Source organism: Sceloporus occidentalis, unplaced genomic scaffold, assembly GCF_023333645.1.
Source record: "Sceloporus occidentalis isolate IW3139 unplaced genomic scaffold, rSceOcc1.0.p SCAF_133, whole genome shotgun sequence".
Classification (NCBI taxonomy): Eukaryota; Metazoa; Chordata; class Lepidosauria; order Squamata; family Phrynosomatidae; genus Sceloporus; species Sceloporus occidentalis.
The window spans coordinates 1,389,487-1,677,844 of NW_028317113.1; the positions used below are offsets into that span (position 1 = coordinate 1,389,487).

General features: G+C 39.9%; 1 protein-coding gene across 1 annotated transcript; it reads left to right on the forward strand.

Moving 5' to 3' along the window:
* Positions 1-87,561: 87,561 nt before the first annotated feature.
* On the forward strand, positions 87,562-196,408 carry LOC149281390 (glutamate receptor ionotropic, kainate 3-like). The gene is made up of 17 exons (XM_089499342.1): positions 87,562-89,924; positions 91,561-91,625; positions 99,836-100,012; positions 101,407-101,664; positions 102,239-102,420; positions 105,375-105,428; positions 111,400-111,573; positions 113,435-113,578; positions 122,695-122,802; positions 136,346-136,459; positions 138,973-139,176; positions 162,265-162,488; positions 176,205-176,323; positions 178,533-178,750; positions 191,259-191,481; positions 195,312-195,562; positions 196,214-196,408. Exons 1-17 carry the CDS (start codon positions 87,562-87,564, stop codon positions 196,406-196,408), a joined length of 5,073 nt encoding a protein of 1,690 aa, XP_089355468.1.
* Positions 196,409-288,358: the final 91,950 nt, after the last annotated feature.

Below are 288,358 nucleotides of genomic sequence, written 5' to 3' on the forward strand. Positions count from 1 at the left end.
GCCCTACATTGCTGATCTCAATACCTGCGATCAGCAAACAGGGGATCAATTGGGGAAAGAAAGAGTCCCTCTTGACCTTGAGTGAACCTCCAGTGGGTATTATCAATTATACCTTCCAAAAGAGAATGCCTGATTGTGCCAAGCACGTTACACACAATCGGTCGGCAGAAAATCAGCAACGCTGTCTTCTGCCAGGCTGTGAATTGACAGCTTGATTAGGGAGCACCCAATCCTATAAAGCCTGTGGTCTCATCACTATCCTCCTATTTTTGCAACCAAGAGAACAATTGCAACGTAGGATGATTCCTTCGGAACCGGCCCTGGGCTTCAAAATGGCCACAAGCAGAATATCAGAGGTTTGAAAAATAAGGAGTGATAATAGATAGTCTTTCTTTCATAAAATCTAGGCTTTACTACACCTAGCTTGTAAAATCTAGGAGGCTCATATTATGCTCATATTAAGTTGACAAATAACCTCTGACATAGAGGAGGAGCAGGAGAAAGAATGTGTGTGTATGTAAGTATGCGGTGGTAGAGTGAGTGGGTGTTAAACGTGTCATGTGAACGCTGTGCTACATACAAGATGGATGCCATGTGTCATATATATAGGCCACCAACACCGGTACAGAGGAGAGCAGCCAGTAGCAAGGTGCTAGAGTCCCCCACACACCATTTAGCGACCCACAAGCTCAGGGTGGTTAAAGAAGTGTAAAATTAATTTAAACAATGAGGGGCAAATGAAATGGTAATAACGTGTAATAATGTGATAGACAGTATAGAGAGGGGATGGAGATTACATAAGGCAGGGGCATCCAACATACGCCCTGTCGGGTTTCGAGGTGCGGCTCGCATGAGATTTGCAGTGGTACCCTTACCTCCAACTATTGGTGAATCCAGGAGGGGCAATGGGACAATTACCTTCTAAGATAGAGGGGGTGTGTCACGGGATGTTAGTGAAAGTGCGTGTCTGGGTATATTTGTTAGTGTGTGTGGGGGGGGCTATTTTAGTGTGTGAACATATGTCTTTGGGTATGTTAATGTGTGTGTATGGGTATGTGTGTGTGCCTGATGAAGTTGCCAAATGCAGCAAAAGCTTGGATGTGCCTGACATAAGGCTCAGAAGTTAGAGTTGAAAAACGGAATAGTTTTGATAATAGGGAGATGCTTATTCTCAGAGTAGGTATCATTAACTTAACAGATAAATAACTAGAAAAATGTACCAGCTACATTAAATGTATGCTTGAAAATATAAATCTTTAACTAAAAATATAGGGGAAATTGTGGACAAGTGTGGGGACCTGACACAACATCCCCCTGCTGCCTGATCGCTCCATGAGAGCGACAGTGCAGCGTTAACCCCTTCAATGGATCGCGGCATTTAGGGGTTAATTCCCGTTTTGTACGGGGCTCTGCTGCTGGTGGTCTGCCTGGAAGGCCAGGCAGACCAGCAACAGCAAAAACGAGCCCCTACAAGTCGTTTGATGACTCCTGTAGGCATGGAAGCCTACAGCAGTCATCAAAGAGACTCCCCCCTGCAATGGCGGGTCTGTACACCAGCAATTGCGTCCCAGATTCCATAGGCAGCTTCAGGGACAGGGGAGAGGGTTCTTCGGTCTCCATATGAATGTGGAGACCAGCCCCAACACCCCCCTGCTGCCTGATCGCTCCCTGAGAGCGACAGTGCAGCGTTAACCCCTTCAATGCCACAATGACACATTCGTGGCATTATAGGGGTTAACATTTGTCCCCACATGCTTGTGGGGACTAAATATCAGGCAATGCTATGCTCCAATGGAACATCAGCATTGAAAGAGTAAGAAATAAATAAATAATAATATATTTTTTTTTAAAAAACAGCACTGACCTGAAAGTCCAGGGTGCTTCCAGGTCAAATGCTGTGAGTTTAGTAAGTGGGCTGATGATCAGATCACTCCTGACCAACTGTTAGTTTAAAAAAAAATCCTGGCTCCTAACTTTTTAGCTGGCGCCTAGATTCACAACAAATTTGTCAAGCCCTGGAGTAGTACAACTGTGGAATGCTAGACCAATTTTTGTATCAGTGTGGTAAAGAGGCTACCAGAAATGATGCATTACTTCGTAATTACAAATAATGGTAGAATTACCTGGTCTCTTTTGAAATGCTGAAACACTTAATTTCAGAAAGGTTAGTTTTATTTACCAAGGTCCACTAAATTGTGTTAACTGAAGTCTAGTTTTTCGGCTTAAAGCAGAGAAGTACAATATATCATGTATAAACATTATTGTCTACATATACCTGAGAAATAAAGTCAGGAGAAATAAATCCAAAATTATACGGTTAATAAAGAGGTAAGTAATAAATTATTGCTGAGATATGCTCTCTAGGAAGTTGTTCTTTACATCAATATCATTAGTTGTCAACATTTGTCATGTCAAACTAACATGTTAATTGAAAGTGTAAGAAAAAAAATGTGAACCAGAGTAATGCAGTGGATGTAGCCTACCTGGATATTGAAAAATTACAATGCAACAAAAGATATGATTAAATATATTAAAAGATATAGGATTATGAGAAATAGTTTGAATAGGTTAAAATACAGAATACAGAGGTTTGTGGTTAACCTTTTGAGTGCCGGGGGTCTGGGCCCAGTGGGTGGCCAGTCTAATTTGCATACCTTTGCTATTCTTATGGTTTTGCTATATGTATATTTAGGTGACAATATAAACAGTTTAAACTACGTACTCAGTGGTGTAAGTATAGGGTTGCAGCGGTCCCAACTGTTGACGGTGCTCGTCTCTCTAGAGGGCCTGGGCGACCACTGCGACCATATGTTCCTGTCTCCTTGTGCCACTTCAAAATTGTTGAGAAAGGGCCTTCTGAACTGACCCTTTCTAAACAACAATTTAAAGTGGCACAAAGACTCTGCGGTAAAACTGAGTAGTGTGAGGGAGTGTGTGTTAGAATGAGTGTGTACATGTGTGTTAGTGGGCATGAGTAAGTGCATGTGAGTTATCATGTGTAAATGTGTGTAAGTATGTTTACATATGTGTGCCAGAGTGTATGTTAGTTGAGGGCAAGGGGCAATTATGGCACAGACAAGCTGTTTGGGGCAAAGGTGGCACTCACAAGCCGTTTGGGAGCAAAGGAGGTACTCACAAGCTGTTTGGGGGCAAAGTCAGCACTGTAGGACATGTTGCTTGGTGCCCTTGGCAATTTTCTCACCACCGCCCTGTGGTTTCTAGTAATGCCCCACATATGTGCCTCAAAAGGGTGCAACACCTTTTCAAACAAAGGTTTTAAGCACCCTGTTTGCATGAAAAATATAGCTAAGGATATCATGCTATTTCCCCTGAAGCAATGTGGACCATGTTAACTATTAATCTCAACCTAACTGAGTTGTGTAATTCTTATAGATTGTTATGAATAGTCACATGTGCATGGTCCCAAGTTTGGTTCATACCAAAATTTGGTAGAAAGATACATAATTACTATAAAATATCAAATGTGAGGCTCCAAGCCAAGCCTGGGAAGAAAACACAGTGGATGAGCCAAGGGGATATTCAATGCGACAAAATTAAATATTTATTGTGATTAATAATTTCATCATCATATCATCTTAGAGGCTATGGGTGTTTTAGCGAAGGGGTCAATGACATTCTAATTAAAACTATATAATGTGAAGAAAATAAGTTTTGGATAATGCCAATCATATCAATAATAAAAGATAGAAGAATTAAAGTTAAAATCTATTGTTGTGGGCTAAGTGCCATTTAATAGGCTCAAGTGAAACTTGGAAGAAATGGAAGGAATAGCCCATCTAATTGCTATCCAAATGAGTAATGTCATGAGGAATTAAGGTTTCTACCGAGATCATTTGTCTTAGACTAAGGTACCTGGCTCCCATAAATTACTGTAGCCATAGTGTCTTATTAATAAATGACATCATGAGAGGTTTTAAAACAATCATTGTGGAACCTATGTATTATTTCTACCATTTACTTATGTATCTGCCCAATGTCATAGAATGCCACAGTTTGTGAAGTTTCTTCCAGGCTAGATCTGCCCTGGTTTACTTCCATTATCAAAAAGTCAATCTTCAGACAGTAAAAGGAAATCTATTAATACTTACCGCAAACATATATTTTTGCATATAGTTCCCTGAGGATCATTACATTTAATTGCTTTTAACATTTCTTTATGAGTAAAAAAAAAAAGCCTATGTTATGAATCCTTACTATACAACCTAGTGTTTAACCCCAGCTCAGAGTAGTTGATTTGACAGCTTCTCTTCTATTGTCAGAAGTAACTTTTCTAAAATGACCATATATTTGTGCATCTCCATCAAATATATTTGACACTGTAACTGGATTTAATATCTAAAGTATGTCATAATTTCTACTCTAATGCAGTATCACTTTTATACTTGGGTACAAAAAAGAACTTTGGAATATACATAAACAAATCTATCATGAAAAGTTATTCAAAGGGTCACAGTTGTAACTCTGGTAAAGAAGGCAGTAGAATATATATTAATCGCGGGGAATTGTTTTAATTTACTGTGTTCCTGTTGGTTTACTTCAAAAAAGTCAATGGTTACAAAAACAGCAAAACTTGTGCAAACCCGTAACATTTATTATACATGAAGCAAAGCATGAAATTACACAGTGGAATAATTAAATGCCAATAATATGGATACACAAATGGGTTGAGTTAGTTGTCTAGCAAATTGTACAGTATGCAGCTGAAAAAGGAGAAGAAAATGTAAATTTGTCAAGGACAAATCTTCTAAACACTCAATCTGTATTGCAGCCAAAGCAAGGTTTGTCTTTGAAGCTTTGGCAAACTGTAAGCCATGGAATGTATGACACCTTGTTCAGGGAAGAGCAGAACTCCATCCAGCACTCCAGTTTGAATGGTGGTGTCAATAGAGGCACAAATCTAGTTAGTAACATTTTCTTCTCTGTTACCAGCTGTTCTTCTATAAAGACTTAAGACACCTTAATAAAATTCAACTACAACATATAAGCATATTGCATATGATAAGAGCCAAACGTGGAATAATCTTCCTGCGGGAGTATTCAGAAATACTTTGTGGCTTGAAATACTTTTTGGAAGATCTCCAGTAGAAAAGGGGATGCTTCCAGAAGTATTGGGAGAATTTCAAATACCCATCATTCATGACGCATGCAAGAACTCTTTTTATTGCTAGAACCATTATGTGTGTGTTATGTAAAATCTTGCCACACGTACTTTACTGAGCACAGAAACTCTGGGCTGAAGCACTAAGGTTTATGGATTTTTTTCCACCTTATGGGTCTATATGTGGGAACAGTGATCTTCATTTCTAATTCTCTGGATAGTTATTCCTCCAATGAAGCTGATATTCATACAAAAATGGACCTACCTCCTTGCAACCAACATACCCAAAAGAGGCATAACCTTTGGCAGTAATCCTGGCCAAATTTAAGTGCATTAGTTCATCCTAAAGCACCAGAATAGCTTCATTTTAAAGGACATCCAGTCCTCATTTCATGTTAAATGCATTTTTGTTAAATTTAAAATAATACAGAAAATGTTTAGTTACTGGAGTAACAGACCACTGGGAGCATACCTCAGTATGCTTCTTGCACATGCTCAGTAGAGCTTTCATTCGAGTCAATATAGAGTGAGTAGCATCCGCCAATCTCATGCATGCTATCTGAAGACTGGTGTTTTGCTAGCATAGTGATTGGCTGTGGCTTCAGTGACCTCAATAAAGTGCTACTGAGCATGTGCAAGATGTTTGCATATTAATGCTTCCTGTTTTCAATAAAGTCTGAGGATGATAATATGAAATATGATTTCCAAACATACAGTATATTGTTTAAACATAATCAAGATTCTATTATAGAATCATATCATATTTTTCTATATTAACATAAATTGATTAAACCCACCTAAACCAAAAAACCTTTGTTAATTAACCATCAAACAATTTCTAAAGGGGAGATTATTTATTATACAGCATATAATTTGACATCCCGCACAGAATAAACATTTGAAACTAAAAACATTTTATTTAACAAATTCTGTATGACAACTCTTCTTTTTTAGCTGTTTATTTCATTATTTATTTGTAAACTTGATTTCTTCCTTAAAGTTTATTATGGTGATTGATGGCAATGGATGCTTTATTTTGTAGGACTGTTCCAGCAGTGAGAGTCTTTTAGATTTAAATCACACTTACGTTATATTCTAATACAGCTGGAAAAAGAGAGAGGGGAGGCAGACTTTTGAGATAGATTGGATGTGTTTACTTAAATTGTTATGGATAATTCTGCAGTTTGGATGCTGCAAACTTAACCTACAATATTTCCAAGGGAATCCATTTCAATGTATCGTAAGACATTAGCATAATAATTGGTAAGCTGTTTTCTTTTTCTTTCAGATGAATAGTTTAAAGACTGATAGATGTTCCTAGTCTGTGAAGGTTATGGTGAGGGTGAAAATATTTCATGGAGTCGATGAACATACGTAATTTCCTTGGAAGTTCTGTTCTAAATCGTGCATGGGGTAAGGCATTAGCATAACAAAGAGATAATGCGTTCATTTAGGCTTTAATAAGCGACGCTGCCCTGCAGTTGTTCATTAAAAGGAGCCATGCAAGAAAGGGTCAGAATTCCCCCCCTGCAGTCCACTGTAGAAAACATTAGTGATTTCATCCTGGATAGAAGTTGCTTAATGGCTCGTAATATTTCTGTTACCTGGAGAAATACGTGAACAGATTCATCTATTTATTTTCTCGACAGTTTATAGAAATGAAGAGAGAAAGTTTATTATAAAATAAAATTAAATTGTACGCAGTGACTGGATTTATATTGAGGGAGTGTGGAGGCATTTTGCAGACTCTGTGTTGCATTAAGACAAATGGAAATTACAATAGGTACTTAGATTGAATGTTAAAGCTAGTAATTGTTCTTTCTTTGTAATTGCACGTTTTCAACCTGTGGTTATATACAGTATAAAGAGTCATTTTGGAGTGTCGTGGTAAAGTAAAACCATCATCGAGAACATTAAGTAGGTTGTGCTTTAGAATCAGTGGTAAATTTAGGACAATAAGAAAACCAACGTGAAATAGCTAAAAAAAAATAGCTTAAAAGTATGCCATAAGGAGTCCAAATATAACTTAAGCATTAACAGTTTACCAGTCTATATAAATGAAGGACATGTTAAAAAAGTAAAATTAAGCATTATGTTTTTGTCATATTAATTTTTTATATAATGTATTTGAAAACCAAACATCTAAAGTATGGTTTGTTCAATGGTTATTTCCTAGAATAAGTGGTCCAAACAACCTTTAGACATAATAGTACTGTCTGGGACATTTCGAGGAAAGGCATAGAGACCAGGACAGTTTCTTCATAGCCTGCTAGGGTATGTAATTATGGGAATTCATGGCTGATCAGGTATGATCATGATAGATAGATAGGAAGATACTTCTCTCTTCTAAAAAATATATTTAGAAAAATAATAATAAAATTAAAATTACTATAATTATATAGTCACCAGTGATGTCCCCAAGGCATCATCATGGTTACCGTCTAGTTGCAAGACATATCCCTATGGTCTATAAAGACCCTAAAAAAACTTACCCCTTAAAAACCTACCCCAGACATCTGCCCCTTAAAAAAAAAAATCCAAAATGTAAAAAAAAGTATGTAGGGAATTGTTGTACTTGGGGATATTGCTGAACATGAGTCTTTTTCAATAATTGCATTTATCCAATATTGTAGAATTCTATAATATTTTAGGGGGGGCTTCATGCTAATAAAGATTACATTATATGTAATTGTGTGGGTGCAGTTAACATGAAAAATAGAGAGTACAATTAAACATATAACTAAAATGGAAACAAAGTTACTGTCCTGTTTTTACCAAGGCATTATCTGTAACACTGCATTAGCAAAGTGCTTTGTTCTGTAATAATTTTGTTTAACCACGCTTTCATTTTATACCTGTTAATGCTAAGGAATACTAATATATTAAACAAAAGTATTGCTTAATTGTAAAAAGAATATCGCAAGTGAGCAATAAGTAAAATACAAATCACTTTGGTGTTGCGTAACCACTTACCTCTGCTACCTCTACCTAGTGGTGCTCACATGACCAGAAACAAAAGAGAGATTGAAGCTGCAGTTTTTTTTTTTATTGATTTATTTTATTATATAGTGCCATCATATTCCAAAGTGCTGTACAATGTGTAAAATGACATAACAAGTAGTGCATAATATAATAATTTTCACTTACCAAAACAAAAGGTAAGGAGCGCCCTTCTTAAATGAGCTTATTATGGAAGAAGATTATAAATTATTTGACTCTTCCGTGTCTGTTGGCCCATTGCATAGCTCAGTGCACATCTTATGATGGGAAGAGCAAGTCTGCTGCAAAAAGATTATGGAGGAGTTCTACTTAGCCTCCCAAGAGAAGAGAGGCTAACTCCTTAAGCTTTGTGGATAATCTGCTGGAGTTGGCTGCGAGGACTTGGAACCAAACAGCAAACTTAAAATTGCAGAAAGTACAACAAGAACAGCTCCATACTATGAACTTTTTCAGACATATCTGACAAAGGTACCATGGTACCATGTTCAGTTAAGACTGGCAACATGTTATTTATTTTTTAAGTTAATTACATTACTATTGCAGCATTAAAATATTTTATTTAAAGTAGACCTGGCATCAAAAACAAATGCAAAACAGAGTATACAATGCATATGTGCTGACAAGAAACACACTATACTTTTTTAAAATATATATCGTATGTGCTTGATTATTAGACAACCCCCCCAAAATTTGAATATTAATTTAGGAAAAAAAGAAAAAGCCTGAATATAAGACTACTCTATAGGAACTCTGCCACTCTGCCCAAGTTACGCACATCTGCCACCCAGATAAGCCTTATTCCCCCTTTCATGCCACTCTGCCCCCAAAAATGCCTTATACCCCCCTATATGCCAATCTGCCTCCCTAATAAGCCACTCTGCCCCAAATAACCTCAGATAATAAGCCACTCTGCCCCTTTTAACCTCCTATTTGCCACTCTGCCTCCCTGACATGCATTTTAATCCTCTATTTGCCACTCTGCCTCACAGATATGCCTTATACACCTATATGCCACTCTGCCTCCCTGATATGCATTTTAACCCCCTATTTGCCACCTCCTCCAGATATGCCTTTTAACCCCCTATATGCCACTCTGCCTACAGAACCCCCCCATGCCACTCTTAAACTCCCCCCACACACTTGCCAGTGCATCCATGCATACAGTACATGTATCGATACAGCCCATTAAGACATTTGTACTTTGGTAAATCTTTAGTAGGTTTAAGATATTTAAACCATTTAAAGACTAGTTCCATTATGAATACTTCTTAGTTAGTTTGCTGTGTGCTTGTTGCCTTTGTGATATACGGGACATGTGTTCTGTTATTTTACAATAACTAGGCAATGTTCTAGGCTGTTTAATGACATATGGCAGTTCCCATAAATAAGATGGTAGAAAATTCATGCATTCTACAGGATAACACAGGAACTGACCACTGCTAGATTCAACTGATTTGTGGTTTGCTCCTCTCTCTTGTAAGAGGTTAAGGAGATTAAAGATTACTCTGGCAAAGACTTTCACTACCATCTACTTATGTGATACTGGTTGTAAACCTGAATGGTGATAAGGACGAGATGGGAATTCTTGCCCTCAACGTTCAAGAGGGTGCCCTAGACGTTCAACATGGTTGGTATTCTTCTGGAGATGTGTAACTATATTTAGTTTAATTATCATAGTTATGTAACTGAATAGTTTTGTCAAACAAAGTACTCCTCAAATGTACATAATTTTTACTAATAAACTATGATTGACGAACCTCCCCAGACCCAGATTTTTCCTCTACCAGGCAATTTCAGGCAATGTGGTGGTAATTTCTTATCCCCTCTACATCCAGAAATTTGTCAATAAACAAAATATTTCTCCATTCTTCCTCTTGCTGTATTGTTTGTCCCATACTAAATGTTCATAGGTTTTTTTCTTGGCAAAGTGGGTTAGAGATTACCAATCTACCATAAACTTTGACTGTGGTTTTGCTTACTGGACTAGGGTGTTCCTGGTTTTTGAATGCAGATGCTGTTGTATTTCATAATTATATTGGGTCTGCCTTGTCTTGCTTTGGATGACAATGATTTGGTTTCAGGAAATCTGTTCAGTGCTTTGTTCTGCTCCCAAATATTCAATTTGTACAAACTATTAATTTGGTGCTAGGATGTTTGAAATTTATAAACAAATACGGTGTGAAGAGGAAATTCATATAAGTGGCAATTTCACATAAAGATTTAATAAAGAGATAAGAAAAGTGATTTGTCTCAGTGTTGAATATATTTCTGAATAATATGAATGAGCTGATACATTTTACTACTTTTTAACAAATGTAAATAAAATAATACCAGGTAGTGATGAGTGACTCAGTGACTCAGACTTTTGTAACACACTCTAACACAGACAACCAGATATACACACCAACACACCAAGACACACACTAACAAACCCAGACACACACTCACACTAGCATGCACACACAGCAACCTACCCAGATGCACAGACACTCACACTAACACACACACTATTTCACATACTAAAATATCCAGATGCACAGACATACCCCAAAATATACACTAGCATAACCAGACATCCACACACACAAACATATGCAGACAAAGATTTGCATCTTTATGCCTATGAAAGGGGCACGCTGCCGTCTATCTCAGTGGGAGCAATTGTTGCCCCCCCTGGATCTGCTCATGGTTACACAAAGACTTTCCCACCTTAGCACACCTTAGTAGATACACTCCACTGCATTTGTGCTATTAGTACATTGCTCAATTTTGTTGGTCCAACTATAGGAATAAAAAAACAAGGTTTCTAATGTGTTTACGAGAAACAAAATGAGCATAAAAAGCAAACCTCATAAAAATGAATGGAAAATAATTACACATTAGCATGCCTTTAAGATTTCAACACATACAAATACATTTTCCTCAAGTGTATTGTGTGGTGTTGTCTTTGTACTATACCGAAATAAAATGGTTAATTATGACTTGTTTATAATTTTCAAACACACACTTGCGCTGCCAGCTGCTCATACAATATAATTTACACCAAGATAAAAGAGAATACACATAATTAGCCTGATTTGAGTTGCGCTTAAGAACTGGAGCAAAACATTTCTCCTTCGCTAGACAGGACCTGTTATTTTTTTTATCTTCACATCTGCTCTCCAAATTGATTCAAATTAAAATGGAATTTGCATACAGAATATGCAATTTCACCAGATTCTATAGCATAAACCGTCTATATCAGTTTCCTTTCCAATTAGTTGTATGGTGAATGTTTGCAAATCTGTTTCCACTGTGGTAATCCCTGTTGTCAAAACACTGGGCACTTCTTCAATAAATTAAAAGCAGAACTTCTAATTATCAGATAATTCCAGCTAACCACTTTTTCTCTTTTTTGTTCACTTTACTATGTGAACTAATATTTTTGTTAAATAAGCACCTTATATAAAATATAGATTTTTTTTTTTACAATATTTTGAACAACAAATCTATACAATGAGTTAATGGCTGTTTATTTTTTCCTGCTCTGAATGTGTTGTAATTGTCCCTTTCTCCCTACAGTACAGAAACATAATCTATTAAAGTGTTCATTGTACTGATGGTAAAGGATAGCATCTTGAAGGTGGTTATCAAAGTGTGTTATAGAGTAAGTACTTTTTACAGGCAGTGTCTTGTTATAGAATAATGTGGGGGGTTTTTTGCCTATTATAAAGGTCCCCAGAATAGAAATAGACAAAAGCATATGGCCATGTCTGAAAAGTGTCTGAAAGTAGCTCCTTGAGAAGTTTTGCAACAGATGTGCAGCTTTCCCCAAAATTATCTGGCTGAAGCACTGCGTTCCTGGATATCTGGGTCACTTTCTGATTTCACCAGACAGAACGAGTGGTATTCAGCCATGTCCACTCCTCGTCCACTTCCCATCCTACTCCCAACTAATTAAAGGTTCTCTGAGGCTAGCCTCACCTCCATGTCTGGCTAGCCTGCCCCTCACTCGGCTAGCACTGCCTCCACATGAAGTCACTCCCCAGAGGAGGGAGTTTCCATGCAAGGCTGCTCTGGGAAGTTCCCAGGTTAGCATATATAAAGGTTCACACACCTTGACTCCTCATTTTTTCAAGTCACATAGCAGAGTAAGGTGAGCGACAGGACAGACAGGTATACAGGGTATGGTGTATCAGACAAGAGGAAATATAGCTCAATTTAGGATATTATATCACTCCTAGTGTCACAGTCTCATGATAAATATTGTCAGTTTTTTTCCCCCTTCTACATTAATGTGTTTGATTTTTTCCTGTGTACATTATTATTTGACATTTCTAAAATGACCCATAGATTTGCCCCCCACTTTCAATCAGTTCTCAAAAGAATGTCCTAGGTAGGTACCATATACCTGGCGATCAGCCCATGCAACTTTTGTTCTGGAAAAACACTGGCAGAGGACCAACAGAAGATCGACAGCTTATTCAACAGACATTTTCTAAACAGTGTGTTCTTGCTTGACAAAGCCAATGAATGCAAACAAAATCTCACTAATTTAGCTGTAATTCTTAGAAGGAAATTTCACTTTTTACCAAGTTTTTTCAACCATAGGCTACCCAAACTCTTTCTCTTCTGGGGTTGTGGCTTTGTGAGGGGGATAAGATAGCTTTCCATAGGGCTAGCCATGCATGGACAGGCTTAAGTTGACAGAGAGTTTTAAGGGAAGTGGGTGGGGAAAGGTCATCGGAGGACACTGCCCCCAAACCGGAGAAAAAACTGACCCAGAGAAGCAGAGCTTCTTCACATGACTCCATGTCAAACCGAGAGCGCTCCCAGATATGCATATATACTTCTACCTCACTTGATATACATACAGGTACATCTCTAGGGTGATGTGGGGTCTGTGGCAAGTTAAACAATATTGACCTCTTTGTAGCAACTCCATATAGATAAAAAATATGTGATTTTACAGTGGTCTTGTGGACACACAGTCACAGTGTTTTATTTGATATACTTCCCACAGCCATGAGACCAGTGTAAGACTCATCTATAGTGACGTGAGAACATTGTTGAACTGTTCCCCAGATTCTCCAGTAGTTAGACCACTGTTACAAGTAATTCTAAAAAAAACCTCCTTTTATAAAAGTCATTGTTGGCGTTTCGATACATGGTAGGCAGAGCGCAAATTAATCATGTCATTAATCTTTACTAGTTACATTATCTAAGGCATGGGAATGTAAACTGAGCATCTATGTATAAGGATCTGTTCTCGAAGTAATGGCTTCATAATTGTATTTCACAGAGAACAGAACAAAACATTAATTATGGATTTATGGATTTTAATTGTTCCTAACAGAAGAGATTAGCTAGCTATTGTATAAAAGGAAAATATGTTGTAAAAGTTGAAAATATTTTCAGATGCAAATAAAGAGACACGCCAATAAGCTCGAGGTCCTGGGTCAAATATTATTATTATTATTATTATTATTATGCAAAAGACTAGCAGATTAGTTGTTCAAAGAATTGAATCTCTTTCATGCTGTCAGTCTTTTCTAACTTTGTGTATATATCATGAATAATAAACAACGTCCACTGTAACAATCGTTTTGTGCAATCTCTAACACTTTCTTATATGACCTCAGAATAACTCATATCATTCCAACGGGGATCAGTAAGCAGGACTCCATAGCATTGACACCTACTGGAAGGGAATGCCAAAATGGCGCTGAGCGCAATTACACAACATCAAAGCTAGCAATGTTGACTTCTGCCTACAGTCCAAGCTGTCAGTGGACTGTCTGATCACCTGTGCAGTAGCAGAGAGATGTTCTTGCACTGCAAAAAAGTAAACATGTACAGGTACCTCCTAAAGGGCACCCTGGCACATATTTAGTGGACTTACCTGCACGTCCTTAGGGGGACAAAAGGGTTAACTTTTAACTTGCATGTACACTACGGCAACTAAGAAATAATACTCCTAGGAATTCCCAGATAAAGCAACTCAAATGATGGGGTCTATTCATTAAGGGCTAAATAGTAGGAGAATTACAGATTTAGAATTACACTTTTCAACTCCCCGATATCACTATGCAGTGATGCCTGGTGTGTGTGGTTGGCGTGTGGCCATTTGTGCAGCTGAATTGTTGATTTAGTAAGGGGGGGGCAAGAAAAAAAATTATATAAATGATAGGGAGAGAATAAAGAGAGAGAAGAGGTGAGAGTGACAGGAAAATGAGAGAAGAGAAAGGACAGATGTCAAATGAGAAGAGAAAAAAAGGACAAACAAGAGAGAAAAATGAAACAGAAAAGTAATGAAGAAGAGAAATAGAGAAAGAAGTGGAGAAGAATATAGGAGGAAAGAGAAAGAAGATACAGCTTCCTTGCAACCTCTACCTATACCTCAGAAAACTAGCCTCATTACCAAATTAACACACATTTTATGTACAGGCTGCCAACAGATTCTGTAGTGCTATTTCCATGGAGGGAATATAGAATTACTATTAAAGTGGACAATATACCAATAAAACAATAGAATACAAAATGTAAGACATACGGTTAGAGAAGGAGAAGATTGGAATATTGTTTTACCTTCAGTAACAGTAACATGCTTATGAGAAACAGTTCAAAGACAGACATGCGCTTACCTGTGCTGCTTCAGTGCAGTCCATATTTAATTGGATCTTATGCTGGTACAGGATATTCAGGATATAAGTGCAATCTGTTCTATTTTGCCTGCAAATCCCACCGACCAGTCAAGACAACATCACACTCAGGGCTGTTTTTCTAAAACAAAGGGTGCCAGGGTTTGACCCTGATGTCTGACAATTGGAACAGATTGATCTGTGAGGAAAAGTGTGGCATCTAATGTTGGCGTTAGCCCTCCCTGGTTTCAACTATGTTCCATCTGCCATTCAAGTTTTTGGGGTACAGCCCTCTGACTCCATGATATGAGGAAATCCTGACATGAAGGACAAGGAGTTGATATCTGAATATCTAGTGTGAGTTTTCTTACAGTGTTTTACAAGTCTGTGTTTTTAGCTATTGAAAAGATTTCCCCTAGTTCTTTGAACAGGTGATGGTAAAGTCCTTTATTTGGGCTTAATTAGCATACTTGCATACATTCTGATGAGTCTGTAATTGTGCAGTAGGTTAGGTGACAATGCGATTTAATGAAACGATCATCTTCTATTAGTATAATGTTGTTGTAGCAGCATTAAATTAACTCAAGGGGTTACCCTGTGTCCTATTAACACCAGGCACAATTAGGTATTAGCATTAATCAGCTCTAAATGCCTTTGGACTACTAATAGATTTGATCATTCACCTGTTATTTTAATTATGTTAACGCGGCTTTATTATCTAATTGCATTCAATTAGTTTACCACCAACGGTGAGAGATTATGGTTTCAACTGTACCTGCAGATGGTTAGAAGCACACAGTCGTTCCATTCTAACTTAAAGAGAAATTTCTATACCCCCTGTTATCATTATAATACAACCTTTTTGAAATATATCACACAGTATAGCTCCACCGCTTTACTTTCTAACATTAACTAAAAATAAAGTTGAAACAGCTCTAAATGCTATTACTGGATAAATAATAAATACGTGTTATGGCATCCCACCGCCATTAAGAATTGCACTGCAGAGGTGTGTTATTTGCCACAATAACACAGTTGACTTATCAAAACACTAAAATAATTACTATATGATTGGTTTAACCCCTTCGTGACAAAGGCTGATTCTATTTTTTGTACCCTTCGTGACAATGGCTGTTTTATCGTTTCTGTGGTGTTTGTGTTTAGCTGTAGTTTTCTCTTAACCCATTTACTAAACCCACACAAGTTATATATTGTTTTTTTCAGGACAAGAAGGGCTTTCTTCAGACACCATAATTTTTTTCATATGATGTAATTTCCTATAATAAAAATAATAAAATATGACGAAAAATTAAAAAAAAAACACATTTTCTCACTTTTATTTGAAAAATCATAAAATTCATCATAAAAAACTACTGAAAAAACCTGCTAAATAGATTCTACTATTTGTCCCGAGTTTAGAAATACCCAATGTTTTTATGTTTTTTTGCTTTCTTCTACACGTTATGGGGCAATAAGTACAAGTAGCGTTTTGCTATTTCAAAACCATTTTTCTCTGAATCTGGTAATTCTGTCTCCATGTGGTATTTGGGGCATCTTTGAAGCCAGCAAATTAAATTTACCCCACCAAACCATATATTTTTGAAAACTAGACACCCCAGGGTATTTTAGATGCTGATAGTTTAACCCTTTCCATGCACTAATCCTACCACCAACCCTTGTCAAAGTTTGTGATAGTAATTGTTTTTGCTGTTTTTTAAACATACTTCGTACTTCAGGTGTAAAATTACAGCTCCTGGTATGTTGTTGCTGTCACATAACACCCCGATATGTGTTCAGCAACATCTCCTGAGTACATTGATACCCCACATGCATGGGTTTGTCAGATTGTTTGGGGGCAAAAGGGCCAAATTTGGAACATGCCTCCTCAGCCGTATACCGCTGCATGGCAACAATTGCAGCAAAAATAGTGGGGAAGGAAAGGGTTAATGGCTCTAATAAAAAAAATTAAAAAAACCCTAAAAAAAAAGTACAAAAAAAAAAAAGTAAAAAAAAATGTAAAAAAAAAGAACCCCAAAAACAATTGCCACTATGCAAGATCACTGTTTATGCAGTGATCAATGGCAATGAAGGGGTTAATATTAAATGGGTGGCTCTTATAAGAGCCTTTGGATCAATATATATATATATTATTGAGAATACCTGAAAACACACTGATCTGTCTCTCTCCCTCACTAGAAGCAAGTGAAGGTGGGAGGCAGATCCAATACTGATCAAAGGCAATGTTTAGAAAACATTGCCTTTGATTTAGCAAATCATGATCACTCTTATGAGTGATCTGACCACTAGGGGTGTTATTCACTGGATGTCCATGACATCCAGCAACACCCCCCCCGATGATGACAGCAGGCTCCGCCCCCGGCTTGATGGGCACCGCCATCTTGAAACACCACGTGTGTTTTGAAGACGCCGGTACCGGGAAGGTAAGTTAAGCATTTAGGAAGCGATCGCGGGTCGCTTCCTTTGCTAAACAGGTGTTGCAAAGATGCCTCGATACTGAGGCATCTTAGCAACACCAGCTAAGCAAAGGAAGCGACTCGCGATCGCTTCCTAAACCCGTTTTTCGGCGGCGGGCGCCGCCATGTTTGAAAGACGTGCAGTCTTTCAAACATGTTTTTTTATTTGCTCCTAGGAGCGATCGGGGGGGGCCGGGAATGTTTTTTTTGGTGTTTCTCAATGCCTCGATGTCGAGGCATTAGAGCAACACCGTTTGAGTGAAAAAATCGATCACGGATCGATTTTTTCACCCGTTTAAAGACGTGCCGGTCCTGGCACGTCAATTGTCATAATCGTCACGATTTTCGGTGACGTGCCCGGACCGGCAATTGTCATCAAGGGGTTAAAGGCACCTGACTAGAAAAAATGGGTTGTTCTTGTTTGATACAAACAAATAATTTGTATCAGATTCAAGAGCTACGTGGTCACAAGTTTTATTGTGAAAATATTTGTCACAGTTGCTAACTTTAAAGAAGACCCTGTGCCTTTTGCCACTTCCAGAGTTAGCTATGGACAGTAGGCCCAAGTCATCTTCAGTGAGCTGTTGGGGTGTCAGATCATACAGTGGCACCTTGGGGCTGCCCTAGGCCCGAACTATTACTTTTAAAGGTGCCTAGGCCAGGATACTCCACTGCCACTTTTGCTGTTATTTATAAAAGGTGATTCTGATTAAAACTTTTAAATGTGTTATCATCACCCTGGCAACCTATGGAATGCTCGGGACAGTACGAACACACTTGGTTCTTTTCTAAAACATATATAACTCTCTATAAATAACCATAGCTTTCTATGGCTTGAGTTATTTATTGTTACCTTTCGCCGGCGGGTCTGTCCAGGGAGCTCCTCTGCTGCCGTCCTCGGTGCTATGGAAGTGCACACACGTGCACGCTGTCATGGCGGCCAGGAATCCTTACCCAGCAACTGCGTACGTCACGCTAGGGGGCGGGTCCTCCCGCTTTTTATCTGATTGGCTGATTATTGCCTGCAGCTGTTTGGCACCAAATTTAAGCCCACTGCTCACTCTAATCTGAGCCCTTGTGTGGTACATTCGTTATCACTGTCTCAGTGTGCTATATATCTGATATTCTGGTTTTCTGATTCCTGCTTTGTTCCTGACTACTCTTTGATCGCCGCCTGGATTGACTTCGGATTGCTTTTTGAACTTTGCCTGTTTGCTGCCTGCCTTGACCTTGGACTGTGACCTGTTTTTGCTATTTGTACTGTTCCGCTGCTGTCCCACTATTCCTCCTACAACTACTTGTCCGGATAGCTCACCACTCTGCATACGGGACCCGTCCCTTGTCGGATTGTTACATTTATGATATAACTGCATGAAAAATTACTTTTACTACTAAACAATTTTAGTTTGGAAACATATTATGTTTCATAATTCTGATTATAACATTTACAAATGTTTATGATCATTTCATTGACAAGCAGTCAAGGGCTTCAACCGAAGGATATATGAGTTTTCCCCTGCAACCTACTTAGGAGTCTATTCAGTAAAAGGTTGAGTTAAATTTAGTTTGTAGTCAAGTCAAGTTGCTGAGACCAACAGAACTGACTTGTTTTTAACAGAGCAATACAGATCAATTTAGAGCAATAGAGCATATTTCTGGAACTCATGCTGACAGATAGCACACATTTCAGGTGGACTTGATTCAAGTTGACTGATCTCCTAAGTCATGTTGAGATACATAGCATTTGTTTTTGTGTTTAGGTAACTCAAGTAACTGCAGCACTTTAACTTGACTTAAAACTTGGACTTTTACAGATTTAATTCAGATTTACATGCACTTATTGGGATCAGTCTTTAAGGTACGTAGGACATAAAGAGTAATTTGGGGAACCTAGCCCTACCTAATGTTCAATGGGGTATTGGGGTATGGTATGGGAAAATGATGGGGTAGTCAATGTTTTTGCGGAAGGAACAGTCAGACTGAATAGAACAAAAAACCATACACCTCTAAATTGTATGCTTACTAATGCCAGAAGTCTGACCAATAAAACTGACGAACTGGAGTTAATAATGTCTGAAGAAAATTATGACATAGTGGGTATAACAGAGACATGGTTGGATGATAGCTATGACTGGGCGGTTAACATACAGGGTTATAGTCTATTCAGGAAGGAAAAACGAAAAGGGGGAGGAGTTTGCCTTTATGTAAAGTCCAGCCTAAAGGCCACACTGCGGGAGAATATATGTGAGGAAAATGATAATGTGGAGTCATTATGGGTAGAAATATATGGAAAGAAAAAAAATAAAATACTGATCGGGGTTTGCTATAAGCCACCAAATACAAAAACAAAGGGAGGCAGCAGAAGATCAATTATTAAAGCAAATAAACAAGGCAGCAAATCACAATGAGGTGGTTATTATGGGGGACTTTAACTATCCCGACATAAACTGGGAAACCGAGACCTGTGAATCTCATAAAGGAAACCGGTTTCTGACTATAAGTAAGGATAATTATCTGTCCCAAATGGTACAGGACCCGACCAGAGGGGGCGCCCTACTGGACTTAATATTAACCAACAGACCTGACAGAGTAACTAATGTGCTGGTCAGGGGGCATCTAGGAAATACTGATCACAATATAATGCATTATAACTTGTCCTTCAATAAGGGAACTCTTAGAGGAGCCACAAGAACTATGAACTTTAGGAAGGCAAAGTTTGATCAACTAAGAGAAGCCCTTAACACTGTAAATTGGGAAAATGTCCTCAAAAACAAGAGTACAGACACTCAATGGGAGATTTTTAAGAATATCTTAAATTCTCACTGTGAAAGGTACATACCAGATGGGAATAAAAGAGTCAGGAACAAGAGAAAACCAATGTGGATAAATAAAAATATAAAGGGGGCAATAAATGGCAAAAAAAGGCATTTAAGCTACTAAAACAGGAAGGCAGTGAGGAAGCACTAAAAAGCTATCGGGGAAAAAATAAAATATGTAAAAATCAGATAAAAGCAGGAAAAGTGGAGACAGAAAGACTCATTGCCAAAGAGAGTAAAACAAACCCCAAAATGTTCTTTAACTATATAAATAGTAAAAAGGTTAAAAATGAAACCGTTGGCCCCTTAAAAAGTAATGAGGGAGAAGTTATAGACGGGGATCAGGAAAAAGCTAATCTATTAAATATATTCATCTCTGCTGTATTCACAGAGGAAAATGAAATGCCAGGTAATATACAGCAGGATGAGATAAATGCCCCAGTACATGTCGCCTGTCTAACCCAGGAAGAAGTGCAGTGCCGCCTAAACAAAATCAAAATAGACAAATCACCAGGTCCAGATGGCATTCACCCCCGCGTTCTAAGGGAGTTAAGTAATGTAATAGACAGACCCCTATTTCTAATATTCAATGACTCTATAGTGACAGGGTCTGTTCCCCAGGACTGGCGCATAGCAAATGTTGTGCCAATATTCAAAAAGGGGACAAAAAGGGACCCGGGGAATTATAGGCCTGTTAGTTTAACCTCTGTTGTATGAAAACTGTTTGAGGGTTTCCTAAGAGATGCTATTTTGGAGTATCTCAATGAAAATAAGTGTATGACTCCATATCAGCATGGGTTTACAAGGGATCGGTCCTGTCAAACTAACCTGATCAGCTTTTATGAGGAGGTGAGCTCAAGATTGGATCGGGGTGAATCGCTGGATGTCGTATATCTTGATTTTTCCAAAGCATTTGATACGATGCCACATAAAAGGCTGGTACATAAAATGAGAATGCTTGGGCTGGGGGAGAATTTGTGTATGTGGGTAAGTAACTGGCTCGGTGATAGGAAACAGAGGGTGGTTATTAATGGTACATACTCTGAGTAGGTGACTGTTGCTAGTGGGGTACCACAGGGGTCAGTTTTGGGTCCTATTCTTTTTAATATATTTATTAATGACCTTGTAGAGGGATTGTATAGTAAAGTATCAATCTTTGCAGACGATACTAAGCTCTGTAACGTGGTTAACACAATAGAGGACAGTGCACGATTACAAATGGATCTGCATAGGTTGGAGGCTTGGGCTGGGATGTGGCAGATGAGGTTCAACACAGATAAATGTAAAGTTATGCACATGGAGAAGAAAAATCCAGGCTGGGAATATGTATTAAATGGGAAAACACTGGGGACGACTGACATGGAAAAGGACTTAGGAGTTTTAGTTAACAGTAAATTTACCTGTAGCTACCAGTGTCAGGCAGCTGCTGCTAAGGCAAATAAAATCATGGGGTGCATCAAAAGGGGCATAGATGCCCACAACAAGGAAATTATTCTACCACTGTACTTGTCACTAGTCAGACCACACATGGAATACTGTGTACAGTACTGGGCACCAGTGTACAAGAAAGATATAGTGGAGCTGGAGAGGGTTCAAAGACTGGCAACCAGAGTAATAAGGGGAATGGGAGGACTACAGTACCCAGAAAGATTATCAGAATTAGGGTTATTTAGTTTTGAAAAAAGACGGCTTAGGGGGGACTAAATAACTATGTATAAATATATAAGGGGGCAGTACAGAGATCACTCCCAGGACCTATTTATACCCAGGACTGTATCTATAACAAGGGGACATCCTCTACGGCTGGAAGAAATACGTTTTCTACACCAGCACAGACGGGGGTTCTTTACAGTAAGAGCGGTGAGATTATGTTACTCTCTGCCAGAGGAAGTGGTAATGTTAAAATCAATAAAAGAGTTCAAAAGGAGCCTGGACGTGTTTCTTGAAAGCAATAATATTACAAGTTATGGATATTAGATTAATAGGGACAGAACGTTGATCCAGGGATTTATTCTGATTGCCATATTTGGAGTCGGGAAGGAATTTTCCCCCTGGTATGGGGCAATTGGCATCTGCTTCATAAGGGTTTTTTGCCTTCCTCTGGATCAACACAGTAGAGACACAATATGTATATAGGTTGAACTTGATGGACTTTGGTCTTTTTTCAACCTTATGAACTATGTTACTATGTAATATCATTGCTCGTTAAAGTAGTCGTTACAATAGCCCAGTGGTTATCAGTATGTTTGCATATAAGCAAAATTGTTATACTCTGCAAACTATAGTCTAGCAGTCACTTATTACAAACATCAAATGCATATTCTTGATTTATGTGGTTTTCTTGTAGTTGTAATTCCAACTTTAATTCACTGCAGATATTGCATTGGGAAACTGGTGCTTTATTTCCCTTGAAATTATATGTGTGAATGTCAGACCGTGTAATAAATCAGTCTGTTTATAAACTTACAAGCTTATAATCTTCTCTCGCAGTAGTTTACATAATTATTGTAAGAACACTGATCAGTTTTACAATTTTATTTTTCATACCAATGAATGCCTGGGAGGTTACATCCATTGTCCATAACAACCTAGACAACAGTTATATGTCAACTTTGTATTTTCTAAACTAGACTTTAGAACCTTCTTAGTAAACAGATGTTTTGGTCTTTAGAAATGTTGACATTTCTCTATTATGGAAAGCTGATTTAGATATGACAGCTGCTTATTGGTCTTCCAGGTTGGCCTTTTCATTCCAGTGTGTGAGAGGGAGGGGCTGGCTCTTTTAACTTTGCACTTTCTGGTTCTGTCCCTTTTTTTCCCACCCTTTATTCAAGCTTCAGACCATGCTAGGCCTGCCTGGTCCCACTCCTGGCTCCATGTGGAGAAGGTGGAGACCTCCAGGCCCGCATGCTTTGGTTGCTTCGATTCAGGAGTTTAAGGTTTCATTGCGTAATGTCAGTTGTTAATGCCAAAACAACATACTATCATTTTCTGGGCAAGAAGGCATATTTGCACTTACAAAGCAATCAGGGCTAGATCAAATGAACTTATTTGCCAACTGTCTCAACATAGCTGGGAAAGTCATTGTAGTAAACCACATGTCCTAAACAACATGTTCATTTGGGTTCGCAGGGACAGTCAAGCTTATTTTATGGTTAGACTGGGTTTGTACAAACAGTTTTGGCAAAAATAATTGGTGAGAATAAGTAGTTGTCTGACACATCTTAACCCCTCAGATACAGTATTGATTTGAAGATGCTGGATTAACAGTATTTGCGATCAAGAGCAAATCCCAACTGTGCACAATTTTGGAAGATGCACTGCTATGGGGAAATGTTATCTTCTTGAGTATTGCGATATATTCATTTTAGCTGGAGATTTCTTAATAATGTATATGCTATTCTTCTCTGTTCTGCTTCTCTTGCTTGGATTCTCTAACATCACTCAAGCACCAGATTATGAGACAATGAGTAGGCACCATTTTTTTTAGGAATGCTGAATATGGCAATTAATGTCCATTCTGACAACCTCTCCTACTTCCTCTGTCTTTTTATGCATATGTGACTTAGAATGGTGTTAGTGTCTGATTAACTAAATAGAAGGTACAAAACGTGTGTTCAGTATGGTTTATTTTCTGAGGTTTTTTTATAGTATCTGTGGAGCGCAGGTTGTAGTGTTTTTCTGAATATGGTATCAAATGATACATGAAACTTGCAGTTTGCTCTTTGCAAGCCCACAGGCTCATATGTGTCACCGTACCAACACAAAAGAAGTTAGTGTTAGTCATGTCATAGTCTCATTGTGTACATCCATCTTATTTAAAATGTTAAAAATAAACTATTTGTATATAAACAGAAAAGCAGAGCAAGAAAATGTTGCCTAGTTAGTGATTACCATCATGTTCTGTTTCTAACAAACAAAATGGAAATATATTAGATGTTTTAATCCTTCATGGACAACAACAAGGAGCAATGAAGATAAATGGTTCTTGTGCATAGAAATTTCTGGGGATACATCAATGCTAATGAAACTCGGCAGGAAATAAAGACTAGATGTTAACATCAGACTCTTTCACAGAGCCTGTCTCCTGCTGCTACCGAATGGCCCTTGACACAGGCAGAGTCATAAATGACATCATAGGTTATGATGACCAGACAGTGGAGAGACACAGAGCACTAAGCACACAGTGGGAGGACACTCACTCCATTGAACTGGAGGGCACAAAACAATTATTATGTTGATATTTTAGCATCAGCGTCTAATATATGTTCACAGTTTTGGTTTTGTGAAGCTCTACTGTTCATTTACTCATTTTGGTATATCTTTGAAAATCTACAAGGAGTTTCATGACATACTGTTAAATCTAGATAAGTGGCCGGTAGCCAAACTCACTTTAATGGCTATGTTGTGTACCCTGAGATTTTTGAAAGATCTTTGAAAGCAAGCAGTAACTTAAACTAGTTGTGATCCCTATATACAACAACATTTATTGTTCTAGTTAGTAAAAAAGGAACTTACTATTTACATTAAATTTCTAGTGGGTCAGATTGTAAGGTATTTTGTGTTTAAAGGGTCCATAGTGTTTTCTCTGCTTTGCTGTTGATATTTACCAGAAGAATGTACATATTCTAAAAAATGTGGTATTATGGTATCGTAATATCCATCAAGTCTCCACCTTGTAAATGAGATAGACTTGTTCTAGATGATGCACCTAGTCAGTGCCATTGGTGATCTATTTTAATTTTTTCCCCAGTGCTTTGTGTTCCAACCTTAACTTTGATTGTCAGGTTTTAGTTTGATGGTAATAATAAATGAAAGATTGGCTCAAAGCACACAGCTTAAAGCAGTTTTACAATTAACAAAAACAATGTCTTTTTTGAGCTGGGCTGTACAAATTACTGCTTTGATGTCTCTCTGATCATCTCAGGTAGAAAACATGTAGGGACATTTATGGTGACAGATGCAGATGGCAGACACAGGCACACGTTCCTGTGCTATTTCCAGCGATGACCTTAAGCAGAATAGAATTATTATCCTGATGTTGGGTAGAAGGCAACAATACAGTGTGTTAGGGATCCAGAAACAAGTGTTTGACAATGGCATCTTTAATACTCAGTTCCTCTCAATATTATAGTAATAACTAATAATAATGACACTTTCTGTTTTATGGGTCAGTCTATGCTGACACAAAATTGTGCTAATTTTAGTGAGAGGGTTAATGGGTCAGTTTGTACTAGCAGCACAGCATCCTAACTTTTTTTTTTTAGAGGAGCCAAACAAACTGTAATAATCTGAACACCTCCTACCACAATGCTGCAGTTTACCGTACTCAGTTACAAACTTTCGAATGGACATTCAGTAGTGTGACATGCCAAAGTTACATATCATATCATAAAGAGAGTGGCTAGATTGCACTGCTGTTGAAGAACATTGATGTTTTTGTCTTCTAACCTAGATATTTATTTTTTCTAGCGACCAAGCAGAGAAACCCGTGACTTTCCATTGAAAAGATTCGGTTTTTACACTTGGTTTTATGCCCGTATGTAACGTCCCCGTACGGAGCATGTCCCCCGAGTACCCGCCGCTAGCGGGTACTCGATACTTACCTCCTCGGTCCTCCTACACCCACGATCCCCCGGATGCACGGAACGATGCGGCACCGATGCCTCGCGGTACCGGTGCTCGGCGGTTCGTAACAACGAACCGCCACAGAGAGAAGGACGTGCGTGGTGCTGCACGCCACGCCCCCCTTCCTCTCTCATACCCCTGTGGAGACGCCGGGATGTCCATTGGACACCGGCAAGACAGGAGGCGGGGTCTGGGGAAGCGGCACATTTAAAAGCCGAGCACTGACACTCATTCAGTGCTCGGTTGTTTTAACGGTTGAGCTCCCTGTTACCTTGTCCTGGATGTTTACTTACCTGATACCTGTTGCCGAACCTTGCTTGATACCTGACCATTCTTACCTGATACCTGTTGCCGGACCTTGCTTGATACCTGACCATTCTTACCTGATACCTGTTGCCGGACCTTGCTTGATACCTGACCATTCTTACCTGATACCTGTTGCCGGACCTTGCTTGATACCTGACCATTCTTACCTGATACCTGTTGCCGGACCTTGCTTGATACCTGACCATTCTTACCTGATACCTGCTGCCGAACCTTGCTTGATACCTGACCATTCTTACCTGATACCTGTTGCCGAACCTTGCTTGATATCTGACTACTCTCACCTGATACCTGGATACTCTGGACTTTATACCTGTTGCCACACCTCGCTTACCATCTGGCTGCTCTTGTTCTGGTACGTGTTACTGGACTTTACCTACATTCGGCTATACACCTCGCCCCTATCCCTGCATACTGGTTTCCTCACCTGACCCCAGCATAATACGGTAGTTTGGTGGTCTGATATTATACTTAACTTTTTTGTACTTTTTTTTATTTTACAAGGTTCATACAAAGAGATTAAACATATGCACGCCAAGAAGCATGTTATTTATTATATTTTTTCAAATGTATATTATAGTGCTATACCATCGTCTACTTGCACAGGTCAGTTTTTATATTTTATTTATTATGTTTTAGATTTTATGATATGAAATGTATATACATGTGTGTGTATATGTGTCTAAAATATACCTCTAAAAATGTAATATTCTCACTGTTGATTTTAAAAACACACATATATTCCCAAAGTCTCTATTTCCACCTAGGTAATTCGAATGGAAATGAGAGGACTTGCTAAGGGTTACCAAATGTCATTGAAAAATAATGAGATTTTCTGCTGTTTCTCAACATGTTTGAACTCAATCTGTGCTTATCTTAATAGCCAAACGGTAATGACACAGATCCCCTTCTCAGACAATTTCAAATTGCTCAACAAAGCTGATCTTTAACACTTCTCTCCTGTAGTATCTCCTATACAGGGATATTAGTGATTACCTGCTCTTTTACCTTATGAATTCTATACTTTTCTGCAAAAGGTCTTCCTGACATGAAAAGATGCCCCCTGGCCCTTAACCAATGAAACTCTTAGTTCACTATATGGAGAGATGTTACACGGGCCTCTTAAGTAATCCTGTTTTTCAGTAAGAGACAACACAGTGTAAATTCTGTTCTTGACCTTGAGAGCACAATAGGAGACCAGTGGGCCTGTTAACTAAGGTTTTGGTTGCAAATTGGTTAGCAAACTAATGAGAGAGTTCCTATGTAGATGGAACCATAAGATTATACCTAAGAGACACTGGTGCGATTTAAGGCTTTTTACCTGGTATAATGTGTATTGGTGGAAATGGTTAGCTTATCTCCATGGACCTGGAAAGCCCAGCAGATATATCTGTTAAAAGAATCTTTTAACTGAAGGATTATCACCATTTGTAACCCAAGGGCTGGCTCAGTAGTAAACACTGTAGTAGTAGTAAACACCAGTCGACATGGGTATATCATAAACATAGATACGCAACTCATTAACTTTTTTGGATAAAATAATGGCAGTTTTTAAAATAAAAATAAAAAATAGGCCACCTCTGCTCTGCCTTTATTCCCTGCCCTTTGGGGTAGTGGAGGTTAGGGTGCTATAAAAATAGCATTTGGAAAGGCACAGACCTCTTCCTTTACACCTCCATCTTCCTCTATCTCTGCTATAAGGTGGAAGGGACAGTGAGTAAAAAGAATATTTAACAAAACCTATCTACCCTATCTCATAAGTGTGTGGATATAGTTGGGGGCTGGGGTTGTGAGGTAAAATAGAAGTTAGTTCTAACTTGCATTTGCTACTTGCAGGCAATTTGAAGATTAATTAATCTGCAAGTTACTTGCTTTTCTTAACATTCATCAACTCTACTGTAGTCAATTGCATGCGAGTTCAGAGTGATTTTTGTGAGCACTACTACAACTTGGCTTTAGTGAATTTGTGAGTCGCACTTTCGTCCACCTTTGAGAGTTTTCTGTTGATACTTTTTACTGAGCTTAAAAAGGATATAAAGTAACTTAAAGTACCTCAGAGGTACTACCATAGAAAGGGAAATTTTTTGCCCCAACAGCCTATATATTTTTTTCTACTTTGGCCTAGAAGGTGTCCAACAATGTAACTACTGGTACTCAAAGGCACTTTAATGGGTACTATTGGAAAAATCTGTCCTCTTAAACAGATACGAACGGCAGATCAAGCGCATATACATAGGGAAGAAAACAAAATACAATAATAGTGTAATATGTTAAAAATAAAGAAGATTTAATATGGTGTAAGATCCACTAACAAGCAGGCTGGATAAAGCAGGCTCATCAAGATTCAAAAGATTATTCATATTTAATAGCTTCTAAAATCTGTAATCTGTAAAAACAAATAGACTGGGATGGTGCAGTATCTTCTACAAGATGATCTTAAAAGATCAAAATGCACTTACAAGTAATGTGCATAAGCGTTTTTTGCATTTTGCGTTTTTTTGTATACACTTTGAGGAAGAATGTCGTTGGTAGCTGCTTACATTTTGGGAAGTATTATTTTTATTTTTTATTGTTTTTACACGTGGAATTTTGGTTCTTTTTGCTCTCTTAAACAGATAATCATAAAAATTGGTTGCCAAGATTTATCTTTTTTTTTTTATTTTTATTTTGTCTTCTTTCATAAAAGATAGACATAGGGTCGGTACTTCCGATGCATCAGTAATGAATTTAGTATTGATGTGTCTGTGATGAATTTAAGTATAATATTTATAATTAAGTCAAATAAGGATATAAGTTGTCATTTTTCCCTTGGTGAGTGTTGCTGGTCATTTTGATTTGTTTGGAATGAAAAGGCACTTCTTAGTCTACTTGGCAAGATTTTCTCTTGACTTGCAGGTACCGTAGCCCCAATTTTATTGAAGCTTTCAATGCATAAAATTATAAAATAATGTACTAATTTTAACATGTATATTTTCAAATGTTTTAGAGTATAAGAACTAATTAATAGTGTTCTACACACATTCTAGCTGTTATGCCATATTTTATTGTGGAGTCCTACAGAGTCTGTGAGTGCTATATAAAATATCCAAAATATAATAATAAGTAAAGCAATGCAGAGCTTTGGTATAAATGCATCTCCCCCAATCTTGTTCTCCCTGCTATGTTAAAAGATCAGTGTGCAGAGAAGAGCTGTGTGTCTCCAGCCGATATCACACATCTTTTATCTTTTTTCAATATTAGCTCTGTGTTTGGCTCTTTCTATCCTACTGCCAAGAGATAGTGTTTTACAAGACTAACAAACACATGGAAGGTAAATGTAATATGCTGAAGATGAAAATGGCTGATACGCTGTTCTCTGTTTATCAGCTCTCTCTCTTTCTTCTCCATCTCCCTCTCACTGCCTTTCCCGTGACTCCAGACAAAGACTTGGATTACAGAAAGGCTATGCTTTCAGCCAAACCTGAGTCATGAGTTGCCGTGCTTTTGGCTGTTCACTGTTTGTTAAGTGTACTCTTGTCTGCTCTCCAGAACATCAGTCTTTGTCTTCATCTACATTCACTGGGTCTGATGGGAATGTTTGCCTGATTTATTTACTCTTTTTAAAAACAATCCATTTCCCCTAAATATGGCAAACATTTCTTACAATCAACCAAAGTACAGTTCTGTGCTTGGATCTATGCAAGGCAATTTATCAAAAATATTGTTATGTTTAAACCAACCTTCCAAAGGCACAGCATCAATGCTTTGATGATGGTTAGACAAAATAGCTACACTTGCCTAAAAAAAACAGACACAGCAGGAAGAATGTTTTAGTGTGAGTGTGAGTTAATTACCTGTGGAGAGTGCAAGGGGTAGCATTTGGCTTTACCTGTCCCCTGGGCGAGAGGGTACCAGCCCTCCCCGGGCCAGAAGGTACCAGCCCTCCCCTACTTAGGCTCATCCAACAACTGCCAGGGTGCTGTTGATCTTCATTGATCTATAATACGAAGGCCTTAAAGATGCTTCACAAATCCAGCATTGATGTAACATAACTGGTGGGAGGTTAGGGGGAGATTATAGAGCATGAAGGATATGAAGAAAGTGATATAGGGCAAATTTTTTGGAAACATGGGAGGCATTATAGGGATAGATTACACAGAGAAAGGTGAGATTGAGACAATATACAAAGAAAAGAATATTCATAGGTAGGAGCATAGAGGAAATGTGCTAGTTAAAACATATGTGTGTGCGTGTGTATGATACTAGTGCTCCTATAGCAGAAATATATACAGTACAATATATAATACAACAGAGGCTTAATCACTTAATCCTTATTTTCCAATATGCTTTTGTTTTAGTCCTGAAGTGTTTTATTTAATCGTAAATTGTTATCATTAAGGAAAAGGCTGGGGACTCCCAATCTATACATTTGATCTATGCATTACTTATTACATTTCTTTGTATGGTCAGTGACCCGAGGTGGTAAAGATTGATAGGGGATGTGGAAAAGCTTAGACAAGAAGGTTTTACAGAGAATAGGAAAAAACACAGTATGTGCCCAAACAATTACTACGTACAAAAACATTCTAAGTTTCTCTGTGTTAGAACGGTTGAGTGAATTCTGCAGCTAACAAAGTTGCCTGAGGGGCAAGCAACTTATTATTACAGGGTTGAATTGGAGATTTCATTATTTCTTAAAATTCTTTTTCTTAGGTGGAAAACTCTGAGTCCAACCATAAGTAGCAATAAGAAGAGAATGAGCCATGTTCAGCCTCAAGAAAAACATGGCTGCGCAAAAAAACAAAACCCTTGGAATTATAACCCCAAGGAATAAAAAGGACATTCCATATAGAAAAGAAAAAACTCATAATTACAGTCAGAGGTAGTATGTCCAAAATAGCTCCTGTCTGTACTATACCTAGTCTTGTAGCAGAAAGAGGAAAATTAAAAAAAGGAAAATACAATGATGAGGACAAAAAAAACATATTTATTACTGTTTTTAGGTGTACAATTTTTCAAGGTTTTTGTATTTTTAACCCTTCCTGCATCAGGTATACATATTTTTTAAGAACAGCTTCTGCTCCTTATGTGAGACAGGAGTGGCGGAGCTGTGGAGGGGGGTTAGGTTAGCCATGCAAGGCCCAAGGCAACCTCCCAATGAGTGGGAAAGTGTAAGGGCTGATCTGAGTCAGGCCCTATTTAGCCTGCGGAGCTGCTCATCTTTGGTTTCCTTGCCTTGCCTCAGTTCCCATGTTTTGCTGTAATCCATTCCTGGATTTCCATGTGCTCTGTTCTGTGCTTCTGATTCCTTGATTCCGGTTTTGCTCTTTGCTTCAGCTCTGTTTCCTTTATAAGTGTGCCCCACCCGTTTTTTATGTTTGTCTTAGTCTGCAGTCTAAAGGTATGTCCTTCTTGGTTTTGTGTTTAGATTCCATGCTTAGTTTCAGTTTATTAATAATTCAGTAGACAGGGTTTAGTGCTATGACCCACCGAATATTGGAGTACTTTGGCGTAGTGGTGGGCTAAGCATACTATGGCCATATGATGTGATGGAATCTCCAATTGTTATCATATAGTCCTAGGCTAGTCCTGTATCCATGTGTGTCTGTATTTTGTGTACCTTGGCCATCCTACCCTGAATCATCTGAGGATTTCGGTTCCTCTCTCCTCTCCCCTTGTCCCAGTTAAGATGTCCTATCAGAAGCATCTGAGGATTCCGGCTCCTCACTCCATCCTGTATGTTCCTTGCTTTGTTCCCTGTCCTTAGTTGTGTTCTGTACCAGGTATGTCCTGTCTTCCTGTGTTCCTTGCTCTGTCCCCCTTGCTCACTATGTTTCAGCTGTTACTCTGCTTAGCTTCCATACTCCCAGCCTGCAGCATCCTGCACATGATTCTAGTGCTATGTCTCATGCCTGCTCCAGGGTGCTTGCAGGATTTCGGAGAGTGGGGCCTGACTTACAGCGGCCCTTATAGAAAGACAGACTAGAAGATGGAATCAAAACACACACTTTCTAAGTACTGTCTCGGTAGTGATGTACACCGGCACTATGTAAAGTACAAGTGTTGGTGTTGATACTGTACCTCTTGTATCTACTGTTGATTATCATACTTGATTTCTGTTATCTAATACCTTCACCATCCATACCGCCACCTACCTAATGCTTGCACCATCTTGCCAACTTATTGTCTAGGTGACTTTCCTGGATTTGTGTCCTTTATATTTTATTATCTATAATAATGTATGTAATTGTTAATGTCCCGCCACTTTATGCTATATGCTGCCTCCTCTGCAACAGGCAACCCCAAGTCTCATAAAAAGAAAATAATCAATTTAGGACACAGAAGAATAATTGAACAGCATAGTGCTGTTCTCTCTGTCTATGTTACACATTATTTTAATAAAAGGGATTAAAATAAATCTTTGTAAATTGACCCTATGATAGTTTTAAAGGAAAGTATCACTCCTGTAATGATCCCAACTAAAAAATCCCTGACAGTGGCTTCTTTGGATAGGAAGGAGATTGTTCTTAACTTTCTGAGAATGCACATTGGACCAGTATTCTAAACAGCATTTGTTTCTCATGTAGATCTACCATTTTTGGAGTCAGTTGGCAAACAACAGTGTCTACAGTAAGCTGACTCTTCATAAACATGTGCAGTGCTCATCAGTAGTCAATGACCGGCAATGCTCACATAAACCATTATCCTGTCCTCTAAAGCACTTTTGGTGTTGTAATAGTATTCTACATTCAGTAGTTGCAGCAATGGCAATCCTACTGGAAGCTCTTCGTCTCATCTTTTTTTTTTTTTTTTTTTTAAGTTCTCAATATCTCAACATCCAAAAACCAATTAATTTTGCAGTTGAGGTTTTGGGTATGGTCTTGTTTGAAGAAAACGGGTTTCAGGAAAGAAGAAAGACTGAAATAGTATAACTGCTGCAACAGAGATTAGTGTTTACAGATCAAAGATAATTGCAGCAGATTGTAAACTGGTTTTCTAAAGGGGTATAGGGTAGTGTACATAGGACATGGTACATAATTATATAAACCTGAACTGCGATCACAGATATACAGGCAGGCTGACACATAAAAGGATAAAAAAATGTTTTTAATCATTTGTTAATCAGCATCTTAAGAAGCATTTCGTCACTGTAACATTTTACTTACTTGGTTTTGGTGGGAGTAAAATATGCTCTTATTTTGCTTGGCTGCTTTCCAATATCAATTTTCTTATGTGTGTGTGATTATTTAAAGCTGAGTAATTTATTTCAATACAACTTCAGAAAAACACATACTTTTGAGATTTCTTTGACAGTAATATAACTGGGGAACTGGGGTGAGCAGGGCGTTGCTTGGGTGCCATTCGCAACCACAGCTCGAAAGGTGAAATTCTTGGTACCACCAAGGGGTGATAACCTCAGGTGGTACAAAATATCATAGTTCTTATAATCAAGCATTGGTATGTATTTGTGATTTATGGATCTTTGATGATTTGGAATGATAAATAAACATAATGTAACATAACATTTCCTAATAATAACAAAGGCAGTGGCAAATTTTAGGCCTTGGCTGACACATTTGATGGCCCCATCTCTTGTATTGCCGAGGAATGTTCCTGAATCAAAGGAATATTTATGTGTGCTTGGCAGCCCTGTTACAGAAATATCTCATGTTCTGGAAATAAACAAATGCAACCCAGGCTGCCCTTTGTAACCTATGTTTGTTAGCAGTGTAGGGGAGATCAGTCAGAGCAACTGACACCAATGTCATTAAATCCTAGCAGTGAAGATAACACTGTGCTATGTGTTCTAAGGGCAGCCAGGGCTCAGTAAGCTGCTCCACTACAGTGGAGGACACACTTTAGGCATCTGACTTTCTTGCCTCCCAAGAATGCTTAAGCTAGCCTTATACCTCTTTTGTTCCCTGTAGCTGTGACTTTTCCTCAGATGGTGTGTTACATAAATTTAAACAACTGCCATTGCTGTTGAAGGTTTCAAACACCCTGTCTTTCAGTGGTAAACTGATTGGCAGATTTGTGCAGAATACTCATATGGCAGCCCTGAAAGTGTTACATAGTGAGCTTGAAAAACACAATGAAGGTGTTTTTGTTGTAATATGCTCACATTAAGTGTGCATTAAGTACATAAAGTTGGAGCTAATTAATGATCTTATGGCCATTCAATTTAGCACCATACATAGAGATGGAAAAAAAACCACCTACAAGAGCATGTGCTTTCTTTTCCACACGACTATATATGTGAGAGAGACATGCATCTGCAGAAGCCACACCCATGTTAAAGCCACACCCCCAGTCCAATGAGCACAATGACTAATCACCTAGGGGTCCATCTGTTTGTGGAGAGGCTCATGCCATGATTTTTAAGACTTAGTGCAGCACCCCACCTAAATACATCACTTCATAAAAGCATACAAAATATCACAGTGAAAGTAAAGGAATATTAGAGAACATCCACAACCAGTTCTGCACTTATTAAGCAGTAAATATGTAGCATTTTCCTACTGCAGTTGGTATTCACAGGTAATATGGACAAGTTATTTGCAAAAAAAATTAACCTGTCTCATGAATAGTTGTAAATATGTTAGTTTAGATGACAGATGTAAGATTGTATGTGCTGTGCAGAAAGAACTATAGGAAAAAAAATGATGGTGGAGACACCTATGATTAATTTAATCTGTACTTTTGGACATCAGCAGCTTTTGATCAGTCTCTGTAGGGATGCCAAAACACTGCCTCATGACATCCAAAACACTCAAACACAGTCAAGCAAAATGTGATACTCACACTTTTTCCTCACTCTTTAAAGGTTGCTTAATAAGTGTTGAATATAAAAGAGCAGAAGCGTCACCAGGAAAAGTACTCCTCAGTAGGTATCACTGTCAGTCCATTGCTTTATAAAGGTCTTTTCAAGAAATAAGGATTCTGAAGGAAAGCAGAGCAGCTCCAAGAATAGTGAGTTATACTCTGAAGGCCGTAACAGCTGAAAACAAAACTGCACCAATACCACCTTGTTTTTACACAACAGTACCAGCCCGGAACCTACAGAGGGAACCTCAAAAAGGTTATACAATTTTCTACAACAATGAAGGGTTTTTTTGGTATAGGATTCTTGATTACAGTAGGACCATTTTTTACTAGTTACATGGCAACCTCTGTTGAAGAGGATGTCCTAATAATGACAATATCACCTAATCACACCACAACATGTGGGGCTGGTAAAATCACTTACCCACCAAAGAGATCAACGCAATTCTTTCATGTCCTGTGAATAACAGATTTCAAATCGACATGAATCAGAATAGACACATTTTTAGTTTGAGTTGGCTGAGATCCCAAAATAATTCTAGGATCTCAGACAACTCAATAATAACTGAGGGGAGGCCAAATATTGAGTTGGATGAGATCCCAGAATAATTCAATTAGAAATGTGTAAATTCTGATTAATGTTTATTGAAGTCTGTCTCTTTGTGTTATTGTTTTTTTGTACATTTGTGGACATGTAGCTTAGTCAGGTCTACAGGAGGTTAAAATTAAAAAATTTGATGGTCTGAAGTGCATGTGCAAAAGTGTAGCATCTCCTATGCGGTTTAGTCAGGGCATTTGATTGCTTAATGATTTTTTTTTTACTGCCATTATTGCAAATAATACTTAAATTTTTTAAACAGTGAGCATAATGGCAAACTTGACTAAGAAAATGTGTTTTTAAAGGAGCAGTCTAATGCACCATGCAGTCATAACAAGGAGGAATGCATATGAAAGAACTTGGTAAGTAAAATAGTGAAATAAAAAATAAACAACTTGGTAAAACACATTCCATTCACTGTCTACATTTTGTGTCAGCTTTGAGTGCTTAAATCACTGACTGTACAAAGAAATGTTAATACAAATCTAACCCTCAGGGGTTAATGGCTGGACTATAGATGCAGTTACATAGTGGTAACAAAGGGGGGGGGTCTCACAAAGGCAAGGTTAATGTATTTAGCGTATAGAACCAAAGGATTGAAGAAAATTGTCAACTCCACAGCCAGCAAATACCCACTCACTGAAAACTATGATGTTACAATTTGATGTTGGCCCTAAAAAGAGTCTTTTTACTAAAGAGTCTATCTTTTTTTTGGACTTATAAAGCTACTGTATTTTCAATTTTGTTATTAGTACTCAATCTCCACAGACAAGGGGGGTGGTAGTTTTCTTTAAGAAGGCACCCCGGATTTAATAATTTGCTTATCATTTCTACTAAAGTGTCTCAATAGTGGCTGGGGTAGGTTGCACTACAGAACAGGGTAAGACATATACACAGTATAAGCACTTGCTAATGCACTCTGTAAACATGGTTTTTTTTAAAAAGAAAAGAAATCCTTAATGTTTATACTTTAGATGTCTTGTGAAGTGAATATATGTATGGCAATGAAATCTGTCCATCTGGCCTGACATGGCATCAGGTTCCTTCATGGGGTTATCCAGGACTCTTCTTGACATGTGCATATTGCATGACCAGAGGGCAGATAAGTAATAAATTATTGCTACACAGAGGCAGACAGGAGTTGAACTGAAGCATATCAGAGGATGAACAGACTCCGCAGCCTGCAGGCTGAGTTGAAGCCATGTGAATGGAGGGGTGACAGGACCCTCAATGCAGCCTACCAATGTTAACCAAATTATTTTTTGAATTGCAGCATGAGTGCATATAAAAATATGGGCAATTTCTATTTCCATTTTGACAGGTTTACTTAAGAAGCATTATAAGTGTTATTTTCCAATATCTGTGTTTACTGTTGCTGTAATTATATTTCCTGTCGGCAATGTGCTGTAGCTCCCTTAAGTGCTCAGTGCGCATTCATACTAAGAAAAAAGGATAATTGGGTCATTCTCAAATTAATTTGCTTTGTGATGATTTTTGACAGAAATGGTCCCGATTTTTCAGCATGGTCACATGAGGTTGACCTCATAAAAAATCTTTAAAGGATATCTGTTGGATCTGTTCACTGAGAAGTTGAGCAGTATGTCAAATTAAAGGTTAACTGGACTGGCCAGACTGTCTTTGCATTCTGAAATTTGTAAAACATTTTCTGAGTTTCAGCCCCTTCTCCATCTAGCGATGATCAGTGATGGCTTCAGGAGTCCATACCTTTGGCCCAATCCAAAAAATTAAATTAGGAAAGAGCCAAAAGCTTAAAAATGCCGAAAAAGAAGAAGGAAGAAAGAAAATAAATTAAGATGTGCCCAATTTCCAAAATGACCGCATTGACTTGACTCTATAGATTTGAAATACATTGCACACCGAGAAAGAAAGAGTTCCAAACAAGCCCTTATATTATAAAATATATATTGCTTTATTATACAAAAAAATATAAAAACACATACAGCATTTCATAAGTTGGACAACAAAGGTCTCTTGAAAACAAATCCGAGCATATGGAGGAACTATAATTACATATATATAAAGTGACTTATGTGCATATGGACAATAAATAAAGAATAAGGTGCTTATCACTTTAATTGTATCATCAATTGCTCACTGTGGAGTGCACCTATATCCTCTATAACATATTGTACCTTTGTAAAGTTACAAACGTACATGAATAATCTAATAATCGTTATCAGTCAATAAAATGTCCATAAAGTGCTCTCGTGCTTACCCATTAGATGAATATAACCTCCACTTCCCCTACGCCGTTTCGGTTCTCCTTTTTCAAGATTTGAAATACATGCAGTTCACCCTCCAACCACTTGAAGTACTTGCAAGATTCAGACTTCAGGGGTGCTGCTTATTGCTTGATGGATCCTTAAAAGTGAAATGAAAGCATCTAAAGGGTATTTAGGGGAACATTATTCTAGGTAGGGCTTTTATTTTTATCACTATTTGCAATGTATTTTTTTCTTAAAAAACTGAAACCATGTTATTATAAACAAACTCTATAGGATATATAGCGCTGCCTGGTTTACCCATTCTATCTAAAATTGATAACCGTATAGTCCTACTGACCAGTGTACAGAACATAATTTTTGTTTTTAAATATAGTTGATTAACCATTATATGTATGGTAAGTTCTCTAAGGAAATTGGGTCTCATACCTTATATGCTTAACATAACCAGATTTATACAATTATTTTGTATGTAAATATCGACTTAAATTAATTCAACTTAAATTTAAGTGAGAGGACTGCCTGTACTAAAGCTGTTTAATACAATGGAGTTTTATTATATGCCACCTAGACTTAACATATGCTACAATAATAGGAAAAGAACATTTGAAAATTCCAAGTGAAAGAACTAAGCCTCGGGCATGCAAAATAAATTGTGTCAATATAAAGTCAATATATTTGTAATGTAATAAACAGGCCACTGAAAAATACATCTCCATTTAGATTTCTACATTTTCCAGGAAGATTATTTCAAAGCATATTAGCAAAAGCATCTGACAGAATGATATGGGATGACTCACAAACGACTTGATGTTATCTTGAGAAGGAAAGGATTAAACATTTTTTAGAAGGAATTAAAGCGAACAGCTACTTGTCATCCTCGTAAATAAGGAGCAATATTTGTAAGGCAAACTTTTTTATGAAGATGCCTACACATATATTAAATGATGCACAGTAATTCTAACTTTTCAGACATAAAAACAGTAGCACAAAAATAATCCTTTTTAAAAATTGACAGTGAGTATTTTTCATAAGCCAACTAATGAAAACAACTACATTGTCATCAAGACGATGGATACAGTACATGATTATTAGATGGCATTTTTAAACTGTGGATCTAGACCTAGGTGGATATCATACCTCCCAACATTTAAAAATATGAAAGAGGGACACTTTTTTTTTCTTAAATCTCGCGGAACTCACCGATAGAAGCAATTGCACTTTACATTGTCGCGCTTGCATCGTCACTTAAAACACGCTTTGTTTTTGTCTGACAGTCATGCATATTAAAAATAACCAACACATTGAATTGAATTCCCATGAGCAGTGTTCCCTCTAAGCTGTGCGCTTGTGCGCGCGCACATAGCTTTCAGAGGGAGCGCACACGAACAAAAATTGTGCGCACAACCAGTAGCGTACCGAAGGGGGGGGGCGGTCCGCTACCGGTTGTGTGCACAGCACCCCTCCAGAGACGGACAGTAATGTCCGCCGCTAGAGGAGCAAGCTCGGTTGGGGAGATCCTGCTCCCTTGCGATGCGGGTGGCAACTGATGCTGTGTGTCGGGATTTGATGTCAGATCCCAACGCACAGCACTGAAGCCACGCCCACCATCTTTACTGCACCGGAAGGAGAGGACACAGAAGAGGAAGAACAAAGAGGAGGAAAAGTGACAGAGAAAAGGTAGGAAAACACTCTGTGAGAGTGAGTTAGTAAGTGTGTGAGAGTGATATTAATTTATATATATATATATATATGATTGCTAACAGCAATCCCACTCCTATCATGCCCAAGCAACCAGTACATGCTAGAACATGGGCATGATGGGAGATGATTGCTGTTAATCATATATATATATATATATATATATATATATATATATATATATATAGTTATTGATTTTTTGTCTAATTTTGGTTTTACTTTTAATAAAAGTGTTTTTTTAATTTTTGGGGGGGTCATTTTCAGTTTCAGTCAAATGAAGGCTAAATTTTCAGGTCCAGAATTTTCATTTCGGTGCATCCCTATATAGATATATATAGTATATATATATATATATATATATATATATATGATACTAGGCCAGACAATAAAGTGGTAGGCCTACACCACATCAATGTTTGGCTTAGTATATAGTGATTGGGGTTATGCTGCATTATTGTCAATGTCTGGCTCAATGTATAGTGATAGGTGTTATGTTGTACCACGGTCAATGTGTGCCTCTCTATATAGTGATAGGTGTTATGCTGTACCACCGTCAGTGCGTGCCTCAGTATATAGTGATAGATGTTCTGCTGTACCACTTTCAATGTTTGCCTCAGTATATAATGATAGCAGTTATGCTGTACCACCGTCAATGTTTGCCTCAGTATATAATGAAAGCAGTTATGCTGTACCACCGTCAATGTTTGCCTCAGTATATAATGATAGCAGTTATGCTGTACACCGTCAATGATTGCCTCAGTATATAATGATAGCAGTTATGCTGTACCACCGTCAATGTTTGCCTCAGTATATAATGATAGCAGTTATGCTGTACACCGTCAATGATTGCCTCAGTATATAATGATAGCAGTTATGCTGTACCACCGTCAATGTTTGCCTCAGTATATAATGATAGCAGTTATGCTGTAACACCGTCAATGTCTGCCTCAGTATATAGTGATAGGTGTTATGTTGTACCCCCGTCAATGTCTGCCTCAGTATATAGTGATAGGTGTTATGTTGTACCACCTTCAATGTCTGCCTTAGTAAATAATGATAACAGTTATGCTGTACCCCTGTCAATGTTTGCCTAACGATAGAAGCTATGCAGTTTTAAAGTGTGTGTGTGGGTCCCACGTACAGGATCCGCCCCAGGTGCCAAATACTCTAGGTACGCCCCTGCGCACAACAGTTTTTCCCAATTTTTTTTTTATCCTTTATGCGGCCTGAAGCCTCCGCTCGTGATCCGCTCATAATTTACTTATGCAGTGAGAATTTCACCTTTAAAAAAACATTACGGTAAGTAATACTGTTGTGTAACTAATACTACATTATCACACTATAATGTAGTGTTATTAACCATGAGCGAGCTGTTCCAAAAATATAGAATAACAATTTAAATTTAACGTTTGCAGAAGCATATTGTGCACACAAAATTTTGGCTCTGGGAAAATTTTTGCACAAGATAAATTTTATGCGCACACCACCTAAGAAAAATTAGAGGGAACATTGCCCATGAGGCTCAGCCAGACATACTACTTCCATGATGCTGACTGAGCGTCATTGAGAAGTGCAGCAACAATAAAGCTGCAGATGCTAGCTGTGAACTAAAATTCCCATGATTCTCAGCCAGCCAGGGGTCCACAACAGCACACACATATACACACCTGCCCATAAACACACATATACACGTACACTGCCCTTACACACCCACATATACACAGCCCTTACACACACATATACGTGTACACTGCCCTTACACACCAGCTAACAAATACCTATACTGCTCTTATACACACCGGCCCACACACACACACAAGCTTACAAACACATACATATACATACACTGCCCTTACACCCCTTTCTCCCCATCTCTTACCCTTTACCATCCACCATCCTTCTTTCGTCTGCCTCCATCCTGCATCCTGTGGTGGGAGCGCGGGGTCTGTTTTTTCAGACCTCCCCTTACAAAAAAATTACTGCAGTTTTTCGGACATCAAAAAACTGCAATACTGCACTTTCACTGCAGTATTACTGCACATTTACTGCAGTTTTACTGCATTTGTACTTCACTGTACTGCGGTTTTACTGCAGTTATTTTACAACTGTACAACTGTAGGTTTGCAATATAAAAAAAAAGTGCAGTAAATGTGCAGTAATACTGCAGTACAGTGAAGTACAAATGCAGTAAATGTGCAGTTATACTGCAGTAAAAGTGCAGTATTGCAGTTTTTTCATGTCCAAAAAACTGCAGTATTACTTCAGAAAAACTGCAGTAATTTTTTTGTAAGGGTCGTTTTACTACATCCTCACCACTACGCGCCGGCTATTGCTATTGCTATTACGTCATATCCCTGCGCTCGGCATTATTTGCCAGGGAATAATGATTAGGGAGCAGTAAAGCGGGGTCTGAAGTGACAGACCTCGTGCTCCCTAATGTTGAGCCGACTAGAGGGAGATCGTGATCTTCCAGCTATTCTGCAGGCTGGAGATGCTGATCAGGCAGCTGTGTGCCCCCCGCGCAGCTGCACCTGTGGTGAGTACGGATCTCGTCTCACCCTTCCTCTGCCCCTGCAAAGCAGGACAGCGGGACAGAGACCTAAAATCAGAACTGTCCCGCCTAAATCGGGACAGTTGGGGGGCATGCGATATAACTTTAAGATATGTACAGTTAAGTCAAGAATGTTGAAGTAGGGATTTTTTAATTAATACAATATATCTGTAAAATAATATAAAACTCCAAGGCAGAAATGTCATAACAGCTATTGAAATCTTAATGTTGTGTCAGGGTTACCTGGCGGAAGAGCCCAAAGGCCAAGTAGGTAGGGTGTGTAGTATGAAGGGGTTCTCCAAACTCGGCAGCAAGATTCACAACTGATAGGTGAAGCAAGGGGTGGCAAGGGTGATATGCAGCTATAAAACTTGTTGAGGGGGGATCACGGACAGTGCTCACGGGTCCTGGCGGGTTGTTACATAAATCTGGTTATAGCCAAACTACAATAAATTTCCTGGCTTACCACAACAGAATATACTACTATTGTAAGTATATGACAACTGTAAGAACATTTTGGAGAATACAGAGAGCCCTCATTTTACACAAACTCAATTTACCATAATTCACACATGCCTTCATTTTGATCCTGATTTCAAGATTCATCGTGGCAGCCTCAGACTTACATTATATTGCCCTTTCATTATTATGGTTTTTGACCACTAATTTACTAATTGACCACTATTAAAAGATCTCATTGTCCTTTACTTAAGCTGTTTAATACAATGGAGTTTTATTATATGCCACCTAGACTTAAGATATGTTACAATAATGTAGGCTATGGTTTGGCGTTTGGGTCTGTGTCCTGTCATTGGTAGAGGCAGTCCTGATACTCAATGGTGAATGTGAGGGCATGATGCTGCCCTCACATCGTGGTATGAGCTGTGAAAACCTTAATGGGAGAACCTCAGTGAGTAGTACTGTTTCTTTATATAAACATTTTGATATATGTAATATGCAGGCAAGGTCCTCTTATTTTATATATTATGAATAAACACTGTGGCCATTATTATCTGCATTTTGTGCCTGAATGAATATATGAATGAATGTATCCAATTTGTTTATTTGGGAGTATGGCCTTAACCTGGAAGGGAAGTTGATACAAGATGGTAATGATCCTGGCATGCATTTGTTTATTATTATCACAAAGTATGTACTAAAAATACTGCAAAGCATGAGTTTCTGTATGGAAAGTGGCCTCAATTTTAAAGATTTTGTTAAGAATGTGCTTTACGTTTAACAGGATGCTTTTTAAGTATACTGAAATCTAAGGAGGTTATTGTAGATCTATTCTCTATCCTGGGACATTCTGATAGATTTCATGTTCTTCAAGATACTTTATTGTACATAAGGATTTTAAAGATCTATGTAAACTAATTCTTAACCCATTATCACATGGATAACACACTACAACATCTGGCTACAGAGAGGGTTAAATATCTTGACGCATATAGGAGATTAAAAAAAAAAGAACCAATGCAGATGGTAATTTGGAAATGTGATGATTGCTAGGACTGGAAGGAACACAATTTTTGCACATTAGTTGTGTAGGCAGGGGATTATCAATGTGTCAGTTTGGCAGGAAGACTTGGCAGAGAAAGGAATTAGTCACGGAAAAATGTCAAATGTCAGGAAGCGAGGGACAAAGTATAGGAATGGTAAATACAGCCCTTACAAATGAGAATGCATTTGTAGGAATGCTGTCATTTTCCACAGCAAACATTCAGCAAGACGGAGCTGTGAGCTTTCACCCTCCTACTCAACTATTTTTAATGTACTGTTTTCTTTTTTCTGTTATTATTCTTTTGAAATATAATTACCAAAATGGTCCCATGTGGTTGGGTATTTTTTATTTTTTTTGGAGCGGGAATGATTTGCTTTAGAAACTACTAAACAATGTAGGATCTAAGATGTTTAGTTGGCTATAAGGGTCCTGGAGACAAATGAAAATGATAAGCGTTCACAAACAAAGTTAAAATGGGTATAGGATTGGAAATACAAACCTTGCCATTTCTCTACTTGTGGGCACCACTACCAGGGTAATGTTTTACCCCAAAGACCAGAGCAGACATTGCAGAGAATTTCAGTAGATTAATTTATAATTTATATACAGCCATTTCACCATTAAGACGTTCTAAGGGCAAAAATGAGTTTTTGTATACACAGGTGACAACGTTTCTGTGAATTTCTGGCACATGATATGCAACTACTGAAAATATCACCACATGCATACATTTGTTATGTTTGCGATGTTTTGGGGGTGATGAAAGTTTTTTTTTTTTTTAATATACCAACTCCACCTAACCAAATCCACTTGAGTGAATTCAGTAGAAAATAAAAACATAAAAAAACATTTTTTATTATCTTATTTGCTTTGTATGTTTTTTTTTTTAAAATGTCACCAAACTTAAGCCAACCAACCCAGAATTCCCATCTCTGCTATACCCTAGAGAGTCTTGCCATTAATGACGACTTACTCTTTTGAAATATAACAATCACTTTGTGCCTACTCCCACCTACTACCTATACAACCCCCGTACACTAATAGCTGTCTTGGCCTAGCCCCACTCCTACACTTAGCTAGCCCTGTTCCTATGGTTGGCTAGCCCAAGTGAAGCCCCACTCTACCCCAGAAGTTTCCAGGTGTAGCGAGAAAAAATAGTATACTATATTCTGCAAAAAAAAACATTTTCTTTCTTGAAAAATCGAAAAATACTTTAAAAAGCAAGCCAAGAATCTGCAATATAGTACGTTAATCTATGTCATGGGTAAGATTAAACTTTTTAAAATACCTTAAAGTGATCTCAGCGGACTGTTTTTTCTATGGCAGATTAGCTGTAATATAATACAACAGACTCACTGCGATCTTTGAAGAATGATAAATATACTTTTAAACCAATAAATAATTAAACTCGGATACGTAGGCCAGGAAAGGTTCTGTTAGCCTGGTATCACAGAGTGTCATCACTCAGCTGTAACAGTATCTCATGTAATATAACAACATATAATAATATAATAGTTAACATATTAAATTCTGTATTACCGGTAATTCATCAAAAATAGATGTTCATGTAAAGGGGTAAACACTTTATTACGACACTTTATTTGATCACACTTACGTAGCTATAACCTTATGCTGTGTTATGTAAAATTATATTTAATATCCATGCTAATGCTAATACAATTATCATCTTGTTATATTTATAAAAAAACACATTTGTAATGCCTTACAATTTTATAGCTCTAATCTTACAAGCTCTTACAGACTCTTCAATGACATGTTTACTTTTCCAATCATGACCCATAATGGTGATCATCTAAAAGAAAGGAATGGAACCACCTAAATCAGAACCTTCACAGCGTTTAACATGTGTTCTCTGCAACAAAGCTATTTATTCACTTTGCAGTAAGAACAGTTCATCTCATTAACTATGCATTATGGAGGGCAAAACTGGCACGTTCTAAAGGAGAAGTGTGCTAGTTGTGCCCTTCATAATACTGTGAGATTTTGTATCTCACTGGTTTATTGAATAATATGAAGTATAAGACATATCTGATGCTTCATGTACATTGAGGTTTGATTGTCCCTGAAGAGGGACGCAAAAAGCTGGGTTGTGTTAGGCTGGTGCCAGAGACACAGTGGGGAAGATTGGAATGCCCTTCAATTACACCCCTCAGTGACTGCTACTGTTAAAGATAAAAACACAGAAACCCTGTACTTAGTGAGCATATCTCTGTGGATAAGTAGCTATTTTCATAACCTGATTTCCAGTTTTTGTCACGGGTGCTTTCCTTGTAGGGTGTTTTGGAATAAAAATAAATCACGTAGACATGTGGTGTTGCAGAAGATGCAGCTGAATATTGATCACTCTTTGTTCTTCTATTCATTTTTAGAATCTTCTGTTTTGTTTTTCCTTCATTATAATGTATTTTCTCCACCTCCTGAAGAATGGGTAAATGGTATGTATGCCATAACAGATCTGTTTTGTTACTTATCAGATCTGTAAATATATAATATATGAACACATCATTAACTTTTTAACCAGAATCAATTACTATACCAACCCCCTCCTTTCCAAAAAACGAAAGCACCTTTCTTGAAGTATCTGCATGCTTGGGAGCCACTCATCAGCCATTGTGTTGTCAGACAGTAAAAACTAATGCTGTGGTAGTGGTACACACAAAATCTATGCTTAAATTGGATTGTATTGCCAGTCATAAATTTATCACGGGCATAAAAACCTATGAATAGATTTATAGCAATCAGGAGTAAAAGAGACAATGTGTTGTAGGATGTCAGATGTTCTTATGGTGATTTATTGTAGAGAAGTCCTTTAAAGCTGTATTCTATCCACTACCTGGGAGCCGAGAGTCCCTATGGAGAACCAGCTAGAAGGCTCTGAGCTGTTAGTAAATTCAGACAGAACAGAGCTTTAAATATTTAAGCCACTCTGTATATTGTGAAATTTTCTTCTTTTGAAGCGAATACTTTTCTTTCCACTTACAAATTCACTCACTCGCTAAATTTATGGTGATGTCAGTCTCTCAGCAAGAGACCTGGCAATGTTACCTCTCATGTCTTGTATCCTTCTGTTGCTTGCAGAACTGGTCAGAGAATGGGCTGATAAGAAGGAAAAAAGGGAAACTAATGTCTTGCTAGGATCCTACACTGGTGGATTGGGGAGCGAAGGAAAAGAGCCTTGCCTCCAGACCTTTCCTACTGTTCCTGTAACCTAATGCAGCATCTCCTGATGTTACTAGAGAGTTAGTATAAGGCTATAGAGCAGGTGAAGTGCGAGTGTTAGTTGCCTTGATCAATCCTCACCATTAACTGATGATTCTAGTTAAGACATATTTTTCCATGGCCATTCACCATTAGAGTTGAAATCCGAGCATGTCAAATAAAGTTTCCACTGAGAGATGCAGATTTCACTATTTCTCAATTGTGCAATAACTATTCATCACTTGTTTTACTCTGCCAGACCTGTTATTTCTTTACTTCTCCTATACATATTTTCTGCCATGCAACTGCCCCTTTACTGTCCCATGTGGTGTCAATTTTTTAGACCTTCTGTACCTTCTGTTTCTAAAAAACACTTTGTTTTACAAAAGATGGATTTATTTTTAGTTGGGTGGAAATGGGAATTCTTGGTTGGCTTTGTTTACATATTGTGGGATAGAGAGAAAAAAATCTTTAAAAACCATAAAAACTTTTTTTTTTAAATGTTTTTTTCTACTGCATTGAATCAAGTGGATTTGTTTTGTTGGAGTTGGAAGAAATAAGTATATTCTAAAAAATTAACCCTTTTTATCGCCAGGATTAATTGCTCCTTGTCCTGCGATTGTAAGATTTTCAGACCCTACCTGCAGCTGTTTTATGTGTTTTACTTGAAATTGTGAATATAGCCGACAAGGCATCTAGATTAACAAGGTCTTTAGGCAACATTTACATACATAGTGAATTCTTACTGTGCTCCTTGTATGGGTTTTCAAAGTAGTCCTTTTTGGTAAATATATTGGACAGGACTGGGTAGCACACATTGAGTGTGATTTTTGAGGCTGCTTTATTATTGGGCTGTTTGGTTGGACTTTACACTGCGCTGTAAGGAGCCATTCCTCCTCTATTTACCACTACCCATCAGTGAATTGTACTTGTTGTTTACAGTAGGTATTTATACATATTTTTCTATGTGTTGTTGCATAGACAGGGCCGGCCCTACAATGGGGCCGACTGGGGCAATTGCCCCAGGCGGCACTTCAGAAGGGGCGGCACTTTGCCGCCCCAAGCGGTTTTTTTTTGTTTTTTTTTGGTTTTTTTTTAAGCGGAGGAGAGAGAGAGGGGCACCGAGTGATTTTCGCTTACCCGCTCGGCGCCCCTCTCTCTCTCCTGTTCGGTCTCGGTGCCGGCTTGTAATGCAGAGCGCCGGAAGTGACGCGAATTTCCGGCGCTCAGCATTACAAGCCGGCACCGTGGCAGCACAGGGAGACTCGCCGCAGGACTGTTTAAGGGTAAGTACCGGGGGGGGTAGATAATGCCGCCCCCCCCCGGCGTCGGCGGGGGGCGGCATTTTAAACTTCGCCCCAGGCGGCGTTAAGTCTTCGGCCGGCCCTGTGCATAGATATAACATTATGTCACTCTAACTTAAAACGGACATGCCTTGCATATTGTACAACATATTAAAAATATACACACGTTACAACCAGCGGAGACGTCTCAGTGTGAAATGTTGATTCATCTTGCATGCCTATGACTAGTTTAGAAGAGTACACTGTGTCTTACTGCCTTGTTGAGACACAGGTACTTAATGTACAGATAACTGGTGAGCTTAATTGGAGGGTGTAGCTTTTCTGTGACATTTGCTGGAACTAAGTTTCTTGAATGTTTCTTCCTATTACAACCAAGAGATTAATGCTACTTTCAAATGCATGTAGGGGGGGGGGGGTATAGAGCAGCTGACTGTTAGATAGCTCTAAGTATATCTGTTCATTTGTATGACATGGATAAAGATCACTTATCCTTAGTTTATAAAAATCTGAACCGAGGGGGACACTCATGTATCCTTTTATTTTAAAATTCCATTTTTCAAGCATAACAAAACTAACAAACAAAACAGAAGAGGTAATACTTAAGTGAAGGTTCCAAGTATCCCATTGCATGTCAGAGAAAAAAAACGTGTCCTTATCTGCTGAACTTGAGTAGTATGCTCAACATCATATGTAACAAGACTTTTTGTGGGGGAAAAAAACATTTTCTGTACAAGGTGTGGAAACATGGAGAAAGGCTATGGTAGGGAAAAACTTTGACCCACCAAAGCATGACCAAAGTTATCTTTGAACTACACTATAGTAAACATGATCACATTTAGGCTGAGCATTGGGGCAATAAACTTTAGTAAATGTTCTACAAAAACAAAAAAACATAACTAACACTTTTGTTTTAGCCTTAAGCTACACACAGCTAAAGATTAAAAGGTTCTAGGTTACATGGATGACATTTCCATTCTGTGAGCATAAATATAGTTTAGTAACCAAATCAAAATACATGCATGATAATATAATATCAAAATACATGCACCATCCAATAAGCACTGTCCAATTATGCAATGTGTGCGTGTTTGGATATTATAATAATTAAATGATTAAGGCAATAGCTGAGTGACAAAAGGTGGACGTTCTAGTCAACAGTGAATATTCAGAGGAAGGTCTTGTTGCTAGTGGGCTAAGTCTGAGAACAGTACTGGGACCCATTCTACAGTCACAATAAAAAGTAAGTGAATCCTATGGAATTACCAACATTTATGTTCCAATCTATCTTAAAATATGATATGATCTTCAGATAAGTTACAATAATGAACAAACAATCTGTTTTAACTAATAACACAATTTTTTGTGTTGTTCCAGTCCATATTGAATATATCACTCAAACATTCACAGTGTGGGTTGGAAAAAGTATGTTAAGCTCTATTCTAATCACTTCAACAAAAGCTAATTGTAGCGTCAGGCTGTTAGAGTTAGGCTTTAGCAAACCTAAATCAATGAAACGGTTCTGGAGGTCTGTTTTAGAGCTACTTTGACATAAAAAACACTGAAACATTTTGAGTTTGCTATTCTTAAGAATCATCTGCTGATGTGAACCATGCCTCACAAAAAAAGAAATCTCTGAAGACACACAATCAACTATTGTTGATCTGCAGAAAGCTGCAAAGGGTTAAAAGGTAATATCAAGGAGTTTAGTTATTCACCAATCCTTAGACAAATTGTTTATAAATGGGATGATTTAGTACTGTGGCTACTCTGTGGGGGGCACAGCCAAGATGACTCTAAGGGCACAAAACAGAATTCTCAATGAGGTAAAAACGAACCCTAAAGTAACAGTTAAAGGCTTAAAGAAATTATTGGAACTGGTTACATCGCTGTTTGCCTAAAGCTTGCCAAATAGCTTCACAACACTACTGTGAAAATGTTATTTTCACTAATGAAACTAAGGTTGAATTGTTCGGGAAGAACATGTAGCACTAGCACTATGTATGGCATAAAAAGGACATTGCATATTGTTAAAACATTATGCCAATGGTGAAATATGGGGGATGGAGCATATTTTTTATGGCCTACAATGGTGCCCCAGGGCCTAGATAGGTTGCCATCATCAAGGTGAAAATGAATTCTCAAGTTTATCACGTTATCATACTGGATAATGTCAAGGTGGCTGTCTGCCAGGTGAAACTCAGTATAAGTTGTGTAATGTAGCAGGAAAATGATCCTTAACACCAAAGTAAATATACTACAGAATGGGTTAAAAAATCTGCTTTTTGGCGTGGCCCAGTCAGAGACAAAACCTTAACCCATTAGAAATGCTGTGAAATTACCTCAAGAGAGCCGTTCACACCAGACATCCTAGAAATCGGTCTGAGCTTAAGCAATCCTGTAAGAAAGAATAGTCCAAAATTCCTCCTGAACATTGTGGAGGTGTGATCCGCAGCTACTGGAAGTGATTGTTTGAGGTTATTGCTGCCAAAGGAGGTTAAACCAGTTGTTAAATCCAAGGATTCGCTTACTTTTTCTACTAGCACTGTTTAATGAGTGTGTTCAATAAAGACATGAAAGATTATCATTGTTTATGCATTATTAACTGAAGCACATTGTGTTGGCTATATTTGTGATGTAGATGAGGTCACAGTTTATGGACAATTGATGAAGAAAGCCAGGTAACTCTAAAGGCAGGGGCATAACTAAAAACCACAGGGCCCTTGTGCAACTTCAACAACTGGTCTGTGCCATCATTGCCTCCAAACAACTTGTCTTTGCCCCTCCTCAAACATACAACAAATTACACGCACTTACTCATACTCACTAACATACACTCTACCTCACCCCACTTACACATCCATGCTCTCACACACACAATTACATATCCATGCTCACACACAATTACACATCCATGCTCACACACACACACGTATACCTCCGTACTCACACACACACACAAAGTACATATCCATACTCGCTCACACACAAGTACACATCCATTCTCACACACAAATACACACCCATGCTAACACACAACACACAAGTACACATCCATGCTCACATACATACATAAATACAAACACATATAGATCGAGCCCACCCACCCCTGTTTACCTCTCACCGCTCCTGCGGCTTGCTGTCCAGCTGCTCACACACTGTGCGAGCAGACTCGTTTTTACTGTGGGTTAACGTGACTAATGGTCCTGTCTCCATATGAAGGTTCATAATAGTTTAAAAAGGGCCCTTACAACCTGGAGCAGTGGAGTCCAGGTTGGAAGGACCCTTTCTAAATTATATTGAACCGGCTTGGGTTCCCCTGTAGTTACGCCAGCGTCTGAAAGGTTTACTTACTTTGTCTTGCTACTGTAGAAAAAAAGAAGAATGTTCAAGAGTGTATAATTCAGTATTGATAAATGTAAAATGGTGTACTTGGGACATAAAAACGCTAATACAAAATCTAGGATATGGTAGGATATAGTACTATACTGTCTGTGATGACAGAGAAGAGGTATTTGTCATTATTTCTGAGAAGTTAAAGGTAGGTAGTCAAAGCAGCAGAAAATGCAAGCGGGGTACTTGATTGTATAGCCAAAAGCATTAGTGGTACAAAAGGGGTTATTCTGCTACTTTACATACCTCAGACCTCACGTAGATTCTCACCTAGGTATACAGTTCTGAAAACCCCATCACCAGAAGGATTTGATATTCTGGAGGGAGTTCAGAGAAGGGCTTACAATATGGTAAATGGTTTGGAGGAAAGACTAAACAATCACAACATGCCTAGGTTGGAGGACAGAGGGAATGTGAGAGAATCTTTTCTATACATAAAGTAATTCATCAAAGTAGATGAGGAATGTATGTTTCAAGTGAGGCAAAAGGCTATAACATGATAACTTTGTACAACTAGAGGGTCAGAGGCTTAGCTTTAACAGAGGTAAGTATAACAGTCTTCCAGTGGTTGAGGCTGATACAGTGAGGGAATTTAAATGTGCATCAGATAGACATATGGCTATCCTGATTGTGAGACAAGACCAAGAACCTGATTTTTTTTAAATTAGAAGAAAAATGGGCAAGCAAGATGGGTCAAATGGCTCTTATTAGCTGTGAAATTGTATGTTTCTAGGTATGTGAAAGTTTTTCTTGTTCTAAAAAATGCTGAAATGTTCAAATAGTTGAAACAAGGTATAGGTTGTCATTGGTTTAGGAAGAGGGATCCTTAAAATTAAAATAACTTTCAGCTGTCCTTGGATGAAGGTATTTATGACACTGGGGATGAATCTTTGCTAATCAAACTCTGCTTTTAATGAAAAAACTATATTAAAATCACACATTTCAAACACTTGAACAAACTGTTACCAAAGGGTTCCTGTCACATGGAGAGCTATAAAGGACATCATAAATGTTGGCTTTCACACAGCAAAGAGTCCATGGCAGCTAAATATTATATTATAGTAAAAGGCACCTCACCTACTTATATTTTGCTATTACTAAAATGGATATAAGCTATCTATAAAATAAAGCAAACCATCTGCATTATAATAATAATAAGAATTGAATTTGATGAAACCATTCCCCAATAGCTTCACACGTGTACAATTTACAAATGACCATAAGACTGAAGGTGTGGTGGGGCATGTTTCATTCACAAGCAGTAGAAATTACTTAGACTATCTATGTTCACATTATTTTCGGCAATATGTATCATAGTCATTTAAGTACGTTACCTTTATCCTGTGATGGGGTTCCTATTAAGTAATGAAGGCCAAAAGTAGCTGCATAAAATGCTTCTATGGTCCTACCACCTGTGCTTGTAGTCTGTCCAACAACAGCTGTAACTTTTCCTTGCTGTAGAGGAGTGCTGACACTAACAGATGTTGCAGTTGTTGGTCCATAATCCTTATGTAGGAAATGGATGTCTAGGGTTCCCATAATGACCTGGCAGCAGTGGAGCACATGTGTCAAAAATCCATTTTACTCTAAATGGAAGTTGACATTAATTCACTGAAACCTGTATATAAAGTATATTTTACTTACACATTTTGCAAGTCTTATGTGTCGGTGCAGTGAAAACTATAGTGAAACTAAAGGTTTCTTCAATACTTAATACATTTAAAACACATAAACCTTTATATATAGGAACATTCCTAAATAATAAAAATTGACTATATTGTGTGTATATGTGGTTTCTTAACTTAATTTGACGGCTTACCAGCTGTCTGTGGAATAAGTTAACCGCAAGTACCCAAAGGAACAATCCGTACTGCAACTTTTTGAAAAGTAGCACACATGGTATTAATTGCTGTGTGTACTTTACATTCTTAAAAAATGGAAAAAAAAATATAAATAAAAAGACTTACCTGAGGGAGAAGAAATAGCTCTGGGATTGCAGCTACCCTCATGGCTGCTTGGAACATGTGCAAGGGGACATTATTAAAATCTAAAGGGACCTCTCACTTAACATATGGATTAAGATGCATATACTAGCTGGGGTGTCCCTTTAAGCAAAACACTTTAGCAGTTATAAAAATATATTAACAACGTCTGCTTTTATATGCAATTTATTTTCCAGCCAAAAATTGTTAATGAGGAAATGAATGTGAAATGAGGAAATGAATGTGAAATTAATGTTTCTGTGAATGTATTAGGCATTAAACAGTACAAGGGATGGTGTGCCTTGTAGATAGGACAGCAGCATTAATATTGTAAATACTTATCAATACTTGTAAATGTCTATTACATTTGTTATACAGTGCAGTCTCATGGAGGAGTTTCATGTAAAACATTCCTTTATTGATTTTCCACTGAAGAACATACTAGAGGTTGAATCTGGGCGCATTAAGGATACAGACAGTCTTAAAACCAAACTTGAATCTAATGAGGTTAATAATTCTCTAATCTGTTCTATTCTTGGTTTAAAATTAATCTTATTGTACATACCTTTAAAACTTTCCAAATAAGCTGACCAAATATTGCCATTTTTTTTAAAAAAACACAGTTATTATCAGAACCATGTTTTTATCTAATAGGACCAGAGGCTTATGCTGGCCTAAAATATCAAGTCAAGAGGCAACAACAGAAACCCTGCCACCAAACTGGGGCAAATTGCCAATCTCAGATGGTCCATACTAGCCCTATACCTGAGTGTCATCTGCATACCTGGGAACTTCTGGGCTTCGGCTACCCAGAGCCTTCCCTTGCCGGACGTGGCCAGGACTGCACACTGACGTTGGTGGGCGGTCCCGCTGACATCGGGGGGAAACACCCCCAATTTAAAAGAAAAATGGGCAGGGAGCGGGGCGTGTCAAGACCCCCACTCCCACGACCCGGAGGATTCGGGTCTTGACCCGGAGAACCAGAGAAGCAGTGCTCATCCGGCAATCTCCGGGTCAAACCCAGAGAGTTCCCAGGTATGGTCATCTGTGCAACTCCCTCTCCACAAAATGCATTTATAGGCTGCATGCTGCTGTATGCATGCGATAAAGGAGCAGAGGTCATAGTATAAAACTAGAAGGTCAGAGGTTTTAATGTAATGTACATAAGTTTTACTTTACTGAGAGGGTGGTAGATAAATGCAACAACCTCCCATCATAAGTGCTAGAGGCATGGGGTCCACAGGATGTTTTCCAGTGGTGCAAATTGTCCTCCATACCTTTCCCCTCTCCCACCCTAATAACTACGTGCCTCCTCCTCATTGCGTTTGTTTTGTTGGCTTAGGAGAGTGGGTTTCCTGGTGTGAGAAAAATGTTAATTACCCATTGATAGAAACAATTATATGACCATGCAACGTGATAACTCTAATTTACAATAATAGCTGGGGTGGTAAATATTATCAACACCTACTCCAGTCTACAATTCCTATGGTGTTCATGGCTGACTGTATATCATGGCGGCTGCAGTCAACAAGAAAAAGTTAATGTATAGTGTAGGCCACCACTCGTAGGTGCTCGCACACATGTGCTGGCAAATGTGAAATGCTGGCAATGCTGGTAGTTTTTTAGGCTGGAGAAAGAGGAGCAGGCTTCCTCAGGAGTTCAGACCCTCTGTGCAAACCTGATTGGAATAGGAATGGTAGCACACCAAGTAAGGACAGGAACCTACCCTACTCACAATTCCCACACTCCAGTGAGGCATCAATCTTAGAGGTACGGGGGACATTGGTGAATATTTGTGTTTTTATATTATAAGGTAAAGAAAAAACCCACAAACATATTATGAATAAGAAACTCAAACATTTTTTCATTTTTAATATGTAACCTGATCACTTATTAGTTGCACTTAATGTCTCACAGATCAATGTCAGTAGCCTTAACCTGTTAAAATGCTTTGTGATCACTGATTAATGACCCTTTAGGACATTGATCAGTCTCATCAATCAATAGCCAGACACTGGACCAGAAGCAGGAATGCATCTGGCCATGTTACGTGTCCCCGCAGTAAAAGCGAACGCCACAAGGTTGTGAGGTTAGGGGTGCTAAAGGGAGTATGAATGAATGAATGTATGTTAGAATGAGAATGTATGTATATGTCTGTTAACATATATGTGTATGTATATGTGAGCATGAATGTGTACTTGTGTAGGCATGGGTGTGTAAGTGTTTTTGGGACAAAGATGGCACAGGCATGCTCTTTGGGGGAAAGATGGCACATGCAGGCTCTTCAGAGTCAAAGATGGTACAGGTAGACTGTTTGGGTCAAAAAAAATGCACAGGCCCCGTGGTTTCTAATTACACCCCTGGCCACAACAACCCCAGTCTATAATTACAAATCCCAAAGTTAATGTTTGTGCTGTAGACTTAATGTAACCCCCTAAAATCTCCAATCTACAGTTACTAGCTACTATTCCCATACCAACTAGCAGTGTTGCTTGCTCAACATCATGGGACTTGCATTCAAGAAAAGATAATGTGTACTGTAGTGTAGCTCTGTGTTGCACAGCAAACATTCTGAGGTATTACAAAAAGAGGGTAGTTTGAAGGTAGTAAAAAAGCGACAAAGGCTTGGAACTACAATATGACAATCTGTAGTTTTGCAGCAGTTGTGGCTTAAATTTGGCACTCGAAGTGCTGTTATTACAATACTCATGATGTTCAGCCAACTAAAGGGGTGACTGAGGATCATGAGATGTGCATTCCACAGCAGCTGCAGTATCAATCCATAATGATCTCAAAGCTAACCTTTGGCACTTCAGCTGTTGAGCGCTCACTAATCCTAGCTACAAAAGATGTTGAAATAAACTATCTTGTGTCTGCAGCATGCATGTATCTCTGCCCAGGCCTCTGTGCCTGTGAAGGAGCCGCTGCCAGAGTGAAGAGAAGGAGACCACTTAGATGGAGAGGAAGAGAGCAAACCAAACCACTCTGACAGCATGGGGTGTACAGGATTAAATAAAAGCTTTTTTGCTGCACTCTCCTGACTACTAGGTGTTTTTCCTGCTGTTCCAGGAGTGGGGCAAGTGACCCACGTTTGCGCCCCCCCGGATGTCCATGAATAGAGGCTAATACAGAAAGGGAATAGGCATGGGATATGCATAAAGCTATCCTAAATCTAAGAAAATATCAAGGACTGATTAAGACCTGAGTCTTTCTTCAGGAAAAATGTGCAGACTACATAGGCCAAATGGTTTAAATGATGTGTTTCTATGTAAGCATTTTATGGAAAGGTCTGTGCCAGCAATTCCCTGCATTAAAGATGGCACTGGTAGCTATTTGAAAACCGCAAACCCCAACAACATAGGACATATCTGAAATGGCTGTTCCTTAAGTATTTGGTGTCAAGGTACACAACAGAAGGTTCCCAGTGGCAAGTAGGTGGAAAATGACATCACAAAGTCTGAAGAATTTACAGGCAAAGTCTAAATTGGGCAGAAAGGACACAAAATGTTTCAGGTCAGATTGAATGGGGTCAGGGCTGGCAGCATAGGTTTGTTGGGACACAAGCCAATGATAGATTCTGAAGGGAGGTCAGCAAATGCTCCAAGTCAAACACATTTAATAGCAATCCAAAGAAATGCCAAGAAGATAATGATGAAGCCTAACAATTAAGCACAGCTTAGTAGGAGTTTAATTAAATTTGGTTTGATCACATGGAAAGGGGAAGGCCCTTTTGGTTGCATCACTCGTCACCATCTGCATTATGATTTGTACTTAGCATGGAGCCGCAATGAATCTTCTACTCCGACATATTTTCTGAATAGATGCATTGCTTTGGAAATCATTCGTGTTTATTCAACAGGCTTCAAGTTGACATTCACTAAATATTTATGGCAACTAATGTGTACTGTAGGATGAAGTGCTTCAGGAGCATCTCCAAGCTTTCCTGAGTTGTCTCAAGTTGCTTCTGATTTCAAGATAAACTAGTAGGGACCCAGTTGCCACATTATCCTTGATATTGACCAACTCATGGAAGCTACAAAATAGATTTTAATAAAAAATGAATAGGGTTGAGGGGACCAAGTGCACTTTCCTTACAAGGACAACGTTTGCCCTTCAAATTTTATAGTAAATATCCAGGGATAAAGTCAATTACCAAGCCAATCTTTTTACCAAATAAAGTGTTGTCAGAAGACTGTGCAGGAGAGTTATGGTTTCAACTACTTGGCTTCACTATATGTTATGTCTATTCAAACTTCTGCTGCAGGAAGAGCTTGACTGGCTCCAATTAATAGTTAAATCAGTGAAATTTCTACAAAAGTCTTCTCACCCATTGAATTAAGCATTGTACACGGCAAGCTCAGCCCTTCTTGTGGGAAAACACATTTCAGTGTTGGCCCTTCATACTAGAACACAACAGTCTTGCAAACTCTCCCTTTAGTGAATAAATCAGATCAGTGGATCTCTATGAATAGTAAAAGGAAGAGTAGTTCAAGAAACATGACCTCTGTAAGACTGGGGTATAACCCTGTTAAGAGAAGACCTATGTTATGTTTAACTAGATACACATATCTGTGTTGATTCAGCTTCCTGTCTCCTCAGCACCACACAGTGTATTTTCCGTTTTAATGCAGTTTTGTTGTGCATGACTAGGAAAGTTTCTCAGAAGTGATATTTTTACAATGTTGGCAAGTTATGGGCAAAATTCACTGCTAAGCAGAAACACAGTGACTGAGTACAGTGTCTGATTGCAATATGCTGTGTGTGTATAAAGTCTGTTCCTTAGGTCCCAAAAGATAAAGCACTATGAACCTTATTACCAGATGCATCTGCTGGTCTCCTGTAGTCTCCTGACATCCTCTGAAAAAGGGAGAGCAGAAGGTCTAATTGAACTGCTTGGGAAAGCCAAACAAAGAGCTTGGGATAAGAGACGTATGCTGCAAGTCCATCAAATAGCAGAAGCTCCAATTTTCCCTCTCACATTAGGCTGAGAAGGATTAAGCATCATAACCCTGATGTGTAACATGGCCGAGGGCCTCATTAAGATGGGAACATTATACAGACAGCAATCAATAGAACAGCAGGTTTTCATGTTATCGGCTTCAGCCAACGAAACAGAACATTACCCAGGGAGGTGACATTGCAGTGAACTTCACTGAAATTAACAAACTAGGTTTGCATCTAGATTAAAAGAAAATTGTGCCATTGTAAGGTATTGGCAGAGTGGGAAACACAATCTCAATTCAAGTTGTGTTCTTGGCTGTGCAACACGTTACTCCCTTACTGTTTTAGACATCCTGGTTGCAATGTGTTTTTATGGAGTGACATCTTCAACGCATGCAACTGCAATATATTTCTTGCTGTACAGAAGGACCCCTTGAGACCCTTCTAGTTTGTGGAGATATCTATTCACCAAAACAGTGAAGTAGAACTGAGAAGACAAATGTAATCTTACCTCTGTAGAGGTAAGGGTTTCTACTGATAATGAGTTTTTACTTGGGATAAAAGATGAGTTTAGCTTGTCTATTCCAAAGCTAGCACCGACATAACAATTTTCATCTCACCACAGCCCACCTTTAGAACCCAGACTTTAGTGAAAAAACAAATCATCCGATACACGTCTGCAAGCGCTGTTGAAGTGTACTAAATAATTGTTTTATTATTCTTATATTAAGTTAGATCATGGGGTGGTTATATTAATGCACAAAGGACCTAGTTCTGGCAGTCTTAGAAGAGACTATATGATATGAGCGAATACTGGGTTGATTGGGTAAAGTAGGCAGACCTATCATGTGAGAAGAGTGAAGACTGGTTAAACCAGTAGGGAGGTGGATGCACACTGTTGCCTGGTAGCCAACATATTGTTCATTGATTTCATCAATTTAAATCGAAGTTTGGAAATCTGTTGATTGTGTTGAATAATCAAAGAATATTCAGTTTCAGAAATAATCTAAAATCCGTCCCCAAATTCAGTATTAATAATCTATTAAAACAATGCAGACATTTCTTGTAAAATTGCACCATATGGTTCTATGAAGGCTGAAGGCAAAAATATAATGAAATCCACTGTCAAGGGTAACAGCAACTAAAAGTGATGACACTGATTGATGCAAATTCTGTATCTACAAATATTGGTTGACCAGTGATCCAAAGCCTTCTCCTTCCCACTACTCCTAATGATTAAATATCATGAAGCAGGGGTTAAGAGTTGTTTCTTACGTACCTGATTGCAGTCTTAGCTCCCGCTGGTTCTGCTAGAAACTTATTCTGTGAAATGCCAGCTTCCATGAATATTTTAGTGAAAACAAAATGTATTCTTAAAATAAAATAGATCAGTGATAAAATGGAAATTAGTCATTTAATTCAGATTAGATAGTGCCATGTTTCTTAAGTAAAGAGATTTTTTTTCTGATAAATCCTTTGATGAAATCCTGGAATGCCTATGAGTTAGATTAAAAAGTGAATTCTATTTCTCAAATAATGCATAATGCAAGATTCCTTTCACTGACATATCTGTAGCTTTTTGCATCTATTCTGTGTATGGGAAAAAATGCTAAAAAACATTTAATGTCTCATACATTAATAGTATGCCCTTGCATTTTGTTCTTTGGAAAGTAGCTGTGGGCATTGGACTTCTGATGATTGCTATAGCCAAAATCTGTTAATGAAGGCACTGGGCATATTTTTGCATTATACTGTGGGGAACGGGAAGACTTACATGAAACTGTAATTCAGATTCAAGTCATGTATGACCTAGAAATAGGAGATGTCTCACCCTTATAAGACCTTCCCATTAATCTGCGGTCCCACTGCACGTGGGCATAGAGGAAGTATGACAAGTGACTTTGAGACAGAAAGGACACCTTGCAACAGGACACACATTCTGCATTGCTTGACAGCTAAAGCTAAACTAAATCTAAAACAGGAAGACTCTTTACATAGTCTCAGTTAATGTAGTTAAATCCTTGTATTATGCATATAAAATAATATTAACTTACATAAAGGTTATAGGCAATTAAAGTTAATTGCCACCTACTGTTTCTTAATGCAGTTGGGAACTGGTAAAGAATATAAATTAATGGGCCCTACAATATCTTACTCACAAACCAAGCTCCTGAAGCCTTCTAAACTGATATGTTGGTAACAATATCATATTTATCTTATACCTGAATTTGTAGACAAGAAAATTCTTCAAAAGGGGCTGGCTCACCATGACCCCTAACACCGGGCCAGCCTGCTCTGGAAGGCAGGCTCTTAGCCTAGGTCACATGCAGTGATGTTACGTGGTTCTGCAGTGGGTAAGAAGAAGGTATGGTAAGCTGTAATTAAGTGAGTCTGTGGTCGGAAGAGGGAGAGTGTGTGAGAGTACTAGAGAGTTTGTGTGTGGGAAAATGCAGTTTAGATGGTGGGTGCCACCTGACTGTACTTTCCAACCAGGCCAAAAGGTGTCAGCCCTTACGTAAGTTTTATAGTGCCTTTTGTGTAGCCTCCTTTACATATAACTACTGTGGCAGAAAGGTAATAAAAGTCTAAAAAAGTGACAAACATAATAACAGAAAATGACATAATTATGTTACTCTAATGATAAATGTTATGAAATGTTCTCTTTACATTGTTCAGTCCCACATAGAGGACCAGCTAATAATGAGGTAAAAGTTAATTCAGCTTTGTGTAAGGGCAATGTCTGTGTATATGTGTAATATATATGTGGGTAAGGGCAGTGCATATGTGTGTGTGTAAGGGCAGTGTATGTGTGTACGGGCAGGCCTGTGTAAGGGCAGTGTATGTAAATATGTGTGTATATGAGCAGTGTATATATGTGTGTGTATAGGCAGGTGCGTAAAAGGGCAGTGTATGTGTATTAGTAGGTCCATGTAAGGGCAGTGTATGTGTACATGTGTGTGTAAATGAGCAAGATTTACAAAGGCAGTGTATGTGTATATGTGTGTGTGTGTGTGTGTGTGAGCATCGACTGCGCAACATCATATCCTTGCCCACCAGACTCAAAGCAGCTAGCCCTCATCTGCTCTCCCTTACATGTACACCCATATGCATGCTTCTGTTTCTGTTGATTTTTGGGGGGAAGAGGGGGAGGGCACCTAGTGCATTGCTTTGCCCAGGGCCTACAATTATATTAAAACAGTCCTGACTAGTCCCAAGAATTCAAGGAGACTTGAGGCAAATGAACAAAGCTTCAGTATGGAATGACATAGGGGCCACCTTGATTAACTTACTACCACCACACTTCACAGAATAAATCAGGAATCTGTGAGGTAATCTCATGAGGGGAGAATTCTGAATTTTAACTATGCTATTTTTGAAGCAAGAAAAAGTAGTGAAGCAGTAAAGCTTCCTGTATTTCTACCCAGTTCACTTTGTATTTAATGGGGTATGAGTTCTGATGTTTTTGTTTTTTATCTGGATCCATTATAATAAATGGCGCCTTTGATTCTGCTCCATTGCCTCTGTATAAATCATAATTTGGTGCCGACTGGAAAGGTCAGTTAACCCACCCCCCCTTTTCTGCATGCATGGACTCTATTATGTGGTGGGAGTTTAGCCTTTATATCGCTTCATGATGTAGGATGTGATTATAAGCGGCTATCAACCGCCCCCTGCTAGCTGGAAGCTGCACTGTATAAATACACAACTGTCAGGGCTTAGTGATCCAAAAGAGGTTCTGAGCCAGAGGATCAGACCAATGTGGTAATGTTCTGATTGTAATGAATGGAATTCCACTGCTAGGGATAAAAACCAGTAGAGCTAAAAATCAATGAGCTTACAGCATAGAGGAGTGTTTGCAAATATATACACTGATGTAAAAGAGAAAAAATATATATATTTTATAAAATTCAGAGGTGCATAGTAAAATATCTATAATGTAAGATTTAATTTACATTAGAACCTGCTGTCATCAAAACACTGGATGATAATGAAACAAGATAAGTCAACGTAATTCTCTATACAACAAGCTCAAAGGCCACATACAAAACATTTTTGTAACAGAACCTTGGGGTTTGGAAATTGGCTTTGGTATACTGCAGAAATACAAAAGAAAACAGTCACCTTTTCATATTGTATTTAAAAAGACCTTCTTTGAATATTGTTAAGAAATATTATTTTCTATGCATATACACACTTTAGGCCTGAATGCAACCTGAGTGCTAGGAACATATGTTCTCAATCACGTGATGTAACTGTTAGAGGGTCTTCTTTGGAATGCCAGTGACTGGTCCAATATTATATGACTGGTCCAATAGAATTCCTAACATTCAATTCCCAGATATAGTAAGAACTTATACCCTAACTGTTAATGTAAAGGAGTAGAAAGGAGTAGAAAAACTCATGCTTGGGCAAGGTCTCTTCTTTCTCTCTTTCTCCTCCATCTTGTCAAGAATACAGACCATTGTCTTCAATTAGTACCGTATCTATACTACCTTGTTTTAACAAAAAACCCTATTTAAGAAGACTTAGAAGCTGTGGCCTTGATTGCTCTTTGGTCATGGAAAAATTTACATATTTAAGACAAATGAATATCTAACAAGTATGACATTGAACTCCTTCAGAGTAGTTCCCCAGGTGTGAACAATAAAGCTTGAAAGGGCACAGGCTTGGTTAGCTAAGCAGGACCAGCTAGATAAACAAGATCTCCCATGTGGCTGTTATTCTATAGCTTAAATAAATTAGTGCTTTATCTTACAACATATTTTGCCTGTAACTAATCTTTATCTAAAGGCCATTGCAAGCCAGAGAATCTGTACTATGACAGGCAGGTTGGCCTAGGGCGGAGAGAAGGGCAATTGCTCCCTGGGCCAGTCCAAAGTTCTTCAAACCAGACTAGTCCAATTTCGGCTGGCACACTCGCAAAGGAAGGATCGCAGTGGGGTCACCTAACGTGAAATTACCTCACACCAAACTTGTCAAGAATTTAGCACATTAAAAAACTCCTATCTAAGGCATAAATACTGCAGATTTTGTCACAATATATAGCCATATATTGCTTAGTCCACCACTATGTCAGAGTACCCCAAAATCCTGTACCAAAGACTAAACAGATAGCAGACTTCAATGTATAACAGTGGTTATGGGACTGTGAAAATATAGTTTTAGTATAATGTACCAATTGATTATTCTGTATACTGTTTTTATTTTGATGACATTGACTGGGGTTTACTTAAAAAAATACATGACTACAGCCAAGATGTTTAAAGAACATTTTATTATGGATGGAGTTAAATCTCTGCTAAGCATAGCTTATCTTCTTGACAAACCCTCACACAGATTATTCATTGAAAACTTCTTTCTATAGACCTTGTAACAATAGATGTTCTGTTCTCCAGTGGGACTCTCTAATTATAGATCATCATTCATTTTTTTTGTCCTCCCAAACGAAGTTTCAATTTGAATAGCAGTGAAATGTATTAATCACCGAAGCCTGACATGAATGTGTCTGCTGTTCTCCCAACTGCTTTACTAATGTTTTTTATCTCCTATCAAAATGTTTGCCTAATGGCAGAATGATGAAGGTATAAAAAGGGGCTCATTGGAGCTCCGAGTCCAGTACACCAATGGCTGATGTTAAGGCAAGTTTAACCCCTCAAGGATGAATGTTTATTTTCTATCAAATAAACCACAGTGCTCCCTTTTTTTTTCTTTAAGGGAATGGAGCCAGGCCAGAATTCCATATCCGCGGAATTGGTCATAAAACCAGGATTCCCAATTGAGCTCCCTCTCCGTAACCACCACCAAGCGTTGCCCACCACGACCCTAATCTAACCTCAAAATAGCGACTTGGTGAGACAACAGGTGTCCGTAGCAATGCAGTTCCGATTGTCAGCGGGCATTACTGCGGCTCCTAGCCATCGCACATGAATTCACAGTTAGGTCCCATTTAGTTGCCAAACGGGGATGTGGAATCCAGCCAGCACAAGGGGCACACAAGGTCTGTGAGCCCTTAATCCTTGGGAAATTCGGTGAATATACTCCTTTGGCCGTGGGGGTAAAACAAAGGGATGGAGTGCAAACCATACAGCAATGCGGCCAAAATAACATATGGGACAAACAAATGGGGTGTCACACTCACCTACAACTTACTGCTTTGTTAATAAACCTCAAAAAGGAAAAGGGGGGTACATGGATGGTAAAAGGAATAACCGGAGGAAAGAGAACAGGGATGAGTAGTAACCAGAAAAGAGTTTACCAAGCTTGCATTTAATAAAAGAAATACCAGCTCATATTCTCTTTAAGTAACCTGTGATTTTTATCATCACCCATAGACATGCTTTAAGGATCCTCTAGAACGCCAAAAATGTTACATTTCAGTTCTAACCTTATTAGATTCTGTGTATCTCTTCATTCCAGTGACTTTTTATTAAACTCCTGAGTTTATTAATGTAGCCTTGGCTTCTAAAGAGCCAGATAGGAGCTATAAACTGCTAGTAGAGTATTTCTAAAATAGTCATAATTGTTTCAAAACTGAAGTTTTTTCACTGTGCCTTTTTGTGAAGACCAGTACACAATTCTTATTAAGGTATATGTCACCTTGGTGGTGGTTAGGTCGGTAAATAAATAACACTAACAAGCCATATATGCATATCCATACCTGGGAACTCTCCAGGTTTGCGCGGAGATTGCCGGGTGAAGCACCCCATTTTCCCTTTAAATGGGGGTGTTTTCCGCTGACATCAGCGGGAATGCCCTCGACGTCAGTGGAAACGTCCCCAACGTCAGCTGGACCTCCCACTGATGTCAGCGGGACCACCAAGTGATGTTGGTGGAACTCCCACTGACGTCAGCGGGACCTCCCACCGACGTCAAGGCGAACTCCCACGATTCTTTCTGGGATTATACGTAGCAATTGAGGATGCCTAAATCCACAAACTAACTGGGGTTGGTTCTCCAAGATGTTGTTCTTTAAAAGAACTGTGTGCAAGTGTACCTACAAGAATTGATGCTGGTTTGAAGGCAAAGTGCGGTCACACCAAATATTGAAATGATTTTGAATTCTCCTCTGTTCACTCACTTTACATTTTGATAAATGATAAAATTAAACAATGAACATATCTAGTTTTTAAAGCATTCTTATTATACAACTTTTTTTCTATACCTGCCTAAAAATCTGCTGTTAGATATTTGTTACCACATTAACTATGCATTATGGAGAAATGACCTTCCTTCCAGACAAAATCTTCTCCACATTCATACAGTGTCCATGCAACTTTGTGAATAAACCCCAATGCTTTTAAAGTCTTCAGGGAGGTTAGTGTCCACTGTGCCCATATCAATCCCTTGTTTCAGGTTAAAGTGAAAGTACCTTGAACCCTTAATCAAAATGAATGACAGCGACGACTGGATTTCTACAGCCCATTTTCAAATCCTTGTTGTCACAAACATCCAGTAAATTAAAAATGATTTAAAAATCATACAAGAAAATATAGACAAAGAAAGGGGAGATGACTTTTGGAAGAAAAAAAAACTGGGCTCCTAAGAAGTGCTGCTTATAATTAAAAACCATGGGGCCACTGGGCAAAGTACAGTGGAGGAAATAAATATGGAAAAAAGCAGGCTGTGCAGGGCTATTGACATTTGCAACGGCTTGACAAAGAAATGCAATGTGCTAATAGCACAGGACACAGCCTGCTGGACCGTACAGTCAGGAAGGAGAAAAATGATTACCTACTACAGCCTTCTTTTTACTAGGGGAACAAACTGAGAGCTTCAAACTAATAAGATGTTTGGGGAAAATAAGCTCTTTCTAGCACGTAGCACTTCCTGTTCTGCGAGGGGTAAAATACATGCGTCCCCTGCATTAGGATGAAAGATAATCTGAGCTCAGATCTCGTGTTTTTCTTTAATAAGGCAATGCCCAAGACAGAATGCTTGTTATGCCAAAATGGAATTCTAAATAGTCCAAAGGGAACATCTTCTAGCATTAGGGAAGCGTTCTAAAACACCATCTAAGCAGATGGAAGAAACACGGATAGAAAAAGAAACATCTTTTTCTATCTACAACATATGTTATAACATATATATATATATATATATATATATATATATTTATATATTTTGCCGAAAACTTGTACATGAAGTGTTATAAGAGTTACACCCGCCACGCGTGCTGAGACACAATTATGGCATTATCCAGGCTCCTATTGAATAGTGCTATGCACCTGTCTTGCTATTTCATAAAGGGAAGTCTGCTTGTCTGCATGTGTGATGGTAAAATCATAGTGCAGATCTAACAGTTTAGCAGAGAGCTGTGTTTTCCGAAGATGTCTGTCCATGCGTTACAATGTGAAGTATCATCTTCTTTGAATAAGGAGACAGGTTTTCAAAGCCAATATGAAGCAAAATTATTCTTTCCGAAATATTCTGCTTCTTTAAACAGAAAAGAGATCCTTTGTTGTAAAGCCTCATGACTTGCAAACAATTCACAAAATGAGAGTTAGGTTTTGTTATTCTACTTGGATGGCTCAAGCGAGGGTGGTGGATTTATAAGGTAATAAAGAAAGATTGCACCATTTGCATCTGAAAATTAATTATCAATATAATTGAAGCCGTATGTCAAACATCTTTCAGTAATCTGAAACTGGGACATTAACACCTGCTACATCAATGCATTAGATCTTATTAAACAAAGCCCACTGATTCTACTTGTCATTGTGAAAAACAATAATTATTGTTATTGGTGAAAATGATCATTCCTGCGTTGGCCATCCTTATGAAATCAAGTCCAATATCCCTGGGTATCCTACCGACTCTGATTGTAAAAGCTACAGAATCTGCTGGCGCTATATAAATAAATCTAAGGTAATAACTCCATTACTTTAATTGTATACGTAAAACCAATATGTCTTGTGGTAATTTCAACCAGTATAGTAGAGCTAGTAGTGTTTTGTGTCAGGCAACTACATTTATTTCGTTTGTGCTCAATGCTTAATGTGGGAATTCTAACTAATTGCACTTTTATCTTGATAGTTAAGAGAAACCTGAAATGACAAAATAAAAGGGCTTAAAACCAATACCTTATTTATCTAATATGCGTTTGTGTTTAAAGAGCCCCATATTTTCCAAGCATGAGTGAGATCAACAATAACTTAAGGTTCAGGTATTAAAAAAATGCTGTCAAAACTGATGTGGAACATGTTATAACAATCAAGAGAGAGGACATCTACCCTGCTCACCTCTCTTATTTAGAATACTTGTTTTGCCCTACCCTGCTCACCTCTCTTATTTGGAATACTTGTTTTGTCCTGCACTGCTCATCTCTATTTAGAATACGTGTTTTGTCCATTGATTAATAGAAATTGCTTTAGTCAGACAAAATCAGCAATGCTGAAAAGTAATCACTCTGATTCAATGATTTAGACGTTTGATAAAGATGATGATTCCATGCTAAAATCATAGAACTCAGCTTCCAAAGGCTAATTGCTTACTGGCATGTACAAGTTGTACACTATGTGTTGTTTCTACATCCTAACCAATATGTTTCTTATGAATAAATGTGATAATGATGTTAAATGCATAATTATACATTCTTGGAGGTGCTTGTAGTCTTCTCTTTCCTTTTATGAGAATCAGAAATCATTGATTCCACAGAAGGGACATGGCATTCACGTAATTCTCCAGTGTGCTCAGTTGCATACAAACAGTGGAAGTGCAGCTATGTACATTCAGGTACATTGGACCTTTCACTTAATTTTATTATTTACTGCTGTTCTTCTTCAGTGGTAGGTGATGGGAATTTTTCTTGCACCTGCTGAAGGAATTGGGGACTACTATGAGCTTTTTTAATTAGCTATTTTTTGCACTTCTATCACATAATGCACCTTTTCTGTATGTGCACCAGGACCTATTGGTTTTTGTATATAATTTCTCTTTATGTGTGATTTTTATCAGATAATATAATATCAGGTTGACAAGGACACAGAAATCTTAGCTTTTTGAACTTCAAAGAAAATGCCACAGCGGGACCGGATCCCAAAATATTCAGCACTTTTGAGGGGAAGAATTGGTTGTAATTTTGACCTCAGTCTCTCAAGAAGACTCACGTGGTTCTCCTCATTGCACTTTTGAGAGGACCCAAGAAGATTCAGCCCCCTTGAATCTTCCAGCTGAGACAGGAAGGTGCCACATATCCCTTTAGGGAATGTCGCCTTAGAAGATTCAGGGTTTGGTTTTCAGTTTTGCTCTTTTCTAGCACTTTTTGGCCACTTTTTTATGTGGATAAAAAAGCACAAGCTTCTTAAAAAAAAGGAAAGAAACAAAGGAAGAAAGAATCAGGCTCCCGGGTCTCTGATTATATGATGGCTTTCTGTTGATGATCTTGATGTCATTTCCCAGCATGTATTTTTCATGTAAATGTAAATTTTTTTTTTTATAAGAGCAGCTGACTAAATATTTAGGTTTTGGGAAGAATTATATTTAAAAGGTGGGGTATCATTTTAGCTGTGGGTGATCATTTAATGCTTCTCAGCTAGACGTGAAGTCGTCCTGGAAGTGTTTACCTCTGACAAGCCGCTGTGAGTTTCCTGCCACACGTAAGGGAAGCATTAATAGATAAAGCTGAAAATTGCTTTTGATGAGCATAATTAAAATATTACTATAAGCAGTTATATGTGTAAAATTAATTTATTCCCGAAAGAGACATTTCAGGAATCCACTGGTTTTGTGTTAACATGTTCAGTGAGCTGTGAAAACACAGGCATCAGATTTTAATTATACTGGCCACGCAGTGAATAAATCCATAGCAGAGCTACTAATTCAACCTTGTGGGAGCAGTCAGGACAGTCTTACACAGCTTGCTAAGCAGTCTCTCACAGGACCAAAATAGCTATGACATTTTAAGGAATTAACCGTGATAACTAATTGCTTGTATGTCAAATAAAAAAAGCTTTGATTTCCTTTTGCTCCTCTTTTGTGCCTAAAAGTGTTATTGGCGGGTTAGTGAGGAGACCAATTACCTGAGGAGGGTGTGAGAGCTGGACTAGGTCAGGTCATATAGTATAATGTGTATTCAATCTGAACATTGTATAACATCTAAGCTTCTTTTACACAGGATGTAAAACTGGGCCCTCAGATCCAAGTCTGACACAAATGGGTTTTTTATTGGGTGCCATTTCTAAATACAACAGATTTTTAACTATGACATCACTAATGTTGCTTAAAAGAACAGTTGTCTACATATTTAAAAAAAGATTTACTCATTAAACTCTATATAGTTACAGTATATGATCCCCCAGCTTCCCAATGCATTGCAGGACATGTCTGCCCTTTTTATTTGATGGTAGCTTTTTTTATGTTTGATTGATGGTAGGAGAGCACTAGGAGCAATACTATATGGACAAAAAATATTGGGACATATACCAACACGGACCTTTATGACATCACATTAATACATAGACATTAATATATAGTTGATCTCCCTTTTGCAGCTATAACAGCACATTCATCAAGTAGAGGATTTGTGGGGTCAGGCACTGATGTTGAGCAAGAAGTCCTGGCTCTCAATATACATTCCAGCTCATCCTAGAAGTGTTTGTTTGATGGGTTTGAGATCAGGGACCTTGCATTGTGCACTGGCACATAGTCATGCTGGAGTAGAAAAAGACCTTCCACAAACTGATACTACATTGTTTTGTTTATTGTTTTCAAGAAGAGTATTATAACTTGAAGGTGGGGTAACAGAAAGTGGAAAAAGTGGCTAACAGAATGGAAAACAGGGAGTACAATGCCTCGGGATTAAAGTGTATCTGCCGGGAGCAATATAAATGCAGGTCATCTACTACTGAAACTGCCCCTGCTTTGCAACAGTGGGGACAGGTGAGGTACTGAATGAAAGGCAGGGGTAGTGGGAAATTAAACAGGGAAAAAAGGGAAAGGGACAAGTGGGGGAGAGGAAGAAGAAAAAGAAAATGAGGAAAAAGACAGAGACGTAAGGAGGGCTACTGTCATCACAGCCCCCCCACGACATCTACTTCAAATGAAGACAGACCTGCGGACTCACAACAAATTCAAGCCAATAATACCATGCCTTTTGATACCTCTCCACATGCCCCTCCATTGTACAAGCCATCTTGTCCAGCACCAGGACCTGCTTCACCACTCCCTGATGGTGTCACGGAAGCCTCCGTGCCCTAGTCAACCCAGTGCAAAGGAATCAGAGCATAATGTTTTTGTATTGGAAGATAAGATATTATATTATATAGTGTTATTTTATAAAAGAAAGAACCGGTGTGAATGGTGTGGGTGCTTTGGTAAAGTTAGGCAAGAGTGAGTGTACCAGTGTCACAGTAACCCCCTGTGGCTGAGGACACATGGAGTAGGTTTAAGTTTGGGAGGGGGCAATGATGGATTACTGGGGAGACTCCTTGCCTGTCCAGTCCCCTCTTATGTCTCATTGAGGGGCACAGGGTGACTGAAATATCCCATTTGGTATGCCCTAATCAAACTAGCGCTCCATGTGCCTGACCAGATCCTACCCGCAAATCCATGGAACTGTGCGTTGCCTGCCAACATTTGGAACTGAGTCACCATCGACCTCTGTTGCCCTATCATGTTGCTCTTTTGGGGTTTTACTGGACTTGTGGTATGTCACAATCAGGGGTGGTTACAGAGAGGGAGAACCTTTGGGAAACCTGGTTTTATTACCGATCCTTATTTCCGGGGATGTTCCCGACGGATCAAGTCGTTTTTTGGTACATAACATCCTTGGACCCTGAGCTCTTCATTGGAAGTGCCGCCTCTCCTTCGGGATCACCCTGAAAAAGTGACTCTTTGTCGGGTGGGCATTGCTGGCCATAGAACTGTATGGAGGCGCCGGGCTGTCTGGTTGCTATGGTAACTTATTGTTCTTTTCAGGACAATACACGCACACATATACATACACTCACAATACAGTCACTCCAACACCATACACTTGCACATACATAAACACACATCGACTCCAACACCATACAATTATACATACATACATGCACACATACACACCCTCTCTAAACACTACACAATAACACATACATAGTATTTTTTTATTAAAAAATATTATAGGCGTTTCTGTTAATCTGTATGTTTCTTAGCTGATCTATACACATAATGCAGGATGTGCATGTGATATTCAGTTGATTTCTATGTTTCCATGTGGTTCTCAATTGATCCAGTAGCGTACCTAGCGGGAGGCAGTCCGACCCTGGTGCCGCTCATCAGGGGAGTGTGGCCACCATTATTTTCCAGCACTGCCTTAACCCTCTTAGGCATGGAGTTCACCAGAGCTTCACAGATTGCCACTGGAGTCCTCTTCCACTCCTCCATGATGACATCACGGAGCTGGTGGATGTTAGAGTCCTTGCTTTTGCCCACCTTCCGTTTGGGGATGCCCCACAGATGCTCAATAGGGTTTAAGGGTCGTTATCATATTGGCATACTGCCCTGCGGCCCAGTCTCCGAAGGGAGGAGATCATGCTGTGACTTCAGTATGTCACAGTACATGTTGGCATTCATGGTTCCCTCAATGAACTGTAGCTCCCCAGTGGCGGCAGCACACAAGCAGGCCCATACCATGACACTCCCACCACCATGCTTGACTGTAGGCAAGACATACTTGTCTTCGTACTCCACTCCACACACGGTTGACACCATCTGAACCAAATAAGTTTATCTTGGTCTCATCTGACCACAGGATATGGTTCCAGTAATCCATGTCTGCTTGTCTTCAGCAAGTTGTTTACAGGCTTTCTTGTGCACCATCTTTAGAAGAGGTTTCCTTTTGGGACGGCAGCCATGCAGACCAATTTGATGCAGTGTACGGTGTATGGTCTGAGCACTGACAGGCTGACCCCCCACCGCTTCAACTGCTGCAGCAATGCTGGCAGCACTCAAACGTCTATTTCCCAAAGACAGCCTCTGGATATGAAGCTGGGCATGTGCACTCAACTTCTAACATAGTTCATAAGGTTGAAAAAAGACCAAAGTCCATCAAGTTCAACCTATATACATATTGTGTCCCTACTGTGTTGATCCAGAGGAAGGCAAAAAAACCCTTATGAAGCAGATGCCAATTGCCCCATACCAGGGGGAAAATTCCTTCCCGACTCCAAATATGGCAATCAGAATAAATCCCTGGATCAACGTTCTGTCCCTATTAATCTAATATCCATAACTTGTAATATTATTGCTTTCAAGAAACACGTCCAGGCTCCTTTTGAACTCTTTTATTGAGTTTACCATTACCACTTCCTCTGGCAGAGAGTTCCATAATCTCACCGCCCTGTCTGTGCTGGTGTAGAAACCTTCTTTCCTCCAACCGTAGAGGATGTCCCCTTGTTATAGATACAGTCCTGAGTGATCTCTGTACTGTCCCCTTATATATTTATACATAGTTATTAAATCCCCACTAAGCCGTCTTTTTTCCAAACTAAATAACCCTAATACTGATAATCTTTCTGGGTACTGTAGTCCTCCCATTCCCCTTATTACTCTGGTTGCCCGTCTTTGAACCCTCTCCAGCTCCACTTTATCTTTCTTGTACACTGGTGCCCAGTACTGTACACAGTATTCCATGTGTGGTCTGACTAGTGACTTGTACAGTGGTAGAATTATTTCCTTGTCGTGGGCATCTATGCCCCTTTTGATGCACCCCATGATTTTATTTGCCTTAGCAGCAGCTGCCTGACACTGGTCGCTACAGGTAAATTTACTGTTAACTAAAACTCCTAAGTCCTTTTCCATGTCAGTCGTCCCCAGTGTTTTCCCATTTAATACATATTCCCAGCCTGGATTTTTCTTCCCCATGTGCATAACCTTACATTTATCTGTGTTGAACCTCATCTGCCACATCCCAGCCCAAGCCTCCAACCTATGCAGATCCATTTGTAATCGTGCACTGTCCTCTATTGTGTTAACCACGTTACAGAGCTTAGTATCGTCTGCAAAGATTGATACTTTACTATACAATCCCTCTACAAGGTCATTAATAAATATATTAAAAAGAATAGGACCCAAAACTGACCCCTGTGGTACCCCACTAGCAACAGTCACCTACTCAGAGTATGTACCATTAATAACCACCCTCTGTTTCCTATCACTGAGCCAGTTACTTACCCACATACACACATTCTCCCCCAGCCCAAGCATTCTCTTTTTATGTACCAGCCTTTTATGTGGCACCGTATCAAATGCTTTGGAAAAATCAAGATATACGACATCCAGCGATTCACCCCGATCCAGTCTTGAGCTCACCTCCTCATAAAAGCTGATCAGGTTAGTTTGACAGGACCGATCCCTTGTAAACCCATGCTGATATGGAGTCATACACTTATTTTCATTGAGATACTCCAAAATAGCATCTCTTAGGAAACCCTCAAACAGTTTACACACAACAGAAGTTAAACTAACAGGCCTATAATTCCCCGGGTCCCTTTTTGTCCCCTTTTTGAATATTGGCACAACATTTGCTATGCGCCAGTCCTGGGGAACAGACCCTGTCACTATAGAGTCCTTGAATATTAGAAATAGGGGTCTGTCTATTACATTACTTAACTCCCTTAGAACGCGGGGGTGAATGCCATCTGGACCTGGTGATTTGTCTATTTTGATTTTTTTTAGGCGGCACTGCACTTCTTCCTGGGTTAGACAGGCGACGTACTGGGGCAGTTATCTCATCCTGCTGTATATTACCTGGCATTTCATTTTCCTCTGAATACAGCAGAGAAGAATATATTTAATAGATTAGCTTTTTCCTGATCCCCGTCTATAACTTCTCCCTCATTACTTTTTAAGGGGCCAACGCTTTAATTTTTAACCTTTTTACTATTTATATAGTTAAAGAACATTTTGGGGTTTGTCTTACTCTCTTTGGCAATGAGTCTTTCTGTCTCCACTTTTGCTGCTTTTATCTGATTTTTACATATTTTATTTTTTCCCCGATAGCTTTTTAGTGCTTCCTCACTGCCTTCCTGTTTTAGTAGCTTAAATGCCTTTTTTTTGCCATTTATTACCCCCTTTACATTTTTATTTATCCACATTGGTTTTCTTTGGTCGACCATGGCAAGGCCTGTTCTGAGTGGAACCTGTCCGGTGAAACCGCTGTATGGTCTTGCCCACCGTGCTGCAGCTCAGTTTCAGTGTCTTGGCAATCTTCTTATAGCCTAGGCCATCTTTATGTAGAGCAGCAATTCTTTTTTTCAGATCCTCAGAGAGTTATTTGCCATGAGGTGCTATGTTGAACTTCCAGTGACCAGTATGCGAGAGTGTGAGAGCGATAACACCAAATTTAACACACCTGCTCCCCATTCACACCTGAGACCTTGTAACACTAACGAGTCACATGACACTGGGGAGGGAAAATGGCAAATAGTGCACAATTTGGACATTTTCTCTTAGGGGTGTACTCACTTTTGTTGCCAAGGTTTAGACATTAATGGCTGTGTGTTGAGTTATTTTGAAGGGACAGCAAATGTACACTGTTATACAGGCTGAACACTCACTACTTTACATTGTAGCAGAGCTGTTAGCAATCACACTCCTATTATGCCAAGTGCCAAAATACTCTAGGTACGTCCCTAAATTGATCTATACCTTTAATGCATGGTTTGCAAGTGACATTCAGTTGATCTCTGTTTCCATGTGGTTCGCATTTGGTAAGCAGCTGCGTGCAAGCTGCCACTGCCCTGTTACTGCAGATTGCACCTGTCTTTGGCGCTCCCCTTTGGACGATCAGGGAACCTGTCTGGCTTCTGTCTCCAGTTTTTCTCACAAGGAGCTATAGAGCTACATAACACTGCTTTACTTGACTCCACTAAGCAGCCACATCCCAAACTTTGCCAGCCCTGCATAATGTATACTGGATAACCTAGGGGCAGTGGTCAGGCAGGGCATACTTCATTAGTTTTGTCATGATTTACAGGACTCCTGACTTATACACACACAGAGTACTTATGACAGCATATAGACATTAGATCATTAGGTCTATACACTGTCATACTTTGAAGTACACTCAATCTTGACAATTCCTGCAGGAACAGCCTGGTATTCTGTGAACAAACAGAAATAAGCCTTAATTAAGTTCCTGCAAAGACCTCAGCTCTAAAGAGGCACTTCACTTAATCCCACTCTCCACATTAAATGTTAAATTACATATTTCACCCACACTTGGCAAGCAGTGCAAGAGCTGGCCTAGTATGAACGTCAGAAGTCCAGGAGCACTAACAGAATACAATTCAATCTTGCTTTTGTCTGACTTCAAATGAGAATGGGGATTTGGGTAATGTTGATTTCACTAAGAAATTTCTTTCAGCTGCAAAATAACTTTTGCTTTTTTAATCATTTTAACAGTTATATGTTTAATCTTAATAAAAGTGCTATCTGTGTCACAGGATCTGCAATCAGTTGATGATTGCTATTACTGGGTTAACCGAGGCGCGGTAATATTTTTAGAATTGTAGTGTACAAGAGACAAATGTACAGTAAATTCTCACTCAATAACATTACTTTTATTGTCTCTTATTTTCTTATTTTGATAATTGTTGTTGTCTGTTATTATCATACCAGTGGTGAATTAACATTTGGGTCTGCCCTAGGCCTGACCCAGGGCAGCACCCCCAGCCTCACCTCCACATTTGGCACAGCATGCTTGGATATGACATAATTTAATCCAGTCTATGGAGGCTGTGCTGAGCCGGGACAGTGTAAGTAGACTGGTTGGGGAGGTCAAAGATCTCCCCTGTAACAGGCCTATATTGTAGCAAGACACCCCAGGGCTTGATCACCCAAGGGGAGAACATGCTCCCTTGTTTTGTATCAGTCCCTATAGGCTTGCCGCCCTAGGTCTAGTCAGTGTCACATCTGCCACGACGAATGAGCACTCACCACAGAAGTTCTTCAGCCCTGAGTCACCTAGCAAGGCGTTGGGCCCCAAGCTAAACAGACAAGAAGAGGATCCCAACGGTGAGGAGGGCCCAGGTGTAGACAGGTAATGTTTGATACTGAGTGTAGTAGGCAATGCACAAATAGATCCAGATACCTGTATAGGTAAACTGCTCACTGGAGTCATATATATGGGTGACACAGGATGCCAGGGGTTAATGCAGAAAGCATGCTCCGACACAGCCGGGTTCAGTACACTAAGCAGCTAATCCTATAAGCCAGAGGTTGGTACACAGGGCAGGTAGTCACACAGATATGGCAAAACAGGATCAGAATCAAAGTAAAAAATTATAGCATGCTTCACAAACAAAACTTTACATGGGAGCAACATAAATGGTACTCAAGTGTGCAAGTGTGAATGCAAGGCTGTACTCGGCACAGTGCATGATGTGGTAGAACAGATTTGCAAACTTGCACTTTAAGTGAATAAACCCCAAAAGTATTGCTTTCCCTTCGTGAAACAGCTCATGGTTGTTCAATTTTAGGCAGCCTTTGTGAGATGAGCAGAATGATTTCCAAGTAGAAGTTTGATTAGATAGTTTAGTAATTTACCTCTACCATTTACCACAGTTTTCAAAACACCCCCCAAACAATTACACTAATTGGAAAAACTAACAATAGGTTGTTTTGATTACTTAATTTATGCTAAAAACGGTGAAGATGCATTTTAGAGCTCTTATCTCTTATCTCAGTTTGCTAGGAAAACCTTTTCAAGCCTTTTCTTATTGTTTTGGATCTATCTACATCTATTTTTATATTGCTAACAAGGTGCCATTTCTAAAGGAGTGATCCTCATAAGGTCTGTTCCCTACGGGCTACGCTGTACATATCTGAGATATGATAATTCTCTGACAACATTTCGCCTAGAGCATTAAGCAAAATGTACTCTCTCAGGACATCAGCCTCCCTGAAACAAGGACATTGGGGAAGGAATGTTTCATATTACTGGTTCAGAATATACAAATCTAATTTAGAGGCTACAGGTGTACCACCATCCTTTGCAACAGTGATGCTTTTTAATTCTCAATTTTCTCTTCCAGGGAAACAAGAACCAAAAGTTTGGATTAGTTTAACACTACACAACGTCTTACTCAAAAGGCAAATAATGTGTTCTCTTAATTTTCCTTAATACTTTTTTCTTTTTTCTAATTAATCTTCTGCTTGTTAGCACCTTGCGTCTGTGAAGTAAACATATCAGGGATAGCAAATGTACCAGCGGGATGCTTTTCTAAAGAGTAGGCAGCGTGTAAATTAACAATGTAAATAAAAGTAAAAGCTCTGTTATTTAGCATGCCATGTTCACTGTTAGAGGCCTTTCATCTAAGCTTAAGCCTTTGATCTACTTTCTTGATCTGACTTCCTAGCGCTACCTTAAGGCAAGATGCTCTTTTTTTCCCTTGACGAAAGGGAGCTCCAAGCAAAGACAAAATGTGAGTTTGTGTAGTTATAATCTATACCCATAATGTGAGCCAGTAGTGGCGTTACCATGTAAGTGGATTAGAGTTAGCTACACTTGCTAATGTATGTGAAGTGAGGCCTGCGGTTATACCCAGAGGCATAAGACAAAATTTTGGGGACCCCCTGCAAGTTGTGTTGAGGGGCCTCATATCAATCCCATTGTGGATCTGAATGTCTGTGTCTCAATAGACTGATAAAAATGGGGTGTCATTTTTCAACAATATAAAAAGCCTAAAACATCTTTAGTGCCAACATTAAACAGCCTTTGCCCCCCCCAGCCAGACCCCAATACCCTTGTTCATACTTAAGAACTCTAGGCCATGTTACATCAACTCATCACCCCCTTCTGCCTACTTCCCATCCACTAAGAGCCAACTTGGACCAGTGCCACCCTCACATTTCTATTTCTATTATTGCCCTATTATTATTTCTACAAGCTACCCTAAATATACACTATATGACCAAAAATATTTGGACAGCCCTCCTAATTATTGAATTTAGGTGTTTCAGCCGTACCCATTGTGAGAAGTAATTAATTTTTTTATAATAAATTAAATGCTATCGTTTTTTTGTGTTGGGAAAACATTAGGTACGACAATATATTAATGTAGACTGTAAGTATTTGAGCTAACAGTATAAAAAATTATTGCAAATGCACTGATAACAGTATCTACCAATTTAAACTGTTGCTAGTAGTATTATTAGTCATATTTAGTATTAGTATTCATTTGAAGTTCTTGTATGAATACAGAAGACTCATTTTGAGATATCCCTAATTCAGACCCTCTTATTGTAATTCCAAATTATCATGTATAATTATAAAGTGGATAATAAAGGATTAATATTTGATTTATTTCTTTTGATAAATCTTTTTATTGAATTTCTGCCACTGTACAGATGTCTTTTTAATAACATGTATATGAGTTGTCAATCATTTAACAATTACAACTAGATATTTCTCCCATTATACAAGCCCACGGTTGTTTCCTGAGAAACAAAGGGAATATAGGTACTGACAATTCTAACAATACTCACAATTAAGATCCTTAATTTATAAGGTAACAATAAACAAAATTATGACGTTTTGCAATTGTATTACGATACATAAGCGTTAATATTTTATCGTCCCCAGCAGTAACATAGCTACATGGGGTATAGCAGCACTGGATACTAGTACTAGATACTGGTTTCAGCAGCTGGAATTGTAGTACTTGTAAGGTAGTAGGAGGTCTGTGGAGTGCGACTCCATACCAAGGAGGCAGGACTACTTGAAGGATCAGGGAAGAGAAAGGGAGGAGAATGGATGTTTTTGACAGAAAGTGGACCCAAAATGAAGGATCATGAGTCAGTTTATTTTAAAAGATCAGAAAACATTTTGTGAATTGGGTGAATGATTTATACCCCACTTAACTACTAGTAGCTGGAGTGTCTCCAGCTTGGCCCTTGCTTTTGCTCATCCTTTAATGATCAAGGCTGGGCCAGGCATTAGTTCAAGCCAACATGGCTCACCCAATGCTATAGCTGACCAATATCTGTACAGCTCAAATAATACATAATGGGCACATGCATGCTGGCATTCATGGTCCTCTGTCTCCAAGAAGCCCAAAGATATTTGCTTTTTTGGGAAATTAAAGATTCAGCGAGTAATTATTTTTACACAAAATGTATCTTGGACTATTGTATGTGCAACCCACAGAAGAAGCAAGAGGCTGGTGCACTGAACCCTCAGGCCTCTGCTGTACAGAAACTTGCCTTCTTTCTCAAATCAACAGGTTAGCAGCTCCTTAACACAGAATGCAGGGGCAGAATTTCCTATTACACAGTCTACAGTCTCTGCTGTGCAAATGGCTGTGAAGTTCGTTATAATTAGAGTATTTTCTTTTCATAGAAGATTGACTTTCTCTGGAGATCAATTAGCCTGCCTCTCAGTTAAAAAGCGAGCAGAGAGAGTTTAACCTGCATATTGATTGATGTTTAAATGCAATTGAGGCTGGCATAATAGAGTGTAATGTAGACTGCATCCCACTGTTAATATTTCATGATATTTATTTTCTTATATGTCATATGATGTGACACTTTACATTATTGGAATGTAGAACCCAAAATACTTGTCTGTAAGTTAAGAGTATGAGTCTCCTTAGTGTAATTAACATTATGTAGAGAGCCTTCACTTGCTCTAGATAAATATTTGGTTTATTATTATTTGCATACTGTAAGCCAGAGCTAGTGATGTAAAGACCTTCAGCTGAACTACAAAAACCAAAAAACTACCAGAGGTTTATGTTCAGACTACCTTTGTCATAGTTGCAAACTGTCTTGTTAGTTTGGCATAGTCCTGGCAGCAGGCCTTTGGGGGTAGTTACAGCCCTATTGTAACTAACGGTCAAAAATAACTAACTCTATCAAAGTAGCAAACTGTCTTATTGTGAGAATAAGACTCACAGTGCCATATTTACCTTTTGTGTTGCTCTAGGTCTAACCCATAGAGACATAGAATTTGACAGCAGATAAGATCCATTTGGTACATCAAGTCTGACCATTTTTCCTAAGGGATGAAAGGGATTCAAACTATCAGTATTTGCAGGGCCGGCCTTTGGGGTGTGCGACCTGTGCGACCGCACAGGGCGCCACACTCCAGGGGGCGCTGCCGCCACCGTAGCGTACCGCTGCCGCAAGCAGCGTACCTAGCGGCGGGGGGGGGGGGTGAGCGGCACCCCTCCAGAGACGGACAGTAATGTCCGCCGCTGGAGGAGCAGGCTCGCAAGGGAACGGTATCGGAGGTCTTTAACAGACCTCCGGCTCCCTTGAGTGATTTTAAGCCGGTTCAAGGATCTCCCTTGAACCCGGCTTAAACTCACTCAAGGGAGCCGGAGGTCTGTTAAAGACCTCCGATACCGCTCCCTTGTGATCCGCGCGGCAACAGCTGCTGTGCGCCGGGGTTTGTTGTCAGATCCCGGCGCACAACACTGAAGCCGCGCCCACCGCTGTCCGTGCCCTCTGACCCGGAAGAAGACAGAAGAACTGAAGAAGAAGAACGAAGAGGAGGAAAAGGAGCTGTAAGGAGAAAAGAGGAAAGGTACGAAAGCATTCAGTGAGAGTGGATTGGTATGTGTGTGGATTAGTGTATATATGTGTGGATTGGTATATATGTGTGGATTGGTATATATGTGTGGATTAGTGTATATGTGTGGATTGGTATATATGTGTGGATTGGTATACGTGTGGATTGGTATACGTGTGGATTGGTATACGTGTGGATTGGTATACGTCTGGATTGGTATGTGTGTGGATTGGTATGTGTGTGGATTGGTATATATGTGTGGATTGGTATGTGTGTGGATTGGTAAGTGTGGATTGGTATATATGTGTGGATTAGTGTATACGTGTGGATTGGTATATATGTGTGGATTGGTATATATGTGTGGATTGGTATACGTGTGGATTGGTATGCGTGTGGATTGGTATGCGTGTGGATTGGTATGCGTGTGGATTAGTATATGTGTGGATTGGTAAGTGTGTGAGAGTGATGGGTGTTATGCTGTACCATTTCCAATGTCTTTTTCATGATCTAATTATGCTCTAAAAGTACATCATAACTCCCATCATTCTATACTGTTCCATACAGTGGCAGAGCTGGGAGGCAGAGGCCTTGCACCCCCACTGCAGGACTCCTGAAAGGTAAGTGAACTTCAAAGAGGGAAAGGGTAGATAGTTAGGAGGGCGTATATAGGGAGAAGGGAGTGAGACAGGGGAAAGGGGGTAGATAGGGAGAAGGGAGTGAGAAGGGGTAGATACGGCAGAAGAGAGTGAGAAGGGGTAGATAGGGCAATCATACTCCTATCATGCCAAGTCTGCGAGTAAATCCTGGAATCTGGGTATGGCTGGGCATGATAGGAATGTGATTGCTGTTAATCATATATATATATGATATATATAGACTTGAAAACCGAAGTTGTTTGTGTGGTTATTTGGAAAGGCCCTGGAGTGCCGGTAACTATTTTTGGACTTTATATATATATATATATATATATATATATATATAATATTATTTAATTGTTTTCTCCTATTTTGGTGTGTTACTTACTTTAAATAAAAGTGTTAGATTTTTTATGGTGTTGGGGGGGTCATATTCGGTTTTGGCCAGGTAAATGCTGCACTTTCGGTTTCAGTCCAGAATTCGTTTCGGTGCATCCCTACTAAGCCAGACAATTAAGTGGTAGGCCTAGACCACATCAATGTTTGGCGTAGTATATAGTGATTGGGGTTTTGTTACAAGTTTTGTTACAAGTTTTTATTCCTTTCTTTTTTTGGGATGGGGGGGCGCCAGAGGAGTAGTCCGCACAGGGCGCCAGAAAACCTAAGGCCGGCTCTGAGTATTTGGTCTGGTCCCATAGCGAGGATAGCTTCATGTCTACTTTACACTTGTTAAAATTATCTCACAGTATTAGCTCCTACCACTTCTGCTGGGAGATTGTTCTATCTACTACTCTCTTAGTAAAGTATAACTTCCTTACATTACCTCTAAGCCTCTGACCCCCTAGTTTTAGACTATGACCTCTTGTTCTAACATTGCTCTTCATTTCTAATTAGCTTGCCTCCTGTACTTTGTTAAATCGATATGCGTGTTTCAATGTTTCCTCTCTCTCTTCGTTCCTACAAGCTATACAGTTAACAGCAATCACACTCCTATCATGCCCAGGCAACCAGTTCATGCTAGATGTGATTGCTGTTAACAATCATACATATATATATATATATATATATATATTAATTATTGTTATATATTGTTATTGAATTGTTTTGTCCAATTTTGGTGTGTTACTTACTTTAAATAAAAGTGTGGTTATTTTAATTTTTTTTTATTTTTTTTTAAAGGTGGGGGGGGTCATTTTCAGTTTCGGACAAGTGAATGCTGAATTTTCAGTTTCAGTCCAGAATTTTCATTTCAGTGCATCCCTACTATATACCAAGCCAGACACTGAAGTGGTAGGCCTACACCACATCAATGTTTGGCTTAGTATATAGTGATAGGGGTCATGCTGTACCACCGTCAGTGCGTGCCTCAGTATATAATGACAGCAGTTATCCTGTACCACCGTCAGTGCGTGCCTCAGTATATAATGATAACAGTTATGCTGTACCCCCATCAGTGTTTGCCTCAGTATATAGTAATAGCAGTTGTCCTGTACCGCCGTCAATGTCTGGCTCAGTGTATAGTGATAGAAGTTATGGTGTACCACTGTCAATGTCTGCCTCAGTATATAATGATAACAGTTATGCTGTACCACCGTCAATGTCTGCGCCAGTATATAATGATAACAGTTATGCTGTACCACCGTCAATGTCTGCGCCAGTATATAACAATAGAAGCTAATAACAAGTCGTTCCTCTGAATATACACCATTAACTACATCCTTCTGTCTCCTGTGACTCAACCATTGCCTTTTCCATTCAACTATTTTGACATTCAAACCCAAAGACTGCAATGTCTTTATTAATTTTTCTACAAGGGACATTTTTAAATGCCTTACTTAAAACCGGGCTATATCAACAGTGCCCTTTTGATACTTGCACAGGCAACATTCGCTGAGCCGGCGATGGAGTTGACTGGTGGTAAGTATATCTTCTGCATGGAAAATAACTGGGCAGAGGGTCAATAACAGTAAGAAAAATTCTGCAGAATCCTCCTATGTATTTGGAAGAGGACATCACGAAAATTTAAAGGGACCTCTCCGCTGTCATATGTATTTAAATGCATATTATGGCTGGAATGTCCCTTTAACTGAGCAGTTTTCACATGGTCCATCCATTGACTCTCATTATCACATTAAGTTTTATATATGCATATTATACTTATGTAAATCATATAACAGGCTGTAAAAGATAAGCTGGCCCATTGGAAATTGAGAAATGTCTACATTTCCAGTCTTTTGGCCTCTGTCCAGAACATGTGAATGATTTACTCTCTGGTTATGTTCTCTGTGCAATGATACCGGTATAATAGGTTATCAAGATAGATTACTTTGGTAAATGGTAAAATGTTAGGGATGTCAATTTGATGCTGTTTGTCTCACATCTGTTTTGGAGGCCGGATATATTTCATCCATTTGACTGGGCCTTCCCAGGGCAAACTAATGTCAGCTTGCTTTCCCTGGCAACACAATCACTTTAAAATTGACTATTATTGCTTTTATTTCTTAGCAATTTGGAAGTCATTATTGGAGTCCATGTTTAGTGCTACTACCAAGTGAAAGTTTCCTCATCGTTTAAAAGCAGAAAAAATTGCCACATTTAAGTCTGGTTAGTAGCTCAATATTGCCAATATACCCATGACTCCACATACTGTATATTTTTCTACTGGTAATGGTGCAGCAGATGTTCAATATACAGGGATGAAGTTTTCATTTTTTGTGCCATTAATTTGTTACACACAGCCAAAGCTGATGCTTTCCGTCTAGGATTACGAGACTAGTTTTAATGATTTAAGACTGGAATATTGATCATCCTGTTGAAATTCTGATGCGGTAGGACAAACAGAAGAAAAGATTGCCTAGTTGGAAACATCTCCTTTGTGAAGGGACGGTTATAGCCTAACAGATATTTTTATTAAATTAGTTGGACACATATTCATAATACATAACTGGCAATATTAGGAATAAAAGAAGAAGTTACATTGAAGTGCTGTTCCAGTAAAAGAATAAAACACTTAGTGAGCAAAGATGATGTCTGTACTTGATTTATCAGAATCTAAAAGGGTTCCATTTACCATTTAATAGATGATCACTTTCAATTTAGAGTGTGATTATTGTATGACCTCCATCCGTGAATCCAATTATTGACTTTATAAGTAGATACATAATTTATAATGATAATCTATTTATTTCTGTTATTTTACTAGCACTGAACTTCCATAAAAATTTATAAAGCGGTAGTAGCCCAATAACAGGTGGGGCTTTTTTGGGAGGTTCAGCTATGTGTTTGTCAATTCAGGGTGAGTGCCTATTTTCTACTTTTCATATTTTGACGTCTATATAAAAATCTCCTCTGGGGTCCCCCTGCTGGTGATTTTATGTATTACATGTTCAATTGTCCCTGTTGTAGTATAGAGCAGGAGATTTGTAAGTCAATGGCATAGCAGGCAAGCTGGGAGAAAATGGATAGAATATGTGAATGTGAGAAACACTGTAGGCACTCCAGTGTCCGGAAATAATTTTTGGCACTATGAATGTATGCAAATCAGACGACGCTACATTAAAAGTTTCATGTCATAAACCATGATTTTTAGTAGTGGCATAAAAGCATATAGTTTTATATTGTTAAAAAAACAAAACAATTTGATTGATAATTATATATATTCTTACAATGTTAAATTGGCTACCACAATAATGGATTTTCCTGTGTAAAATAAATGTTTGCCATCAAAGGCAGTTACATTGCTGAGGATAATATGTAGTAATTTTCAAGGAAAGCTTCTTTATGAAATACCAAATGTTTCTTTAACCTTTTAATTCTAATGTACTAATTTCATTATAACACAATGGTTATAAGATTTCTGAGCTTATTTTATATTTCCCATTAAGTTTGCAGTGTATGTGTATTTATATATATTTTTTTATTATTACAATGGTTAATATTTTTAAATGTTTGGGGGGGCGTGGCCTGCTCGCAGACAAGATGGACGCGTGAGTCTGGAGCTCTGGTACACCCGGCCCGTTTTTCAGCTCTTATTTCGCCTCTATTTGCAAGATGGGCAAAACTAATAAACAGCACAACACCCCGAAACCCTCGGGATCCAGGGACAGGGGCTCGCTAGCCTCAGTGCGCTCTTACTTTGCCGCCTCGTCGGACCAGGATTCCCGGGACTCCTGTCCTCGGCCACCATCTCCATCTGCCAGCCTGGACAGTGAGGTGACCGGGGAGGGTGCCCAGAGGATGCGATCGACCTCTCCTGATGTGGCGGACCGCTCCTGGAGAGAGAGGCTCGACCTCCTTCCAACTAAAGCGGACATTTCGGACATTGTCGACCGAGCGACTAAGGGGATTCGCTCCAGTCTTACCGCGATACAGTCAGACATCCGCCATATTGGTGAGCGCGTGGCGGCACTCGAGGAGGAACAGCCGCGAGTTCACGCTACTGTGGACTCCCTGACCCGCCACCTTCAGGAACAGTCGGGCATCATCCGACACCTGTCTAGGAGATTGGAGGACCTTGATAACAGGGGTCGAAGAAACAACCTCCGGGTCCGTGGTCTGGCCGAATCGGTGGCCCACGAGGATCTGCCTACCACCCTTCGAGCTATTTTTAACAAGATCCTGAATCGGGATGACATGGTACCTATTGGCTTTGACAGAGTTCATCGGGCTCTCCGACAGAGGCCTCCTGACTCTCAACCCCCTCGGGATGTGGTCTGCTGCCTGAAGGATTTTCCCCTGAAGGAGGACATTGTTCGGGCGTTTCGTGCTCGTCCGACCTTTACGTGGGAGTCCCACAACATCTCCGTCTTCCAGGACTTGTCGCCTGCCACGCTCCAGAACAGGCGCGCGCTTCAGCCACTCACCAAAGCTCTCCGTGCGGCAAGTATCCCCTATCAGTGGGGCTTTCCTTTTGCCCTGATGGTGAGACGGGGCGCCAACACGCTTGTGGTCCGCCAACCTGGAGACGTCCCTGCCTTCACTGAGGCCCTGGGCCTCCCACACTGTGAGATCCCTGCTTGGGAGTACTCCTTTACCCCCCCGGCCAGTCTCTCGGACCCGTCCAGGGTATGGTCCCCGAGACCGCAGCGATACAAACGTCGACGCCGCCTGGAGGACGCCTCGACCTAAGGACGGTATATTCCTGCTAGCTGCCTTCCTCCTAGACTCCACGACCTGATGTCCGCTACTTTCCATCTCCCCCCTGCCCAACCGACCGCTACTCACACACCCGTGGAGGATTCCGGTTGCCGAGAGGCCTCGGCCCTTGCCTTCTCCCCCCACCGGGCTGTTGAACCCGTACGTCCTCACGCGATGTGGGTTTTTGTGGACTGCTTTTTCGGGACTACTACGATCGCTGTTTTCCAGGACTAGTGACGGTACCTTAACTGGGGGTCCCAGGTGGGAGCGGGGGGTTGGGCGCTCCGTCCCACTGTCCTGTGGGTTATCTTGAAGTGGCGGGTGGTCGGTGGCACCCCTGTGGGTCCCTATGCTCCTCTTTGTTCCATTGGCGACGTGTTTGTACCATATCTGCCCTATTTTGCGTGGTACTACTTCTATGTTATGCTTTGATTTGCTCTGTTATGTTATGCTTTGTTTTTGGGGTTTTTTTTTTTTTTTTTTTTTTTGTGCTGGGTCGATGCTCTATATATACTTCCAGCTATACGCACTTCTGATTGCTCTCCCCATTTCTCTGGTCCGCCTCCTTTTGCCTTTTCGTTGCCATGGTGCGCTAAGAACATGGGGCTTGCTGGGACGGTGGTTGCGCTGTTCCCCTCACTCCTCCTTAGTGTGGGGTTCCCTACCGTTATGCCCTCCTTGCGTTTCGGGGTCGGGTGTACCTCGTAGTCCTTCGTGACTTACCTTTTCTCCGTCGCTCTCGTGATCTCCTTGCTTGTGTTGTAGGAGTTCCTCCTACCTTTTCACCCCCCAGAGCCGTCCTGTCTCTCTCCCTCGGAGGAGTGGAGTACAGGTATTTGACCTACTGTTAGGTCGCTGGGCTCATTACTCGATGCTTCGGCATCCAGGGTCTTTTGTGGTACCCGTTGTGCCACCGTCTGTTTCTACTTGTTTTGGTTACTTATGTTTTTGTTGTATATGGTTTTATTTTCTTTTTTGCGCTGTCATGGCACTGACCGCTCACTCTGCTCTCTCCAAATCTCCCATAGATGATACCTGACATAGTCCACTTCACCTCTCATAATGTGAGAGGCCTTAACATGCCCCAGCAAAGATCTAAATTGCTTCACAATCTTCATTTATCCAAGACGCATGTCGCGTTTTTACAAGAAACCCATTTCCGGTCCTCACGGGAATTTAAACTTACAAACCATCATTACTCCCATGTGTTCCTCTCCAGCTCCCCCGACTCCAAAACCAAAGGAGTAGCCATTGTACTGCATAAATTACTTTCCTTTCGCCTGTTGGATATTTGGAGAGATGTGGAGGGCAGAGCCATCTTCCTGAAGGGGTTTCTGGGCAATCACAAGGTCACGCTCGGGAATGTCTATGCGCCCAATCGTGGACAACACCTCTTTCTCTGCAATATGTTAACTAAATTTGCGGATTTTCAGGAGGGTCTAGCCATCTTTGGCGGTGATTTCAATATGATATTGGACCCTCTTAAGGATTCCTCTGCGCAATCCTCGCACATTCCATTCCAACACATTAAGCGAGTTAAACGGGCCCTACATAACAACCAACTAGTGGACGTATGGCGCTCGCAACACCCTAATACAAAAGATTACTCATACTACTCTTCAGTCCACAACAGATACACCCGTATAGACATGCTTTTTCTTTCCCATCATCACTTACTACATTTACACTCGTCTAGCATTGATGTTCGCTCCTTGAGTGATCATGCCCCGGTCCACCTCTCTCTCAAATTGTCCCAGCCTTGTCCTAAACTTTGGAGTTGGAGACTCAATGACAATATCCTAGACAACCCTTCCTTTTTAGCGGATCTTTCGGACCACCTTAAGAACTATTTTCAGGATAATATCTCTGACGACATTCCATTTCCTACAGTATGGGAAGCACACAAAGCCTTCATTAGGGGAATTTTCATAAATCTGGGGGCCACCCTCAAAAAGCTACGACTCGCTGACATCACTGCCCTTACTAGCCGAATTCTCCGCTTGGAGCTATCCCACAAAGTCACGTTAGATGCTGCCACTTTATTGCAACTACAGGCTCTTAGGGAGCAGTTGGCGTCCCTCTTGGATAGTCGGGTGAAACGGTCCTATTTATTGACGAAAAAATTGTTCTATGAGCTAGGCGATAAGCCGGGGAAGCTGTTGGCTAGAGCCCTTCGGGTCCAGAGGTCGGCCTCGTTCATCCCTAAAATCAGGGGTCCTGATGGCCGTCTTCAGCATGAGTCCCATAGGATAGCCCGCTGCTTTCTTGACTATTATCAAGCCCTCTATAACTTGCCGTCCTCGGACTTGACTCAGTCTCGTTCTTTGGATTCCATGAACTCATATCTTCGTAGACACCTCCCTCGTCGATTGGATGAGGAGGCTTTAACAGCTTTAAACTCCCCTATAACATGTGATGAGGTGAAGGCCGCGCTGAAACTTTCCCCTAAGGGCAAGAGCCCAGGCCCGGACGGTCTACCGAGCAGTTATTATAATCGCTTCTTTCCGGTTTTGGGCTCCCATTTAACAACTCTTTTTAATCAGCTCGCTGCCGGTCATACCCCTGATCCGCACACTAACTTGGCCCATATTGTAGTTATCCCCAAACCTGGCAGAGACGCGGACTGCTGCGCTAACTACCGCCCCATCTCCTTGATTAACACGGATCTTAAATTGTTGGCCAAGGTGATGGCGCTTCGCTTTCAGCAATTTGTCCCGTCCCTGATTCACAGGGATCAGGTTGGTTTTGTCCCTGGAAGAGAGGCCAGAGATAACACCATTAGGGTGTTAAATTTAATGAAGTATGCTCATGACCACAAACTCCCCTATGCGCTGGTATCCATGGATGCCGAAAAGGCGTTTGACAGGGTGGCATGGCCCTTTCTTTTCCAAACGTTGGATGTAATTGGCTTGAAGGGGAACTTTCTCAATCTCATTAAAGCTTTATACTCCAACCCCACGGCCCAAATTAAGGTTAATGGTATCTTGTCTGATACTCTGCATATCCGTAACGGTACGAGACAGGGTTGCCCCCTGTCTCCGCTGTTGTTCATTCTAACCTTGGAGCCCTTGGCTTGCGCCCTTAGGGACAACGCCAACATCACGGGCCTAACCATTGCCCAGCACACCCACAAACTCGCTATTTATGCTGATGATATGCTTTGTATGATCACGCAGCCCCATACTTCCCTCACGCATATCATCACGGAACTCAATGCCTTCCAGGTTCTCTCGAACTATAAAATAAATTTACAGAAGTCCGAAATTATGGGAATTAATGTCCCTGACCCGCTCAGGGAAACGCTCACGCGCTCCTTCCCCTTTAAGTGGCAGTCCTCTGCGATTAAGTACCTAGGTCTGTGGTTACCCTCAGATTTGTCCCGACTCCGTCAACTGAACTACGACACCCTGCTGTCTTTGGTTATTACTGATCTTCGTAGATGGTCGGTCCCACACATATCGTGGTTCGGTCGCATAGGGGTCCTGAAAATGAGTATTCTCCCTAGATTCCTCTATTTGCTACAATGCTTACCGATTTCTCTTCCCAGGGCGTACTTTAAGGCATGCCAAGGGGTGTTCCGTAAATATATTTGGGGGAACTCACATCCCCGTCTATCTTTCTCTCATTTGATTAGGCCCAAAACCAGGGGTGGCTTAGGGGTCCCATGTGTGGAGTGGTACTGGATGGCTGCTCATCTCCGCCGCATAGTGGAGTGGTCGCTGGAGGTCCCGAAGCTTTGGGTTCCCTTGGAAAATTCCTTCCTGCTGCACCATGTCGCGGCTGTACCGTGGCTTCCGGAGCGTTTTCAGCGTCTGACGACACATAATCATCCCACTATATCGGCCTCATTGCGTGTTTTCAAAAGGTTGACCTCCCGGTGCCTTCTCTCATCGGCCCCTAGCCCCCTACTCCCCCTTTCACACAACCCCGCTCTTGACCCCACTATTTTAGCGGGCCTCGGAAGTCTGTGTACACAGCTCGGTACTAAACGCCTACGCCTTCACCAACTTCTCCAGGGTTCGGCCTTCCGACCCCTTCGAGATTTGCTTCGACAGGCCTCTCCCTCTTTCCGATGCGTTTTTCTGCATCATCAACTCAAACACTATATATCCTCTCTCTTGCCAGATGCACGTCTCACTAGGCCGCTCTCTAATTTTGAAAACCTTTGTGTCTCTTCTCGCGAACCCTCCCACCTCCTCTCTCAAATTTACACCCTCTTGACTGATGAATATTGCAAGACCAAGCCATTTTTCTTGAGTCTGTGGGAAAGGGACCTTTCTCTTCCAGCCCCGCTATCTGAATCGGAATGGGATAAGATTCTGCTGCTCACACATAAGGGCTCCATTTCTAGCAAGGTTCAGGAGTGCTCCTTCAAATTGCTTTCCCGCTGGTATAAGGTCCCGCAAGACCTACATTACTACTTACCATCTGTCTCCTCCTTGTGCTGGAGATGTGGAGCTGCTGTTGGCTCCTACATACACCTTTGGTGGGACTGCGCGGACATTCAGCCGTTTTGGCAATTGGTGGGTGCGGTGGTAAAGGAAATAGCTGACCCCGATTTTGTACCCTCTCCCGCGGCGTGCCTTTTTCATCACACGCAATCTTCCTATGGCTCTTACAAGAGGTCGCTAACCTTTCACCTCATTCAGGCTGCTAAGTCGATTATCCCCAGGTTCTGGAAAATGCCAGGCCCTCCTCCCTTGGACGCCTGGGTCTCAAGGGTGAATGCAATCTCCCATATGGAGGACTTAGTCGCAGCGTCTAAGGGGGAGGAGTATAGGAACACTCGCCGATGGCTCCCTTGGTCGTCCTTCCTTTCCTCCCCACGTATGCGGGTCTTGGGTGTGGTAACTCCCCCCCAGGTTTAGACTTACATCCTTCTTCCCCGTACTGTCGCCACCGTTTACCGGGTGTCCTTTGGCTATGTATGCTATTTCTGGGCAATTAGCACCTTCTTTTGCGCTCTCATCATGGGTTGACGCGCTCCCGTCAGGTTGGCCGTGCAGTGCACCTTCTCGTTGTATTTTGTTTTTGTTCTGTTTCTTTGATTTGTATTGATGCTCTCTGTCCACCTCTAGTGTGAATGACACCCTTCAATACTTACCCGCGGTGGTCTCTACTGACCGTGTTGTTGGAGACCCTGGTGTGCCGCTTGTACTTTATGCGACCCTCCCAAATCCTCAAATACTCTTATGTAATATCTGCGATATGCTGGTTTTCAGGGTCGTTTTTCACGAGTATTCTGTTTGTGTCATTTCTCATGCATTTTCTCTCTGTGTCCTCTTTATACGCCTCTGTATTTTTACTATGCATGTTTCAATAAAGGTGAATTGACAAAAATATTTTTAAATGTTTCACTTCTTTCCACTGAGACAATAATGTATTGTCATTCCGTACCGCAACAGCTAGTACGTTAAGCACAGCACAAAGCGGCATACAAAATAAGGTTTGCAATGGTATTTCTGTGTAATGATCTTAGAACTGCTATTTCTGTCATGATATTTGATGTAGAAATGCAATTTCACTTAAGTTCTTGATAGCACCCACTACAGTTGCAATTTTTCTATACTGTTCGGCCTACAATACCGGTAAAAAAAAAAGGAATATCTTTGAGGAGAATGAGTTTCAGTTCTAGGACATTTGAGGCTGCAGGACTTTGTCAAGTCCTTCTACAGCACAGAGAAAAAGCCATTCCCCCAGGGGAATCTGAATGAAAACATGGGGCAGATTCCTGCTGAAAATAATCCGGCCGATCAATACACCCTGGATCGGAGCCCTTTTTCTTGTGTTAATTTGTGTTCACCTGGCTCCCCGATGATAAGACTTTGTGCATGGTATATGCTGCTAAGCAGTCTCCAGAGAGATGGACCTGTCAGGCTGATCTCATCTCTTCGGGATTGGCACGGCTACAGAATGAATTCATGAATAAGCACAAATAACATACACTGATGCCTGCAGAAAAAATCGATTTGCCATCATGACGAAGTGACCACACTCATCTCATGGCCAATTATTTTTCTGTTATTTCTTCTTGCTTTTTTTCTTGTATTAATTATCTAACGTTAAAAGGTGGGTCAGTCTTTAATCAACATAATGCCTCCTTTAACCCTAATTTATGCTGTAGAGACCTTAACAAGCCTTTTTTGCATCCGAATACATTTGTTGCATAAAAGTACCTGTAGGCTCATGTTTACCATTATAAAAATGTATTTGTATGATGAATTGCAATGTGATGAGTTAAATGAGCAATAAAACGTACGCAGTGTTAGGATACATAAATCAGCTTGCCTATAATAATAAGCATACCTGGGAGCCTTCCAGGTCTGGTTAACCAAAGATCTCCTTCTCCTGCTCCATAACCGAGGTAGGAATGAATGGGGCTAAGTTGTACAAGCAAGGCTAGCTTCACATGTAGGTAGAGGTAGCCCTAATAGACTTGAAATGGGTTAAGCGTAGTCCTTTCACTGGGTCACCTCTATCTTTTCTGCAGAAGATCACGCTAAATAACCTTATAAGTTTGTGTTAAGCACATCAAGTTCTAGAATGAGCAGTATGATATGATGACAATTCAGACCAGCCCCAGAGCAAGAAATAGGTGTAGGGGCACCATGACCGGATAAGGAACAAGGAGCACCCCATGACCTAACAAGGGGTTAAATGTTTGCTACATACATGCATCCTCTATGACTGCTTGGCCTCTGAGTGAACTTTTGCCCCCCATTCTGAATATTCAGCAATAGGAAGAAGGGGAGGGCACTGGGTGTCATCAGATAAATTTGGGAACCTATTCACAGATGAGCTTGTAGTTTTTTAAGTAGGCGAAATTCCCACCCTCCCTTCCTTCTTTTTTTTTTATTTATTGTCCATTGCTGTGTGTGGCGGTTGGTGTTTGTTATGGTCATTGTTCAAATGTGGTTTGCTGGTTCGGTGCTTGAGACAATGGTATGGTTGTACTCATGGTGCACATGCCTAAGGGCGGAAGTGCAGAACCTGGGCGCGTTGCTCAGGTGATACGTTGGTTGACGTGTGGCTGCTGGGCTTTGGACGCCGGCAGCCTCTACAGGTGACGTGAAGTAGTTACGCCCTTACCAGCCTTATAGATCTACTGTTTTATACGGTTGGCGTTTAGCCAAATTTGTGGTTAATTATGATTTATAATAAACACGTTTAAGAAATATGATATAATGAGTGTCACGGTTGGGGAGAATACTTGAATTTTGACCCTGGCCAAATTTATCCAAAATCGAATAAATAAAGCATTTTGATTACATACGATGTCTATTTGTCATATTGGGGAATGGGGCCGAAGTAGACGATGCTAAGGTCAAGTGAAATAACGTATTTTGCATCTTTACAGCACTGTTGCCTTTAAATTTTATATCATTGTGTGTTTCCTCGCATGAAGTGTATTAATCTGTATGCTGAATAGTATTATTCAGTATGTTTTTTTCAGCATCCTCAAATTCATCCTGCAATTGTTTCTGTTCCAATCACAGCTCTAGTGCCATACATTTCAGTATGCTAAGCCTGCTCTGTGATTCTTATCATTGGCTTTTCAGTGTACTCCCTGTTCTTATGTCTTCACAAACTCTAAATGGCTATCAGTTACTAATCTCTTCACATCAGTTCAGTGTTGATTATGTTTGATCTGGTAATACAACCTCCCCCTTTACTCCCTCTCTGCATATGTATGTGCTTACTGCAATATGTATTCACTCTTTCCCAGCTCTATAGCATGTCAGATTTACACAATAAAACACCCATCACTTATCATTGTTATCCAATGTGGTGTCACCCGGGTCTTATTTTGTATTGATTTTATTTGGAATCGACATTAACTACATTGTTAACCTCTGTAAAGATGAGGGATCATGCTGTGTATCATCTTAACATGATGGGTTTATGACTTACTGTTGACCTTAGCTTCTGGAAGCAAGTGGAGGGCAGCCTGCTCAGGGTAGATGAAGACAGCAGATAGGTACTTACATTGAAAAGTATCAATATGTTAATAAATGTGTGTATATCAATGTAGGCCCTGTTACCAAGCCTCTGTTAATCTAAATTGTTAGAGTAGAACCAAGCTGTCCTAGCATCTTTAAAGATATAAACCAACAGTCATGTAACACAAAAATACAGAGGTCCCAAGTAGAGCCCTGCGCAGGGCTGTTTTCTTAATCTTGCTCATGCTGAATTTCTGGCCATTACCGCCCGCTCCTGCAACGTGTGTATTCCACTCCTGCCCACTCCCGCAACATATGTGCATATTTGTCCAATCCCTGCCCACTCCTGTAACATATGTGTCCAATCCCACCCGCTCCCGCAAACATCATTCACAAACATTCATTCACTCATTCATATACTCACTCATAGGTACTAATCATTCACAGATACTCATTCATTCCCTCAATCACGTATACTCGTTCATACAAACTCCCCCACCCCCTTACCTGAACTTCAGATTTCCAGCACACTCCCACAAGGCTGCCTTCGCGTTGCACGCACACAGTGTCTCTTCTCTTGTCCTGCCAGAACGGAGCAGAGTCATGTGATGTGACGTAAATTCACGTGACTCTGCTGGGTTCCTGGGCAGAACAAGAGAAGAGATGCTGTGTGCGAGCAACACGAAGGCAGCCTTGCGGGAGTACACAGGATTACTCAGACCCGCAGGTACATTGTCTGACCGCCCGCAACACCCCGAAAAACTGCCCGCACCAGCAAGTTTTTTGACAGGTCCCGTGGGACCTACATCCCAATGCAGTCCTCTAGTCCCAAGTCTCATGGCATTTCTTCCGGCTCCCAGGATGCATACAAGAATATGCCTCATGCATGCTCTGTCTCAATATCTCCCTACCTTCTTGCCTCTTCCTGTTCTTCTTTCTTCATCCGCTCCTCCCCAGTATCAGCTCTGTTAGCCAGGCCTCCCAGAGTATTTCTGTAAAAGGACATGACACAGTGTGCCGCATGTGGAGAGCCTCTCCCCTGTTCCTCCAGTCTGGGGAGAGGGTTATGCAGAGGCTCCCCCTTTTAAGGGAGCACTCTAGGAGGCCCGATTAACAGAGCTGATATAAAAGGAAAAACGGTCAAAGAGAGAAGACAGAACAACATGAAGAGGCAAGCGAAGAAGCGGAGCTGTGGAAAATGAGACAAGGATACAGAAGCTGTCGACAAAGAAGGTAGGGAGACATTAAGAGAAAGCGTGATAGTGAGAGTGTTAGTAAGGGTGAGAGAGTATGAGAGAGTGAGTCAGAGCGTGAGTGAAATTGAGTGAGAGTGAAAAAGCAATGAAATGCAATGAAAATTCATAGCTCTCTGCTTTGTTTTTTTTTTGTTTTGTTGGAATCCAAATGAACAAGTCTAATTTGAACTTAAAAATACCACGTGCATTTCCAACAACTGGAAACTAAGGGAATATTTTTCTGTGAATTAACCAACAAATTGATTCATTCAAAGAACTACATACAAACAGACTGTGTCTTCAGCAAATTTTGACACCATTAAATTCTTTCCACCTTCTGGGGATCTGACCCCCTGAAAATAGATATACTCCCTTTATTGCCAGTAGCTTTTACCACACCTTCTAAGCATACCTGAGAACTTCTGGGCTCCAGCTACCCGGAGCCTTCCCTTGCGGGATGCGGCCAGGACTGCACACTGACGTCAGCGGGCGGTCCCGCTGACGTCCAGGGAATTCCCGCTGACCTTGGGGTAATTCCGTAGAAATTGACGTAGAAATTGCTTATTACAAATGTAAGCTATGACCTCCATAAATGAGCCTTTATACTCCATGTAAAACTGTTATGGGAAGTTGTGGCCTGCACTCTGCTATGAAGCAGGCTCTAGACTGTGAACGTGTTAAAAGTAACATTTCTGGTTATTTTACTTAAAAAGCGACTGGATGAATATTTAAACAGGCCATGTGCGGCTAGCCAACAGCAGAAATACACAAAATAATGTGAGGTGAAAGACTTTACCTCATTTGTAAAACTAACTGGCTAAGCTTGCCAGCGTGCCATCTTACTGAATAAAGTTCTACTCATTTATTATTCAGCATAATACATGCTTTTGTTTCTCCAACACAAAATACCTTCAGTAGATCTTCCTTAGTGAAAAGCATGACCTTTTATTTTGCCATCAAATACAAAATGGGCAACATTTTGACCCTGAGGGTCTTAGTCAAACCTTTGAGTACTTTGTATTTGATGACACAATAAAAGGTCATAATTTTTTTTTAGAAATACAGCTGTATTGTAGTTTTCTCCTGAATCTCTTTGAAATTGTAAAACAAATAAAAAATGTTATCCTCTTATTATATCCAAATAATTCTACAAAAAAAAGAAAACTTGTGGCAGCTGAATCTACAGAATGTCTACAAACCCTCAAGCAAGATCATTGCCAAATTACTTACCAACATTCTGTTGATGTGTTGGTATAATATACCAACATCTACTGAATTAATGACCGTAAAATATCTGCAAAAAATGTCCACTGTTTTTAATTGTTTTAAAATTATGCTAAATTATATTATGTTAATAAAAATACATTTCTTTATTATTATTAATGATGCCTCAAAACATCATAGAGAACAGTGGGTACAACATATGGCTGTGGCTTGCTTCATTTAAAGACTTTTTGTTATTTTGATCTCCGCTTTTCCTCGATGGGGGCATATTTCTTTAATTGCTGTGTTAATTTTCTCGTGTCTAATTGTCAAGAGATCCAGACGGGCTAAAATCTTCTTGATTTCTATATCTACAGGGAAGAGTTCTGGATCATTTACTTGTCTATTAACACTATAAAGCACTCAGGAACTTAATGATCTAAAGATAACAGTTGTAACCATACTGCTGCTGAATGATATAGTATTTAAAGGGGAATTATTGAAAAGTAGCCTAAAATAAATTTCTAAATTGTAATCAACCAAGTCTGACACACTTCTGTAGATAGGCTACTCCTTTATTAATCCTAGTGCCTGTTGTAATTTCCCTAATGATAAAAATATTTTGTGGCCAATGTAACCTGTCTCTCTCTTTGGGAAGACAATCTTTTTGTCTCTCCTTCTTTCTCTTATGCCATTCTTTTCTTTGTGCTAAGAGCGTTTGCTTCAATTAATGCAAGGCATGACTGGGAAAGAAAAGTGGCCCTGGCACTTTAAAGCCGGAGGCTTCTAAATGAGTTGTGTGGCCACGAGCCAGATATGCATGACCATGTGCTACGCTTTAACACTTGTGCAGCATGCGGCCATGTGTATCTAGCCAGTGGCCGCACATTAAAGTATAGGATCTGCCACACGAGTGGAAGCATACCAAAGTTGGCCTTTCCCCCCTCCCACATATGCCATAAGTCCTGCCCACATACATAAGCTCTGTCCCTTTACAAAACCACTCCCTTTAAATAGGTAGCCAAAACCTGAAAGTTCCCAGGTACGAATATGTGTTTGGAGTGAGAAGGTAGGATGAGGATAATGGCTGTGAAGTGAATATTTCTTGCATAATTTATTATTCCTCTAGATTATCTTATTTTCCATTTATTGGTAAATTGCTCATTGTTGTTGGTGGGTTCAGGCAGCCTTCATAAGGGTGGTAGAGAGAGGAGAAGAAAGAGAACTGCAGGACAGGGCAAAAATTAGAATTACATACCTTACAAACCATTGTGACTTTTTTATTTTATTTCTATCTCTATTTCGCCAGACCAATTCCAATTTATTTTACCCTAACATGCAGTCATCTACTGTATGTGATATATCATATTTTTATACATAGAAACCTAGGTGTAACAGCACATAAGAAGGGCCCGTCTAGTATTTTGTCAAAATTTTCATGTCTCACATTGTTTTTTTATTTTCTCTCCCTTCTTCTCCACACTATTCCATCAACAGTATAAAACTCTACATGTAACCCTCAACATTGATACATCATGTCACTAAGCCTATACTTTGTAAAGACAAAAAAAAAGTAATTAGTGTTGGTCTTGGCAAGTGCCACATTCTCTTCTGGGCCGACTAGGCCTAGGGTGGCAGTTCCAGCAAGAAGGAAGCCCCAGATTAACTGGGTGCCCGTTCCCCCTTTCAGGCTGCCAATACTAGTTGTCTCACCTTCTGCCCCAGATATCAGCTTCCATAAACTTTTAAACAAATATATTCAAGTCATTCGCATTGATTGGCAAACAAAAAGCACAAGAGGTATTATAAATAAATGAATTTAGTTATGGTAAATGCTGTTCCACCAAAACTACTTCTTTAATTGTTTTGTTTAAGCCTTTATTTTTATAACTTTAAAAAGTATAACTGAGTAAATTTTCAATCCTGTGAGTGATTTTTTTTCTATAAAATAGTGTGCCAGTACATAAAATATAAACGACACATAGAAAACAGTTCCAGGAAGAGTAGAGCCATAAAATCTAATAACATACATTAGAGAAAATTAACAGAAAATGAAAGACAATGTACAGTGCAGCAATTATATTTTTTATACGGTCCCACAACTAGCTGTAGTGAGAGGTAATATGAAGTCAGTCCAGCAGCATGCACAGTAATCGTATAGTTAATATGATATACTTCTAGCCAAAACACATTTGTCACCTACATGAGCATAAAGCGAGAAAGAGTGAAGAGAGGTCAGTTCCTTTAGATTAATCTAATACTTTTAAATTCAGGCTTTATAAGTGTTGGAAAAATAGTTAATTATTTTATAAAAATAATTCATAGAGAAAGAAGTCAGTGAATATGGATATAGTAAATAAGAATTATTGCATACAGTTGTGATCAAAAGTTTGCATACCCTTGGAGAATTGGTAATATATGTACTGTTAAAGAAAACATGAGTGAGCAGGCAAAATATATTTGTTATAGGATTCATATTCAACTGTAGGTTGTAACAGAATGACACAATCATAAAACAAAACATGGCAACAAAGAAAAAAATGAAACAACCCCTGTTCAAAAGTCTGCATTCCCTTAGTTCTTAATACTGTGTATTGCCTCCTTTAGCATCAATGACAGCGTGCAGTCCTTTGTAATAGTTTTTTATGTGGCCCCAAATTCTTGCAGGTGGTAGAGCTGCCCATTCTTCATGGCAAAATGCCTCCAGGCCATGGAAAGTCTTTGATCATCTTGCATGAACCGCACGTTTCACATCTCCCCAGAGCAGCTCAATAATATTAATGTCAGGAGACTGATGTTGCAAACTGGCCAATGTTCCCAAAGATGCCTAGGACAGTGCCCAAAAAACATTTTTACATTGTCTTCATTTTTATATGTTAATGCCAAAGTTCAAATTGATTAATTTTCTGAGCTTTATGGATTTTCTTTTGTTATTTGAGGTTTTCTGATTCACATCATCTTTACTGTTCATACAGGGGGCATCTTTGAATTCCTGGAAGGACCCACAGGACAGATTGTGAGTGCAGAGGAACACGCATTTAGGTTTGCAGCAAATATCATCAACAGAAACAGAACGTTACTACCAAACACAACTCTTACTTACGATATCCAGAGGATCAACCTATATGACAGCTTTGAAGCTAACCGTAAAGGTCAGTACAAATCACAAAGCTTTTTTTTAACTTTGATCCAAAGGGTCTATCCTGAATATGAACTATTATATTACATCGTTCTTGAAGTAGTAGGTACATTAGTGACCTCTCAGTGTGCTCTAATGTCAACTCTAGGTCTTAAGTCTCCGTTGGTATATTTGTTACATACACAGTATGGTCCATGATATCTCTAATTACATTGATCTAGATGAACCCCAAAAAAGCAAAAGACTTTTGCATATGTCAATTTTGTTCAGAGGAAGGATTCCTTCATGGCTCCAAGGGCAGTTATAATAAACCCCTGATCAACAACTTTTAACTTCCATACGAAAAAGAGACCTCTGATGTCCAGAAAGCCTATGTAAGTCTTTATCTTCTTCTACGTTGGCATAATAAAAGTCACCTTTAACTCCAAACTAGATCTTGTTTCTACTCTCATCACTACCACACATACTGTGTTATATAACAATTGATAGACTTTTATTTTAAAAGTACTCTGTTGAAATAGCTGTGTGTGACTTGCTGGAATTTAGGAGAATTCAGCAACTGAAGTTCGATGTGCTTCATTTTTTAAACCTGATCTTGGATACCTGATATGGACACATTTTGCAAGTTTTTGTCCAGGAGTCTACTGGCTCTTTATAGTGCATTATAGTTGTTGAAAAAGCAAACGTGAAAAATATCATTTAGTCAAAGTAAAAATATTAGAGAAATCACACAAATAATGGCTAGATAAAAATTACTCATACATTAAGAAAACACAAGACAGAAAAAGCTAGAGGTCCATAAATCCTAATTACTAAACAATAGGTAACCCTTAAAAAGGCAAATTTATACACCAAAACATAAGTTGCAGATAATATGAGAAGAAACATAGCACCATCTTAACTTTACTCTCACACATGATGTAGGCAAAATGTCTACAAAGTCAAAGTTGTGAAGGTCATTAAAGATGACCATATAGAAACAGTTTTTGCAGAGGAACAATAAATAGTGCACTAATATAAGTTAGTCTTACAAATGTTCTGGGTTAAAGTACTCCTTTAAGTACTTCTTCTTTTAATTTAAGAACTAGGTGAAATCACATAGGATGATTGTACTGTAGTAAACCTGAGCAAGATATTCCTCCTCTAAAGGGAACATTTCACAAAATGCTATAGTCTGCAGATGAACAATTTATGATTGTCATATGATAATTAAAAAAGGTTCCAATAATAAAGAAAATATTTTATGGTAGTGATGGCTTATCTTACTGTAGCAACTGTTATGTAGTACAAATAGAGTGTGCTTCTCCTCCCAGTCACCAGAGAGATCAACTAGATATTTTACCTTTTAGCTAACCACCATTTGTTCATTCTATTGGAAACATTCTTTTCTCTGTCTCTCTCTTTTAGCTTGCGATCAGCTAGCTCTTGGAGTGGTTGCAATTTTTGGTCCTTCCCACAGTTCCTCATCAAATGCTGTTCAGTCCATATGCAACGCATTGGAAGTACCCCATATTCAGGTCAGATGGAAGCACCACCCTCTAGATAACAGAGACTCATTCTATGTTAACTTATACCCAGACTACGCATCTCTAAGCCACGCTATCCTGGACCTTGTCCAATTTTTGAAGTGGAGGTCAGCCACGGTGGTATATGATGATAGCACAGGTATGTGAGCAACATAACAGAGACTTAATATATAAAGCAAAAAAAAAAATATGAGCAACAACCAAAGTATGGCTATTTAAGAAACATAGGTAAGAGGCTTGGTTTATCATTCCAAAGAATATTAACAAGAAAAATTATTGGTTATTGGGTTTTCCATGAAAGGGCAAACCATTTGATAGTAGGTTCCAATACATTCCAAAAACTCTATTTTTAAATCCAACGTATAAAAGAAAAACCAAAAACTGTATTTTTTTAATATATTGATTTTCAAAGTGCTTGAATAAGTCCTCACACAATACCGCTGTGAAATGACTTGGTTTACAGCTAGTTTTTTGCAGAGAGTTTCATGTTTAATGTGTCATTGATCAGTAATACTGATATACATTAATTATATCAATTGGACTGAGCAGCAATTTATACAATCTTTGTAATCAATGTAAGCTAGTTTATTAAGGTCCATTATATAGTGGATTCCGGCAATGCGCATTCAATGAGTGTGAATAATTATGGTGATAGTCTAGCCATCTGTATCTGTAGTCATAACATGCATCTCTTCACCCCTGTTCCTTGGTAGGCCTTATCCGTCTACAGGAGCTTATAATGGCCCCTGCGCGATACAATATTCGGCTGAAAATCCGCCAGCTTCCACCTGAATCTGAAGATGCGCGACCCCTCCTAAAGGAGATGAAAAGAGGCAGGGAATTCCGTATTATCTTTGACTGCAGTCACGTCATGGCGGCTCAGATACTCAGACAGGTGAGTGGGTTAACTCAAGAAGGAAAAACAAATGGCGTATTGTTTGGATGTAGGTCCAGTTCATCAATATTTGAAAAAAAATTGTAGTGGAGCTCTTTTATATTTATATAGCGCCAACAATTTAAGCAGCGCTTAATACAATACATATATTCAAGAGGTACGACAAGACGAGAATTGACAGACTAAGAGAAATGGTTACATTATTTGGAGAGAGCCCTGCTCGTAAGCTTACAATCTTGTACCACTTCTTATTCATTTTCACACCAATGGCCCAGTGGGACTCATCACCTCTCTCCATATGTTCAATGTCATTCATTAACAAGTGTTAATCTCTATCCTTCCTACTTCCTAGCATACGTTAAATCAATATCCCAGACAGGGGCTTTGTAATTGTGTTGATTTAATGCAGTAATTGTTTTTTTTTTGTGACTCGTGACTTAGTTTTCAGTAATGCTGCTTAACCCTTTGAGCTCAATGAGACCATAGAGACAATAAAGTGGTTGTTGCAGCTTCTTTGCCGCATATATTCGTATTAGCACATAGCATTATAATTATATAATTATAATTTTGAGATTCCTTTGTTATACAGCTTCTTTTAGCTGTGACTGACGTGTGAATGCTGCTTCGTTGATGACGTAAAATGCGCGCTTGACTAAGCACAGTTAATGATGATTAAATTAATGTTGTGTGCAACCTGCAGTTGCTATCAGGTACTTGCAGGTACATTGTAAATGGTTTTTTTTTACAATACTCTGGATCTGCTGCTTTACAAGGGATCGGTCCTGTCAAACTAACCTGATCAGCTTTTATGAGGAGGTGAGCTCAAAACTGGATCGGGGTGAATCGCTGGATGTCGTATATCTTGATTTTTCCAAAGCATTTGATACGGTGCCACATAAAAGGCTGGTACATAAAATGAGAATGCTTGGGCTGGGGGAGAATGTGTGTATGTGGGTAAGTAACTGGCTCAGTGATAGGAAACAGAGGGTGGTTATTAATGGTACATACTCTGAGTGGGTTACTGTTGCTAGTGGGGTACCACAGGGGTCAGTTTTGGGTCCTATTCTTTTTAATATATTTATTAATGACCTTGTAGAGGGATTGTATAGTAAAGTATCAATCTTTGCAGACGATACTAAGCTCTGTAATGTGGTTAACACAATAGAGGACAGTGCACGATTACAAATGGATCTGCATAGGTTGGAGGCTTGGGCTGGGATGTGGCAGATGAGGTTCAACACAGATAAATGTAAGGTTATGCACATGGGGAAGAAAAATCCAGGCTGGGAATATGTATTAAATGGGAAAACACTGGGGACGACTGACATGGAAAAGGACTTAGGAGTTTTAGTTAACAGTAAATTTACCTGTAGCGACCAGTGTCAGGCAGCTGCTGCTAAGGCAAATAAAATCATGGGGTGCATCAAAAGGGGCATAGATGACACGACAAGGAAATAATTCTACCACTGTACAAGTCACTAGTCAGACCACACATGGAATACTGTGTACAGTACTGGGCACCAGTGTACAAGAAAGATATAGTGGAGCTGGAGAGGGTTCAAAGACGGGCAACCAGAGTAATAAGGGGAATGGGAGGACTACAGTACCCAGAAAGATTATCAGAATTAGGGTTATTTAGTTTGGAAAAAAGACGGCTTAGGGGGGATTTAATAACTATGTATAAATATATAAGGGGACAGTACAGAGATCACTCCCAGGACCTATTTATACCCAGGACTGTATCTATAACAAGGGGACATCCTCTACGGTTGGAGGAAAGAAGGTTTCTACACCAGCACAGACGGGGGTTCTTTACAGTAAGAGCGGTGAGATTATGGAACTCTATGCCAGAGAAAGTGGTAATGGTAAACTCAATAAAAGAGTTCAAAAGGAGCCTGGACGTGTTTCTTGAAAGCAATAATATTACAAGTTATGGATATTAGATTAATAGGGACAGAACGTTGATCCAGGGATTTATTCTGATTGCCATATTTGGAGTCGGGAAGGAATTTTCCCCCTGGTATGGGGCAATTGGCATCTGCTTCATAAAGGTTTTTTTGCCTTCCTCTGGATCAACACAGTAGGGACACAATATGTATATAGGTTGAACTTGATGGACTTTGGTCTTTTTTCAACCTTATGAACTATGTTACTATGTTACTATGTTATGTAGCATTTGTAAATCCTAGTATCCATGCCTAGTACCCATACAGAGCTGGGGGATGAGATGGGGAACTGGACTGTTATTAGAATTAGTAGAAATAGGTTGCATTAATTGTTAATATGCAAAAAAAAGAAAGAAATGTGTTTGTGGTTTCATCTGTTCTGCAGAAAAAAGCCTAGATTGAGCACAGGGCTGCAAGGCAGGCCCAATGCATATATATAATAAAACCAGTTCTCTGGGTATGCAGAATGCTAGTTGCCCAGTGCCATCCCTGCAAGGCTGTACAAAGGTATCTTCTGGTATTTGAGTTACTATAGAATATAATAACTAAGCAGGCAAGGTTTACTGCCAAAATGGTACGCAATTCTTAAAAAAAATAAGTTAAGTTAAAATGTGCTTCACCTTACAAACAATAATCACATCCCATAGTGTATTATGAAATAAATATATTATGATATAATTTAACATTTTTCTCCATATGGAGCAAAGCTTTCATCCTATAAGTATCACATGAGTTGAGTAAAAAATAAAAATTAGGTAACCATTCTCATTACTGAAAAATAATGAATTCTGGAATAGAGATAATATTCCTAACACTATATTTGGTGGTTATTAAAGGGTTACATCCAACAAAATAGCACTAACCAAAATTATGGTTGCAGGTACAGAATATAAGGTAGGCATAAGTAAACAGGAAAAAGAAAAGGCTGACTTTGACAAAGGGTATGCAGTGGATATGTAGATTTTAACTTATGTGTCTTATATCTGTTTCTGTTCCTTTTTTCCCTAGGCTATGGCAATGGGTATGATGACCGAATACTACCACTACATCTTCACCACCCTGGTAAGAATGTCTGCTATATATTTTGTAGACTTCTTCTACTAATGATTCCAATTACAGGTGTGTGAATTAATTTTAATATACAGAGCACTGAGGTATGAGTTAGAAACATATGTGAACAAAAAAAAAAATAATTGATATTATACTGCTTAACTAATACTCAATAAAACACTTACACATAGAACACCAGCAACACTTTATCTAAAGATGTTGTCCCTTGCATCACCTTATTGAGTACCAGGACCATAACTTGGGATATCTCCTAGGTGGGATGTTGGTTCTTGGTTCTGCCCAATGCCTGCCCAGTTATGTCCACTTCCTGCTCACAAGTAGCCCCCTCTGAGAGAGAGTCTCCTAGTAAGTTTAATAAGTCAAGATCCCCTTTTCATTGCAATTGGCACTGTAAAGATGGCATGCCATCCAAGTTCTAAATACTCCATTGGAGTACATGAAAAAGATATACTACAGAACTGCTTTAAAACCATTGCTGTTCTGCAACATGTATCTTTTTGTAAGCTTCTTGTATAAAAGAAGCCCTCTCGTCAACCTACCCTTGAGAGCTGCTCCGTATCTTAAAAAATAATTATTCCTAATTTTATATTTCCTTTACACATCAGTTTGTTAGTTAAACTGGCTGTGGCGATACCATTTTACATATTTATTTTTGTAAAAGTTCAGATATTGAGAGAAAACACCGCTCAAGCTATTTTTTCAAACCTAACCACCAATTTAATTAATGTTGATCTTATTATCTATTCCACTCAGCTTGAGGGAAAACTTCTATTAATTAGGACTTGTGCATTTAATGTCTAGGTATGCCTGAAGGTGGAGAAAAAGAAGGGATTTGTAATAAACGAGTAGATAGGAAATCTCTATTAATGCCCCTGGTGTGCAGTGAGAGATATATTACAAGGGTGATGTTTTAATGCAGAGTTCCTTGGGGCTGTATTCTTATCTTGTACAGCGTGTTCTTGGGATTCAGTGGTACGAGGCCCTGGGGAGCCTAATGAATTGGTCTATTATGTTATACTGAAAGCATCTAAATTCTATCAAGCCAACAGTCAGAAACGTTGTGTCGATATATGGCTCAGAAGAAGCCAATTTTGGCCCCAAGATCTCCTTCAGCACGCACAGGGTTAAACTTAATTGCTTATAAAAACAAGCATACGGAAAATTCCTTCCCTTGCCACATCTACATACTTGTTATTTACAGACTTATATAAATGTGTGCTCTAACACTCCAAATTAAACATACATATTTGAACAATCCCCAATAAATCAAGAGATTAAATTAAGTTTCTTGTCAAAGTAAAACGAATTACATTAACGTATCTTCGAAAGCATAGGTACCCTTGTTTCCTTTATTTGTACCGAACCAAAGTGTAGTAACTGTTCATATAATTTTGTTGGTCTTAGGGTCGACCCTGCTATATAGGAAACCTAAATGGTTGCATAGGGCAAGGAGCAGGTAGGGGACGCCGATGCAAAGCTCTCTTCAATATTAAAAAGGAGGTGTTCATGAGGCTCAGTTCTACACAGCATAAAACAGACCAGAAAAATCCCACTGTCTTTTCACTGAAATCATTTGGAGCAGCTTGTTAGGAACAACCAGCCTTAAAAATAATCAACAATATTATATATACATAGGTTAACATTATTTGGTACATTGTATAACTAGTTTAGGTATTATAAACCATCCTAATGCGTTATATTGGTGTGACATGCCATGTAGTGTCTGATGGCACATTTCCAGGTTTTTTTTTTATTTTGTTTAATGGAATGTATGGCCTCACATAATAACATTTATACTCAAGGGCCTACAATTATTGCTATTTCTCTTACCAGTAATAATGATGATGAGTGACAATTACACTGCTGAAGCAATATTGCTTGCAGGATTTTTAATGTCCATTCTCTATATTATTTGATCTTTCTATCTAAAGGCATGGTTGAGGATTACTTGTATAGTTGAATCAAAATAAATTAACTGTTTAAGATATATGATGGGTTTCTTCTCTTCTAGAGTAGATGTTGTAATAAATAAAAGATAAACTAGCATGAAAAAATGCTTATTTCCAGGATGTGTGGGAAGCGCCTTCCATTTTCTATTGATATCAACTTGGATGATAAGTGGTAAAACAAACACCTTTCCACTTGTATAGTAAGGCTCCTTTTGCTATTGCCTGCTTTTAATCATAATCCCATTAGCTTGGTGGCTCACATTGCTCCAGTTTCTGCATTTGCTTGCGCACTGTCTTCCTTGTAATAAAGAGATAAGAAATCTCTGTTATTGGCAAAGGTTTTCAATGACAGATATATTACAGGGGTGATGTTTTAACGCACATTTACTTGTGGATGTATTCTTAGCTTGTACAGCGTGTGCTTTGGATTCAGTAGTACGAGGCCCTGGGAGCCTAATGAATTGGCCTATTATGTTGTACTGAAAGCATCTAAATGCTCCCAAGTCAAGTCTCACATTGTTGTGTCAACATTTGGCTCCCTAAACTTCCAACAAACGCTAAGCGTGAGTACAGTTAACCAAACTAGACAACTTGCGGGTAGAACTGTGCATTCTTATAGAGGGGTTTGCAAAAATGTCTGCAATTTACATTATGTTTGTATGTAAAATTTACACATTTTTTGCAGTTTTTTGTCATTTTACTAATGATTTCCATAGGACTATTAAATGTACCATTTTCCACACTGTAGAGTGGTGTGGGGTAGTAATACGATATTAAAGGAGTAGTTTAGGTAAACCTTCAACTAAATAATTGAAGTTTATTGATGTGTAGCATGCCACTTTAGCATGTTGTATTTTGATAAAGTGGCTCAGGCTTTAAGACTCCACTAGCCTTCATTTTGTTACAACTTTAAAGATCATTGATCATTAGCAACCAAAGACCACCCTTTAACATATAGATATTGATGTACTGTAAATATTTCTGGTCATTGACCGGCTTTAGATACCCCATTCAACGCAGTGTTTATGACCATTTTCTAGAACAAACGTGATTGTCCTTTCAAGTGATGAAATGGGGCTTTTAAAGTATAATATGGTTTCTGGCCAATGAGCCCTATCAGTACCATGTGTCTTGAAAAACCAAGGAAGGTCAGTGTTTTGCGTTGTGAGACATTTTTTTTTTAAACAAGGAGCAATTTTGTGACCATGACATTTAGACTGACTGGGTGAACGTTACAAAATAAGGATCCTTGTTTATATTGTGCTGCTGCTGCCTGTTATTATCCAATGCTTTAGACGTATGATGTGATGTTCACAAAGTGGATTTGGCTAACCCAACGCTCTGCTTGTGACCCATCTGTCATGAGCAGAGTAGGTGCCCCCAATTATTAAAACCATTTATACTGAATTGGGAGACACCCAATTGTCTGGCTGCCTCCCTGAAGCAGAAAATAGGCTATATGGATGGCTGACAGTCTGCATAAAATGCCATGAGAAGGGGGGAAAAAGAACAGCATTGCACACAGATGATCTACTAGTACAATCATTTCTGCATTTCTGTGTGTTTTGTGACTACAGTTCAGTACCAAGGGATTCATTTGGCAACTCCTAAGTAGGGCACAGTAATGTAAGCCACCCATACCATATTGTGTAGCTTTGTTGTTAAAAGATTCAGTACTTGGTTATATTGGACATATTCAGCAGTACACCCAAGTATTAGTAAGGTGGCAATAGAATAAGCATTAGCATCACTAGGATTGGTGTCAGCAAGTGCGGTAAGTGATGGTGTCACCCCCCACTTCCTTCCGTACCAGATCACATACACACAAGGTAACACATACACAGTCATGTACATACACACAGTTACATACACACAATTGGATACACACAGTGACATACACACACACACACACTTTTAGCACATAGATAATCACAAAGACACACATAGTCACATACATGCACGCACAGTTACATTGACACACATGTCAGTCACTGCTCCGCACTTGTTGGGAAAAAAATAAAACCGGTCACCAGAGGACAGCAGCTTTGGGTGTCACCAGGGCCAGCCTTAAGTGTTCAGGCGCCCTGTGTGGGTCACCCATGTGGCACCCCCTCATCATCAACCCAGAGTCCCTTTGTCATTTCCATCATTGTGCCATATACTCATACTCTTTTATCTCTCTTCTCTCTCTCTCTCTCTACTTTGTCTTCATCTCTTCTCCTCCTTGCTATGTCTCCCCTTTCTTACCTTTCCAAAGTCTTGTGGTATGACCAAGAGGTCTGTTCATATAGACTTCTGCCTCAGTACTCTGTCATGGTGCACACAGCCTCAGTGCTAAGCACTCTCATATGAGGTCAGCATCAATAGCCAATCTCGTTTTACAAGAGGTCAGTGAAACAGAGATCTGGATGAACAGACCTTGCTCTGCCTGTTTTTTGGGCCATGATCTTTTTAACCAGCCCTGCTCCCTCAGCGGCAGACAGTCCAGTCTACCACTGGAAATAATTGGCAGGGTGGCAGACACAGCTGTCCAGCTGCCTAAACAGAGAGAGAAAGCAGTTGAGGGGAGACCTCCCTTGCCAGCTCTTCTGGCCAAGCCACAGCGGAGGTCCCCCCTAGGATCTTGGGTCCTGTGGAGTCGCACATGTCATACACTCCTAAAGCCGGGCCACTGATGGTGTCACTCGGTGCAGTCTGCATTCTCTGCACCCCCTAGTGATGCCACTAGATAACATTACAATAAACATGAAAATGCACATGTCATAATAGAAATGACTGCACATTACAACTAAATGGTAACATCTGTCATCGTGGAAAAGCAGTTAAATATCATTTCAAAAGGTAGTGGTTGCAAGATTATCAAGCATGGAAGGTGTTAACAGTTTCCTGTCCCTCACCAAGTCACTGGGTTTCCTGAAACAGCAGATCTTTGTGTGATTAAACACAATAGCCAGACATCCATCTCAGCCAAAGGATACATTAAGATGTGTCTCCGCTGCACCCGTCAACATTCTGTCTGGCATCCTTGCATAGCTGGTTATCTGCCAGGCGAGATATGCATTGCCTGATAACTCTCTGGGTTTAATTGCCTTAAAGATACAGTGTGTCCTATAAGTGAACCAAACAGCAAATTTACAGTAAATGTCCATCACTGCTGATGATCAAAGGCTACTAATGGTCATAAAGCATTTTTAAGTTGACCTGTCACCAAATGCATTCCATTAATTTGAAGAGCATGAGAAGCCATCGTTATATTGTATTAAAATATTAATAAGGTTCAATGGTTTGTAAAGGAAAAATAAATCAGAAAAGTGTTGAGTTGTTTTGTATCAGTTAGAAAATCATACTAATGGCAGCGCTAAAATCATTTTTCACATCTCACAACATCTCTGTGTTGGCAGGGGCAACATTTTCAACTCACAAAACTGCTAGTTGTACCCATTGAACTTGTATTAACAATTTGGATGGATGATATTAAAATAAAATTGTGAGGATAGTGACCATACATTGTCCTGCTTTCTGAAACAGGAGAGGTGGTTTTCTACACAGCATCTTCATTCCTCCATTTACCACAATGCTATAGAAACCATTATACTTAATTTATCACAACATGCAGACAGAAATATCTGACTTCAATATTTATTTTCAGTTAGTGGTCACCTCAAGATTACTTTCAAGGATAACCTGTGACCTATGAGATTCACCGGCTGGCATGCATCAAACATTTGTGTGCATGGGACATTAGTGAGCAAGGAGAGAATGAGTGGGAAATGCTTAAACAAAGTCGGGCATGGGCAGAATACAGGCAGGAATAGGCAAGGCTGCCACTTTGCTTTACACAGCACCACTGAGAAAATGATGCTTTAGAAATGTGTGGTTTTGTGGTTTTAATTGCACTGTTAAACCATATGAGAGCCTGCCTTGTTTAAGAGACTTATCCTTGTACTCCTGCAAATTAATAACTGGATAACCTATTTTAATTAGATATTCAGACATATCCTTATATTTCAAAGGACCTATATGCATTGGATCTGGACCCATATCGTTACTCTGGAGTGAACCTGACTGGTTTCCGCATTTTAAATGTGGATAATCCTTATGTGGGCACCATTGTGGACAAGTGGTCAATGGAGAGGCTGCAAGCAGCTCCCAAACCAGAGACTGGACTCCTGGATGGAGTAATGACGGTACGTGAAAAAACAAGGGTACATATAATGGTCATTTATGCATTTCTGTTTTTGTATGAATACAAGACTCTACTGACCACTTAAGTGGTCAATAGAGTTAAAGCAACAAGAAAACAGCTTCTCCTAATATGTTGACCCTTACGAAAAAATTACTGCAGTTTTTCTGAAGTAATACTGCAGTTTTTTGGACATGAAAAAACTGCAATACTGCACTTTTACTGCAGTATTACTGCACATTTACTGCAGTTGTACTGCATTTGTACTTCACTGTACTGCAGTATTACTGCACATTTACTGCACTTTTTTTTTTATATTGCAAACCTACAGTTGTACTTCAATGTACTGCAGCTTTATTGCATTTGTACTTCCGTACAAAAATAATTGCAGTAAAACTGCAGTACAGTGAAGTACAAATACAGTAAAACTGCAGTAAATGTGCAGTAATACTGCAGTAAAAGTGCAGTATTGCAGTTTTTTCATGTCCAAAAAACTGCAGTATTACTTCAGAAAAACTTCAGTAATTTTTTCGTAAGGGTCAATAGAGGCATTAGAGAAAGGCTACACTTCATTCATTATATTCTTCCGTGCTCCATCAAGCCTCTTTTCCTGTAGATGATATATCCCTTTACCTTTCTCTTTTCCTTCTGTTGTGGGGATGGTAAACTCTCTACACAGAGTGGGCTAATCCCCTCTCATCACAGTTTATTTAGATCCCAGATGCCACTAGCCCTGAGGGCTGTTCATCATCTGCTCTGTGTGACACAACACACACACAGGATGATACACTGGCAGCTTCAGAGGTTCCAGGTCATTGGGCCAGTGTGCTGAGGCAATGCTAGAGCTGCTTCAAAAATAACACTCTCTTAGATACCAATGAACCCCCTCATTTCATTAATAAAGGGAGCACCAGATGGAAACACTGTGTGGTCCTGGGACATGAATATCTACTGTACCTCATGTAAATCAGGAATCATATAAAGCACTATATGAGATATATTCATCCTGTTTAAACTGAAAACATAAATAAAACAAGGAAACTGTTTTATACTTAAACTAAAAGTCAGATTGTTTTTTTATTATGATTATTTTGGTGACGCTACATTGACTATAATTATTTCCTTTTATATACTAAGTGCCAACAAATTATGCAACGCTGTACAATTTAATTTGGGCAGTTAACACATACATAACAAATATACATTAATACATACATACACATCAGGAGTTGAGAACCCTGTCCATAAGCTTGTCATCTAGCTTTATGGTACTTTTCTACATAGATCCTGACAAGAAAGGTGGGCACAACAGTCTAGCTGTTGTGGAGCTCGCTATGGTGTCTGTTCACTATAGCTTGAGTTTAATCATTCTGGGGTGTGAATCAAGTCTGCAAAGCAAAACTGTGCATGTCAGAACAAAATATACAACTTACATACTCAGGACATAGAAGACCATCTCACTTAAATTTTCATTATTGAATTAACAGCACAATATAAGAAAATGAAAATAAAATAAAAACGTGTACTCCCATTTATCCAGAGGTACCTGATGAGTGCTTTCTTCTCCCCATCCTGGGTATGCGAGGGTTATGGTTTTAATCTTCCAAGGGAAATAGCCTTGGGCCTCTCGGTCCCTTAGCGTAAATCTATATTAACAGATGACGTCAGGCTCTTTGTGAATGGCCTGCTTGGAACAAGCCAACTTTTGTACCGTTCTTTTATGCTTAGTTATTACAATAACGTTTGCTTTGGTTGACAGATACTTTTTGTTCCGGATTACATCGTTCATCATTTTATTTTATTTTATGTATAACTTATGGATCTGGCATTCTGCTCAGCCCCAATGCCTTTCCCCTTTATTTTAGACAGATGCTGCTCTGACATACGACGCTGTCCATATTGTGTCTGTTTGCTACCAGCGTGCTCCACAGATGACAGTCAACTCTCTACAATGTCACAGACATAAAGCGTGGAGATTTGGAAGCCGCTTTATGAACTTCATCAAAGATGTAAGCATGATTTTAGAACTAATTTTTAACTAATAACTTGAATGGGGAGACAAGTCTTATCATGTCCATGGTCCTTATTCTTCATCAATAATGTTGCACAAGTGCCATAAAAAGAGTCCTTGAAGGCCATCATTCTTTGTAGCCTGTCAGGCAACTTGCCTAGAATTATCTATACAATTGAGGTAAAGGCTACATTGGATGGATTGTATAAATATCTCTTATATAAGTTTCCTTGTTCCATGAGACAAAAAGTTATACTAGTGGAATTGTGTTACTTGGACAAAAAGAGAACATATGTACAACATATTCGAAGTAAGAAAAGCCTCCTATTTGAAATTGTACTTGTAACTTGTACTTTGTGAATTATAGTTTCAAATAGTAACAGCAATTAAGGAACAGGGTACAAAATCAGAATTCCAATAAATGTACACTTGACACAATGAACAACAATAGGTAATGTATTACATTACATCAAGATGGAGCTTGTAGAAGAGCCACATGGCTCTGCTTCATTCGCCATACATTTCCTAGTGGATTATCAGATTTTGGTGGTCTATGTCTTTCTGTCTCTCTCATTGGTCTACAACAGCAATGTCTTAGCCTAGCAAGATATGGCACATTTTTCTGCATGCAAAAGTTCAGGGGAAAAAATAGATCTATTCGACTAGGATCAATGCCTACAGCAGCAGTTGAAAAACGTAACTGTTTTGCCATGAATATTGCTCCTGTCCACAGTGAATATCATGTATTCCTTGTTACATAATGTAAAAATAAGGAATAAAGAGCCATGGAGTGGCAGCTCAAACTGAGGTGACTTGGTAAACTTTAGAAAATTAAAAGCATGTCATGAATCGTAGACTACACCATCCATGGGAGTTTGAACCCATAGGCAGTGCTTACACTGAATCTACATCAATACTGGTATTAGTTTTTGCCAAATACAATATTTTTATTCACAAAAAATCCATTTAAGGCTGTCCCTGTTTGTATAACAAACTCAGTTATAACCTATGCTTCCTGTTCTGCTCAGGAAGGAATATATTTCAAATATATACCCTGTCATTGTCCCAGAAGGACATCTGTGCTGTAAAGTGCTTGCAGTAAAAAGAACATTTCAATCAAAAATGAATGCAGCTTTGGATCATGCAAACATCAAACCTGCTGAAGTCAATCATGCACATGAATGGGCAAGGAATCTTTTTAGCAACGCTGTGAATTTCAGTAACTGATTATAAAGGGCATGGATCTTCCTCAAAGTGAACCTGTCATCAAAAATAGCTTGGATTCATTTTAAAAAGCACAGTATTGGACTTAAGATATTATTTTTTGAAGTTTTCTTTCTATAAATTTACTTACCTCCAAGAGATGACCTTCTACAGGACATCATTTGCATAACTAGGAACTCTCTGGCATAGGTATAGTAACAAATCACACAGACTTCAGGACAGCCTATTGATCATCATGTTTGGGGAACTGTGTTTAGCGTCACCCACTCCTAATCCTGTTTCTTCTTCACCTAGGCTAGCTTTCAGTACTTTCAGTGTCCCGGGACATGTCCAGGATAATCAGCAGTTTCAGGTCGGGTGAAGAAATGAAAAAAAAAAGAACACACGAGGAATGGGAGAGAGGCTGTCCTTGTGGCTCTGCTGTTTTGTGGATGTACTCTGAAAGACCAGAGTAATGGAGACGGATTTGCGGAGAAAGAGGAGCATTTCTTTCTCCGTGAGTCTGCCTGCATTATTCTGGCCTCACTGAGTACTTTTGCAAAAGAGCCAAGCAACATGGACAGCCCCTCTCCCATTCCTCCAATCAGGGGAGATCTGGTCTGGAAACTCCACCACTTTGGGGTAGTGCTCTGGAAGGCCTGGTTCATGGAGCTGATACTGGGAAGAAGCAGACAAAGAAAGAAGACAGAAGAACATGTATATATACGAGTACAAATAGCAATATAAAGATGAAAGAAAAAAAAAACACTACTCATGCTGTTTCACTATATCAGCTTGTTCACATATAATGAAGTGTGAATCAGGTGCCAGCTCAGTCAGTCTCGGTACTCCAGCATATGAATCAAGAGCAGGTGCACATAATGGACTTTCAACTCTCCCAAACAATCCATAAGAATATAGGCACAACAAATAGCACGCATACCAGGGATGTATGGTAGTGTTGGTGGGAATTTGTTGATAAAATGTGCACCATGATAGCTGTGCAACTATGTATGGACCCATATGGAAAGGAAAATAATATAATTTAGGGGTGATAATACATCCAAACCCAGGGACATCTGGTCAATTTGTGGTAAGCATATATAGCTAAAAAGGTGGGAGCACAAACCAAGCAGAAATTTGAGAACTCGAAATAGCTTGTGGAGGTAAAGTTCATGCCAGGCCAAGTCTGTCTGTGCAAACGTCAGCTGTGAGGACGTCTGTTAGAGAAGAAATTCATGTGACTTCTTAGGCAAACCGTTAATTGCATTCTCTAGTACGAAAATGAGCCTTAGCTGATCTGTAATTTTTTTATTTCCTATTTTACATAAAAACACCACAGAGGCTTTTAAGATCCATTTTCTGTTTCTATGATCAGGATGTGACAAGTAAGTCTACCAAGTAAAAGTTATGAAGAGATCAGAATTATTTCTAGGAAGTGATTGGCTATTTAGCAGAGATATGAATCTCTCCTAGCTGCATTTTTTTTTTACAAAAGTGTTATGTTTATCAGACACCTTGAAGGCATCTGCACATATGTATGCAAATTTCCAATTGTTATTATTAGACTTATGTATTTGGATTCATATAAACTTTTTACCTACTGTGTGCATTCGTGCAATTCTGTTAAAACAGGTGTCAGGTATGGTGAGGTACCTGTAGTTTGTATGAAGGAGCAGCCCAATATGCAGGGGTGAAGAGACAGTCCGTGGCAAAAGGGGAAAGGCAAAGTCAATAGGCAATTCGGGGTCAGTAGGCAGACTGCCTTCCAAAAGCAAGGTCAATAGGCAATCCGAGGTCAGTAAACAGGCAGGAGAGAGAAAGGGGCAAAAACATGTCACAAGAGGGACAGGAGCAAAAGAGCTGGGGACACACTGTAGCATACAGAGTGTCTCAGAATATCTGCGCGGCGACAAGAAGGCGCTCAGGACTTTTAGGACGTTTTTATGACGTCGCGCCTGTAGATCCACCCACCATACTTCCTTCCCCCAGTCTATCGAGGGAGATGGCACTTGAAGCGAGGAGTAAATAACTGGATGACAGAGGCTGCGAGGAACGGGAACAGGCTGTGGCTGTACGGTACGCGCCTGACACAAGGACGGATCCCCAATGAAATAAACAAAAAATGAATGTTAAACTTCTAAATATTTAATATAAGTTCATTAATTTGTCCGTTTTGGCAAACTGTACCAGGCGGACCACAGCAAGAGACTGCACACACGTTGTGAAATCATATGTTGGTAGGAGAGGTCTCCGGAGAGAGAGCTCAAGCACAGTTGGGTTATGCAGCAGGACAATGATCCGAAGCACACAAGCAAGTATGCCTTTGAATGACTCAAAATTAAGGTTTTGGAGTGGCCTAGCTAAATCCCCTGAGATTTGGGGTGAAAAATAAGCTCTTCTGCACCTCTCTTTCTCTGTGAATCTGTCTGCAATATTCTGGATTCTTACAGTACTTCCGCAAAAGAGTGGAGTCAATGGAAAGACTCCTCCCTATCATCCAATCAGAGAAGCAAGTGTACCCGGAATGTCTGCCCTTTTGTGACACGGAGTAATGTGTTATTGTTCATCTGAGGTTGTATTTATCTGCTAAAATGGTTGTTATTATGTTCTGATATGTAAAACCATAGAATTCAAAGAGGGTGTACTTTGTTCGCATGACTGTATATAAATATTAACGTACCGTATTTGCCCGATTATAAGACAAGGTTTTTTCCAGAGCAAATGCTCTGAAAAAACCCCCTCGTCTTATAATCAGGGTCGTCTTATAATCAGACCTCAAATAGGTCTGACTATGAGACTAAGATCCAGATCCCCCGCAGCGATGCAGGGGACCTGGATCTTCCTCCTGTGTTATGCCCCCCTCCCCCCCCAACTTACCCGTGCTTCTGAGTCCCCGGTGCTTAGTCCGGGCAGCGTGTAGAGCTCTACACGATTCGCGTAGAGCTCTACACGCTGCCCGGACTAAGCACCGGGGACTCAGATGCAGGGGACCTGGATCCTCCTGTCTTATGCCCCCCACCAACTTACCGGTGCTTCTGAGTCCCCGGTGCTTAGTCCGTGCAGCGTGTAGAGCTCTACGCGATTCGCGTAGACAACTTCCGCTAAAGCGCGTAGATCTCTACATGCTGCCCGGACTAAGCACCGGGCACTCAGATGCAGGGGACCTGGATCCTCCTGTGTTATCCCCCCCCCCAACTTACCGGTGCTTCTGAGTCCCCGGTGCTTAGTCCGGGGCCCGGACTAAGCACCGGGGACTCAGAAGCACCGGTAAGTTTGGAGGAGGGAGGGGGAGGGAGTGTTAAATGGGGGGGCGGGGGCATAAGGCATTTCTGGAGGCAGAGTTCTCTGTGAAATGCCTTTTAACCCCCTTAATGCCACTCTGCCTCCTGAAATGCCTTATACCTCCCTATATGCCACTCTGCCCCATAATATGCCTTTTAACCCCCTAAATGCCAGAGTGGCATATAGGGGTATAAGGCAATTCTGGAGGCAGAGTGGCACATAGGGCGGTCAAAAGGCATATCATGGGGCACAGTGGCATATAGAGGGTTAAAAGGTGTATCATGGGGCACAGTGGCATTTAGAGGGTATAAGGCATTTCTGGGGCAGAGTGGCAAGCCTGGGGGCAGATGTGCATAACTGGGGGGGTAGGTTGAAAAAAAGGAAATAAAAACAAAATATTTTTCTCAATCATAGCTTTTATTAACAAACAATTGTTCACATAGTTTACATGAATTAACATTTACTGGTAAAACTTTTCCTATAGGGTCATCTTATATTCAGGCTCTCTTTTTTTCATAAATTAATATTCAGATTTTGGGGGGTCGTCTTATAATCGAGCAAATACGGTAATTTCAGAAGTTTTAAGAATCGATGTAAAGACATTTATATATGTAATGCTGCTACATTTGCATTCAATGAACTACTACAGCAATAGTGTCCTCTAGGGGACAATATTGCAAGGCTAAATAGTAAATTACATCTCTGGCAAACACTGTTTTAGGCAACAAACATTTTCCTGATATTAACATTTAACAGGACTCGAGTAATACATGTTACTGATGATCAGAAATGAATATTATATGCTGCTGTATTGATATCACAGGATAGTAATACTGTAAATTGTAATTATTGATTTATTTGAAGCAATAGCCTTTTTTATTATGCTCCCAATGTCCTGTTGTATAAGCCCAACTCTGAATGATGGTTTGAGATTTGATGTATAGTCAAGAACAATCTGCCCCTTCTAAGTAAAAAAATACTATTTTAGCCTATTACAGCATGTGATAGAGCCATTCATTATGTGATTTTATTGAATCCTTCCCTTCACATTTTAACGTTATGCCAGTGCCTGTTTCTTTTTTCCAACAATAAAGGATTGAGAAAATTTAGAAAGATTTAATGCAGAAGGCTAGATGAATACAATAATCCAAGTAAAAAAAAACAGGTATAACATAAATACCAAGTATTAGTATTATCATCAGATGAAGCCAGTATTATTGATAAGCACAGCTACAATTTCCTGCAACATGGAGCAGTCATTGTTACAAATCCCAAGCTAGCTAGTGTTTTCAATATGTATGCCTTGTGCATTCAGATTTCTCCGAATTGAAAATGTATTTCAGTAAATTCGATGATTCGTAGGAAGCCCCTAAAATGAGGCCAGGCCCCTCACGAATGGGATGAAAACGAAGGAGAGAGCTCTGAATTTTCATCTGAAAAATTCTATTCTATCTTCAATTGAAGCAACTTCTGTCAAAATGGTAGCACTGTGGTAACGTCCTCCCCAGTACTACAATCAGGGAAGAGCAAGTCAAGAGCGGTGACAACACTGTCAGTGCTGCCATATTGACCTCAGTTCATGGCGATTGTGGTGACGTCATCTCCCCTGGTCGGATGATCGGGGAGATGACGTCACAAGTGCCGCCATATTCAACTGAGGGCAACATGGCGGCACTTCCAGTAATGTCATTGCTCCGATCCTGCAATCGGAGAAGAGAATGTCATCATTTTACTCTCAGCATAGACTTCACCACTCGTGAAATTTTACTATTGTAGTCTATTAGAGAAACGTTAATCAAATTTAATAACAATAAGGAATGACCCTTTATTCTTTTTTGAAATAAAACCAATGGTATATGAAGTCATATTCTGGCACTTCATGTATTAAAGAAGCAGCCTCCATAATGTAAAGCGACTGGTCAAAGATCTCCCTTGTAGCCGACTGCCTCCTCTCTGGACCTGCTGCCCTAGGCCTTTGAAATATTTTGCTCATTGCATCTGTATTGCTTTGAGAATAGGGCCATCTATAAATCATTGTCAAGCTTATTACAGTGCAATGTGTCACAATTCAGTGACATCTCACCGACAGTACAGAAGAGGATAGTTTGCATTTGCCAAAAAAGGCTTCCTGGCACTCTTGCTTGCCAATCTTAGCTCCCTTGGCACACTGCCTAAAGTATTTTTCCCCTGGCATCCTGCCCTTCTAATTTGTTTACAACATCATAATTGTCTGGGTGCTGGCAGAAGTAGCCATTTTTGAAATCAGGAACAAATGGTGTAAGTTACTCTTTTCATGGAATTCCATGCTCAAGACATTGATTGAGGGAAGATGAATAGATTGATAGGGTCCATCTATCCAGTAGGGATAATACCAGCAACATATAATCTTCATCTGTAGCATGGAGGATAAATAAGGAAATTAGGTCAAATAATCTGCTCATACCTGCCTTTTAATGATAGCTGCTACCAACATCAGTTGCTGGATTCCACATTTTTAACTCTAGTGCACCAAGAACCATGTTTAAAGGATGTGAGATGAACGAGAGAATGATTTTTGAATTTATTGTTTATTTACTACATATTAGGTTTGTATATTACATTGATGAGATCAACTTACCCTTTCTTGCAGAAGAAATTACTCAAGGTGGGCCCTTCATACAACATAGTTTTATCTCACCTGCAGCTCGTAGATTAATGAACTCAGTTTCTCAGAAGGAGAGACCTAATAAACATACCTTTGTTATAGGACAAATTGGCTCATTAAACTTCGCATTGACATTGGTACACTATGATGTTAAGTAGGCATTAACCATTAAACCTATCATTATTACTGACAGATGTTCACCATCATTAATACATTTTGATCCCAACTGGGACATATGTCACGCCATTAATATACTTTAGTCCATTACTGTATAATCTTTGTTCTAAAAAATATTCTGCCTATTAACATTCAATCAGCTGGTTCCAGCTTTAATGACTAAATCAAATTTGAAAGTAGGGAGAGTGTATGTTAGATGCATGATCTTGAAGGTGAAAGTTGAGATCTTAAAAAATCTTCATCAATCAACTTTAGCATTCATTTTGGCACCAAAATGTCACCATGTAGGCTGTTTTCTTGAAAGTAATCACCTTCCTCTTGACATTTTGCTAATTATGTTAATGAAAACAATTTCTTCTATAGGTAAAAGGTAACAATTTAGCTATTACAATTATGGACCAATCCAACATAAACATAGCTGAATATTTAACTTGAAAGGTTAAGATCACACAGTTTTAAGCATCATTCATTATTGCTTGGGTTTAGGTTTCACGCCTCTATTGAAACATGGATTTGAAACGTCCGGGTTATCCTAAAGTTGGCTAGTTTGTCAGGCTGGCGTGACCCTGCTGATTATCAGCACTTATCGCTGGCCAGCAGCACTTCAAGAATTTCTGGTGACCCCTGTGGATTACTGTGGGAGCAAATTGTAGTAAGGGTATTACAGCTGGAGGTCTGTGCAGGAGATGCCGGCAAGTTCTTTTTTTTTCTGTAGCACACATTGAAATCCGTACATAAGTAAGAAAAAGCTAAGGCTTCAGTATTATTTATATTACATTTTATGTACAGAGTGTCTGCACATCCCAAAATTAAATGTTCTCACTTACAATCATTAATTGATCATTGAAGATGAAGTTTCATATAACTGTATAAATGTCAGGGGTATAAGACCGCAGGAAACATGAAAATATTTAGGTATTAACCAATATATATTCACCAATTCTAAATCTGGGTATCCTTAACTCACCCTTTGAGGCTAACGAAGATAGTCCCATAAGGGAAAGGTTTCCCAGGACAACTGAAGTAAGCTCCAAAAGCATTGAACTGCTTTGAGCTCTTGTTGCCTTAGTTGGTAAATGAGATTCAAAGTTAATTAATACAGCCACATTTTTATCACAGACATCTGAATATGATTTGTAGGTTGAATGAACGTAAAAACAAACAAAAAAATGCTAAAGCTATTCTAATCCAAACTATATGCTCTGTCTATTTTTTTTTTGCTTAAATTCAGTTAGTACCGTTAGTACATGTAGTGGGGCTTAATTAAGTGGTGATGTTTTGAAATCCCATACAGGACTTCTCAACCTTAATATGTATTAAATAGTTAAAGCTAGGTGAGTTGTTATGGTGTTCACAGCATTAAACAGAGAAGACTGCGTCCAAGGAAAGTGAACCTGTTTAAAATTGTGACCCTATGCTCTTATTTTTGTGATTTTTCACTAGAACATTGAGTTATTTTAATTCAAATAGTTAATTTACCGTATACTTATTGTTCTCTGAAGCAAACAAAACCTCAGTAATCTGCACAGTATTAAAAAAGCATTCCCTATCTTTAAAAAATGAAGATAGATCTGTCACATATCTCTGAATACAGGTAACACAGTAGACAGTTATAGAATGTACCAGCTAAAATCATGAAACAAGCGATGATGAGGTGATTATTAATTAACCGTGGTCTTTGGGGATCTGAGGAAAGGAAAAAACCCAGAGTGCAAAAACTAATTCAAATGAACCATTGTACTGATGGACGAGGGATGATTTATGAGTCTTGTTAATTGTCATAAATGCCCTACTTTTATCTGCAGGCCCAGTGGGAAGGCCTGACCGGACGAATCGTTTTCAATAAAACCAGCGGGCTCCGAACAGATTTTGATCTGGATATCATCAGCTTGAGGGAAGACGGTCTGGAAAAGGTATTGCTACACCTTCACTCAAAACCTTTAAGCTTGATTTTACCTGTGGTCGAAAAATTTTACATTTGCACCTCCACAATTTGTCACAAAAAGAAGCTTTTTTATTTTTTCCAAAAATGAAAAAAAAAATCAAGAACTATAGTTCTGCTGTGTATTCTGGGTTGCTGCTGAGTTGTTGGTCTCTGAGGGAGAGTATGTGGTTCTCTGCAATTTTTAATGGTTCACTAGTAGACCTGCCCACCATAGATGTACATAAAGAACAAAACGTGAGGAATTGCTTTGTTTTCATAAAGGTACTATGTATAAATATATATATTACTCCAAAGGAATAGTGACATTATTAGGGGAGATTCAATTTTTAGAGACATTTTGTGAATTTGAGTTCCTTGACTGCTTAGACCCAAGACACCACACCAAGCATGACCAAAGCCCACATCCACACCCAAAGAGAAGACGACACAGTTTGTGGGTAAGGGCATTGGCCACAGCTTTATTAAACATCATGAACCAGCACATTGTAACCATAAACATAATCATCCTGCCAGCTGTCGTGTTACCGACAGGCAGATACCCCAAACATTACCAAGAGCTATCGTTCTGGGTACCATCAGCCTCCGCAGAACTCGTCTCCCCAAGTCTTCTTTATACACCGGATATCCAAGCAAAGGTGCTGGCCATGACTTCCCGCTGTGACTAAAAGAAAAGAAAAACCGACACCAGCACAGGAACAAAGATCACAACAAATACAGAAAAACAGGGGAGGCTGGGAGGGAAGCTCGTCCAGAGTGTCAAATGACTGAAGGTCAGAATAAGGAAAGTTTCCCCTTTATTCCTCCCCAGTACATTAAAGCAACAATGTTGCAACCCATATCCTGAACCGGACCATGAACTACTGACCCCAGGCAGGGGGACAGCAGTCATGTTCCCCCTTCCTGACCGTCCAGGGGGGCCCTTGACTGCTTAGACCCAAGACACCACACCAAGCATGACCAAAGCCCACATCCACACCCAAAGAGAAGACGACACAGTTTGTGGGTAAGGGCATTGGCCACAGCTTTATTAAACATCATGAACCAGCACATTGTAACCATAAACATAATCATCCTGCCAGCTGTCGTGTTACCGACAGGCAGATACCCCAAACATTACCAAGAGCTCTCGTTCTGGGTACCATCAGCCTCCGCAGAACTCGTCTCCCCAAGTCTTCTTTATACACCGGATATCCAAGCAAAGGTGCTGGCCATGACTTCCCGCCACCGCAGCCAACTCAGGCTTGCCTGAGCTATGGCTGCGCCCCCACCAAGGCCAGCGCCTTTTCAATTCCAGACTGCAAACCCAGGTTAAAAATATCCAGGCCAATTGCATTTAAATGTACCCCGTCGCTACGAACCAGATCCCTGTTATCCCCCTCCAGGTCGCGATGCCGAATAACCACGCCACCCATGGAGGTAACAAAGCGAGACACGGCAACATTCAATTTCCTGCGACACTTCTCCAAGGCTCTAGCGCCCAACCCCTGAGCCCACACCGGTCGAGGAATAACTTCCGACCAGACTACAATGACCTTGTGAAAAAGGGGAAAACAACGAGAAAGATCCCCTTTAATTCGGTAAATTAGATCGATGGTACGAACAGTACCCAAATCGTTGCCACCCGCATGTATAACTAAGATAATAGAAGACGGAACAAACCTACTCAAGGAACACAACTCCGGAAACGTCTGAGCCCACCGAAGGCCACGAATACCCCGCCAACGAATTCTGGCCTCGACGTACGGAAAACCCAAGTTCCTGCCATATACCCGCTCCTCAGCCCGACGAGCCGCCCAGTAGATAAAGGAGTGACCGATTATCCAGACGAGCCTAGGGGACGGACCTGAAAAACAATCAAAGAAACTGCGGGCGAATATATAAGCGAAACCTCCTGGATCTCCAACGACCCAAACGCTGAATGTCGGACGTCGGTAACCCGGCCCGAGCAGCCTCAGTGGCGGCTCCCATCCGGAATGAATGAGGAGAGAAATAACGGGGACACACGCCACACCGGATTAAGCAGGAACGAAAAACCGTGGAAAACTGGAACCTAGTCAGGGATGAACCAGACGAATGGATTAGAAAGGAGACCCATCCCGCCGGACGTGAAACAGAAAAAGAATGAATGAGACGGACAGGGCACCAGTCCAAGCCGGTAGCACGAATGCTGTCCATAGCACCTCTGCCCACCTGATCAGTCTTGGAACGCCAAATAAATACCTGCACTAACCTAGGCTGTAAAACAACGTCCTGCACCGTGAGAGGGGAATTGGAGCCAGCCCTAGGGGCCACAACCTCACCAACCCGCAAGGCTCCGTAAAATGATAAAGAAAAAGCCACCTGAAACAACAACGTTTCATAACCATTACAACAGATGTAAGGAAGAACAGCCAAAATCTGATGCAACAGGGCAAAGGAAACCGGGCGCCTCTTATCAGGAACCACATGTCTTTTCCAACCTCGCAAAATCTTAGAAATAACAAACTTGGAACCCAGCTCCTGCCAGCCAAACAATTTGAACAGAAATGACAAGGCTGACATGTTCCTCTCAGCTGTTGAACCAGAGGCCCCACAAGCCCTTAAGCTGGATAAATACAACAACGTTACCCGAGTCCGGAAATCCTCCGACTCAAGATCACCCTCGACTCCAGCCAACGACAGCCACGCTCTCCAAACTCGAATGTAGGCTCTCCACGTATTCGAAGACAAGGAATTCCGGAGCATCGGCACTAGGTTGGAGATGCAAGGCTCCATAAAGAGTGCAGAAAGGGGAGACCCGTGACCGAAGCCTCCGGCGCAGCCTCCCTGAAGCGCTGAAACTGAAGGCGAGACAATGCATCAGCAATGACATTTGCCTCTCCAGGCACATGACGAGCTCTGATCCAGATATTGAACTCCAAGCATCGCAGAACCAAGTGCCTCAACAAGGCCAAAACCGGAGGGGAACGAGAGGTGGAACGGTTAATCACATGAACAACACCCATATTGTCCGTTCGAAAGACAACCCGCTTAGCCGACAAAAGGGGACCCCACAACTCCAATGAAACCACTATCGGGAAGAGCTCCAAGAAAACGAGGTTACGGCACAAATCCGACCCTAAGCAAGAAGCAGGCCAAGTCTGAGAGCACCATTCCCCCCCTAAAATAGGCTCCCATCCCCACCGAACCTGAGGAATCCGTAAATAGCTCAAGGTCAACATTGGAACATTCAGCCTGTTGCCAGCAAGTATGACCATTATATGTCTGGAGAAAGGACTCCCAAACTCCCAGGTCAGCGCGAATGGAGCGCGTAATGCGGACGAAATGAGTGGGAACTCGAACGCCAGATGTAGCCAACGACAGACGTCCGGAAAAGGCACGCCCCATCGGCATGACCCGGCAAGCAAAGGCCAACAGACCCAATAAAGACTGAACCTGCTTAAGCTGAACCTTTTTTGAACACCGAACCCTGGCTACCTGATGAGACAGAGAGAGCAATTTTGCCTGAGGAAGCCGGAATAGTATAGAAGAGGAATCAATTTCAATCCCTAAAAAGGACAAACATGTGACCGGGCCAACCGTTTTGTCCTCGGACAGAGGAACACCGAATTCACCAGAAATTCTACGAAACACGTTCAACAAAAGAGTGCAGCAGTCAGAATTAGAAGGGCCAACAAACAAAAAATCATCAAGATAATGAAGTAAGGTAGATAGACCAGACTCTTGGACCACCACCCACTCCAGAAAGGAAGAAAAAGCCTCAAAGTAACTACAGGAGATCGCACAGCCCATAGGCAAGCACATGTCAAAGTAATAGAAACCCCGAAAGAAGCAGCCAAGCAAATGAAAACATTCGGGATGAATGGGAAGGAGGCGAAAAGCTGACTCGATGTCCGCTTTGGCCAACAGACAGCCAGGCCCAGACACCCTAACCAACTCCAATGCCCTATCAAAGGAAGCATAATGAACCTGACTCTCCTCAGGAGCAATACCATCATTAACTGACGAACCAACAGGATATGAGAGATGGTGAATCATCCTGAAACTGCCAGGCTCCTTTTTGGGAACCAAACCTAGTGGGGATACTCTTAAATTATGAAAAGGGGGTGAAACAAAGGGGCCAGCCATACGGCCACAATCAACCTCTTTCTGCAACTTAGCTGCAACCAAATCCTCATTCAATGAAACAGATTTAAGGTTATTAGCCATAGAAGGAGCATCAGAGTATTCAAAGGGGATCCAAAAGCCTCTACTAAAACCATCCATAAGCAGCAAGGCTTCCCGCCTATTGTTGTACCGGTCTAACCAAGGGAGCATCTTTAGGACGCTCACCGGGGTCCTCGCCCCGGCTGGTATCCTCCTTCCCTCCAGACTTGCTGCCACCTACTCTGCTCCTCTTAAAACATTTAACCGCCGGGTGCGGTCCTCCACAATGGGAGCACTCGTGGCGGAAACGGCAGGAGCTGTACCACCTGCAATGACTCTCATTGTAGAGCCAGCAAACACCCTTTTTTGCACCTGCCGCCGCTCCAGGGGCTGATGCGGCGGCCCCCCCATGAAAGGGCAGCGGTCTGTTAGGGGTCATTAACAACAACCACAAATTGCCGTCCTGCATGTCAAAACGCATGCTGGGACGAACAGCCATCTTCTAACGGAACTGCTGATCGTATTTAAACCAACACTGACCACCATAAATTTTATAGGCACCCCAGATAAGATCAAGATATGCAAACAACGACGGGCCTCTGTCAGGAAAGCGCTCGCACAGAATGCTAGCAAAAACTGAAAAACCTTGAAGCCAATTACCAAAAGTACGTGGGACGTGTTTGCCTTTTTCAGCCTCACTCTGCTCTATCCTTCGTGGCCTGTCCACGGTCTCTTTGTCTACAGGCACCAGAGACAGCAAATCAACAAATTCTAGGCTACAAATTTTTTCCCTAACATCCAAAGTGACATGCATACTCAATGGCGCAACTTCACATAAAGTAGGGACAGCCGGTGTAGGGGAAGAACCCGAAACAGCAGCTAAATGTGAGTTCCCAAGGACAGGGAAAGGATCAGCTGACCCAGAATTACCAAGTTTACCCAATAAATCCCCGAGGACCCTTGCCAGGTCAGCCCCAGAACCCTCCCTCCCACACTGTGATTCCCGCAATCCCCTAACATCTGTGCCCCAGGCCGTCTGGCCCAAGCACTCACCATCGATGCTAGCAGCAGGAGAAAGTCTGGGCGACAGATCGTCACATCTGGAGGAGGTAGATCTGCTTCCCGAAGTGATGGACGATGGAGAATCCTCACGCCGTCTGCAGGCTGCACTCCGGCCTCGTGCAGCAAGAGGAGCAGGGTGGGGGCGAGAGGCTGCCCTGGAAGCCCGCCTCCCCCCTTCACGAGGAGTCGTCTGTTGACCCGAAGAAACTTGATCACGCCGCTGTTGCCGTCCCGACGCCACACTCGCCGCCTCTCTCCGTCTTCTGCCTGGTGAGTGGGGGCTACGGCTGCGTTCACAGGATGGGCCGGCAGCACACACGACCCCCGGATCAACTTCTGCAGCGGGGGAAGGAGGACACGCCTCCCGCTACTGTTCTCTCTGTGTGGGACATTGCAGAGGTCTGCCGGATCGTGCAGACCTCGTATCCCGGGACACAGGCAGAGATCTTCTCCCTCCGCCCCTTAAAGGACTAGGGCTTAAACGGGAAGGAGGTCTGGAACGCCTGGATCGCCTGCTGTTCCCTTCTGCAGCATCAGCCTGTTCAGGAACTGGAGGAACGGGAGCTGGAGCAGCCTTCTCAACCATCTCCATCAACGAGGCCCTGTCATGATGTTGTAGAAATGCCACTAGGGCCATTTCTAATTGTTCAGACGCCATGGTGAAGCAAAGCTCGTCCAGAGTGTCAAATGACTGAAGGTCAGAATAAGGAAAGTTTCCCCTTTATTCCTCCCCAGTACATTAAAGCAACAATGTTGCAACCCATATCCTGAACCGGACCATGAACTACTGACCCCAGGCAGGGGGACAGCAGTCATGTTCCCCCTTCCTGACCGTCCAGGGGGGCCCTATATGTTTGTTGCATTTGTTTACAAGTTGAATGGACATAATATGAATATATAGTTAGGATGCCAAATAGATCAACAAGAGTAACTAGGTCACAGTGTTCACATACTATTTCATACTATATTATTGCTATGTTATTACTTTCCTGTACTTTGTGGTTATTTCTGATCAATCTTTATGTAGGTAGTGCTGGGGCAGACATAGGGCAGCACCCAACTAAAATATACCACTGCAGACTGTGATTGTTTACACCTTACTTCTAATGTAAGATCTTTTTGTTTACCGAACAGTTAAAGAAAAAAGGTCTCTTTAAGAAATGTAACTGTGAAAACTCTTATAGGTAAACATTATTCCTAGTACTGAATGCCTAAACCCTTCCAAGATTTTTTTTTTTTTAATGTCTCCTCATGTAGAATTTTTCCTGGAAGGCTAAATTGTCATGTGAAGCTAGATAACCCACTGATTGCTACTATAGAGACTGGAAAAGCTTCTTAAAACTGTGTTTTCATGTGATTAAACTTTATTAGAAAGAACTTAATAACTTTTATAGACCAGATTTTGTTTACGCAACAATAAAGATGTGCAAGTTGAACAAAACCTTTAATTCCTTAAATTAATTTACATGGTATCTTAAAATACTAATTTATGTTAATCCCCTGAAACTTTCATGATGTTCTATGCCGTTGAGAAAAATGTGGCCAAAAACCTATACTGACAGCAGTCAGTCGGAACCAGTAAACAACCACATTTGTTTGGCTAAACACAGTGATCTCTGTCATTGACTCACCACAGCGATGGCATGGTGTGGCAAGACAACCTGTACTCCTCCCGAATGCTCCTGCTGCTCTGGGGAGATGAGGCAGCTGTGCAATCTCCCAGGCCTTTACTCAGCTACTGGGGAGCGACGCCATCTGCATCCCCTCCCTGGTGTTCCTGCTACCGCCAGGGAGATGAACCGGCTGTGCCACTTCGCTGTACTACCAAAGTACAGATCCTCCTGGAAAGCATCAAATAATAATCCCAGCCCGCAGAAGTCATAGCCCTCTGTGGGATCGTCATCCTCCAGCCAAGAACACACTTGTGCTGCATACCATTGCAGAGCCCTATATCTGTCATCCAGCACTATCTCTGTCTGGACCAAACCATCGAACTTGGATACCAATTCTTCTTAAGGCTGCACTCCCAGATGCACTTGTGCATCTAGCTGGAGCCGGTACATGTCCTCACTGGTTGGGAGGGACTTTCCCTGGTAGTCCTGTTCCCATTGGAGAGCCTCTGTCCAGAGCTGCCGACTGATAAAATCCCTCTACTCCAGCTCTTCCTTGGCCGACACAGGTCCAGCGGATCAGGCTCATGCCCTCTGCATCCGCCATCTGAACTCCTCTTGCATAGCTGATGATCCAGGTATCGCTCTTCCTCTGCCTGCAGGATGATTAATCTCGGTGGTGGTTTGGCTGTCCAGATAGCAAGAAAGCATTCCCTAGCTGGCACCAAATGTGACAGGACGACCTCTACCCTGAGTGTGTACACCCACCAAATCCTTCTGCCAAGACACCAGCAGTTAACCCCTTCAGTGCTGGACAAGACTTGTGCGGAAGAAGTGGGACAGCAATCTAATGTAAAAATGCAAAAAAAAAAAAATCCCCAGGTTTTTGGATTCAAAATACACTCAGTAAAGAAGGGGTTAAATATGCCTTCATGATCAAAAAAAAATGTTTGTAATAATCAAATTGATTATTAACATAGCATCACATTCCCCAAGCCAGCAGTACCACCCAGATATACACCATCCATTGACAACCTGCCAGCTGTTGAGCCATAGGCACCAACATTTGAACAAGAGTCCTAGCCCTGCAAGTTCCATTAATTCCATGCGGGACAAGCCCCTCAAGCTCATTATGGGCAAAACATCATATTGTCCTTGTCCTTCCGCTCTGGCTAGTAGACCCACACAGCTGCTATGTCAAAACAAAACAGACTTATCCTAACCTTAGAGGAAACAGAGATGAAACAGAATTCCTTATAGAATCAAACATCATCACGTAAATAACAAATGTTAATGCACCCACACACGTTATATATTGTTGTTTTTTTTCCAGGACAAGCAGGGCTTTCTTTCGATATCATTATTTTATCATATCATCTAATTTTTTTTTAAAACTACTTTTTCTGACTTTGATTTGAAAAATCTTTTACTCTTCTGCAAAAGCCAATGAAAAAAACTGCTAATATTTGTCTTGAATTTAGAAATACCCAATGTTTTTGACTTTTTTTTCTGACAAGTAGCATATTGCTTTTAAGGACTTACCTTTCACACGAGTCCCGCTGCTTGGCTGCTCTCGCGATGCGTCCACCACAGGTGGCTTCCCGGGCGGCTTCTAGACCTTCCCAGGTAGCGAGTATACAGTCTGCACCCGCTACCCGTCCGGCGTCTTCACCGCGTGGTCAACCTTGCGGCAAATCACTACCACAGCACCACCGTGTGGTCAAAACCTCGGGTGACCTTTACCCTCAGTAAACGCCTCATCTCTCCCTATTTAAGCCTGGGACTTCCACTTCTGGGTTGCCCTTGGTTGGTGTATCTGCTATTTACTGAGACTGATTTCCTCGCTTTGACCCGGCTTGTTGACCTTGCTCCTGTTCTTCTGATTTGGCTTCTGGTTCCTGAACATCTGGTATAGACTCAGCTAGTTTACTTTGCTTCCGGTTTCAGATTCGGCTTGTTTAGCTTTCCTGATTTGACCTGGCTAATTCTCTAGGCGGCTTCTCGGTCCCTGGTACTCCTGGCACTCTCCGCCCTCGGGGGTCCTACCCCATGTCCGATTTGGGACATCTTTGAAGCCGGCTACTTCAATTTACCCACATCAAACCATATATATTGTAAAACTAGACACCCCAGGGTATTTCTAATACTGGTATTTTAACCTTTTCCAGGCAGTAATCCTACTACCAGCCCTAGTCAAAGTTTGTGATAGTAATTTTGGGAGGGTTTTTTCACACACATTTTACTTCAGGTATGAATCTACTGCTCATGATATATGTCACTTTCAAAAGCCTAACGCCTATGTACACAGCAGTGGAGTATCCAGAACAGTTCAGTAAGATATATGAAAAAAAATTAGTTAATCTCATGGCACAATAAAATTATCAACAATATCTGTGGATAAGGAAATTCAGATGTTCACTAAAACTTTTTAGAGCAGCTTACCGTTTTTTTTCTGCTTTAGTCTAAATCTCCTTTCTTCCAGTCTGAACGCATGACCACGTGTCCTATGCATAGTCCTGTTTATAATATATAATATTTATATAATGTTATCATATCCCCCTCTGAGGCGACGTTTTTCTAAACTAAACAGATTTAAATTAGTTAACCTTTCTTCATAACTATAGTGCTCCATTCCTTTTATTAATTTTGTAGCCCGCCTCTGCACCCTTTCTAGTGCTATGATATCCTTCTTTAGAATAGGTGCCCAAAATTGCACAGCATATTCAAGGTGCGGCCTTACCATTGATTTATACAGAGGCAAAATTATATCTTTATCCCGCGACTTGATGCCCCTTTGTATACACGACAATACCTTACTGGCCTTAACAACCGCAGACTGACATTGCACATTGTTGCCTAGTTTGTTGTCTATAACAATTCCCAAATCCTTCTCATTTGTCGTTACCCCTAATTCACTACCGTTTAGGGTGTAGGTTGTCCAGGTTGTGAACAAAAAACAAAATACTGTCTGCGCTTCTCACCCTAATAAAGTTGGCAACAAATATATAAACATAATATAAATGAGAGGTTTTGGTTATATGAATTGGCCAAAGCATAATTAAGCTCACCCGCCACGTCAAGGCACACTCTCAATAGGGTGAGAACCTACTCTCACCTCCTACATAGTGGGCACACAAAGCAGTTTATACTGCTACCAAAACCAAATTAATGTGTTGGGGGAGGTGCAATTAAACCTCCTCCCATTTAACCCCTGGACAGCAAGCTGCAACCAGACTAATGAGGAGCCAACAACCTCAAATATGTGCAAACAGGGAAAAGAAAAAATGTCGGTGCGCTAAGCTAGTCTCAGGCTCAAATAATACAAATGTATAATATGAGGCCTACCAAACAGTGTGAGCATGCTGCAAATACAGTGTGTTGGCTGTACAATGTATACAAAAAACAAAATACTGTCTGCGCTTCTCACCCTAATAAAGTTGGCAACAAATATATAAACATAATATAAATGAGAGGTATTTGCTGTATGCTCAGCATGCTCACACGGTTTGGTAGGCCTCATATTATACATTTGTATTATTTGAGCCTGAGACTAGCTTAGCGCACCGACATTTTTTCTTGTCCAGGTTGTGAGCCCAAAGTAAAATTATAATACCGGAGGTTAGCTGGAGGGGGAGTCCTGGTAGCTGTCTCTCAGAAGGGCTGTAGTGAAATATTGCAAGTGACTTGGAGAGCAGCTATGAGGCTGGACAAACAGAGCAGTCGGCTGGAGAGCCAATGGAGTAGGTAAGTAGCAAAAGTCTCTTCAAGCTGAAGGGGTGAATGGCGTTATAAGGATCCAAATCAGTAGGCAATCAGATATACTTGAGTAAACGTTAAGCGGTCTGATAAAGGGGAATCCTTTAGTAAGGTGCAGCAGAAATGAAGAATAAACTAGGATAAAGTTCAGAGGTATGTATACGGGGAATCCGTCAGTGCTGTGCAATGAGAGGTAGGCAAAAAGGAGTAAAGTAAAGTAATTCAGAAACAGAGGAGTAGGTGCAGGGATCTTCGTTCAGGTAAAGGAGATGTTTAAGCAGATGAATCCTTAGTAAATACAGCTCCGGTCTTAGCGGTGGGGCCCTTCCTTGGATCACCTGTAGAGATAAAGTACTCGTGCAGCACAGTTAAAGAGGTTTAAATAGGGAGTGATCACATTAGGTAATGAGTAATTAAAGAAACAGTACCTATAATGCATAAACCATTACAGAGTGATCACATTAGGTATTGAGTAATTAAAGAAACAGTCCCTATAATGCATAAACCATGACAGAAACTCAATCTTGCAGGGTCATGCAACATTGACTGCCCCCTTTGTGGCTTTACCTTTTTGTGGCTTTACCCCTTTGTGACTTTACCCTTTTGGGGTTCTGCCCTTGCTGACCCGCAACTATGACCGATATTTTTTTGAGGAAATTGGCAACGATATTTGTGGATTTAATAATGGAATATGAGAATTGCTCTGATTCAGCTTTGTTTTGAAAAATCAAAGCTAGTGTTTAAATTTCCTGCCAAAACATTAAGGGAGAGGTTTGGATGCCATCTCAGGTAGTGTAGCAAGTTCTAACCTTGAATAAAGCTGACAGGAGCTGTTTACTTTCTTGGCAAATAGACTTGAAATAAACTTTATAGAGCGGAGTATAAGATATTGTAACTTGTAACAAAAGTGTAGGGTACTCTACTCGAGTGATGGAGAACTATAGAAGAATCCTGAGGAATGTCTAGTATTGTTATATTATGCAAACTAATTTGAATAAAAACATTTGCCCCACAGTAGCTTGGACACATTTTGTGTTTCTATTATTTGTTTCAAATATATTTTTTCACTGGATTCAAGATTTAGAAGTGTCAAAAACTTTGCATTTCTTGCTTTCTTCTCATATTCCCTCCCTCCAACGCTAAGATCCCCCCATCAGTTTCCCTCAATGTTAATGGTGCTATCATCTCCCCGTCTCCTCATGCCCGCTGTCTTGGTGTCACCCTTGACTCCGACCTTTCGTTCACCCCCCACATTCAGTCTGTCTCTAAAAACCTGCTGTCTCCATCTTAAAAACATTGCCCGCATGCGTCCCTGTTGTTTGGCAGTGACACATAGCAGGAGCTGTGAATTACATGAATTGAAATGTGTGTTAAAAAAACACAAAAGCATACTACCAGAAACTTTGACAAAGGCTGGTAAAAGAATTAGTTAATGGAAAGAGATTACATCCCAGCATTTGAAATGTCCTGTGGAGTTTACAGGTTTATTCCAAAATATATGGTTTGATTGGGTAAATTGAATTAGAATGGTTGAAAGATGTCCCGAAAAGGACATGGGGCGGGATGACAAGATGTTAAAATTCCTATTTTATGTCCCAAATAGGACATGAGTAGAATGACCAGATAAAAAAAAAATCTTTTGGAGTAGCAATATTCGACTTGTACTTATTTCTCTATAATTTTCAAAAAAAACATAAAAACATTGCGTATTTCTAAACTCAGGACAAATATTAGAATATATTTAGCATTTTTTATTAGCATTTGTAAAAGAGTAAACGATCTTTCAAAAAAGTCATAAAATGTGTTGTTTTTTCAATTTTCCCCATATTTGAACAAAATGTTAAAACAATTTTGGTTGTGAAAGGTGAAAAAAGAAAAAAATACCATGGTCCTTAAGAGGTTAAAATGCATTGTTCTTGTGAATGAAGCTTTTATAAATTATACAACAATTGCACTATTGTAAATAATTTCTATGATACATTTTTTTATTGTATTTAGTTATTTAAATAGCACAATGAACCAATAAAAGGAATCAGCTTACAAAATAATATTCTGCTAACTGATCATTACAGCATTACAGATCCAATCTGGTGGGAAAAAAAACCAGAAGAGTGATGCTATTTGGCATTTTCTGGCCTCAGTACACCCCAAATTACATTCAATAGTGTCACCGCTAACAAGTTCTATGAAGTGATGCAATCTAATATTGGTGTTTGACACAAATAGATAAAACTAGGTTTCTCAAGGACAACTGTATATATAGCTAAAATGAAATGTTCTCCTTTGTTTGCGTTAAATTAGCAAGGTTCCTTAAAATGGAACCTTTTTTAGGCCCCTGGTGCTCTAAAATCATAATTGAATCAAACACTGAAAATCCTTAATTAGCCATTATGATTTTTACTTGATGTCCTGTTTTCTTATTTTTTTATGCCTTCCAGCTATGGAATCACATCTGGTTTTATGAAAGGCATATTCATGCTATTTCATGCAAATATTTGTTAATTTCCCATGCTCCCTCAGTGAAAATTTGAAAACCTACTGCCACCTCATATAGAAAGATTCTGCCTGCACTATTTTGCACGTAGAAGTCTAGCAATGGAGATGTGAAAAAACTGTGAAGTTATAAACAAAAATCTTAGGTTGAGTAACAGTTCCAAATGTGACGTAGAAACAAGGTGGCAGCTCTCACACAAATACAAGAGGTAATTTTTAATGCTTAAGTATAAATACAAAATTAATAATTAATTTTATTATGTTTCACATTACGTAAAGGCACAGATAACAGATGTTTTATTGAAACAAAGAATTGAAAAGAAAATAGCTACCATTTAGTGATGCAAATTTGTGTCCTCTTGTCAAGTGCTAGAATCCAGATATATAAACTTGGAAGCAAAATAGTGAATAGGTTTAAGGTCGGTTTCCTTCATATCTGATAATCTCTATTTTAACACTTTACAGGTGGGAACATGGAACCCCTCAGATGGACTGAACATCACAGATGTTCCTAAAGGAAGAGGACCAAACGTCAGTGAGTCCTTGACAAACCGCACGCTCATCATCACAACAGTGTTGGTAAGGAAATATAGAAGAGTGAACATTCAACCAATTTTCATTTTCAGATTAATTTTAGTTTTGAAAGAAACAAACCCAACATACATTCTTTTTGTGCCCTATGTATTATGAGAATACTTTAACAGTGCCAGTGCACAAGTGAACACTGGGATGCCCGCATGTCCTGATAGCTGACACTCTTGCCTTCTATATTCCATGTGGTTTTTATATAAAAATGACAAATCTCATAATGTGTTTTTGCTTAACGTGCTAGGGAGTAAAACTAATGTTTGTCTCAGCACCTCTGAGAATTTTTATATTATATCATTTATAATTATGCTTTATATGTGTTTTTACAGCATATCCAACTATTCTGTTGTGAAATAAAAACTGGTTTTAATTGCGGATATCTTGTCCTTACAGTGAATTACCCTGTCAGGTAGAAATTGTTCAATTGTGATGCTGTGCGCTAAAATATCTGAATTTCTATACAAACCCGCTTTTAGGAAGGAAACAAGGCTTTCAGAATTTACGCAAATTTGAAATTAAGTCCACTATGCTGGAAAACAAACTTTTTTAGTTCAACTTTGCAATGTGAATACCTACCAAATTCATTTTTGATTAATACTAAATGTCTTTCTCCTTATTTCCTCATTGAATGTATTTCCAGAGAAAGTCTTTTTTTTTTCTTAAATGGCAACTATGGATTTCACATGCTTTTGGCAAATTAAATTATGTTGTAATTTGGGTTGCTTCTGGGCATGTGCTCTATTTATAGGCTAACATTTTATCAGGTCAAAGATTCCCATTTGATTGAATGGAACTATTCATAATTCTAAAGGAGGGGGCTGTCCTGAATGAGATGGGTTTTAATTGTATGTAAAAGCCAGAGGACAAATTTGTAGATGGCCGATTTCCTATTTAAGTTTCCCTTTTTCTGTTGTTAATATTGAAGTTACTTGTTCAACAAGAAATCTATGACCTAACCCTCAGATACCGCTCTTAGATATACACGCAACAGCAATTTCACAGCCGTGAGAGAACTTTTGGCCAAGAAGTCAATTTAGAAAAATAGCTTTAAAATTTAATGTTTGAATGTTTTTTAATAATAATGATGGAAAACTTTTGTGAATGTGAGGTCAAAAAATATGATAACAAAATATATATTTAAATGTCCTTTGCTGTTAAAAAAATGCACTCTTCTACATGGTAACAGCTGAAAATTTATAGTAGCTTATACATTATAAAAGCTGTTCTCTTGCTAATTATGGAACACATTTACACGTTACTATAAATACCTTTATTTGACATGTCTGTACATGGAATTTTGCAGACACAGTATGTTCCAGTTTGTAACCTTCTCTGTGGTACAGCAACGTAACTCATCTGGTAGTTCTTTAAACTTTTTCATGACTGGTCTGAGTTTCTAGGCATCTACCTCAATGAAACTATGATAGATTAACATCTAGATTAACTCTTCAACTTTACATACCTATTTGGCTTTAATTTCTACGTAAAAGTTCGTTAATGGTATGAGATGAGAGAAACACTGACAAGTACAAAAAAGCACTGGATGATGTTAGGTATAGAAGAAATAAGGTATACATTTATATTTAGGTTTTCCTCATGGACTTCAGTTAGCTAGTCTCAAAATTGTAAGCTTGCGAGCAGGGCCCTCTCTACCTAATGTATCGGTTTGTCTTAGTCTGTCAATTCTCATCTTTTCATAACGTATCGGTTTGTCTTAGTCTGTCAATTCTCGTCTTGTCATACCCCTTGACTATCTGTATTGTATTAAGCCCTGTGTAAATTGCTGTTGCTATATAAATAAAAGATAATAATAATAGGAGAAAAAAATAATCTATAATGCTATATAGGTGAAAGTGTCCATTTAAATGTGCATATATCTCTTATGTCCATCCAGGGGTCATAAGATACCCTATAAGGAAAAAGTTTTACTAGTAAATATTAATTCATATGTAAACTATATGCCACTCCAGAAAGCCCTTATACCCCCCATATGACATTCTTACACTCCCCTGACTTACCAGTGCATCCCTAGACTTGTCCCCCGTGCTTCAGATTCCTTGGTGTCTAGTGGGGCAGCCGGTGGAGGTCTGTGCGCTGCGTGCAGACAACCTCCATTGCGGCTGGCGGCACTTCCGCCGGGGCTTCTATGAATGAACACCAGAAGGTCATGTGATGCCAGCGCTCTGTCAAAGAAGCCCCAGAAAAAGTGCCGGCAGCAGCGGACGCTGTCTGCGTGCATCGCACAGACGTCCGCCGGCTGCCAGAGGGGAGGATCCAAGTTCCCTGCAGCGCAACAGTCAACTGATTAGAAGTTGACCTTTAATATAAGGAGTATATGGTCAAATTCTTAAGGTTTCACAGTCTGTAGATGACGCTATCATACTCTAATTTGATTTAATGATGTCTAAATACATAAATGTGTTTTTTTAGTCCAGATCTGTGAATCTTCCAACAGGCACATACCATCTCTAATTTATTGGTGTTTTTTTTGCAAATACCTCTAGGAAGAACCTTATGTGATGTTTAAGAAGTCTGCTACTCCACTTTTTGGCAAGGACCGTTTTGAGGGCTTTTGCATTGACCTATTGAAGAACATATCAGGAATCCTGGGGTTTGACTATGACATACGCCTGGTAGAAGATGGTAAATATGGATCCCAAGATGAAAAAGGCCAGTGGAATGGTTTGGTAAAAGAGCTCATTGATCATGTAAGTACATCTTCTATAACCTAACACACGCAAAAAAAAAAAAAAAGATATTTTATGTAGAGTCTTTGGCAGATCAATTGTATTATGTCTTGAATGTTCAATGTGTTATGGTTCAATCAGTGAGGATTGTTTGATGAAAGGTAGGATTGAGTTATAAGGGTCTTTAACTTCACTTGTGGCTTGTATAATTGATTTAGTTGCTTATAGTGAAGATAATATGAAAGCCTTGTATTTGCATGAAACCATATCATCAATATGCGTATTCTACTTATCCTTATGAGAGGGTGACTATGTTTCTTAGTAGAGTATATTGGCTTCACCTGCATTTTATGTACAATAATGGTAGAATATTTGAATGGAAGAAATATAGCAAATGTTGAGCTGTGGCTCAATGAAAATTACTGGATTGCTCAACATGAGGTTAAAGATAGCAAAATATCCTGATTGTATGACCTATTTATACAAAAACAAGTGCCCACTAGTGTTTGGAACCCAATTGGCCTGTACCATGTCCCCCAACTGTCCTGATTAAGCCAGGACAGTCTCGATTTCGGGTCTGTGTCCCGCTGTCCCGCCTATCCCTTCCTCTGTCCCACTTTGCAGGGGCAGAGGAAGGGTGAGGCGAGAGCGATACTCAACTTGGCGCACAGACGCCCGATCAGCAGCTGCAGCCTGCAAGCTAGCTGGGAGATAACAATCTCCCTCTAGTCGGCTCAACATTAGGGAGAGCGAGGTCTCTCACTTCAAACCTCACTTTACTGCTCCTTAATCAGTGATGAGGGAGCAGTAAAACAGTCTGAAGTGACAGGCCTTGCGCTCCCACCACAGGATGCAGGATGGAGGCAGAAAGATGAAGGCAGAAGGATGAAGGCAGAAGGATGGTGGAAGAGGTAAGAGATGGGGAGAAAGGGGTGTAAGGGCAGTGTATGTGTATGTATGTTTTTGTAAGCTTGTGTGTGGGCCGATATGTGTAAGAGCAGTATAGGTATTTGTTAGCTGGTTTGTAAGGGCAGTGTATGTATATATATATGTGTGTGTGTAAGGGCAGTGTATATGTGTGTGTTTATGGGCAGTGTACATGTATATGTGTGTGTAAGGGCAGTGTATGTGTATATGTGTGTGTGTAAGGGCAGTGTACATGTATGTGTGTGTGTAAGGGCAGTGTACGTGTATATGTGTGTAAGGGCAGTGTGTGTGTGTGTATATGTGTGTGTGTAAAGGCAGTGTATGTGTACATGTGTGTTTATGGGCAGGTGTGTGTAAAAGCAGTGTGTAAGGGTCCTGGGAGGAAGGCTAACATTAGCCTTTTTTTAACTTAAAAAAATTTCTGCTGTGGACTACTCTTCCAATGATGCTCAGCCAGCATTATGGTGGACACCTGGCTGGCTGAGAATCATGGGAATTTTTGTTCACAGCTAGCATCTGCAGCTTTACTGTTGCTGCACTTCCCATGAGGCCCAGCCAGCATTATGGAAGTAGTATGTCTAGCTGAGCCTCATGGGAATTCAATTCAATGTGTTGGTTATTTTAATATGCATGACTATGCTGACAAAAACAAAGCGTGTTTTAAGTGTCCCTCTTTCACATTTTGAAATGTTAGGAGGTATTCTGTACCATTCATTCATCTATTGCATATATGGTTTACATGGACATGAGTAAAATATTTTATCACTTTGAATTACCAGCCCTGATGCTTTCTAAAGTTAAAAACACAAAAAAGTTGTTGTTTTTTCTAAATACCCACTTTGAAAGCCAACACATATTAGTCTCAACTTTCTTAATTATTGTTCTATATTTTGTAAATCTGTGAATCACAGCTAATTTTACCTACCATTATCTCTGTTTTGCTGTCATTTTGTAATCTGTCATGGTGTGTGTGCCATGCTGACCTGGCATCTAAGGAGTAAATGTTTGCCTCCTTTAGTGGAACATTGAAAATTCTCTTTCTCAAATTACCCCTGCTGTTTTCTAGGCAAACACAAATTCTTCGTTCAAAATCAAAACAAAAAAATTAAGCTATTAGAGAATTGTATTTTATTTTATTAAAGAAAAAAATTACAAGAGTCATTTTAATGGATGAAACATCCTCTGCTTTAGCAAGAGCAATCATTATTAACATTATGAAAACATGTCTCCATGGTAACAGGCTCCGCTGTTAATCAAGCCTTGATTGGTCAGCTTTGATGCTTCAGTTTTCTGAGTTATTTAATTGAATTTTAATTGAATAAAAATTGGTGCATTAGGACTGGCGAACTTGTGGAGTCATGCATCCAATTCTACAACATCTTTCAGAGAAAGCACTTTTAGCCTGGACAATAGAGTGGAAAGTGGTAGAAGTTATAGCGATATACACGAATAAAGAATAAAAAAAATATTAAAAGGGCCCTCTGCTGGCTAGCAATTTAGTCGGTCTCTACCATCTTTAATGTGCAATGAAACGACTGTGCTTTATGTTCTGCTGTTCCATAGCACATTAACAAAATTACTTGACAAAAATATAGCATAATTATAGCCTTAACTTCTCTTCTGGAAATCTAAATGTTTTGAGTTGAGTGTATATAGGGACACACATGCAAAATCAATGAATTAGACCTTTATAAATCGACCAACACAGACCTTCGGGGCTCAGTTCTGTTGCATGAACATTGAGCTTCTGTAAACCCTTGTTTTAAGACCTTGGAGTTGTTTTGTGGCTTGAACCTTCATATATTATGTATTTTGCTGAGACCCTGTATGACCAAAATGGTTCAAAAACCATATATACATCTAAAGCTGAAGGATCAACCTGACGTGGAAGTTAATTGACTGGCACAACCAAATGCTGCTCGTCTGCCTCTTGAAAGAAGCAACTGACAAACTGGGCAGTTCCCAAGTACACTAAATGACCAAAAGTATGTGGACACCCCTCCTAGTTATTGAGTTTAGCTGTTTCAGCCACATCTATTGCTATTAGGTATATAAAATGAAGCACACAGGCATGCAATCTTCAAAAACATTGGCAGTAGAATGTGTCTTTCTGAAGAGCTCATTGACTTTAAAAGCGGCACTGTCAAAGGATGCCACCTTTGCCACAAGACATGAAATGTATGCCCTGCACCAGTTCATTGTAAGTGCTATTATTGTGAAGAGGAATCATTTAGGAGTAACAACAGCTCAATCACAAAGCAGTGGACCACACGCTCTCACAGACTGGGGCTGCCGAGTGCTGATGTGCTTAGCACGTAAAACATCGCCTGTCCCCTGTAGCATCGCTCACTAGAGAGTTCCAAGCTGCCTCTGGAAGAAACATTGGCAACAGCACTGTGTGTTAGGAGTTTAGCACTGATTCCATTTGTGTCAGGAGTTTAGCACTGATTCCATTTGTCTTTGTCGAATTAAAGTATTAAACATTCATGTAAATAAATAGTTATTGAAAACAGCACTTAAAGGCAACACCATATAGTCCAATAACACAGTTGGGGTATGTAAACCTGCACACTTGTACACACACCCCACTAGCTCACTATCTTATGTGTCCTTTACTTCTCTGCCAGTACAGAAACAATCAGTCCATATTATCCTCCCCTGCTTCGTACTTTCAATAGTCTGTTTCCTTGACTTCAGTTTACAGGATTTGTTTTGCTTTTTAGAGAACATGAGAGAGGAGGAAACAGCTAATTAGGAAGCCCATTCATTTTATTTACCAAATTGCCAGACTTTCCGATCCCCTATTTGTCTAACCTTGATTCAACTTCCAAAGGCCTTTATTAATCAGGCAAAAGATAGATCCTTCTTAGCCCTGGCTGGGCAGCTCAGCACTCCTCTGAAAGGCCCTCTTTCTATGAAGATGGATGACTACACAAGGCGGTTGTTAACATATATTACAGATTGTTCTGCGGGAACCGTGATCAACTGAGACTTTCGAATTACCAGCCTCTCTGTTGAGAGACAGCAGCTGCAGATTGGGGCTGACAGCACAAAAGTGGGAGGAGGAGCAGGCAGTGGGAGAAGGCAGAGGCGAAAATTGAAAGTTTTATAGGTATAATAAGAGATCAAGGGACACTGATTGAGCTGCAGTGTATTTAACAGCCCAGGACCATTGTCAGAACCGTAAATCTACTTTAGATTGATGAAATATTGGCCCGAAAGACTTGTATTTGTCCATGTTTCTGTATAGATAGCACAACTGTTTGCATGCAAGTGTATGTGTACTGCTACATACATTTGTATTCATACATTACTTTAATGAGCTTTGTACTATATACAAGTACGTTATTTAGTTATATACAAAATATAAAATATTTGGCTATAGGCGAACGAATGAACATATTAAGGAAGGCACTTGGATTTTTTGTGTTTTAATTTCAGCATTAACTGAAGAGATACCTGGGCATATCCATATATACTGTGTAAAGCCACACAATGACCTTCAAAATTCAACTTATACATGGTTTAGGAAAAATGGTCTAAACATCTCTATTGTTGAGTGAACCAGTGTGGGCTCATGTGTGACGCCCGGTCAACTGATCAAGAATGGAGGCGGTGGAATTAGGGCCAAGTCATCACCTCTACTTTTGTAGTCTCTATGGATTTCCGTTATTCAACTAGCTTTTCTGAGTGCCGGTGCCATGCTGCTGTTGTGCCGCTGTCCATCTTGCTCATCTCTAAGCATTTGCATTAACAACTGTTAACTATTTTTTACAACTATATCTTCAATGCAAACATTCTAAGTAATGACCCACACAAGAATTGAGGGAAACATTACAGTTTCCTGAGTAACAGGAGAAAAATTAGGGAAGTTATTTATTAACATCTTCCATTACCATAATTACACATTTGCCAGCAATAGTTATTACTGTGTTTAAAACACAAAAGGTAAAATTAAAGAACACAATCTTCCCACCTCCCTAAATTACTTTGGTGAAGGTGTATTTTTAAGTAATTTGGTTGCTGTGACAGGCCCTTGCTTCTGCATACATGTACACCCTTCCTTTCGCTTTCTGTTACCCAGAAGACAAAGTAGCAGGAAGACAGCTGCCGGAGCCACTTCTATGCATGTGCACCAGATTAACGATGCATTTGTTGCCCAGTGAAGCCTAGGAAAAAAAGTGGGACTTTCTCTTTGTCTTGTTTCCACTCCATCAATTGTATGTGATAGATGCAGGGGTAGGCTGAGGTTACGGGCCAGCTCAGCCACTTAACAATAAGTGGAGTGAAAGCTGCATCTGTACAGTAACAAGGGGAGGTAGCCTACAGAATAAAAGCTCTCAGCAGACTTCACATATCTAAGATGACTTTTATTTTATTTTTTTCAATTTCATTATTTATTTGCATGTTGAAAAAAAGGTCAGAATATGCAAACAATAACCTTTTAAGATTTCCTGCTGTCAGTGGTGAATGTGGATAGATTTCCAGGGATTAAAGATGTTATTCTACTTTGAACATTTTTGAGTGTTATTTGTCTGCTTTAGTAGAAATTTGTATGTCACTCAATAGTTAATAACAAGTTATGTGTCAACCACACCATGAATCTTCAAACGCAATATATATATATATATATATATATATATATATTGCATTCCTACACTAGTGTGCATAACATTCAGCATCTCAAAAAATAGTGCAATTGTACAGTTTAAGTAAAATATATTCTTTTACCTTTTCCAAAATTTTCCTTTTCCTTATGATTCCATCTTAGCACACATCAAAAAGAAGCATTTCCAGAAACCTTACTATATGTTTTGTTGAAATATCCACCAGGATGTATGCACAGTTAGTGTCTCTAATGTTTGTTGTAACCAAACTATAGTATAAACTAACTTGCCCACCCACTACCATTTCCCAACATGGAGTCTGCAAGCTACAATACAATACAGAAATGTAAGTATCAGCCAAGGTGTCTAAAACATGAGGCACTTTCAAAAGCTGATCGTGCAGCCTGCCAAGCGCAGCTAAGGAGGAACTCATGTTTTCAGTTGAAAGGTGCCTATTATACTTTTCACTGTAACAATAGTGATGGATTATTGAAAGTGCAGGAATTGACTATAGCCTGCCAAAAATACACTGAATGTCAGAAGCAAGAAGCTGACAAACATTCCCAGTGGGTGTCTGAACGGTCAAATCTATTTCACAAACAACACAGTCATTTTATCCTCCGAGACATTGGTCTACAACTTTATCATATTCTTCCAAAGAAGCCTCCTGTGGGAAACCTTGTCTCTAGTATAAATGCAAATATCTATAATTCAAAGTGTACACAGTGTTACAAGGTTATGGTTCAATAATGATATCTAGATTGTAAGCTTGCGAGCAGGGCTCTCTCCTCCAAATGTATCGGTTTGTCTTAGTCTGTCAATTCTTGTCTTGTCATATCCCTTGAATTTATGTATTGTATTAAGCGCTGCGTAAACTGTTGGCGCTATATAAATAAAGGATAATAATAATAATAATAACTACACAGTGGTCCATGTTTACAACTTAAATTGACAACAGCCTTGGCTCTGTTTCAGACACTGCAGTTGCCAAAAGGCACATATGTTACAGGTGATACCTCCAAAAAGCAATGTGGTTGGTGCACAGGGTATGGGTATCTAGACACGGAAGAGCTATGTGACTCCTCCACCTAGTACCCACCTAGGGTATCCCATGATTGATAGAAAATGTTACAAATATGATTAACGTCTGAAAATAAACAGTGGTATTAAAAAACAGTGACCTGTTAGAAGTTCTCCAAATGGTACACATACAGGCTTGCACACTGCAAAAATATGCATACTTCCCTAGCGGTCTGGTTCAGGATTGAATGCAGTGAAGCCACATCACATAGCCAGTACATTAGCTTGCTACACAGAAAACATCCTAGAGCATGGACAGTATAGGGTTTTAACACCCCTCAAGTTTCAATGAGACAAGCTGAAGGAACTTTAGTTTTACACAAGTCTCATTTTTAATCACTATGCCAATCACTTAAGTGGCTCCCCATCCCTTCAGAATCAAATTTAAACTTCTGACCCTATAGAGCCCTCAACAACTCGACACCACCTTACATCTCTCTCCTCCTATCCAAATACACCCCTACCTGCCCTCTTCGCTCCTCTCACGACCAGCGGCTTTCTTCTACTGTTGTTACCTCTTCCCACTCCCGTATTCAAGATTTCACCCGCGCCGCTCCCCTCCTGTGGAATTCCCTTCCCCGTTCCGTCAGACTTTCTGCCTCGTACGCAACTTTCAACACCTCTCTGAAAACCCACTTGTTCAGGGAAGCGTACAACATTCCTTTACATTGCTCCCAACCATCACCCTAATCAAGCCATCTGAACAATCAACAGCTTCATCAGAACCAGATCAACTCATCCCCATCCAAGCAGTCCTCTCCTATTGTCTCACTTCCCCCTCAACCACCGACAAGATTGTAAACTCGCAAGAGCAGGGCCCTCTTCTCCTTTGCACCAGTTTGTTATTGTATGTGTTTATAAAAAAAAACCCCTAGGAGGTGAGAGTAGGTTCTCACCCTATTGAGAGTGTGCCTTGACGTGGCGGGTGAACTTAATTATGCTTTGGCCAATTCATATAACCAAAACCTCTCATTTATATTATGTTTATATATTTGTTGCCAACTTTATTAGGGTGAGAAGCGCAGACAGTATTTTGTTTTTTGTATACATTGTACAGCCAACACACTGTATTTGCAGCATGCTCACACTGTTTGGTAGGCCTCATATTATACATTTGTATTATTTGAGCCTGAGACTAGCTTAGCGCACCGACATTTTTTCTTTTTCCTTGTATGTGTTTATAAACTGTTCTAATGAATATAACAGCGCTGCGGAATCGGTCGGCGCTTTATAAATATAATGTAATAGGATCTTTGTAAGATAGTAACTCTTGAGTCAAATAACAACATTTGCCCATCCAAGTCCACATCCCACTGCCAAATATAGTCTATAATCCTGGTAGCCAGGATAGAAGACTTTCCCAGCAGACTGATCTGCTAATTGCTTTAACTGTATTCTGGGTGTGTGTGTATACTGTTTATGCAAATTAATTATTGTTTCATATGACAGTGTCAAAGTCAACTAGATGTGTAGACTTAGACCTTAATCGGTCCTTGCTCTTGTCTTAGATTCAGGATAGCTTCTTGCCTATTCCATGCATGTTTAAATTCCCCCACTGAATTATCCTCTACCACTTCTGCTAGTAGGCTGTTCCACTTTTCAACCACCCTTTTCGCTATGGTAGTCCATGGTGGACAGATACAACAAAAACAATGTATCACCACTGTTAAACTTAAATAGTAGAAGGAGAAAGAACATAACTCTAGCCTTAACATGCACAAACAAATGGTTGACATATAAAAAGCATTTATTTGGCAAAGTGTTAAATGTAGATCAACTAGCAGGGAACTACTATTGGTTTCCATGGTGACGGATCCAAATTTAGAACTTTTCTCTTTCAATGCATGACTTCTGATGTGTCCAAAACTATAATGATCAAAGTAAGTATTTTATTTATTTTCCTTGGATAAAGATGAAGATAGTATTAATTCACATAAGCTTGTTGATCAATCAGCTCATGGTGGAAAGAAAGCTCCTGCCCAAGAGTGAAAAAAATGTATACATACATGGTTTCTTTCTAATAACTTGTTTCAAAATCTAACAGGAGTGCGTGGCCGTCCACTGAAATGTTTCCGGGGGTGGGGCATAGGCAGGATAAAGCGGGGCATGGGTGGGGCTAAAAGACGCTGCCCATTCCAATGGTTAGTGGCATCATCAAAATAATATGAAGCATTGGCACTGCCAATGCTCCCTGTTAACATTAACTCCCGGCTAATGTTGTAGTAGGCTCATCTGTACACAGACAGACACAACCCAGTTATTTTTATTATTTCTCCCCGGGTTAGCCAGTGCAGGATTCCAGCACTGCTCCACTATGGACTTCTGGAGAGGGATGTGCATGACAATGCAATGAGTCTGTGCAGTAACGTCATGTGATTAAATAAAAAATGCACCATTCCTTTGTCGGTAGATGGGCAAGTCAAATTTCCAGTGTGGGCAAGTGCACCTCTCTTGCTGCGCCAAGAACACCCCCCCCCCGTGGATACCCATGCAGGGAAGCAAATAAAGTTATTCACAAACAGGGAAAAGAAAAAATGTCGGTGCGCTAAGCTAGTCTCAGGTTCAAATAATACAAATGTATAATATAAGGCCTACCAAACAGTGTGAGCATGCTGCAAATACAGTGTGTTGGCTGTACAATGTATATAAAAACAAAAACTGTCAGGGCTTCTCACCCTAATAAAGTTGGCAACAAATATATAAACATAATATAAATGAGAGGTTTTGGTTATATAAATTGGCCAAAGCAGAATTAAGTTCACCCGCCACGTCAAGGCACACTCTCAATAGGGTGAGAACCTACTCTCACCTCCTACATAGTGGGCACACAAAGCAGTTTATACTGCTACCAAAACCTTATTAATGTGTTAGGGGAGGTGCCATTAAACCTCCTCCCATTTAACCCCTGGACTGTTGGCTTCTCATCAGTCTGATTGCAGCTTACTGTCCAGGGGTTAAATGGGAGGTGGTTTAATTGCAACTCCCCTAAAACATTAATAAGGTTTTGGTAACATTTTAGAGCACCATGCTGTAATAGGCATGTGGGCAAATATACCGGCAAGTAATTAATCAAATGTGTCTTACCATTGGTTTCCTGAGCACCCTTTCCATTCTATAGCTATATAATATAATTGTCACAACCCGAGCAAGGGAGTCAAGGAGCAGCCTAGATGCAGGGGTGAAATAAGTTGAAGGCACAGAGAGAAACAAGCATTCATCAATGCATTCTTCTTGACAGGACTGCGAGTAGGCCAGATCGATAGATGTAGCTAGACAGCCCTCAGACAGGGTGCTGTAGCTGGACAGCCCTCGGACAAGGCGCTGTGGCAGGACAGCCCTTAGGCAGGGCACTGTGGCTGGACAGCCCTTGGACAGGATGCTGTGGCTCGACGCGGCACGATGGAAACAGGATACTGCTAACAGTAATATGTCACGGCCAATGACAGAGTTACAACTGCAAGCTGCAGCTACAAACAATGCAAAGGCCCTGAATGATGTAAACATGATATACTTTAAGGACAGAGTTTCACCAGATCATTAGGTGAAGGAGGCCCAGCTGGCACCACCAACTTGAAGCCAGAGCTCAAAAGCCGGTTAGAGTAACCTCCAGGGGCTGCAAGTGGACAAGCAACAAGCGATATTAGTCAGACAGAGTCCGGGATGCAGAGTGGAACCGTGACAATATATTTTTTTTAGAAACAATTGAGACCCTAGTGTTATTTCAGATCCCCAAATCCTATCTATGAGATCAGTTTGACATATAAAACAGGAGAAACATTGAACTGGGTCTACAAAGTTCAAGCAATTTCCTTTCTTTCATGTGCCTCATTTTATTATGAGTATGTCTATGGATGTGCGTCTGACAATAAAAATTTAAATATGGTGGCTAGCTCAAGGTATATATGTTTTTATAGGTTCTTTCAGCTTACTTTTTATCAGGCCTTTTCTCTTTAGTTGATACAGTTAATTTATGAAACTGTTGAAACTGTTTAGTTGGCAGACCTTCTCTCTCTTTCAAACGTTTTAGGCAGGTGTGAAACAATGCTATAAGGTAAGAATGCTTTCAAAAATAGACACGCTAATAGTTTATTTTTATCATTTATCAGCCTCAGATGCTTCCCTCTGAACTATCAGAGCTCTGTTGGGGGGGCCATACCATCAATTCCAGGACTCCTTGTTCTTCTTTACAGTGAAGCTAGTTCTTAATGACTTTGGTTGTATGTTTTGGGTCATTGTCGTGCTGCAGAATAAATGTGGGACCAATCAGGTGCATCCCTGATGGTATTACATGAAGGATAAGTATCTGCCTGTACTTCTCAGCATTGAGGAGACCATTCATTCTGACCAAATCCCCAACTTGATTTGCAGAAATACAAGTTCAAACTTGCAAGGAACCTACACAATGCTTCACTGTTGTGCAAAACACTCATTCTCGTACCACTCTCCAGCCCTTTTGGTAAACAAACTTTAGTTTTTGTGTCTTTTGTAACAGCCAAATATTATACATTCTGACTTATATGTCCAGAGCATACCTGCTGCCATTTATCTGCACCCTAGTTCCTGTGTTTTTGTGAATAGGTGAGTCACTTGGCACTGTTTCCACATCAGAAGTATGACTTTTTGGTCAGAAGTGTTCCACCATGACAACGTCAGGCAAGACTTCTCTGAATATTAGACAGGTGTACCAGGTTCCCACAGTTTTCTGCCAATGCTGAGCTGATGGCACTGATGGACATCTTCAAATTTCAAATGGGAAATAAGCACAATGCTGCATTAAATTTCCTTGGCTGATCACTACGTCTATGGTCCTCAACATTGCACGTTTCTTTGTGCTTCTTCAAAATAGCCAGGGCATCTGGAAACCCCTGTCGGCTTTGACATCTCTCCCTGAGAGAGACCTTGCTGATGCAGTTTAACTGTCTTGTGTCTTGATGCTGTGCTCAGTCTAGGCCACGGTGTATGGCTTTTGTATGGCTAAACTGTGTTCAGCAACCTCACCTTGCTAGTGAGTTTGGCTGTTCCTCTGTTGTTTCTGTTGCAGTTAATGTTTGTGTTTTAATCTTCATATTCAATTGAGAATCATTAGCACCTGTTTTGTATAATTGTATAATATTACACCCAACTAGGATTCAGGAAATGTTTGGACACCGACACAAGTTTTGTTATTTTGGCTGTTTACCAAAATAAGTTCAAATAACAATTAAATAATGAATATGATCTTAAAGTGTAGTCCCACAGCTTCAATTTGGGGATATTCACATCAAAATTGGAGTTAGGATTTAGGAATGATAGTTCTTTAATATGTACCCCTCTCTTCACCAAAAAAACACTGCAACACAAAAAAGGCCGGGATATCCATAGAAGACAGCAGTCATCGGATCCTTTCTATGGTAAAGAAAAACCCTTTTACAACATCCAGCCAAGTCTATCATAAAGAGAATACTTCACAAGAGCAAATACAGAGGGTTTATCACAAGGTCTAAACCTAAGCCTCAAGAATAGAAAGGCCAGATTAGACTTTGCCAAAAAACATCTAAAAAAGCCAGCCCAGTTTGTGGAACAGCATTTTTTGGACAGGTGAAACTAATATCAACCTGTACCAGAATGATGGGAAGTAAAAAGTATGGAGAAGGCTTAGAACGGCTCATGATGCCACATCATCTGTAAAACACGGTGGAGGCAGTGTGACAACTTGGGCATGCATGGTTTCCAATGACACTGGGTCACTAGTGTTTATTGATGTGACAGAAGACAGAAGCAGATGGAAGAAGTGGAATATTCTGCAATGGACCAGTCAATGCCCTAATCTCAATCGATCGAGCATGTATTTCACTTGCTGAAGACAAAATTTAAGGCGGAAAGACCCACAAACAAACAACAACCGAAGACAGCTGCAATAAAGGCCTGGCAAAGCATCCAAATGTCCATGCGTTCCAGACTTCAAGCAGTCATTGCCTGCAAAGGATTCTTGACAAAGAATTTAAAATGAACATTATTTATGATTGTGTTAATTTGTCCAATTACATTTGAGCCTTTTAAAATTTTAATATGGGGACTGTGTATGAAAATGGTTGCAACTCCCAAATGTTTCATACAAAAATTTAGCTCAACCCCTTGAATTAAAGCTTAAAGCCTGTACTTCAATAGCATCTTGGTTGTTTCATTTCAAATCCATTGTGGTGGAGGCAGAGCCAAAATTATGAAAATTGTGTCAGTGTCCAAACATTTCCAGGCCTAACTGTATATGCCTACAAAATCCCTGACCTTGTGCAAGTGAATTGATGCTGTTTTCATTTGTCTTAAATTTTTATCTGTTCACTTGCTTTGCATTTTGTTAAATTATAAAAATAAACTGTCTATTTTTTACAGCGTTCTTACTTTACAGCATTTTTTACACCTGCCTAAAACTTTTACGCAGTACTGTATGAGAAACATTGTAGAGCGTTTCGAGCTGCATAATAGTGGGAGATGCATTTTACTCTATGCATCTTCCTCTGCACATTATTAAATTCAAGGTTGATAAGATCTAACAAAATGACAAAGTCCGGTAATTGACTGGCTAGTTTTGTAATGTCACTAGATGACTTATAGTAGCTTCACCATTTCTAGGCAGAGCAGTAGAAATCTGCTGTCAGCAGAACTTCTAATTGGAGATCACTTTTACCAGCTTCACCAATTTCATAAATATTCATCAGGACAATGGAAACCTTAAGTTTGTGCAAGCTGCCTAATTTGCTCTGTGTTTGACATTCATTGTCAAGGACACAAGGAAGACATAGCTACACTTCTATACTATCATAGTTCTGCATTGGAGAACAGTGTACTCTAGGTGCTAAAAATGGTTATTGATCAAACTTAACCAATAACTTGTTCATGATCATCCAAGTACTGTAACATGACATTACAGGCCCTGTGCTTAAGTGTATTTAAGACTGCATATAACTGTGACATTTCTCCGTCATGAAATAACATGCTGTTGGAGACTTTTTTTTAACTTACCCAAACAGTGTAAGGTTTTGTTATACCATAATTAAGGCCAGATGACTTTTTTCATTAGTGATGATCTGCCGCAAGGACTCTGGTACCTTGTGAAGGGGTCCAGTATTAAACTCAGTATTAAGGGCAGTTGAGGATTGAGGTTTAGAAGTTTGGATTTAATTGAATGTAAGTACATAAATACATAAATACATTTCTTTTTTCATCAAGTTAAGGGAGACAGGTATTATTTCCTCACACTTTTAAATCAAAGTTTATTGGTTTAACCATAATTGAAACGCATGTATACAATGTACAATAACATCAAAGATATATACGCATCTTATCCATATACACCAAGTTCCCAAGTTCTAGTACAAATCACAAAAGTAGAAGAAAGAAAAGAAAAACAAAGAATATTGAACATACAAAAGCAGCAAAACATAACAATATATGCCTCCATAAATGTATAAATATTGTTCAATGCTCTATTTAATTTCCAGTGCAACCAGACATTTGGTGGACAATAGTCTTAGGTCCCCAAAAGGAAGTAAACAAACTTATATATTTGTATTGTTATGCATGATAGTGTCTTTTCAAATATGGATATGTCTTTCTTCATAATTGATAGACAGTAATGTTAGTGGTAGATTAATAGCAGATGAGGCGATACATTAGGGCACAGTAATACAGTATATATTGTAGGCTTCCTTGTGGCACTGCATGATCTCTTTTCCTACTAACTAGGCTGTGGGCCCCTCACACCAACAGTCTCCAAACCATGTGGCCCTTTGGCCACTGGCAGATAATCCACAAGGCTGTCTATGCTACTGTATAGTTCATTGACCAAGTACAGAGCCGCATCAAGCAATATAGGATTATAAATGCTTACTGTGGATTGTGAATTATGTCTAGTGGTATAATCATGTGGGGCCTAATTTTGTGGCTTACCTAGGACCCAATGAGCAGGCATCCCATTGTATAAAAAAAATCAGAAAGGACACACTAGGGTAACAGTAAGACTAACTTACAAGGCTGTATATGAATCCAGAGTTCTAATTAGGAAACTCAAATCATACGCCTAAATTAACCATTACATGTTAAGTAGAAGGAAAAAAATATATCCCGTGAATATAAATAGAAAAAATCTCTTCTGCTTCTTTTAACACTCGGACTCAACTTCTATTCAGACAGTGTGAAGGGGAGTGAAAGAGATTCTTTAAACATGGCAGATACCGTCTAAATATGTCATTTATATGCCGTTTCTGGAAGCATAGCTCTTACTGAACAGGCCAACTGCATTTGTTTGATACTGGGGGTGTTGCTCTATCTGTGAAATGGTGCAGAAAATCAATATGAATGAGACAGAGGAGCTGAGGAATAGAACAGATAGGAATATATATGTGGTTTGAATAAGATGCAGGATTTAAAGATATAGACTTATCAATCTCTTTTTACAGCAAGCAGTGTTGTTTTGTTTTTTTATTACTATCTGTAGGACACAAAAACACCTGAGCTTAATCAATTAAGCACTACAGAATGTAAACCAATAGTTCTGGTCAAAACTTCTGTTGATCTAAAGGGGCAATAAAGCCACCCTGCCAACCAGTCTTTTACAAAGATAATGGACCAGCCCACTTGAATGGGAATTTTGACCATACCACTCATTTACTATTTTTAATAAACCCTTTTAAGGGGATATTTGATAAGTATACTTACAATCAAGGGATTCCATGTATTTCATATTGTTCTAGTGTTTCTATTAGCACATTGTGGGTAAAATGCATTTAGAAAGTGCTCATAAACCATTAAAACAAAAAAGATAATGTAACTGCATCATTATGTAATCACATGACACAACAAAATAACTGAATTATTTCTGTCGCTTAATGCATTACACTTAGCATGAAATTAACAACCTAATAGACATGTGAAAGTGGGCCAAAACACATTTCTGACTAATGTTTCGGTTTCTTTTTGGCACATTCATTTTGGGCCAAACATTTTGTTCCCTTTTCAAAAGTTGGAGGCATTTTTGATTCAGGAACAAAATAAGTTGCCAGGTGCACACATTCACTCACACTATCATTCTTGTTCACTCTCAGAGTCTCTAAATGTTTCCCTACCTTTTCTGTCGACCACTTTCACTTCTGCCGACCGCTTCCTCCATATCTTCTTCTTCTCCATTCTCTCCTGTCTTCTATATTCTATCTTCAATCTGCTATCTTTCTTCATCCACATCTATGTGAACATAACCTAGTGGCAACTTCCACCAAAATGGAGGTGCTGCAGCGATGTCCACTGGGGTTGAAGGGCCAACCCCAGTAAAATTCTGTATTTGAATAGCTTGGATGGCCCTGTATAAATTCTTAAATCAGTGAGAATTAATGAAAGATGGCTCATTGATTGAAAAATGCAGGGCATGCTCAGCTATCAGAGGAGAAGTGTGCCAGGAATTTATAATGCCTCAACACTTGATGGTACCACCCAACCATATCCCTTGAGCCCATGCCAATGGCTCATTATTATTATTATCATTATTATTATTATTTATTGTTTTATATAGCACCATCAAATTCCATAGCGCTGTACAATGGGTAGATCACACAAACATGCATCCCCCCCCTGTACCTGCTCTTTTACTCTCCTGCATACTTACTTCACTACAAACTCCTTGTGTCCTGCATAAACTCGCCATCTTGTTGGTGAAATAACAATAATATTTATCACTAATCTGTACTCACAAATCTAATCCTCATCACTTATTCATTATGTTTGATTGTCTTCTTTGCCCTTGCCCTCTTGCCTTCATCTACTCTTCTCTTACACCTTAAGTCTTTGTTGAATTCAAGAAAAATATTGATACTATCCATAACAAAATCCTGAGCAGCCAAATCTATTTGTCAGGGTTCCACCCTGTCAGCATGGACTATGTGCTAATTATTCATTATCATGTCTACCTGCAGCCACTAGTGGCCACCCTTCCCTCAGGAGCACCCCTTTCTAATTACTTGGGACAGTTGAGCCACGTTACCTGAGTTTAGCCCTGCCTTTTTATACCTGCTCTGCCCTTCAGTCTAGGCCTTTGCATTGGGTTCCTGTTAGTCTACTTGCAGCTAAAGCTCTGTATACTTTCTCCCGCGTATGACTGTGGGTGCATATACGATCCAGATTTGTGCCCCAGACTTACCTACCTGTCCAGCCGCTTCCAAGCTATTTGCCCTGCCTGAGGGCTTCCAAGCTGTGTGCCCTGACATTCTGAGTTCCCCTGTCCTCGCCACAGTTCCCCTGTCCTCGCCATAGTTCCCCTGTCCTCGCTACAGTTCCCCCTGTCCTTGCTACAGTTCCCCTTTATTCTTCAATTCCAGTCCTGGTTTTCTGTCTGTTGTGTGCCTGTCTGTAGCTATCTACCAGTCATGATGCATCAAGGGGTACAAACAGAGCCCCTGGTATCCCCTGCAACTGGGCTGCTGGCCCAGGTCCTGACACTATTTCACCCTGACCATTTAACTTCTACCTATTACTTTGATCTTCAGACCTCACTACCCTCTCCCATAGTCCCCATACTAACATGTAAGTAGGGTACAGCACACTTAATGTGCTGTGTGCTAAGTAGGTAATTATTACTTGAAGTATAAGAGCAGGAAAACTTATATAAAGGGAGTCCAGCATTTCTCCATGTTAACAGCCTGCAATAAGTTGATTATTCACTACACTTCAGCATCACCATTCCCCGCTGAACTCCAGACATGGATTGGTACTAAGTGATAAGTAAGTGATAAAAAATGATTTTTAGCAAAAGCATTTATTATGCATTAATTACATATGTAATGCTTTATAAAAAAAAATAAGAATGAATTGTGGGGGTTACCCTTTAATTGTATAGCTAAATGTGCCAAGTAATGACTACAAAAAAATTCAACTAGTCAACTAGTCTTCTTCCTTAAGTCTGACTGTTTTTCTCTTCCTCCATCTGTCTAATATAACAATTTTTATGCTATATGTATTAATATTTAAAAACATATTTTTCTTTGAGTTGGCTAGACTTATGTGCATACAGTACATATGCATAAAATGTGCACCACAAAATTTTACGAATATCTCATTAGTCCTTTGTTTATCATACTTAAGGCTCCTTAGACATTAGAAAAGCTTGTCTACTCCATTTCCTTTTAAGGCTCATGTTTAGTTAGGTGTTAATTGGCATATTACACAGACATGCACATTCTACCCCATTGATCTATACATTTTGTGATGTTACATACGTCTGGTGAAGATTTTCCCATTTTCATTGTTCTCAAGTACTGCATGGATGCCAGATAATTTATAACAATGAAAAAGTGGCAAAACGGCTTTTAACTGAGGAGATATAAAAACTTAAAACAAGCAATAAAACAAATGTTCGCGTTAAGGATTTTTAATGTAATGAAAGCAGCTCTTCCCAGATTTAGGTCACATAACAATTAATGTGTTTACATGCATCTCATTGTAGCGGCATGCTATATTTCTTTGTGTTATCGCATCCAGGATAATATAGCAGTTGCCAGGATAATTACTTATTTTGTTTGGCGAGTGCAGCAAAGTCAAAATGCTAGATAAACATCACTCCGTCCTAATTTAAAAGCCATCAGTATATTTAATTAATAACTCAACTTCCCCTGTATTTGCTTCTTTACTGCTTTTATGACTCCGTCTTTCTTCCCACATCTGTGCTCTCTGTATAGAGTGCTCTTATATATATAGCTCTGCAGTTTATTGCGATTAACTATGGCTGTATTCCTGTGCATAATGGATTTCTGACCCAGCTACATATAATTAAGGAGATGGACCTCAGTTATAGTGTTCCTGATATCTTAAAATATCTGCTTATTCTCCAGTAACAGCCGGGAAAACCTTTACCGTGGAGTCTATTTATAAGGAATAGCAGGTTATCTAAATAAGCATGTGTACCTTTCTGTGGATGCATGAACAAATATGTCCTACATCATTTTACAGTTCTGTATAGTAAATAAACCAACATAAATCCAATAGTGAAAACTTTTACACATAGTATCTCCAAAACAATCATATTAAATGAAAAAACTAACAGCCTATAGGTGGTTTCTTAAATAGACTTACGCATGCTAAATGGTGTGAAGCTGAACATTTGCCTTTAAGTAAACATTGTTCCCCGGTACAGATTTCATAGTGCTATAGGAGATTCAGTCTGTCATAAAGTTACTTATTGCCCGAAGATGATGGTGAATGTCATTGTCCAGAAACAGCTGTTCTACCAGGTCATCGTTCATTTAATGTGGGCATTTGCAAAACCTAATATGTGGGGTTCTGTATGAATGTATTACATTTTCTAAATGTAAGTAACTTACTTGTGGGGTATGATTTCCCTTAAATTGGTGTGAACTATACAATATTCTAATAAGTTATGATTGTCACCCTCTGAAGCCTATTGTTTCCTTGGAAGAACTACCGCTGCTAGTCAGCAGTATGACTTCCATCCACCTGTAAATTTAAATGAGAGTATTAACAATAAATGTACTGAGATGTAGCCCTCATCATTACAGTACACCCTCTGGGTGTTCATTCATAAAAGGATATGCAATTAGTAGGACTGAGTAATACTGGGGAAAATGTCATCTTCAAATACATTGATGGAGGCTAATAAGCCTCATAAAGTCCTTGATCTAGTGAACCTCCTAATTTCTGATGGGGAAATCTGAATGAGAAATCACATACTAGATGAAAAAGTGACTATTACTATACAAAGCTATAACCAGCAGCACATTCAAATAAGAATGTCCTTTTTTATTTATTACTAGATAATGAAGCCCATGGTACCAGACAGAATTTTCACCTTGACTGCGTTTTCAGCTGTAGCTCTAGAAAAACTGGCATACAATTGTCCTGCACTAAATATAGGTTGGGACAAATATATTCCAACCTTACATAAAGTCTGACCCTGTTTATGTTGTTCACTGCAAAGCTTAAGAAGAAAATCCCTATCTGAGGGTGTCAAAGAAACATGGTATCCATGGTAAACAACAGTGTTGCCGACCACAGGTTCTGTATCATGTAGATGTCCTGTTTTTTAGCCTAAAGGCTAATTGCGACTGAATAGTTAACAGCAATATATTATATATGAAGACCATTATTCAAATTTAGCGGGGGTTCCGGATTTCATTTTTCTGATTAGGTATAAATTAGCTATCATGATTTTAAATCCATTCTATTTACATAACAATCTGATTTTATAAATACTCTTTAACCCCTTCAATCCCAGGGGTTTTTGGTACCTCAAAGCCCAGAGCAATTTTGCCATTTTTGGGGTATGTCGGTTTAGCGATGATTCTCCTTTCCTGTGAATAGTGTACCCATGTAAACTATATATTGTTTTTTCAAGGAGAGATAGAGCTTTCATTTGATACCATAGTTGGATGATTAGCTGAAAATTTAGAATGAGAAATTTAGTAAAAACTAGCGAAGATTAGAAAAATAAACTAATTTTTTTTTACATTTTCCCTCTGAATCCTCACAAAATTAGGTAAAGTGATGGAAAATCCCCTCCAAGTTTATCAATTCAGGTGTCCTGATTTCAGAAATACCTAATTTATATAGATTTTCCAGACTTTCCCAACACCAGGGAGCATACTATTAGGTGTACAATTTTGTATAATTTTTATGCCTATGGCTTAACGGGTTTGGGGGTTGTGAACGGCGGCAGGAGGGTTATACTGGCTAGATGTTATGCTAGGGCAATGGGATGTAAGGTTTTTGTAAGAAATTTTTTTATTATCTTTTTTTATATATTTTTTTTTTATTTTTTTATTTTAATTTTTTTTACATTTTTTGTATTTTTTTACATTTTTTTTTACACAGTAATGGTTAGAGGTCCTCCTAGGGACCTCCTGAACATACCAGTGATGTCACAGTGACATCACAGCTCATATTATAATTTTTTTTAGTATTATTTATATTATTATTTTAATGATTTATTTAATATTATTTTTAAATGACTAAACGTTTTTTTTTTTCCAGCTTTTCTGTTACAGGCCGGGAGGGGGAGTGAGAGAGATGGTTTCTCACTCCCCTCCCCGCGATCCCCCTGCACCGATCACACTGTGATCTCTATGCAGGTCCTCACAGACCTGCATAGAGATCGCAGCGTCTCTGTGCCTCATCGGAGGGCAGGATATCCCCGCAGGGGACGTAACCCGGAAGCGAATGCCCGATCGCGCGCATGCAACTGCGCGATCCCGCGATCGGGCAGTTTACCGGTAACAGCTTACCGGCTTTCATGCCGGAAGCTGTTACAGGCGATCGGACAGCAGAAAGCCGGCAAAGCCGGCTTCTGCTGTCAGTGGGGAGTCCAGGCTGTGTCCCTGACGCTGCACGAAGGGCTGGACGTACCGGGACGTCCATAGGGGTTTCTTTGTGGGCGTTTTTTGGACGTCCCGGTATGTCTATAGGGGATTGAAGGGGTTAAACATGTTCTCCATCTCCATGTAAAGTTAACAGCCAAAGCTGTGATTCTACGGACTACTGGGAATAAAACTACACAATAGAACTGTCGGCATTGTATCTGCTTATCTGAAGTCCTGTTTTGGACATTTGTCATGTTAGAAAAATTCTGATGATATTATTATGTCTTAGGTCTCTGCAAGAGTTTACAGCCCAGTTTTTAACGCAGGGTATGATTAAGTGAGTTTACAACAGGAGCTGATATTTGTCAGTGAACTAAGGTCACCTACATCAAAGTCATCACCATTAGCTGTAGATCACTTCATAGGCTCAGACATTGATGTATCCCTTGTACAGAGTATAATGGTAATATCACAGAGATGGACAAATAAATACAGTATATGTTATTATTCTGTTAACTTTTGGATCACACTGTATAGTACAAAAAATACACACCTCTGTTCTGGCAAAAGTTATATAAACAGAATGTATGCATAACCTTGTGTCATTGTGTCTGGGTTAAAAGGCTTGCGACCTAAGTTTGAATTTATTTGTTCCTTGCATTACCCTGAATAAAGTTCACTGGAAAAACATGTGCATATACATTTCTGAGCATATTTTTGCAAAATTCCAGTATTTCTTTTTTTAATTATAATCATCTCAAAAAAGGTATTTTTTTATGTTTGTTTTTATGCACTTGTTTTATGTATCATTTATTCATATGTAACTTTGCAGGTGCCTTTATTTTCTTGCTAAGTATTTGTTTGTGTGGATATAGTATGTACTGAGAATGTATAGTAATGATAACAATAGCAGAATGCATCTGGTAGCATTCTTAGGGAAAAATAAATCACAATTTTCCAGTGTAGATGGAAGAAAAAAAATAATTAAATGAAATATTCCGTTATGTTCAATATGTCTTTTTTCCATTCTATGTATTGAAAGAAAAAAAAAATTCTAAGGAGCCAAAACCATAATTATTCCTGCGTTTTATGCCTTCTTTGGCAGGCCAAAAAATGGTGAAACTACATAGTGATCAACAGTTTTGTCACTTTAAGAGAGACAGACCTTCTTGTCCGCTATTCAAGCTAATGCAAGTAGCTATGCCATATTAGGCTGGCTGTTCCATGGTCTGATCGCTGCTTTTAGGCAGCAATCAGATATTCATTTTGGTTTTGTTTAGTTTTGGGGAAGCGTCTATGACCGATCACCAGCATTTTCCTCAGTAGAAATCCAATTCATCACTAAAACTAGTAAGCTGACCACTGGTTAAACTTCTAGCCGTGCCCCAAAAAACACAGTTGTCACACATTAGCTGTGTGAAATGTTGGAGGCTTTGTGAATTCAAATTCCCTTTTTTAACAATGATATCATAGAACAGAAATGTTTCTAGCTGCTATTGGAATGTATGTTTAAAGATTAAATCAAAATACATGTGAGCATATCTTTATGTGTTTTAATACAATTCTGCTCGTCTATAACATCTAGAAGATACCGATGCCTACTTCCTATTGGATGAGTTGCCAAAGCTGTCAAAGTTCCTTGCAGTCAGAGGGATATAATTTTTACTCTACTAAGAGGGTGGTAGATATGTAGAACCATTCCCAGCAGACGTGGTAGAAAAGGGAATTTAACCATGCATGGAATAGGCATATGGCTATCCTGAATCAAAGACAAGACCCAGGGACTAATTAAGGTCTGAGTCTTTACATCCAGAAAAACCGACAGACTAGATGGGCTGAATAGTTGTTATCTGGCATCAAATGTTTTTAAGTGAGCATTGTGGGAAATTTCTGAGTTCAGATGGGCAGTCTTTTGTTAAGAAAATGAACAAACTATATTGATGTGTTGTTTAGTTGACATGTAAGAGTATCAGTCTGTATTAAAAATGAGTTCAGAATGTAACAACAGTTCAACATAAATAGCTGTAATTACACATGGTGTTACAGACCAATTTTGCCACAAAGCATATAATAGCATTACACCAAATGAAGTATGCAAAACATGTTGCTGTTACGACAAAGCAGTATGTATAGTGACCTCCATCCTGTCTGTGTCTTTTCAGAAAGCAGACCTGGCTGTTGCTCCTCTCACTATCACGCACATTCGTGAGAAAGTTATTGATTTCACCAAGCCGTTCATGACTCTGGGAATCAGCATCCTGTACAGAAAGGCCAATGGAACCAGCCCCAGCGTCTTCTCCTTCCTGAACCCATTGTCCCCTGACATCTGGATGTACATCCTTCTAGCATACCTCGGTGTGAGCTGTGTGCTCTTTGTTATAGCAAGGTAAGATGGTCTAAGGTATTTTTATGATATGCCTGTTATATGGTTACTCAGGTTCTATCGGTTAGATTTGTGCATTTAGATTTGTCTGAATTGCATGTTTAGTGAATTTTGGTAAGTTGCCGATTCGTATGAAGCCACGAAAACGAGCCCAGACTCCCCCCACCAGAAACAAGGCAAAAAGCTCAGAATTTTCTTTCAAAATTTGTGTGCTCACGTTTGCTTAGACTCTCACTAACTCTCTCATGTTCTCATTCACGCTCTCGTTCACTCTCTCTGTCACACTCTCTAAATGTTTCCCTACCTTCTCTGCCGACCACTTCCACCAACCACCTCTGCATCCTCTTCATCTTTTATCTTCTCCTTTCTTCCTTTCCCTTTTTCTTTTATGTTCAATCTGCTATATTCAGTCTTCTATCTTCGGCCACATCTCCGTGGTCATAACCCAGCAGGTACTTCGGCCAAAATGGCGACTCTTCCAGTGATGCCCTCTCCTGGACCCTTCTAATGGGGGAGAGGACGTCACCAGAAGTCGGGTTGAAGGGGACATTCTAATACATTTTGGACAATGCTTTTAACTTTATGGGAACAGTTTGGGGAAGACCCTTTTCTCTTCCAGCATGACTGTGCCCCAGTGCACAAAGCAAGGTCCATGAAGACATATTAGGATGAGTTTGGTGTGAAAGAACCTGACCCTGACCTCAGCCCCAATGAACATGTTTGGGATGAACTGGAATAGAGATTGCGAGCCAGGCCTTCTCATCCAACATTAGCACATGACCTTACTAATGCTCTACTGGGTGAATGGGCAACACTTCAAAATCTTGTGGAAAGCCTTCCCAGAAAAGGGGAAGATGTTATACCAGCAAAGGGGGACACTTACATATCCATGTCTGTGTATTTAGAATGCAATGTCATAAAAGTCCCTGTTGGTTTGATGATCAGGTGTCCCAATACTTTTGTCCATATAGTGGATTTTTTAAAACTTTTTTTACATTTATTTTACACTGTTCTCTATTACAACAACCAGAGGGTTCCCTTATATGGATCATTTGACAGCCTGATCTCCTGTTCATCAGGGATTTAGCCATGTTGGTGAAAAATGCAATGACATAGGGGATGTGTCTTGGTCCGCAAGGACTAGTTTTTTGTGACATATCCCTTAGAGCTATTGCCTTGAAGAGGTTAAAAATGTAATAATGTAATTAATTTATAAACACTTTCTGTTGGGGTTGTAGAACAGGTGAAACTCTTTTACTCAGCAGACAGTCTGAGCTTTAGAAAACAGAAACATCAGTGGAGAAAAGACAGATCCTAAAGAGTGACTGTCCCCGTAAAGAGGGACTCTTGGGAGGTAGGGTAGCATACAGTCTGCTCCCCACTCGGCAGTTTTGCATGAAGTGTTTAATATATAGTCAGTGCACCTACATATAACAGTAGTGTGTTAATCAGAATCTGGTTCTTATGGCACAGGTGCATGCTATCTTAACTAAAACAGTCACTTGTCTCCTTTAAAGAGGGAAAGCAAATATGCTTATCCACAAGTACAGAACCCAATTACCATTACAAAAGTAAACAATGGTGTACTGCGTAAGTACCAGCAATAAATTAACAAACCTATTCCACTTCTCAGCGTAAATAAAATAAGCTTGTATAAGGAGAGCAGGTGCTGAACTAAAGAGAGTGTCCTGAATTAATAGCTTTATTGTGCTTCCTTTGCCTGAATATTATAAACAAGAGCTCTTATGATCCTAAGCCTGCATCAGCTAATCTGTCTTTTAAAAACCACCTACACCTTTCTGCTTCCTCTGATCTTATCTATAATGGATTTGCAACTGGTCTGATCTCTAATCCATGTTTAAAGGATACAGCCAAAGCCACATTTTAAAGCTCTGTAGAGCCAATGGGGAACGTTCTATGTGTAGTTCCATTGATAGGGCTGTTTTTTCTGGATAACCCAGTTATATTTTGGTATGCCTTTATTTTAAGGAAAAAGGGAAAAATTATTGTCAGGAAGCTTGTGGTGTCATCTTGTACTTTATATATGTGTAAAATTAAGGATTCCTTTATATTAGTCAATGTGTATCAGTGGACCACTGCCAAAATGTTAAGGCACAGCTGAATGTGTAAAACCTTAGAGTTTCTATGGTATTCTTACATTTTGTACATTCTTCTGTTTTGTTTTAAAACATGCCTGCTGTACGTATCATGATGCATTGCATTATGGGTATAAAGGTTACCATCCTGAATTGTTGTTCTGATACAGGTATTAACAGAAAATACAGACGACTATTTACAACTGTACTTAAAGGAGCTGCTAAGGACCAAATAAACTTTTGTGTTTTTGCTATGTCTTTCTTCAAATGTTAGTTCCCTCTTTTTCATTTAGAAGTGCCGTACTTAGGGGGGTAAGCCATCCACCTAGGGTGACACTCATCAGGATGTGTCACACTGGCACACCCCATGAGCACGGTGCCCCGGTCCGGTCCAAAATTGCTCGCCAGCCCTTTGTGAACGATTTTGGACCAGACCAGAGAGGCAGAAACGTAGCAGGTTCACATAACGGGAGGGAAAGCTGATTTTGAGGTAAGAAAGGGAGAGAGATGGTAAGGGAGGGAGTTTGCATATATATATATATGACTATATGTACATTAAAGTGAGAGTGTATAAGCGTGTGTGTGAGCATGTATGTGTGTGTCTGTGTGAGCATCAATGTGCATGTGTGTGTGAACATGAATGTCTATGTGTGTTAGCATGGATGTTTAAGTGTTTGTGTGTGAGCTTGAATGTGTTGAATGTGCATGGGTTAATGTGTCAGCATAGATGTGTATGTGTGTTTGTGTGTGAGCATGAATCTGTATGTGTGAGCATGTATATGTAAATGTTGGTGTGTGAGCATGGATGTGTATATGTTTATGTATGAGCATTGATGTGTGTGTGCGTGAGAATGCATGTGTATGTGAGTATGGATGTGGATGTGTGTGTGTGAGCATGAATGTGCAATTGTAAGTGTGTGAGTATAAACGTGTAAGTGTCCATGAGAGGAAATATGTATTGACAGGAGTGTGTAAGTCTTTCCAAATGTGAGAGCGTATCTAAAAATCTGTGCCAGTGGAAATGTGAGTTACGAGGGAGGGCAAGGTGCATAATATAGGATCTAGGATATTTGTTTTTCCAGACAAGTAGGATTTACTTAAATCACATTCATATTTGACATTACTTTTTAAATCGCATATTTATTCACAGTTTAACAGGTAAATATATTATACACAGCTAGTATAAATGGGAGTAAATGTAAACAAAAGTAGTTATTTTTTAAATTTTTTAACCTCTACCTAAACCTAACCCTATCTACCTAATTCTTTATTAATTTACCCTCATCACACTAACTACACAACATAAACTTTAAAGTACAAATGAGCAAATTAACCCCTTAGGGTAAAAAAATAACACCGTTTATGACATTATGTAAATACATGCTTAACTGAGTAACATGCATTAAAACAGGCTACATTCTGTTCAGATTGTGTGAGCTGTGAGTTTTCAACCTGAGATTGGAGCAAAATCCCTAAAATACAAGGTCAAACCCTGAGATTTCCCAGGTGTGGTTGATTATAATGCATTATCCCCTTTATTGACACATGTCTCTAAAGCTTTTTGAGGCACTTCCAGGGAAACAAATTTTAATATGGAACTGGTCATGATTTCAAGGAAGCAGCAATGAAGCATTTTGCCACGGGAAACACGCAAAAGTAGTTAACAAACGTGAGTGAGCCTTGGCACTGTTAACAAAATTTATGATCATTTTAGTCCACAGCTACCACAAAGAACTGTGAGTAGTATTCCCTAAGTTTTGGCACCAACATGATTTACGAGAAACATTTAAATTGGCACCAGAATTTTCCCGGTTGCTTTTTGATATGTAAGCACTCGATATAACCACTAATTCCAACCTAAATCAATATCAATTTGCTTAACTTGCATATAATAACTTTTAGAACACTCTTTATAAAGGCAACTCTGGGCCGATTGCTAAATTTGAAGCAATTAGCAGAAACATTCCATTTGTGCCTGCTGTGACTTCAAGAAATGTAGCACTGTCCCCAAATTACTTTAGTGTTGATGAATATGGCCCTTAATTAGGACTCCACGCTGCCCACTGACATGCTGTGAAAATTATCCAATGCCTTAGGTTCCCAGTGTCCCAGGAAAGCAAATCTTGCTTTCCCTAAGTGGCCTCCAGTGTGTGTTAAATCTCCCAAGATTTAAGATCAGGCACAAACTTATATGATTAACCAACTTATTAAACATGCAGTTGGTCAATGATCGTTAGTTATGGCTATTAACGCTCCACCAAGAGTAGAGGAGGTGAAGCTGCCTGTTGTGAGACTTGAATTGGAGTCAACCCTTTTAGATAGGTTTGCAAGCATCATACTTTTTGAATGTATGTAGCGTTAGAAGCTATGTGTAAATAGTTGGTGCTTTATAAATAAAACAATAATAATAATAAAACAATGATCTTAGATTAACTCATCTGCAGTGGTGTATTTACTTCAGAAGCTGCCTTAGCACTGACCCAAGGCAGCACGCTCAGCCTCCCCACCACTCCCTAGTATACTATATATACTATATACCCCGGCGTGTCATGTCTTAAAGGCAAGTGTCTTTCACTACATCCTATGGATGTAATCTTGCTAGGTTTTTGCCAGGACCTTTTCATTATACATTATACCCTTATTTATCAACATGGTCTCTCTTTCAAACATTTGTTACCATGTTTGTGTATTAGATCATGTCTGCGTTAATTGCATGTGGAAGAATGTTTTCATGTTAATACTGAATTTCAGGCAACAAACAAGATCTGTCTTAGATTTAGTAGTTTATTATTTTTTTTATTTTACAGCAATATTTTCATTTGGTTAGCTGCAGTCATACTGTATAAAGCATTTCATGAGTTTCTAGGAATACAAACCTTTCAGTTGAGAAATCCCAGGACTGTGTTCTTAAGAACAGCACAAGAAAGATTAGCCTGCTGTCATACAGAAACACAAGTCTGAATTGTGCACTAGGGTGCAGTAGATGCTATTATTGTAGGTCAATGCCACTTAAAGCCAACTCAGGGGCTATTAAGGAGGATGCTAGACTATGGATTTCATACTTGCTTATAATAAGGCTCCCAAGCTCATAGATGTGCCACAGCATTTAAGGAATAGAATCCCTTAAGAGCTTAAAGCATTAGACCCAAATGACTGCTCTATATTTGCATTCACAGAGCAGCCTCCCGGTGGAAATAGTGATTTTTTTGTTGTTGTTAACTGAGCATTTTGTGGTCTTTCCATAGAAGATCCAACGTTAAAATGAAAGCTTTAAAGATAGTTGCATTCTAAATACATAGACATTAATATGCAGTTGGTTCCTCCTATAACACCTTCCTCTCTTTTGTGAAGGCTTTCCACAAGATTTTGGAGGGTTTCTGTGGGAATTTTATGCCCTGTCATCCAGTAGAGCATTTGTGAGGTCAGGCACTGATGTTGGACGAGAAGGGCAACAAAGTCTGAAGGCTTCAAAATCCAAGAAGGGAATCGTGGTCAGGCGGTCTGGGTTTGGGGCAGGCAGCAAAAAATCACAGAGGAGTATAACAAGCCGAGGATCACATAGCCTGGAGTCCAAAAAGAGGAGCAGAACCGCATGTACAAGGAACAGGCAAACAGAAGAAAACACTGGGCTTCTGTGCATGAGGCAACAGAATAACCTGGCAATGAATTGCAGGTGTGTTGAAGCTTTATAGCCCCAGCCCCTACACATTTCTTTCCCCAAACCACACATTCTAATGAAGTGTGTGTGCGTGTCATTTAGTCAAATGTCCAATGTACTCCAATTATACAAAATGGTAGATCTGCCTATATGAAAAGAACATGATTTTTGGATTAACTATATTTCATGAGTGTAAGAAGTGTTTAAATGTCTGAACCAGTTTATGATTTTATAGGGCCATAAGCAATGCAAACATATTTTGTAATATATGAAGCATTGGGGAGCACAGATAATGTTTTATACAAATTTGATAAGTTCATGACAATTCGCATGGTTACTCTTTAGTGTTTTGATTAAACAATCTTGCTATTGCTGTTCATATTTTTTTTAGTTTTATCGTTTTGCTTATCCAGATTACTGTTGCTGTTCTTTTGTGTTCTGTGTGTTTATGCTTTCTTTCAACAAAAGTTGCTTTCTTTATCTAGAAGTTAATTTTATTGTTGTACATAATGAACACATATCACCTAACCATTGACACCATGGCTCTATATTGCTTGCTGTGGCCCATGGTCCTCCATAACTCCAATAGTTTGCCCTGAAGCAAACCCCCCCCCCATACCAGGTCATTTTGTCCCTTTAAAACTGCATTATACGTTTAATTTTATCTTCTCTTACTTGTGTAGCATATGGAGAGGCACTGTGTTCTAGTATTAAAGAGATTTGTTCAATTAGCACAAAGAAATATTGTATTTCTCTAGAGATATATTTTTGTGCCATGCAGCAGCCAGAGACTGTGACCTATCCCTGGAGATGTAATTTGTGCATGAATCACTATTTTTATTATTACTTGAATTTTCTCACTGTTCATTTTATGAACATTATTTCCCAGTGTCACAGCAAAAAAGACAGAGGAGAGAAAAGTAACGTGTTAAATAAGAAATCATATTTCTACTTAAACTTATCCATGAGATGGTAGGAGCCTGAGGCTAATTGTCAAACAGGCTAGACTTCTAATATACAACCTGCATTGGTAGACGGATTGAACATGGGCTAAATGTCACTTCATTATATCTCTGGTCTGGTTTTAATGGATTTTACAAGATTTTTCTTCACTGGGCTCAAATTGCTATATTACAAGTTTTAGAATACGCCTTGTGACTTGGACAGTGAAGGCTCATGCACGGTACCAGTTGAAGGCATCAGTGTCTTTTTGATCTTTCTACTCAGCTGTGTTCTCTTTCTTCAACCCGACAGGGTCTAACCTAAGTATATCAGATGTATTGAGGACTGCTAATTGAATAGGACACAGCTTGCCCTCATATGCAAAGTAGTTGATTTGTTTACAACAGAATTATAAATGATAACAAAAATACATAGCTTGTACTGAACATTGTACAACAGAAGATGTTATGGTTAAGTGTAATATTTTTATTTTAGATCTTAAAATGCTTCCCCTGGAGCCCAAATAACTCCTGAATGTTTAGACCAGATGTGCAATGGAGAACAGGGATTTGGAAATTTGTTTAATTGTCAATTTTGTTATTTACAGAGTCGATGAATTTTCTTAAGTTAGTTCAATGATTCAATGATTTTGAATCCTAAACGAACTTATCCTGGTAACCATTGCTCCATTTTTCATATCCTGGGATTCAACTGTTAAGCTTATGATTAAAGTCTCATTTCTTTTCATTTCATTAATCACACTTTTCTCCTTATTCTCCACTTAGCCTTGCTATTTATACATATGCCTGACATAGAGGCATTCTGTATGACTGCATACCTCCTAACAATTCAAATAGCCTGAGAGGGCAGTTAGAGGTGTGGGTAGGAAGCAGGGATTTACCAATACTTTTGATGTGATTTTGTGACCTTTAGAAAGTTACTTATGTAACCAAATAAGGCCTTTAGAAAAAGTTACATAGTATATAGTTACACATTTTCAGCTGTTTCTACACATTATATTTTACTTATTTATTTATATAACGCTGGCAGAATCCCTAGCGCTGTTACAATCAGTGGAATAATTTTAAATCACACACAATAACAACTGGTATAAAAAGGACAATAATTACATTATTGTAACCTTGATACCATCATACCCACCAAAAAGTTTGAGACAACAGGAAAGAGGGACATCAAGGATGGAAATATATCGGTAGTGATGAGGAATTTGGGAAGTATGTGACTGTATTAAATGATTACAAAAACTCTGGCAATACTTCTTTTTGGAACACACAATGGGTTTGTATAAACGTATTTAAAGTCTGTGTTTCTTTCCCTGAAGTTTCCAAAACCTAATATAGTGGGAGATATTTTGTCTATCCCTCTAAACAGCTTAACACTAACTGCTGTACGCAGCTGTCCTTTTAACCCCTGCTTATCCATGCATCACCTAATATACCCCTATTTCTTCTAGCACTACTTTCCAGATACAGTTAGCCATTATTCTGCTATTTTTTTTAACCTTTTTGGTCTGTAAACCCCTTAACTGTCAGAAAATTCTCACAAGAAAACCTCTTCTCTTGATTTTGTTCTTTCCCTTACAGCTATATCTCACCTAGCTGTTGGCCACTACAGTGTAGTTATTCTCACAGGCTAACTTTTCAGATGTTTCTATTCTGTACTCCTCCAGTGCTTTTATTAGGCTCCTCTATCCAGTCATTTTATTACTCTCTGTCACCCCTCCAGTCTCTTATCCCATTCCTTCCATTCCATGTAAAATAGTAAGACATATTTTCATCTCCCTTGTGTTATTGCCTATAACGTACAATATGCCCCTAATGTGCATAATTAACTATTGTGCTTGCTAAAACTAAAAAGTGGGCAGGCTAGCCTTGGCATGGCATGAACCAAGCTAAGGTGAAGGCATAGTTTGTTCGTGATCTATACTCACCCCCTAAATACATGGTCCATGCATGTGTTCATATAGACATGGGAGGACCAAACTATGCTCAGCTTGTTTGCTCAACATTAGCTGCATTTTGGTTATTTTGCAAGTGGCATGTTTAAATGTGCATTTGGTTTGAAGAAAATACCATCTCTGGAATAACAATACTGGATACTTTGAAAACCAAATTGATAACATTAAGCTAGTCACATATATAGATGGATTCTTGAAATAGCCAATTATTAGCTTTAAAATTTGAAATTGTTTACTAATGTTAATGCTTGCTTTGAAGCTGATGTAAGTGCTTTGCACTATTTCTATCCTCAAAGTCTCAGCATGTATGATACTTGATGGCTGCTTTCTTGCCATCTAGTTCACTAATGCTAATGTCCACTTTGAAGTTAACTGTAGCATTTTCACAGAACAGTGTTAAACTTCTCAGAGAATGCATTTTCACATAATTTATTTTTACATGTGCATAGACAATACTTGACCCTATGTGGTGTTGGCCAAACATACCAATCAAAATACACTCTATGGACAAAAGTATTGGGACACCTGACCATTACATAGGAACTTTTATGACATCTCATTCTAAATATAGTACATATAGCTACAAAGGGGGCACCAACTACATAGCAATGTATAACAGCTTTAACTCTTCTGGAAGGCTTTCCACAAGATTTTAGAGTGTTTCTGTGGAACTATATGTCCCTTCATCCTGTACAACCCTTGTGAGGTCAGGCACTGATGTTGGACGAGAATACCTGGCTTGCAATCCCCGTTCTAGTTCATGCCAAAGGGGTTCAATGAGCTTCTGGTCAGGGCTCTTCCAAACCAAACTCATCCAAAGATGTCTTTATGAACCTTGCTTTGAGGCACAGTCATGCTGGAATAGAAAATGGTCTGCCCCAAACTGTTCACACAACTTTGGAAGCATAGCATTGTCCAAAATGTCTTGGTATGTCCTCTTCAGCATACCAAGGCATTTTGGACAATGCTATGCTTCCAAAGTTGGGACCTGATATGCCCAGGTAAATTTGTACTGCCCTCCTAATAGAATGCTTACGCAGTGGAAGCCCTAACTCAAAAACAAAGTCTTAACTAAGACCAACTGTGTCAAATAACTGATCCCAACATCCTGGTATTGAAATCAGGAAAGTTCCTTGTTCCTCTGCTAAACTGCAGCTTTTCAGAATTATCTCAATATTTACAAGGCTCTATAAATTAATTTTGCCATTAATTTAAACAAATAGGAACATATGTATTGAATTTCTTAGTTTGTGTAAATATACAAGTGACAGAGATGACTCCTCCTTACAAATAAGACATGCAGGAGGGGAGCACCAAGTTGAACTTTGGGTACAGGTCCCTCAACCCATCTGTACAATTGAAAATAGCCGCAATATTCTCCGGGAAAAGGTTCAACCTGTGCAAAAGCCAAGTAACATGGTGATGGTGCAAGTCAGCAAAAACACCTAAAAAATCACCTGACATGTTTTGTCCATACTGGCAGGATTTAATCCTGTTAGTATTCCTTATACATGAAACATGGGATTCAAAACCTACAGATAGATGGATAGATAGATAGGTAGATAGATTAAGAGGGGCTTCTGGATTTTAGGAATACAAATAAATAACAATTAACCAGCAACTCCAGTTAATAATTTGGTAGCATCTGTATAACATATATAATGATAAGCATATCTAAGCAGCCTCAAATTACCCCTTTATTATATAAATAAATGTGATATTGATATCTATATCTATACACTAGACCCACCACAAATTTTGTTGTGCATCATATAGCACTGAAACATTTGGTTCTTTAAACAAAAGATAATAAAGTATCTTATAATTAGGTTTTATATTGTTTTAAAAATAAGTTATATAATTCCAGATGTCCTAGTTCACCGAGTGTTATCTTTATAGGTATTGCAATATTAAATGTATACAATATAAAGTATTGAGTATCTAGATTATTCCAGCACTGGTCTAAGACCTGTGCAGAAAAATATCTATAGACTTGAATCCTATTATAGCCCCTGTCTCTACCTTTTCGGAAATCTAGACACATCTTTTATTATACAAGTATCTCCAGCTAATGTGGCAGCATTAATGACAATACAAGAAAAGAAAAGGCGATTGCAAAAATACATAAAAAAGGCAGTATTAAAGTATTATTTTCAGTAGATGCGTGTGATTAGGCTAAAAGTAATCATAAAGCAGCCACTATAAAGTTTGCACTTTTACAGCATGATTAGAAAAAAACGTAAAGAGCTGGACAGAAAACATATTTGCAAAGTTTAAATTTTTATGTTTCACATTAAACGTTAACGTTTCTGTTCATTTAAAGCCCCACAATACCAAAACATGACTCTTACTATTGAAATGTGTCAGCAGCAGTTGCAATGCAAATTTGTAACCAAAAAAAAAAAAGTGAAGCAATCAATATGACAACAAATTAAATGTTCCTGCTCTAATAAAAGCATCCTGCCCTTCTGTACTTGAGTCCTCGGGCATATCCAAAAGCCTGTGCGTGAATCCATTCATGAGTCCAGCTCAGCTCACGTGTTGTTTGATAATCAAAGTTCTGCTGTGCTACTGGCTCACCCACAACCAATAAAAATGTAATGAAGCCCTACTTCACTTTACTTTCTTTCCAGGCAGGTGAGTGGTATTTGTCCAGGTCAACTTGCTACTACTGCCTACACACTTGACTGTCTAGGGCTAGCCACCCCGTCACTGGTAGCTATTCTCAACTGAAGAAGCCACTCCAGCAAAAGAGGGAGAGCTTCTGGTAGCCTACCCTGGGAAGTTCCCAGGTTTTTCTCACAATTTAACCACCAACTTCATCATTAGAATGCTAGTGTGCAACTTAACATTGCACAAATGAGAACTTTCAGTGCTTCAAAGACTAGTGCACGCAGTATTTTGTAGAGCACAGAACTTTAATGAAAATTTGTAACATTAATTATATCTTCTGAATGTGTTCACAGTATGAAACCTCTTTGAAACTTCCCATGGATATTCATCTTGTGAAATCATTATTATGCATTACATATTCTGCTTGGTAAAATATTTATGTAACATTTCTATTCAAACTGTGCATTGCAGAACAAAATTCCTATTGACGCAATCACTAGATTCTCCTATAGCTGGTTATCAATACTTCATATTAGCTTCTCAGACCCTTAAAACTCTTCCTTCAAAGTGCACTTCACTGCCTAAAAAAATTCATGGCTTTTATCTTTGCTGACATTTGAATGTTAGCCTGCAGTTCTGTTTGCAGGACTTACTGTTCCTAAATGTGAGGGGGTGACATTGTATTCACAGCACTGCCTTTTATCCATGAGTGCTTCGTGTTTTTGACTGGTGGAGATCACAATTATCACAAGGTCATCCCTCTGAGACTATATCAGAGGCTAAGGAAATGTGTGCTTTGTGCTAATAGTAGTGAAGATCTGACTGCAAAATAATAATAAAACTGGACAGCTATTTCAATATTCATATAGTCATCAGTATTAACATTTTGTTCTGGTTCAAAGTACAGTAGTTAGAAAACACTAAGGAATCTGTATGGCCCGTTGAGACTTTTATTCATTTTATAGTTAAAATGTATAATGCCAGCCTGGAAGACATAAAAAAGCAAAATTGTGGCCACTCTGGTTCCAAAAATAACATTTTCACCTGCAAAAGAAAGAAAAAAATGATCAAATATGAGAGTGCTTACCGGATGCCAAAACACAATTCACATAATTGCATCAATGGGGCTTATATGATACAAAACATAAATTAAACCATTAGTAGGCCTATCAAACATGTTCCGTCATAATCGTGATTGGTCTGTGTTGAGTGCCTGGACTACATCATGTAGCTCATGGTATTTTCTTTGGACATGCTATATGAATTATTTGGGATTTTGCACCAATAAGGAATCGGGCATCTTTGATTCATTTTGATTTTCTATACAGTATGTTTAAAATTCTTTGTGTTTTTAATGAAATTTGCAATAAATGATCTTATGTGCTAATATGTTTTTTACTGTATTTTTTCTGAGCTGTGAAGACCATGTGATGCAATAATGATAGAGGAATGCAGCATACCCATCAGTGGCGTAACTGTGGGGGTCCCCAATTTCTTTCTACACACTGTTGAGATGTGGGGAGGTGGTCTAGTAGCATACTTACATGCACACTAGCATACTTACACACACATCTACACAATACTATACTTACACACAAACTCAGCAGCTCAATAACATACTTAGACACCCAAACACTGCACACAGTAACACACCTGTGCATGATAACCTACTTATGCATGTACATTTATACAGTAACATAATTACACAAACATGCAGTAATATACTTACACTCACAGTAACATTCTTGCACAGTAACACGTATACAAAGTAACACACTTAACACAGATTTACTGGCTGAGGATTGGGAAGTCCACCAGCAAGCAGCACTTCTGCTGGGACTGAGGGAGCATGGTTGCAGACCCAGTGGTATTCGTGGCTTGGGGGGGGCGTGACAGTGCTGGCATTGGGGGTCTTACCAAAAAGGGAGGCCCCCCCCACTGTGTTACACCAGTGCTACCAATCCAAAAATGCATTTCCATTTCCATTGATGTAGACATTGTAGGCACTAACTTTGTGCTATTTAATATTAATCTTGGCGGATGTATCCCTTTCTTACTACAAGAAAATGATTTTGACTTCTCCCGTTGTAGAGATACATTTTTATACAGACATTACCTATCCCTACATAAGATATACCATATACAGTATGTGTTTCAATTCATTTCTATCAGGAGCTTCAAATCTTAACCTGGTTGTTTCTGATTTGACAAAATTGTACCCTTAAGAGGTAGATGCTGATGTTGATCATTCATGTTTTCCTATTTGCACTGAGGGCTAATTACCTAATGATATGTATCAGTATAGGTGGAGAAAAAAAGTATAAAAGCAATTGAACCCCTTTTCATACACAGCCCTCCAAATATGAATAAACCCGAATGTGCTGCTTTGCAATGATGAAGCTTTAATTTCCCAACCTGTTTTTCGATTCCAGGTTCAGTCCTTATGAATGGTACGATGCCCATCCTTGCAACCCAGGAACTGACATTGTGGAGAACAACTTCACCCTCCTAAACAGCTTTTGGTTTGCAGTTGGCGCTTTAATGCAGCAAGGTACGACTACATTAATATATGTGGGGTTTTTTAAATCTAATTTCTTCCCCAAAGTGAACGCTTTCCTGCATTTTGACAGCTAGAAAAAAAAAACAGCACCTCTTGTCACAAAAGAGCAAAGCAGTACAAAAAATAATGTTGTCACCTTCCTGTCACTAAGCACCGGAGAGAAACGTTGTCACGGTTTGCTGTCACAAAGAAACATTGCTGTTTGAAATTGGAGTGTTGTCTTTAGCAATTACAGAAATGCTTGTCACCGCCCTTGTCTTGTAGTCTGAGTTACGGCATAGGTGTTGAGGTTTTCACTTCTGAGCATTCATGACACAGCGTCTACAAACTAAAGACACTGTAGTTTCAAATATCAATGTAAATCAGATTTCCATTTAAACAGCTATGTAGTGTAATTTAACATTCACTTTAATTTAAGTTCGAAAATGCATTAATATTTTTTTTGGATCTTTACTTTTCTGTAATAAAATTACTAAGTAAATATGTCACTTAGACATTTAATATTGCCTTCTTTCGTGAATCTGGTGTCATACATGAACATACAGTTGAACCTGAAATATTATCACAAGTCACTACATGTGTTGTGTACTCAGAAAGGACACCGAGATGTAGGCGCAAACGACGCCTGGCAATTTAAGAATAAAAAGAAACAATAATCCTACCAAAAATAGAGAAAGTGTAGGGAGCTTTATCAGTTACATCAAAGTGCAAGACAAATGGAATCATTTTACATTGTAGGAATGTATAGGAGTTTTACGTTTTCTGAGTAGTATTTTATTAGCTGATGTAACTAATACATTTCACTTGACGAGTGATGCTGTGAATATTATTTTTTTTTACATTGTATAACTTGAAAAAGAAAAGAAATAAAAATCCTGCAATTTCATATTGAAAAAATTAAACTGTCAGGATGTGTTTCTGTATTTATTTGTATATGTATTCTTTGTTTGATATAACATACTGTGCTAGTCTTCTTTTAGTTATTTGTTTGCTTTCAATTCTCCTATGTGTAATCCGTTGAGGTCCTAAAGGCATCTGTAATGTGAGAAAACAGGATGTTGACAGACTATGTGAATAATACTCAGCGGTCACTATTTGGTATGGAGCGTAGAAAACCATTCTAGGTTCAACAATATTAATGCTATTGTGGAAGTGACATTGAATAGTAAGATGAGTCAAGGTTGTCAGATCTCCCTAGTAAGAGGTGCTTACAAAAACACCTCAGCTTATATAATATAAGATGAGGTGTTTTTGTAAATAATATTTCAGGTTCAACTGTATGTTCATGTATGACACCAGAGTGTGACACCAGATTCACGGAAGAAGGCAATATAAAATGTTCATAACATAAGAAAACAATTACAAATAGATTTTTCGAAAAGCGTTACAACAGAATGAATAAAATATACAAAATTACTATTCATCCAAATGAGATTATTTCAAAAGAATATTTCTTCTCTAATGTTATTCCTCTAAGAATTAATAGGAAAAAAGGGGGATTGGTTATGATTAAAAAATTGTAAATGTATGCATTGAAAATGTATACCTTTACAGATACAGTCCAAGTCTACTTTCCCCTAATCCTTCTGATATATAGTCAACTCCTAAACGGAGAACTAGCAGGTCTTTGCTACTGAAACAGTCTAGAGCAGACTTTGTAGTAAGGGCAGTAAAGTCCTGTAGTGCGCACCATGTGAAGGTAGTGATAGTGTGCATTTCTGAGGCTTCCTACAGTGGACTTGAGATGATTTTAGATAAACATTAAGATAATTGTCGTCTGCTTTGTGACTCAACACAATCAGGAATATTGTCAAAAAGTATCCTTATTTATTTAATGCCTTTAATAAATGTTGCCCATGAAATAACTTAGATTAATTTATGAGAAGCTAAAAAACTATTTCATGGGCAATATTCATTAAAGGCATTTAATATTGGAATGGAATTGAATATAGGAATGGAATGCATCTGCTGATTAAAACCAGGAAGAATGGCCTTTTATAAATATGGTCCACTGTATTTTGCCCAGTGTACTTTGGGTCTTAGTCATTATACTTCAGTGGGATGGAGGTATACATTCAAGTACAAGAAATGAAGAATAATATGGTATATATTCCAATACTTGGTTGAGTAATTGTGTGAGAAGTTGTGAAAGCATTTACATGAAGTAAGCAGCTATTTATTTATTTATGATTTATTTTAGGTTCTGAGTTAATGCCCAAAGCTCTCTCAACCAGGATAATTGGTGGGATTTGGTGGTTTTTTACACTCATCATCATATCTTCCTACACGGCTAACCTCGCTGCATTCCTCACAGTGGAGAGAATGGAATCTGCAATTGAGTCAGCTGACGACTTGGCAAAACAAACCAAAATAGAGTATGGAGCTGTAGTCGATGGAGCGACCATAAACTTCTTCAGGGTGAGACCTTCATGACATCAACTTACAGTTTTAGAGGGAATGTATTGCTTAGATGTCTAGGGCCTTCATCACTAAGATCAAACGTCAATATTTAGGTGCTAGGTGTGCATATGTCTTATGTGGGAGTCTCACAGTTGAAGGAGTCATATAATTATTGTATGAATGCAAGCTTTTTGGAACAGTATAATCATAAAATTGATTCCTAAAACATTTGTATTGCTTATTTTTATCTGTAGATGTTACATGGGGTTACTTAGTACATTGACCAGTACAATGTAAATGAAGGTTACAGAAAAGCCTTAAATCTATTAATTCATAACACAAGCAAACCCTTTACAGTAAACCTGTGTGTGGAAGGTGCTTTTCCAGATTTTTGCCCAGGAACCAGTTATGCCTAGGGACATCTTTTGCTAAATAACACTTCGCTGGTTTAATCTGCCTCTCCCTTATGAAAGCTATGATAATGTCTTCTTATAAGTTAATTCTATAATCCATTTTTTGATAATCAATATATCTAAACAATACACCATTCCCGCAGTACTGCTTGGTACCACATATTGCTTTGTTTCAAAATCAAGTAAGCTTTACTAAGAAAGGACAGGTACAATAAATGCATGAAGACAAAAAAATGAAATTGATACAAAGAAAATGAAATGATAAAAAAAAAGTATTTAAAATGAAATGTGACTGCAATGCAAACTATTGTGAGAGACGGTCTTTATAGTCTTGTTTCAAAATATGTGATTTTAGAAAAACGCTGACAGTTTACCTATAAAATACCATCCCAGCCTGTGTATATCCTCCTTGTGTCAAAAGTGGACAAACCAGTAGGGACATTCCATCGGTTTCCATGGTGACTGCTCCACATTTACCATACCGCACTAGAATTTCTCCTTACAGCAACTAGTATATGGCATCCATTATGCAAAATTAGCTGCGTTTGTTTTGTACATAGTGACGGTATGTGGCGGTTATATCATTTGCACTCCTGTACACCAGCAGTTCACATCTGCCTTTTATGCATCCTCTGTGGGTGCCGGGAAAAGCAATTATTTTATTCCTTTTGTTCCACTGTTTTGGAAGAATCAAGATTTTAATTTGCTTCCTGAGGATCGTGCAGCATATGGTAGTATGATTAAAATAACAATGTGTAAGCTCATCAGCACATAGTCTGATGTTAATCTGGTGAATGTATTTTGCATCGCATTGCTTGGGTTAATGCCAATACAAGTACAAAAAAAAGAATCATACTGTGGCTGATCAGTGTGTAGGGTAGCGGATTTGAAGTTATTCAGTGCTGTAGCAAAGACATTCAGTTTGACAAATTATCATAGTCAAATTAGCCATAGGCATGATGAGCTGTTTTGGCAGTGGTATAATACACTACCCACTTTCTATTGAAACCAGGCCCCAGGAAGCCATTTTATGTGGTCCACACAGCAGTTACTAGAATGACAGAAGTGGCAGTTCATTGCTTGCTAGACCGGATCCTGGAAAGTAATAATGTAAATGGAGTCAAACTGTTACCCAGCTGACTAATAATGAAAGACTTCAGGTTTACACAATGATATACAGCCAGACAGTAAATCACACTGTACCTGAACAATTGATCTCTTCGGCGCTGATTTTATTAAATTAGAGGCAACGCATAAATATAGATTGACTGCCACTTCGAGTCTCATGTGGCCAAGCAATAACAATTATAAAAGCTACAAACACTTCCTTGCTAGGAATGAAGTTAACCCATTAAATGATATATGGATTTCTTATGCATTGTGCTTTACGAGTTATTAAAGATCTACCTTTGATACAAGATGAAGATTTATGCGTACTGCAAGCATATGTGCAATATGAAAATGGATGTGGAGGGCAACTGCCACCCACCACCATGTAGGAAACCTACCCAGCTGCCTAGTGAGACAGTGGTGGTACTTACTTAGGGCCACCCCTAAAGGAAAATACATGGCTGTGGCACCATCTATAGTCCTTCCCTTAAATATTAATTTAATTTTATTATTTTGGCATGGATACATAAATTGGCCACAGTGGCCAACTACGTAAATCATCCACAATATATCATTAATGATAATCATTTATATAACCATAATAAAACTTGTCACAATGTATTTTTATTTAGACATGTTGAGACCCTTTATTCTTTACTTAGATGTTTTATCCGGCAAGTCATTTACCATTATAAATGATGAGACAGTCTGAAACCAAAGTACCCAATACCTGACTGTCATACCTGGGAACTTGTAGGCTCCAGCTACCCAGAGCCCACCCACTGACATCGGTGGGCAATCCCACTGAGATCAAGGGAAAGACCACCATGTGAAGGGGAAATGGGTGGAGAGTGGGACACCAGAGAGGTAGCAGAACGGTTAAACAATCCGAGGTCAGGAACACCAGAGAGGTAGCAGAATGGTTAAACAATCCTAGCAGGAAGGGAAGCGCTAGGTACTGAACTCACAGAATACCAAACAGCGAGTAAAATAAGAAGCTGCCTTTTAAATGTTCCCAGGGTTTGAGCCGTGACGTTACCAGGGGGCATGCCTGAGTAGCCTACTTGCACGCTGTGAAAGGAGGTGAAGCCGGCGTGCATGCACCTGCAGCCTCAGCCGGCACAGAGCCTACAGAGGCAAGTAATGAGGATAGGGCTCTGTACTGGGAGGTATTCGGATGGGCGAGGCGGGTAGGTGACTGACAGACCTGGAGGATTCGGGTGTTGACTCAGAGAACAGGAGAAGTTCAAACCCTGAGAGTTCCCAGATGTGCTTGACTGTAACTAGTCAGCTTTGGCCAGAATAGATCACTGCCTAGCAGAACAGATTTGTTATGGAGTTATTATGCAAATACTGTGACTGTCTGTTTATGGTAATATTGCATTGCCTTGTACTTCCTGTTTCCTGTTCCAACCTCTGACATGGATGCAGTTATGCAGTTCAACATGATTCCTCAAACCAACAGCTTACTGTGTCTTGATTTCTTTACATGAAACATGGTGTCAGAAGTGGCTAGATTCAGAACTGAGCCTCTTGTTTGGAGCACAGCAGCTTTGGGATACTGCACAGGTTTGTGAATTATAACCTAAGACTGTGCTTTGTGGATTTTCTGACATTTAAGAGCTCAGAGGCTTAACCATGGCAGCCATGAATTGCATACCTCCCCCTGAGGGCATGAGAATCAGTGGGGATTGGAGCAGCAATTGGGATACTTTCAGAGCTGAATTTGAAGATTATTCCCTGGCTACAGGGTTGAATGAGAAATCTGCAGCAGTGCAAGCAGCAACTCTGAGGAGAATCATGGGCAGTGAATGTAGGCATGTGTATAAGCACAATCTGAACCTCACAGTAGGGCAGCAAGAGAATGTTACAGCAATTTTAGATGCACTGGAAGTTTATTTCAAACCTGCTAAAAATGTCATATATGAAAGATATGTGTTTGGATGCTGCAAACAAGAAGAGGGAGAATCTCTTGATAACTTTGTAACACGCTTGAGAGAAAAGGCAGCAACTTGTGAATATGGTACACTAAGGGATGAATTAATAAGGGACAAAATTGTTCTCGGTATAGCTAGTGAGAGCACACGCAGGCGTCTCCTAAGAGAACGTGACTTAACTTTAAACACAGCCATTGAAACGTGCCGTACAGCGGAGCTCACTGACAGGCGTATGAAAGTTATGGACCAGGACAGACAGCAGACCGACAGCATAAATATTGCAATGCAGCGACACCACATAAGCAAACCGCAGCAACAACGCCGCCTGTTTAGCACAAATGCTGCCGACCCTACAGCGTGTAAATATTGTGGGACTCTGCATCAAAGAATTAAAGAGCAGTGTCCAGCTTATGGGAAGTCTTGTAGGTCTTGTGGCAGAACAAATCATTTTGCTAAAGTATGTTTGTCAAGTAAAAGACAGCCATCAATAGGAAAGTTACACACCATGGAGAATGCATCTGCATATGAGGAAGAACCACACACCGCTGAAATGATATACAGCAGTGAATTGATCGGCGCTGTGCAAACCAGAGGAAAGAAATGGTTTGTCACTTTAAATTTGAATAATAAGCCCCAATCCTGCCAGCTTGATTCAGGAGCAACATGTGATGTGATGTGCTTGAGAGACAAAATGAAGTTAGCACCAGAAGCACGTCTACTGCCAAGTGACACCAGACTAAAGTTATACTCAGGTGACCTTATGAAATCTTTGGGACTCTTCAAGACTGAATGTGTCATACGTGGACTAAGGCACAAGCTAGAGTTTGAAATTGTGGAAGCCTGCCAAAAGCCACTGTTATCCGGCTCAACCTGTGAGCGTCTAGGGCTGATACATTTCTCCATCCCTGCAGAGCTCAACGTGATGGACAATCAATTCAAAGGGCCCTTGACAAAACAACTTCTATTACAGGAATTTAGTGATGTTTTTACTGGACCTGTAGAATCTGTACCAGGGGAAGTTCATTTTGACCTTGACGTGAGTGTCCCTCCAGTCCAATGTGCACCACGCAATGTGCCAGTAGCCATTAAGCAGGCAGTTAAGGCACAACTCGACCAGTATGAAGCTGATGGACATATTGCACCGGTGACTGAACCGACTGATTGGATAAGTAACATGGTGATTGTAAAGAAGCCTGATAAGCTAAGAATATGTATCGATCCCAAATTCTTGAATCTGGCACTGAGGCGATCCCACTACATCATGCCAACTCTTGAGGATGTTTTGTACAAGCTGCCTAAGGCACGTCTGTTCACACTTGTTGATGCCCGGGATGCATTTTTACAATGTAAATTGGATGATGCAAGTAGCTACATGACAACCTTCTGGACTCCCTGGGGCAGGAAAAGATGGCTCAAATTGCCTTTTGGAGTATCCGTTGCACCAGAGGTGTATCAACGAAAACAACATGAACTATTGGCTGGACTCAGTGGTATTGAACCAATAGCTGATGACATCCTTGTGGTTGGTTGTGGGGATACAGATGAGGAAGCAGAGCAAGATCATGATGGCAAACTGCTTGACCTGATGAATCGTTGTAGACAGGTGAAACTAAAACTTGGCGTGAAAAAACTGCAGTTCAAGGTCAAAGAGGTCCGCTTCCATGGACACATACTATCCTTGGAGGGTTTGAAGGCTGACCCGGACAAAATCAGAGCCATACTGGATATGCCTCAGCCGGCGAATGTGAAATCCCTGCAGCGCTTCATAGGGTTTGTTACCTACCTAGCAAAATTCCTGCCGCATCTCTCAGAGGTTTGCGAGCCGTTGAGAAGGCTTCTGGACAAGGATGCAGTTTGGCATTGGCTTCCTAAGCATGATAATGCGGTGCAGGAGATCAAACGTTTGGTCACGGATACGCCTGTCCTGAAGTACTATGACGTTACAAAACCTGTAACTATTCAAAGTGACGCAAGCAAAAGTGGACTTGGGTGTTGCCTATTGCAAGCTGACCAGCCTATCGCTTTTGCTTCAAGGGCACTGACCCTTACTGAGCAAAACTACGCACAGATCGAAAAGGAATGTCTGAGTATTGTGTTTGCCTGCCAGCGCTTTCATCACTACCTCTATGGTCGTGACAAGATCACAGCAGAAACTGACCATAAGCCTCTGATATCAATCTTTAAGAAACCACTTTTGTGTGCACCCAAGCGCTTACAGAGCATGTTGCTCACATTACAAAACTATTGCCTAAATGTTGTCTATAAACCTGGACCTGAAATGTACATTAGTGACACTCTTAGCAGAGCTACAGCAGCGGGTGGTACACCTGAGTGTGCACAACACACAGTTTGCAATGTTCAGCTGCACCTGGATGACCTGTCGCAGATTAATCATTCAGACTATTTAAATGTCACAGACCAACGATTGCTTCAGATAAGACAGCACACAGAAATCGACGAGAGCTTGCAAGCACTTAAGTCTGTTGTTCTTTATGGTTGGCCAGATTCGAAAGCAGAGGTGCCATTAATTGTGAGAGAATACTGGACTTTCCGAGATGAAATCGGCATTCAGGATGGCGTACTGTACAAAGGGTCAAGGGTCATCATTCCAAGATCATTAAGATCGGAGATGCTGACACGTATACATGCCAGTCACATTGGTGGAGAAGCATGCTATAGGCAGGCACGAGATACCTTATACTGGCCCAACATGCAGAATGAGATTAGAGACTTTGTTAGTCGTTGTTCAGCATGCAATGAATATGCACAGGCACAACAGAAAGAACCCATGATGTCGCATGTGCTGCCCACCCGGCCTTGGCAAATTGTAAGCATGGATTTATTGAATTATGCAGGGCAAGATCTTCTAGTAATTGTTGATCACTATTCTGACTTTTGGGAGATTGAGCTCCTTCCCGATCTGTCTGCTGAAACTACGATCAAGCGTTGTAAAGCACAGTTTGCACGTCATGGACAGCCGGACAGGGTAATCTCGGATAATGGACCTCAATTTGCATGTGAGCAATTTAGACGGTTCTCTACAGATTGGGGGTTTGAGCATCTTACCTCTTCCCCACGGCACCCGCAAGCTAACGGCAAAGCGGAATCAGCTGTAAAGATAGTAAAGAATCTTTGCAAGAAGGCCAAGTATGATGGAAATGACCCATGGAAAGCCATTCTACATTGGAGGAACACCCCAACCGAAGGCATGGACAGTAGTCCTGCACAGCGCTTGATGTCGAGGAGACTGAAGACTTCACTGCCAGTGGCCAACAAATTACTTGAACCTTGTGTGGTAACAGGTGTACTGGAGAAACTGCGACGGAGGAAACAGCTCTCCAAACTGACATATGATGTCTCTGCCAAAGACTTACCTGAATTAAGTGTTGGAGAGCCAATCCGTATGAAGCCACTCCCTGGTGACAGGACTGGTCGCTGGAGACTGGGTACCTGTGTTCAGAGGGTTGCTCCTCGCTCATATCTTGTGGATGTGGAAGGCAGTCTCTACCGCCGCAATCGAATTGACCTGCGAGTGGCTGAACAACTCACCGAACAAACCTATGAACATCCTGCACGGGACCCTACCGAGGCGCTCAATGCCCCTAGTCCTACTGGACCACGTAAGCAAGGCAGAGACAATACTGCTGTCATATCAGAAGGATACGAGGATGACATAATGCAGCCGCATGTACCAGTATGTTCTTCTGTGCCAAACACACCAGCCAGGAACAATGGCAGCCCCTTATCAACGCCTTTTGGAGCTGAACAGCTTCCCCCAGGCAAAATCCCTGTGGCCCTGCGTAGTGGTCGAGTTTCAAGACCACCAGATAGACTCAATCTGTAGTGTATCTACCTGTAACACAGTATGTTATGTTTTAGACTGTTCAGGATCTGTTTTTGGTTAATTGCTTGCAAATTCTGTATTGAATGCAAAAAAGGGGAGATGTTATGGAGTTATTATGCAAATACTGTGACTGTCTGTTTATGGTAATATTGCATTGCCTTGTACTTCCTGTTTCCTGTTCCAACCTCTGACCTGGATGCAGTTATGCAGTTCAACATGATTCCTCAAACCAACAGCTTACTGTGTCTTGATTTCTTTACATGAAACAAGATTTCAGTATTATTTCTCCATATCTCCTGCAGATATCCTTATTGGTCCACTGATCTTTTTACTGCTTCTCCCAGGTTGCTGGTTCTAAACTTTCTGTCAAGACTAAGAGAGAAATGGCTTTTAAAATAACAACAATACATTGATATTGATGATAGTGGTGGCATATCCCTAATGCATCAAACCATTCCCCGTTGTCAAGGACATGTGAACCTTTGTGTGTGAGTCTATGTGGTTATGTGTGTATTTGGCAAATAGATAAATTTGATCTAGTTTCTGCATGCTATTTACTTGGCTCTAAAATGCCACCACACAATAAAAAAATCCTTGCAGCATTGCACATTTCTACGTGTTTTTCGCTTTCCCCCTGTAGCAGTGGTGGTTTTACTGTTGAATGCGACCTTAACAATTTCAACTGCTGGGTCATTCACCTTAGAGGGAACACTGATCCATAAGTAATCAAATAGAAGGCAAGAGAAGACTTTCATTCCTGGATCGTTAATGTTGGGTCATTCACTTATCCATTAGTAGTCTACAAAAAGACAACTTAAGAGTTTACATGGTATTTCTTTTCAACAAAACATGGCACTTTATACTTCTAAATATATATATATATATATATATATATATATATATATATATATATATATATATATATATAACAAAGCAAGCAAGATTCAGCACACACCCCAAGGCATAAATATGGTCGTATGTTCCTTAGTGTTTGCCTTTGTCAAAATGCCCCAATTTTGGTAATATTAGCAGCACACCAAAATCTAAATGTATATGCTTTTTAGGGTGTGCTTCCCTTTTTTTGTATTTTTTTGTGCATGTGTATATAGGATATATGTTGGTGCGTGTGTGAATAGAGAGAACGAAAGATTTGCACAAACTGAAATGAGCATTTCAGGAAATAATCACAATATTCCAATAAATGCTAAGCTTCCAATACTAAACCTTTATACTTACAGACAGAGACGATGTTTATCAAACTCCAATCATGAGAAATGTAGTGTGAGATCAAATTCAGTCTATAAACCTATTGACCCAGTGCCCTCTGAGACTCTTTACTGAAAAAGGGAAATTAAAATGCAGAGCAATGAATGAAGCCACGCAGCCATGCATCACCGCAAGAGGGAGAGCTGGCACCAACTCCACTATTTCTGCATTGAAATATATTTTAGCTTTAATTAAAAGGATCGTGAGAAATAAGCATTAACTATCTAAGCTAGGCATGTCCCTTACTGCTTACACTTGTGTGCCCTTCAGGGTACAGATAAAATAATGCAATGCGCAGTAGGATGTCTTTTTTTTTGCAGATGTTTTGAATTTCTAAACATTTAAGAGGTGCCCTTCATTCAGCAGAAGGATAAATCATACCATAATTGGCCCCCTTTTCTAGCTGCATCTTTATATTAGAAAAACGTGACATCTTTCCTAGCTTAAAGAGAAAATCTGTAAATTGCAGAAATGTGGTTTTCTTTGAGTTTTTATTTGTATAATTATGGGTATGTAAATTGTTGCTTGAGGGGGCTTTGGATGATTCCTGTAGAGGGATATTTTTGTGGCCCTCATTTTATAGAAACATAGAATTTGAAGGCAGATCATTTAAATTCCTCTCTCTATTAGCCTCTACCACTTCTGACAGGAGGTTGTCCGACTTATTTTAGCAAAGTACAACTTACTTACGTTATATCTAAAGCTCTGACCCTCTAGTTTTAGACTATAACCTTTTGTTCTAATGTTTCTCCTCCTTGGAAATAAACTTCTCTCCTGTACTTTGTTAAACCCATTTACGTATTTAAATGTTTCTATCACATCCTCTGAGTTCATTTAGTCCTTCCTGTTATTTTGTACCCTGCAAACCATTTACCATTTTGGTAGCTCTCCTCTCAAAACGGTCTCCAGAACTGTACACAATACTCTACTCACTATCTACTGTTAATAAATCAATGAGAAAACTAGACTTGTGCATTCGTGTTTGGGCGAACATGAAAACAAACACAAAGGGTCTGCCAGAGGAGCTCCCTCTGGCAGACCCTTTGGACCTTTAACTCCTGGAGCGTGGAGACAAATGGTCTCCCCAAGCAGAGTTTCGCCGTCAGGAGTTAAAGGTCTGTACGAACGACTCTATTGGTCGCCATCAGAGGGCTCCTCTGCCATTAACCAATGAAGTGCACTTTGTATACATACATCATAACCTAATTTTATCATCATCTGCATGACTATTTTCCACATTAATTCCTCTTTTGTTAAGTTGCTGTTGTTGAAAGATATAGTGGAGCTGGAGAGGGTTCAAAGACGGGCAACCAGAGTAATAAGGGGAATGGGAGGACTACAGTACCCAGAAAGATTATCAGAATTGGGGTTATTTAGTTTGGAAAAAAGACGGCTTAGGGGGGACTTAATAACTATGTATAAATATATAAGGGGACAGTACAGAGATCACTCCCAGGACCTATTTATACCCAGGACTGTATCTATAACAAGGGGACATCCTCTACGGCTGGAGGAAAGAAGGTTTCTACACCAGCACAGACGAGGGTTCTTTACAGTAAGAGCGGTGAGATTATGGAACTCTCTGCCAGAGGAAGTGGTGATGGTAAACTCAATAAAAGAGTTCAAAAGGAGCCTGGACGTGTTTCTTCAAAGCAATAATATTACAAGTTATGGATATTAGATTAATAGGGACAGAACGTTGATCCAGGGATTTATTCTGATTGCCATATTTGGAGTCGGGAAGGAATTTTCCCCCTGGTATGGGGCAATTGGCATCTGCTTCATAAGGGTTTTTTGCCTTCCTCTGGATCAACACAGTAGGGACACAATATGTATATAGGTTGAACTTGATGGACTTTGGTCTTTTTTCAACCTTATGAACTATGTTACTATGTTACTATGTTACTATGATTGGTAGAAGGCCACTTTTGTAATGTTGGTCAATGAACCAGATAATGCTAGCTCTGCCACAGTTAAACTAAATGACAAGCAAAAGGTGTACATTCTAAGTAGCTTAAATAGTTCCTAGTTTAATAATATGGGTTAGAATTTTGGTGTTAAAATTAGAGTAAGTGTTAGGATTGTTACAGGTTCATGGACAAAAGATAAACATTATTCAAACTACAACCCAGTTCCATAATTCCAACATAACCATAATCTAAAAGTCATTAATATAAGCACAGCAGTCTCAATTAATTCAGAAAAATAAGGTGAAAAGTTCAATGTAATCTATATGATGACTTCCATTACCACCAAGCCATTCAGAGGTCATCACTGACTAATTCTTTTCTCTAGGTGGGTAATATCAGAAATCGTTTCATTGTAAAATGAATTCTTTTAGCGCAAGGACCTTAGTGAACTTTGTTACTAGAGTATTTTATATATAAAATTGTGTTGCCTGAAATGACACACTATACTCACTAATCAGGTGTAGCAGTGTAGGTTCAGGCAGGAAGACCACACTTTGCACACTTGCCCTGTAGCAAGTTGCAAGGTGTAGTGATAAATGTTTCCTGAGGACCCAGGTAGATGGCAAGCACAGGACAAAAATTTGGTAGTAGACAGATTAGTAAATCAGGCAGCGTATACAGTAGTAACCAATACATCATTGGGAGGCCAGAAATAAACAGTCCAAAACTGGTTGCGCAGTCAGATGATGTGTTTTTCCATTTTCACTGCGGCCTTACTGGTCACCTTGGAGCACCGGTACTCAATTTTTTTTTTTGGCATCACAGGCATGATTTTATAGCCATATGGGGAGGTACATCTGCCATGCTTAAGTTTTTCACAAGTAGCTATTTGTGTGAATAACGAAAATGCACAACATTTCCAATAACAGGAAATATTTTCAACCAAAGGAAAAACCATAGATACTTAATGATGTTGTACATCACACAAAAATAGTCTCTCACTGTCAGGAAACTTTATTCTGATACAAATATAGAAAAAAGGATTGTTCCTTATAACAGATAAACACATTGTCATTTGGATTTATATTTAGGAGGAACCTCTAGATTATGACACCCTGTCTATCTGCCTGTGTGTCTGAAGATTTAAGCATGTAGATAAAACAAACTACTACCCATTTAACTTGGGATAGACAATTTGGGATGATTTTTCTTTATACCACAATTTTATTTTAGTAAAAATTACTTCCACCCCAAGTCTCTGTGCCCTTAAGTGTGTGACACACTTCTTCAGGGCACCAAACCCTTACCCTTTCCATGTACCAACACTTTAATCTGTCCTACAGGCTGTCATGCCATCAGCCCGGATGGGTCATAGCTGGATTTAATCCTGAACTAAATTGCTAGTGGGTGTGCGTCAACAGCACAAGAGCAGAGACCCAACAGCCCTGCCTGCCAGGAAGCTGCTAACAGAATCATAATATAGTGCCATTTATAAGTGAAATGCTACTCAAGAAACAAAGCCCCCACTTAAATAAAATAGCCACTGCATAGTACTGGGTAGTACTGAAATCCTAATGAGATTTCTCAGGCATCCAGAACGCAGATATGTGTTCTCTGGACCAGATGTCACTAGTATCACAGAATCTACTAAAAGGTAGGCAGGAAATTCAAGGGAAATGACCCTGTGAGCCCTTGTAAGGGCTGACCATAGGGGTTGAGCTATTTTTACTCAACAGCTTTTCCCACAAAACTGAACTAGTTTAATAAACTTAAAATAAAGGAATCACACAAAAAATCTATGGGACCCAGGTGGAAATTTAGATGGGTAGGAACCAAGTCATTCTTGTTTGTCGTGAAATTTCCTTTCAGCATTTTTTAATGCCCTTGAGATTTCCTAGTAGAGGAAAAAAGTGAATTTTATAGTGTCCTCTGCTAATGTACTGGCTTTATCCATCTGACAGTAAGTAACAAAGAATGTTTGTCTGATAAACAGTACAAATCCCAACACATCATACAAAACCACTCTTTTATTTGTTTACTCTGCAGAAATCGCACATCTCGACCTTTGAGAAGATGTGGGCGTTCATGAGCAGCAAGCCATCGGCGCTCGTTAAGAGTAACGAGGAAGGCATCCAGCGAGTCCTCACAGCCGACTACGCTTTGCTAATGGAATCAACAACTATTGAGTATATAACTCAGAGGAATTGCAACCTAACACAGATTGGAGGGATAATAGATTCAAAAGGCTACGGAATAGGGACGCCTATGGGTAAGACATTTCAAGCAATGAGTGATGATCTACGTGAAAAACACATTACCATAAATCTTTTTTTTTTGCAAAGAATCCCCGTTTGATTTTTCTTGTAATGTTACAACACGAAGAGTGAGGAAGCTGTAAGAATTCACGGCTCATTCTAGGGTGACCACTGGCAGCAGTATATCATAAACCAGTATGCCTTGTTTATGTACCAAATGATGCAGACAGTGGTTTACCAAAGCGATGGAACATATATAGCAGAGGTGACATAAATAGTTTTGATTAATGAAATTCTTCATGGAAATAGACTATGCCCCTGGAGGAGATTTCAGTATATACACCATGAATGAAATATATAAGGCATTTAGCATGTACAGTTGATGCTGCAGTGCTAATATGGTTTCAGTTTGCCTTAAGTCTGTTAGAACAAACATACGAGCTCTCAAGCTGAAGGCCAGGTTTAATGTCTACACAGGTCATGAATGTAAGTGCTTTTCATACTAAAGATTGCTCAAAACTAAACCAGATTTACATGCCAGCCTTCCATTCATCAGATACAAAAGACATCTCTTTAAAAAATAAAAGGTTTTAAGGAAATAGGGGAAATGAAAAGAAAGTAGACAAAGCTTGGTATAATGATTAAAGCATACATGAGAGTTAAGTTTGCCATTGATGTCCTCCCATTATCTCTCTTATGACACTTGAGGCAACTTACTTAACTACCTCATAATGCATAATATGAAATCTGTTGTTGGTATGAAGGAGCTGTATGCCCAACATGCTTTTTAGCTGAGATTTCCTTAATTGAGACTTATGTCCATTGTCCATTGTAATCTTTAGTGTCAAATTAAATGTATTTACCTATATGATATGCAATGTATAGATAGTTATATAATTAATATATTACCGTATTTGCTCGATTATAAGACAAGGTTTTTTTCAGAGCAAATGCTCTGAAAAATACCCCTCGTCTTATAATCGGTGTCTGACTATGAGACAACTAAGATCCAGATCCCCGCAGAGCTGCAGTGGACCTGGATACTCCTGTCTCCACCCCACCCCCACCCCACTCACTGGTGCTTCTGAGTCCCCGGTGTGTAGCTGGGGTAGCGTGTAGATGTCTATGCGATTCGCGTAGAGCTCTACACGCTGCCCGGACTAAGCACCGGGCGGCGTGTAGAGCTCTATGTGATTCACGTACACAACTTCCGCTGCAGCCGGGAGGGGGTGCGGCTAGCAGTGGGGGTTGTCTGCGTCCATCGCGCAGACCTTCCCTGGCTGTCAGAGATCAGATTTCCCCGCACCGGTTCGATGAATTCTCTCTGACAGTCGGGGAAGGTCTGCACGATGGACACAGACAACCCCCGCTGCTAGCCGCACCTCCTTCTGGCTGCAGCGTAAGTTGTCTACACGAATCGCGTAGAGCTCTACACGCTGCCCCGGCTACATGACAGGGGACTCAGAAGCTCCAGTAAGTTTGGGGGGGGGGGCGGGGGAAGGGAGTGTGAAATGGGGGGCATAAGGCATTTCTGAAGGCAGAGTGCTCTGTGAAATGCCTTTTAACCCCCTTAATGCCACTCTGCCTCCTGAAATGCCTTAAACCTCCCTATATGCCACTCTACCCCATAATATGCCTTTTAACCCTCTAAATGCCAGAGTGGCATATAGGGGTATAAGGCATTTCTGGAGGCAGAGTGGCACATAGGGGGTCAAAAGGCATATCATGGGGCACAGTGGCATATAGGGTTAAAAGGCATATCATGGGGCACAGTGGCATTTAGAGGGTTAAAAGGCATATCATGGGGCACAGTGGCATATAGGGGGTATAAGGCATTTCTGGGGCAGATGTGCATAACTGGGGGGGGGCAGGTTGGAAAATAGAAGGAAATAAAACCAAAATATTTTTCTCAATCATAGCTTTTATTAAAAAAAATAATTTAGATGAATTAACATTTACTGGTAACACTTTTTTCCTATAGGGTCGTCTTATATTAAGGCTTTTTCTTTTTTCCTAAATTAATATTCAGATTTGGGGGGTCGTCTTATAATCAGGGTCGTCTTATAATCGAGCAAATACGGTACATTCATACTGACAGCATATAACCCACCCACAATCCTCTGCAGCATGTAATAGAATGCTGCAGTGGACCCTGTCATATAAACATTTGTTGATGACAAAAAGACCAAGTCTAAAAATAAATTATATTTCAAAAGACATTTTTATGATTCAAATATCATTAAAAGTATTTATCTGAGTCAATGTCATTTTAAAGATGGCCAACATCTAAATAACATTTTTTATTTTTTTTTAAAGGAATACGCAACTTTGGGATTACACATCTTTATAAAGCATCAGGAATGTCCCCAGATTTCATTTTAAAAATATTAATTAGTTAACTTACCCAGTAGTGCATGCTATTATGGTTTCCACATATACGCACAAGCAGTTAAATTATTACAGCGTCAATTATGGTCATAAAGGGGAACCAAAAAACATTAGTGTTGGGGGTGTACTGGAGGACTACAATTAAGAAATTTTGGTCTGCATTGCTGACTCAGCCATGAATAAAGCTTTTATATTAAACGCACCATAAACCATACATTATCGTTGCATTTGTATAAGTGCCCTCTGTGCTCTGTTTCAGTTTGGTACATCTTGAGGGATATTTTCCCTTCTTATAATAATAAGTTATTGTTATTTTCATAACAACAGTTAAATTAGCATGTTTCATTTTGCTTTGCCGAATGCATGCAGGAAATTACTGCAACAGATGGATGTGCAGTGTAAATGAATACTCAAACATATGGTGAGAATATGGAGTTTATTATAGACATAGTATTTCATTAAGTGATAGGTAGTAAATGTTATCCAGCATATCATTTAACCCCTTAATGACAAAATGCATTGTTTTCAATGGGTTTAGGGACCACCCATTGTCCTTAAGGGGTTAACTGCACTAACCAACTGTAATTTCAATAAACAGACACCTGAACCCTGACAGTGCCGGCTTTATCTGAAATTGTAAAGGAAATGAATTTTCACTGTTGTGTAGCGTATCATTGCGTGCTTTGTTCTTCTAAATAATCCTGGCCTGGCCCAAAGTTCATACGGATTTTAGAAACAACATACTCAATGTACACTGTCTGGTCATATGTAACGCACTTGCAGAGAGAGGCTGGATTGAAAGCTCTTAAAAGCAGTGCTGATAGTACCCAGCAATTGCATACAATATGGGAATGCTGCTTAATGGCTTATTCGTGTAGAACTGTCCCCAAAAGGCTAAATGATGAATTGTACAAAAAAAGAAATTGCTATTCATATCAGGGAATCCCAGGTTAGGAATTATGTCCCTCACCAGCCCTCAATTACTGTGATCCACCATGTATAGATCGCAGATTTGCTTTTGTTTATTGTTGTGTGTTGATTAATACTGAATATCCATTTTGGATTTTAAAGAGCTAATAAATGAAGCAAAAAGAAGACTTATCAGACGTATCCATTTTTCAGTCAGCGTGGGGACCCAAGAAGCAATCAGTTTAATTATCTTGTTTACCCTAGCAATGTGTTATGCAAGTGCTTTGCTCAGTTTTTTTGTTTTTTCCTTTAGACTATATCAGATCCCATTGCACTGATTACTTATTATAGAAAGTGTCTGATTTTTTATATATATATATATATATATATATATATATATATATATATATAATTATAGTTGATTTGCAGAAACCACTAGTGTTAGTGAGAATTTAACCCCAGTAGAGTGGCCAATTATCCCCATAGGTCAGCTAATTTATTTTGGTAGGTTCTAAGCCATTTGTGTTTTTTTATTGTTTTCACCTAGGATCCCCATATCGAGACAGGATTAGCATTGCCATCCTCCAGCTTCAAGAGTCTGATGAGATCCACAAGATGAAGGAGCGGTGGTGGCGAGCTGGTGGTTGCCCAGAGGAAAAGACTAGAGAAGCTAGTGCACTTGGCATTCAAAACATAGGAGGCATCTTTATTGTGCTGGCAGCCGGGCTCATCCTCTCTATCGTCGTGGCTGTGGCAGAGTTTGTATATAAGCTGCGAAAGACAGCAGAGCGAGAACAGGTGAGTTTTTTTTACATGGTGTAGTTGCAGGCCTTAATTACGCCTTAAGGAAACCAGAATATGATATATATCAGCCTTGTAATACAGCCTTCTTTGAGATCTATGTAATTGGTTTTAACATTGAATTAATGAATTTTACTTTGTGAGGAAGGGCATTAAGAAATTAAAAATGTAATTTTTGTACATCTATTGACACTGATACAATGTGCACTGTAGTGGTTATGCATGTGCTGAACTTGCCCACAGTTAGGTGTGTACACTAAAGGTCGAGTTAATGTGAGTTGGCAGTCAAGGCAAGTTTGTAGTAGCACTCTCGCATGATTTGGACAACAAATATGGAATTCTCATATTCACTACTGCCAAGTCACATTTACCTAGACTTGTGCATTTGGATTTGTAAATGAGGGTGAATGAGCAAATTTCGTTTTTTCTTGATTGTTTGTTTAAATGTTATTACATCTATATAATTTGTATGCAAGGATATCCTGTCTGCCTACAATATACTGTATGCATTTCTACCTACGTACACCTGGGGTACTGAGTTTAATCCATAGTACTGTCATTTCTAATATTCCTATACAAAAATAGATATCAAGTGTTATTTTATTGAACAAGAATGTTGGATTAAAATTGCAATGCTTTTCCCTCTAGCGATCCTTCTGCAGTACAATGGCCGATGAGATCCGGTTATCGCTTACCTGCCAGCGTCGCATCAAACACAAACCACAGCCTCCTGTTATGGTAAAAAGTGATGCAGTGATTAATATGCACACTTTTAATGACAGGAGATTACCAGGCAAGGACAATATGACCTGCAATACCGGATTAACACCAGTGTTCCCATAAGACTTTTACTACTGGGATATAGTCCCACTATCCAGGACGCATTATTATCGCAAAACTACTCTCAGTCTGACGCCCACCATCCAGTTTTGGACACTCTACAGAGAGGGGCCCTGTATACAAAAAAAAAATGGCAGAGGTAACCAATTGGCAAGTAGATTTCATCCACCGTGGATATTGAAAAGCCACAGTGAGTGTGTGGTTTTTTTGAGCATGGCAATAAAATTTTAGATGTCCCTATCCCAACCTCTCTAAAGAGGTGATAGATCAATTCAGTCTTCTGGTCAACAACACATTTGATAGATTTGTGCTCAGCCCGGCGCGAACTCATACCTCAGAGCTGTGCCAACGAGGCGTTTGCAAGAGGCGCAGACTTAACATATGTCTGAATCAGACAGCAACCGGATCCTTTAATCTCACTGCGTCATGAAGATTACTTCTTCAGAACTAATGCAGATCTAAGAACTACTCCTATGCAAAGGAAGGCGTTGAAAGAAATCCTCTCTTAGAATAATGATGGAATTCCCCTTCCTTTGCACAAAATCGACAAGACTCTTAGCACGAACCTTCAGTTTGTAAGGAAATTCATCTCACACAGTGATGTTGGTACATAAACACTGACGTTAAGCCATTTTTATCCTGTATTACAGTTTGTCCATACCACACTACTGCATTTTATAAATAACCCACGAAAAATGCAGTTACCAAATCCCCAAATAAGGGAGACTAATCGTAGACAGGAAGTAATCACCACTTAATTTGGTCTAACTAATGAAAGAAGTTACACTTTTAGTTTGATGTTTTCACTTTGGTGAAATAATACTGTAATCAGGCAGCTATATTTATTGTGACACGTTGGGGTTTATATATAGAAAATCAGAAGTGTGGTGACATAGCTACATTCAAAGTGTGATGTCATTTTTCTGTTCCAAATATGTAAACAAAAATGACAGCGCAAGTCTGTTCATACAAACCCATCTGGGTGTAGCGCTTCTTTGTCGAGCTTATGTAAAATTTTGCTCCATGAATATGTGCTTTGACAGATTGAAAGGCCGAGAAGGGAAATACTAGAACAAAAAATTATGTTCTGTTTTATTTTATGCAGAGTAAATGTATGGTGACTGGCCCAGTTGCATAATTCTGTCATGTACTCTGATTGAATGTTAAGTGTCCAAGGTAGACATGCCATGTACACGAGAAAAGTGGAGAGCACCTTCAACACCCACAGTAGGCCCGTTGATTTTAAAGACATTTCATTGTTTTTGTTTGTTTACTTCGAAAGTGAAACTATACTTGCTACAGAATACTGTTACATCTGACACATTTTCTCTTTTTAAAGCAAATAAAAATATATTTGTTTCAATTGAGTTGTAGCTAAAATGGTTGTGACTAATGTTTCTTGTTGTAACAGAAATCAGAAAAAAATACTGATTACTCTGGACGGACAAAATGTTCTATGATCAAAATATAGACAGACTGAAATGATCCCTCAGAAGGTATTAAAAAGCATGTAACAAGTCACTTTATAACATGATACATCCAATTTAATTGTACATTTTAAAGGCATTGTACGGTTCCCCACAATACTTGGTTAGATAAACTCACTATCCAAATGTATATTTTACATATTTATTGATAATTAAAGCAATGAAAGTACCCAGAATTTTTCTCAGGATTGGCGTCCCAGTGCTTCCGCTCTTCAGGGAGTGTGGCCTTACTCAGAGGGGGATGTGTGCAGGTGCGGAGGTAATCCCAGTAAACCCCAACTCATCAGATTTAGTACAGATGTGGAGAGGCAGTGGGTGAACCAACACAGACACATGTAAAGTAAAAAGCATATATTATACATAAGCAATGTACAATACAAAACAAAGCAGACAAGTACAATTGGATATACCAAAACTGGTATGAAAGTTTGAGAGGCATATAAACAATTTTTGATATCTGTTTAATGATACCTTGCCCAAGCAAAGGACAGATAGTAACAGTTGATTGCAACTAGTTCACCTTTGGTCAAGTAGGGATATCCATTAAACTAAGCCTAATCACCAGTAGGTTAGGGTATGGTAGTTAGTTTTGTTATGTTCTACATCTGAAAGGTTACTTATAAAAAACAATTATGGTTCAAAGTCCAAAAGTGTTTTTTTTTACCGTAGTACCTAGTTGAATGGTCCAAAAGTAGGACATTCTATTGGCTGCTATAACCACCAAAGTGTTATTCTGATGGCACAAGGAACAAATACATTTTTATTAATTTATCCATTCAAAAACAAAATTCCTATATAACAGAGTGTTGTTTTATTTAAAGTCTTTCATCTTACCCTTTGTGTTTAATGGTAAGGGGTTACCAACATTGATCGCTAAAAAACATTTTTCATTGAAGCATTAAAAGAGGGAGAGTACTAGCTTCTCAAATACCAGTGGTTCATGAGTTACAGCATTACTATTTATTTATTACTATTACATGCATATTCTTTAGAACCATAATACAAAGGGATATAAAAGTACAGTGGGAGTTCCCACATATGCAATACTTTGTTGGCAAAAGTTTCCATAGTGCAGGGCTGGTTGCCAATCAACAGCCAGATTACCTGGTCTGAAGTTTTGCGCATTTGACAATACTCTGTTACAGAGAAAAAAAACAATGCCCTAAGTGTTAGATGTTTGGCTTTCCTCTTACACTGATCTCTGCTACCATGCAGGAATCATGAATGGCGACCCCCGCTCTAAAACTCCTGACCCCAATAAAACAATGTTAAATAAATAGAAAAAAAACCCAAAATGGACAGATTAGCTTCTATCACATTCCCCCAGAATGATGACGAGGGTAATGAGACTTGTAGCAGTCAAAAGCAGATACACCAGAGCATACTTGATCATATCTATTTTTTTGTGTGTGATTATGTAATGTAACCCCATTCTCTTGTGTGCCTTAACTGTGTTTTATTGTGTACTGTCACTTACATGAGCTATGCGAGCAACCTACATCTATGTACAACTACACTGTATAAATTTACATACGAGTGTGGGACCTTTTAACAAAATGATTTCATTTTTGTTACTATTATTGGCTATATATTTTTACCATTATATCATGCACAATTAGCTTTAAACTAGGTGTCTATGAATTGCTTAATTTGCTTAAAAATAGGTTATCATCTGTAAAGTGTGAACTGTTTATGATTGTCTGAAAAAGGTGCCCAAACTCCCAGCACTCAAAGGGTTTAACACACTCATCTCTCTAGTGCTCCACTGACAAGAGCCTTCCAAGAACAATCAAGTCCATTTTCTCTCAGAATACTTTTGAATCTGTGATATTTTAGTAATCCACCAGTTGTTTTAGAGCTTGGTTTCACAGCATTGGTCATTGAAGAAAATACAAGTTCAGGCTTTCAGGTTTTCTTTATTGCTTTTACTAAGTAGGTATCCCAAGATTATTGCAACTGTGTTGTTTTTTCATTGAAAAAAATATTTTTCATTCACCTCGGAGATAAAAGATCATTTATATTTGTAACCATTGTCGAAGTTTGTCATAAGGTATGGCATCCAGGATACACATAAGATAAGTAGTGGCACCCCACAATATTCCTTCATGCAGACAGCTCAGAACTTCAAAAAGATTTCATGATGATTTGATGATTTCAAAGCTCAGATTTAATTGACACTCACAACATCAATGGCTCCAACATATGTGAAACTCCGGCATGGTCCACCTTAGACTACAGTATAAAAACACTGTCAATGATCAAAGTTGAAGGTAAGAGTTTTTTGTGAGTGTTGTTTTTTAAATGCAAATTTGGTTTTATATTTTTGCTTTTTTAGGTTTTTGTATACAAATTTTGAAAATGTATATTACAACTATACATTTTATGCCCTACACCAAGGGTGTCCAACCTGTGGCCCTCCAGCTGCTGCAGGACTACATCCCCCATAATGCTCAGTGCATTGGGCCCAATTTGGACATTTCCACTCAGGGGTGTACTCACCTTTGTTGCCAATTTTAGAAATTAATGGCTGTGTGTTGAGTTATCTTGAGGGGACAGCAAATTTACACTCACTACTTCACATTGTAGCAGAGTGTCATTTCTTCAGTGTTGTCACATGAAAAGATATAATGAAAGATTTACAAAAATGTGAGGGGTGTACTCACTTTTGTGAGATACTGATAACTTTATGTAAATGCATGTTTTTGGTTGGTGGATGGGTTTGCTGTTCATAATATATCATATAGGTTTAATGAACTGAATTTTGCTATTTTAGACAAGCCTACCTTTAATGTTAAAAGCAAATATTATTTACTAGCAAGGTTGCATTTTTTCTTTGTGTGTGGGGTGTTTTTTGTTTACTAATTTATACATTCTAATCTAGAGAATTACAGCATTGTAGTTATTTTGTAAAGGAAAACATTGCATTTCCTTAAAAAAATGTAAAAAAAAAGAATGTAAGGGTCAGCCAAGTCTGTATGGAAAGGTGATTTTTGCAAAATTATTCTTGCGTATACAACCATAACCTGAGAAAACAAATACTGCAATAGGATCTTCTTTTCTCATCAGACATTGAAAGAATTTCCACTATTTATATGTTTTGGAAATAGGCATTTAAAATTCATATAAACATTGCTGATCATTCCAGAGCACTGTAAATAAACTATAAATAAATTTAGTGAAAAGAAGAATAATTTGATATTTTAATTTTTAACACTGTGACATAAGTGCACAATTTGCTGTATGGGGTAATATGATTTTAAAGTTTAAATAAAAAAAAAACTTTATAGAAAATGACATTGTCCTTTTTCAATTATACATCTATATAGATTGATTTTCAGTTCAATAGTCATTATTCAATTGATAACCATGCAATATGTAACTGTGTCTAGTTTTTCTCTGGTAGTAATAAAAAAAATATATTGAAAACCTCATAAAACATTCTAAACTAATCCATATACACCAATTCAATATTACCACATTTCTACTGCTTAAATCCTCCTATTGGAGAAATGGCTTGACTTAACGGATTCCAACAGGTACACTCTCCCATTTGCTGGTATAAGCTGTTTTCTCTTCTGTGTGTGCTTATGTACTAAATGAGAGCAAATTCCTGTTGTACAACTTGTCTTGTATTTTTGCCAAAAGGGAGGGATAATAGCACCACGGCTGTTGCTGTTAGAGCTGGTGTGTGCACTACAATCTAATTGAAGAATACCTTTCTTGTCCGTGCAACTTAAAAGAAGTGGTGGGATGTCACATGCTTTTCAAGTTGATTAGAGGGCTCTCTGAGACTTAGCCTTTACTTATCATAACTCATCATTTGATTTACTATAACATAGTGTTTTCCGTAAAAGCAGTAAAGCCAAGGCTTTCGTTTTGTGGCGTTATCGTGTGGACCGATAATTGTTTTCTTCGGGAAGGAGTTTTGGAAGCCCATACAATCCCTTTGGCGGGTGGAACCGTTCAATTTATGTCCAGAAAGTTAGAGCAAACTATAATGCTCTCATCAATGTGAGCGGGATACCGCATTTAAAATATCTGATACAGATTTACTGCTTTTACGGAAAACACTATGTTACTCTTTTTTTCTTACATATGTTAAAACACTGGGAGAAAAATCACAATTGAAAAAGTATTGTTTCTTTATTATTCATAACACTTTTTTTCATATATATTGTCTGCATTATATTATATTATATATAATCACTTTATATTTTGCCTTTTAAATTGGCACAAATATTTCTGCGCAACACTATTGAATTTTTATTTGTATTCTGGTAGAAAGGGGTTATACTTAAGTGTTTGCAGCACCTGCTATAATATATTTTATTTAACTCTACTAAGAAAGATGGTAGACTGCACTGACTCTCAGTCTTCCCCTAATCTGCGGTGTGGCAAATATTTTTTTTTTGGGTGGTAGCGGAGGGAGCCCCTGCTAGGGAGCATGCAGCAGGGCCCAAGGAAATGCTTTTCTGGGGTCCAATTTGTTCAATATAAAATATATTGGCAACAGTGTCTAATAGTAATATATATTGGCAGCAGGGGGTAATATTAATATATATTGGCAGTAGGGTCTAATATTTATATATATTGGCAGCAGGGGCTAATATTTATATATATATTGGCAGCAGGGGCTAATATTAAAGAGTAAAAACTAACTGCCAGTTCAGCTGTTATTTTGAAATCATATTTCAATCATGGTCTTTACTTCAAAGAGATAAATACACATTATGTAGTTAAAAATGCATATGTAATGCATATATATATATATAGATATATATATATATATACACCGTATTTGCTCGATTATAAGACGACCCTTATTATAAGACGACCCCCCCCAAATCTGAATATTAATTTAGGAAAAAAAGAAAAAGCCTGAATATAAGACGACCCTATAGGAAAAAAGTTTTACCAGTAAATGTTAATTCATCTAAACTATTTTTTTTTAATAAAAGCTATGATTGAGAAAAATATTTTGGTTTTATTTCCTTCTATTTTCCAACCTGCCCCCCAGTTATGGCTAGAAGCGGGGGTTGTTTGTGTCCATCGCGCAGACCTTTCCCGGCTGTCAGAGATCAGAGTTCCCCGCACCGGTGCGGCACCGGCACCGGTGCGGGGAACTCTGATCTTTGACAGCCGGGGAAGGTCTGCGTGATAGACGCAGACAACCCCCGCTGCCAGCCACGCCTCCTTCCTGCTGCAGCGGAAGTTGTCTACGCGAATCACGTAGACATCTTCACACTGCCCCAGCTACACACCGGGGACTCAGAAGTACCGGTAAGTGGGGCGGGGGGGGGGAGACAGGAGGATCCAGGTCCCCTGCAGCTGCGGGGGATCTGGATCTTAGTCGTCTCATAGTCAGACCTATTTGAGGTCTGATTATAAGACGACCCCGATTTTGCTCTGAAAAAAACCTCGTCTTATAATCGAGCAAATACGGTATATATATATATATATATATATATATATATATATATATATATAGTGTATATGTAGCGTTTTTTAATAAACCCCTACTTTGGTTCCTGTCCCCCCATGCGTGCCCCCTAAATATGAAAGCTGGAGACGCCACTGGGGCCATGGCCCCCTCTGGTCCCCTCCCTGCCGAGGCCACTGCATATCACTCATCTGCCTGATTGAAGAAGCCCTCACTTAGCACATAGTATTCCTAAATAAAATTATAAGGATATTTTTCAGTAGCCTTAATATTAAGGATCATTAAGTATTTCTAGTACTATAACTTAAGCACCTGGTGTACAATTGATATGGAAAAATACTTTTGATTAAATTCTTTGGAATCTACAGTAGCAGGATATCCTAATAGAAGGGATGAGTTAATCCTATACACATTATAGAGAAAACTCTAAGATAAAAAACAAGATATTTAAGAAGTTTTCATCATGGGTAAACTTGGCGTCTTAAGGAAAGGGTTTGTATAATAAAAAAAATTGTTATATGTCGCAGCAGAAGTTAAAACAATCTTTGATGGGATTGTCTTGCAGTGATAATGTGTTTCTCTTCCACCTAATGAAAACATAACAGTGTAATTAGAGAAGACAGCAAGGAAACTGATGAGGTTTTTACAATGTGCCAAAGTCAGCGGTTTTTTTTCTTATATTTATTTTACATATCCCAGGGAAAATGTAAGCCATTAGCTGGTGTTTTATAGCTGAGTGATTCTTCATCTTCATAGTGTGGCATTTTTAAAGGCTGTTGTATTTCTAGATTATAAATGATATATAATGACTCAGTAACAATTTAAGAAAAATGTACATGTATTAATTTTAATTGGAGAGGGCTAAAAAAAAGATGTAGACGCTTATCATAATATATAAATTATGCAAAACATGTCTTTTTTTGTTATGTATACGGATATACGGATATATGGATATATATATATATATATATATACACACACGCATACATACATATGTCTGCCATATATGCATACATATGACTTGGCCTTAACAAAAGGAAAAATTATTTTCCCAGCAAGGCCATGATTGCACTTACCAGGAATAGCCAGTGCTAAAGGATTAACGTCAGTAAGGGGAAACCTTTGCAGTTAATCTTTCAATGGAACAGATCAGTCTCTAATTGGATTACGGTAAAAAAAATCAATGCAATCTATTCCTATTATAAATGTGCATACTTTGCATGGGCCTGTGAGTCTACAAAGCGTTCTGTTAAGCCATTATAGAATGAAACAGGCACTTCTAAACATAGAACATCAGACTTTGGGTCAGAATATATATATATATATATATATTTAATTTAATTCATTAGTAGTTTTCAAAAACTGTTCTTGTTGCTTCCAAGCAAACCTTGATTCCATTTTGGAAAAAATACTATTTTAATAAAACCAGTAAGGACTTTAAGAGTAGCCTTATGTGCTGATCTACAGTAATTCTAATTTCAAAATGGAACAGCTCACTGTCCCTTACACCCGAGTAACGAATAATGCATATGAGGTACCCTATGAGCACTTTAGGGTTATTTTATAATGTTTGAACAGACAAAGCAGAGCCATTATGGTGTTTTTTCTATGCTATTCAACCCTAATTTCCCAGTAGCTAGTTTAGTTTATCCCCACAAAACATATGTTGTATTTTTTCAAGTATATATTAGACTCATACATTGGGATTCATACAAATTGCAGATTTACAGAATTTTGGTAAATTCAGCGATTCATACACGAAACAAGGCCAGACCCCCCCACAAATCAGAAGAAAACAGAGCAAAAAGCTCAGAATTTTTTGTCCAAAATAGTTGGGCCCACATTCACTCGCACACTCTCATTTCGTTCACTCTCTCACACTTACCTTATCTTCTCTGCTGACCACTTCCCCATCTCCTCCTTCTTCATCTTTTATCTTCTTTTATCGCCTCCCTTTATGTTCTCCTAAGTCTTCAATTCTCTCTCTCTCTCTTAAAGGTCCGTGCAAGTTACTCTATGGTTCACCTGAGCTCTTCTGACATCAATGAAGGAGCTCCCTGCCGGCAACCAATAGAGTCATTTTTATGGACCTTTAATTCTTGAAGGCGAAACCTGGTCTCCACGCTACAGAAGTTAAAGGTCCATACGGGCAACCAATAGAGTCGCTCGTGCAGACCTTTAACTCCTGACGGCAAAACTTGGCCTGGGGAGTTTCCAGGAGTTAAAGGTCTGTGCGAGCTACCAATAGAGTCGCATGATAGTGAAACTCCACCTCGGGAGACCAGTGGTTTCCCTGCTACAGGAGTTAAAGGTCCGTACAAGAGACCAATAGAGTCACTTGTACAGGCCTTTAACGTCTAACGCCGATACTCAGCCTCGGGAGGTGGCCTCCCTCTCCAGGTTTTAAAGGTAGCATCAACCAAAGTGGGCTTGTATCCTGCAAGGGGCCCAGTGTGGGAGATCATGGCATCTTCCTTCAACTCCCCACTTAAATGCCCAGCAGACCTGTGAGAATATGTCTGGGCCTGATGGAAACATGGTAGGAGCTTCTGCGGACAATACAAGAGCTGGTAGGAAGTTTACAAGTGGGGGAGTTTGTGTAAATGGATATTTACTACTACTACTACATTTCATATTTTTTATATATATACTCCACCATATAAAAATATTTCACAAATAATCCATTGTTTAGACATCTGTAGTGGGGAAATTAATGGAAACACGACAGGATTATTGAACATCTGAAGTCACATGGGTTTCAAGATCAAAAACAACATGGGTTTACCTCAGGAAGATCATGCCAAACAAATCTTATTGATTGTTTTGATTGGGTGACTAAAGTAATTGATCAAGGTGGTGCAGTAGACACTGCGTATCTGGATTTCAGAAAGGCTTCTGACACTGTGCCACATAGAAGATTTATAAATAAACTGCAATCTCTGAGTTTAGATCCCAATGTTGTTGAATGGATTAGGCAGTGGCTGAGTCAAGGTCTTGTTACCAGTGAGGTACCTCAGGGACCTGTGCTTGGACCCATTCTCTTGAAGGATATAGATATGTTGGAGAAAGCTCAGGGAAAGGCTACTAAAATGATTCATGGATTACAGAATAAAGATAAGGAAGATAGTTTATTTAAAATGAGAAATACTACCACAACAAGGGGACATAGCCATAAGCTAGAGGTGCAAAGGTTTACATCATGGTATTACTTTACTGAAAGGGTAGTGGACGCAAGGAATAGCCTTCTAGCAGAAGTGGTAGATGTTAATACAGTAAAGACATTTAAGCAAGCATGGGATAGGCATAAGGCCAAGCTAGATATAGGATAAGGGCAGGTACTAAGGAAAGTACTCAGAGATCGGGCAGACTTGATGGGCCTAATGGTTCTTATCTGCCTTCACGTTCTATGTTTCTATAATGCAAGTACAAAATGAATTGTTATGTTCTGCACCAAGAAATTGAAAAGAGAAAATAAAAAAGAGACAAACATTTGAGGCACTTTGTATATAGTAAAGAAAATTAAACAAAAGCCAAAATTTATATTTAAACCACCTGACACTAAAGTTCATGTACCCATTTCATTTCAACTTTCCAACATTTTCAATAAAATCACCTCTTTTTTATTTATTGATTTTATCAAGTTTTGCGAAGTGTGCTGACACACAATGTTGCATGAATTTATTATTAATATTTTTAATGTTCATTGTTTTGTTTTGTGTACCCGTCTTATTTTGAGACCAACATATTGTTGGCCACAAGGACAAATTCATAAGTACACTACATTATTTGTTTTAAACATATTAGGTCCTTTTTTATTTTAAATTTTACCTGTCACATTTGAACAAAAAGAGAAGGTTTTCTTATTCATACCATTTTTTTTGTAGTGTGACAAGCTAAACATGATTCACATTCCATTAACCCTGTAGTGTGCACCATTGTCTGTTTTTCCTTTCTTCTTGGCTTAACCATTATCAAACAAGAATGATCTGAGGTTTTATATAGAGAAGTAGAATATTAATGTCCTATAGCCTGGGGAGGGCTGACCCATCGGGCACTCAGGCATGGACCCACGAGGTTAGGGCGACCACATGTCCCAGATTGCCCGGGACAGTCCCGCAATGGTACTTTAAGTCCCTGGTCCCGGGCAGCCTCAATTGTTTTTTTTTTCTGACGCTGAGGAGAGGAGCGCTGAGTGGTTGCTCAGTCTCCTCCGCCCGGCCTCTAGCTCGATCACTGTGCCTGCATGTCATGCTGAGCCTGGAATATGACATCTGCTCCAGCAGGTGTGGGGAGAGTTTTATTATATGGGGGTTAACTATGTTCTCTCTCGCTTCGGACACTGGTGGGTGGGTCAAAACAACTGCTGGGCCACAAAGGAGATGCCTGGACACCTTTCTGGTCCCAATTACTGGTCAGTAGTAGGAGGTAGTGGCAGTTCCTCAAGCTAGCCTTTGACCATTTCAGAGGCGCTAGTCTGACTTTATCAGCGGCATCCTTCCAAATGGGTGAAGCTCCAGTAGATCTCAAAGGGCACTAATTGATTTCAAGGCCTTGAACGTTTTGTCCCCTGTAGTCACTACAACTTCAGGAGGGCATTTTACCCCTGGATAAGTATAAATGAATGCAATGAAACAGATGACTGAACACACACCAACACAGGCTCTGTCACACCGACACCCAAACACACACACCAGGACAGGCTCTGCCACACCGACAACCAAACACACACACAGGACAGGCTCTGCCACACAGACACCCACACATATCAGGAAAGGCTCTGCCACACCCACATCCAAACACACACATACCAGGACAGGCTCTGACACACTGACACCCAAACACACACCCCAGGACAGGCTCAGCCACACCCACATACACCAGGACAGGCTCTGCCACACCAATACCTATACACACAAACAGCAGGACACAATCTACGTCACAGACATCTACATCAGGATGGATTTTTCACACTGCAGTGTCGTTCATACCCCCCTTAGTGTTTTTGCCTCTTGTGGATTGATGCCCCAACCAGCACCTTTTTAGTATAGATTAATGTGGTGCCCCCACACCCTTGTATGATGGCCTCCTGCCACCACTATTTGTATTAATGCTCCCAGCAAGCCCCTCCCTTTATTATTGATTTATGTGATGGCCCCATCGCATATACGCTTTAGACATGCATTTTTAACTACACAATGAGTACTTATCTCTTTGAAGTAAAGACTATGATTGAAACATGATTTCAAAATTACAGCTGAACCGGCATTTTCGTTAATATTAGACCCTGCTGCTGATATATATATATATATATAAGTATTAGCCCCTGCTGCCCATATATATTAATATTAGCCCCTGCTGACGATATATATATATAAATACTAGACTCTGCTGCTGATAGCAGGTATAGATCAACAAACCCAGCTTTGCATGTATAGATCAATTTAAATTCACTTGTGATCTCAGCACTGAAGGTATATATAAAATAAACAGAATCAGACATACAAATCCTGTATTTGCAGTTATACAATAATATATGAAACGTAGCATTGCAGGTATAGATCAAATAAATACAAGGAAACAGGATTGCAGGTATTAATCCACTGAATAAGACATACAAACACTGTATTTGCAGGTATACATAAATAATGTATGGAAACATAGCATAGCAGATGTGGATCTACAGAATAACACAAAAACCCAGCTTTGCAGGTATAGATCAATTGGAATTCACTTAAAAACAAGGCATTAAAAGGTATATTTAAAACCCCCTAAATTACAGGCATAGATCACAGGTTGCACACCCCAAAGTCAGCCCTGGCGTCCACACTGCCCACATAGAACCTGACCAGCACCCAGATAACACACATAGGATTTGCCATCTTTGTCCCCAAATAGCACAGCACAAGTCAACTTTGTCCCCAAACAGCCCGGCCTGTGCCATCTTTGTTCCATATACACCCTGCCTGTGCATCCTGCTAGTTATATATACAAACAATTTTACAGTCACTCACTAATTCACACTTTCATTCAGACAATTCATCCACACATTAACTCATGCTCTCCCTCATTCAGACAATTCATCCACATATTAACTCATGCTCTCCTTCATTCAAACAAGACAGCGGGAGATCAGGGAGGTTAATGTGTGGCTGAAGACTTGGTGCAAGAAGGAGGGTTTTGGGTTCTTAGAGCACTGGCCAATTTTTGCTCTTGGGTATAATCTTTATAGTCATGACAGATTGCACCTGAATGTAAGAGGGTCTGGGATAGGATGGCCAGAAGGTTGGAGGAGTATTTAAACTAGGTAATGGGGGGAGGGACCAAGGACATTAAATAAGATAGGAATTCAACAGGGGGAGTATGCCTTAGATAGAACCAAGGAAGGTGGAGAAGGGGGGGATGGGAAGCTCAGATTGTAGGCAGGTGACTGATGTTATGGACAATAACAATGGAGCTGTACTCAGCCCAAAGGTTACCTTAAATACAGAGCATTTAAATAGCCATAGTAAAGTCATGGGGGAGGTATCCATAACTACAAATTTGTGTGGTTATTCCAGATACAGCATTCATACCAAGAGGGGAGGATATTTGTGTAGATAGAAGGGTGGTTAGTGTGGTTAAAGTAGTAGTAGCATAAAGAATAAGGTTGCACCTGATGCAGATTGTTTTCATGAGAAAATAACTGATGGCAAACTAAATTGTCTACTAGCTAATGCATGAAGCTTGGCTAACAAAATGGGAGAATTAGAGGTACTTGCATATGAGGAATATTGTGATATAACTGGCATTACGGAAACTTGGTGGGAGGAATCCACTGTTCAGGAGGGATAGAGGAATTGGGAAAGGGGTAGGTTAAACCAGAGTTAATGCCTCGTATTAGGGATTCTGTATGTCAGATTACTGACAACGTGGAAGCACTGTGGGTTGAAATATCCACTAGGAATAAGGGATAATTCATTAATTTTGGGAGTTTGCTACAAACCCCCAAACAGCGACCAGGATATGGAAGATCGGCTTTTTTTACAATTTGAAAAAGCTGCTCAGCAGGGTAATGTTCTAGTCATGGGAAATTTTAATTACCCTGACACTGACTGGTATATTGGGGCTAGTAATTCAGTGAAAGGGAGAAGATTTTTTAACTTGTTGCATGAAAATTTAAATGTCTGTTAGTAGAGTCACCTACTAGAAAGGAGGCTTATTTGGATCTTCTGTTAACAAACAAAGTGGAGCTGTTTTCAAATATTCAAGTACGGGAGCACTTGGGAAGTAGTGATCATAAAATGGTGCAGTTTGAAATTAATAGTAAAAAAGCAAACTGCTGTAACTCTCACCAAGACACTTAACTTTAAAAAAGCTAATTTTAACAAGTTAAGGAGATGCTTGCAGATAATTAATTGGGATCACCTCTTTGTCCAAAGAGATACAAAGGACAAGTGGAGTATATTTAAACTCACACTTAGAAATATATTTCTACACATGAACCATAAGGATGTAAATTCACAAGAAGGAAACTAAAACCAATGTGGATGAATAAAAGTGTTAGGTAATGCGAAAAAAGAAATTGTCATTTAAACTGTACAGAGGGCTCAGTGGCATCCTATGTCAAGTATAAAGATGCCAACAGAGCTTGCAAAAGGGCTATTAGACTGGCTAAATTTAACAATGAGAATATGATAGCCAAGGAGAGCAAAAGAAATCCAAAAAGATTTTGTAAGTACATTAATGCCACAAAATTGGGTGTTTTGAAATCTGGAAATGATAAGTTAATTAGTGAGGATCAGGAAAAGGCAGCAATACTAAATGCATTTTTTTCCTCTGTATATAAATTCTCAAGCTGGACAACTGTGGTAAGTGGGGTGCCTCAGGGTTCTGTCTTGGGTCCAGTTCTCTTTCACTTATTTATTAATGATCTTGAAATAGATATTGGAAGTCACTTTTCTGTGTTTGCTGATGACACAAAATTAGATAAGGTTATAAAGTCTGACCAGGATGTAGCTTCTCTTCAGAATGATTTGGATAAATTAGGGGACTGAACAAATAAGTAGCAGATGAGATTCAATATAGATAAGTGTAGGGTAATGCACTTTGGTACCAAAAGTAAGCATGCAACTTACACTCTTAAGGGCATTGCATTGGGAGTGCAGTGCCAGTCAGCAGTTGCAAAAGCCAGTAAGGTATTGGCATGCATAAAGAGGAGTATGCAGTGCAGTTTTGGGCACCAGTTTTTAAGAAAGGATGTTAAAGAGCTGGAGAAGGTGGCCTACAAAGTTAATAAGAGGAATGGACAATTTTAGAAAGACTAGAAAAACTTGTTTTCACTTGAAAAGAGATGTCTAAGAGGGGATCTGATCACATTGTACAAGTACATACAAGGTCAGTATAAACAGCTATCTAGTGATCTTTTCACCAAGAGGTCTCTACAAAAGACAAGGGGTAATCAGTTGAGACTTGAGGAAAGGAGATTTCAGCATCTGCATGGCAAATGATTCTTTACAGTAAGTACATTAAGAATATGGAAGAATAAGAAAGGTCGGGATGCTTTTCTGGTTAAAAATAACATGAAGGGCTACAACTCTTAAAAGGACAGTCGTATTAGCAAGTTTATCTAAGGAGTAATCTGATGCAACTATAGAATCAAGAAGGAATTTTTTCCCCTGTTGTGACATAATTGGTAATTTCCCCAAGTAGGGTTTTTTGGATCAACTTTAGAACTAGGTATGTATGAAAGGTTGAACTTGATGGACTGAAGTCTTTTTTCAACCTACTATACTATACTATACTACTATACTATTGTCAGGATCCACTCTCTGCTGCCTGAACCATGGCTGAATTATACTTCAGTTACCACTAGTGGCCACCCTCCTCCCTCTGGAGTGATCAGAGCCTGATTATCAGGTACAGCTGCGCCTCATGAACTTAGTGAAGCCCTGCCTTTAAAAGACCTGCCCTGCCCTTCAGACAGGGCCTTGATATTGAAGTTGTAGGACTGCCTTGCTCTGAGCCGCTGCCTGTACCTATGCCCGTTCCTGCCTGTGCCTGTGCCCGTTCCTGAACCCGTGCCCGTTCCTGAACCCGTGCCTGAGCCTGAACCTTTTCCCGTACCCGTGCCTGAGCCGGTACTCGTGCATGATCCAGTACCTGAGCATAAGCCTGTACTCGTGCATGAACCTGTACATGTGCCTGGCCCGGTAGTACTCTGTTCCCGTCCGCCCTGCCAGTGGGCCTCCGTTCCCGTCCGCCCTGCCAGTGGGCCTCCGTTCCCATCCGCCCTGCCAGTGGGCCTCGCCTGTGCCTGAACGTGTACCTGGACCTGTACCTAAACCTGCCTGTGGGCTTACCTGCCAGTGGGCCCGCACCCGAGCCTGTACCTGTGCCTAAACCTGCCTGTGGGCTTACCTGCCAGTGGGCCCGCACCCGAGCCTGTACCTGTGCCTGAACCTGCCTGTGGGCTTACCTGCCAGTGGGCCCGCACCCGAGCCTGTACCTGTGCCTGAACCTGCCTGTGGGCTTACCTGCCAGTGGGCCCGCACCCGAGCCTGTACCTGTGCCTGAACCTGCCTGTGGGCTTACCTGCCAGTGGGCCCGCACCCGAGCCTGTACCTGTACCTGCACCCGAGCCTGTACCTGCACCCGAGCCTGTACCTGTACCTGCACCCGAGCCTGTACCTGTACCCGAGCCTGTACCTGCACCCGAGCCTGTACCTGTACCTGCACCCGAGCCTGTACCTGTACCTGCAGCCGAGCCTGTACCTGTACCTGCACCTGCAACCGAGCCTGTACCTGCCTCAGCTCCCGAGCCTGTACCTTCCTCTGCTCCCGTCTCTCTGCCTCAGCTCCCGTCATTTCCAGTTCTGCTACTCTGTCTGTACCTATCTCTCTGTCACCATGCATAAAGGAGTACAGACAGAGTCCCCCGTATCCCCTGCACATGGACTCCTACCAGACCTGGTCACTTGGGTCCTGACAACTATCTAGTGCTGCAGAGTGCATGGGTGCAAGGAAGTGAACATGTGGGTGCCACTACTGCCACAGCTGCTGGGAATATCTGTTTCCAACTCCTGCATCGCTCCTTAACATGCCCTTTTTGTATTGCATCTTACATACCCTTATGGACAAGCATGTTTCTCCAAGTTTTACAAATATTTTTAGGGATCAATTTACTCTTAACCATTGGGTCACAGAGGGTGGCCAGCATGTACTCTGAGGTGTCCATTATGGCTTGCATGCGACCAGTCAGTGTCAGATGTTGGTGTAATCGATCGCCTAGAAACACCTCATTTGTTTCAGAACATTGTGCAATTTTGTTTAAGGTAGGTAAATTGGGTATGACCTGATCCAAAGTGACAGTGCTCTGGCTTAAACTCACGATCACATCCCTAAATTGCTTCACGACCACCACCACCTGCCCCATCAATGCTCATCATTTCCCACCCCAATTTTCTGCTCAGAGGACATGGAGTGAAGAGCACTGCTGCTCTAGGATCCACTCCATCATGTCCAGGGCGAAGTACCAGCAGGTGACTACGTCCTAAAGTAGACGGTGGCGGGGTAGACCTGTGTTCTCCTGCTCCTCCCTCATCTGTTGGCTTGCCTTAATGCTGTGTTGAAAGTGAACCTGCAATCTTATGACACTTTTCAATCAATTGTTGGAATAGCTGCCCTTTATAGGTGTTGCATTCAATAAATACATGAAAGATCTTTCACATTGTTGTTAAGGAATTATGGCCACTTTTCTTTACAACGTTGCTTCAGTACATTTAGGTTTGCGGGCATTTGTTTATGCACAGCTTTCTGAAGGTCCCTCCACAGCACTTCGATCAGATTGAGGTCTGGACTTTGACTGGGCCATTACAACACCTTGATTCTTTTATTTTTCAGCCATTTTTTCCACTTTTTGAATATTTCTTCTCACTGTAGAATGATGGACTTTAAATTGTTTGGAAATTGCCTTTTAAACCCTTCACAGATTGTTGGGCAACAACAATTGCTTCTCTAAGATAATTGCTGAAGTCTTTCCTCCTTGGCATTGTATTAACACACACCTGAATGCTACAGACCAGCAAACTGCTGAAACTTTGACTTTTATACAGGTGGTCACACCTGATCAATTAATCACAGGTCATGTGATTTGCAGCATGTCTGCTACTTAGCATCTAAAACTCTATGGAAGGAGACGTCATGAAGCGGTGTAATATGTCATGTGTTGTTCATCTGAGGTTATATTTACATAATTTTTAGACCTGCTAAGGAACAGATAATTTTATTATGTCTCGATATGTAAAGCTATACAATTCAAAGAGGGTGTACTTTTTTCACATAACTGTATATATATATATGTAAAGGCTTTTCACAGCCTGTATTTGTAGTAGGGGTCTTAAGGGGTATTTATACTCCAGCATCCCCTCCTTCAGGGCGTTACGTTTCGTTCTTCCCGCCTGCACTCACCCTCAGTTCACTCTTTGTGCTCCCCTCGGTTTTTATATTCTCTCTTTCCTATCTCTCTTCCTTCTCCTTCCTGCTAGGTAGGGCCGTTACCTAGCAACAATAAGGCACAGTAGGCTTTTTTAAGTGCCTGTGTCTATTTTAAGTCAGTCTGGCCTTGGGTATAAAGGCAAATAAACCATCCTACTAGGCCACTAGGAAATATGTCAGTATATCTTATTGTTTTCACTCATGGAATTCTGACTTTCAGGTCAGGTTATATCAATACATTTCCTACTTCAGACTCTGGCCCTCATAAAATATTCAAATTCCCCATCTTGACCTCTTCCAGAGGACTGCATAAATATTTAAGAAGAAATCTAAAAAAGAAAAAAAAAGAGAGCGATGCTTCATCTACGGAAAATGCTTTGAGCTGTTTTGCTCTTTGCCAAAATAATTTAAAGAGTATTGCTGGGAATTTAGCCAGCCCCCAGATGGTGGTTTTGTGGAAAGGTTTGCTAACACTGACACTGAAACCAATTGTTAAGGGAGAGTTTGGCAGGTTGTTCTGAATATGACAAATGTCTTTGGTATAAAATCAACTCAATGATGTTTTGAGGAAGCCAATGGTCAAAATTCTGCTGTGTGCTCATAATCCTGTGTTCCATATTCCTCTCTGGTAGAGAGAACTGAAGTGATATCATCACTGAACTACTCTAAGCAATAGAATGCTATTGTCCTTTCATTAAACCTATTGACTATGTGGGAGAGATTAATTTTCCTGCCTAGCTGGTAAGTATGTGCCACTTTGTGTTTCACAAACGCGGGATTTTAATGTGAAGCTGTGGCAATAATAATGAAATTGGGGCATAGGAGAACATTGTACAGTACTTGAGACCAACCTTTATCCCTAGATATATCTGAAGAATGTATAAATACTAAGATCTGAAAGGAAAGTTAAAATCCAGATTTATCTGCACGCAGACTAGGGCAATACAAAATCTAATCTAAGACAAAATAGCTTTGTCATTGTGGGGACTGTCTGTCATGCTGGGTGGGGCTTAAAGTAAGGTCCAATCAGAGTGCACATCTCCTTATTAGCATCTCCCTCTGTTACAAATGGTTTGGACCACATTATTTCAATGATGGGCACACAGGCTAGTAGTATTATAATTAATACACATATGTAATGTATCAGTTTGTCTTAGTCTGTCAATTCTAGTCTTGTCATACCCCTTGAATATATGTATTGTAGGGCTGCAACTAACGATTATTTTCATAATCGATTAGTTGGCCGATTATTTTTTCGATTAATCTGATAAAAAAATAAATGTAAATGTTTCATTTATTTAAAATAATTGAATAAACAAACAGGATGTTAAAAACGAACCGTAGAATAAAACAAACTTTGAGAAAAATGCATTTCTTGTTTTTATTTCCCAACCTGCCCCCCAGTTATGCACAGTTGAGCCCAGGCTTACCACACTGCCTCCCAGATATGCCACATACCCCCAGATATGCCACATACCTCCAGATATGCTACATACTCCCCACATATGCCTTGTACAACCAGATATGCCACTCTGCCCTCCCCACATATGCCTTGTACCCCCAGATATGTCACTCCTCCCTCCCTACATATACCTTAAACCCCCTGATATGCCTTTTACCCCCTGATATGCCACTGTGCCCCCTGATATGCCTTATACCCCAGTATGCCTTATACCCCCAGATATGCCACTCCATCCTCCCTTGATATGCCCCCAGATATGCTCCTCTGCCCCCCAAATATGCCAGTGTGCCCCTGATATGCCCTATAACCCCCTATATGCCCCCCCAAATATGGCTTATAACCCTTATATACCACTGTGCCCTTGATATGCCCCCCCCTAGACTTACCCCCCATGCTCCAGACTCCCTGGTGTCGGAGAGTGTCTGTGCAATGTGCGTAGACAACCACAACTGCCCCAAAATTAATCCTAAACACCCCATTAACCATAATTGCCCCTGAATTAACCCTAAACACCCCATTAACCATAACTGTCCCTAAATTAACCCCCACCTCCCCTAACTTTCAGCAGCCTAAATATTATTTTTATACTTATTGTTAGATGAGTTGCTGAGCAGCGTGGACGCTATAAGTAAAGGAGCAGGGCCAATCATCAGTGTGACTGCCGGGAGGGACTGGAAAGCAGAAAGGGACAGGGCCAATCATCAGTGTGACTGCAGGGAGGGACTGGGAAGTAGTGACTGCTGTGGGGGCATTCGATGGGCATTTGGGGCTGCGTTTTTTGCCGCTCCCCTGAAATGTGCCGCTCCTTTACAATCTACAACCACTGTATAAGACGTACCCAGTTTTTAGACCCCACATTTTTTTTAAAAAGGTGCGTCTTATACATGGTGGAAATACGGTATTTTTCAGAGCATTTGCTTGGAAAAAACCCTCATCTTATAATCGATAAAATCGATTCAACTAATCGATAATGACATTTGTTGCCAACGATTTTCATTACCGATTTTTATCGATTAGTTGTTGCAGCCCTAATGTATTGTAAGAAGCACTGCGTGAATTGTTGGCACTATATAAATAAAAGATAATAATAATAAGTAAATAAGGAGTTCTAATGACAAGTTAACAGGAAAAATCTATAATTGAAAATTAAATGTTAAATCCATATAACCTAAACCTAATAATGTAGTCTATTGAAACTTAATGCAACATTTGGAACTCTGTGGAGAGGATGGTGGCTCTAGAGGTAAACCTTGGAAGACACATTGGGAGCTGATCTGGGTGAGGCCTAGGGCAACATATGTGTGAAAACAATTATATCATCCACACTGCTTTGCTGCTTGCCCATTTCCGTACTGTCTTTTTTTTTTTTTTTGCAGGGAAGTAATTAAGTTCTCTCATCTACACCCCTCTTTGTGCCATTTTCAGTACAGAGAACAGTTCTTATTGCACTCATTAATAGAGCAGACCAAGTCAAAGATGACACAGCTTCAGGATTACAAATCCATGTCGCTCATGGGCCACATGTAATATTGTCAACATAAATCATTAGCAGGCTAGAGCAGGGAAAGTGCTGAAAGCTGATTAACCTTGCCATTTAAACCACAGCCACCTGTCCCTAATCTGAGAGTTTCGCCTCAAAGCCTGTCAGTCATCAGACTCATGAATAATAAACCCCTACAATAGGCTTCGGCTTCTAAGAAGGGGGATTTCATTAACAGTAAACCCAAGGGAAGGGAGCAATGGGGAGCAGGGACAGGGATTATCATGAGCAATGAGCTGTGTGTTTTACCAGCTAATCCTCCTTCAGGTAAGCAGCAAGATATCAACCTGCACAAAGTGCACATACAAAAATACACACACAGTGAATACATTTGACATTTTTTGTGTATTTAGAACATATGTACTGTGTTAATATGCAGATAGGTTCAAAGAAGTGTTTTATAAAGGAGCTGATAAAAAGGGCCATTCTGCAAGTGTACCAAGCATACCATATAAAGGGGAGCACGTCTTTGTATAACTAGCATATATAGCCATCATTAACATGTTGTACCCTTTTTTTCTTCTTCTCTCTCCCTCTCTTTTTCTCTCTCTCTATTCCTCTTTCTTAGTTCTTTCTGTCCCCCTTTCCCCCTCTCTCCCTCTTTTTTGTCTCTTATGAAAAAGAAAGACAGACGAAAAGGATAGATGAGAAGGTGTGAGAGAAGAAGCATTGATATGGAAGGTAAGATGGAGAGAAGAGAGAGAAAGAGGCAGAAGATAACATGAGGATGAAAATTGGAAAGAGGAGAAAGGGGGGAGAAACAAAAAGAGAGGGAGAGAGAATTAAGGAGAAAAGAAACAGAAGGGGAGAAAGTGAAAGAGAAATTGGGGGAGCACTTGCCCACCCCAGAAACTCAAAGGCATAGAATGGCACCATATTAAATGGTGCTTTTGATAGCACTGATATTCCACCCTGCCTCCACCTGAAACTTTTCTGTAGATGCCCATTACCTAAACTAATTGTATACTATCCCATTTATCTATATATAAACCATTATTTAGTATGAAAAATATCTAAAAATTTGTGGACAATTAGGAAAACAAGCCAATTTGTTTCATGGTTTCACCTATAAAAACTATACAAAAACTGTGCAAAAGGGAAAAAAACCTCCAAAAATGTATTTCGGTATTTTGTAAGCAGATCAAACACTGGTATTTTTATTTATTTTGGCACTTTAAGGGTTACATATGAATGATGCGCATTGCTTATTGTAAACAAAAGCTTAGGAGTTGGGCCCGAAAGTATTTTACTAGGGGCATTTTAATAACCATTTTGGCACCAATCTGTCCTAAACATTGCAGTAAAATGTCGGGGTTTGAGATACAGTAGAGGTCCCATATTTCAAATTAAATGTAAATAAAAAAATAGACAGTACAGGGAATCTGAAAAGGGGCATAGTCCCATGCAGCTGATTCCACACTCGCACCTTTCAAACCTATTGTAACAAAGAAAAAATATATATTTTTTCACATCCATTTTCAGTTGCACCTTGTTTTGGTGGGTATGTGAAAGAACAAAACAAATCTTACCCCACATGCATGGGTAAGTCATGTTTCTCAGATGTTGTGGGTTCAAAATTGAGACATGCGCATTTCAGTTCTCACACTTGGAATTTTAACAGATTACTTTACTGGGCCCATGTCTCATTTGAGACACAGTAGAGGTCCCAAAGTTCAATTTAACCAAATTTAAACTTTATATTCTCTAAAAGCAAACCCCTTAAAGATTTCAAAGAAACTCTACTTACCTTTTTAGGTGGCCAACAGCAACCACAAATCTAACAGGAACACAGTAGTTTGAGATTTTTGTTCTACCTTTTCACATGCCATGCACATTATCTTTTCATGTGGCCCATAAATCTAATGTGAAAGCAGATTTTTTTGTAATTATTCCATTATTTTTTTCACATTTCAGGCACATTTTGGGATGGATGCTGCATGCTGGGATATCTGTAACAAGAAATAAAACACAAAAATAATCTCCCTTTTCTCCTGAGCATGCGTCACACATGTGAGCGTCACACATGTCCAAATTATGTGATTCAGACCCAACTATCATGCAAATACCATAACAGTTTAGTAAAAATAACCGATATGTTTGCAGTTAGCGGATAGCGTAAGGGATAACACCAAGGTCCTGTTAGTGGACAGTGATTGGTACGATTAGATGTTAGGATTTGGTTACAGTACTGTATAGCGTTAGTGATAGTTATGATGATCAGATTAGGTCACTGGCTATTGATTGTGAGACTGATCGATGATTAGTGATCGAAAAGGTCATTAATCAGTGGTCACATAGCATTTTATTAGGTTGAATATATATTATAAAAAAAATGTATCGCCTTCAGATCACTTGCGAGTTTAGGCCACTGACATTAATCAATGAGACCAATCAATAATCAGTGACCTAAAATGTCAAGTGATCAGGTAATAATAAAATATTTTTTTTTATTAATAATTTGTGTTTGTGTGTGCTTTATTACATTAGATGACCCCTTTGACTTCCAGACCAGTGCTGTCCCCCCCCCTTTATATTATGTGCAATTATATATATTAATATTTAATACTTTTTTCAATGCTTATGCTCCATAGGAGTATCATGCTGGGCTCCATAGGAACACAGCATTGACTGTGATTTGGTCCTCACAAGCTTGTGGGGACTGTGGAGACAAATATTATCCCACAAGCATGGGTCTTAATGGAGTAATCAGGCAGCAGGGGAAGGTTGGGGCTGGTCTTCAGACTGATGTGGAGAGTGAAGAAACGGTCAGCCCTGTCCCTGAAGCTGCCAGCGATACCCTGACCTTGTATGATAGCTCTCATGGGAGCAATCAAAGGCTTGTGGGGGTTCTTTCTTGCTGTTGCTGGTCTGCCCAGACTTCTGCGAAAGGGGTTAATGCTGCACTGTGCCTCCAATAGAGTGATCAGGGAGCAGGGCAGTGTTGGGGCTGGTCTTGTGTGGGTACGCAAGAAACAAACAGTCCCCTTCCCTGAAGCTGCCTGTGGCAGTTAGGAATGGGATTGTGCTTTGAGCCTGTATAATCGCTCCTGGAGCAATCAAAGGCTTGGGGGGCTCTGGGTGGGTTTTCTGATCTGACCGGACACCAGCGCAGACAGCAGCCGCAGTGTCCCTTGATCTCCCCAACCGAGCCTGCTCCTGTAGCAGCGGACATTACCGCCCCCCCATCGCCCCCGCTAGGTATGCTACTGAGTGCCATGAATGCATCTGCAGAAAGTGCTTCCGTTTACTTCTATAAGCATGCTTTCCTGCCACCGATTGGCTGCTTTATGTCCTTAAATCCTTTGTAAATGTACAAAGGCTACCTTGACTAATCAAGAAAAATCAGCAACTTAATAGGGAAGAATAATCATCCAGAAAGTAAAGATGTAATGGTATACACAGAAGGTTGTTTTTCTTAACACACATATTGCATATTTAATTTGTAAATGCAGCAATAATGTTTATTCCGTACCTTATGTTTCTTAAACTTGTCGAAAGAAGTTTCACGTTTTCATTTTAACCCCTTAAGGACAATGGGCGGTCCCTAAACCCATTGAAAACAATGCATTTTGAGCCCGTACATGTACGGGCTTTGTCATTAAGGGGTTAAAATATTGTGTTCATGTTGTAATGACAATCTACTATATATATATACACATTGCACTGCATAGAAACAAAGGCAGAGAAATGAGCACCATTAGTGTAATAATAAAACAGTGTAATCCAATTAACATGCCTAGAACACTCTGTGTATTTGTATAACACAATAGTAAAGATAATTTAAATAATATCACATTTAATTTTACAGAACACGCTGCTTATCTATTTTACCGGCAAACATGAATACAAATGACAACTATTTTAACTATTTTCAATAATTCTGGACAGGATACTCAACTAGTATTTAATGTTTAAGGTTAGAGAATAGTACAGGGCTGGGACTGGGAGTGGGTGAACGAAAATATTTTTCTGATATGGAAAACACGTTAGTCTACTGTTAGTTGAGGCATATTGGGGCATCCTCTGTGTGTCCAGAGTATTTTAGGGTGTGTTATCGTTGGGCCACTTGTCTGTTCTTGCTCAGGGGACTCAATGCTGCCATCATAGTTTTAACAGTTAGGGAACTCTGTCAAGAGGTACTAGTCATCATAAAGTCACATGGCAACACTGGAGTGCCTTGACCCAATTAAGGACACCACATATTAGAACCATTTGATTACTTTAATTATTGTGTTTCTGGAGGGCTTAATATTTAGCTGTTTCACAGGTATACATAAGAAGAATAAACAATGCCATTTTTTGTGAAATACAAGGAAGAACCAACATGTTTAAAACACTACTTTCTAGAGGTACAACATATTTGTCTTTCTTCAGTTAAGATAATGAGAATGAGTAAATGGGTAGCTTTTAAAACTAATTGAGGAGGCCCTCTTAAGATATATTACATGATACAACAAAATGTCCTTGAACAGTTAAATGTTGAACAAAAACAGAATATGTAGGTTTGTCAGATATTTTGATTTAGAAATCTTTGCTAATGCAAGTTCAAATGTCATTACTATATTAGAAACCAAATACAGTATACCGGTATCTGCTTTTTATAGTGATGATAATACTATATCAGTTATTCATTAATTTTCACTCCCTAAGGACAGGGCTATTTTACACCATATTACCAGAGCAATTTTCCCTCACTTAGTGTACCCACATACATCATATTACATATACACAGTATATTGAGACAAGTATTGCTGTTTTAACCTATATTCATACATGTTAAACATATTTTCCCCATTAACTAACCATCACTACACTGACTACACAATATAAACTTAATAGAATAAATAAAATCAGGTTAAAATTTTATTAGATATTAACTTATTGCATAAATACGGTCAGGTTAAAAAAAAATTACTATCACCCCTGCTGACCACTTCCACATCTTTTTGTTTTTCATCTTCTATCTTCTACCTTCTGTCTTTCCTCTTCTCTCCTTTATCTTTTCTCGTCTATCTTCGTTCGCATCTTCGTGGACATAACCTGGAGCAAACTTCCCCCAAAATGGTGATGTCCTCTCCCCGATACTCCAATCAGGGAAGGGAACGTCACCAAAAGTACTGTGATTTTGATGGAAGATTGCGCCAGGTTATGTCAGCGGAGATATGGACGAAGATAGAAGAGAGAAGATAAGAGATAAAAGAGAGAGGATGAAAGACAGATGGTAGGAGAGAGGAGATGAAGCAAGAGCTTCTTGCTTCATTTTCGTCCTCTTTGGGGGGGGTCTGGCTTTGTGCGTATCATTGAGTTTGCCAAAACTCTGTACATTTGCAATAAGTACTAATCCAAATGCACAAGCCTAATATACAACACTTTGATAGACAGCTACTTCAGCTTTCAGACCTTCACTAATATTTACTGGATCTTCAGGGACAAAGAGGTAGGATTGTGTTCTCCAAAATGAAAAGAAAAGTAGCTTAGTAAATCAGACAAAAATGGTAGCTTTTGGATTTTGGATCATATTACGCACATTTTGCCACTGGAAAAAGCCTGTCTGTGCCAAGTCTGCCCCTGAAACAGCCTGCCCGTGCCAACCCTGCCTCTTTAGCAGCATGTCTGTGCCCCTTCTGCGCCCCTAATCAGCCTGCCTGTGTCACCTCTGCCCCCTAATCAGCCAACCTGTGCCATTTCTACCCATAAACACTAACTTACTACTAACTTAATTCATTAATTTACCCACTAACTAACATTCAGACGTCTGTGCGGGCCGACGGCTGCCTAACGCGGGCCCGCAACTTACCGCTGTGGTGCCCGCGCACTGTTTGAGGAAACTCTTTCCCCGCCATGTTCCTACAGCAGTAAGTTGCGGGCCCGTGTTAGGTGGCCGTCGGGCCACCCCCTGATGACTTTTACTCAGGGCCAGACTGCCCCACCGGGAAACCAACATTTAGAGCAGCCGCCATACGGGTGCTGCGGTTCAGAGTGGCCGTTGTGCAGCCGCGAGGTTCAGAGCAGCCGTTGTGTGGCCGCAAGGTTCAGAGCGACTGTCCTAGTAAAATAAACCGGCTGGCGTGCACACACACACCGTGCCGCCCAGTGGCAGTGCCGCAGTGAGGCTCTTTATCCTGCCCCTTTGGAGACGTGACGCTCAAGGGGTTGTGCTCACAGAAGAGTTCCTCACGTCAAGGAGAGAATCGCTACGTCGGAGGGGAGCGGGGAAAAAAGAAAAGCAAAAAGTAAGTATTTCCAAAAAAAATAGGGGTTTAAGTAAAGGGGACCCATATTCATGGGGGGCGGGGTTGCCTTGAACATCCTTAAAAATTAAATAACACTAAAGGGGAGGTTTTAGCATTACAAAATCAATATAAACAGGGGGGCATGGCTGGGGGCAATATACATGGTAGTGGGGGGCATCAATAGACAAGAGGATGGTTGGGCATCACTACATCAATACTAAAGGGGAGGCTGGCTGGGGACAATACATAAGTATTTGGGGAGCATCACATAAATCAATACTAAAGGGTGTGGGGGCATAAATGCACAAAGGGAGTGCTACACAAGCTTGTGGGGGAAAGACATTAATCAATACAAAAGGGGGGCCTGGCTGTGGCAGTAATACACAAGGGGCAAAATATAAAAGGGTTAATGACAAAGCAGTGTAGAAAATATATTTTTTATGCTTAATTGTGGATTGTGGCATGTGTGTTTGGGTGTTGGTGTGGCAGAGCCTGTCCTGGTGTGTGTTTAGCTGTTGGTGTGGCAGAGCCTGTCCTGGTGTTTGTGTGTTAGGGTATCGGTGTAGCAGAGCCTGTCTTGGTGTGTGTGTTTGGATTCGAATCATTCAGAGAATATCACCATACTTTTAAAAATAATTTAATTTAATTCACTGCCCCAGGATTTAGATTCCCCCTTTACCTCTGACTGTAATTATGGTTGATGGGTTAATTTAGGGGCAGTTATGGTTGATGGGGTGTTTAGGGTTAATTTAGGGGCAGTTATGGTTAATGGGGTCTTTAGGGTTAATTTAGGGGCAGTTATGGTTGATGGGGTGTTAAGGGTTAATTTAACGCTGATGACAGAGGGTTAATTTAATTAATTTAATAAAGTTAACTGAAGGTTCAGTTAGAGGTAAAGGGGGGCAAACTAAGGGGAATCTAAATCCTGGGGGCAGTGAAGATTATTAATGTATTGATTTATAAAAGTATGGTATCAGTGATATTCTCTGAATGATTCGAATCCCTGTAAGATTCGAATCTCTGTAAGATCCGGATCCCTGTAAGATTCGAATCATTTGAATCATTTGAATCATTCTAATATTTGGATCATTCGAATCTTTAAACGACTCTCTGACTCTATGAGTCATCGTTCCTCTGTGAATTAATGAGCTGTAACCTTGATCCCAGAGTCTGTGTCTCACTCTAGGATCAGGTTACAACTGCATGATTCACAGAATGAACTGCTACAAATGAATCGTTCAGTCTACTGAACCGATTCATCCGGATCACGAAAAAAAATCAGATCAAATGAACGATTCGTTCATGACCCCTACATCACTACTGCCACATTCTAGACTCACCTTTCACTTACAGAAGCAGCATCTCAAGTTTAAGGAAGACATCCAAACACTTGTTTGCATGCTGGATCATCACCATTTACAGCAGCACTACATTAATGGACACACACCCATCAGCATGCTATGGAACTGAATTCCTCCCAAAGTTGGACCAGTTTGGATGAATAGATCTCTAGTTATGGTTTCTCATTTATTATATACATATTAACTACACATGGATCAGATATCACATTCACAGAAGAGAACCAAATTAAATCAAACATTTTATTCAACATAACATAAGTAACGCTAGGCGCTGTAGCTAGCACACTCTCCTCCACTTTGGGGTAAAAGTGTCCCCATCCTCTCCATCCCTGGACCGCTTCACAGGAGTCGTGCCTTCTCCAAAATACTTTCCCTTCTTCCCTTTTGGTGTCAAACTGTCATCCTCTTCACCTTCCAACTGCCGCTTTATAGCTTTCCTGCTTTCCTCAAAGATTTCAATCTTTCTTTTTTTGGCAACAGCAAGGCCATCATCTTCTCCATGCCAGAGTTGTTTCAGTGCTCTCCTGTAATAATGTTCAGCATCCACCATTTTCACATCAGTTGGAAGAAGATCAAACACCCTCATTTTGCTGTTACCTACTCCTTTTGTCAAAATTAAATTCTTTGAATCCAAATCTCTAAGAGCAGGAGCATCAAATGACATTTCAGTTCAGAAATACCTAGTTTATGTGGTGACCACGATGACATAGGATTGTGACATCACAGTGATTTAGAACAATAGCCCATGTTTTATGCTTCCACATACATAGAAACATCTTATATATATATATATATATATATATATATATATATATATATATTAGGTTGGTCAAAACCAGTTTATCATTTGAATCCCTCTTTTCTCTCTTGGTATATTGTTCCTTAAATCCTGGAGATTTTTGCCATTGTACTATATTTGTGCTCAGCTGTAATTCCTGTTTTAAATGCATGTAGATTGCATGTAGTTAGCAGTTTTTTTTATTAGCTTTTGTAGATGAGTAAAATATTTTGTTTTTAAAAAAATCTTTCATTTATTTTCATAGTAAAGTAGATATGATCAAAACAATGTTACCTAGTGAAAGCCCTTCTTCCCCTAAAAAGCAAAATATATAATGTGTGTGGATTTGTGTGGTTTAGTAGACTTGTGCACAGCAAGAAAAATGGATTTGGACGAAATTTTCCGTTTTGCCTCATTCGTTTTCAGACAATGAATCTCTTTATCCAAGAGTATGGTTTAAATTCTAAGGGCTTTTTGGATTTTGCAACAAAACTCAGGGGCGTTTCCAAAGGGGAGATCCCTGTCACAGTCTAGATTCACCTTTCACTTACAGAAGCAGCATCTCAAGTTTAAGGAAGACATCCAAACACTTGTTTGCATGCAGGACCATCACGATGTACAGCAGCACTACATTAATGGACACACACACACACCCAGCATCATGCAAAGGGACTGAATTCCTCCCAAAGTTGGACCAATTTGGATGAATAGATCTCTAGTTATGGTTTCTCATTTATTATATACATATTAACTACACATGGATCAGATATCACATTCACAGAAGAGAACCAAATGAAATCAAACATTTTATTCAGCCTAACATAAGTAACACTAGGCGCTGTAGATAGCACACTCTCCTCCACTTTGGGGTAAAAGTGTCCCCATCCTCTCCATCCCTGGACCGCTTCACAGGAGTCGTGCCTTCTCCAAAATATTTTCCCTTTTTCCCTTTTGGTGTCAAACTGTCATCCTCTTCACTTTCCAACTGCCCATCCCACATAAGGTTTTAGTGGTTTTTGGAAGTTACATAAAAAAATTAGAAATACCCATTTTCATTTTTTTGTTTTATTTTTGCTTGTTCTATGCCTCATTTGAGACTGTTTAGAAGCCCCTCAAAAATATACCTATATTTCTGAAAAACAGACCTAGAGGATTTTGCTAGGGGATTTAGACACTGCCAAATGTAGCGGTAACAATAATTTTCTGTGCTTGCATGTTGCTTAAGATTTGTTCCACAGGTTTTGTACAAATGTAGAGAAATCTATAGAAAAAGCTGCATCTCTAGATTACAAAAAATCTCCATGTGCATATGGCCTCAATACGAAAGACCCCACGTAATTTTCATCCATTTCACCCCACTAATGAATCCAATAATATATATATATATATATATATATATATATATTGTAATGCAAATTTCATGATCTACTTATTTATGGAACTTCCTAAAACAGTAGCTGCAGAGTCTTGGCAAACATGCACAGTAAGGGTAGTGCTAAAGATTCCATCTATACCCTTTATTTTATAACAGACTGTACACTATTGCTGCAATGTTATTGGATGACATTTTTTGTTTCAACATTTCCAGAAAAGGGAGCTAATACAAAAGCAAATCTGAAACGAATTTTAGTTGAAAATGTAAAAAAATATATGACTAGAATTGACACTACGTTATAGAGAATAATATGAATTTAGGAGAGGGAACAGAGACTTAAAGACACACAAAGTAATGAAGGGAGTACTTATAGGACAAAAATATACTGGGTGAGTATAGGGAGTATATTTGAAGCTCTAACCAGGCTTTGGGTTTAGCACCCCTCCCTACCACAGATGTTCCATTAATGGGGTCCTTAGAAACCTAGAAATTGCAGGAGTGTCTCCGTATACAGGAAGGCCTTTTGGTCCATGGTAAGTAATATATTTGATGAGATTTAGCTCCATACAAGCAACGAGGGGCGTACCTATAGAGTATTTGGCACCCGGGGTGAATCCTGGATGTGGCACCCCCCCACACACACACAAAAATAATGTTGGCAGGAATATTTATTTCACAAATTTTTAACTGTATGTCAACTATAAAAAAAAAATCTAGAAAAATTAATTATTAATTAAATTATTAATTTATATAAATAACATTTACTGAACAGATATGGTACAGTGTAATTCCCACCACTATACACTGAGCCAGACATTGACGGTAGTGCAGTATAACCCCTATTACTATATACTACGCCAGACATTGACATGGTAGGCATTCTGCCCCCAAAACAGCCTGTCTGTACTACCGCTGCCCTTTTAGCAGCCTAACTGTGCCACCGCTGCCCATTTAACAGCCTCCCTGTGCCACCTCTGCCCCTGAAACAACCTACCTGTGCCAATTCGGGCCCCTTTATCAGCCTGCCTGGGCCGAGTCCACCTCTTTATCAGCCTACCTGTGCCATTTCTGCCCCTAAACACTTACTCACTACTAACTTTATTAATTCAATCACCCACTAAAATTCATTCTCTTACAGATTTCACTGGTCCGAGGCCTGGTAGAGCATCACCGGGGGGCCATGCAGACATCTAAGTGGGCTGACGCCGACCTAATGCACTTGCCCGCAGCTTATTGATGTGACACCGGCGCACGGTATGAGGAAACTCTATTCCCGCCCACGTTCCTTCTCCCCTGCGCATGAAAAGAGTTTCATCATACGGGGCACCACAGCAGTAAGCTGCGGGCCTGCGTTAGGTTGGGCACCCCGCTGATGAGCGGCACCTGGGGAGGACCACCCCCTCTAGGTACGCTACTGCAAGCAACAGTATTTAGTGTTGGGACGCATCTACAGTGGAGTACTTTGGTGCAGTGGTGAGCTTAGCATAATATGGCCATATGATGTGATTAAATCTCCAATTTTGTTATCTTAGAAATCTGTTTTTAAGTAGCCTTAATACAAACTATAGTTTCGAGAGTTTTTAACCTATTTGATGTGAGTGCACTGATCTATGGATTGTATATATCAATATCCATATTACTATAAAACTTTAATTTAAATAAAGATGGAAAGTTTTTTGTTTTGTTTTTGTTCTTTCCTCTTTAGTTGTGACTATTAAAGGGAAATTTACGTGTAAAGGCAAGTCTTTTTTTAAGTATGACCATCTGTTTATGAATTTTATACCCCATTAATAAAAAATGTGTTAAATGGTCTGCCTGGGCTAAATATGTGCTTGCTTATTTTAAATACAATCTCTTTTTTTCCTTTTTTAAATTGCTGTTAATCATCTTTATATATATTTTAATCATATTTTAATCATTAAAATGCTGAGTGCAGGAAGCCTACACGAATCAAATCTAGACAAAAAAAAATCAAAATTTGCATCAACTCTCGAATCCAAAGATTCCCTTAAAATATAGAAAATAAGACAATATTTAAGATGTTTGTATGTTTTCTAATTGAAAACCAATATAGCTGGTATAATGTTCTGGTCTACTGGAGCTATAACAACATTTTAGAAAAAGTGTTTTGGAAAATAAGCCAGATTCATCTTTAAAAGGTTTTAAATAAATGTTTTGTTTACTTTGTTATATTGATGCATTCTATTCTACAAAAAAAAAGAATCAATAAAACACACATGGAATTTAGCAGGCTTCCTGTCCTTGCAGGACCAATCAACTACCAGCCTGATCCGTCTTTGACCATGAACCTTCACCATGACCAAATCCCCATCAACTAAAAAATCAGAGAAATATAAGCCAGAACCATCCTGTTGAGGCTGGCCAGTTCACCCACTCTATAAGCCCCAAAAAGGCCCAAAGATAACAACATTTTGCCCGGGACACTCAGACACCCATAAGAAGGCCAATCCACCAACAATTCGAAGGTCAACGGCCTGCAAGAATCCTATGATCAAGCACTCTTCCTAAATCCCTGCAATGCCTGATTAACCATGAACTTCTTAGAAAAATCCCATTCGCCCCTGGATTGAACATAAAAACAGGGGCCGCCATTCGTCGGTCAAGGCTTGAAACTGATGCCCTAGAACTAACCAATAAACCATAGCAGTACCTCTGTCCTACCGCCCATCTCTTGCCTAAGGTACTCATCCCAATCACACTAAACCTTATTGTAAAAGTAACCGGGGACCAAAGCCTTCCTCAAAAATGGTGCTCGGCTCTCACTTGCCCAACCACCACATCCAATTTGGAAACCGCTGCAACTGCAAACGGCCAGGAAAGGACGGCCCCAAAGGTGGCATCGGCCCTGTACAAAGTCAAACACACATAACTGGTGCTTGCTGCAGCTAACACTGATCTTGGTGTGAAGGAGGGACTCACCCTATTAGGAGAGGCTTCTGAATTCTCCTAATTGCTTTAGACCTCCTTCACTCAGACTTCTCTTTCCAGGACAAAGCATTGTCCTGGAGTGAGGTTGCCTGGGACCCAAAACTTAAAGTTCCATTAAGGGACTGTCCAGGCAATCTGGGACATGTGGTTATCCTAATTACAATAAATATATCTGTATATCTGCTTCCTTTATTTAAACCAGCCATATTTCACCATATTTAAACTTAAACATGACCAACCCAATGATCCATATAGTGTATTACACAGTAGAACTGATTTATTTACAGAATCACTTCACTCCTTTTCGCTTATTAAATGGTACAAAGACAAACAGCAATCTCTCCAAATGAACCTGCTTATTGGAGACAAACAATTGTCAGCTGCATATTTCAAGTTGTTGTTTGCAATTAATGAACCTACTTCCTCTGTGAAATCAGTACTAGGACCTTCCTTGGGGAGCCATTAGGCTTTTAACACATCAATCTAATCCATCCCTTCCCCAGATTTCAAATTAATCACACTGATTATAGTTTTATTTACACGCCCAGGCCTGAGTAAGCCTCTCTTTTGTTAATGTAAAAAAAAAAAAGAAAACGTTATTTGCTTTAATTGAACTGGCTTTTGTAAACTGCCTGCAATCTTGCTAATTACTTTTCTTGATGAGCTCAGAGCCTCTAATTACTAATACCTCTTTTAAAAATGCGTCATCTAAGAAATTGTTTTAACTGCTCTCCTACCAGATGTAAAATCTTCATCCTGGTGACATGAAGTTGTAAATAGAGGTTCTTTGGCAGTAATCTAAAAGGGTTTCTGGTGTTTACAAATCAACAAGGTCCCATACATTTAATTCCTTTAGAAACTAGGGTGTCACGCACAATGAAGTGAGAGACAATGGCGTCAGGTTACCAAATCATGGTCAAAACAAGCCGAAGTAAGTTTATCAGGAATCCGGATCAGCGGATAACTAGCCAAGGTCAGGATACCAGAGAATCAGCATCAACGAAAGACAACCCGAGGTCAAACACGTAAGGACTGAGAGAGGATGAACGCACCCTGAGCACTACGCACTATGGAGCATTATGGAACATAGGCGAGTGCAAGGTCCACTGGTAACTGAAGGGTTTAAATAGAGACCATAAGGATTTGATGTGAAATTCAAATTTGGCGCCAAAATCCAGTCCGAAACAACAGTGTCAGGACCCGCAGCCATCTTGTGTGTGGCATAATCTCAAATTATAAAGGCCGGCAGTTCTGGAAAATACCACCAAAGGGCGCAAAGAAACAATAACCTCCTCTGCCGCCCCAAAGATCTGGCTGCCGCAGGGAGGAGGAATGAGGTATTTTTCTCCTGCGTGGCTGCTGCTGTTGTAGCAGTTAAGGACTGTAGCAACCATTGTTGCTGCTGCTGCAGATGTGAGGTGGTTGCTGCTGTGGCAATTTCAAGGTGGAGAGGGTCTCCCTCTCCTCCGTGGTGGCTGTTGCGGCGGCGGCTGTGAGGAGGAAGGGAGTCTCTCCCTTTTTCGAGAAGACACTGGAGAAGAGGAGCGCCACACTTGCAGGTATGTTACACAGGGCTATTTTAAGTTACAGGACCAGAGCATTTTTTGTGTTGTTGCTATGCCTTTCTTCAACTGTTATTTTCTTCTTTCTCATTTAATGTACCTACACAAATTATGTATATTTTTTTTGGATACATAAGGCTTTTTTAAATCATATTCATATATGTAAGACTTTTTTATGAATAAATGGGAATATTTATTAAAAAAATATGCATTCACATTTTTACAGGTATATAAATTACACACAACTAGTATAAATAGTAAAAATACCAAATATATAACTTGCCTGGATTTGGAAACCACTCAACCTAACCTTATCTAGCTAACTCCCCACAGCTTCAACCACACAACATAAACCCAAAACTAAATGTTAAAAAAAAATCCTTTAAAAAATTAATAAAAAGGTATTTTTAAAAAAATCGGAGCCTTGGGACCCAGGGGGAGACAGTTCCTTACTATTCTATGTCTCTTTCCAGATCACTATCACAGTGATAAAGAGAAAGGCAAAGAACAGAGACAAAAGCAGTGCTTGCAAGTGTTGCTCTTTTCATCTGACTGTATCTGTGCATGTGATTGGCTGTAGAATTGATCAAGTGCTGTAAACGGATTGCTCTGTTAGTCCTATAGGGACATCTTTTCATGATGTACTTGGAACGTCATTGGCCGCAAAGGGTTTAAATACTAGACTTGTGCATTGGAATGGCAAATTTACAGAATTTTGGCAAATTCAACAATTTGTACAAAGCCAGGAAATCAAGGCCAGACCCCCCACGAAGCTAACAACAAAGCAAAAAGCTCTTTTATACACACTTATTCTCTCAAACTCTGATTCATGTTCACTCTCTCACGTTTTGCCTTTACCTTCTTTGCCGACCACTTCCACTTTCTGCTGACCGCTTACACATGTTCTTGATCTTTCTCTACTACCTAATGTCTTTCAGTTTTTCTTGTATTTACTATCTTTGCCCGCATCTTTGTGGACACGCGTAAGTTCACGAATGTTGGGGACCAGGAACCAGACAGACACAAAACATAAAGTACTAATTTAAATCTGTTTAGTTTAGTAAAACGTCGCCTCAGAGGGGATATGATAGCATTATATAAATATATTCGGGGCCAATACAAACCATTGTGTGGAAATCTGTTCATAAACAGGACTATGCATAGGACACGTGGTCATGCATTTAGACTGGAAGAAAGGAGATTTAGACTAAAGCAGAGGAAAGGGTTTTTTACAGTAAGGACAATAAGGATGTGGAATTCTCTGCCTGCAGAGGTAGTTTTATTGGAGTCTGTACAGACGTTTAAACAGCAACTGGATGGATACCTGGAGAAACATAATATTCAGGGATATAATTTTTAATTATGGGGAAACAGCTTATTGATCCAAGGAGAAATCTGATTGCCATTTTGGGGTCAAGAAGGAATTTTTTTCCCTGGTTAGTGCAAAATTGGAAAGAGCGAAACCGGGGTTTGGTTTTTTTTTGTTTTTTTTTGCCTTCTTTTGGATCAACAGCAACAAATTAACAGATATAGGAAAGACTGAACTTGATGGACGCATGTCTTTTTTCAGCCTATGTAACTATGTAACTATGTAAACACCTTTTATTGTAATAACCAAGCAAAACAAAGCCAAATCGTGATCCAGGAGAGTATACCAAAAGACAAGCCGGGGTCACGAACCAAGATGGGTCAGGAACACGGAGATCAGCGAAGTCAGGAACAAGCCAGGAGTCAGGACAGCAAAGCGGTTAAAGAAACCGGATATGTATATGTCTTCTTTTATACCCACTTCCCCATTCCCTACTAATGGGACCCCCAGACATGCTTCCCCATCCCACCCTAGTGCCCCTCATGTCTCCATTGGAGTGGTAGGGGTTCAAATAAATACTTCCCCTCTGAAAATAAACTGGGTTTATCAATTCCTGATTGCAGTATTCGGGACCTGTTGAACTCTATTATGTGGACCAATGACACCTCAAGAAAAGGAGAGCCAAAATGAAAATATGGATATTTAAACCGTTTAAGTGTATTAGCTCTCACACCAGGTGTCCATATCATGAAGCTGTCAGCTGACATAATAGTACATCCATAAAGTTACAAAGAGGTGAAATTACTGTACATTTTGTGTATCAAATAGTTATTTTGCATGTTGTTAAACGGTTGTAGGCTAAGGGTGTATATATCAGTATTAAATGCCCCAGCCTAATGGAAAACTATACATTTTTGTTTAGATTAAGTCCCTAACATTCCCAGCTTCTGTCAGCCAGCCCAGAGGCACACTGGAGCCTACCTAAGGTAGAAAAGTTGGAACGTCTGGATAGGGTAGACAGAGCCAGCAAGAAACCAAGGAAACTGCAGAACAGGCAGGGTCAGGAACTGGATGTGTGATGGCAGACAAGCGAAGGTCAGCAAGGGGTTAACAGGTCCAGATAACGGAGAGTAGGACTGGTCGAGGACTCCGGGTAGGGATAGGAGTAACAGGAGTAACACGCTTAGCTGCAGAGGTAAGCTCTGAGACAACTGAGCACCCAGCTAAGGGTGCCAGAGACTTAAATAGTGTCCTTAAGATACTTAGGGGTCCTCCCGCCAAAATTGGGTGTGGGTCCCTTTAAGAGTCAGGGTAGTCATAGAGACTCACCAGATGCCATCAATAGCCTAGCAGATGGAGTGGGACAGCTCTAGGATGCCAGATTATTCCTGCCCGGCGAGAAGCAGAGCCTGTAGGATGGAGAGGACCCAGGAACGTTGGAATAAAATTAAACAATGCTGAATTAGCTAAGGTGTTACGTTTAAGGGCAAAATAATTCTAAGCGTGGAGTTGGCAAAATCATTGCACATGGCATATGAATCTGAATGTAGTCATACGCTATACTAAGACAACTTCCCCATAGGAGACCAGGTCTCTAGTGACCTACTTACTTGTTAATGGACTACCGGACCAGATCCAGGAAGCAGCAACTTCTCTCACACATTATCAGTCCTAGATCAACTTATTTTATGCTATATAATTGGGATGTCAATGTTCCAATGTCCACTAATACCCATATCTGGCAATTCTCTGGGTAACGGGCTTTTTCTCTGTTTCTCCAGGCCACTTTGCTCAGGGAAAAGAAGCAACATTTAGCTATGAACACTCCATGCCCCAAGTGATTGAATGCTATCTGGGGCTAGCGTTGTCCTTATTGACAGCAAGCCCCACTCATTGCGGGTAGCTCAGCCCCTCATGAAGCCACTCACTCAGAAGAGGGAGAGCTCTAAGGAGACTGACCCGACAAGTTCTCTGGTATTCTAATGTCAAACCACCCACTCATAATAAGACACCACAATTAGCCAAAACAGTATTGAAAACAGATTCTAGTAGCCACTTGGAAAACTGAGAACATGATAAAACAGTGAGAAACAGACACTGAAAGAGAAAAGAATACTTAGGATTAATCAAAAAAATAATCAGCCAACTAATAATTGCAGCCCTAATTTATACTTACCTCCAATCAGCGTGAGCACTGGGCCCATGAACGTGGCAGGTTGTTCAGACCCCTGAGTGCAAGATTTAAATAGGAGTGCTTTGATATCACTGATTCATTAGACTATGAAGGAGGAGGGCAGCTGTGGTTCCAAGTCTACAACTTCTACCTTTGAGTTTTGTTTTTTTTACAGAGCACTTTGATGCAATCTTCTTTAGTAGGGATGTCACAGACTTGTTTTACAGTCAGTCACTAGAGGCTGGATAAGTACTCCTAAAGCTTTCCATCCTTTAAATGTGCTTCGGGGTATCAGACATTACTGTTATTACTTTAAGGTATGGGAAGGAAAGGAAAGGGAAAGGGAAAGAAACATACAACATACAAAGAGAATTTACTGTTTGTCTAATTGTAGCCTAATTGCAATAGCTCAGCAGGCTGTAGTATAAAATCTAAATTGTTAATGGCTGTTTTCAAAGCTTTAAGTGTAAAGCAGCAATAGCAAATTAGCTCAAATGTACAAAACTATTAAGTTCTAATTGGACTAACTTGCATTTTAATGTTCTAGATTCGCCTTTGTGTCTATCATCTACGGAAACATAAACCACTTTACATGGACATTATATTGCTCTTCTTGGTACTGATTAGTTTATAGGCTGGAACTGGAAAGTCATTAAAATGTCAACTGTCTGCCAGGAAAGTGTTAAATTGTTGCTTTACGCTTTTCCACCACAAACATAGATCATAGTTGCACTGTTTTTTCTAGAATGAATTTGTATGCTTTAAGAACAGAATACTTATACACAACCCTGACTGTATTTACATATTATTATAACATAAAATAGAACACATTTATTGTATACTCTTGGGTCTGGGTAACACATAGAATTGTTGAATGGCATTTAACTGTTATAAATTAAAAGGATTTTGTAGCTGTTAGAATTAATATTGTGCCTGATTTGTATCTAGGGTGTGGGACTTGAATAATATAAGCAGAACTGATGGAATAACACTACATGTAAATATATGCTTCAAATAAAGTGGTCTTTAGCTGGCCTTTAAAAGCAGGAATTTGGGGTCTATATCAGGTTTGGATATCCCAAATTGGTGCAAGGATGTGATGCTGATGAACCTCAAGTAGTCCAAGAAATGCAAATGAAAGGTTAAAAAGAAAGATGAGTTTAATGAATATTTAAGCTGGGAACTGGGAGCCCACTCTCCTGTTCCTCATGGGAGCAAGGTAGGACAGGCAGGGATTGTTATATATGAAATTGGAAACAGTGACGCATGTTTCTTATTTGTTTCATATTTAGCCTTGCAACTACCAAAATAAATGAAAATACACGGCATGGGCGAGGTTTCCAAAATCAAGACAAATACCGAAATATATTCAGTTTTTTCATCTGCACTTTCTAGGTATTGTTTTTATCGGAGAAAGCGAAAGTTGGAGACAGGAGGATTTCACGGAAATACCCTGAAATGGCCATGAATTCTATGCCTTTGCCCAGAGCCACTAAGGATGCGTGTGTCACCGAAAGCATTGTCTGTGGCTTCTGAATCAGATGTCAACATTTGACAATGTGCCTCTACCAAAGAGTACATCTTAGCAAATTTCAAAACCTAAACTATTAACAATGTTATTAATTTTGTATTTTTGTAGCCCTAAACCTATCCACATACAGAACAATTCCCCTCTCACCATGACTGGCTGTTGCTAGTTTGGCTGGGCTTCTATGCAGCCAGCAGCAGCAGTCCCATCTCCGACCGCAGCAGGAATCCCCTCTCACCACGATTGGCTGTTGCTAGTCTGGATGGGCTTCTATGCAGCCAGCAGCAGCAGTCCCATCTCCGACCGCAGCAGGAATCCCCTCTCACCACGATTGGCTGTTGCTAGTCTGGATGGGCTTCTATGCAGCCAGCAGCAGCAGTCCCATCTCCGACCGCAGCAGGAATCCCCTCTCACCACGATTGGCTGTTGCTAGTCTGGATGGGCTTCTATGCAGCCAGCAGCAGCAGTCCCATCTCCGACCGCAGCAGGAATCCCCTCTCACCACGATTGGCTGTTGCTAGTCTGGATGGGCTTCTATGCAGCCAGCTGCAGCAGTCCCATCTCCGACCGCAGCAGGAATCCCCTCTCACCACGATTGGCTGTTGCTAGTCTGGATGGGCTTCTATGCAGCCAGCTGCAGCAGTCCCATCTCTGACCGCAGCAGGAATTTGTGAAAGCAGCGTAGGATGTAATATTCTGCTCTTTGTTTTAAGTGCTGGTTTTGGAAGGGGGGGGGGTGGTAATTTTACATCTTCTGTCCTTTAATATACAAAAACTAATTCAGTCAAAAATATATACACATATGTATATATTAACTGATCTGCATGAACATTAAATTTTTGTATACTTAGATCATACACCAACGATTTCAGCTGTCCTAGTAAAAAAAACATATTCAATTATTAACAGATTTTAATCTTAACACAATACATACACAATTGATCTTTACCAGTTGATATAACACATTATTAATGGAGACTCTTTTTAAATTTGGGGTAGATTTTCCTCTAAACAATATGTTCTAGATATTTGCACATTCTACCAGATCTCCGCTGATTTTAATTCTGAAGGATTATTTTTATTGGTAAATACATTTTTGTTTAATTTTGTCACAGTTCTGTGTGTATCAGATGGGTAGCATGCGCATCTGTTTTAGAAACCAAACTTGTGTTCTGTATCCCGTGCCCACTAAAATCCAGCTGCTCTTAATAACTCTGCCAGCCAACAGGATAAGCTGTGAAACTTTTCTGCTGATCTTAATCACCAAAGCCAGGAGACTGCTGACATTCTTACAAAGTGCAATCAAACTAGATGTCAAAACTTCAAGGATTATACACAATAAATTGTTTTTTCCTATATCTACCAACCAAAATACCTACGTAGGGATAAAAAAATATATATTTTGGAGGTGTGGAAATGAACATCATGGACATCATGAAGTGAATATACTTTTTCAACTTCAAGTATACCCAAATGTAATGCCAGAATCGCCCACAAATTGTAATTTGCTGTGTTATAATAAAAAAAAATGGTTTGTCGTAGTGATTTATAAAGCCGTCCTTTCGATCTGTTATAATTTGCACAGTTTAACCTAATTTTCTGTATTTTATGTTTGCAGAACCATGTGATCTTATTTGCATATGTCAAAATTTAAAAAGCTGGGGAAAATAATGGTTTCTGAGGCCAGCAGTATCTGAACAGGTGGTGTTATAGGAGCAGGAATTTTGCTGGTTTTAGACTGTGTGCAAGTACTAAACATAAACATGTGCAACGCAGACAATGCATAAAAAGCAAATTCACATATGATAACATTTCTAAAAATGCTTTAAAATGTATATATCCTTTTATTAAAATTGTATATACCCATTCATCTAGTAGTTGCCACAAAGGTTATAACACTTTTCCCAGGACACATTTCACATTTTTGCTGACCAGCACATGTTAAATGCTGCCCTGCGGTACATAAGATGTATATCACAGAAAGGAATCAATTACTTAATCAGGTAATTGATTTCATTCTGCGAGTTTATTCGTTTCAGGTATTACTGGGAAGTAATTTTACTTCAAAGAAGCAGTTTCCTGTGCTGAACTTCTTAGCCTTTTCTTCAACTGAGACAATGTGTACCAAGTCAACAACCAGGGCCGGCCCTACAATGGAGCCGAGTGGGGCAATTTCCCCAGGTGGCACTTTTGAAGGGGCGGCAAAGTGTTTTTTTTTTTTTGAAGCAGAGGAGAGAGAGGGGCGCTGGGTTTTCGCTTACCCGCTCGGCGCCCCTCTCTCTCCTCTGCGAGCCCTCTAGCTCGTTCTCGGTGCCGGCTTGTAATGCTGAGCGCTGGAAGTGACGTCAATTTCCGGCGCTCAGCATTACAAGCCGGCACCGTGGCAGAACAGGGAGACTCGCCGCAGGACTGTTTAAAGGTAAGTGGGGGGGTAGATAATGGCGTCGGCGAAGTTTAAAATGCCGCCCCCCCCGGCGTCGGCAGGGGGGGGGGGGCGTCATTTTAAACTTCGCCCCAGGCGGCATTAAGCCTTGGGCCGGCCCTGTCAACAACAGTTGACTTATTAAAATGATAGATAACTTGAGATAAATGATCATGTATGTCATGACACAAGTTAGTTATTATGAATTCTCCCTTGGCATACACATATATAACCAATAAATGAACGTCTGGAGGAGTAGACAAGCCGTAGTCGAGGACAGAACCGAGGTCGAGCCGGGTAGCATGTAGCGTAGTCAAAAGAATACTGAGGTCAGATACCGAGTAATCCGTAATTGGGAATCAGGAACAGGAGCAGGACCCAGGAACTTGGGACAGGTGTATTAACACTGGGCTACTGTCAGGTTCCACCCTTCACAGCCTGGAACACTCAAACTCTGAGCTGCTCATTTCCTTAAATCACCACTAGTGACCGCCCATCTCTCCAGACCTCATTATCACAAGCCCATCTTTCCATAGACCTCATTATCACAAACAGCTGTGCCCTGTTACTTGGATTAACCCTACCTATTTAAACCTGCCCAGCCCTTCAGTCAGAATTAATGTGTTTGGACCGCTCTGCTCTGGCCCTGTACCTGACCCTGTGTTGTTCCTGCCATCCACCCTGCCAGTGGGCTTCCTGCCATCCGCCCTGCCAGTGGGCTTCCTGCCGTTCGCCCTGCCAGTGGGCTTCCTGCCGTCCGCCCTGCCACTGGACTTCCTGCCAAGAGACTTACCGCCTGTACTTATTTTTCCTGCCAACTTCTTCAGTACAGTCCATTACAAAGTATTCTGCCTGTGCTGTGTTTCTTGGTGCCTGTCTGTATCATCCCTCTAGCCGTCATGCATCGTGGGGTACAGACAGAACCCCTTCTATCCTCTAGCTCCTGCTTACCTGGTTCATGACAGCTACCTCTGCACAAAAGCTCAATAACTTAGAACTGAATGTAGTGTGTTGAGGGTTTAAATACCTCCTGGTATCCAGGGCATGCCTCTGTTGCCAGGGGAATAGGAGGAGGAGCAGTGATCTAAAGGCTGCTATCGGATCAGGTGATACTGGAGGACAGGTGTTGATATCCCCTTAATTTGATTCTGCGCCCGCCATCTTGGATGGTGGAAGGCATGAATCCGCTGGTGGAACGCATGAATCTGCCATCTTGGATGGTGGAATGTACATGTGTACAGTTCAAAGCTCGTCAGGGACTGGCATTGACGCGGAGGAGAGGACCCCTGCGTGGGACCTCGAGGCAGGTAGGACCTGGTCATGGGGGTCCCGGACCCGGAGACCGCGACAAAAAGACACTCTCCAACTGTCCAACACAATATAGATCCACTAAGGGGCACTTGCACAATGGAGGAAAAAAATAAAAAACACAATATTGTAGATTGTAATTGTAATTATTAACTGTGAATCTGTGTATTATATGCACTCACAAGAGGAAAAACAAAATCAGGCTTGTCTCATAATTCAAATCTTTACTTTCAGGATCTCTAAAATCAGAAGAAAAACAGGACACAATTCTTACTTTAGAGATTGTGAAAGTAAAGATTTGAATACATTTGTAAAGTACAATTACAATCTACACTATTGCAGGGCTTGACAAATTTGTTTTGAATCTAGGAGCCAGCTAAAAAAGTTAGGAGCCAGGATTTTTTTTAAACTAACAAAGTTTTATTTTGAACGACAAAAATAACAGATCTTAAATTTACACGTAAAAAAGACTAGAACCAAACGGTCACCGCTGTGACCACTGTAGTTACACCAGTGCATATGGCTAATACATATGTACAGAAACAAACAATAAAAATTCAACACTTATGTGCACCTTAAAAGAACTGCCCAGCCCTAGTTACATGTAAAAATGCATTAAAAAAAACAACACTGTATTTTTCAACATCCTATAAGTCCCTTTGGGCCCTAATGCTGTTCATTTCCTTTCCAATGCCTGTTTATTGTAAAGTATTGCATACACAGTAGCCTTATATCATTAAAATTGCAGGTACTGTATAATTTAGTGGGGAACTAAAGTGAGAGTATTTACACCGCCATCGTAGGGCCTGAAATGCTATTTTAAGAATCCCATATGTAGCAGTAAAGAAATAATGGAATGCAGTAAAAATTGTAATATTACACCTCTTTCACTCTCTCTATGGTAATGTTTTATCGTGGATCTTGCCATTTCCATGTCAGATCTGGGATACATTGTCATCTGTCGTTCTGCAGAAGCTCCTTACAAAGAGTTATAGGACATGCATCAGACTGATAACACCATCTCCTCATTCTCTAATAGAGATAACCGCTTTCTTTCTATTACATCGGAGCTCTGACGGACACTAATGGATTCCATACTTTTCCCAGCTTGATCTACAGCTCATATTAGTGTGAGGGTAATTTAGTGACAACAGTTTATCAATGTGTTGATGCAAGATAATAGTAATCATAGCAGAGGAGCTGAATCTATTTGTGTACACTGTATATTTTCCTCCTTTTCGCTTTGCTTGTCAGCTGACATGCTAAATATATTCTCCGTGTTCTAGTTTTATGGAGTGAACAGAAACACATGCCGTGCCCAAGAAGCACAATAACTTTTTACACTATATTTATTGAAGTTTTCATTAGAGATGAGCAATTGTGCCTTTTTTATTTGTGAAAAGAATTATACAACCCTTTTTCAAAAAAAGTGGTATGATTATTTTGGATCTTATTATTAGATCTTAAGTGCTTGATGGGCACATGTTATTTTTTTTTTCTTTTCAGGATCTTTCTAGCATTACCAAATGATGCCCTCCCATTCTTCTGGATGGTCCCTTTCCCTGAGCGGAAGATGAAAATGTAAGGACATCTTTTGATAATGCAGTATGGACACTGAAAAAGTAAGAAAATTACTGTCACTGTCCACCCTCATGGCACCCAAAAGTTGCTTGGATAGACTTTACCGCCTAACTATGTAGGTCATTGCCTTTAGACATACTTGCTCTAACGTACAAACACTTTCAAAACACAAACACACTCTCTCTCTCCCCTTTCTCATAATGTCTCATTATCTATCCCCCTTTCTGCCCATTTTTCCACTTTCTTATTACCCCTTGTTTCTCATTACCCTCCCTTTCTCTTTGTCTCCCCACTTCTCTGGGTTCCTTCCCTTCCTCTTTGTCTCTCCCTTTTCTTCCCTATCACTAACCTTTCTTTTTATCACTTAGTTTGCTTTAACCTTCCACTCTTTCTGTTTATCTCTGCTCTTTCTCTTTCCCATTTTTCTTTATTTATCCTCCTCTCTATGACAACCTTATTCCTCATCTCTTGATGTCTGTTAATCTCCTCTCCTCTTTTATCACTCCTGCTTTCTTTGATCCTCCCATTCGCATTATTTATTCTCTTTTTTCTATATCTCCCCTATCCTCCCATTTCACTTCACTGCTCCTCTTTCACTATATCTCTCTCCTTTCTCTCCATGTTATATATGTATGTTTGTTTATATATGTATGTATGTGATCATGGGTTTGTAATTGTGTGTGTGCATATGGATGTGTAATTGTGTGTGTGCATATGGATGTGTAATTGTGTGTGTGAGTTTTGATGTGTAATTGTGTATGTGTGTGAGCCTGTATGTGTAACTGTGTGTGTATGAGCTTGGATGTGTAATTTTGTGTATTTCTTCCCATGTAATGTATTTATGTTTGTTTATATATGTATGTATGTGATCATGGGTTTGTAATTGTGTGTGTGCATATGGATGTGTAATTGTGTGTGTGTGAGCCTGTATGTGTAATTGTGTGTGTAAGCTTGGATGTGTGATTGTGTGCATGTGTGTGAGCATGGGTGTGTAATTGTGTGTGTGTGTGAGCATGGATGTGTAATTGTGTGTGTATGAGCATAGATGTGTAATTGTGTATGTGTGTGAGCATGGATGTGTAATTATGTGTGTGAGCATGCATGTGCAATTGCGTGTATGTGTGTGAGCATGCATGCGTAATTGTGTGTATGTATGTGAGCATACATGTATAATTGTGTGTGAGCATGGATGCATAATTGTGTGCAAACATGGATATGTGTGTAAGCATGGATGTGTATGTGTTTGTGTGTGAGCATGGATGTGTAAGTAAGGTGAGATGGAGCGTGTGTTAGAATGAATGTGATTGTGTGTGTATGAGTAAGTGTGCGTACTTACATATGTGTGCCAGAGTGTATGTTGGAAGTGGAAGCAAGGAAGGCACAGACAAGTTGGTTGAGGGCAATGACGGCACAGATAAGCTGTTTGGGGGCACTGACAAAGTGGAGGCAAAGATGGCATACATAGGCTGTTTGGTGTTTAGTATGGCAATGATAAGCTGCTTGGGGCAAAGGCACTCACAAGCTGTTTGGGCAAAGGTGACGCTAACAAGGTGTTTAGGGCAAAGGTGGCCATGTGGGGCACGTCGCTTGGTGAAGTTGGGAGGTCCCGGGGCAATTTTTACTCCAGGGCCCTGTGGTTTCTAGTTACACCCTTAGACCTCCCCCTTTCAAAAAAAACCCTCTGAATTTTGTTTTCAAATCAAAAAAGCTGTCTGAAAATGAACGCTGCAAAAACAAAACAAGAATTTTGTCTGAGACGATTTTTCTTGAAGTGCACAAATCTAGTTCCCTCTGACATTTAAATATTATTAACATATGTTTTAAAACAAGAAAGTAACAAAACCTGGAAGTGGCCTGCAAGCAATATTTTTTGTAATTTCCTGGGTAAATTAGTAGAAATTTGCAAACCAAAGATGAGACACCATAAAATAGATTTAAATGGAATTTAAACCATATCTGTGTCAAATTAATGTAGTTTCATTGTAATTACATAATGCACTGCAGGTCAAGTTTTCAAATCATGCTAATAATTTAGTATTTATGTCAGTGTAATGCATGGAGCATCTAAAAAGACACCAATGGATGCCGTTGCAAATACACAAAGCGCCCTAGATTTACATGCCTCATGACATTGTCTACACATGGATGAACGCACAAAGCCACTATTGTTTGCACTGTTATTAACTAGATTATTTAGGAGTTATGTTGGAAACCAGAGAATGTATTTGACAGAGGTTAAACATCAAAACTTGATGCTGCCCATTACTTCCCTCCAGGACACTAAAATGACTCTGAATTGGTCCTATTTTGTAATACACACTGACAAGTGTACTGAATAACACTGATAATCTTGTTATCATGGCACCTGTTAGTAGGTGGGATATATTAGGCAGCAAGTGAACATTAAGTCCTCAAAGTTGCAGAAAAATAGGTAAGTGTAAGGATCTCAGCGACTAAATTGTGATGGCTAGACGACTGAGTCAGAGCATCTCGAAAACTGGTTCTGATAGAAAAGTATCAAAACACACAACGCATCACAGTTTGCTGCATATGGGGATGCAAAGCTGCAAACCAGTCAAGGTGTCCATGCTGACTCATGTCTACTGCTGGAGGCACCTACAATGTGCACGTGAGCATAAAAACGGGACTGTGGCGCAATGGAAGATAGATTACATCATGTTGATAGCCGGGTGTGTTTGCATCGCTTACATGGTGCCAGGATGCACTATGGGAAGAAGGTAAGCTGGCGAAGGCAGTATGATGCTTTGGGCAATGTTCTGCTAGGAAACCTTGGGTCCTTCCATTCATGTAGATGTTATTTTGACAAGTACCACCTACCTAAACATTGTTGCAGACCATGTTTCCCTGATGGCATTGGCCAATTTCAGCAGGATAATGTGCCCTGCCACAAAGCAAAAGTGGTTCAGGAATAGTTTGAGGAACACAAAAACAAGTTCAAGGTGTTGAGTTGGCCTCCAAAGTCCCCAGATCTCAATCCAATCGCACATCTGTGGACATGCTGGACAAACAAGTACGATCGATGGAGGTCCCGCCTCGTAACTTACAGGACTTAAAGGATCTGCTGCTAACGTCTTGGTGTCATACACCAAGACACATCTTCAGAGGTCTAGTGAAGTCCATGCCTTGACAGGTCAGGGCTGTTTTGGCAGCAAAAGGTGGACCTACACAATGAATAAAGGTCCTTGAAAAGTGCTAAAAATGGTGCATGGTAAAAATGGTGTTTATACATTCAATAGTATGGAATTCCTACTTGGGATGCACTGAAATGAAAACTCTGGACCAAAACGGAATATATAAAATTTCCCGGTGCCGCTCGCAGACTTCCGCAGGGGCCGCTGCTTCCATCTGCGTTGCTCACAAGGGGAAGCAGGAACGGAACAGGGCCATGCGACATGACATAAATTCACGTGACTCCGCTGGGTCCCTGCTTCCCCTGGGTGGAACAAGAGACGTTGCTTGAACAGCATGTACGAGCAACGCACAGGTAAGCAGCATGGCCCCTGCATATGCGGTTTCCGCAGGCTTTTGCCCCGCATTAAAGACAGCCCTGGCGGGTGATTTTTTAAAATTTTTGTTTGTTGATAATACCATTTTTGTCCCCCCCGATGTTTCGGCTACCAATATTTTGGTCCATCCCTAATTCCTACTGCTTGTGACATCACATTGCGGCTTTGCCATATTGTGTTGATAGCATCACCATACCAGTTATCTGTGCTCCCAAGAATTAGGAAATGGTCATATAGGCCACTGTCAAAAATGTTCTGGCCAAAAGGTAACTGTTGACAAGTCTCATATATGACAGGCCAGCATTTCCAGGGCTTAAGACTTAAAAAAATCACATTAAAAAGTTGTATTTTTACTTACAAGTTGGAGTGGCTATAGTTCTTAGGATAATTCTTTTTTTTATACTGTGTTTAAGTTTTAAGGAAAAGCAGTAATTTCCTAGCAGTCTGCCCAAGGCACTGAGTGCTGAGTGATATTTTGTAAGATGTTCCACATCCTCCAGTCACTGGGGACTCAGTAGAATGCAACTGGTTTCTAAAATATGTATAAGAAGTCTTGTCAGTCTCATTTCACAAAATGTGACTACAAATGTGAATTGGCTTGACCAAGCTGTAAATCTTTCCTTATCTCTTTTAAGTCAACATAATCTAGTTAGTTCTTATTAATTAGTAATGAAAGGATTACAAGCATTTTTGAATGATCATACTGTCCAAGTCAATATGCCTTACACCATACGAATGATATTTGGATTGCGCACCAATGATTTTTTGAATTGTTAAATTTAACCATGTTAGCCCAAAAGGCCTTACCCTTATTTGTCTATATAATAGTGACAAAACAAGTATTATACTTACATAGGCATGAGATATATTTTTGCTTGAAGCTTGAGTTCGCAGTCTTCTGACTCCAGTTATGTTACAACTTGGAACTCTTTACAATAACACAGAGTTACAACAGGGCTGTTAGAAGCCATTAAATCTTCACATATCTCCCTGCATAAAATTGAACATAGAGGGCAACATCAGGATAGAGTTGGTGGTCAACAGGAGTGCCTACATAGCCTATATTTGCTTACTCACTGCACAGTCACCACCCACTACTCTCTGCTTCCACTATGAAGGTTGTCTGGGTCCATGCCTACCCTATGGACAACTAGCTCTACCCATACATGTGGATAACCCTTCCACTCCACAAATCTCTCACAGAAGAGGGAGAGCTCCAGGTAGGCTACCTTGTGATGATGACTACACTGTGTCCTAGACTACATAAAAAGTACAGGACAGAAAATGTTCTCTGTTTTGGCTAGAATGTCACACCCCTACAAAGTTATGGCCCAGGTAAGCACAGACTGCTTATGCACAAAGCCCCTTTTGCCAGAAAGTCCAACATTTTGGACTCTCACAGAGATATGAAAACAGTTGTAACAGGGTTAAGGAGGGAGCCATTAATTTAAAGACTTTGACTTCGGCCTGCTGGTGAGATTTAAGAAATTGGTAAGAAAAGTTTTGGTTATTTAGATGTGGGATTGCACTTTTGTCAATATAGGCTGTGCAATACATATTATAATTGTATGTGTTGTATCAGATTCAATGACCATCATTAAATCTACTTGCAGTCAGAAAATACAGAACAGTCATTCTCTAAACAATATAAACGTAACAATTGAGTGTTCCTGACTAAATGCAAATGGAAAACCATACTCGGTCAAAATACATGCAGGCAATAAGCAACCGTAGTCACACCACAATGAGCACTGTGAGAATAGCCAAATGACTTAACCACATTTTAGATCAAAGGAAAAATACAGGAAGGGGCGTACCTAGAGTATTTGGCACACGGGGAGGATCCTGTATGTGGCACCCGACACACACATACACAAAAGATGAATGTTGGCCAGAATACTTATTTCACAAATTTTTATCTGTATGTCAACTTGAAAAAAATTGAAATCTGGAAAAATAAATGATTAACTCATGAATAAATTAAATAAGTTTAAATCAATTTTAATCATTTAGTTACTTTACACTAACCCAGACATTGATGGTAGTGCAGCATAACCCCTATTATTATACACTAAGCCAGACAGTGATGTGTTAGGCCTCTGCCCCTAAAACAACCTGCCTGTGCCACCGCTGCCCCGATGCAGCCTGCCTTTGCCCCGAAACAGACTGCCTGTGTCACCTCTGCCCCAGATGCAGCCTGCCTGTGCCCCGAAACAGACTGCCTGTGCCCCTGAAATAGCCTGCTTGTGCCACCTCTGCCCCTGAAGCAGCCTGCCTGTGCCACCTCTTCCTCTAAAGCAACCTGCCTGTGCCTCCTTTGTCCCTGAAACAGCCTGCTTGTGCCATCTCTGCCCCTGAAACAGCCTGCCACTCGAACAATCCTGCCTGTGCCAAGTCTGCCCCTGAAACAGCCTGCCTGCGCCAACCCTGCCTCTTTAGCAGCCTGCCTGTGCCCCTTCTGCGCCCCAAATCAGCCTGCCTGTGCCCCTTCTGCGCCCCTAATAAGCCTGCCTGTGTCACCTCTGCCCCCTAATCAGCCAACCTGTGCCATTTCTACCCCTAAACACTAACTTACTACTAACTTACTACTAACTTAATTCATTAATTCACCCACTAACATTCAGACGTCTATGCGGGCCGACGGCTGCCTAGGGGCAGTTATGGTTAATGGGGTGGTTAGGGTTAATTTAGGGGCAGTTATGATTGATGGGGTCTTTAGGGTTAATTTTAGGGGCAGTTATGGTTGATGGGGTGTTTAGGGTTAATTTAGGGGCAGTTATGGTTAATGGGGTCTTTAGGGTTAATTTCAGGGGCCATTATAGTTAATGGGGTATTTAGGGGCAGTTATGGTTGATGGGGTCTTTAGGGTTAATTTTAGGGGCAGTTATGGTTAATGGGGTGTTTAGGGTTAATTTAGGGGCAGTTATGGTTAATAGGGTCTTTAGGGTTAATTTAGGGGCAGTTATGGTTCATGGGGTGGTAAGGGTTAATTTAATGCTGATGACTGAGGGTTAATTTAATTAATTTAATAAAGTTAACTGAAGGTGCAGTTTGAGATAAAGGGGGCAAACTAAGGGGAATCCTGGGGGAAGTGAAGATTATTATTGTATTGATTTATAAAAGTATGGTATCAGTAATATTCTCTGAATGATTAGAATCCCTGTAAGATTCGAATCTCTGTAAGATCCGGATCCCTGTAAGATTCGAATCATTTGAATCATTCGAATCATTCGAATCTTGGAATCATTCTAATATTTGGATCATTTGGATCTTTAAATGACTCTCTGACTCTGAGTCATCATTCCTCTGTGAATTAATGAGCTGTAACCTAATCCCAGAGTCTGTGTCTGAGTGCTCTGCAGATGACTCACTCTAGGATCAGGTTACAACTGCATGATTCACAGACTGAACTGCTACAAATGAATCGTTCAGTCTACTGAACCGATTCATCCGGATCACGAAAAAGAATCGGATTAAATGAACGATTCGTTCATGATCCCGACATCACAACTGCCACATTCTAGACTCACCTTTCACTTACAGAAACAGCATCTCAAGTTTAAGGAAGACATCCAAACTAGTTTGCATGCAGGATCATAACCATTTAAAGCAGCACTACATTAATGGACACACACCCAGCAGCATGCTATGGGACTGAATTCCTCCCAAAATTGGACCAATTTGGATGAATAGATCTCTAGTTATGGTTTCTCTTTTATTATATAGATATTAAGTACACATGGGTCAGATATCACTTTCACAGAAGAGAACCAAATGAAATCAAACATTTTATTCAACATAACATAAGTAACACTAAGCGCTGTAGCTAGCACACTCTCCTCCACTTTGGGGTAAAAGTGTCCCCATCCTCTCCATCCCTGGACCGCTTCACAGGAGTCGTGCCTTCTCCAAAATACTTTCCCTTCTTCCCTTTTGGTGTCAAACTGTCATCCTCTTCACCTTCCAACTGCCGCTTTATAGCTTTCCTGCTTTCCTCAAAGATTTCAATCTTCCTTTTTTTGGCAACAGCGAGGCCATCATCTTCTCCATGCCAGAGTTGTTTCAGTGCTCTCCTGTAATAATGTTCAGCATCCACCATTTCCACATCAGTTGGAAGAAGATCAAACACCCTCATTTTGCTGTTACCTAGTCCTTTTGTCAAAATTAAATTATTTGAATCCAAATCTCTAAGAGCAGGAGCATCAAATGACATTTCAGTTCAGAAATACCTAGTTTATGTGGTGACCACGATGACATAGGATTGTGACATCACAGTGATTTAGAACAATAGCCCATGTTTTAGGCTTCCACATACATAGAGACATCTAATATATACATATATATATATATATATATATATATACATATATATATATATATATATATATATATATACATACATATATATATATATATATATATACATACATATATATATATACATATATATATATATATATATATACATATATATATATATACATATATACATATATACATATATATATATATATATATATACATATATATATATATATATACATACATATACATATATATATATACATATACATATATATATATATATACATACATATATATATATATATATATATACATACATATATATATATATATATATATACATATATATATATATATATATATATATCATTACATAAGTTATGGTGGGTAAAAGGTGATGGAAACCCTTCCACTAAAATTTAAGGGGTAGTAGAAGTATTATTAAACACTCATCTACAGACACCAGACAAGCCAGAAGGCTTGCTTTTCCCTCAGAAATCTCATGGTGCTTTCACAACCACAAGGGATTCTGGGTAGGCACATGCAAATAAGGTTAACAATTATCACCTTTGCCTCTATATCCACTTTATATATATTAGGTTGGTCAAAACCAGTTTATCATTTGAATCCCTCTTTTCTCTCTTGGTATATTGTTCCTTACATCCTGGAGATTTTTGCCATTTTACTATATTTGTGCTCAGCTGTAATTCCTGTTTTAAATGCATGTAGATTGCATGTAGTTAGCAGTTTTTTTTATTAGCTTTTGTAGATGAGTAAAATATTTTGTTTTTAAAAAAAATCTTTCATTTATTTTCATAGTAAAGTAGATATGATCAAAACAATGTTACCCAGTGAAAGCCCTTCTTGCCCTAAAAAGCAAAATATATAATTTGTGTGGATTTGTGTGGTTTAGTAGACTTGTGCACAGCAAGAAAAATGGGTTTGGGGGAAATTTTCCATTTTGCCTCATTCGTTTTCAGACAATGAATCTCTTTATCCAAGAGTATGGTTTAAATTCTAAGGGCTTTTTGGATTTTGCAACAAAACTCAGGGGCGTTTCCAAAGGGGAGATCCCTGTCACAGTCTAGATTCACCTTTCTCTTACAGAAGCAGCATCTCAAGTTTAAGGAAGACATCCATACACTTGTTTGCATGCAGGACCATCACGATGTACAGCAGCACTACATTAATGGACACACACCCAGCATCATGCAAAGGGACTGAATTCCTCCCAAAATTGGACCAATTTGGATGAATAGATCTCTAGTTATGGTTTCTCTTTTATTATATAGATATTAAGTACACATGGGTCAGATATCACATTCACAGAACAGAACCAAATGAAATCAAACATTTTATTCAACATAACATAAGTAACACTAGGCGCTGTAGCTAGCACACTCTCCTCCACTTTGGGGTAAAAGTGTCCCCATCCTCTCCATCCCTGGACCGCTTTACCGGAGTCGTGCCTTCTCCAAAATATTTTCCCTTCTTCCCTTTTGGTGTTAAACTGTCATCCTCTTCACCTTCCAACTGCCGCTTTATAGCTTTCCTGCTTTCCTCAAAGATTTCAATCTTTCTTTTTTTGGCAACAGCAAGGCCATCATCTTCTCCATGCCAGAGTTGTTTCAGTGCTCTCCTGTAATAATGTTCAGCATCCACCATTTCCACATCAGTTGGAAGAAGATCAAACACCCTCATTTTGCTGTTACCTACTCCTTTTGTCAAAATGTAATTCTTTGAATCCAAATCTCTAAGAGCAGGAGCATCAAATGACATTTCAGTTCAGAAATACCTAGTTTATGTGGTGACCACAATGACATAGGATTGTGACATCACAGTGATTTAGAACAATAGCCCATGTTTTATGCTTCCACATACATAGAGACATCTAATATATATATATATATATATATATATATATATATATATATATATATATATATATATATATATATACACACATATATATATATATATATATATATTAGGTTGGTCAAAACCAGTTTATCATTTGAATCCCTCTTTTCTCTCTTGGTATATTGTTCCTTACATCCTGGAGATTTTTGCCATTTTACTATATTTGTGCTCAGCTGTAATTCCTGTTTTAAATGCATGTAGATTGCATGTAGTTAGCAGTTTTTTTTATTAGCTTTTGTAGATGAGTAAAATATTTTGTTTTTAAAAAAAATCTTTCATTTATTTTCATAGTAAAGTAGATATGATCAAAACAATGTTACCTAGTGAAAGCCCTTCTTGCCCTAAAAAGCAAAATATATAATTTGTGTGGATTTGTGTGGTGTAGTAGACTTGTGCACAGCAAGAAAAATGGATTTGGGGGAAATTTTCCATTTTGCCTCATTCGTTTTCAGACAATGAATCTCTTTATCCAAGAGTATGGTTTAAATTCTAAGGGCTTTTTGGATTTTGCAACAAAACTCAGGGGCGTTTCCAAAGGGGATATCCCTGTCACAGTCTAGATTCACCTTTCACTTACAGAAGCAGCATCTCAAGTTTAAGGAAGACATCCAAACACTTGTTTGCATGCAGGACCATCACGATGTACAGCAGCACTACATTAATGGACACACACCCAGCATCATGCAAAGGGACTGAATTCCTCCCAAAATTGGACCAATTTGGATGAATAGATCTCTAGTTATGGTTTCTCTTTTATTATATAGATATTAAGTACACATGGGTCAGATATCACATTCACAGAAGAGAACCAAATGAAATCAAACATTTTATTCAACATAACATAAGTAACTCTAAGCGCTGTAGCTAGCACACTCTCCTCCACTTTGGGGTAAAAGTGTCCCCATCCTCTCCATCCCTGGACCGCTTCACAGGAGTCGTGCCTTCTCCAAAATACTTTCCCTTCTTCCCTTTTGGTGTCAAACGGTCATCCTCTTCACCTTCCAACTGCCGCTTTATAGCTTTCCTGCTTTCCTCAAAGATTTCAATCTTTCTTTTTTTGGCAACAGCAAGGCCATCATCTTCTCCATGTCAGAGTTGTTTCAGTGCTCTCCTGTAATAATGTTCAGCATCCACCATTTCCACATCAGTTGGAAGAAGATCAAACACCCTCATTTTGCTGTTACCTAGTCCTTTTGTCAAAATTTAATTCTTTGAATCCAAATCTCTAAGAGTAGGAGCATCAAATGACATTTCAGTTCAGAAATACCTAGTTTATGCGGTGACCACAATGACATAGGATTGTGACATCACAGTGATTTAGAACAATAGCCCATGTTTTATGCTTCCACATACATAGAGACATTTAATATATATATATATATATATATATATATATATGTATATATATATATATATATATATATATATATATATATATATATATAGTAAATGGAACTTGGATGGTGGCTGGGATTTTCAGAGTCTGTGAAACCCAATTTAATTGTAAGGCATGATTTCATTCTGCTCTACAGGGGACAATTCCCTGTCCTTTCCCGTTAAGGGAGAACCTTTTACATACGCACTGGTAGAACTGGAAGTTTTTTATCAAAAAGTTTTTGCAGTAGCAAATGTTTTGATTCCATTATGTCTAATCTCTGTAACTAATTTGAGACTTTTAACATTTGTGGTTTCTGGGATTTTAATACAAATAATGTGATAAAAATAAATGATTTATATTTATTTGGCAAATAGTGTATGAGGGCTGCGTGTGGGTACAAGAGCTCAACTATGAGATAAAATATATGGGGCTGGTGTCCAAATGTTTCCAGGGTTGTACCCCCCCCCTTTGCCCCCTAATGGTATTCTACTAAATACAGGAGTATTGAAGTGCGCCATTAACACATGAAATACTGATTATAGCCAAGTTATTTTGCAGGAACATATGTGGCTAATTTGCAAAAGTTGTTGCAAGTTTCCCATCCCGCCACAGTGACCTCTGTATGGATGTTGGTTAAGCTACAACAGAGGGCTAAGGAGAGGAGGATATTTAGAGAGAGACAATTGACACCAAAGATATTTTACAGTGGGTATAGGAGGAGAGTGTTGAACTGCAGATTACACATAATATACCTTTACACAAATCACAATTCCTGCATATAAACAAGACTTAAAGGGCATTTTGTTAAACAGAGGTGATATGTATGTACAGATGGCTACCTGTGCATTTGACAGTCATGGGACTTATGTAGAAGGTTTGATCACACGGACTAGCAGTGATCAAAGTGTGATATTTTATGGTACGTAACATGTGACATCGTTGAAAGGGTTAAACATCCTTGGCAAGGTTTGTTTTTGCTTGAGGGCACATATGAGGTATATTTAATTGGTTATTGTATGGTGTGTATGCGTAGTTTAGTCAGGTCTAGTGGAGGTTAGATGAAAGCTTTGAACGTCTGAAATGTATGGGCATCTTATGAAATCACAGGCATTTATAACATAGAATGTACGCTTGTTCTATTAGGTTTAGTCAGGCTGTTGAATTGCTTCTTGTATTTTATTTAAATAAAATACAGAGAATAACATATCATACCGCCATGGGCCGGTAAGTGGGTAAACCGGGATCATATCGAGACCATAACCAGTGGGCGACGCGAGGCCAGCCCACGCATGGTGGCTATCGACGCAGGTAGCACCAACTATAGAACAGGAGTAAGTCTCCATGACCTGAGGCAGATGTGGTACGGCGAAGTGATCGAAATAGCAGGGAAAACATGAGACATTGAGAACATTAGTGGAACAAATCAGGTACATCAGTGGAATAAAGCCACCCCCTAGGGGGGAGGACGGAATAAGACAGGTAAGCATTGAGGTACCCAATATTGCAGTGCCATAAAACAATATGTGAAACAAAAGGAAACAAAAACAGAATAAAACATGTCTGTCCCAGGGTCCAGCAGGTAGCTCCACTACATAGTCATTCCGACCAAAGGCACTAATAGAAAAGTAAACATAAAGAGACGTGGGAAAGAACCGTCTCGAGGGCTATATACCCAGTAGGAGAGTAGCAGCGGACGCCTAGAAGGAAACAGGTAAAGGGCGATGTTCCAGGGCCGTGACAAACGACCTCCAGTGAAACCACTTAAGTTCAACTTTATGACCCGCACCCCTAGCTGACCACACTAAAAGTTCCATCTGGTAAATGAATTTGCCCTGATTTACCCAGGCCATGAAAGAGGGAGGGGTGGCTGATTTTCAGTGGCGGGGGAGGACCGTGTTGGCCGCATTAATCAGGTGAAACGTCAAGGACCGCTTGTAGCTAGAAAAAGAAGTCTGTGTGTGGTGGAGCAGAATGGCCTCAGGAGAAGCCTGGAAATCGGGATTGGCTACATCACGGATCGCCGTCTTAACGGAATCCAAAAAGTGTCTAATATCTGGGCAGGACCACCAAATATGCAACAGGGAGCCAGGATGGGCACTGCACCTCCAGCAGGTTGGGGGTACCTGAGGGACGAAACTGTGAATGTCTAGGGGGACTCTGTACCATCTCGTAAGTATCTTGAAAGATGTCTCCTGCATTCGGCTAGACACCGATCCCTTGTGGACGATAGAGAGGATCTTGGACCAGTCCTCCGGTTCGAACGAGCAGGCCAAGTCCCTCTCCCAGAGGCTAAAATAATATGGCTTGGCAACCGGCTCAGGGGAAAGCAATAGCGCATACAATTTAGATAAGAGATGGGGCGGCTCCTTCAGTTCAAGGCAAAACCTCTCCAATTGTGAAAGCGGTCGTTCCATATGCGGCAGAACCGCCAAGGAACACACAAAATGCCTAAGTTGATGGTAGAGGAACTGGAGGGAAAAGGGGCAGGGTCCCGGACCCGACAGGGCCTCTAAAGGCTTCAGAGCTGCCCCAGTAACCACATGGCATAGGCGCAAGGTGCGTATCCCCGCTGGGAGGAAAGCCTGCAAGCCACCACCCGAGTGGCCCGGGGGAAAGTCCGGCTTGCCCACCAAGGGAGTCAGTGGGCCCGGGAACCCTAGCAACCGTACCATCCCGCAGCAGTCTACGAAAGACCCGCAGGGTAGGGAGAAGGAAAGGGTGGGCAGAAAACGTGACGCAACTCGCAGGGTCGCGAATCCACGGTAGCACAGAGACCGGGCACGTCAGGAAGGACCCCTCTACAGATACCCATTGCTTAACTGAGTCGACAGACCATTCGATAACGCGGCGCAAGTGAGACGCCTGCCAATAAAGCTCCAAACTCGGGAGACCTACCCCCCCCTGCAGTCGCTGCCTAATCAAATAGGAGAAGCCAAGCGTGACGGCCTACCCCTCCAAACATAGTGCAAGAAGGTCCTCCGGCATCTCCGGAAAAAAGACCTCAGGAGAGCTATTGGCAACGTCTGAAAAAGGTAAAGGAATCTGGGGAGAAGATTCATCTTAATGACCCCCACCCTCCCATACTAGGATATATGAGGATATGCCCATTTACGTAAGTCCGATTCTAGAGTAGATAACAAGGGCTCAAAATTAAGAGTACGCAACTTCGAAAGATCCGCGGGAATAAACAGACCCAGATATTTAATAGAGTCATCCCTCCATTTAAAGGGGAACCCAGTCTGAATGTGGTTACAAATTGGCGCCGGGATGTGAAACCCCAGGATCTCCGATTTGGATAAATTAATTTTATAATTGGACAATTCCTGGAATCTGGCAAGCTCCGACAGGACAGCCGAGAGAGACCGAACCGGGTTAGTGAGAGTCAAGAGGATGTCATCCGCAAATAACGATAAGGCGTAAGAACGGGGTCCAATCTGGACTCCTGCAATATCCGGGTGGGCCCGGATGGCATTCGCAAAGGGTTCAAGTACTAAAAGAAACAAAAGGGGGGAAAGGGGGCATCCCTGCCGCGTACCGTTCGCCAACGTGAACGGATCAGACAATAAACCATTAACGGCCACCCTTGCGGTTGGAGAGTCATATAAAGCCTTAACACAGGTCAAAAAGCGAAGACCGACACCAATTCTCGACAGCACCCCAAAAAGAAAGGACCAGGCCACCCGGTCGAACGCCTTCTCGGCGTCCATCGAGGCCATGAGTAACGGAAGGCTACGAGACTGGGCATGGGCTATTATGTTGACTACCTTGATAGTGTTGTCTCTGGCCTCGCGCCCGGGGACAAACCCCACCTGATCGGAATGTATAAGATGGGACAAAAAGGGTAGCAGGCGATTCGCCAAAATTTTGGAGAATAACTTCAAATCAACATTAATCAGAGAAATAGGGCGAAAACTACTACATAAATCTAAGTTTTTGTCTGGTTTAGGGATGACCACGATATGCCTGCGGGGCAAATGGAGCACCTTGGGCGATTGCATTAAAAAACGAAACCATGTGAGGGCCACGAACAGAAAGGAACTTTTTATAATATGAAATGGTAAAATCCTCCGGGCTGGGACTCTTGCCGGCTGGGGAAGTTTTCATGACCTCAGCAACCTCAGCCAAGGAGATTGGTTGGTCGAGGAGAGCCCTGGCGTTGGGTGGCAGAGTTTTGGTGATGAATTCCGATAAATAAGCTGTGAGGGCCTCCTCCAACTCAGAGGGGGGAGTCCCCGGGCGCGGCAAATTATACAAGGAGGTATAATACTGTCGAAAACAGTCGGCAACCTCTTCCGAGCGGAAGCGAAGGCGACCTGCAGGGTCCCTAATACGTGGGATATAGGTTTGTGCCCTCTTCGCCCTCAGCGCCCGAGCCAGGAGCCTGCCAGGTTTGTCACCAAATTCGTAGAACTTACGCCGTACCAAAAGATAGTTACGCTTAGTCCTATCATCTAGGAGGGCCGCCAACCGCGTGCGTAGGGCAGAGAGCTCCACCTGGGTGGAGGGAAGGAGGGTTAATTTGTGGCGGGCTTCCAGACGTGCTATTTGTTGCGTAAGATCTAAGATAGTGGCCGCACGGTTCCTTTTAACGGAAGCGCCCAACTTTATCAGGTGGCCCCGCAAGACCGCCTTATGGGCTTCCCAAATTATCGGTTCCGAAACATCGGGGGTGACAAATGGAACTGGGACAGAAAAAAGGTGTCTATGCGCGAATATTTACAGTGGCTAGGGGAAAAATAGGTAGGATGGAGGGCCCTCCACGCGTGCACCATCTGGTTCAATCGCAATTGGTGGTTCACCTTACGGATCATTGAAAAAGGAACATGGGAGCTCCCTGAGGAAGTGTCAATTTTAGGGTCCAGCACCATATTAAAGTCTCCCCCCAAGATGGTAATACCCTCCTGGAAATCAGCCAGTTTAGACAGGATCGAGGTAACAAAACGGGCTTGGTTACTATTAGGGGCATATATGTTTACCATAGTGACTTTATGAGAGCCCACATAGCCCTTAACAAAGATAGCTCTTCCCTCATCATCCTTCCATGTCTCAGAGGGTCGGAAGCGAATGCACTTATGTATGAGGATAGCCACCCCCTTGGTTTTAGAGGAAGGGGAGCTGGACAGAAATGAGTGGATGAAGTGTCAGAATAATGCGTTTCTTGCACAAAGGCAATATGTGTCTTAAAGGAGTGGAGAAACGCTAGGAGTTTAGAACGCTGCTGGGGTTTATTGAGGCCTCTGATATTCAACGAGACCAAGTTAAGAGACTGAGGAGCCATACAGAAAAGTGAGAGAGCTCTGAGAAGAGCACAGCCGATACCTTGGACCCCTGGGACATGCAAACAAAACAATAAAACAAAACCTAAACCAAACTGTGTGTAGTGTGTGTAACGTGTGGTGCGATGCAAGGGACAACATCCCTAGTAATATTGCTGTAGCAATATGCAGGGTGAGCACGGGGACTGCAAGCAGGCCCAAATCAACCGTCCACACAAGGGCAGGAAGGCTCTGGGGGGGGTTGCCAAGGAGGGCAAAGAAGGAAAGGACCGGAAAGGTCCCTAAAACCAAAGGTGACAGGGACAGAACTATACGTCCCCGTCTATGGGACTGAGACAAGGCATGGATACCGCTCAGGGGAAGGAGAACCCGGGAGCCAATGTAACGGCTAAAGAGCGCTAAGCGCTCTGTGGGCCAGTAACATAAATGTGTAAAAGGAGAAAAAAGGAAAAAGAAAACAGTGTGAATTGTCTGAGAGCAATGCTGAGGCTGGTGAGAGTCAGACCCCCACAAACATCGGGGGCCCCAACCTTGCAGGGAAAAGGTAACTGCATAGTCGTGGCGGAGCGGATGTGAAAAGTGTACGAGGGACAGTGCGTGTATAACAAAAAAACGGGACGATCAAGCGAGGAACAAAAAATACAGAAAAAACAAGAAAAAATTGCCGAAGTCCGAAAAGTCTATTAGACATTGTCCAGAGCGCCTCACCCACGGAGCACAGACGCGGATGCAGGTAACGACACCAACTCACCACCCGGACCAGCGGAGAACCCCAATCGAAGAGCGTCAGCAAGCCAGGACGCAGGGACTCAGCGGAGGACGAGAAGCTGGAAGCGAAGCCAGTCACTCAGGGGTCTCCATCGGCCTGCGTCGCTGTAGTCGTGGCCCGTCGAGTCCTCTTCCTACGATGCACCGGAGCCGTCCAGGATTTGGCAGGTTCAGTGAGCTCCTTTTTACTGTAATTATTATATTTATTGTTACTTGCAATATATAAGCAATGCAGTGTGAGTTGAGACAGAAATCCATCATAGGTCAAGTCTCATCTCAATAGTTCAAGAATCTGAGAAAATAATTGCAAGAAGACATGACTGTGGTGCATCTAGTTTGACATTAAATGACTCGTTATTGATCAACTGACTGATGATCATGGTATGTAAACAGATTAATTGTATGACCAAAATGTCAAAGCATGGGGAACAGTTGATGTAATTAACGCAAACACTTCTCAGAATTGTCTAATTGAACCATGCATTCTAAGGCAGTACACTCTATTTAACAAAACAACGGTCAAAAATGTGTACTTGAATGGATTGGTTACATTACAAAATAGGCTAATGATGTATTTGTTATACAGTGTACCATGCCATGCACACTAGTAAGCTGTACTGGATTATAGCTGTATACAGTTTCCCATTTTGCATAAACTGGTACTGACACTAGTGATGTAGGCCATAAAAAAGTATTTGGGCCTATGTATTCAATGGCATGCTATAGATGATTGTTCTAGTTTACCATTCTAGATAAGAACTTATTTTTAAATATATGGCCTAGTATATCAGCTTTGGAAGTAGTCATGTAGATCAATTGTGTAAGCAGTAGATCTGTACTGAGGTCTGACGTGTATATTAATTATTGAAGGAGAGGGGCACCAAGTGGTCGCTCATGAAAAAGTTCTTAGCAACCGTTCAGCGCCCCTCTTTCTTCTTCTCCCCTTACCGCCACCCACGTCAACGCTGCCCTAACTGCAGTGATGCCAGAGCAAGGCCTCTGCTTCGGTTGTGGTGCGGGCAGTTCATGTTGAGTGCCCGAATATTATGTCATACCCTTGCGGTCGGCAGTGAAGCTGCACGTACCCTGACAGAGAAGCAAGACACAGGAATCGGAATCGGATCAAAAGAACGGTTCATTCATGAACCGTACATCACTAGACAGTGGTAGAGAAGCAGAGCTGAAGATGAAGAAAAAACCCTACCATGGCAGGGTTGGTGGGTCGCCTGTTGAAGATCCAGGAGTCAGCCCTGCAGTACGGCGCGTCCTGGCTTGAAGAATGCGTGGAGTGAATCATTTGACCAGACCAGCAGACAACGAGTCTGACCCAGGTGATGGAGTCAAGGGCCTGGGGGTTCTCCATAATGCACCCGAGGAGTGGGTGAGGAGGAGTGAGCCCTTTCTGGAGAGATGTTCTATAGATAACCCCCCGGTGCAGGAGTCAGTAGTAATGCCAGCTACCATGACAGCTGTCTTGGTGGGTATAAAGAGAAGACTGTATCATGGGAGGGTGCGCCCTGTGCACCTAGCTCCGAATCAAGTACTAGCGCTGCGATAGGCCAGGGGTCAGGCACTGCAAGAGAAACAGCGCAGGATAAGGAAGAGGAACAGGTGTGCCTTTCGGTTTTGACAAAAGTTGAAGTATAAGTTTGTTTTTGAGGCCGTTAGAGGCTCATCTGGGGGACAGACAGGGCGATCTGTCACAAAGACCGGGATCGCCGAACAGTGTGTTGTCTGCCTGGCGCTCGAGTTCGGCACATCGCGGATCGGGTTGACAGATTACTGGGAGGGGCTGGAGAAGACCCAGCAGTCATGGTGCACATTGGCACCAATGACAAAGTGAGAGGGAGGCGGAGTGTCCTTAAAAATGATTTCAGGGACTTAGGTAGCAAGCTTAAGGCAAGGACCTCCAAGGTAGTATTTTCTGAAATATTACCTGTACCACGTGCCACACCAGAGAGGCAGCGGGAGATTAGGGAGCTAAACAAGTGGCTCAGAAGCTGGTGTAGGAAGGAGGGGTTTGGGTTCATGGAGAACTGGGCCGACTTCTCTGTCGGATACAGGCTCTACGGTAGGGACGGGCTGCACCTCAATGGGGAGGGTGCAGCTGTGCTTGGGGAGAAGATGGTCAGAAGGGTGGAGGAGTGTTTAAACTAGGGAAAGGGGGGGAGGGAAACTACAATATAGAAGGGGAAGATAGTGTAGATAAAGAGCTGGGGCTTATAAATGTACCTGGGGGTGGAGCAGAGGGAGGGGTTAGAATAGTTAATAGGGATAGGCTTCATAGGGAAAAAAACCATACACCTCTAAATTGTATGCTTACTAATGCCAGAAGTCTGACCAATAAAACTGACGAACTGGAGTTAATAATGTCTGAAGAAAATTATGACATAGTGGGTATAACAGAGACATGGTTGGATGATAGCTATGACTGGGCGGTTAACATACAGGGGTATAGTCTATTCAGGAAGGATCGGAAAAAACGAAAAGGGGGAGGAGTTTGCCTTTATGTAAAGTCCAGCCTAAAGGCCACACTGCGGGAGAATATATGTGAGGGAAATGATAATGTGGAGTCATTATGGGTAGAAATATATGGAAAGAAAAATAATAAAATACTGATCGGGGTTTGCTATAAGCCACCAAATATAATGGAAGCAGCAGAAGATCAATTATTAAAGCAAATAAACAAGGCAGCTAATCACAATGAGGTGGTTATTATGGGGGACTTTAACTATCCCGACATAAACTGGGAAACCGAGACCTGTGAATCTCATAAAGGAAACCGGTTTCTGACTATAAGTAAGGATAATTATCTGTCCCAAATGGTACAGGACCCAACCAGAGGGGGCGCCCTACTGGACTTAATATTAACCAACAGACCTGACAGAGTAACTAATGTGCAGGTCAGGGGACATCTAGGAAATAGTGATCACAATATGATGCATTATAACTTGTCCTTCAATAAGGGAACTCTTAGAGGAGCCACAAGAACTATGCACTTTAGGAGGGCAAAGTTTGATCAACTAAGAGAAGCCCTTAACACTGTAAATTGGGAAAATGTCCTCAAAAACAAGAGTACAGACGCTCAATGGGAGATTTTTAAGAATATCTTAAATTCTCACTGTGAAAGGTACATACCGTATGGGAATAAAAGAGTCAGGAACAAGAGAAAACCAATGTGGATAAATAAAAATGTAAAGGGGGCAATAAATGGCAAAAAAAGGCATTTAAGCTACTAAAACAGGAAGGCAGTGAGGAAGCACTAAAAAGCTATCGGGAAAAAAATAAAATATGTAAAAATCAGATAAAAGCAGCAAAATTGGAGACAGAAAGACTCATTGCCAAAGAGAGTAAAACAAACCCCAAAATGTTCTTTAACTATATAAATAGTAAAAAGGTTAACAATGAAAGCGTTGGCCCCTTAAAAAGTAATGAGGGAGAAGTTATAGACGGGGATCAGGAAAAAGCTAATCTATTAAATATATTCTTCTCTGCTGTATTCACAGAGGAAAATGAAATGCCAGGTAATATACAGCAGGATGAGATAAATGCCCCAGTACATGTCGCCTGTCTAACCCAGGAAGAAGTGCAGTGCCGCCTAAAAAAAATCAAAATAGACAAATCACCAGGTCCAGATGGCATTCACCCCCGCGTTCTAAGGGAGTTAAGTAATGTAATAGACAGACCCCTATTTCTAATATTCAAGGACTCTATAGTGACAGGGTCTGTTCCCCAGGACTGGCGCATAGCAAATGTTGTGCCAATATTCAAAAAGGGGACAAAAAGTGACCCGGGGAATTATAGGCCTGTTAGTTTAACTTCTGTTGTGTGTAAACTGTTTGAGGGTTTCCTAAGAGATGCTATTTTGGAGTATCTCAATGAAAATAAGTGTATGACTCCATATCAGCATGGGTTTACAAGGGATCGGTCCTGTCAAACTAACCTGATCAGCTTTTATGAGGAGGTGAGCTCAAGACTGGATCGGGGTGAATCGCTGGATGTCGTATATCTTGATTTTTCCAAAGCATTTGATACGGTGCCACATAAAAGGCTCGTACATAAAATGAGAATGCTTGGGCTGGGGGAGAATGTGTGTATGTGGGTAAGTAACTGGCTCAGTGATAGGAAACAGAGGGTGGTTATTAATGGTACATACTCTGAGTGGGTGACTGTTGCTAGTGGGGTACCACAGGGGTCAGTTTTGGGTCCTATTCTTTTTAATATATTTATTAATGACCTTGTAGAGGGATTGCATAGTAAAGTATCAATCTTTGCAGACGATACTAAGCTCTGTAACGTGGTTAACACAATAGAGGACAGCGCACGATTACAAATGGATCTGCATAGGTTGGAGGCTTGGGCTGGGATGTGGCAGATGAGGTTCAACACAGATAAATGTAAGGTTATGCACATGGGGAAGAAAAATCCAGGCTGGGAATATGTATTAAATGGGAAAACACTGGGGACGACTGACATGGAAAAGGACTTAGGAGTTTTAGTTAACAGTAAATTTACCTGTAGCGACCAGTGTCAGGCAGCTGCTGCTAAGGCAAATAAAATCATGGGGTGCATCAAAAGGGGCATAGATGCCCACGACAAGGAAATAATTCTACCCCTGTACAAGTCACTAGTCAGACCACACATGGAATACTGTGTACAGTACTGGGCACCAGTGTACAAGAAAGATATAGTGGAGCTGGAGAGGGTTCAAAGACGGGCAACCAGAGTAATAAGGGGAATGGGAGGACTACAGTACCCAGAAAGATTATCAGAATTGGGGTTATTTAGTTTGGAAAAAAGACGGCTTAGGGGGGACTTAATAACTATGTATAAATATATAAGGGGACAGTACAGAGATCACTCCCAGGACCTATTTATACCCAGGACTGTATCTATAACAAGGGGACATCCTCTACGGCTGGAGGAAAGAAGGTTTCTACACCAGCACAGACGGGGGTTCTTTACAGTAAGAGCGGTGAGATTATGGAACTCTCTGCCAGAGGAAGTGGTTATGGCAAACTCAATAAAAGAGTTCAAAAGGAGCCTGGACGTGTTTCTTGAAAGCAATAATATTACAAGTTATGGATATTAGATTAATAGGGACAGAACGTTGATCCAGGGATTTATTCTGATTGCCATATTTGGAGTCGGGAAGGAATTTTCCCCCTGGTATGGGGCAATTAGCATCTGCTTCATAAGGGTTTTTTGCCTTCCTCTGGATCAACACAGTAGGGACACAATATGTATATAGGTTGAACTTGATGGACTTTGGTCTTTTTTCAACCTTATGAACTATGTTACTATGTTACTATGTAAGAGATTAGAGAAAAAATACGGAAAAAGGAAATATGTGGACGTATTCATAAGAAGATTAAAATAAGAAGGCGAAAGAGGTGAAGCACAAGTACAGGTTAATACCTCATACTTCCAAAATTGTCACCAGCCGTTTGTTATACTCGACTCTCTCCTCTGCAGTGTGTCCTAAATGCTGCTGCTAGACTTATCTTCCTTGCACACCGCTCCTCTTCTGCTTATGGAGTGTTATGGAGGCAGCCTGGTAGGGGCTTTCTGAGAAGCTGATTCAACGTTTAGGACACCGGTGACGGTAGATTCTGATCCTATGTTCTACCACACTTAATTTAGGTATTTGAATACTCTTTTGTGGTGATGTTGATGCCAGGAGTGGTTTATGTGGTTGATTTCGTTTTTCATATCTAGAGCATTGCCGGGTCTGGATATTTGGCCACTCCTTCACTTGCTGGGCCAAAAGAAGTTGGCAGAGCACAGCTTGGTGTTGCTTAAGAGGACGCTCAGGTCAGATAGTTGGGGTACAGGAGTAGGAGTTGGGAGGAGATAGTAGGAGAGATTTTTGTTATGGACGGGACAGATGGGCCTCCCTCATGTGCTAGTGAGGCACGGGGGTGGCAATGATCTATCCAACATTTTGTTGAGGGTTCTAGTGCAAGGATCATGACGTTACTCTAAATTAAAAATATATGACTGCACATATAAAAAAGCACTTAACAAACAAGGCAACCAATGACATAAAAATACAGTAGATAAAAGTAGCATGGAGGTTGTGAAAGCCAACACTACAGTCCCAGGTCAAGGAAGGCACCATGCAAACAGCACTGAGGTCAAAGTATATCATCACTCAGGCAGAATTCAATAAATTCTACTGGCAGAACATACACCAAAGTGAAGTAACATGCAAAGGTTAGGACAGGTGATATTTTACTCCAGGCCTTCATACAATGCTTTCATACCACTTTGTGAGAGCGCAGTGTATTATGGAACAAGAATCTCAAGACTTAAAATGCAAGCATATTTCAAAATTACTTTGATTTATATATTTTTTACTCTGCTGGGGTGGAAGCTATAATATTTTATGGTGGAATACTCAATTACATAAAAAAGATAACTATAATTCAGTGACATAACAAGGGTGCTATTATTATTATTATTTTATATAGCGCCATCAAATTCCGTAGCGCTGTACAATGGGCCATTGCAATTGCATACTTTCCAATAGTCTCTGTTTTTGCCAGTCCTGATTTTTGGGCAATGTCTGGTGTAGCTGCCCCGCTAACCAGCTTTCTCAGGCACTGGAAATCATTGGCCTGTTGATCTCCGCCGACCAGCCCAAGGGACTAGGTCTTGGCTATTACAACACAGACCTCCATTGCAAATCAAATGTGGCCGCTTACCTTATGTGACCAGACTGCCCACTGCCTCTTCTAGCCACGGCACTAATAACATGAAATGTTGCAAATGGGTACGTAATTGCTGACTTCTGTAAGATTAAAGGGGCATTCCATCCTTTAATGCATAGCATAGCTGAAAAATGAGTGAGGAGATTCTGCAGAATCCTCTCATATGCATTTTCTCCTTTCCCCACTCTCCTCATCTAAATGCCGGCTGAACACATCTCTGTGCATGTGATATCTACGCTTACCCACAGTCAGCTACAGAGCAGGAAACGTTGCGGACGGAAGCCTGTTCAGAGCCCTGTGTGCATGTGTTAAAAGTGCTCCTGTTGATTTCAATGGGATCACTTACCTGTCACTGATTTATCGCTTTAAGCTGCCAATCTGCAGCAAGAATAGTCAGACCATGGAGGACAACTGATGCTGCAAAAGGGCTGCCTCTTCTGTGTTGGGTAAGTGCTTTATGTTTTGTCTGTTTTGAAAAAATGTATATTAGAGTACTTTAATACACATTCTTCTACAATGGAGGCGTCCATGACGTTAAAATTTATCTCTAGATTTCCAACCTGCATTAGATCAAAAAGAACAATATGTTTAAGGAGGGTTTAGGTTTTTTTATTTATTAGGATAACAATGCTGCTTGTATGACACAAATCGGACTTGAAGGTCACCAACTGGAAAAATGTATAATTATGGTGACTATGGTTTTGCAATATGCATTACACATAATGCACCATTTCTGATACCATAGAGAAATCACTATCATTAAAGCAGCTCCCACCTTTATGTTACAGCAAGGTGATCTTGATCTGTGCATGTTCAAATTATTTGGCTAATGTAACTTGCTTTTTTCATGTTCCATTATCATGTTAACGCATTACACATATATCCTTAGGACTTCTTTAAATCTCCATAGCCTTAGGGCCGGATTAACGTAGGGGCTGATGGAGCTGCAGCTCAAGGCCCATACCTGATAATAGGCCCAGTCAACTTCATTTTGTTTCTCCGGCACATATGGTAACACCTTGCCCATGAATCGAGCTAGCAGGACTGAGGCTTATTACGTAAATTTAAAGTGACAACCCATTTCTTTCCTCTGGTTTGCACAATGCAATCACTTTTTTGGTGTGTGTGGCTCTTCCTCATATGCAGATGTATTGGCCATGGTGTGTAACTTTCCTGTTGATGGCCGTCTTTTACTTGAAAAACACATACTCTAGCAAAATGATTTACTCCTCCACAAGACCTACAGGGCGTTCCATAAGCTGGACACTGCTCTTTGGTGCACAGTCCCACAGTATTTGCATGCTAGATTGGCAGCATTTATGCTAAACAGGCTGTTGCTGCAGTTTGCGCCCATGGTCCGCTCTTATGTGTTGTTGCTGCATTGTAATGTTGATGCTGTCAGCCTGCTGTTTGTCCTGTTCCATAACTTTCCTATGTCTGTCAGTAAGCTCTGAAGTTAATTCAGGTTCACTTTGGAGACGCCTGTGTGTGCTCTCACTGGCTTTACCGAGAACAATTTGTGTCATATTCACAATTCTGCTTTTTCTCTTAAATATGTAACACAATTATCAAGAGATTCTTCTTGTTTTCAGAATCCAAAAACATATACGACATTTTTAGCAGGTTTGAAGTAAGCTTTCAATGCATCTAAAATGGCTGCAACTTCCTCTTGCTTCTCTGCTGTGAGGTTCAAACATGCCTGCATTTACTGTCCATTACTCTCATCAGAGTTGCTGCCTGAACTGCTGCAGATTTCTCATTCAACCATGTAACAAGGGAATAATCTTCAAATTCAGCTCTAGTTTCCCAATTGCTGATCCAATGCCTTCTGATTTTCATTCTCTTTGGGGGCAGTATGCAGTTCATGGCAGCCATTTAGAATTTTAGCTTCTGAACAGAAACTAAGTGTAAGAAAAGTCCACAAAGAACAGTGTTAAGCTCACAAACCTGCACTGTGACTCAAAGTTGCTGTGCTCCAACAAGAGGCTCTGTGCTGATGATACTTACTTCTGACACCATGTTTCAGGTATTGCAATAGACACTAAAAGTATGTGAGGATCCATGTTCCGATATAGAACTACATCCAGGTTAGAGGTCAGAACAGGAAACAGGAAGTATAAGACAATGCTGTTCTACCGTAAGCAAATAGTGTTACAAAAAAATGGGATCTTCTTCACTCCGGCTACCCGGAGCCTTCTCTTGTGGGACGCGGCCAGGTCTGCACACTGACATCAGCGGGAGGTCCCACTGACGTCGGTGGGAGTTTTCTCTGACATCAGGGGCTTCCCCATTGATGTTAACGGGAAACACCCACATTTAACGGGCAAATGAACGGGGGGAGTGGATGTGTCAAGTCCCCGCTCCCGCGACCCAGAGGATTTGGGTGTTGACCCGGAGAGCCGGTGCTTCACCTGGAGATCTCCAGGTCAAACACGGAGAGTTCTCAGGTATTATAATAACCCCATAACAATAACCTCTAGAAGTAGGAAATAGAATATTGTAGACTATAGCATTCTAGCATTGTTGGATAAATATACAAAATGCAAAAAATATTATACTGTGGGTACAAGCATTGACTTTTTAGTCTGCCCATTTTTTCCAGCAATTCAAAAACCTCAAACCTTATGTGATCCTTGGTCTTGCTTTAAATAAGGCTGTTCCACTTATCACGCACCCTCTCAGTGAACACTTTTCATCTACTGTAGGCATGCATGCAACTATCTGTACATATGTGTTGAAACCTTGTGTCATAGTGAGCATATAAGACTGAATCTGCTACATCACCTTATTTCAAAACCTAAGGTCACCTTGAGCCTTCCCAACCTTCTTGGTGGCTGAACAGAGTAATTCCTGCACAAAGTGAAAATGTCCCAACATTGTTTTTTTTTTCTGTGTTACATTTACTGTTATGGTTGGCTTAAGTTGATCAGCATTATTAAACTGGCGTTCACATTTTGCTTCAACCACAGCATTTTGAGTTCTGGAGTTATTTTTGATTCAGCTGTTCGCTTATAAATGGAGCCTTTAGGATTTCAGCATGCACCATCTGCTCTCACAACACTGGGATTTCCAAACACACTGTTTTAGTTATTTATTTTCATTAGCATAAATAATGTGGTGTCTTCGTTCTGCAACATTCCACCCAGAACAGAGAAGTCCATAGAATGCAGAACATTAGAGTGGTTTCTAATTCAATTAGACTTACACTATGTGAGTTATTAACAATGCAAAAAGCAGCTTTTGTTAGGACATGAAAGACACAAAATTATAAACTTTTACCTGTAAATTCGTATTTTTTCATTACCACACAATTTCCTTTTACAGCCTCTTTTGACAGCTTTTTTGTAAGTGCGGAAAAATTTTGAAGACAGTAATTATTTATGCATTTAATTAAAATGTTATCATTAAATATTAATCCTTTTATATTGTACAATGAATTAGAAATTGCTTGTCATCTAAATCCCTGGAGGATGGTAAAAATGGGCTTGTTTTTTTCCTAAAACGTCTGCTTTTGTTAAAATTTCTTATTAACGCTTTCACTGACAACTATAACCTGCATATGAAAATCTGTGGTTTGCCTGTGCTACATTTTGTTGAATGCATTAAGGCATTAATACCAAATATTTCTAAATTCATAGTGCACATTAGAAATAATAAGTATATATTAATTGTCTGAATTCTAAAAATACTTATTTTTAGTAACAGACTTTTTAGATTTATGAAACATTTTCAGTATGGAGTGTATATATATTTCTTAAATTACATATATTATTATAATAAATAATAAGTAATTAGGCACCCTGCTGCCCTCTTTTGTACATGATCACAGCATGTCTAAATTTTTTCATGCCTTGCATTCTTTTCAGTACCTAAGGATGCCTTAGATTTAGGGATTACATTTTAGTTCAATTTTATTTAATTGTTTTGTTTTTGTTTTATCAAGACCTGACTGTGGCGGATGGACATTTAAAATACCTCAGCCCACAAATTAAGTGATTAAATGAAAATTAGGCTGGCTGAGCAGCTAACTGGGCACATATAGGCCCAATGAATCCAGCCCATATGTGACAAATAGCACTCCCAAAGGAGTACACTGGGCATGTGTTTTTCTAACATTGTGCGATTTCACACCCACCAACATTTCAGCTTTAAAAGCAGGACATCCTTACTGGGAGTGCCAAGGCTGGATTAATGGCCGAGCACACAGAGAAATTGCTCCAAGGCCATGGCATTTTGATTGGTCTGAATTGAAGGTAGTAGCCTGTTCCACGAAGTGGTGTTCTAATCAATCATCTCCCTTACTGATACAGCATGCCCGCAAATAACAGTGATAGAGAATAATTGCTGCACGTCACAGGACTGATCGGATCGATGTACTTAATGAGGGAACCATAAGAAAGATAATGGATGCAGTTGGTACTTATGTATGGGTGTGTGTATGTATATATATATATATATACACACACTCACTGACCACTTTATTAGGTATGCCTTGCTAGTACCAGGTTAGACCCCCTTTTGCCTTAAGAACTGCCTTCATTCTGGAAGGTTCTGGAAACATTCCTCACAGATTTTGGTCCAAATGGACATGATGGCATCATGCAGTTGCTGCAGATTTGTCGGCTGCACATCCATGATGTTCCCGTTCCACCACATCCCATAGGTGCTCTATTGGATTGACATCTGGTGACTGTGGAGGCCATTGGAGTACAGTGAACTAATTGTCAAGAAACCAGTTTGAGATGATGTGAGCTTTGTGACATGGTGAATTATCATGCTGGAAGTACCCATCAGAAGATGGGTACACTGTGGTCATAAAGGGATGGACATGGTCAGGAACAATACTCAGGTAGGCTGTTGCATTTAAACAATGCTCAATTGGTGCCCAAAGTATGCCATGAAAATGTCCCCCACACCATTACACCACAACCACCAGCCTGAACTGTTGATACAAGGGAGGATGGATCCATGCCAAAGTCTGACCCTGCCATCTGAACGTTGTATCTGAAATCGAGACTCATCAGACCAGGCAACATTATTCCAGTCTTCCATTGTCCAATTTTGGTGAGCCTGTGCGAATTGCAGCCTCAGTTTCCTGTTCTTAGCTGACAGGAGTGGCACCCTGTATGGTCTTCTGCTGCTGTAGCCCATCTTCTTCAGTTTGTTTGTTATGCATTCAGAGATAGTATTCTTGGTTGTAATGAGTGGCTATTTGAGTTACTGTTGCCTTTCATCTCAAACCAGTCTGCCTGTTCTCCTTTGTCCATTCTCCTCTGACATCAACAAGGCATTTTAGTCCACACAACTTCCGCTCAGTGGATATTTTCTGTTTTTCCGACCATTCTGTATGAGATGGTTGTGCGTGAAAATCCCAGTAGATCAGCAGTTTCTGAAATACTCAGACCAGCCTGTCTGGCACCAACAACCATGCCACGTTCAAAGTCACTTAAATCCTCTTTCTTCCCCATTCTGATGCTTGGTTTCAACTTCAGCAAGTTGTCTTGACTACGTCTACATGTCTCAATGCATTTAGTTGCTGACATGTGATAGGCAGATTAGCTTTTTGTGTAAACAGGCAGTTGAACAGTAGTAGTGAAAAAAGACAGAAAAACAGGTTGTTTTGGCCAGGAAATCTAGAGAAGGGCCCTTCTTGTATATTTGCTCTAAGGCCCAAAGCTCCTTAATCCAGCCCTGGGGAGGGCATAGTTAGAGGCAGAGCAGTCGCATAGCTAGGGATATGTAGGGGGTGAGACCATCTGCCTTACAGACCTCAATCAATTTCACAGCTCAGTGGGCTGGTGAGGGAAAATAAAAGCACGGTTGGGAGGTATGAAATTTTCACTTAGGGATATATTCAATATGTGAATTCATAATGGTATTACACAAATATTTTATCCAATATTTAATTAAGTACATTACAGCTCAAAAATGTTTTTCATTTGGCCATCTTTCCATCATGGAAAAATTCAAAAGTTAACGAAAATTAATTTAATTTCACTTAATTTAGTAATAGCTGCCAAGAGCCCTCAGACTGCCAGGACAGTCCTGACAATTGGGCTTACGTTCTGAAAATCAGCTCTCTGTGCAACTTTGCATAGACAATGCTTGAACTAACATTATACATGCAAAGGATGAGACAAAGTGTTGTGAAATGCCTCTTGCGTAACAACCTGCCACTGGCCACAACGTGTAAGAGGACCTTTGCACAAGCTTTCAAAAGATATCTGAATGTTAGTATGCATGAGGATGGACCAGTCATGTTTTATTGTATCTTAACTACAACTTCCTAAAATGTAATATTAAGTCATGTTTAGGTTTAAGTGTAATATGTAAAAAAAACTGCATATACCTCAAAACCATAGATTGAATCTTTGATTGCAACCAAATTTCCTCACAGTACAGTAGTTCCCATGGGGGTAGCACAATTTTGAATGCATTAAAGTGCACTAAGCTCTTCCACATATGAAGGAATTTATATGTCTAAATCTTATCACTGACTAGGCCTAGGGTCCAGTGGGGTGGCAGTCATGCAACATGTGTTGCTGCTTAAATGGAAAAATCCCTCTAACCTGGCTCATTTAAAAGGCTCTATGCGCCCTTAAGTCACAGAGTGCTCGCATATGATGTCAGTAAGAATAGCAGCAATGGAGGGGCAACTGGGGGCATTGTCTCTGACCAAGTCTAGGACAGCAACCAAAATAAATATGTATCTGCATCCTTCTCTCACGGACTATTATTATTACATATAAATGCAGCCATCCCCTGCCATGTGACTAACAATACAGTTAACACCAACACATGCCCTTCTCTGTATATTATTTCATGGATTTACAAGGCAGTAATTTGGTGGTCTAGCCTCAATTTCTATGTAAATCAGGCCTAATTCTTATGTAATTTTAAATAAAGCTAATCAGGCAGCAATTAAACCTCCATAACACTTTGAGCAGCCAATTTCTTTATAATTACCACACAATAATAGCTTTATTAGACCCAAATTAAAACTTATTTGATCCAGTTAGCGTAGTGTTGATAAAACAATAAATACAGTTCTGTTTTGTGTCTGATTTGCTGGGAACCACAAGGATTTAATAGCTTCATTAGGGCCTGAGAATTATGGCTAGTTTATTCATTGTATTGTCTTTGTTGAATGAGCAGCAATAGAAAAAAAATGGGCAAATAGGATTACAGAGCGCAAGTAACTCCTGTACATCTGTTCAGCACCTTGTCTTCAGCTCAGAAAGCTCACAAAACATTGGTTCCAAATTGGTTGGATTTGGAGATGTTTATATTTTATTTGTAATTTCTGCATCCACATACATTAACCCTTTTCCTTTGCCATCAGTTGCATTAAAAGGAAATTATGACCTGCAAAACTTTTAGCATAACTACATTTACCATATTTGCTTGATTTTAAGATGACCCTAGGAAAAAATGTTTTACTAGTAAATATTAATTCACATGTAAACTATTTTTTCATATTTAAAAAAACTATGATTGAGAAAAATCAATTTCTTGTTTTTTGTCCCTTTTATTTCCCAACCTGACCCCCAGTTATGCAAATCTGCCCCAAGGCTTGCGACTCTGCCCCCAGATATGCCACTCAGCCCCCCTGATATGCCACTCTTGCCCCCCGTGCTCCAGACTCCCTGGTCTCTAGTGGGGGCAACCGGAATAGGCACGCTGGCTGCTTTAAAATAATAAAGTGGCCGACAGAGTCGGTCTTACAGCCGCTTTAAAACTCGGCCTTTGGACCTGGGGCGTTACCAGAGGATTTGGCACCTGGGGAGGATCCTGTATGTGGCACCCCCCCACACACTTTAAAACTGCATAGGTTCTATCATAAGGCAAACATTGACAGGGGTACAGCATAACTGTTATCAATATATACTAAGGCAGAAAGGAATAACCCTGTAGCGACGCCGCAGACGATTCCTGAATCACATAGTATTAACCACTCAACAATACAGAAGAGGTATTTTGTGTACAAAAAATTATGTATATTCTGCGTAGAGAAAGTGAATATGGCTGGTCCAAAGGATAATACGGAATGTTTGTAATACAGATATATTTCTTTAATCTGTAAATCACTTATGTGAGTTTATCTACTGTACTGTACTGGATAAGTAATAGAACCCAAAGCCAAGGACACAAAACAGTTTCATGTAGTTCAGAAAGCATCACAACAGGAGGAGTAGACAAGCCGTAGTCGAGGACAGAACCAAGGTCAAGGCTGGCAGCAGGTATCTCTGCACAAAGGCTCAATAACCTTACACTGAAGGCATGGTGCAGAGGGTGTTTACACTTCCTGGTATCCAAGGCATGTTTCTCTTTAATTATATTCTGCGTCCGCCATCTTGGATGGGGAAACGTATGAATCCGCCGGTGGAACGCATGCGTCCCCCATCTTGGATGGTGGAACACATGCATGTGCTGTTCCAGCGAGCCCAGGATCATCTGGGGACCAGCGTTGACGCAGAGATGACACCCGCGTGGGACCTCGAGGAAGCAGGTAGGACCTACATTCCCGCAACAATTAGGGCCATATCGGTCCAAGTTTGACTGCCTTCTGCTAGTGAATTTCTGTAGGGGCTTTTTGTATCACTACATTGTGGAGTTTAATACTTTGAATGCCAGGGTCAGGATATTATCTATCTATCTATCTATCTATCTATCTATCTATCTATGTACACAGTACTGTGCAAACGTTTCAAGGTGGAATGAAATTATTGAATGCTTTCAACAATAGCCATATTAAATAAACTTTTAAAAATAAACTTATTTTTATAATTTACCAAAATGCAAGTAAGTAAAGAGCAAAAAAATCTAAATTAGGCTAGGTTTCCACTTGGGTTTTTGTCCTGCGTTATTTTCTTGATGAAAAACGCCAAGAAAACTGCCACTGCATTTACCTGCATTTTGGCATTTTTTCCTGGAGTTTTTTCTGGAGTTTTAGCCTTTCTGTGGAAATTGCTTTTTTGCCTTGGCGTTTTTTATGGCGTTTTTTTCCACAGTTACAATGCAGAGGATGGACCCAGTATCTGTGTGTCCTACGAGAAATAGGCTGGAAACAAACAGTTTCACACAAAACAAAGTTCATATTGAATTTTACACCATTTGGAACAAACATGCCATTACAAACAAACATGCCAAACTGGATGCTGCGTGCCAAAAGCAACAGCAAACAATTTGCACCATCATTTGGGACCAATCTTCCTAGAAGAGCAGACATTCGGAATAAAGCATGCCTTACAAACCACAGAAAAGAGACAAAAGGGTCCACCGGGGCGTGTTTAAGTAGAACTCTACCAAGGACATGACATCAGGAGGGGGCAGATACTTGCCATTTATCCTAATCCCTTTTAGCTGGGTGAAAATTCTAACGTGTAAAGGCTGGAAAAACTGCCTATGGTCAAAAAAGCAATTTCCACAGAAAGGCTAAAACGCCAAAAAAACCACCAAAACGCAGGTAAATGCAGTGGCAGTTTTCTTGGCGTTTTTCCTGGCGTTTTACATCAAGAAAATAACGCAGGACAAAAACCCAAGTGGAAACCTAGCCTCATGGCGTTTTTTTCTCCCATAGACTTCTATTGGAGAAAAACACCAAGATTTCCTTGCAAAAAACGCCAGTGTCAACATGCTGCGATTTTGAAAAACTGCCACAGAGCCCAAAAAAGCAGAAAAACACCAAAGAGGACTGAAAAAACGCCAAACAGAAAAACGCCGAGTGGATATGGCATTGTGCGATTTCCTATTGAAGAACAGCTACCATCTGGCCGCAGGTTTTTTTCACAAAAAAAACGCAGTGTGGCTGAATTGGCGTTATTATGGGCATTTTTATAAAAAAAAAACCCAAGTGGAAACCTAGCCTTAAACAAATATTTGATGTTACCGCTATTTGCCTTCAAAACAGCACCAGTTCTTCTAGGTACGCTTGCACATAGTTTTTTTTAAGGAACACGGCAAGTGGGTTCTTCGAAATATCTTGCAAAACTAATCACACTTTTTCTGTGCATTAAGGCTAGGTTTCCACTTGGGTTTTTGTCCTGCGTTTTTTTTCTTGATGAAAAACGCCAAGAAAACTGCCACTGCATTTTCCTGCGTTTTGGCGTTTTTTTCTGGAGTTTTTTCTGGCGTTTTAGCCTTTCTGTGGAAATTGCTTTTTTTGACCTTAGGCAGTTTTTCCAGCCTTTACAAGTTAGAAGTTTCACCCAGCTAAAAGGGATTAGGATAAATGGCAAGTATCTGCCCCCTGATGTCATTTACTTGGTAGAGTTCTACTTAAACACCCCGGCGGACCCTTTTGTCACATTTCTGTGGTTTGTAAGGCGTGCTTTATTCCGAATGTCTACTCCTCTAGGAAGATTGGCCCCAAATGATGGTGCAAATTGTTTGCTGTTGCTTTTGGCACGCAGGATCCAGTTGATGCGTTGCGTATGTTTGTTTGTAATGGCATGTTTGTTCCAAATGGTGTAGAATTCAATATGAACTTTGTTTTGTGTGAAACTGTTTGTTTCCAGCCTATTTCTCGTAGTTCACACAGATACTGGGTCCATCCTCTGCATTGTAACTGTGGAAAAAACGCCATAAAAAACGCCAAGGCAATAAACCCACATGGCTTTTTCATGGCGTTTTTTCTCTCCCATAGACTTCTATTGGAGAAAAACGCCAAGATTTCCTTGCAAAAAACGCCAGAGTGTCAACATGCTGCGATTTTGAAAAACTGCCACAGAGCCCAAAAAAGCAGAAAAACGCCAAAGAGGACTGAAAAAACGCCGAACAGAAAAACGCCAAGTGGATATGGCATTCTGCGATTTCCTATTGAAGAACAGCTAACATCTGGCTGCAACGTTTTTTCACAAAAAAAACGCCAGGTGGCGCTATTGGCGTTTTTATGGGCGTTTTTAGCAAAAAAAAACCAAGTGGAAACCTAGCCTAACACAGCTTCAGTTGCTTTTCTCTTCCCAAACAGTCTAGATGATGTTGACATTAGGGCTCTGTTGCGGCCATACCATCGCTTCCAAGACTCTTTGTTCTTCTTTACGCTGCAGTTAGTTCTAAATTACTTTGGATTTATTTTTGGGGTCTTTGTCATGTTGCAGAATAAATTTGGTCCCAATCATATGCCTCCCTGATGCATGATGCCTAAGAATCTGCCTGTACTTCTCTGCAATGAGGAGACCATTAATTCCAAAAACTGCATTTGCAGAAATGCTGCCCAAAAGCTGTACGGAATGTTCACCTTCTTCACTGTTGCCTGCAAGCACTCATTCTTGTACCGCTCCACAGCAAACATATCGCCTTCTACAGCCAAATATTTTAATTTTGACTCATCATTCCAGAACGCCTGCTGCCATTTTTCTGCACCCCACTTCCTGTGTTTTCGTGAATAGTTGAGTTGCTTGGCCTTGTTTAAGTGGTATGGCTTTTTGGCTGCAAGATTTTCATGACGACCACTTCACTTCAGTAGATGGGTGTGCTTCTTTAAAAGAGCTGACCAGCTGATCAGATGCCAACAGGCAACCATGTTTTATTAGGGTTGCGGACAGTCATATTAGGCTACCTGAACCATGTGCCATTTGTTTACGTATACAATAGATAAGCTTCTGTTCCGTCACTGACCGATTAACAAAATTTTCTCTGTCCTTAGCTCTGCCTAATGTAAACATGACTTATGAAAGAAAACCATCTCTAAAAATAAAAAAAGTATAATACTTCTTTGGACTCCATGCATGTAAAAGAAAAGATTGGTATCATAGTGGAACACTGTTTCTAAAGTTTAAAAACAGTTACAATTTATTGAAAGGACACTCACAAACAAAATGCATAAACTGTAGCATATAACAGAGTAATGCTTTACTTTGTTGAAGGATCTCATCACCTCCTATATAGGTGTATCGAGATGGAATGTCCTTTGCTTCTCTGGTTGTGCTAGAGAGGACAGTCCATGTTGGGGGAGACCACTCACGGTATTATGTGGAAGATCACAAACCGTGTACTAAAGAAAACTGTTCATGATCACCAATCAAGGAGACTTTCCGTGAGCGGAAAGAATTACTAGAACCCACCAAATAAATAAAGGACAATTTAAGGAATCTGATGAAGTGTGGTTCTCAGATGAAACGGACAGGGCAGATTCCTTAAATTGCACTTTGTTTGGCAGGTTTCAGTTAATCACTGGACATCCTTATCAAGAAGCAAGGATTACATTTGCTATGAATTATGTGAACACTTGTATGGTCACCAAAATCTATCAGATTACTCCCATAATAATGCAAAATTAGGTATTCAATGTTTTTGAGGGAAATTGTATATATTTAAAATATGATGAATATTGTAGGAGAAAGTATATAGGAGCAAAAATAGAAATACAGGCAGACAACTTTAGAGGGTACAGATCACATAGTTAAAGGGGCCTCTATATGCCTGCGTTTATAGAATCGTTTAAATCCTTCCCCCCCTTTCTCTGTAAATTTTCTAAATCAAGTAGTAAAAATGCCTCAATTGTAGGGTCTTCCTGGGCCCCATTAGTGCATCTATGGTGCAGCTATGGAATAAAACAAATATTACAGACTTCCTCGAGAAAAAGCCAAAAAGTATATCACTAGCTATTGTAATTATGTGTTCCTCCATACTTTGATGTTTGCACCTTTATTAGAGATAGCATCAAATGTTTATGGCATGGTAGTTACTCTTATTTAATATTTAAACATTGAGATTATTTATTTTATAAGATGATGATGTGTAAACACATAAAACATCCCCATGCCTTGAAAATAGTACTGGTGACTAAGAATGACAATTGAATAATTAATCACACCACTTAAATTAAACTGTTCTGAAGCAATTAATCCTAAACATACTTGAAGGGGCCTAGCAAAGTTTAGTTGCAAAGTATTTTAATGGAAGGTAAAACAATCCTGTTAGATTAGGAGGCTAAATAGCCAAATTAAAATAACACATATCTTTTCAGATTCGGTACTTACATTGTGGGCTCTGTTTTAGCTGGCTGGTTAGGTGGCGGGCATTTTTGGGGGGGGTTTCCTCCCATGATCCACGGCAGCTTCCGTGGATCCTGCAAATCTGCCAATCGCGGTGAAAACATTGTGATTGCATCGATGCAGGTATTTGACAGCAGCCCGTCATGTACTGGCATTGTTGTGAATGCATCGTGATCCTGTACATGTACAGGCTTTGTCGTGAAGGGGTTAAAAGTTTATATAACCTAGCAGAAATTGTGAAATGTTGGCATTGATTTTGAAAATATTACTGATCATGCAAAAAACCTTTTATTTAAGGCTGGTGAACATATGAAGACATTTATTATCACATAGTTGTTTGGCTCCTTTTTAAATCATGATAACAGATATCACCCAAATGGCCCTGATCAAAAGTTTACGTACCCTTGAATGTTTGGCCTTGCTACAGACACACAAATTGACACACACAGGTTAAAATGGCAATTAAAGGTTCATTTGCCACACCTGTGGCTTTTTAAATTAGTGTCTGTGTATGAATAGTCAATGAGTTTGTTAGCTCTCACATGGATGCACTGAGCAGGCTAGATACTGAGCAATGGGGAGCAGAAAAGAACTGTGAAAAGACCTGCGTAACAAGGTAATGGAACTTTATAAAGACGGAAAAGGATATAAAAAAGTATTCAAAGCCTTGAAAATGCTGTACTGTTCAATCACCTATCAAAAAGTGGAAAATGTGGGGATATCTTGATACCAAGCCAAGGTACTGCCAGAAGAATTGTTCGGGATACAAAGGAAAACTTACAGGTAACCTGTGCTGCTCTGGAACAAGACAGTGTGGTTGTTTCAAGGAGCACAATAGTTGAACAAAAATGAGCTGCATGGTTGAGTTGCCAGAAAGAAGCCTTTACTGAGCCAATTCCACAAAAAAGCCCAGTTGCAATATGCCCGACAACACCTTGACACGCCTCACAGCTTATAGCACACTGTAATTATGAGTGACAAGACCAAAATAGAGCTTTATGGTCACAACCATAAGCGCTTTGTTTGAAGAGGGGTGAACAAGGCCTATAGCGAGAATACCATCCCCAGTGTAAAGCATGGTGGTGGCTCACTGATGTTTTGGGGTATGTTGTGAAATTGGTAAAATGAATGCAGCATGTTATTAGAAAATACTGTCAGACAATTTGCATTCTTTCGCACGAGGGACGCTCTTGGACTTTCCAGCACAACAGTGACCCTAAGAACAAGGCCAAGTTGACCCTCCAGTGGTTACAACAGAAAAAGGTGAAGGTTCTGGAGTGGCTACCACAGTCTCCTAACCTTAATATCGAGCCACTGTGAGGATATCTCAAATGTGCGGTTCATGCAAGGCGAGCAAAGACTTTGCATGACCTGGAGGCAATTTGTCATGATGAATGGTCAGCTTGTTTGGGTGTCGGTGTGTCCTGGTGTGTGTATTTAAGTGTCTGTGTGGCAGAGCCTGTCCTGGTGTGTGTGTATTTGGGTGTGGCAGAGCCTGTCCTGGTGTGTGTGTCTGGGTGTCGGTGCGACAGAGCCTTTCCTGGTATGTGTTTGGATGGGTGTGTGTTTGGATGTGTCGGTGTGGTAGAGCCTGTCCTGGTGGGTTTGTGTGTGGCTGTGTCGGTGTGGCACAACCTGTCCTGGTGTGTGTTTGGATGTGTCGGTGCGGTAGAGCCTGTCCTGGTGTGTGTGTGTTTGGGTGTGGCAGAGCCTTTCCTGGTGTGTATTTCGGTGTCTGTATGGCAGAGCCTGTCCTGGTATGTGTTTTTTGGTGTTGGTGTGGTAGAGCCTGTTCTGGTGTGTGTGTCTGGGTGTCGGTGTGGCAGAGACTTTCCTGGTGTGTGTTCGGGTGTCTGTGTGGTAGAGCCTGTCCTGGTGTGTGTTTGGATGTGTCGGTGTGGTAGAGCCTGTCCTGGTGTGTGTGGCAGAGCCTTTCCTGGTGTGTATTTGGGTGTCTGTGTGACAGAGCCTGTCCTGGTGTGTGTGTGTTTGGGTGTCTGCGTGGTAGAGCCTGTCCCAGTGTATGTGTGTTTGGGTGTTGGTGTAGCAGAGCCTGCCCTGGTGTGTGTGTTTGGGTGTCGGTGTTACAGAGCCTGTCCTGGTGTGTGTTTGGGTGTGTTGGTATGGTAGAGCCTGTACAGCAGGTGTGTGTATTTGGGTGTCATGTGGCAGAGCCTCTCCTGGTGTGTGTGTCTAGGTGTCATGTGGCAGAGCGTGTCCTGGTGTGTGTGTGGGTGTCTGTGTGGCAGAGCCTGTCCTAGTGTGTGTGTATTTGGGTGTCAGTGTGGCAGAGCCTGTCGTGGTGTGTGTGTCTGGGTATCGGTGTGGCAGAGCCTTTCCTGGTATGTGTTTGGATGTGTCGGTGTGGTAGAGCCTGTCCTGGTGGGTGTGTCTGGGTGTCGGTGTGGCAGAGCCTGTCCTGATGTGTGCGTGTTTGGGTGTCTGTGTGGTAGAGCCTGTTCTGGTGTGTGTGTCTGGGTGTCGGTGTGGCAGAGACTTTCCTGGTGTGTGCTCGGGTGTCTGTGTGGTAGAGCCTGTCCTGGTGTGTGTTTGGATGTGTCGGTGTGGTAGAGCCTGTCCTGGTGTGTGTGGCAGAGCCTTTCCTGGTGTGTATTTGGGTGTCTGTGTGACAGAGCCTGTCCTGGTGTGTGTGTGTTTGGGTGTCTGCGTGGTAGAGCCTGTCCCAGTGTATGTGTGTTTGGGTGTTGGTGTAGCAGAGCCTGCCCTGGTGTGTGTGTTTGGGTGTCGGTGTTACAGAGCCTGTCCTGGTGTGTGTTTGGGTGTGTTGGTATGGTAGAGCCTGTACAGCAGGTGTGTGTATTTGGGTGTCATGTGGCAGAGCCTCTCCTGGTGTGTGTGTCTGGGTGTCATGTGGCAGAGCGTGTCCTGGTGTGTGTGTGGGTGTCTGTGTGGCAGAGCCTGTCCTAGTGTGTGTGTATTTGGGTGTCAGTGTGGCAGAGCCTGTCCTGGTGTGTGTGTCTGGGTATCGGTGTGGCAGAGCCTTTCCTGGTATGTGTTTGGATGTGTCGGTGTGGTAGAGCCTGTCCTGGTGGGTGTGTCTGGGTGTCGGTGTGGCAGAGCCTGTCCTGATGTGTGCGTGTTCGGGTGTCTGTGTGGTAGAGCCTGTCCTAGTGTGTGTGTGTGTATTTGGTTGTCGGTGTGGCAGAGCCTGTCCTGGTGTGTGTGTTTGGGTGTCGGTGTTGCAGAGCCTGTTCTGGTGTGTGGGTGTGGGTGTCTGTGTGGCAGAGCCTTCCTGGTGTGTGTTTGGGTGTGTCTGTGTGGCAGAGCCTGTCTTTGTGTGTGTGTGTGTGTTTGGGTGTGTCGGTGTGGCAGAGCCTGTCCTGGTGTGTGTGTTTGGGTGTGTCAGTGTGGCAGAGCCTGTCCTGGTGTGTGTCTGGGTGTCGGTGTGTACACACTGGCAGACTACTTTGCACCATAAACTGTGTGAATTTTTGGAAAAAAAATTTATAATGTATCTGGGATGAGGTATTTATTGGATGATGCAGTGCTAGAACATTTGTGGTGGTTCTAATAGCCAAACGTTTCTTACAAGAATATCGTGAAGAATAATGTGTTTTGTTCCACTGAATAAAATGGCCTTTTAACACTTTTGCTTTCTGGCATTTTAATACAAATAATGTGATAAAAAGAAGGTGTTATAGTTATTTGTATGGCAAATAGTGTGGCTTGGGTATGTATAAGGGGTGCGTGTGGGTACAAGAGCTCGACCACGAGATACAATACATGGGGCTGGTCTCCAAATGTTTCCATGCTTTTCATTCCTAGTCTGGCCGTGCTATAACATGGCTCCAGAAATGGCTGTGTTTTTGTGGGGAGTGGAATAGGCTGATACATTGGCACTACAAAGGGTGTGAACCCAGTTACCGTACGAACTGACTTGCTAATAGGTAACTGAGTACGTCAAGAAGGTCCATACAGCAATTACTCAAAAACAGACTTTAGAAAAATGGAAATTGTGTGTACCTTAGAATTTATATAAGTATGTTAGTATCTTACTGTATATCTGTATATGTAGGAGGCACATCTTGCAAGGGCCCCTGGCTTTTTTCGTTAAGTTACTGAATAGAAAGGCAGCAGCAGCTTGCATGGAAAGTGTGAGCTGCATGGGAGACATGACTCAGTGCGGTAAGAGAGGAAGGGAGTAGGGTGTGTGTAAAGAGTTAGAGTCAGTGTGTGTGTGTATATATTGTTATTTCTTATGGGATTCATATTCAACTGTAGGTTATAACAGAACGGCACAACAAATTTTACCCTAACAAAACCACTCTTCTCTAAGCGAGAGCTCTCAGCTGCCTATGCTGGGAAGGTGTGTACAAACATAACTCCTTTATGCACGTTGCTACATAAGAAGTTCAAGACTTCAAACGTGACATGTGGGAATCCTCATTGTTGTGTGTTTTCTTCCATCAAGACCTAGAGTTACCAAGCCTGCAATATCTGTCATCATTGTATGAGACCAAATTGCTCCAATTTTTGTGCACCCCGGCATTTAGTTTTTTATCATTTGTGTTTCTACTGTGACATTAAAACAGCATGTATGTGATCGTGGAACAAACAACTGAAACTACATATAAAACAAGCTACCAAGCTGCCCTCAGAGTAATTTCCGCTGAGAGTTTATCACAACAGTGGAGCAAATGGCCCTGGCTGATCACACACACAGCGTGTCGCATACTGATGCACCTGGGCACATCTGCCGAAACCTATCATTTCCAACATTGTGTTTCTCATGACACTATGCAATAAAAGGGTGTGATATTAATGGCTGAAACCTGTCTGCTCTGAATTCCTATATTATCAGTGGATTTTCAATTCCAGCTGCCTTCAACAGGAGCTCAGCCAGCAGAGCTGTTTCACAGCTGTGAAATATTGAACGGCTTTGGAGCCAAAAGGGGGGAGTCTACAGCTTGTGAAGCAGAATATGAACGTTAGACACAAACAGGTCTGCTAGATGGTTATGAGCTGTTCATAAGACCCCTGCTGCAGAATCTAATCTAGTCTTGTGAAATGAAGCTCAAAGTGACTGCAAAACCCTTTTTTATTACATTAATGGCTTAGTCCCAACTAAAAGACAAACATGCTGTAAAAGGTTAGATGCACCGAAGTTATAATATTACAAACATACTGTGTTCAAAAATGATTTAGGTGTTTAATATATGTAACTAGTAAGACACTCCATCAGGAAGCATGAAGTGAACATACTTTTTATTTTCTTGAGTTTCAGATACTAAACTACTGGCCTGTTTAGTGGAAGCATGTCCGAAACCCATCTAAACCAACAAATAGCACCTTTTGTTGATTCACTTTCTTTGAACATACTATTTGTTCATGACCAAAATAAATCCCAGTTGTGATATTTGGCAGAATGTTTTGACATTATGTTTGGATTGCATGGTATATGAGAAAGTGAATAAAGTAAATACTGGACAAGCAGAATTTCCTATGAACAAACAAAGTCAACAAAAATGATAGTTTGCTCATTAGTTGACATGCAATAAAAAATTTCCTGTTCTTGCAAAAATGCATTACAGTCTTTCCATCAGCATCGTGTTTGCACAACTATAATTGGTAGGGAATTTTTAGGGCTTTTCCCAGAGGCTCCAAGTATCACAGCTGATTACTGGACCTCTGGGGCAGTTGTGCGTTGGACAGTGAGGAAGTGGCCCTTGGCTTCACCAGCCCCTATTCACTTCTTTTGCAGCATTGAGTGAAGCCGACTCCTCAACCCAGCTCTGTCCTTGGCTTATTTCTCTGGCCACACCTTGTGTGTTTCTTAATTTTCTGATAAGCCTTTATACTGTGCAAACATTTAAAAAATAGATTTGTCCCTCAGACTTCCAGATAGTAAGGCATGATTCATCACTTAAGGGAACACATATTAACTGCTTCAGAGTCCAGTGGCAGTGTACTTCACACCACTTCAGCTGACGCTTTGAACTGTGCATTGTGGTTTTCAGCTTCAGCACTACACTCTTCAGAACTTGGCAGCCACATTCTGTGAGTGTGCATGGTTGACTTCTTTGTGGCTGAGCTGTTGTTACTTCTCGATGCTTCCACTTCACAAAAATAGCACTTACATTGGACCTGGACAGATCTACATATACAAAATGAGAATGCTTTTAAAAATAGACATGTTAATAGATTATTTTTTGTAATAGATTTGCAAAGTAAATGAACAGAAGAAAAACCTAAACTCAATTAATATTTGGTGTTACCTCCCTTTGCCTTCAAAACAGCATAAATTCTTCTAGGTACACTTGCACATTGCAAATTTAATGGTCTCCTCAATGCTGAGAAGTACAGGTAGATATTTATCCATCATGCAATATCATATGGGAGGCATAACCATACAAACAAAGTAAAAAAGAACTATGTTCAGCTTGATTGAATGGCCCCACAGAGCCCTGATCTTAACATCATCAAGTCTGTCTGGGATTACCCAGAGAGAGGGGCAACTGAGGCTGCCTAAGTACATAAAATAAGTCTACCTAGAAATGTACCTAGAAGAATTGATGCTGTTTTGAAGGCAAATGTTGGTTTGATTTAGGTTTTTCTAAATTTTACCATTTCGTCCATTGGTATAAGGAATGAAAGAATGCAACATTGGATGAAAGAAACGAAAAATGAATATGCAGAATATGAAAATATGAGTTCATTTGTTCATTCTTTTGTTGCCGCGGCCGCCATTTTAACTATACTAAGAGGAGGAGAATCTCACCATTCAACTTCTTCTATGTTTTTTTTTTTTATCTCTGGCAACCCGGAAGGGCGAATGGGATTTCCGAAAATGAAAATGTTGCATAAATTTCATCCGAACAGAAGATGGATGTATTTTGTTGAAAACAAAGAATTCTTTTTGCTGAAAAGGAACACGAAAACAAACTTTCCACTGGCGCCCAAGTCTATCACTTACTTTGTATTTTGTTAAATGATAAACTATTACCATGTTTATTTTTGAAATCAGTTTTACTAAACAGCATTTTTTGCACAGTTCTATATTTTTTGTAGTCTGGTTTTTATCTGTCTTGCAATTTGGTGTGGGGTTCAGTTTGATTAAAACCATTTCCCTGCATTTGAGATTTGCAGGACCCTGACCAAAATTAAAAAAATTGGTCTGGCCAGGAGGATAACATGTCTGGACCCCTGTTAAGGAGTTAAAGTGAATTATGTGATCAAAGTTATGTACTTCAGTATTTAATCAAACTTTTTGTGAGCATGTCACCCACTAGACATAGATCAAGTTCTATGTTATCAACATCCACCTCCATTTGTTGTCGATGTGAAATTTTCCAGCTTCAGTTGTCCAACTGCACATATACCGTTATGTATATATTCACATATATATATAATGGACATTTTGTCTATACATTGCATTGTAATAAAAAGAAAGGTAATTTATTTTCCGTAGGACACTGCTAAAGTCTTTAAGATTCTGGGTCTACAAATCAGTGCGGCTGACACCAAATCAATGAAAGAAACAGTGAGTCTTGTGAATATCTATAATACCCAAACAGATTTTATGCCAAATTCCACAAAAAGATATAACAAAAGAAAAATGCACTTTTCTCAATAAGTCTCTAAATACAGTATATATATATTAGATCAGCAGTCAAGTCTTTAATAAGCTGTATATTTTGCAATATTGCTTTCAAGACAACAGCAATCAATCCTATACGAGAAGCTGGAGCTGAAGACTTCCTCCCTCTGCTCTCCCTGCTGTAGGCACGCACTATTTCCCAACATTCTGTCTGGTCCAATAGGTTTCTAAATTACCCACCAAAGCTTATTATTTTGAACACGGCTGGTGGTAATGAAGTACGTTTGCAATGATGCGTTATTACAGCCCCTCAATATCCCCGGAGCATTGTGAACATATATTTATGATTACTGCTGAAATACATAATGGCATGAATAAACAGTTTAATCTAATATAAATTCCTGTAAAGATAGCATTAGCAGCCTTTGCTGAAACATAATGACACAAAAGAGAAGGAAAAAAAGACTTAACTAATGTAAGACACAGGCCCTATCTGATTTTCTCTAATGTAGAGCTGCCCTTGATAATTATGGAGCAGAACAAGGTATGTTCAGGGAAAATGGAAACCAACAACCGAAAAGTACTGAAACTGACAATGGATATTTTAATGTCTATATACAATATAGTGCATTGCCAACATTGCATAGTAAGTTGTAATCAAATGAGTTACATTTGTCAAAAAATGCAGTATACATATTTGTCTCTTAGGCACAACCCTGGCAAGGGTAGCAGGTGAAGTACATCAGTGTCTCTCCAAACAGCCAAACTAGGGATGCCTCTCTGGTCATCAGCATTCATCAGACTTTAATGTACATGATGCATTAGTGAGCAAGCGGGGGATGTAAGTGCATGCAATGAGTGAAGGCCCAGAATCAGGCGACCTAGTACAATTTGCTGTTAAAAACCAGCCCTGATAGCACTACTTTTTTGTAAAAAGCATATACAAGCTCATTCTTACCAGATGTAAGGAGTAGTTTCTAGCTAGTTGATAGATAAGTAAAATAGCTTCCCAGCAGAAGCAGTAAAGGTTAATGCATTAAGGTAATTTAAACATGGATGGGTTATGGCTATTAGAATTGAGGTGAAGACCAAAGACTGGTTTGGGTCTATACATCAGGAAAAAAATGTTCAGACTACATCATGTGAATGGTTATCTGCCATCAAATTCTATGTTTCTATTTTGCTATGTCTCTGTTTAGTTCATAATTTAAGCCCCAATCCAAGAAGCAAAGACATTTATCATGGAAGGGAAAAAAGATTTCAGTTTAATAGTGTCAAGCATGGCACTCTAGAGGAACCAAGTGCAGATCATGGCATGTCTAATAAAATGCAAATGTTTACACTAAAAGGTAGATGCAACAGAGTGCATAAAAAAACAGAAACATATCATATATTTTGCATTTACAGTTGAAGATTAATTAAGGATAGGTGAAGTAGTTCTACGCTACGTAAAATACAATGTAAATACAATATGAAAGTGCATTCACTAATATCCAGTTGAAATGTATCAGGATACATTAGAATGGATTC

What these genes read in the sequence shown, in the direction of transcription:
- LOC149281390 (XM_089499342.1), top strand. Translation starts at nt 87,562, where the DNA reads ATGCCCCAGCAAAGATCTAAATTGCTTCACAATCTTCATTTATCCAAG. An exon ending in GGTATATGATGATAGCACAG is followed by an intron (nt 101,665 to 102,238) that starts GTATGTGAGCAA and finishes GTTCCTTGGTAG; the next exon opens with GCCTTATCCGTCTACAGGAG. An exon ending in GTGCTCTTTGTTATAGCAAG is followed by an intron (nt 162,489 to 176,204) that starts GTAAGATGGTCT and finishes TTTCGATTCCAG; the next exon opens with GTTCAGTCCTTATGAATGGT.